Source organism: Ciconia boyciana, chromosome 5, assembly GCF_034638445.1.
Source record: "Ciconia boyciana chromosome 5, ASM3463844v1, whole genome shotgun sequence".
Taxonomy (NCBI): Eukaryota; Metazoa; Chordata; class Aves; order Ciconiiformes; family Ciconiidae; genus Ciconia; species Ciconia boyciana.
The window spans coordinates 66124987-66410308 of NC_132938.1; the positions used below are offsets into that span (position 1 = coordinate 66124987).

The 285322-nt window shown below is 43.5% G+C and overlaps 9 protein-coding genes and 2 long non-coding RNA genes across 22 annotated transcripts; 4 read left to right on the plus strand and 7 right to left on the minus strand.

The window, feature by feature from the left end:
• The first annotated feature begins 2394 nt into the window (after positions 1-2394).
• On the plus strand, positions 2395-5248 carry LOC140652079 (uncharacterized). Its single transcript, XR_012042649.1, has 3 exons — positions 2395-2464; positions 2888-2949; positions 4097-5248. It is a non-coding gene; the product is annotated as an uncharacterized lncRNA (long non-coding RNA).
• Positions 5249-29467: 24219 nt separating this feature from the next.
• On the minus strand, positions 29468-33638 carry LOC140652522 (placenta-specific gene 8 protein-like). The gene is made up of 4 exons (XM_072863406.1): positions 33624-33638; positions 30292-30436; positions 29925-30049; positions 29468-29575 (listed from the first exon to the last, which is right to left on the minus strand). The coding sequence occupies exons 1-4, from the start codon at positions 33636-33638 to the stop codon at positions 29468-29470; spliced, it is 393 nt and encodes a 130-aa protein (XP_072719507.1).
• A 1506-nt stretch (positions 33639-35144) lies between these two features.
• On the minus strand, positions 35145-38789 carry LOC140652048 (placenta-specific gene 8 protein-like). 2 transcript variants are annotated; one of them, XM_072862326.1, is made up of 5 exons: positions 38728-38789; positions 36795-36923; positions 36453-36577; positions 35553-35656; positions 35145-35281 (listed from the first exon to the last, which is right to left on the minus strand). In XM_072862326.1, coding segments are annotated over exons 2-5 (345 nt in total). In that variant the 5' UTR covers positions 36910-36923; positions 38728-38789; the 3' UTR covers positions 35145-35280. The 2 variants fall into 2 exon arrangements, with proteins under 2 accessions (XP_072718427.1, XP_072718426.1); XM_072862325.1 differs by lacking the exon at positions 35145-35281 and having other exon boundaries at positions 35549-35656.
• A 3606-nt stretch (positions 38790-42395) lies between these two features.
• LOC140651987 (uncharacterized) lies at positions 42396-45580 on the minus strand. Its single transcript, XR_012042618.1, has 3 exons — positions 45554-45580; positions 43105-43163; positions 42396-42578 (listed from the first exon to the last, which is right to left on the minus strand). It is a non-coding gene; the product is annotated as an uncharacterized lncRNA (long non-coding RNA).
• Positions 45581-48940: 3360 nt separating this feature from the next.
• Positions 48941-57063, minus strand: COQ2 (coenzyme Q2, polyprenyltransferase). Its single transcript, XM_072863028.1, has 8 exons — positions 56804-57063; positions 56345-56511; positions 54192-54313; positions 53875-53960; positions 52841-52974; positions 52233-52421; positions 49330-49481; positions 48941-49111 (listed from the first exon to the last, which is right to left on the minus strand). The coding sequence occupies exons 1-8, from the start codon at positions 57018-57020 to the stop codon at positions 49096-49098; spliced, it is 1083 nt and encodes a 360-aa protein (XP_072719129.1). The 5' UTR covers positions 57021-57063; the 3' UTR covers positions 48941-49095.
• Positions 57064-59495: 2432 nt separating this feature from the next.
• Positions 59496-74090, minus strand: HPSE (heparanase). The gene is made up of 12 exons (XM_072862850.1): positions 73855-74090; positions 71951-72096; positions 70438-70563; positions 69876-70049; positions 69233-69404; positions 68571-68618; positions 66443-66536; positions 65713-65819; positions 64653-64767; positions 62647-62765; positions 62345-62491; positions 59496-61582 (listed from the first exon to the last, which is right to left on the minus strand). The coding sequence occupies exons 1-12, from the start codon at positions 74046-74048 to the stop codon at positions 61423-61425; spliced, it is 1602 nt and encodes a 533-aa protein (XP_072718951.1). The 5' UTR covers positions 74049-74090; the 3' UTR covers positions 59496-61422.
• A 6180-nt stretch (positions 74091-80270) lies between these two features.
• HELQ (helicase, POLQ like) lies at positions 80271-97578 on the minus strand. 2 transcript variants are annotated; one of them, XM_072861259.1, is made up of 18 exons: positions 96485-97575; positions 95311-96049; positions 94785-94963; positions 94034-94234; positions 92897-92969; positions 92319-92416; positions 91627-91725; positions 90757-90902; positions 89607-89846; positions 88575-88716; positions 88174-88278; positions 87413-87632; positions 86448-86605; positions 85428-85526; positions 84968-85141; positions 84214-84327; positions 81892-82026; positions 80271-80458 (listed from the first exon to the last, which is right to left on the minus strand). In XM_072861259.1, the coding sequence occupies exons 1-18, from the start codon at positions 96635-96637 to the stop codon at positions 80372-80374; spliced, it is 3162 nt and encodes a 1053-aa protein (XP_072717360.1). In that variant the 5' UTR covers positions 96638-97575; the 3' UTR covers positions 80271-80371. The 2 variants fall into 2 exon arrangements, with proteins under 2 accessions (XP_072717360.1, XP_072717359.1); XM_072861258.1 differs by lacking the exon at positions 80271-80458 and adding an exon at positions 80481-81185 and having other exon boundaries at positions 96485-97578.
• On the plus strand, positions 96993-99435 carry MRPS18C (mitochondrial ribosomal protein S18C). The gene is made up of 6 exons (XM_072861265.1): positions 96993-97087; positions 97217-97278; positions 98277-98360; positions 98807-98864; positions 99186-99245; positions 99328-99435. Exons 1-6 carry the CDS (start codon positions 97036-97038, stop codon positions 99402-99404), a joined length of 393 nt encoding a protein of 130 aa, XP_072717366.1. The 5' UTR covers positions 96993-97035; the 3' UTR covers positions 99405-99435.
• Positions 99435-106756, minus strand: ABRAXAS1 (abraxas 1, BRCA1 A complex subunit). 4 transcript variants are annotated; one of them, XM_072861260.1, is made up of 9 exons: positions 106446-106756; positions 105626-105712; positions 104273-104309; positions 103334-103400; positions 102475-102668; positions 101730-101849; positions 101320-101404; positions 100709-100817; positions 99435-100554 (listed from the first exon to the last, which is right to left on the minus strand). In XM_072861260.1, the coding sequence occupies exons 1-9, from the start codon at positions 106618-106620 to the stop codon at positions 100130-100132; spliced, it is 1299 nt and encodes a 432-aa protein (XP_072717361.1). In that variant the 5' UTR covers positions 106621-106756; the 3' UTR covers positions 99435-100129. The 4 variants fall into 4 exon arrangements, with proteins under 4 accessions (XP_072717361.1, XP_072717363.1, XP_072717364.1 ...); XM_072861262.1 differs by having other exon boundaries at positions 105626-105716; positions 106446-106699; XM_072861263.1 differs by lacking the exon at positions 105626-105712.
• Positions 106757-106888: 132 nt separating this feature from the next.
• LOC140652228 (glycerol-3-phosphate acyltransferase 3-like) lies at positions 106889-136811 on the plus strand. Of its 6 annotated transcripts, XM_072862705.1 has the most exons (13): positions 106889-107015; positions 107585-107764; positions 121926-121998; positions 123621-123891; positions 125047-125121; positions 125804-125893; positions 126817-126910; positions 127193-127308; positions 128748-128803; positions 129142-129227; positions 130016-130144; positions 131293-131372; positions 131839-136811. In XM_072862705.1, the coding sequence occupies exons 4-13, from the start codon at positions 123647-123649 to the stop codon at positions 131951-131953; spliced, it is 1086 nt and encodes a 361-aa protein (XP_072718806.1). In that variant the 5' UTR covers positions 106889-107015; positions 107585-107764; positions 121926-121998; positions 123621-123646; the 3' UTR covers positions 131954-136811. The 6 variants fall into 6 exon arrangements, with proteins under 6 accessions (XP_072718806.1, XP_072718807.1, XP_072718808.1 ...); XM_072862706.1 differs by lacking the exons at positions 106889-107015; positions 107585-107764; positions 121926-121998 and adding an exon at positions 123152-123319 and having other exon boundaries at positions 131839-131956; positions 132425-136811; XM_072862707.1 differs by lacking the exons at positions 106889-107015; positions 107585-107764; positions 121926-121998 and adding an exon at positions 123152-123319 and having other exon boundaries at positions 131839-131956; positions 132492-136811.
• Positions 136812-142642: 5831 nt separating this feature from the next.
• Positions 142643-167776, plus strand: LOC140652102 (glycerol-3-phosphate acyltransferase 3). 2 transcript variants are annotated; one of them, XM_072862423.1, is made up of 12 exons: positions 142643-142861; positions 152767-152839; positions 160124-160394; positions 160898-160972; positions 161475-161564; positions 161768-161861; positions 162276-162391; positions 163891-163946; positions 164449-164534; positions 165078-165206; positions 165693-165772; positions 166634-167776. In XM_072862423.1, exons 1-12 carry the CDS (start codon positions 142718-142720, stop codon positions 166758-166760), a joined length of 1341 nt encoding a protein of 446 aa, XP_072718524.1. In that variant the 5' UTR covers positions 142643-142717; the 3' UTR covers positions 166761-167776. The 2 variants fall into 2 exon arrangements, with proteins under 2 accessions (XP_072718524.1, XP_072718525.1); XM_072862424.1 differs by lacking the exon at positions 142643-142861 and adding an exon at positions 144004-144026.
• The last annotated feature ends 117546 nt before the right edge of the window (positions 167777-285322 follow it).

Sequence of the window (285322 nt, forward strand, 5' to 3'; positions counted from 1 at the left end):
TCCAGTTAAAAGCATGAGCTTTATGCTCTCGTTTTCCTAGCAAGACTCATCACTAGTAAACATCAAGGCTACCAGTAAGAGCTGTCTGGGTCAGAATGTCACAAGGCCAGCTTTTTTAGCTGGCTGTAACCTGTGATGGGTAAGTATCTCATCATTCAGGAATCATGCTTCTGGGATCTTGTTCTTTCCTTTACCACTAGTTTTATCATAATTAACTCTGTACTGTATTTATACAAGACTTATAAGCATCTTAGCAGCTAATGAAGACCATTGCATAGTCCCAGCAGCATTTGAGAAGCTGCACATATGACCAAATAGATGCAAAAATACTGTTACCTCACACATCAAATTATTTCATCCATGCCCCAGAAGAGTACCAGTTAAATCACCACGATGTTAACATCACACATTTTACTTGAGTGGCAGGTTTCCCAGAAGGTTCCCCGCTGCTCAGAGTAGGCTGTGTTTCACTGATGTGTTCCCTCCTCATGAATTTAGGTTCAGAGCTATACTCCTCCACAGCCCTGCTGTGCTTTGTCTTACAAGTGTCTTGTCTCTACTTTGCTTTTTAGACGAAAGCCTTGCATACTTGAAAATTAACATACCTAGGAAATATTTAAGACCTTTGTTTCCTGTCAGTGAACACAACAGTCCCTAGAGCATGCCAATGAAATTGCACCTAACCACACTGTCGGTTGTGCCAGCCCCAGCATGCTGGTTGTAGCAGCAGTTGGGGAAGATGAGTGTGTTGCACAGAATTGTGCTTCCAGCAGGCTGTGGTTCTCTCGTGCTCACTGAGTGGCATGCATTCCCACCATCCCGGGGAGAAAACAGTCCTCCAGGAATTGTCCACAGCTGAGGAGAGACAAGAGATGCCAAAGGGCCTGACGCACATGTAATCTTATTTGCTAGCCCCACTGCAAATGGTGAAGCAGACAATATGAGCACCAGGAGAAGTTACTCTGTTTGTTGTTCTGTGTAAAAATGCTGCTCCTTTATCAGAGCGGTCTCTCCCACAGGCTCCTAACAACCCTGCTCCATGTCCCAGCTGTCTGATTTCTTTGAGACAGCAAGTCCCAGGGAGGGAGTTGAGGCACCGTAGGTGGCAAGTACTGCACCGTGAAATGTCACAAACGAGTAGAGGGGCAAAGACAACTTGATAGATATCAGAGTTTTTACATCCATTCATTGCTGTTCTAATATGTACCAGGGACTGACATGTTTCCTTCCCACTGTTAAATTGCTGTGACCTTGTTCCTGTGCAGAAATGTCCCGTCATAGGGGAATTGCCTGTGGGCAAATAGCAGGAGCAGCAGGGCATTTCTGGAGAACTCTTTCTCTTCCATATGCTGGACTATTAAGCAGAGAAGCAAGTGGGCCTCTTCAGCATCCTTCTTCCCTGATGCCCTCTGGTGACTGACAGACACTCTGCTCTCCCGGCTCATTCTGCATAGATCTGCTTAGAGGCCAAGCCCAGGGGAGGAAAATAAGTAGTATTGAGTTTGTCCATTAGTAACAGTGTGGGATGTGAAACTGGGCAGTCTGGTTTAGTTTCCTGTACTTCAAGCAGGTTTGCCTGCAGGTTTGCCACCACCACTGGTTTGCCCCAGGTGAAACGAAAACAAAGGAATAGCAAAAGTCTAGGGAACCACTCTAGAAAAGTAGGAAGACTATTTCAGGAGGGGCTTGCATTTGCTGCACTTTTGCCACCATCCAGCATATTAACAGTCACAGTGCGTTAGCCTTTAAGAGACCACCCGAACAGAACTGAGCCTGAGCTGCTGGTGTGCACAGCTGGGCTCTTAACGCCGCCACAGCCTCCAGGACCAGCTAGCTGCCCCTTAACTGTGTGCTTTGGGAGCGGACAGAGCACACACCTGGTAGGCTGTCTCCCGTTTCTGGGAGCCCCTCAGACTGTTTTGCAGACACCCCCCAGACTTAATGTCTGGTGTTGGGGACGGGTCGCTGTCAGTCAGACCTGTGTGCGCTTCGACCTGCCTGGGAACATGGGGGGGGGGGGCACTGCTGGGTGGGAGCAGACATGTATTTGTCCCTGCCTTTGGTCGGCAGCAGCGGTGTGGCAGAGCGGGCGGCCGGCGGGGCTAAGGGTGGTGCGCGGCGCGGAGCACAGGGCCGGGCCGGCCGACAGCGGCACGCCGGCCCGGGCTGGCGGCGGCTGCCGGTCCCCGGGCGGGACGTGGCGGGGGCTGGTGTCGGGCTCCCGCTGCTCAGCCGGTGCTAATTGCCTTGTCTGTTTGTGGCTAATTGCTTCTCCCCGCAGGCTGCGCGCCCCCGCCCGGCCGCGCCCTACTGAGCCGCAACGCCGGGCACCTCGGCGGGCGGGGCGGCCCCAGGGTGCGGGCACGGTGGGCGGGGGGGCCCTCGGTCGGGCGGCGCCGCTTAGGGAGCGACACGGGGGAGCGCGGCTGTTCCCGCGGGCCGGGCTGCTTCTGCCGGCCGGGAGGTGAGTGGTGACCGCGGGGCCTTCCCTTGCCGCTTCTTGTCCTACACGCCCCGACGGGGGCTGCGGATCGGCGTGCGGCGGGCCCGGTGTGTCCGGGGCCCGGCTGCCTCCCGCGGGCAGCGGCCGTCGGCGGCCGGCTCTTATTCGGGCTGTGCGCGGCGGGGCGGGAGCCCCCCCAGCGCGGGGGCTGCGGGCCGGGGCAGCGGGTGCCGCTTTCCCCCGGGCTGTAGCGGGGCTCAGGCGGGGGCGGTGCACGGCCTCCAGTGGGGTGCCCGTACCAGGGCCGGAGTGCCCCCGGGCCCCCCTGCCGGGCCCCGTGGGGCGGCTCCAGCACAGCTGGGCTGTGCCCAGCCGGGGAGGTGCCGGTGGAGGGGGGAGCCGTGCTCCGTGTGTGAAACCTCTTTTTTTTTTTCCCTTTCCCAGGTGGGACAGGAGCCCGTGGGGTTGCAGAGGGTTGTGCCTCCCCCGGGGAAATGCAGCTGCGGGTAAGTGCAGGTGTCTGGAGAGTAGAAGCAGCTCAGGGCAGGGAGCTGCTATTGTAGCTGTGTGTCCCTCTGTGCCAGCAACAGCCCTGGCACAGGCTGGCCCCAGAGGATGCACAGGTCAGCAGGTCAGCAGCTTGCTGTGGCTGCAGTCCCGGCCGGAAAGCCTGATGTGTCTTGCCCTGTGGGAAGCAGTCTGCAGGGCTGGCTACGAGTTGCCCTAGTGCATCTGGCAGGAGGTTCCTGAGCAAGGCCATGATCCTGGTACAGCTGGGGTTTGTGTCAGGGCTAGAGGGACCAGGGGAACCCCCTGCCCTGCACCGTGATACCTGCCTGGCTGCTTAGCTGTGGAAGCGGAGCAACTTGGGTCCCTCCTGTACCCCAGGAGCAGCTGATGTTCCCTGGATGCTCCTCTCCTGCTCAAGCACCCCCTGTGGTGTGAGGGGCCCAACTGGGGCTGCACTTACAGGCACAGCTCCTTCCAGAGGGGGAAGAAGCTGCTGCTGCCCGGGATTTGCTGTATGTGATGGTCACTGTTCACGGAGAGCAAATAAAGCCTGAAAGGCTAGAGCCCAGTGACTGCTTACCTTCACCAACAAGTAACACAGAGGGTTACAGGGCTGGGCCCTCCCAAGAGGGAGGGCTGCCCCCACCCTAGTTCCCAAGCATTCCCTAAAACTGCATGTGAGGTCCTGGGCTGTGCAGGGGCTATGTTCTCCCTACCCCCAACATCACACACAGGCAGAAAACAGAAATTCAGTGCTGGGTTTGGGGTTCAGAAAAATATTAAGTCCTGTGTTTTCAGGTCTCAAAAGGAGAGCCCTGTGTTTCTGAAGCTCAGAGAAAGACTAAGCCCCGTGTTTCTGAGACACAGAAAAAAGTGCTGCATTTTTGGGACTTGGAAACAGAGGCTTGGGGGGGGGGGGGGCTACTGGAGGTGGGGGCCCTCAAAATTAAGGAGGCTGACATGCACCAGGCCAAACTCAACATCTGAGACTAGGGGGAAAGGTGCTTTTTTCCAACTCTCTATTCAAGGTTTCTACAATTACTAGAATAGTTATTAAATAATTAGCCAATATTTAGACAATGTACAGTTATGACAGTACATATTCAAGTTATGACAGTGATTGATTTATGATCTTTCCAAAAGCCCAGACTGCTGCAAGTAGCTGGAGCTTCAGTTATGTTGTAACAAGAAGCAGCTTCTGGAGGCAGGAGGAGCATCTCTTCTCCGGAGTATGCTGGAGCTGAAATAACTTAGGGCTGCAAATAACCTGAAGTGGAAAATCCATTGCCCGTAATGAGCATCTCGTGTCCAGGAGCTGAAGCTGGAATTACCTGAAACTCAAGAGAAGCTCAAGTGTCCGTAACCTGAGCTGTAACAAGGAGCATCCGTCAGCAGGAGCATCTTCTATCCCAACTGTGCAGCAGCCAGAACTGTGATTTGGAGCTGGGGCTGTAAGAAGCAGGGGTGTCCATTGGGCAGAGCTGTGAGAACCAGAGGCATCTCTAATCTAGAGCATCCAGTAGCTGGAGTGTCTATCAGCTGGAGCTGTAACAAGCCAGGGTGTCTGTCAGCCAGGAACCAAGTGCGCACAGGCAGGGTTGTCCCTACAAGAAGCTCTTCCCAGGAGCGAGCTTAGCCTTTTCCTGGGGGTTAAATCCATGCCACATGCTCCTCACTGTGGAGGGTTTATCTCAGTCTAGTTGCTGAGGGCAGAAGTGAGGTGGGGGTCACCCCAGCTCTCAGGCAGCCCTGCTGCGAGGGGGCGCAGGCTGTGTGGGGTGCAGGTGAGGTGGCAGCACAAGGCAGCGGTGCCTCCTCTGTACCTGCAAAAAGGGAGAGAAACCGGCCAGTCAGAGCTCCTGGGTGCACAGCCACAGAGACCCCACAGGAGATGCTTGTCCCCCTCACCAGCCAGAAGTCACATTTCTCCCCAGAATGGCAGGCGAGAAAGAGCATCTTGCTCAAACCCCTCTGCTAAGCGGGGATGCATTTCAGCACAGCACAGAACAGCACAGGGACTGAGAATGGGCTGTTCCCAGCCTCACACTGCCCTGGTGCCCATGGGGTGCAGCTGGGTCAGACTCCAACAGCTCTCGCCCTACCTTCCCTGAACTCCCTTCCCAGCTCCCAGCCCCCTAAATGCGAGGCACAAACCTCCTGGGAGGGCCTTTGGTGTGGGGAGCTGTGGCAGTGCTGCAGCAGCTCCCCACATGGCACCAACCCCCCTCAGGCATGGTTTGCCCCACACCCGTGTTCATACAGTGCCAAGAGAGGCAGTAGGGGCAGCTCCACAGCCTAGCCAGCCCCCAGAGGGGATCGAGTGCTCACCCACCACCCTCCTTTGCTGCTGGTACCCAGGGCCCAACCCTGACCCTCTGCCCAGGGAGCCCCCAGCCACTGTTGAACCCCAACAGCTCTCACTCCACCTCAAGCCCCCAGCCGCAGGGGACAGGGATCCTCAGCCCAGCTGTGGGAGCAGCCACAGAGGTGACCCAGTAATGGACTGGCCCAGAGGGACAACTGCTGTGCTGGGAGCCCCAGGCATCCATGATGAGCTCAGTAGAGAGCCAAGACCTCCCTGTGCGCCAGGACACACAAACTGCAACAGCCAGCACAGAAACCATGACAGTGAGCTGACCTCCCAGCAACAGCTGCTCTGGGAAGCAGTGTCCTACACCCAGTTACGTGTCTACACCGGAAGAGTATAAATGTAACATGGTACCTACCCAGGATGAGCTTCTCTGCGTATAGCTGCTCTGCAGAGATGCAAGACCCTTGCCAGGGATGCCTGGCTGACTCCCAGTTCTGTGACGTGGATCACCTGTGACAAGAGGATTTTCTGTCATTCCTGTTCCTGACAGCAGTTTGGTGAGTTTCATGTCAGTAACACCTCAAGTAATACATACAGGTATGCCTATAGGTAAGTGATCATAAGTACATACTTGCTTTACTAGTAGTCATTTGTAGTAATTTGTAGTTACTTGTAATAAATTCACAGAAACAAAGCTTCCATGTCCTTGTGTACTACAGCATCCTACAAACCTGCTGTTGTGACATTCACACACCTGTGGATCATTACATCCTCATAGGTCATGGCATTGACACCTGCACAGCCTGAGAAGCTCAGCTTGGGGCTTCCAGAGGGACAGGGACACATGCCCCAGGCTGGCATCAGCCAGCTTGGCCCAGACTGGCTGTGCCAACACTGTGGCCCCTGCACAGATGACAGGGTCCCCAGCAGGGCCAGCCCTGCACCCAGAAACCACCCCCAGACTAGAGGGGAACCTGCCCAGGACAGCTCCGCATGGCATTCAGCACTGGCCAGCCGAGGGGGAGGCACTGGCAGGCCCCCCTAGTTACACCCCATGCAGAGCCACAGACCTCCTGCCACCCCACACAGCTCCCAGCCTGGCCCAGGGACAGGCACCACAGCCCCAGCAACACTCAGGCCACTCCCCAGCCAGGTGCGCAGCAACAACCAACACCACCACCCACAGGGGGGTTTTCCTGAGCAACAGCCAGACACAGCCCCAGTATGCCAGACCCCGCCAGGCTCTGCCGTGGGCGCAGCACCACCAACCTCCTGCCCCTGTGGTGTGTCCCCTGAGACCCCCATGCCCTTGGTTGCACCTGGGCATCTACCACCCTGGCCAGCAGTGAGAGACCCCCAGACCCCAGCTCTGCCCTGACAGCATGGTTGGGTGCAGGGCTGTTTGGTTGCTGCTTCGGGCACTCACCAGGCATTGCCTGCAGCTCCTGTGTCCCCTGACACTCCTCAGATGAGGTGGGTGCTGATGCCCCTCACCCAGGCTTGGGGCTGGCTGCTCCTGGCTCCTTGCTGCACCACCACAGCATTGCCTGGGCAAACAAGGGCCCCATGAGGACATGAGGCCAAAGCTATGGCAAGAAGGACCCGGCTCAGCACCAGCAAGGTTTTCCTGGTGGAGAAACCCCCAGCTCGAGCCCCAGCCCTGCTGCTCCTCACAGCATCCCTGGCCATGGGACAGGGGTGTCTGAGAGCAGCAGCGCGAGTACAGCTGGCACAGACCACCGCCAAGGGGCACCTCCTCCAGCTTTCAGCTAAAATACAAATTCTCATGTTTGCTTTAAAAGAAAAAGCAGAACCAGTAGATAACAAGTACAGACCAAGGACTGGGGAAGAGCCCCAGTCCTAGTGAAAAGACTGGATCAACTAAGGGAACAAAAACTCACTTAAGTAGGCTCACCTTAAGTGTCACCCAAAAGGTCCTGGGGAGGAACGTGGCAGCCTGGGAACAGGAGTAATGCCTGCCCCAGGATGTGAGCAGCTGCACCTGGCTCCGCTCTGGCTATTGGGGTTTTACTGCCATGTCTGCCTAGGTGAGACAGGAAAGGTGGGATGCTTGCTCTTTCTCTTGGACAGAGGGGTGGCCATGGCTGAGGGCTCAGGCTGAATACTGGAGAAAACCATGGACAAATTAAGGTAATCAAGACTGACATGCAAGTTAACAAGATCAGTTTCCCCAAAGAGGAGAAACCCTGTTCCCTTGCAGGGACAGCCACACACCCTGGTCTTTACTGCAATGGTGAGAATAACGAGCAGCTGTACCTTTTCCTGCAGGCTGTGTGGCTGTAGCCGTTATTCCAGCAATGGAGCAGCCACATCTGTGTCCTGGCATGCTGGGAGCATGCTGCGTCACCCACTGCCAGTTTGGGCTCAAGGGAGGCCCCACATGGGAACCGCAACAATCCTGGTCTCAGTGGACTGGTGGTGGCCCAAGGGATAGTGGGGAAGCATGGTGCAGGACCCCTCAAGTCAGGTGTTCATTCACCTGGTCACACAGAGGAGGTTTAACATCACTGCCAGAAATGTGTCAGAACCAGAAAAATATCCCTGTCCCAGCCATCACTTGTGCTGCACACAGCCGCAGGGCACCGGGACTGTTGCTGGGGCAGGGCCGGCTCTGACAGGGGCTTCCTGCCACTGAGATGCCTCACCTGGGGGTGCTGTGGGGCACATCCACATCCCTCGATGCTCCTCAGATGATGTGGGCACTGGTGCCCCTCACCCAGGCTCAGAGCTGGCTGCACTGCTGCAGCATCACCTGCGTGACAAGAGCCCCATGAGGACATGGGGGCAAAGCTGCAGCAAGAAGGACCCAGCTCAGTGCCAGCAAGGTTTCCCCAGGGGAGAAACCCTCAGCTCGAGGTCCATCCCTGCCCCATATGCAGCCCCGCTGCTCCCCTCAGTGTTCCCAGCTGTCCATGGGGTTTGGGGGACAGAGATGCCCACTGGAGGGAGATGGGGCAACCTGGGGCACAGCTCCCCAACGCAGCGCTACTCCTTGGGCACCAGCCCAGGGGAACCCAGCAAGAGCAGTCTCACACAAACCCATCCAGGACTGACTGAAGGCCACGGGACAGGGGCGAGTGAGAGCAGCTGGCACAGACTACCGTCAAAGGGCACCTCCCATAGTGAGTGGGTCCTTTGTTAAAATACCAGCATATAGGGAAGGCTGGGCCAGCCCAGTCCTGTGGAGTCTCATGAGAGGGCTTGCCTTTGCCTGAGGCAGGAGTAACCCAGACTGTCTTCCCCAGCATGTTTTTTATGTGCTCTACAGGGACTTTATCCCCTTCTATAGTACGTAAAAGTTTTGATTGGGCAGGGCCAGCTCTATTGACAGATCCCCTAGAGTTAACTAACCAAGTAGCCTTTGCTAAATGTGTATCCCAATGTTTGAATGTTCTACCACCCATTGCTCGCAGTGTAGTTTTTAACAGTCCATTGTATTGTTCGATTTTCCTGGAGGCTGGTGCATGATAGGGGATGTGATATACCCACTCAATGCCATGCTCTTGGGCCCAGGTGTCTCTGAGGTTGTTTCGGAAATGAGTCCCATTGCCTGACTCAATTCTTTCTGGGGTGCCATGTCACCACAGGACTTGCTTTTCAAGGCCCAGGATAGTGTTCTGGGTGGTGGCATGGGGTACAGGACATGTTTCCAGCCATCCAGTGGTTGCTTCCACCATTGTAAGCACATGGCGCTTGCCTTGGCGGGTTTGTGGGAGTGTGATATAATCAATCTGCCAGGCCTCCCCATATTTGTATTTCAGCCATCGCCCTCCATACCACAGAGGCTTTAACTGCTTGGCTTGTTTAATTGCAGCACGTTTCACATTCATGGATAACCTGTTCAATAGTGTCCATGGTCAAGTCCACCCCTCGATCACGAGCCCATCTATATGTTGCAGCTCTTCCTTGATGGCCTGAGGTGTCACTGGCCCATTGGGCTATAAATAATTCACCCTTATGTTGCCAGTCCAGATCCACCTGAGCTACTTCAATCTTAGCAGCCTGATCCACCTGCTGGTTGTTTTGATGTTCTTCAGTGGCCTGACCCTTGGGTACGTGACCATCTACGTGACGCACTGTTACAACCAGGTTCTCTACCTGGGCAGCAATATTTTGCCACAGTGCTGCAGCCCAGATGGGTTTGCCTCTGCACTGCCAGTTGCTCTGCTTCCATTGCTGCAGCCACCCCCACAGGGCATTTGCCACCATCCATGAGTCAGTGTAGAGATAGAGCACTGGCCACTTTTCTCATTCAGCAATGTCTAAAGCCAGATGAATGGCCTTTACTTCTGCAAATTGGCTCGATTCACCTTCTCCTTCAGCAGTTTCTACAACTTGTCGTATAGGACTCCATACAGCAGCTTTCCATCTCCGATGTTTTCCTACAATACGACAGGACCCATCAGTGAACAGGGCATACTGCTTCTCATTTTCTGGTAGTTTATCATACAGTGGGGCCTCCTCAGCACACATCACCTCCTCCTCTGGTGATATTCCGAAATCTTTGCCTTCTGGCCAGTCCATAATTACTTCCAAGATTCCTGGGCGATTGGGGTTTCCTATCCGAGCCCGTTGTGTGATCAGTGCAACCCACTTACTCCACGTAGCATCACTTGCATGATGTATAGAGGGAACCCTTCCTCCCTTTGAACATCCAGCCCAGCACTGGCAGTCAGGGTGTCAAGAGGAGCTGTGCTTCAGTACCAACCACTTCTAAAGCAGCTCAAACCCCTTCATATGCTGCCAATATCTCTTTTTCAGTTGGAGTATAGCGGGCCTCAGACCCTCTGTATCCCCAGCTTCAAAACCCTAGGGGTTGATCTCAGGTCTCCCCTGGTGCTTTCCAGAGGCTCCAGGTAGGGCCATTCTCCCCAGCTGCAGTGTAGAGCACATTTTTTTACATCTTGTCCTGCCCGGACTGGCCCAAGGGCTACTGCATGAATTTGTTCAAAGGCTTGTGGTTGCTCAGGGCCCCATTTGAAATCGTTCTTCTTCTGGGTCACTTGATAGAGAGGGCTTACAATCAGATTGTAATTTGGAATATGCATTCTCCAAAAACCCACAACGCCTAAGAAAGCTTGTGTTTCTTTTTTGCTAGTTGGTGGAGACATAGCTGCTATCTTGTTGATCACATCCGTTGGAATCTGACAAAGTCCATCTTGCCATTTTATTCCTAAAAACTGGATCTCCTGTGCAGGTCCCTTGACCGTACTTTGTTTTATGGCAAAGCCAACTTTCAGGAGGATTTGGACTATTTTCTTCCCTTTCTCAAAAACTTCTGCTGTGTTGCCCCACACGATGATGTCATCAATGTATTGCAGGTGTTCTGGAGCTTCACCCTGTTCCAGTGCAGTGTGGATCAGTCCATGGCAAATGGTAGGGCTGTGTTTCCACCCCTGGGGCAGTCAATTCCAAGTGTACTGAATGCCCCTCCAAGTGACAGCAAACTGTGGCCTGCACTCTGCTGCCAAAGGGATTGAGAAAAATGCATTAGCGATACCAATTGTAGCATACTACTTGGCTGCTTTTGACTCCAGTTCATATTGAAGTTCCAGCATGTCCAGCACAGCAGCACTCAGCGGCAGCATGACTTCATTCAGGCCACGATAGTCTACTGTTAGTCTCCACTCTCTATTAGACTTTTGCACTGGCCATATGGGACTGTTAAAAGGTGAATGAGTCTTACCGATCACTCCTTGGCTCTCCAGTCAATGAATCAGTTTATGGATGGGAATCAGGGAGTCCTGGTTGGTGCAATATTGCCTCCAGTGCACCGTTGTGGCGGCAATTGGCACCTGTTGTTCTTCGACCCTCAGCAACCCCACAACAAAAGGGTCCTCTGAGAGACCAGGCAAGGTAGACAGCTGTTTAATTTCCTCCGTCTCCAAGGCAGCTATACCAAAAGCCCACCGGTACCCTTTCGGGTCCTTGAAATATCCTGAAGTAGTCTATGCCAAGGATGCTTGGAGCCTTTGGGCCGGTCACAATGGGGTGCTTTTGCCATTCATTCCCAGTTAGGCTCACTTTGGCCTCCAATACAGTCAGCTGTTGGGATCCCCCTGTCACTCCAGAAATACAGATGGGTTCTGCCCCTATATAGCTTGATGGCATTAGGGTACACTGTGCACCGGTGTCTACAAGAGCCTTATACTCCTGTGGGTCTGATGTGCCAGGCCATCGAATCCACACAGCCCAGTAAACCCAGTTGTCCCTTTCCTCCACCTGGCTGGAGGCAGGGCCCCCCTAGTCCTGGTCACAATATTCATTACCCATTTCTTGTATATACGAGTCAGGAGCTCCTTCATTAAAATCAGGAGTGACATCAGCCCTTTTACTCTGTCTGGGGAACTGTCTGCTGGAAACTGGCGCAGAAATTTTCCTGGAAGAACCCCCTTTGGTGATTGTTTTTCCTTGCAACTCACATACCCTTGCCTCTAGGGTCGAGGTAGGTTTTCCATCCCACTTCCTCATGTCCTCTCCGTGGTCACGCAGGTAAAACTATAGGGTGCCCCGTGGTGTGTACCCTCTATATCCTCTCTCTTGAGCAGAAGAACACTGACTCCTAATAGCTGAGACACTGGTCCATACAGGTGGGGAGTAGGACATATCCTCTTGGAATCGTTGGAACTCCCGGGACAGTTTCTCCACAGCTGAGACAAGGGAGGAAGAGATACTTTCTTCGTATTCCCAGAGGTTACTAGCTGCTTCATCCACTGTTGGACTGTCTCCGTCTTTCCAGGTCAGTATTGCCAATGAGTTGGCACACGATGATGGTGCGTTCCGTACCAACTTCCGCCACATGGGTCATGTGCACTGGACCTCATCTGGATCTTTGGGTGACTGCCCATCGTCCAGGTCACCATAAATCACCTCCAACATGGCCCAGGTACTGGATACCTTTCTCCATGGTGGTCCATTTCCCAGGGCGATATACAACATCTTCCTTGAAGGGATATCTTTCCTTCATAGCTGACAGGAGTCGCCTCCAGAGGCTGAGGGCTGGTGCCCCTTTTCCAATCGCTTTGTCAATGCCCCCTTCACTAGAAAGGGATCCCAGCTGTTTGGATTCCTTACCCTCTAATTCCAGGCTACTGGCCCACCATCAGAGCAGCTAGGTGACAATGTGCTCACCTGGACGATGGCTGAAATCTTTTCGCATACCTTGCAGCTCACTCAGGGATAGGGAAAAGGTAGCTTCCATCTCATCCACAAGTTCTTCCTCTTCCTCTCCTTGTCATGGCCCTGCTCTTTCATCTTCCCTTTCTAAACAAGCTGACTTTCACTTCCAGGATTCCTTCTTATGTACAGGGGTGACTGATACTGACACGGGTGCCCTGGTTGAACTGCATTATCTGTCACAGGAGGGCTGGAGTGAGGTGACCGCAGTGCCCGTTGCAGTGGGGGGGGGCACGGACACATGAGGTGACCGCAGTGCCTGTCGCAGTGTGGTGGTGGTGGTGGGGGAACGGACGATGTGACCGCGGTGCCTGTCGCAGTGGGAGGGGGACGACACACACACACACACACGAGGTGACCGCAGTGCCTGTCGCAGCGGAGGGACACACACACACACACACACACACACGAGGTGACCGCAGTGCCTGTCGCAGCAGGGGGGGGGGACACACGACACACACACGAGGTGACCGCAGTGCCTGTCGCAGCGGGACACACACACACACACACGAGGTGACCGCAGTGCCTGTCGCAGCGGGACACACACACACACACGAGGTGACCGCAGTGCCTGTCGCAGCGGGGGCCAGAACAGTCGCAGTGCCTGTCATTTTGTCCTTGCGGGTTCTGAATAGTATTGAACAGGGCTCAATAGGCATGGGCCAGGCCCCAGCACATTGCAGTGATTTGTATCTCCTTAGAATTGTCAGGGTGACAACATACTTTTTCCAAATATTCTACTGTTCCAAAACACTGGAGGTGCCCACTGTCCCAGGCATTTGCCCATGCTATCCCACACACCCTGCCACTCATAACTATCTGGCCTTGGGGCAGATCTCTGGATGATACTCTTAAATTGCTTACTAATCTTGGACAAAATCGAAATAGTATTCCCAAGCAATACCAATAGATGTATCTTAACTACCCAAGGATGTTCAAGATACTGAAAAGTTATTGTAATGAAGGAGGAAGCATTGTAGAAGAAAGTAGTGAAGGTGCCATTCTGCATTTCCTCCATAAAAAGCTCTTAGAGGAAGAGGTATAATTGCTAATTGTCTTCATAAGGTGGTACCAGACATACAGTAACAGTTTCAGTATGGCACTTAGATACCAAAATAAACCCAAGGTCACTGTTTTAATAACAAATCTCACAGGCAAAACATCACCAATTCAAGCAGAGCACAAACTGCAAAAACCAAGACCGATCTTTAACATGTACAGCAAAAAAATGAGCATGGTGCAGATCAGGTAAACCAACGTCGAGAACAGATGAATCAATGTCATGGCCCACAATTACTAACAGATCTAAATTCCTTAATACGCTCTGGTTAATCTGTTATTATCTTGAACCCTTTGAGCCCCATGCTGGGCACCAAAAAGGACTGTTGTGGTTTAGTCCCAGTCGGCAATTAAGTACCACACAGCCGCTCGCTCACCCTCCCCCCCCGGTGGGATGGGGGAGAGAATCGGAAGAGCAAAAGTAAGAAAACTCGTGGGTTGAGATAAGAAGAGTTTAATAATTGGAACAAAATAATAATAATAATAAATTGTAATGAGAAGGAAAACAACAAGAGAGCAAGAGAGGAACAAAACTCAAGGGGAAAAAAAAAAACAGTGATACAACCACTCACCACCTGCTGACCGATGCCCAGCCAGTCCCCGAGCAGCGATCGCTGCGCCCCGGCCAACTCCCCCCAGTTTATATACTGAGCATGACATCATATAGTATGGAATAGCCCTTTGGCCAGTTTGGGTCAACTATCTTGGCTGTGCCCCCTCCCAGTTTCTTGTGCACCTGGCAGAGCAGGGGAAGCTGAGAAGTCCTTGACCAGTGTAAACACCACTTAGCAACAGCCAAAACATCAGTGTGTTATCAATATTATTCTCATACTAAAATCCAAAACACAGCACTATACCAGCTACTAAGAAGAAAATTAACTCTATCCCAGCCAAAACCAGGACAGATGGCCACACACATCCTTGTCCCCTCACCTGCAGAGGCAGCAGAACAGTGCCCGGGGCAGCCCCGGCCAGGGCTGCTCACCCTGTGCCAGAGCCAGTGGCGTCCCGGCCAGCAGCCACGCGTACACCAGCACCAGTCACCACCGATGCTTCCCAGGACAGTCTCGCCACCGCGACCTTGGGCAGCGTCACTGTCACCTCCATGCCCGCAGCGCCGGCCGGCCCCTCTGGTGGCCCCGCAGCAGCAGAACAGTGCCAAGGGCTGCAGCAGCACCAGTGACAGCAGAGCAGGGGCAGGAGTGCGGGCCCAGCACCCCCCTGCCCACACAAGTTCTCTCCCCAGGGGACAGCCGGCCCAGTCACCCCTTGGTCATCTGCCCCAGCCTCCTACCCCCATCTCTCGTACCCCTTCAAGCCCACACCCCCACCGCATATGTACCCGCAGCCCCCAGGACAAGCACCCCCGGGCAGCCTGCAGCCCCTAGGCCTGGCGGGATCCCCTGTACCCCACTGCCCCCAGGACACCGCGAGGCACAGGAGCAAGATTTGAGGGTGGGGAGGGATAACCCCAACTGAGGCTCTGCTGCCCGAGTTTCCCCGCCTGCGGGCAGGACAGGTCCGGGAACAGCTCCTCCCGGCCGGAGACAACATCCAGCATGGGAGCGACGTCCGCCGGCCAGGCCGAGCCGCGGCACGGCGGACCGCCATTAAGTGGCCGCAGCGAGGGGCGGGGCAGGAGGGGCGAGGGGCGGGGATGGGCGGAGTGAGGGGTGGGGACGAGCGGGGCGAGGGCAGCGGGAGGGCGGGGCGAAGGGGCGGGGATGTAGGGGCGGGGAGAGGGGCTTCCTGCCCCGCGGTGCCGCAGAGGGTGGGCTTTGGCCATCCCGCAGGGCACGGGGGGCGTGGGGCCGTCCGGCTGTGCACCCGGGACAGCCGCAGCAATGACGGGCACAGCCCAGCCGCAGGGAGGGGCAGGATGCAGGCGTCAGAGGCAGGGCTGGAAGGAGGGAGCACCAATCTTTTTTTCCACATTTTATTGACAGGAAGGGCAGAGAAGAGGGGCTTCTTCACAACCTGGGTTTCTGAAAACAACTGGGAGACCACTGCCGAACAGCGATAACTTCCTGGTCGTGCACAACACAGGGACGATACTTTTGCATGTAAAGGCTCTAAAACACTTTGTTTAGACCTGGGGGCCAGGATGCCACACATGCAAGGGCCACTGGATTTGCTCAGGAAACCAGGCTGGGCTGCACCTGTGTGCTGTTAATGGCCCCTCATGTGCTGCCAATGGGGGCTCCTGCCCCATACACGGGGAAGGCAGCTGGGATCCCTATAAGTAGCTTCCCAGGAGCCCAGTGAAAGTTTTGGTTGTGCTGCAGTGTGGTGTGAGGGAGCTGAGAGGTGCTGGAAGGATCCCCAGTGTGCTCAGGGCTAGTGCAGCAGAGAGGCACAGGCAGATGCAGGTACGGGCTGGGAGGCAGGGTCTCAGCAGGTTCAGAAATAGTAAGAGTCCAACGGTGATTTTTGGGGTTGTGGGCTTCATAGGCAAGCTTTTTACTTAAATAATTGCCTAGATAGGGTGGGATGTTGCTTTAAGGTTTTGTAGCTCCAAGGTAAGGAGTACAAAGCTGCAGGATGGTGGTGAGGCTGGGAGCTCCTGGAAGTGCTGCTGTGCTGGTGGGAGCTGTGCCCAAAGGGGAAAGTGGGGTAGCTCCTGGGGGGAGCATGGGGCTCCAGGCAGGGCTGAGCCTGGGTGCTGGGGTGCCTGTGGTAGGAAAATGGAGGGCCTGCTGCCTGAGGAAAGTGGGTGCTTCCAACAAGCAGAAGGGGGGGAATGATGGAGATGGACTTTGGTAGCTCCTTGCAGAGTGCCCTCTCCCCTTGCTAGCTTGGGAGGCCTTGAGGGGGCCGTAGTGCAGGCTGGAGGATGGCTGCAGGGGGGCTGCTCTGCCCCATAACCCCAGACCAGACCATAACCCCAGACCAGAGTGGGGCCTTATCCTTGCCCTGCAAGCCTGGGGGTGGGCTGCTTTTGGTTTGTATGGCAAGCCTGTGCCCAGCTCTCTGAATCATCTGGGCAATGTAAATGGTGCTGGGGGACCCAGAGCCCCCTGGGAAGCAGATGTGTTCTTCAGCAGCTGCAGGTGTGGGCACATAGTCTTGGGGCTCCCTGCTCACAAAATAATACCACTAAAAACCTAGAAAATTAACTGGAGTGAGATGGCTGCTCAGCCAGACCCGGCATTGGCATGGCATGGCATGGCTGGTACCTGCATATCAACTGCTATAGAGGTGTCCCCTGCATCCAGACTGTTGCCTTTGGTGGAGTTTCTGGTGCTTTGTTAGAGCAGAGCTATAGGGGGTTATGGGTTAGCATTGGTTAGTGCTGGACCCACGCACCACCTGGCAATCCAGGTGTTACCCAGACCAAAGCACAGCTGGGTTTTAGTCCTGTTTGCTGGGATGTGCACAGGTGTGTGTGTGTGCTGGCTGTGTCAGCTGCAGGAGCACAGCCTGGCATAAACCTGCTGGGATACAGCTTCCGCCTTCAAAAATAAACAAATGCTTGGACACATCTGGGTCAGCAGAGTGAACTTATATAGGCTTAGTGTTTTATGGTGGTGTGGTACCTGCAACCTGGCAGCAGACCCCCTCCCAGGGCCTGGATGTGAGTTTCCAGTCCCAGCAAGGGTCAGCCCTTCTGCTCTTAAAAGAGGAATGCTGAGGCTCTCCAGGGAACGTACTTCATGATGGAGCTGTGGGGTGCTGCTGGGCCTCGCTGGGGGCTGTGCTTCAGGCTCCTGGCTAGTGGCAGCCCAAGCCTGGGCTGTCCTGGAGTGGGGGTCTCTGGGTTTCTTCCCACCTTGCCCATCAGGCCTAGATCCCATCCTGCTCCATCCTTGGGCTGCTGCTGTGAGTTGGGTCTTCAAAGCCTCTGTGCAACCCCATTTCCCACCTGCTGTGCTGAGAGGGGGATGATGGACACACACATGTATACTCAAATGCCACCCTGGTATTGAAATTCTGCTCTGACTGAAGGCTCGGAGGAAGCTTTCTCTCCTGTGGCCACCTGAGTGAGCCAAAGGGCATGGCCAGCAGCCAGCCCTGCGGAGTTAAAGGCTCCTGTGCATGTTTTGGAGGCAGAGATGGCTTAGCCCTGGTGCCTGTGCTGGCCTGGGGCTGCTGGGACTGGGCTCCTGCAGCTTTCCTCACCTGTGGCAGCCCATGGCAGGAGGGAGCAGGTAGAACTCTTTGGGGGTGACCTGCAGGGATGTAATCTGACCTGGATTAAGGGAAAATGTGCATTTTCCTGCTACTGATGGCAGCCCCTGTACAGCTGGAAAGCTCTGAGAGATCTGTGAAATAAATGCTTAAAAATGTGTGGGGAAGAGCCTTATTTCCTTCACCTCCATAGCTCTTCCCAGCCACTCGCTCCCATGCAGGACAGGGTGCTGCTGCAGAGGAGCGATGCTGCTGGAGCGCTTGGCCTGTGAACTGGCAAGAACTGGGAAAGATTAAATGGGGTGGTTTTATGTTAAAATCACCTTAAGTGGGTGCATGTGGTTGAAACCCTGGGGGAATCACATCAGAGCACAAAATACTTGTGTTGATTTAAAAAAATTATTACAATTAAAGGAAGTGATAGGGGGCCTCTGGCCTTAAGCTGAGCTTGGGGGAGCCATAGACTGCCTGGTGTGGCAAAGGTGCCCGGCACCGTTGGGTGCTGAGGCTGGGGTCCTGGTGGGAGATGGGGCTAAGTGGGCAGCAGGGAGGTGGGATGGGCAGGGGCTGTGCTGGGATGGAGGGGCAGGAGCTGGCAGGCAGGTGTGGGCAGGGCAGATGTCAGGTGAGAAGCTGTGGCAGTTGTGGGTGGGAGAGCCCTGGGGGACTTGGGGGTGGCCTGTGTGTCACTGCGGGGGTTTCTGTGTGCTTCGTGTTTTACCAAGGGTTTTGGGTGTCCTGGGTGTCACTGAGGAGGTTTTTGGGTGTGCCATTTGTCACTGAGGGGAGGTGTGGATACCCTGTGTGTCATTTGGGGGAACTATGGATGCCCTGCGTGTCACTGAGGAGGTTTTTGGGTGTGCCATTTGTCACTGAGGGGAGGTGTGGATACCCTGTGTGTCATTTGGGGGAACTATGGATGCCCTGCATGTCACTGAGGAGGGTGCTGAGGGTCCCCAACATGTCACTGGGGTGGTTTGGGGGTGCCCCATGTGTCACTTAAGGGGGTCTGAGGGTGCCCCATATATCACTGAGGGTGTCTGTGGGTGCCCAATGTGTCACTGAGGGGGGCTGAGGGTGCCCTGCGTGCCACTTAGGGGGGTTGTGGCTGCCCCACGCATTGCTGAGGGGGTTTGGGTGTCCTGAACATCACTAAGGGGAGTCTTGGGTCACCTGAGCATCTCCGGGGGTGCCCCCTGTGCCACGGCGGGGGCCGGGGCTGCCCTGCTCTCCCCGGCAGCACGGCGGCGGCAGCTCCCAGCCGGGGCCGCCGGCTCGCGCAGTCCCTCAGCCGCGCGGCGCGGGGGCGCGCGGCGTTTCCCGCCGCGCCGGGCTCGCGAGCCGTTAGTGGGCGGCAGGTTTAAAGCCGCGCCCGCGGAGCTGCAGTCGCGCTGAGGCGCAGGGCTGAAGTGAGCGCTTGCGGCCAGGGTGCGCTCCGCGGGGCTTGGTAACAAACCGGGAAGTCGCCCCGGGGCAGAGTCTGGGCTACTACAGAGGGGGAGTACTGGGCAGGGACTCCGAGGCAGTTCCCTCGGAGCGCAACGCAGTGCTTCAGGGTAAGATTTTTGGGGAAAACCGAGGTAATTTAGAGGGGACACAGGGGACAGTTTTGGGAAAAGCTGAGATAACTTAGACTAGTCTGGTTAAAAGGGGATTGAGCCCCTGTTTGTTGTGTTTGTTTGTTGTATTTCTCAATGAGCTCATGAAATAAAGTTTAAATCACAGAGTAAATCACAGTCCTGTAAATCTCAGAGATCCAAACGGAGCATGATGGGGGGCTGTGTGTGGAGAGTGGGAGAGAGAGGCCAGAGAAGAAAGGAGAGGAGGATGCCACGATGGAAAATTGCCCTTGAAGCGGGCTGCAGGTAGGTTGCAGGCCTGACTGAGGCAGTGGTGCTCCAAGAGTCAGTCCATCCCTGGGTGTAGCGGTTAGGAGATGGTGCTTCTCAGGGTTTACTGTGTCCTCCTTCCCTTGCAGCAGCTGGCAGAGAAGAAAGAATAGGCATGGTGTGGAACTGCGAGGGGCAAGAGTGAGCACAAAGAGGAGTGGTGCACTGAAGAGGGAGATGAGAAAGGCACCCTGGGCAAAGGGACCTCCCCGTCACCAGAGTTGTGGTCCCACAAGAGCATCGCTGGCACCTTTGGTGCCCTGGCTGGCTTTGTGGTGGGTGACTTCCCTGTAACCAGGGCTCGGGTCTTTGCTTTTGTTGGCCTTCTGCTGTGTTGTTCCTTTGGCTGCCTGGAGAGAGTGACAACCCTGTAAGGAGGATCCCCAGTGTCACTGTCTCTGCACCCAAGGGAGCTCTCTGGACCCCAAGCCCACCCTGTAAGCAGGGGAGGGCCATTTCCCCACCCCACTCCTCCACCCCCAGCAGCTTTCTGCCTGCTGGCGGCCTGGCCAGCATGGCCCCCTGTCATCGAGGTGTGTCATGGCATTTGCCCTTTGGCCATTGGCCATGCCTTTGGCTGTGCCGCTCCACAGCGTGGCTGCCAAGAGTCATTCCTGTTGCTGCGGGGGAAGGACAAGTTCTTTGGCTCCCTGTGTGTCCACCTGCCTGCCTATAAGCAGGCTGTAGGTCTGGGAGTCTTGGTGCTCCGCTGGCAGCTCGTGTGGGGTGACCCTGTTAGCGGGGGTCCAGGTCAGAGTGCCCCCAAACTGGAGAGAGGGAGCCTCCTTTGACCTTTGGGACCAGGACCACCCTGCAACTCAGGACCTGGCCAGTGCCCTGCACTCCCAGGCACTTTGCAGTCCAGGCAGCAGCTCGAGCCCCCCGTAAGCAGGAGTACAGCCTCTGTGGCTGCTGCTTTGCATGCCCAGCTCCACTTGCTCAGGGTGCCTGCCTCGCAGCCCAGCCAGCTCCAGCAGGAATCCACTTTGGTGAGAAAAGCTGAGGGGTAGGGGGTGGGCCTACCAGCTGGTAGTGCTGTGGGGTAGTGCTCCTGGGGTCGGAGTCCCTCTCTGTCCTTCAGGCAGAGGAATGGAGCTTCCCAGCTCTAACTGTGTCCTCTGCAGCAGCTGGTGCAGAAGACGGATGAGGCATCGTGTGGAACTGTGAGGCAAGAGTGAGCACAACGCATTATTCATGGGTACTCAGTAAAATGCATTTCCAGACTCTGTGTCTCACATACAGCAATGTGCATACCCAATTTAGCTCTAACTCATGCCAATAAAATTGCACTACACATGTTATTGTAACTTTGCAACCACAGTTGCAGTCATGGCAGTTGTGAGGCTGTTGCATGTTTGTCCTGGGTGCTTCCGAGTGGAACCTCGGGGATCATGAGGTGGTTTTGAGACAGGAGTTTGGTGACACTGCAGTAGTGCAGAGGAGGTCTTCTGGTAGGAGCTTGGTAGTACTCCAGTGTCACCATGGAGGTTTTACGGGAGGAGCTGGTAATATTCCTGTTGAGCAATATTAGGGCAGTGTTTTGGTGGTGCTGCAGGCGGTGTAAGAGTTGGAGCTGGGTGGTATTACAGTGTTCCTGTGGTGCTTTTACAGTCTGAATTTGGTGGTATTGCCATGTCTGAGGGGAGGTTTTACAGTCAGGCTATGGTGGTATTGCAGTGTCATTGTGGAGGATTTACAGCAGGTGTTCCGTGGTATTGCAGTGTCCCTTGGGAGGGTTTACAGTCAGGGTTTGGTGGTATTGCATTGTTGTAACCAAAGTGATTAATTTGTAACTTTTGTAACCAAGGTGAGGGAATTAACGTAGAATAGAGCACAATGAATCATGGTGATGAACAATGCTGCTATGTTCCCAGTACAGCCCCAGCCCATCTTGACAATAGGTCAAGGACTAGTTGAGCCATTAGAACAGTTGGTTTGTACTAGAATAGGAATAGGGGTGGCCAATTATCAATCATATTGTTAGAAACCATGAACCATGGAGAAGGAAAACAGGTTAAATAAGCAAGGTGGGATTGCACATGCCCATAGGAAGGGGTCAGCTAAAGGACACACCTGCACGACCACCAGAGACCCCCATGGAAGCCCCTGAGAGTTCAAGGGCGCATGCATAATGACTACGTAAATATGATAATTAGTTCCAGGGAATATAATGAATATGTATGGTAATTCTGGGAAATTTGATGCATATGTATGTAATCGAAGAATATAAGTTTTGGTTGATGCAACCTGTGGTATGCACTCTAGGAGGAGCAGTCCCCCGTGCATCCAGCGCTGCAATAAAGAATGCCTGCCTTTTAACACCACATTGGGGTTACGAGGTTTATTCACAATTTCGGTGACATTGTCACTGGGGAGGTTTTACAGTCTGAGTTTGGTGGTACTGCGGTGTCAGCGGGGAGGTTTAACAGCCCCAGTGTGGTGATACTGCAGTGTCTCTGGGGACGTAGTACAGTCAGGGCACGGTGGTACTGTAGCGTCACTGCGGAGGTTTTACCGCCCAAGGTTGGTGGTGTGTCAGTGCTGCTGGAGGGGTCACAGCAGGAGGTGGCAGGACAGGTGCCACTGACATGCGACAGAAGTGACTGCTGCCCCTCCAATCAGCTTCCACCCGCCCTCTCCCAGCAGCCGCAGCGGCCATTGGCTACGGAAGTCAGTGCGTTGTTCCTGTCCTGTGCTCTGCTCTCATTGGCTGGCAGCACTGGCCACACCTTCCAGTTTACCCATCAGTGCATCAGACCTGGGAGGCCCCACCCCTTTCGTCGGTGCCGAAAGGCCCCACCCCTTTCGTCGGCAAGCCATTTTGTTTTGGCTGCCCGTTTATGACAGGGCGCAGCCATTTTGTGCCAGGAGGGTGACATTTCTACACGGCAGCACCGCTAGGCCGGGGAGCCGCGATCTTTTGACATCGTGATCCCAATCAGCTCTGTGATTGGCTGCCTGCCCCCTTTTGACCAGGAAGTGCTCAGGTGTCAGTATACACATTTATTTACAACATACATTGCATGTGTGTATTATATGAATAGAAATACGGATCTAGAAATATAGTATATAAGATAAAAATATATATTAGATAAATATATACTATATAGATCTATAACAACTGTCAATCTATGCAGCATGTGGCAGCAGGAGACCCCAAGAGCGGGTCCCGCTGTAGTGCAGGAGCAGCAGCATGGCACAGCAGGATGGTTGCCCTGCCTGGTGCTCGGGGAGCACGCCCGCTCCCAGCCGGCTGCGTGTCAGTGTCCCCAGCAGCCGCCAGCACCGGGTGCGTGGAGGTGCCCCACGTCCCTTGCAGCAGAGGCTGTTCCTGGCTGGGACAGGTGGCGTCCCCTCCCTGCCACCTGCCCTGCCGCCTGGCCTTCTGCTGCCTCGCCGAGGCAGGGGACAGCTTTCAAACTGCAGTCACAGCCACCATGGGACGGGCAAGGCCTCCTGCCATGGGGCACCATGGCGCCCTGCCTGTAGCCAGCTTCCCGCGCCCCGCCCCGCAGGGTCAGGAATTGGTGGGGTCAGAGCTGGGCTTGTGGTGGGGTTGCGGCCGTCTGAAGGGGCAGCAGCAGGGTCCCATCCCCCCTGGTTGCTCCCAGCATGGGTCAGGCAGCGGCAGCCCTGGAGGCTTTTGCGGGCAGAATGGCTGCCTGTGCCCGCACGGGCAGGGAAAGGCCCCGGTGGCTGCTGCTCGGAGCCAGGGCACTCCTGGAGGAGTTGTGGGGGGTGGTTCCCGTGCTTCTCGGGCATGGCTCCCCACCGGGACGATGGCTGCTGTGCCCCACGGGCGGGTTTGGGGTGCATGGGAGATTGATGTTGGTGGTGCTAGGGAAACAAAGTGGCCCATGCTGGTGTTAGCCCACAGAGACATGGGGCCAGGCTCTCCCTGCAGGGAGGGTGCCCCCCACCCCAGTTCCCAAGCACTCCCTGAAACTGCATGTGAGGCCCCAGGGCTGTGGGTGGGCTACACTCCCCCCACCCATTGACAACACATCACACAGTTGGAAAACAAGTTCAGCGTAGGGTTTTCAGCCCCCGTAACGGAGACTAAGTGCTGCATTTTTGGGGCTCAAAACCAGAGCACGAGTCCTGCATTTCTGAAGCTCAAAAATCAATTAAGTCTTACGTTTTCAGAGCATGAAAACAGAGACTTAGTCCTGTGGTTTTAGGGCTCAGAAAAAAACCCCCATGTACTGTGTTTTAGGGAATGAAAATAAAAACTAAGAAGTCCTGCATTTTCATTGCTTGAAAACAGAGAATATGCTGTGTTTTTTGAGCCTTGAAAACAATTTCTGGGATCTGGTTTTGGGTCTCAAAAGCAGGGGCAGAGCCCTGTGTTGCTGAAGCTCAGAAAAAGACCAAGTCATGCATTTTGGGGACTTGGAAATGGAGGGTCAGTCAGCAGTTTTCAGCCCCTAAAATGGAGGCTTGGGGGGGACTTTGTGCAGGCTGGGGTGGAATGGAAGGGCATTGGGGGCAAGGCAGGCAGGGTGTGTGGCACCCCACTGCAGGTGGGGGTCTGGTTGCATTGGTCCCCGAAATGAGGGAGGCTGGCATGCACCTGGCCAAACTCATCTCAGCTACTCTCTGGGGGAAAAGGTGCTTTTCTCCAACTCTTTAGTCAAGGTTTGTACAACCACCAGAATAGTTATTAAATAGAGAATATTTAGACAATGTACAATTATGACAGTTAATATTCAAGTTATGACAATGATTGATTTACAGCCTTGCCAAAAGCCCAGGCTGCTTTAATTAGCTTTTAACAAAAAGGAGCAGTTATTAAGCAAGAGCTGTAATTAGGTGGAGCTTGTCAGATGAAGGGGTGGAGCTTTAATTAGCTTGTAACAAGAAAGAGCTTCTACAACCCAGAGTTGGAAGCAGCAGGAGCATTTCTTCTCCAGCATGGGCAATAGCTGGAGCTAAAATGACTCAGGGCTTCAAATAACCTGAGCTGGAACATCCACTGTCTGGAGCTGAAATTACTTGAAGCACAAGTGTCCATCAGCCAGAGCTGTAATGAGCAGGAGCACCTCGTGTCTGGAGTGTCCAGGAGCAGAAGCTGGAGCTAGAATTACCTGAAACGTGGAGAAGCCCAAGTGTCCATCTCTTGGAGCTGCAGTATAGCTGGAGTGTCTATTAGCCAGAGGTGGAGCATCTCATATCCCGGCTGTGCACTAGCCAGAGCTGTGATTTGGAGCAGGAGCTGAAATAACTTGGAGCTTCATATACCAGGAGCTGTGAGAACCAGGAGCATCTCTTATCCGGAGCATCCAGTAGCTGGAGCTGTAACACGCCAGGAGCCAGGCGGGCGCCTGTAACGTCTTGTCAGCCAGGAGCCGGGCGTGCGCAGGCAGGGCTAACCCCAACACGGAGCTCTTCCCAGCAGGGAGGCGAGTCATCCTTCTGCGAGCGGGGGGCCCAGCCTTTTCCCTCAGGGATTAAATCCACGCCATGTGCCCTTCTCTGTGTGGAGGGGCTCTCCCAGTCCCGTTCCCGAGGGCAGAAGTGAGGTGGGGTTCCCCCCCAGCTCTCCTGGGGCAGCCCTGCTGCGAGGGGGCGCAGGGTGCGGGTGAGGCAGCAGCACAAAGCAGCAGAGTGAGGGGAGGAAAACCAATTAGAGCTCCCGGGTGCACAGCCCAGCCCCAGAGACCCCACAGGAGATGCCTGTCCCCCTCCCCAGCCAGAAGAGTCACATTTCTCCTCAGAAGGGCACGCGAGAAAGAGCATCTTGCTCAAATCCCTCCACTAAGCAGGGTGCATTTCAGCACAGCACAAAACAACAGGGAGCAGCACTGGGGCTACCAACGGGGTGCAGCTGGGTTGGACCCTTCACAGCTCCCAGCCCCCCAAACGTGAGACACAAACCACCAATGAGGGGCTTTGGTTGGGGGGGGCTGTGGGAGCTCCCTACACAGCACTGACCCCCCCTTGGGCATGGCCCACACCCATGTTTGTACAGTGCAGCAAGAGGCAATGGGGGCAGCCCCCTGGCCGGGGCAGCCCCCTGGCCCAGCCAGCCCTGCTCCAGCAGTCCCTCAGCTCAGCCCAGCTGCAGGAGCAGCCACAGAAGTGACCCAGTAATGAACTGGCCAAGAGGGACAACTGCTTAGCCAGGAGCCGCAGGCATCCCTGATGAGCTCAGCAGGAAGCTGAGACCTCCTTGTGAGCCAGAACACACAAACCGCAATGACAGCAAGCACAGAAACCACGACAACAGTGAGCTGGCCTTCCAGGAACAGCTGCTCTGTCAAGTGGTGTCCTACACCCACTTAACATGTCTACACCAAAAAGGTGTAAAAGTAACACGGTACCTACCCAAGAGGAGCTTCTCTGCTAGAGCTGCTCTGCACAGATGTCCCAGACAGATGGAGCCTTGCCAGGGACGCCTGACTCCTGACTCTGTGATGTGGATCATCTGTGACAAGACTTTTCTGTTGTCCCCTCTCCGAGCAGCAGTTTGGTGAGTGTCACGCCAGTAACACCTCAAATAATACATATAAGTGCGCCTATAGGTAAGTGATCTTGCTTACTAGTATGTTGCCGCGGCCCAGGGGGTGAACGGAGAAGAACAGCACACCAATATGATGTGGAATCAAGCTCCTTTATTATTCTTCCTTTTGCTTATATCTGTTTTCCAAACATGTCCACGCGACACACTGAGTACGTGCACATTGTGATTGGTTATAAGCTTCTAGCACGCGAATGCCATGCACATTGCGATTGGTTAAAAGCAACTTTCACGCTCCTAGCACGCGGCTGCCATGCACATTGTGATTGGTTAAAAGTAACTCTCATAGGCCGATAAAACAAACTGCAACAAGCAAACTGCAACATTTTGCTTGCAGCCGCAGACTTTCTTAAACTAAGGCGTCTTTGTTCTTCTTCTTTCCCTTTTCCTTGCCTAGATCCTCTCATATACGTTCCACATATTCAAGGCCCCAACAGTATGTACCTGCTTTACTAGTCGTGATTTGTAGTAACTTGTAATAAATTCACAGAAACAAAGCTTCCATGTCCTTGTGTACTACAGCATCCAACAAAATCATTGTTGCAACCTTCACACACCTGAGGGTCATGTCACCCTCACAGGTTGTGGCAGTGACACCTGCGCAGCCAAATCAGCCTGGCCTGGGGCTCCCCCAGGGACAGGGACACACGCCCCAGGCTGGCGTCACCCAGCTCAGCCTGGTGCAGCCATGCCCACCCCACAACCCCTGCACATAGGACAGGGTCTCCAACAGGGCCCAGAAACTGCACCCTGCACCCAGAAACTGCTCCCAGAGAAGGGAGAAACCTGCCTGGGGCAGCTCCCTGTGGTGCTTGGCACTGGCCAGTCCAGAGGGAGGCACCCGCAGACCCCCACAGTGACACCCCATGTGGTGCTGCAGACCTTCTGCTACTCCACACAGCCCCCAGCCTGGGGACAGGTACCACAGCCCCAGCAACACTCAGATTGCTCCCCAGCCAGGCGAGCAGCAACAACCAACACCACCACCCACAGCAGGGTTTTCCTGAGCAACAGCTGGACAGAGCCCCAGCATGCTGGACCCCACCAGGCTCTGCTGTGGGCATAGCACCACCTGCCTCCTGCCCCTGTGGCACAGCACCTCTCCTGCGGCATGACCCCGAGACCCCTGTGCCCCGGCCAGCAGCAAGAGCCCCCCAGCTCAGCCCTGATGGCACAGTTGGGTGAGGGGCTGTTCAGCCGCCGCTTCGGGCACTCACTGGGTGTTGCCTGCAGCTCCTGCATCCCCCGACACTCCTTCGGCGAGGTGGGTGCTGGTGCCCCTCACCCAGGCTCGGGGCTGGCTGCTCCTGGCTCCTCACTGCACTGCCACTGCCCTGTGAGGACCCAGGTCCCTGCAGGGGTCAGAGCTCTGGTCCCTGGTCCCAATGGCCCGACCCCTGCATTCGCTGGGGGGAGAAACAGCCCTGGAGAGGAGACTTCCATGATCAGGGATGAGCAAAGCCATGGGGTCCTGGCAGCCCCTGCCAGGACGGGCCAAGGGGTAGAAGGGCCCCAAGCAGAAATGAGTGTCAGGGCACCCCGTAACAACCATCACGGTGGGAGGGGAGATGGGGGGTAGGGGGCCTGCAGGAGCCCCATGCTTGGGACACAGGGCTCACCTGTCACTGGAAAGGGGGGACCCCAGCATTCATGGTTGGGTGGCTTTGAAGACCTTGACCCTGGGTACTCTCAGCTCATCCATGAGCTCCTGGAGGAGCAGGGCTGTTGCTGAACTGGCCACCCCAAATCATGCAGCTGCCTCTACCACGGGGGAGGCTCAGACCCAGCCCCTCACCCCTGCTCCGTGCCTGGTGGGCTGTGAGTGATAGGGATTTGGGACCAGCAGCCAGGAGCGAGCAGAGGTGACCCAGCATGCCTGTGGGCCACACACAGACCAGCACAGTGGCATCTGTCCCTGCAACAGACGCACACACTTGTCAGCTTCCCGCTTGGGCTGTCACTGTGCCACAACCGCCTTCTGCTTCTCTGTGCACGTGTGTTTTGAGTGTGCAAACACATGCATCCATGCTGTCAACAGGAGCACCGCCTCACCCCTTCATGCCAGGGATGTGATGGTGCTGCGGCCACTGTGGAAAATGCAACAGGAGTTGCAGTGTGGAAAACGGGGGTGGGGGGGGAAAGGTATTTTTGAATAAAACCCAGTCCTGTTCTGAAGGTGCCAGGACAGAAGCACAGACATGCCACAGCCTGAGGGCCCTGCGCAGCCCCAGCCCAATGCCCACTCTGGGCAAAAAGCACGTTTTTTCTGTTAAAAGCAACAAAGCTTAAACGAATCTGAATCAGTGCTTGGTGGCTGCAGAGCAACCCTAGCCCCAGAGTTACCTCTTCCCTCTTCTTTGCCTTGGGAGGTAATGGATAAACCCCTGCGCCCCCAAGCCCCAGTGAGGCGCAGATTGTCCCAGCTCTTCCACCACAGCATATTGCATCCAACACGCACACCTGTGGGGGTCTCACACCACAGAGAAGCAGCTCCCACGAGATGGGCTCCTAACAAGGTTTGTCCAGAGGAAGCCGAGTAGGGCTGCAAGCCCTGGACCGTCACCATGACTCCCCTGCTGCCACCTTCTGTGTCTCGGTGCTGGGGACAGTCCAGGCAGAAACAGGGATGGGTTCTGTGCTCTCGGGCCTCTCTGAGCACAGGGTGATGCTGTCACCAGCTCTGCACGCTGCTGGTGTCCACAGAGAAGCTGAGCTGTCTGTAGCAGGCTTGGCTTTTGTTTTATTTTTATCTTCCCACTGAACTTCGTGGTCTGGTCTCATCCCAGTGTGGGTCTACAAGAGAAAGTCTCCTTTATCTGATAACTTCAGCATTGCTCTGACTGCACAGCATATGAAAGTGCAATGCTGTCCTCTGGTGCTGCAGGAGGACACGGAGAAATAAATAACAACACACAGGCAGGAAGACAAACTCTGCTGTTTATTGCTGGTGTTACCCAGGGAAGGGGAAATCAACCACAATCAAGGCAAACCCCCCCCTCCCCCCCTTGAGTTTCCCAAGGGCCAGGGCGGCAGCAACTCCTGCCCACAGCAGCTCCGCAGGGTGCAGTGAGGATGGTGGCATCTGCAATGGAATGGGAGAGGAGGGTCAGGGAGCAGTGCCATGCCTCACCACACCATGCATGTGGTGTGTGCCTGTCTGTCTGCCCGCCCCCCCCTCCAGTCCTGCCTCGCTAGACCCAGGTGATGGGCCCTGAGCAGATCCCCTGTCCTGCAAGAGGTTCCCCGCAACATTTTGCTGCAGGACAGGTCACCCTTTCACTTGGCCATTGCTGTTTCAGCACTGCAGCAACTCTGTGTCTTAAGTCAGGCTTTGGTGGAAAGGGAGACTCTGGGAACCCACTCGGCTCTGTGCAGCAGTGACTTTATAAACCGCTGCCAGCACACCCAGCTTACCAGAATATGCCCAGCTCCTTCCTCCGGTTGATGTCTCTCTTCAGCTGGCAGAGCGCGCACATGGGGCAGCACATGGTGGAGGCACAGTCACCCAGAATGGAGCCCTGCAGAGCAAGGGACATTGTATGAATAACCCCTTCCCACATCAGCTTTTAAGTCTTCCTACTTTTCATCATCAACACCCCTGGGCAGCTCACCCCTGGCCCCGCAGGACGCTGCTGCTCATGGCCAGCGAGGACTGGGATGAGGCGGTGTGCGATGGGATTACCTCCAGCTCACCGCAGGGATGCAGATGTGTCCCTGGCTCCCTGCCTGTGGGGCTGTCCATGCAACTCCCCACCACTGCTCTTCCCCTCAGGCACCCCTTTCTCCTTCCCTGAGCCCGCACCCCAGCACCCAGTTCATGGCTGTCACTGCCAGCAGGGCAGGCAGGCCCTATGGTTGGTCACTGACCGGGATGTTGTATCTGGTGCAGTAGAGTGTCCTCATGGCCACACTGGGGCCGCACAGGCAGCACTCGTTCATGTCCCCTGCCACTTGGCACCCCAGGCAGCTGAAGCAGAAGGCTCCGCAAATACCTGTGGGACAGCGAGACACAGGCTTGGCTGAGGGGTGCAAAGAATGAGGAAAGGGGGAGGGAAAGCCGGCTGGGGATGCAGCTGTGGGAGCAGTGGCTCTTGATCTCAGATGAGAGCTGCTCCGCTGCTGGTACCCACAAAAGTGGGGTTTGCAGCAAGGACAATGCTGCAGAAGGAGCAGGGAAAACACCAGAAACACATTGTGAGCCAACACCAGGAGCAAGGGGTATGTATGCACTCACACACGCCGAAGTCAGAGCAGCAGTCCAGCAGCCCCGACTGCCACTCGCCTGTCCTTGGGGCAGCCGAAAACTGAGGCTGGACCGTGATCACGTGGTGAGAGGCTATTGCCAGCACAGGGTCGGGTCCCTCCAGGCAGTTTGTGGTCTGGAAGGAAAAGCCATCAGAGAAAGATGCTGCAGGTGTTTCTAAAGTGGGTGTCTTGCTCAGGCTGCTGCATTTGAAGATGGAGAAGACGGCACAGGTCCCTGAGGGGTCCCCACTGCCAGGGCACCGCCACCCCCACTGCAAAGTGGGGGGTACAGCTCTGCCAGGAGCTGCTGCTGTCCTTTGCAGCAAAGCCCTCCCCAAAACCAGCCCCACACCAAAGGCAGCAGCACCTCATCCCCCTGCCTATGCAAGTAAAACACCTCTGTAAAAACAGAGGTCCTTCTGCTTCAGAACCTCAGTGCTTCAACACTTCAATCCTGTCTTCTCATCCCCAGTTCATCTTTCATCTTTATTTGCTTAAAATGGTAAATTTTTTTTAATGTTCACAGTGTCCCAGAGCTACTACAGCTCGGTCCTAGCTTTCCTAAGCTCTCAGTAGTCACCTTAATCTTTGCTTTGTTCCCAGAGCATCTCAGCCTGTTTGCCTTCCCCTTTCCCTCCCCCTTCCTTCTTCACCTGCTTTCTTAGCAGGCTTCAAGGCAGTGTGTTTTTCTTGTCCCTTTCCAGCACCCTAAGCCCAGTCACCAGTTCCCATCCGTCCTCCACTTGCCTGTTTGTGCCAGTGCCTCATCCTCATCCTCCTCAGTTCCCTGGGGCTACCATGGTCCCTGGAGTCCTGCTCCTGCCCATCCTTCCCCAGTGAGAGGCTGCAGCCTCTGAGAGCAGCAGAGCTCCTGCTCCACAGCACCATCCCCAAACCCATCTGCCCCATATAATGACTCCACCTGCACCTCCAGCTGTGGCCCCTTCCCTTCCCGCTGCCCCCTGCAAGGCACAGCACCACCCTCTGCTATTCTCACTTCAGCTTTGGAGCATTAATTAAAAAAAAATAAAAATAGAGGATGCTCCCATAGGAAGTCCCATACAGACACACTCTCTGCCCTGTGCCCAAGCTTGGCACCTCTCTGTTAAGCAGCATCGGGATGAGATGCAAAGGCTCCTGTGCTCTTACAGCTACAAGGGCTCTCTCCTGCTCTGAGCGCACAGCCACACATCCTCAGCAAAGAAATCGTCAGCAGGAAAGCATTCTGATCTTTGGAGCCTGTAACTGCGGGCTGCTGCTCCTTTGGCCAGGAGGGGTCCCAGGGCAGCTACACAGGGAGGTCCTCTCCAGCCACCACATCCCCACACAGCCCACAGGCATTTCTGCGATGGGCATTACGGGCATTTACCAGAGCACCTTTGGGCAGTTCATGTCCTGCCTGCCCCTGCCCAGCTTTGACATGTTTGTCCTGCCTGTGCAGGCAGCACCGCTGCCTGTCTGAGTGACAGCTGGGGGATGCCTGCCAAGCAGCCCTCCCCTCCCTGCCCTGCAGCTCCCTGCCCTTGTGTGACAAGGGAGCACCTGAGTTTTGGGATGCTGGGAGGAGCAAAAAGAAAAACAGAGGAAGCATTTACATTTTTGAAGCAAGGGATGATGGCATTAATTCCTGTAAATTCTGTTAAAACACTATAAAGTGAATGGGATTGTTTTCATGTCAGAATTACACATTTACACAGAATTTAAGTATTAAATGCAAGAAATACAGTGGAATAAATATATTACTATGCCCAACACTCAGATGATGCCATCGAGTACATTACCCACATCTGACATCAGAGAGATACAGGCTGTGGCATTGCATTTGTATTGACTATTGTCAACAGGCGGCAAAGGGGTCAGTGGCTCTGCCGGCAGCTCCTGTGGCTCCTCATCATTTACAGACTGGCCTGGACGCATCTCTGCTGTCAGACACAACCTGTTGCTGTATGGCTGACCCTTGTGCCCTGGTAGTACATGGAAAGGAAAAAGGATGTTGAATTATGCCATAAGAGTGAAGAAAGCTTGTAAAAAGTCTCCATGTGATTTGTTCATGACTTTTTGCAGCCTTCTGCAGGCAGTGGTAGCGTGGCTGGGCTGACCCTATCTGAGACACCAGTATCTGCTCCCATTAGGTGACAAGTGGCCTCGAAGGGCTAACCAACAGCTGGTGGGATTGCCTCAGTCACCAGCCCCACCATAGGTTAAAAGACAAGGGTGTTTTCCTGCTGCTACTGAACAGGGCTGTTGAGCAGTAAAAATGGTGCTGTGCCCTCTCCAGGGCAAGTCACCCAGCTGTTGGCAGGGACCTGTGGAGTGAGCACAGGCAACCCCACCACCCATGGGTGCAGTGGGGCCCATGGTACCCATCGTCCCTCGTCCCTCGTCGCTCCCTGTGAATGACATCCTGCCCCTGCCCTGGCTGGCTGTGCCTGCTTGTTCATGCACGAGGCCCCAGGTAATTCCCTCCACCTCTGCAGCCCATGTAACACCTCATGGCACACCGAAACGGCAGCCCCTGCAGGGATCCTGGGCACGGGATGATTTAAGAAGAAGCGGGAGCCAGGAAGGGTAGGGGAGGGGACAGACCACGGACAGGCTGTGCAGTGGGGAGGCCAGGCAGGGACAGCATGGGGGTCCCATACAGGTACAGGGATGCCCAGCAGCAGGCAGGACCACAGGGACCACAGGGAGGAGTGTGTGCAGGAGCAGCAGCAGCAGAAGGTTTAGGGGTAGGACCCCACCAGCCTCCTGTGCCAAAGGAGGTGCTCCCCCACTGCCAGATAACAAGATTAATAGCAGCGCAGGGTGAAAATGCAGCTGAGTGGTGCTCACCACCACACACACACACTGTGCCCTTTGCAGGTGTGACCCAGAGCTGACCATGGACTCTTCCTAACTCTCCCCAAGTACGAGTGTACCACGTCCCTGTGCAGATGGAAGCTGCAGTGTGGCGCAGACAGCAGCCTGGAGAAGCCTCCATTGCACGCTCATCTCCTGAGAGGTGGCCCAGGCCCAGCACACCCAGCACATCACCTGACTGCCCCCAAATCTACACCTCCACAGCACCACCAGTAGTGTTGGAATGGCTGAGGGGAACAAAACAGATCCTGAGGTGCACACAGCCACATTTCGGCGATAACCAAGGTCATAAAGCAGCATTTTGTTATGTATACGTACATGTATATGTGCACAAACGAACAATACAGTATAAAAGCTGCCATCCTTTACCTCTGCTGCCCACTTCTGTCGAGATGCCTGTCAGCAGCACCCAGCATGCTCTGGTTTAGCTCTGAAGTAGTTTTCCAGGTAGAAAAACCTCACCTCTGTTTCCACCATTTCCCCTTCCCCAGCAACACCGCTTCAGCCATGAACAGTTTCCATAGTTTTGTACTGCAGCTCTTGCTGAAGCAAAGCCAAGCTATACGTACCTGCTGAGCTGCCCTTGTCCCGGGACACATGTGTCCTTTTCCTGGTTCTCATCCTTTATATGCTCTGGGTGCTCCCTGTGAATGACCGCTGCTCCCGCTGACTAACAGACCAGATGCCAGCTTAGGTGCTGTTTTGCACAATTGCAGCTTCCTCACTGAAGGCAGCTGGCTGCAAGCTCGCTGCAAGCTTGCTCCCACTTCTGCTGGGCTCCTGCTGCCCCGTCTCACCTTTCCCCACTCCAGCATCCCACAGGCCCAGAGCCCTGATGGGACATGCTGCTTTTGGTAGCAGTTTTCAGAGATGGACAGTTTGCATTCAGGCTCCTGCGCTGCCTTAAGTGACCTGCTGCTGGAGGTACAGCGCCTTTCCTTCATTAAGCCTGAGCATCAGCAAGAACTGACTGTAACTCCACTGGGTGACAGAGGCGCTGCCTCAAGGTACAGCTGTGCAATCATGCCATGCTGTGCTGGGACGAGACAGCAGCATGGTATTTCTTCTCTCCCCTTCTCCACATTCCTGGCCTTTACCTCTCTTAGGCTAAAAATGCAGTTTTCTGTATTTCCAAGGATCATCCACAGGACTGTCTGGGCCATCTGGGATTTAGGCAGGTGGGAGTGCCACAATGCAGACCCAGCCCGCAGCACTGACAGAGCCTCTACGTGCCCTTTACAAGGTTTGTGGTGAAGGTGAAGGCGGGGGAGGGGGGGGGAACCAAACAACAAACCATATTTTCCTTAGAGAGTGAAGCTGGGGGAGATTTGTAGGGATCAAAATCCTTGAGCATCTCTCTGAGAGTGAGGGAGAGAGGGTGGATGTAACCTCCGCCTTTTGGACGGAGAGCGTATCGCTAACAGCCCAGCGCGGGCAGGCGAGCTCTGCCCGGCCGTGGCCGGGAGGTGGCAGGGCTTGCCCACGGAGAGGACGTGGCCAGCCCACGACCCAGCCAGGTTTTTAGTCGCAGGCGGGTGGGAATTCTTGCTCAGGGTCAGTAGCGGAGCATGTCTCTGCAACACAGGAGCTTGACTGGTGCCAGGCAGCCAAAAATCCCTGTGGCTTTATGTTCAGAAAAGTGGGACTGGCCAGCAGCCCCGGACAGCCACCCAGGCCACTGCAGCAGGGACAACTTGGCACTCAGTGGCCTGCAGCCATCACCTGCCTGCGGGAAGCCCCAGCTCTGCCCTGGAGCAGAAGTCACTTTTCCAAATTTTACAACTTGGATGAGCGACACCAACTCCTATGTATTAAAAATCCTTTCTAAAAGCTGAGCGAATAACAAAATACTAGTGAAAATCTTTCTCTGCAGTGGGCGCAGGGAAATCTCAGGCTGCTGAGACGGACGGAGCGGGAGAAGGATGGGTGCTCTCAGGTGGTGCAAGAGTGACACACACTGAGGCAGGAAGGCAAACTCTGCTGTTTATTCATGATATTACTTAGGGAAGGGAGAATCAACCACTACCAATGCAAAACCCCTTCGTGCATTTCCCAACAGCCAGGGCAGCAGTGACTCCTGTCCACAGCGGCTCTGCAGGGTGCAGCGAGGATGGCAGCATCTGCAATGGGATAGGAGAGGAGAGTCAGGGAGCGGGGCCATGCCTCACCACACTGTGTGTGTCCCCCCAGTCCTTCCCCCCCCTTGTCCTGCATGAAGTTCCCAGCAACATTTTGCTGCAGGACAGGTCACTCTTGTCATCCGTCCATGGCCATTTCCCCACTGCAGCAACCCTGTGTCTTACATCAGGCGTTGGCAGGAGAGACTCTGGGAAGCCGCTTGGCTGTGTGTGGTGGTGGCTTTATAAACCAGCGCCAGCATGCCCAGCTTACCAGAATATGCCCAGCTCCCTCCTCCGGTTGATGTCTCTCTTCATTTGGCAAACAGAGCACACGGGGCAGCACATGGTGACACAGAGGTCAGAGCAAATGGACCCCTGTTAGGAAGAAATTGGTTAGGGCTGTAGGCTTCCCAAAAGCCACATTTTGGCCAAGAAAAGGTTAATCACATTCCACATCGTGTGCCCTTTGTTTCCTGGCTGGCTGCAGCATCCTGAGTAGCAGAGACTAAAAACCAGGGCTGGTGAATCCCGACACTATGGAGAGGAAGGAGAGAGCCCTTTCTGCAGGGTGCAGATAGCTACTTGTCTTTCAGCTTCTGAGGTTAAGACTTGGGGGTAAAATGCACACAGAAAGAGACAATTTGGGCAAACTGGACTTGGCCCACTGCGGTTTGCACTGAGGATGGCACTAACTCCCGGTGGGAAGAAACTATTTCACATATGTACTGTATGCGAATGTCCACCTTTCTCCTGCATCTGATTATGGATGTTTATCTGTGCAACTGACTTAATCTATTCTTTAGTCTGCCCACAATTATCTCAAATCTTTCCCATCTTTCAAAGATTGGACATGGCATGGGGAAGCAGCAGCTGAGGCTCTGTGATTGGGAGCAGCTGAAGGCAGGACATGTGCCCCCTGTGAAGGGTGCTGGGAAGGAGCTGTGTCCGATTAACATGCATTGTTGGACACCAGGCCAGGGATCAGTGCAGCCAAGGGCATCCCAACCCCTGTCCTGTGCTCCCAGCATCATGGGGGATACAAAAGTGAAAAAAAGGGTGAGTGGAGAGCGCTGCTGCCCCATGCTCATCCCTGATGTGCAGAGAGAGGGGCCTCGGGGGCATCTCGTCTTTCAGCCTCGCAGCACAGTCGGGGGGCAGGTTAACCACTGACCGGGATGTTGTATCTGGTGCGGTAGAGGGTCCTCATGGCCACGCTGGTCCCGCACAGGCAGCACTCATTCATGTCCCCGGCCACTTGGCAGGCGAGACAGGGGAAGCAGAACATCCCACAGCAGCCTGGCAGGGGAGAAACGAAGCGGTGGGTGAGGCTCTGCCTGCCTGCCCGGCACCGCTGGCATCAGGGGAGGAACTGGGAACACCAGGCTACATGGCTGTAGCTATCGCACCACCGACCCGAGTGGCAGGGGTGAGAAAAGTGTCCTGAGAGGCCATGGGACCGACCGCAGCACGTCAGTGCCGACGGCTGGGAGACAGGACTGCCCGCGGCACTCACAGACGCTGCAGTCGGTGCAACAGTCCATCAGCCCTGTCTGCCACATGTTCCTTGGGGTAGTGGGCACGGCCATGACATACTGCGGCTGCACTGTCACGACGGATGGGGTGGCCATTCCTACTTGCTCTTCTGAAAGAGATGGGAGGGGAACGGGACAGTTAGTGAAAAAACTGCAGTCAGTCTGATCCCCCAGCTGAGCTGGCCGCCATTGCTCTTCAGCAGGCAGTCTTTCGCCCAGCCCCCTTGCTACCACTGGAGGTGATGAAGCATAACTGTATCTTACCTACATTTGTGTCTTTTCAAGGTTTTTGCATTTTCTGCCATTTTAGCCAGCCTTCAAAATAGCATCAGGCCATTGACATTCCCCACTCCACCCCAGAAAGGCTTCGCTACTGCTTAGACACAGTTCACCAATTTCCCTTGTGCCAAGCAGGGCTGGACAGTGAACCTTGGCTAAAGCCAGTGACTCGGGCATTTCAGTTGTTGAACTTGGCATATTTTACACAAGATCACTTTGGCATGGGTACAAAGCACACAGAAAGCAGCCATGGTCTTGCATTTCCTCATGATGAAGCTGGGCTCCATGCAAGAGAGATACTGTAGAAAACTAGTATCTTCAGTTTGTTATTGTAGAGAGCCAGAAAGGCAGAAACTCAACACTATGTCCCAAGTCTGAACCTCAGTTCTTGCTTTCCTGCAGTTAAGCAAGCAAGTAAACCTTGAAAACCAGTAAGCCTCAGGTCTAAAAATAAACCCCCAAAATCTCTGTGCTCCTAATTCTCCCAGCCAAGTAAAAGACAGCACAAAACATTCTCAGATAACAATTAAAAGCAAGTTTTGCCCTGAGGCCAAGTTCTTCTAGTTATGCACAAATAGAAGAAAGGAGAAGTTAAAAAAAAAAAAAAGATAAAGTGTCTGCTCTCATTTGTTGAGACTGTTCGCTACAAATCACTACAGTTGGGTTTTTTGTTTGTTTGGGTTTTTTTTTTCCTTTTCTTCTTAGAAATAGCAGCTTGGCAAAGGCAGAACCATGCTACTGCATGGTCAGGCTTATCCCCACACAGCTCCTGAGCTCATAAACCAGAACAGAAACTGAAATTAAGTCAGTGATGCTGGGGGGGGGCACCCTCCCTCTCCACCCTTTGGGGCAACGCTTGCTCCTTCAGAAATCCCACTCCTGGCTCCACCTGGCAGCACACACCAGCCTGCAAGCCCGGTGTGAATGCAGCCAGAGGCAGTATCAGGTATGTGTCCAGAGGGAAACTGTGAGTGTGTATCACCTCCAAGCACTTCCCTCTGCTGATCCACAGCAATACTACCAACACATGGTAAATCTCTGTACTTTCTACACTTTTACAAATGCACAGTATTCTGTATACAAGTGTTATTCACATACTTTCTTCTCTGTTAGCTGCAAATATTAATGAAGACATTGCAACATTAAGATGCTCTTGTCACCAATAGCACACCCCATTGAAAAGGACAGCAAATACACAAGGAGATGAAAGCTACTGATATCCAAGCTTCTGTCAGGACAGCAGCTACATCCAGCACATCCTCAGAACCAACCAGAAAACACATACAGCTAAGCAGCCTCACTAAGAGGAATTTAGTCTTGAGCATCAATGTAGAAAAGAGAGAGCCCTGTTTAAACAGAGCACAACATACCAGCCAGATTCCGTTAATGCAGTTATACAATTCTGGTAGCAGGAGAAAACAGCAAAGAAGAAGTAACCTCTCCATAATCCAGCTTTTGTGTATGGCTTTTTAAAAGCCTCCCCCCTTCCCCAAGTAGGATTTGACATATATTTTTCTTTAAATTATGTGCTGAGCAGGGAAAAAAAAAAAGAAAAACAACTCTCCTTTTGCACTATTATCCCACTCTTCCCAGGCTAACAAGTTTTTACTATTTTCATGCTGTAAGAGAACCAACCTTCTGGTGAGCAGCCTCTGTCAGTGCAGGCTTCCTTGCTGGCTGGGACCCTGTGCAGAGAGGCTCTGAGGAAGATGAAACTAAAGTTTCTCACTCTTGCAGGCTCTTATTGGCAGCCAGCAGTGAGCAAGTATAACAGTGGGAGGTAACTGGAGTGGGAGGTCAGGAGCTGTGCCCTGTTGGTATAGACTGCAGGCTTAACACACACAGAGCACTTTTTTTTTCTTTTTTCCCAGGATTAAATCACAGACTGCTATTAATCTTTTAAAACAATGGTTGCATGTATATTGTCTTATTCCCATAACTCTGTGTACATGTGGTTGTTGTTTGGGGGAGCACAGCTCTGAGTGATGTGTGTTCATTGGGATAGACATTTTTCCAACGTTTTTCCCCAAAGAAAAGACCAGACCTTCATTTATTCAGACAAGAATAAATGAAGAGCACCTCAGAGTGCTTCACTCTGAGCTTTTCCCTTTCCCCAAGGAAAAGGCTTCAGACGAAGGGGTTTTGCAGATCTGCTTGCTTTCACAACCAGACTTGGGCAATGGCGGGTGGGTAGTGTGGCAGCAAAATGGGGCCATCGCAGGGGCTCCTGGGTGGCCAAAACGTCCCTGCAGCACCCAGAACAGCCTCTGCCTCAGCCCGCTGATGCAGGGGGCAAAACAGGACACTCTCAGCCAAAGCCAGCAACAGCTAAACCCATCTGCATCAGGGGGTGGCTCCCTGTGGGTCAGCACCCTGTGCCCTGACACTGTGATGGGGGAAGCCCCAGCCCCAACTGTCGTCCTCCACTTTCATTCAACCCCAGATAAGGAGGGAGCAGGGCGTGATGGTACCTTTGCTTTTAATCCTCTCCTCCATCTGCAGCAAGTGTGCTCCCTGCTCCTTCGTAGGGATGCATTTGGGTTTTCATTTCTGAGGTAGTAAATACACCCCACGTGGAGGCTTTTTATAAAAATTAGGCTGGTTCCCTAAGTGCTTGTCACAATCCACATAGCCCAGCTATTGTAAAATTAGTTGAGTCCTTACCATACACGCATCCATTTCCCTCTATGAGATACTAATACTTCCTATTTCTTCACTAACATGCCCCAAATATTTAACGGCTCACATGCTGTGCAAGTCACTGACAGTTTTGGATGCACTTCCACATTTCGTAGAGAAGCTGTGACACCAGGACAGCAGTTTTTGTCTCCCAGCGTGATGCACAGAGTGTGCAGAGAACACAGAGTGGGTCTAGGCGGCTGCTTGCCCAGGAGCAACGCAAGTTCAAAGCATCGCACGTGAAGGGCTGATGGCGCATTCCCCTTCTCTCTCGCCATCAACAAGAACGGGGTGTCGCAGATGGAGTGATGCACTTCACTTGTAAGAGAGAGGTAAAAATACACTTTATTGATATAAAACAGTGAGTTAACAAGGTTCAATGGTAAATGCGACAGTGGTTTAACAAGATTTGATGGCAAGGTACACTTGATTATTTACTGCACAGAGGACAGGGTCAGACAAAACTGTCAGGGAGACCCTCCCATTGAGTCAGGAGGTTAAGAAAGGACCCCCTTGCTTTCTAAGCTCCTTCTCAGAGAGGAGTCTAGGTGCGGCTGGATCCAGTCCTAGTCCCAGACTTGGTCAACGGTTTATGTCTAAAGGATTATATATGTGCAATCAATCCTTTATATCACTTAGCTGAGATTTCAAAGTTTAGCATGCTATTAGTCACTTACTGAGGATCTGTTGCGGCAAGGAATCTCTCAGCCTCGAGGAGTAACCTTGAGACGTGTCCCTACTCATGGGGAGATCCTGCCATGCAGCCAGCTGCCGTGCAGGAGACCTCAAAGGGCTCTTGGGCTGCTCACTATTTGTGGGAGTGAGATGATTGACCCATAGTCATATTTGCATACTGACCACAGATTTTAGCTTCTTCACTGTTGTTAAGTGGGTGCATCGCACAGTAGCCTTTGGCTATTGTGTTGTTATCTGTCTCCTAAATCCACTTTGAGCCAGATGCAGCCATCACCACCAGACGAATCCGTTGCAACGGTTATCACTTGAGCAGGGTTACAGAAGATAAAGGTTAGGTGGTGGGGTTGGGAAGCACACCGTCACATGGGGAAAGGAGAAGTTCAGGTTAAACTGCAACTTACCAGCTTTGTCAACAGGCCGGGATTTATGGTGCATTAAGTGGAGCTTTTTACCAATAGTGCTGCTGAGATAACAGTGAACCATGCCCTGAAATGCTCTCCTTGGCTTCCAACAGCTCCAAAATTTAACCGCAGCTGTCCCTGCTTTAAGATGGGGCTGCCTGGCTGACCCCTGGCTGGATCGTACAGGTTTTTTTTTCTAAAACATTGCAAGGGGCTGTGGAAATTGAGGTCTGCAAAAAGTTGTAGTTCAGCAGATGCTTTCTAGAAGAGGAGATATCTGACATCCCACTGGCTGGCTAGACTAGGCTCATGCAAAATGCCAGCTAGCCTAGGAGTCTGCTGGGGAGGGAGGGAAATGGGAAGCTGAAATGCACAGTCAGTATGGGAGATAACACATTAACAAAGCAGCTCATCAGCACCATTTTAAGGATTTTAGGACAGTCTGTCCTCTATTCAGAGCTAGGGTGACGCTGACTGCCTGAGCAACCAGGCCTTGCAAGTGCTTTTCTTCTGCAGAAAAGCAGTCCACTTCTACCTGCAATCCTGGTGCATCAAAGTGTAACTGCCCTTTGTCACCCTGGGAAAACACCACCGTAAACACCTGCCTCAGCTCATTCCCTTCACTCGGCGTTTAAGTTGAACAAAAAAACCTCTGCAAAAATCTCACCAGTGAAATCAAAACACGAACTCCTGAAACTCGCAGCAAGAGCATGACCCTGGCTCAGCACCAGCCAGGAGCGCCCACTGCCTCCCGTCGCAGCTGCTGTGGTTTCCGGCTGGAGCTCACCACGGGACCTGACCGGCGCTCTGTCGATGGCTGGCGGCTGCAGTCCCTTTCACGTGCGGCTTCTCTGGGTCCATGAAGTGGCATTGCGGGAAGACGGGCAGTCGGCTGCAAAGCACCCCTCTCTTAGCCACAGCAAGACAACAAAGAGCAAAACGTCTCAACATCTAGGAAGAAAGGAAATGTGCTAACAAAACCAAACCTGTTATGCCTTTTTCCACATGGTAAGAATAAAATATTATTTCCAAGCAGACAATGGAAAAATTCAGCTGAAATTACTATTCACCAATTTAACGTGTATTACAGTAAATGCAATTTTGATAAAGATTCAGGAGTACAGATTAAAAAAACTCCCTGAACATATTTTTGCTTTCTCTGCAAAGAACAAAGTATAAATTATGCGGTCTACCATTGTATTTTATAGAGAACTGGCAACCAGAAACTAGTTTATTCCATTTTACGCCAATGCCATCCACATGCAAACATTCCCATTTGTTCTCCATATCATTTGAAACAACTCCATCATGCAACTTAAAACACTACCACAAATGAGCAAAGTCACCTTCCCCAGTATGCTGCCTCGTGCTCCTAGTTACACAAACCTTGGCATCTCGAGTGGCGAGAAGTGGGTTTGTTTAGAGGGTCCGCTGTAAGCCCACTGGTGTGCAGGTCGGTGGGGCTGCCTGGCAGAGGAGGGTGCCTGGGGGCCTCTCTCCAAAGCTCTGGTCTCACGAGCCCTTTCAAGAGGCAGAGTAACAACCTCAGCATTTCAACAGGGTTTTGTTTCAGACACGAAGGGCTTCTGTATCCGAAACTGGTTTTTTTCCCAGATGTCTCAGCTGGTTCAATGGAAGAGCACCTCTCCGCCAAACCTTTCCTCCTTCCCACAACTTGGAATGACTCAGGTGAAAGGAAAATCCCTGCAACTATAAAAGCCGGAGGAGAAAGGAGGTGACCAAGTGCTAGGGGAAATTTTCACAGCCCTTAGAAATATGGCTAAGGATCAGGTTCACCTCTCACCAAAACCGAAGCAACTGCAGTTGGTACAAGGAGAGGGCTGTTTCCTGCCCACACCTGCATGTCCCTCATCCCTCCCATGCCAGGGACACCGCACGCAGTGGAGTGGGTCTGCTCAGCTGGCTGATCAGACAGAAAATGGCGCTGGGGTTATGGCTGGGGGGGTGAATTGCCACCTGGGCAAACTACCTGAACCCTTCATGCTGCAGACACCCAAACACGAGATCCAGTGCACAGTGGGGAGCTCATAGCTGGGGCCACGGCTGTCACCTGCTTTGCAGCAGCTCACAGCCACAGTGCATCAGGCCGAAAGGAAAGTAGTAGGAGAAGTGGTTTCACATCCATCTGTGGTCACATACTGGCTTAGCTAAAGGTTTGTCACAAGGTGCCTGGCTGAGCTTATTCATCCAGTGCTCGTTGTCTGATATTTCTCACCATCCTTTCAGTGGTGCCACTCTTCCTCCAGGTCACTCAGATTTACAGGACAACGCCATCTGGGAATCAAACTTCATCTCAGAAGCTCACGAGGTAAAAACCAACTAAGGTAAAAATCAACAATCAAATCAACCCCCTTGTAACAGACTAGTCCAACTCATTCATTTTGTAATCTGCTACTTCATTAATTCCCTAACTCGCAAATTCACCAACCCACACCCATGCACAAGCAGAAGAGCTACCAGAGGGTGCGGGTCCTCCTGTACCCATCCCTGTCCCCATGCAGTGGTGGGAAGCAGGAGAACCTCAGTCCGGCTGCTCTTGGGCCGGCTCTGGAGGCTTTTTTGGGTAAGCTGACCTGTGTCTACCTTCCAGCTTGGACATGTGCTCTGTGCCATTTCTATGGCCTCCCAAGAGTTTTATCCCAAGCTGCCAGCTGCTGCCACCATGCTGCAGGGGACGATGGACTTTACCTTCTCCTGTCCTTTGTGTCCGGCACACACGATGCCCTTGCTTTAACCTGACAGTGCTGCTCCCAGCGTACATGAGGAGCAGCACATTAGCCCAACACCTGAGCAGGAGCTGAGTGAACAGCCACACGTGATGCATCATGAAGTTAATCCAAAATTAACCATGGTATTGGCAGAATGACATTCAACACACTTTGCAACAGAATTTGACATGTGACAAGTACTTTTTAAATGTATTGACGTTACTTAGTAGAGTAAGTTGTACTGTTGATTAAAAAGGGCCTTTACTACTGTCATGGTTTAACCCCAGCCAGCAACCAAGTCCCACACAGCTGCTCGCTCACTCCCCCATGGTGGGAAGGGGGAGACAACTGGAAGGGTAAAAGTGAGAAAACTCGTGGGTTGATATAAAGACAGTTTAATAGGTAAAGCAAAAGCCGCGCACGCAAGCAAAGCAAAACAAGGAATTCATTCACTAATTCGCATGGGCAGGCAGGTGTTCAGCCATCTCCAGGAAAGCAGGGCTCCATCACATGTAATGGTTACTTGGGAAGACAAACACCATCACTCTGAACGTCCCCTGCCTTCTTCTTCTTCCCCAACTTTATATGCTGAGCATGATGTCATATGGTATGGAACAGCCCTTTGGTCAGTTGGGGTCAGCTGTCCCAGCTGTGTCCCCTCCCAACTTCTTGTGCACCCCCAGCCTACTCACTGGTGGGGTGGTAAGAAGCAGGAAAAGGCCTTGACTCTGTGTAAGCACTGCTCAGCAGTAACTAAAACATCCCTGTGTTAGCAACACTGTTTTCAGCACAAATCCAAAACTGGAGACTTCCCAGCCCCTCTGTCTGACAGATATAGTCAGTGCAACACCTTTTCCAGTGAGCTGTCAAATCTTTCATTTCTTGCATTACTGCATCCACTGTGTGGTGTCATGCACATGGAAGTGTGTGAGGGGGAAGCATCATGCCAACACTAAGCAAATAAATTCTTTAAGGTCTCTTTCAACCAATGCTTAAATAAAGCACAACAGTAATGCAGGTATTGCCAAAAAACACATTATAGTGTACGTAAAGTCTATGCTTTCCTTCATTTTTCTCTCAAGTACTTTTATTTCCGTTTATATATTTCCTGAAATAGTGGTTAATAGTATGACAGCATTTGGGGGAAAACAAGCTCTGATGAAGCTGGAAAATCTGTTTCACAGATATTTGGCCATGCTACAGGATGAGAGCCAACACAAAATGCACACAGCTCTTTCTATTAAGCAGCCACTTAACACTGTTGAAGTTTCTCCTCAAAACAGTCCCCTCATGCTACGCATGTGGTGTTGCCTGCAGGGTTAACTTGGAGATAAAATTATTTCCTTTCAATATACTTTTCATTCAGAGCTGAACAATACTTTGATGCCAGTCCAGGAAAAAAAACAAGGTACTGTGGAATCAGCATGCAGTTACTTCCCCCCCGCCCCCTCCAGCTTGTTACAGGCTTGGTTCTGTTCTTTATGCAGTTGAAGCAACATATTTTATATTAGATATTTCTCTTTGTTACTCTATCTGACATAGCCAAGAAGCTCTGCAATTTGGAAGAATTGTGTTCTGCTGGTGTAAACATTCATGGGTGGGTTTTGGTTTTTGTTTTATTTTTCATTAGGACAGGGATTTCCGCTCACTCTTCCAGGAATCAAAGCTGTATTTTTAAAAGTTTTGAACTTGGTATTTGAATACTGGTTTTTGTTGTTAATTTTAGTTTGGTTTTTTAATTGTATTAGATATCTTCCTGCTTAGCTCAGACAAAACCACATGCACAGCTACCTGGCTGGGGGTAGGAAGGGGTGGTACAGGAAAAGTGCTGTAAAACCAATGAGGTTTTTTGCAATTTCCTTTGTAATTCTGGTACTGTATCTAGCACACACTGTGTTAAAATTTGCTCTGGCCTTTTGCCTCCGTCACAAACTACAGGGAGGCACTGAAACTCACCTCTCCAGTATGCCAGGAGCCTTCAACTAGTACTGAAACTTCACATTATCCACGGCCAGTTAACATCCACATTTTTTCTTGTCAGTTTTCTTTTGAAGCTTGAACAGATCTTCTCTCCTGGTATTTGCACTGTGATGCATTTAGAAACAAATTAATGGCCCTTTCCCTGCTTTTGCCAAAAGGGAAAAAAAAGAAGCGCCCACAAAATACATTCTCCTGCTTCTGTTTACCACACCAGTCCTTCATCACAATGGTTGTGCTTTCAGTGTCCTCCTCGAATACTTTGATACTGGCTAACCACAATGACATGCTGGTACAGGCGATGGGTTACCTTAACTTTCAGCCTGCTTTTTAGTGACTTCAGTCACTATCAGATCAAATCAGTGCTGATCTTTCCACATGCTGACACACCTTTCTGACTTTGAGTCGAGCTCCGTTTGTTCCCAGGTCATGCTACCAGAGGCTGGCGCTACGGCCGACATACGGACCTGGGGACCCCCCACAGCCAGAGTGCCTTCCAGCCACGCTGGCTAGCCCATGTCCTCCGGCCCACGGTCTTTGCACACCACAGATCCTGAGCTAGGTGCCTGCAGCGCATACTTTCCTGAAATTAGAGGGAGGGAAAAATATGACCCCTTTGCATTAACGATACCATATTTACCAAGAAATAAATTAATAGCAAAATCCAGGCACAATTCGCCTTGGATGACCCTATGGCGAGCCCCCCCCCCCGGCAAAGGTGAATGTGAAAGCTCCCGTGTCCCAAGCGGGCTTCTGAGTCAAAGACCCAGCCCTGCCACGGCTGCTGATGCCTTGGCAACCCCTCCCCGTATCCCCGCAGGAACTAGCACCCCTACCTACATACAGCTACTCCTCGACAAAGAGCTGGTGTTGCTTTGATACACCTTTCTACAAAGTACAATGGGAGCACACAAAGGCAAGCGTTTGTGGTGGTTACAGAGCTTTCTGTTTCGCTGAGCAACTGCCAGTGTTTCACATTTGCCTTTGCAAGGCACATTTGACCTTCCTGCTGCCTCCAAAAGCATTTGTTATCTCAACGTCCTGTGGAGGAACATTTGGAAAAAGAAGGGGAGGAGAAATGCAACATTTGACACTGAAGGAGAAACTTCCAGAGGACACTGTTTATTTGTGCAAAAGCACACTAGCTCATAACGAAGCTACTGCTTAGAGATAGGCGTATTTGAGAATTTTTTAACAGACTGTATCTAAATACAGCGGAGCGTGTCTTCGTGAAGATTTGGAATAGAATAGCTTGGGAATGGAAGGAGAAGAGAAGATATGCACGTGCCAGCAGATACAAACAGGGTTTTAGCCAGGAAGTAGTTCAGCCTTTGTCTCTTTTGCATGTAAAAAGTTATTTCTTATTTCTGTGTATTAATCATAAAATGCTGAGGCAAATAACACTCTCAGTATTATAGCCTAGAACCTAAACCTATCTTCATTTTTCAGGCAATGAACCTAAAATATAGCTATGGCTTATCTTTGTAAAATGCATTTAGAGATGAATTTGGAAAATCCCCACAGAAAACATGCAATGATTTTCAAGTTTAGGACACGAGGACTGTTTCGAAACCTGAATTTTTACTCTATTTAGCTACACCTTCTTCTTCCTCTCATTACAAGATAAACACTTGCTCGTGAAAAGTTGTCATCAAAGGACACCAGTAGGTTCAAAGGCACTACAAAATGTGAGCTATTCCCAAATCTAAGCTACTTAAAGACACTTTAATATGTTAAAAACAGATGAGTAACTTTTGCCACAACCTCTCTAAGGTAATATTACAAGTATTAAGGAAGTGATCCATACTAATTACATCACAAGGCTTTTTTATTACTAGTAAATGTCTTATAACCAAAGGTCAACACGAAGTTGGATGCATCCGATTCTCCCTCTACAAAATGCACTTTTGTCACATAATTGTTCAGAAACTTATTATTCTTCATTTTTAAACTGCTTTTCTTCAACTTAGTACTTCCTCCACCCCAAAATTATAAACCCTATTTAAGAACAATTTCTGTGTAAGGTCCAAGGAAGCCCTAAAAGCAGTTACGCTTCCTAACATTTTCACATTATTTTCTTATATGCAGTCAGGCTGAAAAATCTACTCTTTCTAATTTGCTCAAAATATATTTGACGTCACTTGTTTAAATAGTAAAAGAAAAAACAACTTTACAAAATGTACATTAAAAAGAAGTGTTCAGAACCCACAGAAGTCTGTTCCAGCCCCAAAAAGGATCTTCTGTGACCAAAGCCATTGATTCATTATATGCTTTCTCATTCTCCCCCAACAGGAATTTCTTCACCTGTTCACCATCATCGGTAATGCAAAACTACAGTTAGCAAACCCTGAATGCATGGCTCTCGACTGCAATGTCGCTCAGACATACCGGTTTAAATAACCTTAAAATATGATACCCATCTTCAGAGCTAGAGCAGTACACAGCCTTACTTTTGGTGCGACTGCACGCGTTGTGCCCCACCACTCAAGGAGCAGAGCAGATATCAGGAAAGGTTGTTGGAATACCATAATGAGTTTGGCAACCAACCGCTCTGCATCACTGAACCACAGCCCCACACGCAGGCATACACAAAGCCACCTGTGGAGAAAAGCACGCTTGCATTGCCTACCAGTATGTAAACTGAGGTAAACTCCAGGCAAGCTAGAACAAGGTAAACTCCAGGTAAACTAGAACAGGCATGTCTGTTGCTTCTTCCACAGAAATTAATTCCAGAACATGCCATACAAGCTCCTTAACACCATGAGTCGAACAAAAGGTTAACTACCGTGCAAATCATGTAACTGAGAGAGCATAAACCAGTTGAAAATGTGAATGGTTTGGAGCAATGTAATTGTTAGCCTGCAGTTGCTATTTTTATTGTTTATAGGCATCCTCCTATAAACAAGTTCTTCCTGTAAGACTACATTTAAAACCAGTAGGCATAAGTCAAAATGAACAGAATTAAAAAAAAAAAATTAAAAATGAGGATAACTTTGCATGATGAATTTGTATAGGGTCAACCACCAGTCATGCACACTTGGCAATAGCTCTGGGCCGCTCTGTTTTTGTTTTAAGTCAGTAGTCTGTGTTCATATCATTCTTGATAAACGAACTCAGCTCACTCTGTGCAGGCAACTTTGCAGAAGCCTGTTTTTTTCACATGAAAAGGAACCACTGCCAGCAATCACAGCAAGAACAAAAGGTAATTGTAAATACACTACTGACTTCTTATTCTGGACCTCATGCACTCACAGAGTGCTGACTGCTTCTAGACATCTCAGGATAAAAATTGTTATTGCAATTCTTTCACGCAACAAGCTTCAACTCAAACTGAAAATTATTCATGTAATAAATCAGAACACCAAACATGTACAGCCAGATTTTATTTACATCCTGAAATCACTTTGCATCTTCCCACGTGCTGTCACTAAGAGACATCTGTTTTGTATAAAATCTTGGGCTCACAGTCTTCAGAGCTTGAGAGAAGTTTGCTTGTACTACATAGGATCAGCAGAGCAGCTTCACTTGTTGAAACTTCTGTGGAGGTTGAAGTCATTTAAGGATAATAAAAACTTACATTGTAGGATAATCTCATTTGCATGTTTTTAGAAACAAGAATGTTTTCACCAGCTTTTACAAATGAACAGTATAAAGCAGGTATACTTATGTTAGAAGTGTTTTCCTTCTTACAGTACTTACATTTTAGCTAGACAAATCAGTATGTCAGTATCAGTATTTATAGTAATTTCAACTACCTGTTTTCTAAAGGCTCTTCTACATTTTTTGAGTCTTTTCGCTTCAACAGATTTCCAAGCACAATCCCTATGAAAAGCAGAACTCCTACAGTACGATTTGAAGCAAATTTCTTCCAACAGTCTTCGGGTTTGTCTATGTCCAAAGTGTAAATCTGCAAAAGCACAGTATAATATTCTACCATTATTATTCTATAGACTCATAAATATTTGACACATCACAAAAAGACACAAAGAGGTCTGTAACTTCAAAAACTGAATCTCAAATGCTAAAGTCTACCCTTACCTCCACAAGAAACAGGAACACTCTATGCTCACAAAGGATTTTTTGCATAACTGGCATCTATGTTTACAGATTTATTCAACATACAGCAGAAAAGTCAAGGATCACATATGAACACGATTCCCGGACCCTCTCAGTGAAGGACTGTATAAACAGCCTGGATACTGGTGTGTCCGGTTTGATATTTAAAAATGTAAAAATATCTGGGCATGTAAATAAGTATTTTTGAGATTTTGCTCAGTAGGTAGCCACCTAATTCTTCAATGGGAACTTTAAATAAAAATAAACCCCCCAAACCTGCCTGCCCCTTTAAATCTCTGCTGCAAGGTATTGCTCTGTGTTTCAGTAGAGACAAGACACTGGGGAGCCAGCAGTGAACCAGGCTAACTAGAATGCACAGGAAGTGCCCGGCCCTGCCTAGTCACACAGGGCTGGTTTAGTCCAGTTGCTCTTAGCCATGCCTGTTCAACTCTCTTGCAAAAAAGAACCAGGACACCTGCAACAACAGCAAGGCTTGCCCAGCTTGGCAAGCTGCTGTGAGTCACAACTAAAGGTGAAAAAAACCCACTCAATGCAGCAAGAGCAAAGTTACTGAAAAATATTGCCAGAAACAAAACCTGGTGCAAAAGCCTTGAGAAGGATGACAAGAGGAAATGTTAAGCAAAACAAGTAAAAAGATTAACAGAAAAGTAGCACCCAAAACCTCAAACCTTGCAAATTCAGCCTCTGAAGAAGTCAAAACAGAACATATGCAACTAAAAGAAGTGAAACCTTCTCTGGGAAACCCGTTCCTCTGCCATTTGTGGCTGTACAGAGGTGACAGGGCTGGGTCCTGATCAAATAATCTGAAATGTTGTCCACAAGCTTCTAAGACATGATGTTATCCACACCCTTGAAAACCTGTCAGCCCCTCGAGCACAGGGAACTGAAACCACGGAACTGACAAATAAAACCCAACAGCAGCCAAGCCACGAGATATACCTTCAGAAACGCAAAGCAAATAAAAGATGTTATTTTTCTATCAGTGAACGTCTTGAGTGGGATAGAAATTTGACATCTTCATGACCCAAATTCCTCTCTCAGGCGCAAATTCAATGAATTAAGGAAAACCTACCCCTCATGTGGCTTACTCAGCTTTCTAAACTCAGTTAAGCACACATTCAGAAATCTTGATAAGATTCAGAATTGTGATAAGCATAAGAATGTTTAGGCAGAACTAATATTAAAATAATCACTCAAAAAGAAGCTACTCTGTGGTACACAGAACAATGCTGCTCTTGTGACTTTGGCAATCTACAGAATTGTTGTGCACTCTTCACCACTTACATTCAATAGGTCTGCCTTCTCACTTATAAAAACCCTCCCTGCAGGAAAGTAATTTCCATTTGTGCCAAAACTGCAATGTAAAGCCTCTCTGACAACTCAAACTGTAAATGATTATGCAGTGGAACGTAGTATTCTTTCCCTCATAGATTTTCAAGCACAATTGCTATGAAAAGTAGTGGCTCACAAGTACCAGACTACATCATCACGAGAATTCTCTTACTTGGAGGTATGTTTAATATCCATCACCTGCATAAGCTCCCCCCGTTAAAGCGTAACGTAAGTCTAATGGGCTTTAAAAAATTTCATGCTAACCACAGACTTAACTTCTCAGACTGTCGATGGTTTTACTACTTGCAATGCACAAACCTCTTTGCTATCACTCACCTATCAAGACCAGCAATTAATTGTCATATAGACTGACTTGTCACTACAAGACTGGGCCACACAGTTGTTAGGATTCAGAAAGAACAGGGTAACAAGATCCTATCTGCTTCCTCTACTGACAAAGCTAATTTATTTCTTTCTGTTATTCATTAAAATTTCTAAGCTAATACAACTACAAGACTGAACTGGATTGTTCTCTGCTATACAAAGAACTGTGAATTAGAACTGTCAATTGCCATAAAATTATAATATTAACATCTGCTACTGGCAGTAGTGAACAAGCCACAGAAAATTTTGTTATACTGTCAGATCTCAGACTGAAGCTCTAGACCACAGTACAGAATAATTATTTAGGTGTAAAATTAACCATCTCTGAGAGACAGAACATGCAACATCCATTTTCATACAGCTACTGTACAGCATATTATATATAAAAAAAAGCATGCGTGTGTCCTTGATACTGTAGACCATATAATCTTTTAAAGTAAGCGAACAATCATAATATACATCAATTGCAGTCTCAGATCATATGTGCCAGACATAGCAAGAGCTGTATTAGAACACTAAAAACTGCACAATCTTGCAGGCTATTGAGGTGGATCTAGCTACAGCTGCTACTGGAAGTGGGAAGAAAACCGTTCCCTTGAGATCACAGCTTAATGTGAGGTGTTATTTTGGTTAGGAACAGATTGAAAACCAGTGCTCTACCACCTGTGGACCACTGGAGGTTTTGTCAAACAAAAGGTCTGCAAAAGGTACTTAAGAGAAGCAAGCTTATTGTCAGAAGACTTCAGTTCTCTTTAGAGAAATTGGGTTTTTTTTAGGTAGTTGGTGAATTGATGGGGGTTGAAAAGCACTCTGATTTCTTATCAAGAACTTCCACATGGAAAAAGTATAAATAAATCCATCAAACCTGGTGTGCTAGGTGAGCCCCTATGGCAGCCACAGCTGAGTAATACGGGAATGTCTGGTTACAATTCATTCCTGTCATGCACAAACTCAGGAGCATTGCAAGGCTGAAGCCACTGAGCCACTGCTTTGTATCCTCCTTGAACTGTAATGCTGTTGACTTCACACCGATAATGATGTCGTCCCTCTTATCCTAGAATGAAGGATGAATTAGCAAAAAATCCACAATCCAACTGCCACTTCATAATGAAAATAAAAAGGGGGGCCTTGCTTAAATTTCCAACGCTTCTTATTAGGAACCCAATTTGTAGGTCCCTACATTCAAATTTAAACTAGAATGTTGGTCCTTAGAGCTGCTTTAGCAGCCAAGAGCTAATACCAATGTCAAAGTTATTCACACAATGTGTGCATTATACTTCCAGCTTTCTACCCAGTATGTAAAACATTTGCAAACAGCAATAAAAGGTCTAAGGGCTAGGGTTTCTTTGGTGCTGTTTTAGCTCAGCTGAGGCTAAAGAACTGCAACAGGTTAGTACTGCTGTTTGACAACAAAGTTGTAAATTAGACACACAAACATACACAGATATCTAAAATTCCCCACTGTTACTCTACCTGATGTGCGTAAATGGTATCATATACCAGCGTCCACATTATTCCAGCTAAGTACAAGGGCAAACACACAGACCACTCACATGACCCTTTGATGGCAGACCAGCCAAGAAGGGCTCCCCAATTAAATGTAAGTCCTAAAAACATAAAGAGAGTAAAAAAAAAGAAAAAAAGTTACAAGAATGCCAGGAGCAATCTAAATTACATGTATGGAATTCAATATTATTTGTTTGAGTGTATATCATATCAGCAGCTTTTTGTACAATACTGGCATCTCTATTTTTCTACCACTTATTTTCAGTCAGGTAATAAATACAAGTAATTTGACATTAAATACTCTGGACATACAAGGAGAAATATGTATAGCCATGCATTTTTCCCCAATTTAAATTTGACTTCATTAGCATAGGGAAACATTTGCACAGAACTATTCCAGTGTGCTCAAACAACGTGTCTAAAGTTAAAACACTTAGATGTCAGTATAACAAAAGATGTCAGTATAACTGACTGCAAAAGAGCACAGAGCAGCCAACTACAGTATGTCAAGGCTGAAAATGACAATTTGGGTTGAAAAAGGTGAAGGCAGCTGGAATGTGAAGACCAAGATACAAAGATATGTTTTAGTAGCTCAACCTGAAATACAAGCACCATCAGTTTCTGCACAGGAGTTATTTTAGAGGCTGAAGACTGAAATGCAGGACAAATGCATGTTTAAGAAAGGTTTTGAGATAACCCCGAAACTAAAGCTGATTCTCAAATAACAAATACTTATTTTCTCCCTCCCTTTCTCCCTCCCCTCACTCCGTCAAAATAAAGAACTGATTTTTAACAAAAAAAACCCCAAACCCAAACATTAACTCTTATATGTGTTATAAATTGTTTAAGAAGCTTCTGGCACAACAGAACTTTGTCTATAAGGTATTTTTATTTTAATATGAAGTTATAAAAAAACAGATTGCTGAAGTTCAATTACTAATTTGTGAAACACCCCAAAAACTACATCTGAAATAAAACCAGTAAAAATATTTCCAGCTCACCCAAAACTAACTGTGGCCAATATGTTATTCTCTTCATCAGAGGGTAGGTGATCACAAGAGACAAAGAGGCTGCTCCCAGAATGATACTGTAAAAAGTACCAAGAGGTTTATTGTTTGGCAGTCCAAAGATCACAAGATATAGTGCAGCATTACAGGAGCTGTACATAGTACTGAACTAATTCTTTTACTTTCAAATACAATTCCACGACTAATAACCTTCTCCCTCTGCCCCCAAAACCTTTTCTGCTGAAAATCTCTGTGCTTAACTCTGGACCTGGAATCAGATTTTAAAAAACAAAAGATAACTTATACATCACCTATAGTAATTCAGACACAGAAGCACACAAAGCGCCAAGCTAAGCTGTCCCCCAAGAAAAATGAAGGACTGAAACGTGGAGATATATCCAGCTGCCAGGGGCCTACTTGCTGTCCTTGCAACCTAAAAATGTAAAGAATAATGTTAATACCAAATCCAACATAACACATTCCAATGTACCTTAAAACTAAAAGTCACACCATTGGCACATAAGCGGAAAAATAAACAGAAACAGGCCACAGAATGTATGAGACAGGGTTCCTTCAATAATACAAGCCTAGCATATTATCACAGACACGAGCTGTATTTCTAAGCAGCAGCACTTACAATAGAAGCATGCAGGCTTTAAAAACCAGAGCAGAAATAAAATGCCACTAATGTGCAATGAGGCTGATTAGAAACACTGTAGACATCTTGTATATGAACTTTATTACCTTAGGAGAAAAAAATCAGACTTAAGTTGTGAGCCAACTATCCCAATTTTGAGCAGCACTTCTGTGCTTAAACGCTTTAAAGTGATTACCATGTAAAGTATCGTAAAGATGCAGGGCTCCTCTAGCCCTAATGGTCATTAACATAACCATTGTTAATAACAGTGAAAGGACAACTAATTTAGTACTAATAGGGATACAATAGAGTTTAGAAACTCTGTCTGGAACAAGAAATCATACAAGGCAAGCTGAAGGAAGAAACAAATACCAGAAAAAAAGTTAAACTGAAATGTATGGTGAGTTACTTGCCGAAGGTGACCATTGCTAAAAACCAAACCAAACCAAACCAAAAGCTTAGCATGTTGAGGAAAATGGTGTGAAGTCTATTCTAAGAGGTTCAAAAGCCAACTTTTTACAGAATACTATGTATGTATAAATTGTTCTGCATGTGCTTTAATAATGTGAATTTAAATAAACTCTTTTAGTTTGTTCTCCCTCCCCCAATCAGATTATGTTAAACGTCAAATACTGCTTTTGCAGTTTAAACATGCACTTAACATATTTGTGACCAATTCCACTGCACATTGTAACCAAACATGGGACATTTAAAGAAAAGAAAACATTCACCAAATAACCAGTAGCATAAAATCTGAAACCCAAACCACCATCACCACCAAGTCAACATCCTGCTACGAGCTGGCCTCTATTGCACTTGTTTTGAAGATATCCTTTTAAGGTATGTAAGAAAGAGCTGTGATGGGAATTTTTAGAACTTTACATCTAACCATATCACATTAATGCATAAATGAATTCATTATATTGAAAATTCCATCTTACTAATCACACATCCCACCCTGTCAAATATTTTTAGCATATGTAGTTGTTAATAACCTCCAAACCCTAAACCATCCAAAGCTGCCACAAAACTTGTACTGATTCATTGACTTCCCAACAGCACAAATACAACACTGCTGTAAGAACTACTTCACATATCAGATTGGCTCATTATCCTGTCTCTTGCCAGCGCCAAAACCCAAAACCAGAGGAACAATATAGGAACAGAAAGCAGGACAAGCCAACAGTGACGCATCACCAGGATCACTCCATCCAAGCCGGCACCTGTGCACATTGCAACATCTGACACTGGGCACTGCCTTTTGCTTATTTCCCTCTTCTGAACAAAAGGGAGATGAAAAATACAACATAATAGAAGAGGATTAGCTCAGGGTTGGGCATGATACTCTTAACAGCCATTCTCACTAAGAAATTAACAATACTCAAGGAAACACTGCTCCTGAAAATTAAAAAAAAAAATAGGTTCTTGGGTAGATCATAACTAGCAAGTGTAGCAAAAAAGTGTTATTTGTTTTGTTCTGTCATGCAAAATGAAGCTGAAAAATAAACTTATTCAAGTACTACCTACAGCTGACGACAACATATATTTTATCTTACACAGAGGTAAGTACTCTAGAAGACTTATAACAGTCTTAGACAGAGAAATGTTATACAAAATAAAATGATTTCTACTATTCTAGGAGGAAACCTAGACAAATTAATTGCACGCATCTCAGATAGAAACATGGAGGAATTTCTGAACCTGGAGCCCCATGCCTGCACTCAGCAAGGAATCACTGGTGATGCTGGAGATGAGCGGACATGTACTTGGGTTAATTAACCAGCAATTAACTTCCCTAGGTCTTTGCAAGCCCAGGGGGGTTTCCACCTTTTTGTCATAGTCGCGATCCCACATGTCATTGATCGTGCAGCCGGCCCCGCGCATGAGCACCGCTCCGACGCCGAACAGGGACAGCATGTGCCAGTCCGGGAGGCAGCCCGGCTCGGCCGCCAAGCCGATGCTCCAGGTGCACGGCAGGTACAGCAGCCACGTCCCTGAGGGAAGACAAAATCCGCGGGTGGGGTGAGGGGGCAAACGAGGAGCGGGGGGCCCGCGGGGCAGGACGGCAGTTCGCTGCTGAGTAACGGCATTGCCGAGCAGACACGCGCTTCCTTGGCAAAACTCCCTGCCCGGAAGAGGGCGCCTGTGGCCGGGGAGGTGTGCTACGGCCACCGGCACAGGCCCCCCCCTCCCCGCCACACCGCCGCTCCCCGGCCGCCCGTCACCATGCCGCGTCACCATGGCTACCGCGTCGCCACGCCTACGGCGCCGCCACGCCCCGCTCACCAGCGGGCTGGTGCAGCCGCATGAGGCGCAGGTAGGGCTGCAGCGGGCCCGGCGCGGCGCGCACCAGCTCGGCCGCCGAAAAGCTGAGCGGCCGCGGGGGTCCCGGCGGCGCGGAGGGGCGGCGCAGCGGCGGGGCGGCGGCGGCGGCGGCGAGGGGCAGGCGGGCGGCGCGGAGGCCGGGGGCGCCCCGACAGAGCCGCGCCAGGAGGGCCGCCATCTTGCCGCCCCGCTTCCGGCGTGGCCGTGTCACGCGGCGCCGCGCATGCGCAGCGCCCCCGTTCTCCCTGGCCGAGGGAGGGCGGCCGGGGCTAAGGCGGGCCGGGGCTGGGCTTCCCCGCCTTCGGGTCCCCGGGGCGGGGGTGTCGCCGCCCCTTGCCCGGCTGGCGAGTGCCACCTGGGGCGTCACTCCCGGGAATCGAAATTGCGGGTCAGGCCGGGCGGAGCCCGCCCTGGCGGCGCTGGAGCAGTCGTTTCCGCGTAGGCCGCGGGGCCCGGCCGGTATCGGCAGGAATCGGCCTGCCGTGGTCCTGGCAGAGGTACGGAGGACGGCAGCCAAGTCTCCTGGCACAGGGTGTGAGGGAGGCTGGAGCTTCGCCTGCCATCGGCTTCGAGCAGTGAATGCTGACAGAGCACCCGAGGGGGGCCGGTGGCAAAACAACAGGATGCACAGATTTAGTAACTTTTGTAATCTGTTACTGTTACTGTACCTCAGCACCTCACTAGAAGTATGTGTGCTGGTTTTACTACTAAATTCTTCAAGGTCTTCCATGCTATTTGTTGAAATCCCATAGGTGACTGTATATCATCAAACATCTCATCGGGACATACATGTTCATGCATCAGCATATGTCTCATCTCCCAAACCTTTCCAGGCTGTAGTTAATAAAAATTTCTGATTTCATATATGGCCTTTGGATCTCTGTCCTCATTCACTGAGTGCTCCCACCATCTTATGTGAGTTACTGCATAAACTGGGGGGGGGGGGGAGGGGGGCGGGAGCTTTGGACAGAGCCATAAAAACTTTGTCCTGCGTGGCATGATTTCAGGGATAAAATGTCCCCAGATTTGCTGCTGAAAGATTTCTTGGAGAATTCAGTGTCCCTGTAGTGTATAACTTCTGTCTCATTCCACACTTCCTTCAGCTTGAACGACTGACACACTGACAGAAACCAAGGGAAACGATTTTGAACTTTCAGTTTCCAAAAATGTTGACTACCAGGAGGAAGTAAAAAGCTAATGTGATGGAGAAGTTACTGTCACATTTTTCCATTTGGTGTTTTAATGAGCAGTACTCCACAGCAGTACAACGATTTGCACAGGACCATAAAAACAGTTGCTCAGCTCTGAGGAAGTGTAACATTTTTTTGTGGCCTTGGCTCTCTTTCATGCTGACGAGGTCAGTCGTCGTGGGCTTTATTCAGATATGGACGAGTGCCCGAGGCGTGTTTGAACAGTGCATCCTGGAGGGCAGCAAGGAAGTCCCGGCAACGCGTCCCCGCAGCCTTTCTGCCTGCTGTGTCTGTATGAACTCCAGTACTCCAATTTTCACTGGGTGGGTTCTCTTGTGCAGACGCTGTGGGCCGGGTTTTTTTTATGATGTGTGATGTGGTGAGCAAACCCTGGACCATCTGCAGACAATTTTTAAGGAGCTCATGAAAGTAAAGCAGAAAAGCAAACTTAGTGTCAGTAGATTTATATTCATTGTAAGGTGGCCTGGCCCCTCACTGAAAAAAAGTCTAGGGAATAACACATTTCAGACCTTGAAAAATCACCAAAAGGTATTAAGGCCCCACTGTCTTGTTTGACTCAAATCTGAGTTGGGTGTCAAATTGCCCCTGATTCTAAGGAGATTATCAGCTTCCGTATCTTCACATACATTAGATTATTCCCTGTACAAAGGTCTCATGATGCAACCTACTCCACCTTCCAGGAACTGATTTACAGTAAATCCAAGGTGAGTAATCCAAGCTCCAGAGTCAAAAATGCAAAAGTAAATTGGAACGTGTGCAAGATACAATCATTGTTCCTGGTCTCAGATAAGTGTGTGTGTGTATATATATATATATAGACATTCAGGGTTGAGACCCCAAGGTTTACAACATTTACAGAGGAAAAAAAGACCTTGAGATAAGGTGCCTGTGGGGCAGGTGTTGCTGCTGCAGACGGGTCCTGCAAGGGCGATGTTTGCCTCTGGTTCTGACTGTACCTGTCTTGGTGTGCTGGGATCCAGCATCTTGTTTCCTATGCTCCTCTCCCTCCTGCTTTGTTTGTACAGAGCTAACAGTAGCTATCAGCTTAATGTACAACTTCGTAAAGAGAAGTCATCTGTGTGAGTTTAGAGCTTTTTAAGTTGAATGCTGTTACATGAGCTGTAAATCCTACCTCTCACCACCCTGCCATGTGAAGAACCAGGCTGTGTGCTCAGAGGACAAGACATGGCTGGGAGGTGAAGCCAGAGCAGCTGTCATTTGCACACCTGGGCATCTCTGTACCCCTCCTAGTAGTTCCTGCATGCCAATCATCAGCCTGTGTATTGTGTCTGAGTCAGACAGTAGGGTGGTGGACTTCTGAACAGGTGGTAAACTACACCTGAAACACACCAACCTGGATATGATTTATTTAATTTTTATTTACTTGGGTACTCTTGTTGTGAATCGTACAAAGCGCAGATGATGTATGACTAAAAGAAGTGCAGGGAGTTTTGTGGCATCAGTATGCCAAAAAGGAGTCTTAAAAAAAAGGAAGATTGCCAAAAGCTGGTATAAATCACTTTAATTAAAATCTTCAAATATAAAAGTCACAAGCATTGGAATAAACAAAACTGTTAGAAAAGTTCTAAAAAGAAACTACCAGGCAAACAATAACTTTGATGTCTTAGTTGTAACTTATATTATTATTATTATTATATATTAACTTTATGTTGACTGTATGCAAGACTTTCCACTCCATTTTACGCTCTCTTTACTTCTTTTATTGAACATGGACAATGTAAGCAAACTTAGCCTTCCTTCTTCTCATTTCTGAGCTATATTACCCCCTGATACATAACCCTTCACAGAATGCACCTGCGCTGTGGATGCAAACACTCCTTTGACACACTGAACTTAAATATAACCTTTTTATTGTGCAATTTTTCATCACAGCTTTAAAAGTACATCTGTTTTTAAAGTCTTCTCATTAAAAAATGTCCCCTTCCCCCCTGCCCCTGCTTTGAAGCCCCATGTAGCTGGCAGCATCCTTTTAAAGCTTAAAAAGGGAAATACAGTGGTGTGTTGTTGTTTTCCCCTGCTGTGCTCAAAATATCATAAGGTGTTGACAGTGGCATGAGTTATATATCTTCAAGAAAAGTAGATGCAAATAAACATGTGCGGGAGACCGCAGGTATTCTCCAAGGTGTTTTGCTAGCCTGCAGACTGGCAGCCCGCGTGCCAGAGCGAAGTGGCCAGCAGCACACTGAACTGCAGCAGGGTGTGCACGGGGAAGGCACAGCCAGGGAGAAAAGCCACTGCTGACACAGGTTTCTGGCCAAAATGGCTGTTTCCCTAGCGGGAGGCGTGCCAGCCTGGCCGGGCAGGTTTGTCTCCAGGATGTGCTAAGGCCACTGGAGTCCCTCTGATGGTCATGGGGAGGGTGGTTTTCTCAGTCTCTTTACTCTCCAGTTTCCTCAAGAACAGAAGAGACCTGAGCGAGTTAGGGAGCGTAAAGCAGAGCTTCACCTGCAGATAGGTTCAGGGAAGTCCTTTCCAGCTGAACCACCTGCGGGGTGGTGAAGGTTGAGGAGTCATGAGCCCTCGCCACGCAGCCCCCTGACCACAGAGGGTTTGCCAGGGCGCTGGTGGGCTCCTCTCCTCCCGGGAATGAAGTGTGTGAGGGCAGAGGCAGACCACCCTGCAGGAACAGCCTGTATTTCGTGTGTCAAAAACTCGCCTTTGGAAAGCATGTGGCCACAGCTCCATCTTGTGACTGAACTCTCCTAGCTTGGGAAAAATGTGCGGTGCTGCCCCCCATGGAGGACCTGGTTTCTCGGCAAGGCGTCTTACCCTACAGGCACCCTGACCTCGGATTGCTTTGCGTGTCCCCACTTTCCACCCTGAGATGCCCTCAGCAACCACAACCCCTCCTCGGGCTTCCCCACATGGCGCAGGCAAAATCACAGCTGTACAGCTAAAATTAAAACCCTGCTCATCCTTTCTGAAGGCAAGCTTTTGAAGGAACTGCTTTAAGAGCTGTGCTTGCAGAAACGAGAGGGAGAGGTGAGGCTGGAGTTCCTGGCTGGCAGAGCCCCAAGCACAGCATGAGAAGCTGATGCAGCTCCATGCCTGGCGTGGAGAAGGACCCCGTGCTCGAGTGCAGCAACCCAGGCTGGACCAAGAGCAAAACCAGCCCCTGCCTGGGCTTGCTCTACCTGGATAATTCTCCCGGGAGCTTAACGAGCATCTTTCACATACAAATTACCCAGCGGGACCTCATGTCTTCCCCAGCCCACAGATCGTACCAGTGCCGCCACATTTGCGTCCCTTGCCAGAATTAAATCTCATGGTAGAAACGTGAATTTCTAGTATTAAACTTCCCTACTAGCCAAGTGCTTTACATTTATCCTGTGCGCGTGTATTAACCATTTAAATGCAAGCAATAGCTTTGGCATTTTTGATAACATAAAAGCCGTAAGAGAAGGCTGGAAGGCCGAGTACGCTGCCGGGACCAAGGGGTTTTTCGATAAGCTCTGGCAGCGTTTTGTCATCCACCATCTGTAGCACACGGCCGTTCAGCTCAATAGACCTGGAGAGGGACAGAGAGACTGTTTGGGCAGCTGTGCTCTGTTTGCCATCGAGCACAAACAGCTCTGGACCTGAGTGTAAACATAAACTCAGCCCAAAGGCAAACTAAACTTCCCTTGAGGGTTTATGTGTGCACACACGCAGAGCATCTGCTGCACTCCCTCTGCAAGGACTCCTTTAGAGTCATAGCACAAGGAATTTGAAAAGTACATGTTTCTTACTCTTCTAGTGAGGTTAACAGCAGAACAGGCTTTGAAAAATTTTGAAAAATTAAAATTACAAATTTTAATTGGTTTTTCTCCCGCAAATATTAAGATACCTTTTATGCCCACAGAGCAGATCCTTCCTGTGCCGATGCATTCGCAGTAACAACAAAATAAACCATACAAAGCCTGAGCACGTTGCTGTAAATCAGGAGCCAGGACTTGGGAAAGCAATATACTTGTGCTTGTGCAAAAGAAAAAGGACTTTAGCTGCTGGTCCAGAGCCCTGAAGCCTGCTAGGAAAAAGCTTCCTGATTAACATCAAACAAGTGTCCTTGTACCTTAGCAAGCTTTCAGCAGCCTGAGTTTAGGAGAAGTCAGACAGAAGTCAGATAGACTTCATTTAACGGAAGTCAGACCTTACTGAAAAAAGCCCCAGATGACTGAATGGTAACCTCTCCCACACACCCCCCTTGCAAACTGAACAAGCTGGGGTTTTAGAAGCCATCTAACTCTACTCACAATCCTTTCTACAGAGACAGGAAGAATTGCACGCTCACCTGGAAAGTATATTCTCTTTGCCATGAGGCAGTAAGAGGTACTGATCCACATGCTTGCTCCATAAGTAATTGGGCAGCTGCAAATGTTGGGTAACGTTGTAGAGGTTTAAGGCAAACAGTGTCACGTCCCCTTCTCTGTACTTTGGGCTGCAAGACAAGAGAAGATGATGGTGGGGATCAGGAGAGAAAGAGGTTTCACAGAAATAATGTGCGTCCCTGTGCTGTCCCAGATTGCTTTTGTTGGCCTGGGGGTGGCTGTGGGCTCAGTTTCTGGTGTATTTCACTCTTTCTTGGAGGCTTACTGGAGGGTGTTCGTGCAGTGGAGGTAGACGCGGAGCTTCCTCTCGTCGGCTCCCACCAGGCCGACCTGCAGCACCTTGGTACCCACCAGCTTCTTGTAGAGGAGCGAGAGCCAGTAGTCCTAGGAAGCACAAAAACACATGTAAGCACTTGTGTACGTGCCAGGTTCTCCACACGGTGCTTAACGTAACGTTCATTTTGCTGGTAATTTCAGGGGTTTTTTTCCCCATAATTTTTTGCTTTACCAAGTTTTTCACCATACCTATTTAAATTCCCACAAACAGCACAGCTAAAGAGAAAACCCTGCCTCCAAGCTGCAGAGCAGCTCTGTTTACAAGGTACCTTAGAGTCATTTTCCCCTCCATATGCAAATCTTGGAGCTCTTTCTGTGGGGGAGAGACTGTTTGCATTTTGGAAACACCCTTCTGCAGGGTACAGAGCACCTCAGGGCTGAACTCGCAGGGGATGAGCTGCTCTTCCTGCAAGAAAGCCTGTGCCCAAGCCACAGGCGCAACGCCAGGAAGAAGCCCCCGGCAACTTTCATGCCTTTCACTAACATCGTGCTTTTGAACGGGTCTCAGGATTAATTTCTGAACGCCAGTCAAGAGTAAATCCTCTGACACCCCAGGACGATGCCCGAGAGCAGGGTGATGCCCAGTGCAGACTAATTTTTTCCAGGTCTGCTTTTTCTTGCATCTTGACCGCTACTTTTCCTCTATGAAGTCTGTGACCGTACCAGAGAGCGTGTGGTCTGTGCAGATGTGTTTGGGACTAGGAGGCTGCGGGCAGGCTGCATTTTGCAGCATCGCTTCTTTGAGAGCAGCCCCAGGGGAGGATGTGTTTCCAGCTGGCGGGTTTCAGAGAGCTTCTCCCAGCTCATCTGTCTGTCTGTCTTTGAGGTTTTCCTAGAAGGAAAACTGTCCTCTCTCTCTTGACTCACGACGAGCCCGGGGAAGTAACTTTTCCTATTGGCCTCCATGCTCAGCCCCTCTGCAAGGAGGTGCGGCCTTCTGGCACTGCTGTGCTTCTTCATTTCCATGCCAACTAAAACTGACGGACCTGGGTTTGGATTTCCCTGCCTCTAAAGCATGATTAGCTTGATTAGCATCTGTACTGCCTGTAGGTGAGGAAGAAGGCACATCTTTTCTGTCCAAATTAAATCTATTTTAAATGAGGGAATAAAAAGCCCAAAGCAACAAGCCTGACAATGCAGCCCCTGGCATAGGGACCAGCTGAACAGGCAGGACAGAAAACCCCTGTATGCTGGGTTTCCTCTCAGATGGTCTCTATAAGCCTGTGAAAAATCACAACTTGGAAGCAGAAAAATGAGAGGAAAGCTAAAAAGAAAGATGCTGGTAAGTGCTACCAGCACAAAGAAACATGCTGTACATGCAAGAACAACGTACAGTTCAAATAATGATGCTTCATCACAGCAGAATGTTATTTTATAATAAATCCAACTATACTAAATGCATGTTTTAATTTAATTATCCGTCAGCCACTACTGAAGGCTGAATATGCTCATGACCTAAGAAATGCTTGAGTCTTGACTTCATGTTGGTTTGGTTTTCACTTGTGACATAATTTATTATAACACCTCGTTATCACTTCTGTTTAAAAGCTACTCATCACTCAGCTGAGGAGTACTCAAATGAAAACAGTCCATCTAGAAAAGCCTTGTGAACTCCAGAAGCGTCTGCATACAAATCAGAGCATCATGTCCCTAAAATTAGTCTCTGCTGTGCTGAAGACTAGCTGCATCCCTGCAGTTGCAGTAATTATCTTGTATCTATCTATCTATATAAAATACATGAACCTATAATTTAACTAATTAATTAGCTATTAATTTAATTAGCTAACTTTAGGTGCAAGGATAACTGCAACTATCCCACAAAATCTGTCGCTGTCTTGCATTGTTAAAATAGCTGACTTGTATCTCCACATCCAGTGTTGCCTGTGCAGAAATACATGCAGCATTCAGATGGTGTTTGTGGGGTTGCATACATACCGGCAAAGGCTCAAAGTTGGCATCCACCAGGTGATAGGTCCCTGCCCCAAAGAAAACCTGTCTCATCACCACGTCAATCCCCTGCCTGGCTGCAAGCCCGAGTTTGTCCAACCACCTGCCAAAAAAATGAGGCAAACAATATGCAGATGAAATTGCTGACCTCAACCATTGCCCCTCTCCAACCAGCTCGGGAAGTAGGAAAGCAAGAATTAGGGCATGATGCTGACTTCCTTAAAATCACACAACTAATTTCAATTCAAGTCTTGCATTGATTACCTTAAAAAATAATTTCAGACCACCTCTGGAGGTCCAAGTTGGTGAAAACAGTTGCTCCACTCCCCTGTTTGCAGGTGGTGGACCAGGAGCAGCAGCAGATGCTCCTGAACTGGCCAAGGGCCTGAAGGCTGAGAGAAATAATCACACCAATGACAAGGTTGCCTGCCATTACCAGGCTTTGACTTGCTGACCCACCAGGCCTTGATGAAAAGATCATCATGCCTTATAGGAGGGAAAAAAAAACACGTTGCAACCATGTTTTTGGTTAATTTTCAAAGTGTGAACTGCACATTCCCATGCAATTCTATCTCCCTGAATCTACAAACTGATCAAAGTGCTAAGAAAAGCCTGAATTCTTTTATTTCAACAAACTGCTACAACTGAAGTCCTTGGAGAAAATTATTTTCATGACTAAATTTCCCTTTGGTTAGTTATTTCATGATGGTCGAAGTATGACATCGGAAAAGGACACCCATCTCATGAATGACTTTCCGTTCTCACAAAAGGACAGAGTTAGCATTGCAGATTTGAGGGAAGAAATACAACATTCTCATGCTTCTCATCCCCCATTTCCCATAGGAATCTGCTATTACCTGGGCCTACATTGAACCTCAGGCACGGGGGAAGCACACAGGGAGCAGTGGGAGGGTTACGATCCTCAACCCACCCATTGCCTGTGCTCCCTGGGAAGCCTGAGGGAGACGTTTCTCCTGCGGGACATGTACGCAGCCCCCTGCAGCTGGTAAAATGTGTCATTTCCCCACACCTGTGACATGGTACTCACATAAAGCCAGCAACATAAGTGTTGGACAGCCTGGGAGCTCCCCCTCCATAGGCAGAGCTCGTCTCTCCTAGCCAAACCTTCTTGTCGGGCACAGTCCCATCAACAATCTGGCCAGTGTGGTGTAGAGAAGAAGAGAAAGAGTCAACAGTTAAGTTTTTTGGCTACTGAAATAATGGGCAATCAAAATTTTGTGCTTTAGCCAAATGCCTACATATGACATTTGCATTTAAGGGATAACACCAGCTGAGGCAGAATGTCACAGAAATTTTCGTCAAAAAGACTAGAAGCAGATTTACTTCCCTCCCTCCAAAAAATCATGTCCACACATATAGAACGAGGCAAACATCACTAAAAGCCAGGTCCTGTAAGTCTTGTCGTGCTGAGTAGTGGTACACTCCAAGTAATGCTGTTCTCAGGATCTCAAAATACAAAGAAATTGGGGCGAGGGGGGAGGGGTTTGACCATAAATTACATCCCTGAGTAATGACTACATTGATAAATGAGAATGTTGTAGGTTTGTGATGTATCTGGCACCATGCTTGCTGCATGGCAAACTATTAGAGCTCATTTATTATTAGTATTGTTAATTTTTTTTTTTAATTTACAATTACAGCAGCATCCAAGCTTTGAGGATCCCTGTTTATTGCTAGTGAGAAATTGTACTTTATTCCGGGTTCTCTGCTAACCCCCTGAAAACTGAACACGGGAATGATTGAACAGGACAAGGCACCTCCAGGACTTTGCGTACAGCTGTGGTAAAGGTATCCAGCACTTCAGGGCTCAAGAAATCCTCCCTCATTGCACTTCGTCCATTCACATAGTAACTGGAAATGGAAAAAAAAACCCCACAGCCAAAATTAAGGAAAAATACCACCACTGGTACAAAACACCACCAAAACCACTCAGTTGCTTCATAAATATCTACAGTTGTGGATAAATATCCACAGCACTATTTTTCTGTTCTGTTCTTTTTCTTTTTTTGTTTTCCAAATGTGTAGGTATGTTGTTTGTATTTAGGGGACTATCAGATATATTTATATCTGTCTCAATGGAGGCAGAAATTTTTCCTCATCCAGTAGATGAGGAAAACATCACTGAATAAGAGCCAGCTTCTGTAAATCTTCTCTTGCTGAAGAGTCTGACACTCCTATGTGATTACTTGCTTTACTGTATGAAGTTATATATTAAAAATATCAGATTGCAGCTTCTGTCCCTCTGTTGGAGTATTTTGGCCATCTGGAGGGGAACAGGATGGAGGCATCCCTATGGGATGAAGGTTGCCCTCTACTATGAGCAGAAGAGATTTTAAGTCTGGTTTGTCTGAACAAAGCATGGGAAATTGGGATCCCTGTGGTTTTTGCATTTCATCACGCTATCACTCAGTTGTAGCAGAAGTAGCTGAAGTCTTCCAGCCACAAGAGGAAGTTAAACCCCAATAATCTTAAATTCGTAAAGAAAATAACGCATGCCCATTTAAAGCAAAGGCAGCCACAGGGCAAGAACAGCCCAGGAAGGAAAGAGGACACATTTTATGCCTTGCTAGCAGCTCAAAATACATAGATAAGTCATATATGTATACATATATATAATATAAGCATGTGCATCTTTTCCCACTATTACCTGACTGCTGCATGTCACGGTACTGCATTCGACTCTGGAAGGAAAACCACCTTCACATGGAAATCACTTTCAAACATGTGGAGTTCATGGCAGGTGCCCGGGGGCCAACTTACCCCACTGCCCACCTGAGCACTTTAAAATTGCATCTCTAAGCCACAGTGCAAGAGCAAAGGGCTGGGACTGTGCTGGTGCTGTTTGCACCGCAGGTGGGATCTGAGGGCGAGTTACCCACATACAGCCCGAACTCACTTGGAGAACAAACGTAAGGGAGCAGGAGAAGCTGCTAGCACTTCTCTATGGGTAAGAGTCAGCCAGACCTGCATGGCTTTTCGTTTATGTCAAACAGACATAAATAGAGAAAAAAGGCAGCATGTAACAACGCATCAGCTAACAAAGCTTCTGCTGCATTTTTACAAGGAGGTGGGTGCATTTGCCAGCAGGGTCATCAGTGACTCCCTGAATTTGTTTTTAGGGAGTGAAGCTTTCATTCAAGCAGACTCAGCCTTTCTAATGCCAAGGAAAGCACCAATGTCAGGGGTACTGACTCTGTTTCAAAGCCCAGCCACCCAAGGGTTGTTTAAAACCTTACATTGAAAACCTTCTGCTCTTGCAGAAGTTCAGCAGAGGCATCTCTACTGAGTAAGTCTGAGCTACCTTCTTTTCCTTTTATACGACACCCCCTTCTTCCCATGGGAAAGTGCATTTTATTTGCAAGGGTTGGCAACTTGGAGCTTTGAGACAACCAGGACTGCTGCTCAGATCTCACTAGCTTTTGGTACATGTTGAAACACGGCATATGCAAAAAGGCTCAACCGCTGCAGAAACTCTCCTTGTGCAGGGGAGAGCTGTGACCTAATCCCTCATGCTCTTCTGAGAAATAAAGTTGGCATGCTTTCTTTTTCTCCACATCCCACTTCTGTTTTTCTCGGTGCACATATTTAGCAAACAAAATTACTGTCTTGCACACGTTGCATTCCCTGCTGCTGTGCCTATGTTACAAATGCCTGCCACTGCTTTTGGGTCTCTGCAGCAAGTAGCCTCTTTGGAGACCTTCTGCATTTCTGTAACACGCTCCCTCAATTCATCTCTTATTCTGAGCAGAGGAGTTTGCATAGGCACGTGAGGAACTGCTGAAAGGGGTATTTCACCCCCTTCTTCCTGTTGAGATGTTCAAATCGACATTTTGTAAAGAAAACAGGCGATAAGCAGAGTGATGACGGTATCCGAGCAGTACTTACTGGTGCCACGTGACGGAGTCGATCACCTTCCCTCCCGATTTCAGGAAGCTGCAACCAGAGGGGATGCAGTGGAGAGCAGGGGGTTAGCAGGTACTGGTGACAGGTCGCAGCCCCCCACGAGCAAGCTGCCACGCACAGCCCTCCCCTCTCCCCCAGGCTGGTGGTAGTGATGGTGAACTGCTTTGGGGCCACGCTTGAGATGGCTTCTAAATGGGCTTTGGGCAGCCTGGCTGCCTCAGCGGGTTGCTGGAAGGATGAATTAATGCTTGTGTAACACACAGAGATTTCTAGGGTGAAAAGCCCTTGTTAACATGGCACTAGAGCCAGCGCTCAATTGAAAGGTGTGCGGATCACTGAAGTACTGCTAGCATCTTAGTTTCAACTGGCTGAGTACTTAAGCCTTGAGCTCTTGCATGCAGGTAAGATTTCAGTCATCCCCAGTCAAGGAAAAAAAATTTCCATGTTTCTAATTTAAGGAAAAATGCAGGAAATTAGTTCTGAAATAGACTGGATGTATCCATTTGTACACCCTTACTATTGATTTGGATCAGAAAATCCTTAAAACCCTGCACAGATGCCTCCTCATGCCCCCTGCATCTGGGTGCAGATGAGCCACCACCTGCCCACCCTGGGGGGTGCTGCTGGGGGCCCCACACCCCTACCTTCTCAGCAGTCTCTGTGTGTGCTTTCGGGGCTGCCCGACGTCAGGACCGTAGAGCTTCGCGTGCCGGTAGAGGGTATAGTTACTCAGAAGCTGGTGTAAGTGAATAAAATCTTGCCCCAGCTGGAAGCCGTCAATGGAGATTCCAGATTTCTTCCTGAAACTATTGGGCTCTGGGAAGACATGCACGCATCAGCACCCCCGTCTAGTTTCAGGGCACAAAATAGGGCAGCTCGTTCCCCGTGGGGAGTACCAACCCCCTATGGCTTCACATGATCTGGCACAGTACAGGTGAGATATTTGAAGGTGACGAGCATGAAACCGAAAGCCCAGGTGATGCAGAGTGCTGCTCTCCAGCACTCTGTCCCAGCCCGTCTCCATAGGTGAAATCCTGAACCTCGCAGGGCATCATTCACCTCATCTCAGAGCTTTGGTAGGAGCAGCAAAATCATCTCAATTTACTCATTCCTTGGGCCTTCTGTGAAATCCCTCCTCGCAAATTAAGACCTTAATGTTTCCCAATAAAACATCACCTTGCCTTTATGGGCCATCATCCAAAACATCCAACATTACCAGCCCATACTCTGCAGGGGTACCTTTCCAGATGACCGCTGGCCTAGCCCACAAGCAGGCTTCACACTTACCATTCCCAAGCTCCCAGGAGATGTTGTATCTCCGCGAGGCACAGTAGTCCAGCAGCATCTGGGCATTCGAGCTGTCCCACTGCAAGCCATCTTTCCGCAGCAAGGCGTTGAGCCCAAAGATCAGGTGAAACCCTGAGCAGTTTGCAAAGCTGTAGAGAATATCCAGTGTATTTCCTGCACAGAGGAGAAAGGGGGGATGTTTATCTCAAGGTTATGGCCTGCTAGTTGAGCTCCAGCCAAGCAAGAATCTTTACTGTCTGTATTTATTTAGCCTGGTGCTGCAGATGTGCCAAGCTCTCCCAGCTGGACAAAAGAGCCCAGATCTTACTACACACTATCCTGCAAGGTGTTCAGATCCTCCCAACTCCTGCAACAGCTGAATACTATTAAATATGAGGTGGCAGACAGTAGAAAAAGATTTCTTAGAAACATTTCACCTGCTTAGAAAAATACTCATTTTCAGTGGTTTCAGCTCCTAACAGCCTACGACCTTTTACTGTGGGGCAGAGATTTGCAGGCCCCTGGTTATAAACCCTAGCAGAAAAATCCACCAAAGTCTTACCTGTAATGGTGGTGTTTTTGTGCTTTTTCCGGTTATGCTCTGCAAGAATCAGCTTCTCCTGGCTGGGCCACTGGGCCAGCAGTAGCTTCTCAACAGCAGCAAACGCAGGCCTCGAGCCACAAGCCTCTGTAGGGCAGAAGAAGGATGATAGCAATTAAGTCCTCATCTTCACGGCCAGGGTCCAGCATGCAAAGGGCTGCATCCCTCAGGAGGAAGCACAACTGCTTGGTGCCAGGCTGAGAGCCAGTCGTGCACTTCTGTGAAATGCACCCCTACTTTCACAATGTTAACCACATAGAAGAAGAGGGCTGGCTTGATGCATAAATATATATTATATATATAATGTATATTTCCCAATTTAATGTGATGGAGATGGAGGGGTGGGGGAAGACTGAGCTGTGCTTCTGGAGGCTGGTATCGTGGCGGTCACACCCCAATAAACTATTTTAGCTGGAACACCATCCGGAAACCCTCATTCCAGCGAGCTGACAAAGCGCAGGCTGTGGTGCCCGAGGAGCAGATAAGCCACCCCGGCGTGCAGCGGTATGGCAGGGTTCATGGCCTGCCTTGCTGTAGGCAGATATGGGGCAATGCTTCCTGCACTGCCCGTCTTGTGCAGGGAACAGCGCTGACTGCCCTGCGTGGCTCCAACGGCAACGCCAGCAGGAGTCATAAGACACTTTTTCTTCAAAGGTCATGTTTTTCTCAGTATGCAAACCAGGAACAAGCCATAACCAGAGAGGAAGACACGAGCCAGAGTCACAGTTACCCAGAGAGGAGGCAGCCGCTAAGCAAAGCGGCACGGGGGGAAAAGTACCACTCAACTTCAAAACCAAGCATCACGGGTTGTGCAGTGATGTATGATTGCACTGTTGTGCTATGTACCACAGGAACAGACGGGAATTTTTTTCATCTGAAACACCTGTAGAAGGGTTTACGTGCTTTTGCTAAGTTGAAAGAGGAAACAGACTGTAATGCAGTGGGAAACCTCGCGCACCAGGACCAAGCTCAAGCAGTTGGCAATGGTCCGGTGGGTTTGCACTTGCCCTGTCAAAATGACAGGAGGGCAAGGCTGCGCACCCAGCCTAGCTCTGGCTTTGGCCAAGATAGAGAAAATGGACACTCTGTTCTCATCAGATTATTTCTTCCATCCGTTACTTAATTTTCATAATGAAACCACAACTTCTGAGCTGACCTTGACTGCCTCCCAGGTGGTGGGGAAGCTCCCAAGGCTGCTGCGGGGAGCACGGGGCGGCAAAGGGAGAGTCCCAGCAGATGCTGGGGTGGACACGAGGTCCCCTGTGCCCTTCTGCACTTTCCCAAGGCTGGCACAGCTCCTCCCATGGACCGTGCTGAAGGTCCACGGATCTCCTCTCTATGGAGGAGAGCAATGCTGACCCTGTGGAGGATGCCCAGTGCTGCTGCCGTGCCCTTGCAGCATCCCCAGCCTGCATCAAAGCCACCTCCTAAACGCAGGATGGTTTTGAGTCTAACACGCTGATGACTGTTTTACCTTGCTGGGCCTGAAGTTCCCAGAGGATTTTCTCTTCCGAAGTTGAATCCTTGTTGGGATCAAAGATGAGAAAATCTGTCTCGGTGCCGCCGAACCTCAGGAAGCCTGGGGACAGGGCTGTCGCCAGGGCACGCAGTTTGGAATTGCTGAGGAAGGAACGTCAAGAAACAGAAGAAATACTATATTCATGCAGACTATGGCTTCGATGTAGAGGCTAAACACGGCAAGTGCTCAGAGGGACATGCTGCAGTAGGTGACCTGGGGCTACCCAGTAGCCTCAGGGCACTCCTGACCCCTCACTGGACCTGTGTGCTAGTCCTCTGCACTGCGCAACAGACACACTGCCAGCTGTGGGCCAGGAGAGCACTGGCGAAGTAGCAAGGGGGAGACATGCTCCAGGGAACTCGGTCACGGACAGGGAGTCAAATCCTGGGGGCAAAGTAAGGCGATACTTCAAAACGGGTATTTTTTTGTCCTAGCATCCTTCTCCCCTAGATTTTTTGGTTTTGTTTATACAAAACTAACATACCAGTCCCGTGAGAAGGTGGACGTAAAACTGACTTTACACCATCTGTCCCAATTTCCATCAACGACAGCCAAAGAGATCGCTTTTGTACCCAAGAGAGATTAACAGTTCACACTGGGACAAGCGTTAGCTTTAATAAAGCAGGTTTATAAAATAACATAAGCTCTGCCTATGCGACTTGTGCACACCCAGCACAGGATGTGCAGCACTGACACCCAGCCTTCACTGGGGGAAACCGCAAGGCATCAAAGGACACTGGACGCACAAGCGCTATCTGCTCCGTGGTGACACACAGCAGATTAGGGGCCACTAAGTACTTCCCGCTCCTCGTGGCGGCGGGGCTGGCCCCATACTGAACCCCAAGGTGTGTGGTTGGGGCTGGAGGTTGGAGACCTGAGCATTTTTCAGTAAAGCTGGTGTCATCTTTCTCCCCACCTTGGTGAGTAGGAAAAGATGAAAGTGGTGGGAGGAGGGAAATCAGGACTGGAGAAATACTGTTGGGCTGAAAAATGGGATCAGACAGAGGAAAAGGGAAGAATTAAGATAGCTTCCAAAAAAGGTAGCATCAAAAGGAATAGAGTACAAAAAAATAGAGCAAAAGCCTAGAAGATAAGGTAAGAGAGAGGTCAGAGCCAGAAGAACAGGCAGGGAACACCATCACTCGGCAGTCCAGAGTTGTTCAGCGTTACCCAAGGGGGAAAAAAGGCTTCATTTTTAGGATCTCTCAATTCAGCTTTGATGGTGACAGACCTTCCTCAGCGTTTATTTGACTTTATGTTGACAGTGCCCCGGCAAATGTCTGCAAAGCTGCCCGAGGACTCAGCTGATTTTTGTCTCGTGAGCGGCAGAGCGAGCAGCCCCGAGCCCCGCCACACGTAACCCCTCTGCTCGGCAGTTTCCTTCTCGTTTTTTTCTGCTCGCAAAGCAGCCCCTCTCCCAAGTTTATCCCTGTGCTGCTTCCAGCGAGTACCACCCGCGCTGCGCGTTCTGTACCCACCCAGCCCTGCCACTCATTCCCCGAGCACAAGCGGCACAGCGCGGCTGGCACTCACGGCAGGTACCGCCTCCTGCCCCGGGAGGATGAAATCGGTGAATCCCGAAGCAGAGGGGATCCAGCAGCCTACCCCGGCCCCAGCTCCAGGGCTGGGGTCTCCCCGCTACCCCCCAGCTCACTCCCCTGCCCTGCCCTGCCCCTCCGGAGCACGCCGGGCAGCAGCGCCTTTGCCGGCTCCCCGCCGGGATGCCCGGGCTCCCCTCCCCGCGGCTGTCGACCTCGCTAAATGCCGGGGACCTCTCCCCCCCGCTCCGGAGGACCCCTCTGCCGCCCGCCCCCCAGGGCCCTTTGTCCTTTGCCCAAAAGGGGAGGGAGGCGGCTCACCTGAGCAAGGCGACATAGCGCGGGTCCCGGGCCAGGCTGGCGTCCAGGGTGAGGGAGAGGAAAGCCGGGCTCACCTCCCCGCGGGGGCTGCCCCGCAGCCACAGCTGCAGCACCGCCGCCTGCCGACCCTCCGCCAGGGCCGGCAGCGGCAGCGGCAGCAGCAGCAGCAGCAGCAGCGGCGGCGGCGGCAGCATCCTTCTCCTTCTCCTCCTCCGCTCCCGGCCCGCCGCGCCGGCGGCGGCGGCACCACATCCGCGGAGGGCGGTCCCGGCCCGGGGGCGGGGTGCAGCCCTCCGCTCCCCGCCGGGAAGTACAGGGGTGTCGTGAGCAGCCAGCGCCGAGACCCTCCTTACCCGCTGAAAGGGGCTTCGGGCTGCAAGAGCATCCTTGAAGTGCAGCCCTGCCCTTCGAGCCTCACCGCCGTGCGGTGTCTCAAATCAGTGCTGACACCTGAAGCCCAGGGTTGCTCTCCCAACAGCCTCAACCATTACAAAATGAACCTGGGTTTCAAGCTGGTTCCTTGCCTGCTCGGACCTTTACAGCATCGCAGCACGCTGCAGCTGACCAGCCAACTTCTACAGCTTTCCGCTTTGCCCATGCGACCCTGGGCAGCTCCGTGCAAAACCAGTGGGCTGGAAAATCGCAACACGCTGAACGCTGCTACCGCCGCTGCTCCAGGGGTGAGATGTCAGCCTGGCATCCCAGCTACGGGCCTCCCCTGCGGGAAACCGAGTCACAGCAGCATGCAGCGAGCCTGTGGCAAGTGCCACTTGGCGAGCCTGCTGCTTCAGGCTGAAATCCACCTTCCCCACACTGCAACGCTGTTGCAACAAGGGTATTTCTTAATTACAGACAACATGCAACTTGGCATTGCCGTTACAAAAAAGACTCAAGCAGGCTCTGGGTCTGCCCCCCAGATGCTCCCTGCAGAGCCCAGCCTGTATCAAAACTCCTTCTTTGGCAACACCTAGCCTTGCCAGGGAGCCCTGTTGGGAAATAGCCAGCTGCAGCCATGGGGTGGGTATTGCTTAACATGCACACTATTGAAACATTTGCAGAGTTTTTAAACAATTACACTTAACATCACCATTACATTTCCCATCTGTATCAGTTCATCCTGAAACATCCATGTTTCTTACCAAGTTTGTTTTCAAAATGGTCACCTGCTGGAAGACGCTGCAAATTGTCCAGTCCTTATCTGTTACTTTATTTGGGTGCAGCGCTTCCCACGGTCACCCAAGTCAGGGCATTAATCATTGTGGCTCAAGCACTTGCCTCCCTGGCCCTTCCTCTTCCTGCTTGCTTTACATTTTTGTACTATTAAGTAACTCGCAACAAGAAGAACTAGACCAAATTAACTCTGTTTTTGATAAACACATCCATGGCTCTGCCAGAAAGGAAACATCAGTGACACTCCTGTCTCAGTATCTTAGTCAGTCTAACACTTCCTATTTTGGGGGTACACCACCAATTATATACCTACGCCTGCAGGAAGGGCTGGGGCGACTATCTGCCAGAGGAATAATTCATCTATCAGCAGATGACTGGAGTGCCACACAAAATACCCAGCCCCACAAGTGAACCAAGGATTTAAGAATGCAGCTCAGTGCATGACAGATCATTGCTGGAAACCAGGTTAAGGTCATTACTACAGGTACAGAAAATGTTAATAGCCGTCAGGTGAGATGCAGCCTGCACACAATTTTTTTCTGTTGGAATTCACTACTATTCCCTTAATTTCCTCAGTGTGCTTCTTTGGAGAGAGGCACTTTGAGTCACTTGCCACTGTGCTGCATTTCTCATGGCAGAGGCACAAGGTATGTATTTCAAATGGTCAGTGCTACAGTTTGGATTCAATCACTGTGTGCAAATGTGGGTACGAAAGGTCTAGCACGTGTTATGCTTTTAGCAGCCTGCAAAACCTTGTAGCTGGAAAATAATGCCTTCCAGCATTATTACCTAGAAGAGCTACAGGTATTAAATGGGGAATCGGTAGCTTTTTCCCTGGGCATTTTTCACATTGTATTATACCCATTTTTAAATATTTAAAAGTAGGGGAGATCAATAGAGAGGTATTTGGACTGTCATGGAAATTAGGGCAGAATTTGAGTGATGCCCTGTGAGCTACAAGGGGAAAGCAGAAGAACCGGGACTAGGCTTAAACCCACTTGTGCGTTGTTTCAAGCCAGCTCCATACCAGCACCCCATCCCACTTCCTCACTCCACAGAAAGCCTAGCCCCTGCCTTGGGGTATTCAAATGCTTTGGTCACGCAGCTCCTATCAGGCAGCTTGGCTCCTCCCGCGCCAGCCGTGCCGTTAGCAGACACGCTGTGCCAACTAGGTTTTTACAACTAGGAAGAACTAAAAATAAAACTTTCGAGGAATTTCAACCATCCAACAGCAGCAGCACCATGCTGTTGCTAACAGCGACCCCACTGCTGTTCCTTGGCAAGAACTAAGAACTGGTGTGTGTGTATATATCTAGCTGTCTGTATCTCAGTGCTTTACCTGTGCATATATTAAGGGAATGCAGAAGGACAGAGTTGTCCGTACAAAAGGCAAACATTTCTTGTGACATAGAAGTGTTTGGGCGGATGAACAGAGCTGACTGGTGTCAGAGTAGCCCTTAATGTATGTTTTTATATAAGAAGACTCAGAAAGATGAAACTAAGACTAAGCTGATGCCAAGAAAGTCTGGAAACTGTAAAAACAGAGATGCCTATCAAGGTGTTTTTGTAAGCTATCCTTAGTCCCTGCCCCCAAGCCCCCAGACAAACCTTGTCCTGACACAGCACACAGCTCTCAGCACTCCCAGCTGGTTTTATTTCTGAACCCAGCTGGTTATGAGACTCTCAGATGGCACATGCTCTGTTTATTCAGAGATGGAAGTGACACTTTGAGTCTAGTTTTTAGCAGTTCTCTTTGAAGTGCACACAGCTTTAGAGATATTGCTAAAAGACTTTGTTTCCACTGAGTCAGCTGCTGAGCTCCAGCACACCAAACAGAGCACCGTGAAATCACTCAGCCTCCCTTCTAATCAAAACAAAGCTTTAAAGTGATAATATTTGGCTCATTACAACCCATACTCAGTGCTGGACCACCATGCTGAAAGAGATGAAATTAAGCTTTAAAAGGAAGGAGAAAGCGAGAGCTGCCTAGGCAGGACTAGCTCACATGGAAGAGGCTTTCCAGAACACAGGAACACAATAGGTCTCGTTCACACAATGAAAATTAACAGCTAAACATTAACCTAAGCCTGACCCTCTTACCAGTCCTTCCAGAAAGACAGTTTTCAGTAAGTTATGTACAGGGATTCCTGAAAGTACGGAGTATGGACTCGGGGGAAGGAAGGGAAGGGAATCACACAAACACAAGAATTGATCTACGTGGACAAGTTGGAAAGTGGAGTGAATAGGCATAAAGACTAAGAAATACACTCCGAGGTTTTTTGTCAGAACACTTTACTCTGCATTAGTTGCAACCTGAAGAGACGTATACACACCATAGCTCTGATCCAATTACTGTGGGTTATGAAGAAATTGGCAGGAACATCCTATAGAGCATATTTTTACAACCTACCTTATCTTTGAAGCATCTATCATTATTTCACACAAGTAAGCTAATCATTGTTGCTTCTTTCCCTTTAACACAGGCTTTAAGATACAAACATCCCATTGAAGCAAGTGAGAGATTTTTGCCTTCCAAAACATCCTGAACCCATCCTTAGCACAAGCTTTCCCATAGCACAGCCACCCATAACATTCACCAATGTATACCCACTCTGACACCTGCACATTATACTCCATGTTATGAGCCCAGTACTGTACTTGACACTGAAGCACCTCAGCATCATCTAGCAGCACAAAAATACTGTGAATACAGATGACTGTGACATCTGTTGTATACTTTTTTCCCCTCTCTCATCTCCACCCAGGGGAAAAGCACAGGTAAGAAAGCTTTCTGTGAAAAGCATTTAATCATACATTAATACACACTGTGGAAAGAAAAAGCAATGTGAAAGATGTTTACTGCCTTGCTTGATAAGTTTGATTTCAGAAAAATAAGACAAGCTATGCGTAGCAAAGCTTTAGTGCAAATCACTGCAGTTTCATTCACTTCACTTCTGATGTTAGCAAAGGTCACAGAAAAAGCCTTGGGGGAGTTGCACTCATCTATCTGGCAAAGCACAGCCTGTATAAACAAAGCAGAGACAAATATCAACCTCATTTTCTTTCCAGACCAGCTTCATGCAGACCTGAAGCCACCCGCTTGTTTCAAACCAGCTTTTGCTACCATTTTCGAAGGGGCTCCAGCATCTGTAGGGAGTATTTGACTTCATTCCTAAACAAGCATCTCATCAAAACCTGATCTTGCAACAGTGCTGGTTGTTACAGCCATGTACAAGTGGGAGGATGGGCAGTTAGCGACCCAACAACAGACAGCTGCCAGAAATAATTGTTTCCTGCTGTTCCCCTCCACAATATAAAAATAAAAATGTACACTTTTAAAAATTAGCATACAAGTACAAATATAATGGAAAGTATTGTGACAGCGGTTAATGGCTCCTGCAGTTAATGTAGCAATTAATGGATTATTTCCACAACATCAGTTATTGCAGTAACTCAGTACTCAGAGTAAACAATTTTAAGGTAATTTGCTCTGTTTTTTTTTCCCCAAATCCATACAAGACTGTTTCAGACTTTGGAGGAACACCGTCAAGCACCAATAAACCTTTGGAGCAACTGGTTAGGCCTTACAGGCATCACTAAAATTTTCCTACATGCATGCTACATCAATTGCTTAGATTATCTGCTCACATGTATGCTGGAGTGAGCATCATCTGTCTTTTGAAGATAATATAAAATTATCTATTGGTTTATTTGTGTTATCTATAATTTGGTCAAAAATATATCTCAATTAAAAGGGCGAGGCATTAAGAGACAGACTTAGATAACCTCAAGTCATGGCAAATATTGCTCCTGCACTTGCAGGCTAATTATACCTTATTGTTAGAGCCAACTTAACATGTTCTCATGTTTCCAAAACCATTTGTGCCTTAGGCACTTAAGTATCAGTAACAGGATTCCTCTGCGGACGCTGAATCTAGCAGTGGAAATTAATCATGCTGCCTCTGAAAAGTGCTGTTTTTAAATTCTCGACCTGGTTTAATACTGAATGCATTCAAATATTTCACTTATCCAAACTTTGTAGGCCACTATGAAGTATCATAATTATGGTCTTAGAGGCATGTTTCTGCTAAATGAAGGCTTATAAATAATTTATTCAATTGCTACCTATTCTCTAATGCAACAACAAAATGAGCAGTAAAATACTAGCCTTTTCAGCAGTTTTTCACCGTAGCTCCTTTCAGTCAAGTGTTCAACCTCTAACGACCCCACTGGATTTAAAAACATTCCTGTTTATCTCTAGAATCCCAACACAATTAACCTAAGTTTAATAAAAAAGACCGTTTAACTAAGATTTATCTTACTCTTCCTTTACTGAGAAGGGACACCTGATTTTACATAGAAATGCCATATTTAAGTGTGTCAGTATACCGGCCACCATGATTTAACCCAGCAGTCTGTCACAGCTTTCAAGTCTTTCTTAATGTGCAGTGCTCTAACATTGTCATGTACTACATAGCAGCTTTGAAAAGTTTACGGTATCACAACTGAAGAAGTTTCAGGCATGTTCAAAACTACTTTCATGAAGCCTAACTTTTTGCTGGAGCAAATCTGGTTCAGGTACCTTTAAAAATCCTAACTAGTGCAACTGACACATGCCCATGGAGTCTCAGAACTTGATATGGCTTCTCAAAAATCAGTTCTTCAGGCGTTTGTCTTTATTAGCCTTCACATTTAAGAAATTTAAAAACATTTTAAAAAAGTAAACTTTCTGTTTGGAAGACTGCTACAAAAACATCCTGAAAGAATTCTCTCTCAGGGAATTGCCAGAGGCTGAATACGAATTTGATATTTGCATCTTTTAACACGGCTTAAACTAGGCATCATTTACAATTTATTTTTTTTTTTCCCCCTACAACTCTGGGACAGCTTCTTTGTTATGAATTGCAACTCTATTTCTCTCCTTCTATTAGCTACACCTAGAGTACAGAGATTCCTGCAAGTAGGAATTTTGGAGTAGCTCGCTCAAGCACATGTGTCCTAAATGGAATATCCAATGTAAAGGCATTATTTAAGTCAGCTATGAACCTAAGCTCCAGGCAGAAGTACACACAAGGCAGTGAGCCCAGTCCCCAAAGCACTCCTAGGGCTATGTCTAAAAACAGAAATGAATTAAGATCACATCTTCTGATTCTAGCCCATTGCTCAAGAGGTTCATAATCAAAACCTTCAAAGGAAGTCAACTTTCCAAGAAACATTCTGAACTCAGAACTCACACAAAATTGAAGTATACAAAAGACATTAAATATTTATTATAATTACAGCAGCTTTACATAGGAAAGTTAAAAATTTAAAAATATCCCAATTTTTGGATTCATGATTTTTTTGGTCAGTAGATCCCTGGGATATCTGTAGGCACCTTTAAGAGTTCTTCAACTTCTTCTTGTAAAGCCTCAGCTTTTTCACTTAGCAGCATCTATAATGGAAAAAAAAACACCAGAAAACAAATACAAGCATTAGCTATAACTATTAGCTTAAAACACCAAAGCATTAGCTATAACTGTTAGCTTAAAACACTAATGCTTCTTTCCAAACTTGCATCTGGTCTGTAAAAAACTTCTGCTGCTACTCACAGGACTGCAGTACCTTTGCCTCAAAGGACTAACATTTTCAGAAGTACTACTACCAACTTTTTTTACTGTTTAGTGTATACCCATATGAAAAACACTAACACAAAAATTCATACAGCACACAGCTGGTTCTCAGTTCTGCCATCGCATAATACACAAAATTTAACAGAACATAAACAGTTTTGTCTAGAACTGTTAACAAGAGCATTTTAAACCCCAAACATTTATTTTCCATGTTGGAATAAATATTTGTAAGTTGTGTCTGCCAAGTTGCCAATTTCTTGCTTTATACAAAATTTCTTACTACAGCATTTTACATCAGACATATAGGACCCCCAATATTAGCAACTGTTTAATCTACTGCCCTGAACATGTTGGCAGTTGGAGTCCCCCAGTAGCATGTGTAGCATAACATATGCAAGCACTCTAACTTCCCAGTTAGAGAAAACTCCACCAGTTTACTACCTGAGCATGACGGTAAGCTAGATTGCTGGATTTGGCACTGATGTAGATGAGGAATCTGCATATATCCCTTTCTTTTGGCTCACATAGCAGCAAAAAGCAGTAAGGAGCCTACAACATTAAATGGCCGTGACCTTTTTTTAGGCGCATGAACCCCAAAGTTAGTACCTTTATTCTGTGAGAATATACAAACCAAGACTTTGTTATTGACTGCATCATTTTTACACCAACCACCCATTCGTTTATTCTAGGCATTCACTTTACCAAAAGCTTGCTATTTTAGCAGAATCAAACATGAAGCTGATGCCATTGCAACAGCAGATGATTAATGGAGATTGAGGAGATAAAATACTACGATTTGATAAACAAAATACTTCCTATATTTTTTGTTCAGGCACAACTCTAACTTTTCAGTTATGATGACTCAGCATGGAGATCAAGGTAGTCATTTAATCCCCACATTCCATCAGACAAGCTGTCAAACATTTTTGCCCTTTGCTTCCCCTCTGAAAAAGAGCACAACTTTCCACTATCCTGTATATAACAAATTGTTTTAAGAAAAGTTTAAGTTTGCCTATCATTCAGGAGCATAAAGGTCAGCAATTGCTCAATTCACTACTCTTAACCATCTTAGATAAATGATACTGTCAATAAAATATTTCAATATATTCTTAATACAGATCAGTATTTGGATCACAAATAACCACCGATGCCTTTACTAGTCAACTGAATCCTTCACTTTCAATGTAATTCAAACATCCACTTTTGACATATTGAAGTTCTGAAGCAGGTTTTTATAACCTTGTTTCTAACTTACCTTTGCAGATGAAACAATTTGTTTGGCTTGACGCCGTGACAAGTGCTCAATCATCTTGACCAGAGTTTCTGGATTTGCATTAGCCAAGTGTGCTAAAGTTTTGTATCCTGCATTATAAAGCTGTTTTGCTCGCGCCTGCAAGTCCAAAATTGTATTAAATTATTAGAACAGGCAATAAGAATTACCATTAAGTGCCAATCTCTGCACCAACCTCAAACATTTCATCTTTGCCTATCAATCCAATTCTCTTTGATTTATGTTTCTAAGAACATGAATACTCACTGAGAATCTTTACTCCCCAAAAATACAGCTTTACCACTAAGATTTACCTCCCCATACAATCTTACCCAACTCTTTAGGAACCCATTTGTCATTATTTTCTCCAAGCCTAGATGATGCTGACTCTGCCATCCTCTAATGTTACCATGTTTTCTGCATTCACTGTCACTGACAGGAATGACTGTCTCATTCTTTGGAGGTGTCTAAGTAAAAGGAGGGCTGATTTTATCAATTTTTTTTTTCCCCACAGAATTTTCACAGAACAGAGCTTTCACGAAGTTCCAGAAAAGACTATACTTTCCTGTTTCAAGCTTATAAATTATTTTTCCTTTAGTATCACAGTATCTTTTTTATTTCTCTAGTTTTGTGCGAAGTCATGGCTGTAAGTTCACATATACAGGAGAGATACACATCACAGGAGAGATTCTCTGGAATTTGATTATCACCAGTGCAAGGGGGTGTGCATTATCTACTTCTCTTAACTTGGTTTGATCCTGTTGCTATGTAAGGTAGCCTAGCAGCATCTGCTTAACAGAGGGTCTCTGGGCAAACATTTCTTTTGCAAAACAAATACTGCTAGAACTTTACAAAGGTTAAATTAAAATGCATTTCTACACTAGTAGTGGAGTAATTCAGTATACCCAAGGCTTTACTATCCTGAGTTATGAAATAATATCCATTTGTCAAACAAGTGTTACACCTCTAAACATTTGGTCAATTACCTTTTGTTTTTTTCCCCCTTGCCTCTTTTAAAGACAACACGGAATAGAAAGACATTTATTTGATGGCATATATGGTTTTTTTATTATCCAACAGGTAACAGCTTACAATATATTAACTTCCACCATGGTAAGTGAGGACTATGCATATTCATTGATGTGAAGAAGGTGTCATTCATTTCACCAAAAATAACCACTAATTACCAGCGAATATTTTCTGTACTCTATTTGGCTTTTATATGCACAGTATGACCGATGACACAGAATCTTTCCCCACTAATGACTTAAATCTCATGAAAAGGTTTTAGATTGCTCTTTGAAAACTGTGCAAGTATGCAGAAAATAATTTTCTCTTTCACTACAGTAACCTTAAGATTGATTTTATAATTTCCTCCACCGAAATCCAAGCAAATCATGTCTGTTCGAGATGACAGTCTACCTGCTACAAATATCAGCTGTCAGTATAGTTTTAACTCCAGTGCAGAAGTACCTTGGTTATAGCAATAATTTTGAAGAGTCATCTTTAAAACACAACTTCAGCAGAATCATGCTGTCCAGGCTGTTTTTGCCCTTACACAGAAATGCTCCCATATGGAGTGAGCCATGAAAAAAAGACTACTTACCTTTTGCATCCAATTCAGAAAATTTGATAAATACAAAAAAACATTAGGCTCTAAGTCTTCATCATTGTTTAGCTTCTCAGAATAAAACCTTACTGCCACTAAATTCAATGGTTTGCTGACAAACTGATTCTACAATAGGCTGGACAGGGAAGTTAGATCATTTTGCAAAGAGGTCCAGTGATTACTTATAACCTTGCACTAAAGCCCAAAAAGATTTTCTACTTTACTAGGAGTCTTCGATTCAGAGGCTGGTTAAGTTTCTTATTTAAAATACATGCAGCACTGCAAGTGATTGTAAAAGCCCAAGTTCCCAATAGGACTTCACATATTTCTGTGAGGATCTTCGAACGTAACTAAATATGTAAATTCTTATTTCTCTTTACTCTCATGAACTGAAGAATACTTACCACAAAAACCTGGACTCTGTTTTCCAACTGAGTATACAGCTAAATTATTGTCCAAATACAGCATTTTCACTGTTGCTGCGGTAGCAGCCAGAAGAAAAACATTATTGGCTCCAGCTCACATTTCCTCAACCGACCACTTTTTCTCCAACCTCCAAGACTGTTGTGGGATATCTGCACTATGCCAAATTCTCAATAAAAAACTAGCTTGGTCTTCCAGATATACTTGAAAGGCATAGTAACATTTAGCATACAAGTTTACATTAAAAAAAATCTCAGAAAGCCAAGTTTACTAACCTCTAGAACCCCTGCTACCTCCATCAGAGGGATGAGTTCTGTCCTAACACAGTATGTCAACTGCTTGGTAAGTTCTGTCAGCAAGGCTTTATAAACCCAGAATTCTTCCAATTCCTGCAGAGACAAAGATCACTAAAAATCAGACCCTAAGTTCTGTATTTGGTGGGTATGACTGATAAGAGCTCTGCTATGGCAACAAGCATATATTTGGCTTTTAGACAGGGAAGCACTATTATTTCTAGTTATCCTTTCAGCTAGTTGCAGAGTTGTATTCAGCACTCTTCAGCTGAACATCACAAAGTTGGGGCATTTCTGAGGGATAAGCAATGCATTATTTCAATAGAGGAAAAAAACAAGAGAACAAGCCAAGTTGCCTGTTTTCCTGAGACCAGATGCCCTTTTCCCAGACCAGATGCCCAGATTCCACAACCAGATGCCCTTATTTCCCAGAGAAAGGTAAAATTGTCAATTATCTCACCAACAGTGCTGACACTGATCAATGCCCTGTACAGTTTGTATATTTTTGCATTCTCAGTGCATAAAGCTTACTTTTAATATAAGAACTATCACTGTACAAGCATGCTTTTCTGAACAGGAAAAACAATTTTGAACAGGAAAGGTGAAAAAACAGTTTTGCACAGGAAAGGTGAAATAGAACTGAACACAGGTGTTGTAGCATAAGAAAACATTGCAAAAACAAAGATTTTGCAAAACCAATCCCAAAGAATTTATTGTAATTCATTTAACACACTACCTCACAGAAATGTAGAACACAGGAGGCAAATGAGGCAGCAGAATTAAGGAGATTTTGCACGTATCCTCGGGACATATTAAATTTCTCTGAAACGTTCCATATATTGGTCTCTTTCAGTAAGGCATAAAGGACAAACGACAGGTAGAGCCTGTTTACCACAGCACTGTCTACATTCTAGGAATAAAGCAAGTTAGAATTCAGAGCCAATATCACATTCAAGATATTCTGTTAGTGCTACAAGGAAATTATTTTCATTTCTACTCCTTCACATCTCTAAAACATGTCTATATTATACCCAAAGACATTAAACAACATTAAGAAAAACAACCAATGAAGTTAAAAGAACCTTAATAAGTAGAACAGTAATAAAGAACATGAGCAGAAAAATAATCTACAATTTGTAAATAATCAAATGAAATTACTAAACTGTCATCTTAGGTATGAAAAATCTCCAGCCTACCTTTCTGATGGCTTGACCAGAAGCCTTTTTTGTAATAAAGCTTTCAGGTACTCCCACAATATCCGCTACTTTTTGCTCTGCTGCACTTAGCTGGTTGAACTAAAATAAGATTTTATAAAGAATTTTCAGATATTTAATTCTCTTAATATTATAGAAAACACAAGTCTATTAGTCAAAGTGAAATAATGTTTTTCAATATCTCTATATAGCACTTAGTCACTAGACTAGTACTATAGTCACTAGACAGTCAGATCTGCAGCTTCTTTGCCTACTTGTTTGAATTATCTGTAACTGTCCACCTCTGAATGCCACATTTTAACAAAATTAAATAGATTTTAGTGCTACCCCTAGTATACATCACTTTACAGAAAAGGGAGTAGTTGAATTATGAGTGGATCTTACAGAGTGTGCAAGACTAGGATAAGGGCTGTGCTGCTAAGGCTGACATAAGCATAGTAGTCTGTAGGAAGGTATTGGTCACAGTGTAATAGTTGCAATCATGACTGGAATTAAGCATTAGACTTGGATATCAAACAAAGATTAAGACTTAACATTCTCTACTGGATTTTGATCCCTAAACTACAGATTAAATGAGTGAGCACCAGAAGGTAAATACAGCTCTTGATTAATTCAAGAGTGGTTTTCTTGCAAGACTAGAATGATGTGGTTACATATAACTAGTTTACAGGAAAGTCTTGTTTAAGATTAACCAGACTCTGGTGATGACAAGGCTAGCACCAAGGTTAGAGTCAGGATTTGGAGTAATGACAACTCAAGAGATGTGTTTCATGCCACCATTTCCCCCAAACGGGGTCAAATATTATAGATGCAAAAGAGAACTTAGGTTTTTATGCAATACAGGAAAGCACTTCTGCTCTGTGACTGAAAATAAAATAGCATCTTAACTTTTCATCAGATCGTTACTCTATTATCTGCATTTCCTATGTGTATAAACTTACTTAAGATTTAATAAGCAGGATTACTATATGCCCCAATGCATGTTTGCTAGTAAAGTCTCACCTGTCTCAAGTATATCATCCAATCTGGGCTACAGTTAGAAGTCATATCATATGGAGTTGCCAGATACAGAAGATGAAGATTGCTCTCAAGAATCAGCCCTTCCAAACCTTTCTTCAGTTCTCTGTAAAGAAGATTGCAGTATGCCAAGTCTATAGACCCTATAATAAGCACACAATGTATTGCAATTTTAAACAGGCATACAGAGTTAAGTGTAACAGATTTTAACAGAGTCAGTATTTCCTTTATCTTTCACAAAAAGATATGCCATCTGAATTGAAGAGAAATAACTAACCTGAATAATTGCTCTAACCTAACATCAGCAGTGAAATGGAACTGAGGAAAGGCAGTCGCCTATATCCACATATGTCCATTCTGTGTGTGGTTTTGCAGTGTTTGTGAATTGCCTTGGCTTTAATGAAATCCTGGAACAATCTTGTAGACTGAAGGAATCTTTCAGAGATTCATCCTATTCCAATTGTGTTCCATACCCCTTATCTTTACGCTATAACAGGAAAACAGAACTTCCTGATATACTCTCTTCTTTATTACAGTTGGTGTACATGTCATATGCTTCCTTTCCCTCTTAAGCTTCCCTCTAGGTCAAGAAATCCCCCTGTTCACAATACCTGTTCATAACAATGAATTATAAAACAGGGGCGTGAGCCATTTTGATTACAATCACTAAATCAAATCTTTAAATCATTTTTTTGGGGGTACAGTTCTGGTTTTACTCCCATTGTGACCAATGTTATTACACTTCATTCCCATCATGTTCAATCATGCACTGCTTGTTCATTCCCATTTTCAGTCCAGTACATCATTTAGTAATCAAAACTGTCTCTCTACAACTTATTTTTCATTACAGTTTCAGACTGAAAATGAGAAAACATATTGAATTGAGATAAGGCTGAGATGAAAGGGTTTGTTGAAATAAAGATTATAATAAGAATTTAAAAAAGCCTTACCTTTATATGTAGCTTTACCCAATGGCGTGATTGTTAGTGTAGATTTGGAATTGTGGTCCTTCTCAGATATTCTTCCTTTTAGGAGTCCTTTTTCTATTAGATTTTCTAGCCCATCTTTAATTATCTCCGAGAGGCTCTTCTCTTTAGACAGCAGCTGCTGCTGAACACCCAGCAATGTATTGCACATAAAATTGTTGACTTCCTCATGGGTAACTGCTATCTGCATCAGTTTTGCAAGTGATTAGCATGTTTAAAGGTGTCATTTCACATAACACATTTCATAAGCTATATGAAAAAATGTACTGAGTAGAGAAGCAGTTTGATACCCTGTTAATGTGTTTCTACAGAAATACATAACAACAAATAGAATGATAGACAGTCTATGATGGATCTGATGGGAGTGCTCTCCATCTGTTCTATTATTCTAGCTACTGCATCATGTTAATTTGTTTCCACCGTTTCAATTTGTATTTTTAATCCAGTATCAGAAATTGAAATATTATTAATACTGTAATGTATCATAAGGTAGATATAATTTTGACTTTTACACATAAGGAAATTGTCATGTTACATGATTACTTGATAACTGAGTTAAATGAAAAGACTAATCAAATCTTTGTCCTTCTTATCTGATTAGAAGCTGTTCTGAACTTGTAAGCCAATCTGTTTAAAAAGTCTTTTTTTTCTATAGAATTAAGAGATAAGATTTTCTTTGCATTCCCAAGCACTTAAGTTACTCACAGAGAAGAGTTAACCGATACCTTCAGTCCAACCAAAGATAACAACAGGCTCTGCATTCCCTTGGTCAACTCCAGCAGAAGATTGCTGTAACAATTCTCCAAAGGACTGTTAACTAAATCCTGAACCTAGAAAGAACAAGAAATATACTAGTACAGGGAAAATACTTATGCATTAGTTTTACACTTTAAAAAGTACTGATACACATGATTCAGCTTAAAGAAAATAACTGTAGACATCTAAAGTTTACAGTTCACATCTGAAAACAAACCACATAAAGGTAGTTTATAGGTATTATTACATAAGTCAAATACTTGCAATGTTAAGAAGTTAACAAAAATTAAGCTAGGCAGCTCAGCTCCTCCTGTTTATCCCACCAGCTTAATCCAATAATTTAAATTACCAGCAGCTTTATAAAAATTACCAAGTGTTTGTCTTTTTCTTGCACTATGAGAATACTTTCTCCGGCACTGTCAATACCAGCTCGACCAGCTCTGCCAATCATCTGTTTATACTGGTTCTTCTTCAGGAAGTCATTAGCAACATAAGGAGCTCTGAGAATAACCCTGTAAATAAGTCTTTAGTAAGTTATGTTTTATATTAAAATTACTAAAGCAGCAATAAAATTTTACAAATGTATTCTTTATATATGCCCCTTGCTTAGTAACTAATAAAAATCAAATGTCTTTGTTTAAACAGATGTGTAAATCAACCAGGAAAACATTTAACAATTTAAGATTTATTGAATTATAAGCCATGTTTATTATGTTTTGCAGAACCTTTGGAACTAGTTTTTACATCTACTCAAAGGCCTGAGTTTAAGAGTGAAAATCACTGAGATACAAAATAAACCCTACTAAAAACATACACAACACTCATCATACATCAGTTATGCTAGAAAGACACCATCTGTATGAATTTTTTCCTCCCCTCAGATACGTTATTCCAACATACATGCACACAAAACTGGATTCTTAGCAAACAGGCTTTGGTCATACAGAGTATGGCAGCCATATCATCCGCACTTGTGCAAGAAGAGATAACGCATTTTTGTGTTAAAACATATTCAAACTATATCTCCTCAGAAAAGATTTATTTTACAATTTAAACACTGTTCTTAGGACAATATCTAAAGAAACCACCATGAATTCCCTTATTCTTCTGGATAACATTACTAAAATACTGAAGCATTTCCTCAATTTATTAAAATTTCCTTAATCCATTTAGATAAGTGCTCTTCAGCTATGCATTCTGAGGGACTTGCTACTGATTCACATTTCCTACGTAAAAACTTTGCAGTCTTGTGTTCCAAGTTCAACACAAAATCCCTTATGCTTCCAATTTGCTAGTAAAAGCAGAAACATACTTTAAATAGCACCATATTTCCAACTTATTAAAGCAATTTTTTTACAAAGCAAAAATCAAGGCAACAATGAAATACGTTTCAGTTACTAACCTTCTAGCTGGCAGGTTGACTCCAGCAGCTAAAGTAGCTGTGCAAGCAAGTAGACACAGGACACCTGTAGAATATGCTTCCTCTATACTTTTTCTTTCATCGTTTGTAAGGCCACTATGGTGATAGGCAATCCCAAAAGGGATTGTTTGCTTCAGAACAGGACAGACACTTCCATTTCCAATATTCTTTAGGTTCTTGATGAGATCTTGTTTCTCTTTCTCCCTGTGAGCTCTAAATTCTCTTGGAGGAGGAAAAGCATTTCTTTAGACTTCGATCAATCATTAACTACTTAAAACAAACAAACAAAACAAGAGACATGCTTACTGTCTATTTCTGTTCATTATCCATTCCTCTAACATCTAGGTTGGAGAAACAGTTATTTCCAGTAACTTTAAAATAGCAATACACAGGAGACTGATTAAGTTGCAATAGAACTCTTTTCTTGTTTGTATGCACACGTACAGAAGAGATCAAATACCGACTGGTTGTGGGTATCGAGTGCACTGAAGAAAGGAAATAGGGCCACTATCAGCTTGTAGTGAAGATTATAGGTACATCAAAAGTGGTTTCAATTTTGATACCAAGGGAGGATTTTTGCTTATTTTAATATAATTTCTTCCTACATAAAATTTAACTTTGCTAGACCATTATGAGTTGATCAAATCACATTTAAATGAAACCAAACATAAGTCTTACTTTCTTTATTAACAAAGCTTGGTTTAGATTTTACAACTTACACTCACAAAGTAGGTATGGAACACAGATACTCAGTCAGCTAGTAACATACATGACCAAATACCAGTCTATAGAGAAAATGTTTTGTTTTCTAAGCTTGCAGAGACCAGTGCCAAAGGGACACAAGGTTAGATAAATTTAGTATGCTTTTCCTTTTTTCTTTATTATTTGTCCTCTAATAACCGTTTTTTCAACTAGTTTGTTTAAAAAAATAAAATTTTTTTTTGGTAAAACATTTGTTGAGCCTTGAGCAGCTTGCTATTATTTATGCAGTTAGCAACTTTACATGATTCCATATTCAAAGTATTTACTTCCGATCACTGGGGAAAGTGACTTGCAAACTCGTGAAGATAAATCTTAAATTCTGACCAATTATTCCACATACAATTAAAAAAAAATAAGGAAAGAGTCTTACTTCTTGAGGTACTTGCACACCATTGAAGCCACATTTTCACAGTTCTTTTTAGTGGGACAAAAGATTAGGCAGGAATATTTAGGAATAACTTCAGTAACCAGTGCAATGATGTGGTCAGGATCTGCTTTCTCCAGATTACTAGAATACTATCATAAACACAGATTGACAAACATTTGAACTTAGAAATTAAGTCATAAACTAAGTATTCAATACTTGTTCTCAACCTTTGCTAGAACACTCCCATTTGCTTTAACATGACATAATTGCAAGAAGTTGTAGGATAAGCTTTTCTCCCAATCCTCATTTGAAAAGAGTTTATTAACACATCTAGCTTGAACTGAGGGATACATGGATGTAAGGATCGAATGCTTTGCTTTTTCCCCTTAATACTTCAATTTCCTTTTAGTGACACCATAGTGATATTAGTTGTGCTACTGGCAGTCTACCATAACACACATTTTTCTTTTTAAAGGTTGAAATGAATCCCTACAAGGCAGTAATAAGCTGACAAAACCCAAAAAAGATGTCTTCTTTCAGTATCATCTAAGAGTGATCAACTGTTGAGAAAATCTACCCAAAACCATAAAGCAGTGGGTATCTCGAATACTCAAACCCATTGCTCTTCACATGTCAAAATACTGAAGAAACCTCTACCTTAAAGAGTGGTAAAGAAGTGAAAATCAAGTTAAGCATTCAGTATTTTAAAGCCCTTTTTCCTCCCCAAAGGCTACCATTTCCTTTCTCATAGGTATTACAAATGAACTATCATGTTTAAGTAATTTATTTGGTAAAAGCTCTGTAAACAAATCAGTGTAAAATAATACATTTCATAACTATAGTTTAAAGAAACTATAAGCACTTTGGTTTTACCTTGAAATTAAGGAGACGTGAAAAAGTAAAGCCATTTTGTGTTTTGCTGTCAACTGTGTAAATGGTGTCTCGTATCTTTACGTATTCCTTTAATTCTACCTAGGGACATATAAGCCATAAACAGAAACTTTAGTTAAATTACCAAGTCCTCTCTAAAGATTAAGCTATTACTGATGTATGGCTAATGTTTTTTTCCAAGCATCACATTTCATATACATACACACTTGCGTGCACACAAGCACACACTCCGCCCCATCAAGAATTTTTTTAAAAAGTTAATTGTTTTATTTGCCTTGAGAAAGTGTCTAATTATAATGAAGAATATGACAAATGTTGTATGCCATTAATTATTCATAAACCATTGTCATGACAACATTCAAGCATCAGTAGTACAGATTCTAGTTATATCAAATGAACTGTAATGATTTATCACAGTAGCTGTAATTTAGAAATTGGTTTAGTTAAAATGACACAAATAGCTTAACACAACAATATAAAGGTACTTGCATTTGTGCATTTACAAGTGCATAGTGCTATTTATTGTATTGGTACAATTGCAAGCAGTAGCAGGCATTATATTACATTACACTGCGAAATTAAACACAAAAGCTGTAATACAATCCTAAACAGATTTGCTATAATTTTAAAGCCAAGTATCTTCTTTACTAGTTTACGGTATCTTGTATACCGACCGGTCTAAAATTATTAGTATAGTACTCTGCTTGCAGGAACTTCTGCAGGTCTCCAACATTATTTAAAGTTGCACTCATTCCAATGATTTGTGTGTTTTCTGTAAAACAGAAGTTGAGATGAATTTATTGCTGTGTTCACTGTTTTTAACACTTCTGCTCAGTATTTAATTCATAAGCCTGCTTCTTCATTGTTAGTCTTTTTAAAGGCCAAAGTAGCAGGTTTGAAGGAGTATATAGCTAAGAAATATTACTTGAGATGTAAGCATAAAAAAAGGAATCCTTCTCTAAAGAAGCATTTAATTGGAATGGCTAGGGGGCTCCTATGAAGAAATGGAAGACATCTGACAATACTAAGGATTTCTCAGAGAAGAAGTATCAAAAAAGCTTCAAAAACACCCAGCCCATCATTACAGGGTCAACTAACACTTCAGTGAGTAAACACTGTTACTGCATGGAGTCATGCCATGTTTTTCAAAAGCAGCCAGAACACCACAAATCCAGAAACCAGAAGTATGACTTCTCTCTAGAGATGCGATCACTACAATGTTTTAATAACATTAACTGCAGCCATGACTTACTACTAGTGTAAAGAATTTTCGCAAGAGTAATTTCCAGCGTTGCTCCACGAGCTCCCTCACCAAGCATATGCAACTGTGCACAGAAAGGAAAAAGAAAATGCAAGAATATTACTGAGTTAAGAGTACTCTACAAAAAACCCCAAGTTATGTACTCCTATACAAATATTACAGGAATGTCTTTGTTGGACTTCCTCATGATATCCCTCTGGTAAATTTTGACTGCTAAGCTCCTTCCAGAAGTATAGCCTTACTGAAACAACATTTAAGAATCACAGAAAAACAGACCCAAGAGCAAACACAGATAAAAAGATTTAACTTCCATTTAACTAGACCATAACCAACACAAACAGTTAACTCCTGACAGTAAACAGTCAGTGTGGAGATCTTTGTATTCACCAGCCTAAAGCAATTTTAAACAGTGTTTTAAGCAACACTTACAGTGGAAGTTAATATAAAAAATTTTCTAGCAGCCAGCTACTTCCAGAAAAAGTAGAAGTTAATTCTTAAGCTGCCTTCTGTTTAGAAGGTACTGTGTTAAAGTAAGGTGAGTCAGCCTGAAGCATTCTATGAATTAAACATCCCTATTAGATGTTATACATGTGATTCAAACCCCACAATCAACCCTTAGTAGCACAACTCAGCCACACCACTAAAAAGCAGAATAAGGGGCAATTCTCAGTCAAACATTACTTGATTTATTTTTTTTTTAACATTTCATTTAGTCATTATTAATACCAGACACAAAGTCTCATGGTTTCATACTTAGGAGTTCAGTTCCAGGATTCATAAAATACATTCCATATGATTAAAGTGATTTATGTTTTTTCTAATCCATTAGAGATGTCTAATTGACAAGTAGTTACTAAGTAATTCACCATCAATCACTAACACAGTAGATACCTCAATATAGAATCAATTGTCCTGATATAGCAACAGATGCCTCAGTTAAAGAAAAATAACTTTCAATATTACAGAATTATGTACCAATGCAGAAAAAAACTTAGTTAAGTAATAATAATTTCATGATAAACACTCAAAGCAAAACCAAGTAATCAAAAAACTGCTCTTAGCTAATAATTGCATATTATAAATATAAAAAAATGCATATTACAAATCTGAGTAAATCTTGTAGCATACCTCATCTACTACAACCAGACCGAGGTCATCAATTCTTTCTGTTTCAATTAAGGAATTCACTAGAGCATGTCCTTTTTCTATAGTAGCAATATAAAGAGACTTTTTAATTCTTCTCTTGACTGGTGGAAATCTTCCTTTACTTCCTGCATATTCTTCAACCAAGAAACCCAATTCTATCCCAAAACTTGATAAACCCCTAACCTGTAAAAAAAAAGATCAATTAGAAAACAAACTCATGCTCATTTTGGATTTCAGAGCTGCCTCAAGAACTCAACATGCATATAACCAACCCACACCACAATCAACTGTTTGAATCGGTGAAAACATATTAGCTGTAACTACCTTTTCCAATTGCAAAGCTGAAGTGTTTACAAATATTATCAAGCTTGGGTTACATCTGTTCTCTAAAATTAACTTTTCCTTTATATAAAAAAAATATTAGTTTTTATTTCAAGACCATTTATTTAGCAAGTTGAGCAGTACAACTCTAAGACTGCAAAACTATACATAACATTGCAAAAAGCTATTATTTCAAAATTCAGCACACTTTAACTCAGCATCTTCACCTCTAATTTAAGTCTGTTTTATCACAAAATTACTGACCCTTAGAGCAGCATTTAGGAGAGAAGTCACTCACTTCCCACCACATATTTATAAAAATCATGGAATTTGCTAAAATTAGTGTTAAAACCAGACAAGTAACAAGGCATAACAGAAAAGATAAGCAGTGTCAGAAACACTGTAGCCAGACCTTTTCTTGGACAATAGCAACATATGGCAGGATCATCAGAACATCCTTCTGCCTGCAGAGTAATTCTTGGAGAATTATTATTTCAGCTACAAGTGTTTTTCCACCACTGGTTGGCAGTGAGTATATTAAATTCTTTCTTTGCTGTAGAGATTCTAACATTAAGCAATCATGCTGCCATTCTGCAAAATTAAAAAAGAATTATTAGCAACCCCCAGGGACATGTTAATCAATATCAAAATGCCTATGTTTCATATAGAATACCTTAAACCTAGTGTTTGAGAGTTTTTCTCCAATAAACATCTAAAAGCTTTCAGTGATCAAGCCTTCCAAAGTATTCTATAAGCCATATTAACCTTTCCCACCCATCTAAAAAAACAAATTAACCACTTAATAAAACAAACCCACCACTTTCCAATGTGGTTTACATTAAATATTACCTTAACTTAAATATTTTTACAGTGTAATGGGTAAAACGGGCAACACTTCACTCGAAATTTTTTTTTCAACAAACTATTAGTTACATTACCATAAAGCATTTCAATCCCTCGAAATTGTCTGAACAGATCTTTAACTTTGCTAGGTAATCCATAAAAAGGGCCTATATCAACAGAAGAAGATTCAATAGTTTTCCTAGCAACACAAATCTCTTCAGATAAAACAGCTTCTTTAAGCTGCTTGGTCTTAGAGACCTGCAGAGTCTGGGCTTTGGCATTTCCAGTCATAGCGCTTTTCAGGTGATCTTTAAGACTCTCAGTTTTAAATAAATCACACTCAGAGTCTGAGGAAAAGTCAGTAGGTCTGTTCCTGTGTTCAGCACCAGGACAAAAAGATGATGGACTCCTGATTTTGTCCAAGGAAGAATTCACACATTTATTCCTCCTTTCTGAGACTGCAGATATTCTAGAACCAGAAGAAAGTTCATCCATTTTCTCAAAATACAAAAGTTGTGATGATGGCAAGTCATCTAAAATAGATTCAGTTGGTTCTCGATTGCTATCCACTGGGTCACTTTCATTCATTTGGAAAGCATCCTCTTTGTCAGCTTTAAGGACAACCATATTTTCTGAAGTAGAAAAGCTATCTTGTTTTTTCTGGTGAATTTCTGACTGAAGATTCCCAAGTATGATTTCTCCAGCTGCTTTAATATCCATATTTTTATCTAGCAGGTATTTGTGCTCTATATCATCAACTTGAGCTAGCAAAGAATCATTTCCATAAAAGCTGTCATAGTCGCCAAACATATCTTCTTCACTATCATTACTACACTGTAAAAACATAACAATGAGTATTAATACTGCACAGTAACACCAAAGAAGGCAGCATAACTTGTACAGCACATATCAGATGCAAGTCATTTAAGTCTTTCCCAACTTAATAAGAAAGTTAAATGTTTTTTCTGATGTTTGTAAGGAAAACCTAGCTTGGCTTCTAAAGGAATGCATGCTTTAACTCAGTGAAACTTAACCTACAAGTAGACATGATGCCTGTATAGCTACTTGGTAGCGATGATTTTTTTTTAAGCTTATGAATTTTTTTAAAGTTAAAGCCAAAACGCATCCCCTCTCATACAAAGCAAGGCCCGATCAACGCGACGATCAACGTCACGCAGGCTCGGTCTGGGCCAAGCCACCCTCCCAGACGGAGTCCCCCCGCCTCGATACCCAGCCCAGGAGCCTGCCCGCACCCCGCCATCCCCGTACCGGCGTCTCTGCCGGGGGCCCCTCGCCACCGGAGCTCGGTCTCTTGCGAGCCACCGGCGAGTGGACGGCGCTAGGCTGCACCGGGGCCCGGCTCCGCTTGCAGACTGAGCCGGGGTGGCGTTTCCTCCGCACTGTGAGACTGGTCTCAGCCATCGCCGTCGCCTCGTGGGGTGGGGGGGGTATCAGCCTCCGTCCTGACACCGGGGCTGCGAGGAAGCGGTGCGGAGGTCGTCACGGCCACGGCAGAGCACGGCGATGGACAGCCGAACCGCCGGAGGAAGATGGTACCGCCATAAGGAAAGCAGAGACCCACCAGCGGTGGGTTACCTCAGCCCAGCCCCAACCGCCACCAACATCACTTCCGTCAACGAGCTACTGAAATGGAGGGACCGTAACCAGGCAGCGGCCAATCGGCTGCCTCAAGTAGCGACCCTATTGGCCAGCGAACCGCATCTGTACAGGCGGTAGACTCGGCGAATCAGCTGCAGTCGAAGGCAGTGACGTAAGGCGGAAATGGCGTTGTTTGTGGGCGGTACGCTGTAGAGGGCAGTATGGCGGTGCAGACTGTGGCAGCACGGAGGCCCTGGCGGAGGCTGGTGCCCGGTGCGTTCCTCCTACCTTCTCGTTTCCCCCTTTCGCGGGAGGTGGCTGTGCCCGAGCGGCCGTGGGGTGTTCGTGTGGCCAGTCTCTCCTGCCGTGCCGCCGCTAATCCTGTCGCTCTTTCCCTTACAGCCGTGCTGTGGGAGCGGCCGCGCCGCCTGCAGCACGAGCGACAGCCCGGCTGGTCCGACCAGGTGAGGCTCCCCCTGCGCGCAGCCCGTGGTGAGCTCCGCGTGTCCTGCCTGCTCGCAGGCCGCTGTCGCCCTCGCTAGGAGGGACTCCGGTCAGGCAGCAGAGGTGTCCGGAAACGCTTTGCTTTGGTCTTTATGTAGTTGGGGCTCCTAAAAAAACTGAATTCAGCGACTTGGTGTGTTACAGAGCAGGAAGCCAGCGCTGAGGGAGGCCACCAGGTGTTGGAGTTACGGCACCATTGGTTTATAGTCCAGTATCTTAACTGTGGTCACTTAAACCAGCAGTCTCGGTAACTTGATTGTGGAGCAAAACGTTTGGCAGCACTGTTTTCCTGTACATAGCTGAGAAAAAGACTTAGAGAATGCGCTAGGTGTGGTGGTGATGTCGTAAACATGTGCTACCTGGCACCAGCAAAAACTTTAAAAAAATAGTTTCTCTGCCCAAAGTCTACCTGTGTCTGCAAAAATGAAATTTCCCCTTTCACTCATATCTTGCAAGGATTTGGTGCTGGCTGTGTTCGGAAGCCTAAGGAGCCTTTCAGGGCTTGGGAGATATTTGGGAATATCTCTGTTAAAGTGTGTGAGCAAACAGGAGCTACCTCAGGCCATTTGCTTTGAAATTATTTTCAAAAGTCTCTTCTGACTTATCAGACAGAACTACCTTATTACCAGCTTCTGTAGATATTGCCTTCTAAGTAAAGGGTGTAAGCACTATCTTATTGATTGCTTTAACTGACTTGTTACATTGTCATTATTACTGAGATATAAAAGGTTGTCATTATTACCAAGATATAAAAGGCTGTGTAGCTGTGAGAAGTCTTTTAGATTGCTAGGTACCAATCAGTCTGTTAGAGAAACAGAGAAAAAGTTATTGAAAAACCTCAATGACACACTAAATACCTCTTTTGGTTTCAAGGCGTGTTTTGCCCAAAGGATAAAAATAATGAACATTCCTTATTTTCTTGTGAAGCTTACAGATGTTAATAATTCTCTAATTTCAGCCCATACAAATGGAGAACCCCTATAAAGAACCTCCTAAAAAATGCATCTTATGTGGAATAAATGTGGACTACAAGAATGTGCAGGTGAGTTTGAAAATTCCTGTCCTTAGATGAAGGTAACTAATTTACTATTTTTAAATGTGTGTGTAGGAAGTCCACAAGAATAAAAAATGAAAAATTCATTCATATGTGTAGGGGTTTAAAACTTAAGAGTAAGAGTATGTGCAGATAAGGGTCAAATAATGTACTTGTGATAAGCTGTTCACTCTACTGTGTGCAGGTGTTACAACTTCGTTGTTTACCAAATGGAGTCCTCAGTTCTAATTCTGCTGTCATACAGCTTAAATGTTATGGCATATAAAATACTAACTCCAAGCTATACTTTTTCTCATCTCCAGGTAGAACTGAGTTTTGTAAAAAAAAAATAAAAAAAAACAGATCAAAAAATGAAAAATAGAATGCAAGTAGTAAAATAACCTAAAGCTCTCTAAAATTCTTAAACTAACTCTGGATTTCTTAATTTTAAATAGCTTCTTTCCCAGTTTGTTTCTCCGCATACTGGCTGCATTTATGGCAGGCATATAACAGGTATGTGAAGTATTAAATTAAATGATTTAATTTAAGTCCAAGTAATGGTGTATCAGCTATCTTTTCAAAAGTAACTACTGCCAACTCTTTGGCAAAAATACATTTTGTAATAGTATTCCTCTGACTTAGTAGCCTTCATCAAGGCATGAAAATATTTCTTAATTATATGTTTTTTGTATTTAACAGTATAAGCACACATGCATTTTTCTAGGAAGACTTAAACAAAGCTGGAGGGAATTGTCAGTAATATCACTTTCACCCTTTAAACTAATGATTTGGTTATTGTTGATTTAAGAGACTGAAAATGATTTCTCTCTTTAGGCTTGTGCAACAAGAAGCAGAAGGAAGTTACAAAAGCCATTAAAAGAGCTCATGTATTTGGTAAGTATGATTATGCTTTTTGAGTTTTGTAAGTCAAGCCTACTTTCCTATTAAAAACCCCCTCCATCTTATCTTTTTACAGGATTTATGCCAGTTATGTTTAAGAACCCATCATTTCTCACAGACCCCAAGATATGTAATGTCAAGTATCCAGAGTAATATACTATAAAGAAATAAACAGTAAACTACTTTTCATGTTTATATACTTGTTTACTGGAAATGTGGTTGGCTAGCATAAATGCATCACTGAAGGGTGGATGTCAGTTGCTTTTTTTTATGAAGTGTCAAGTCTCAAATTGTCTGAAGGAAGTATGAAAGATGAAGGCAATAGTAACTGTATGGACCACTTCCTCTGCTCACAGGTCTTGCTAAAAAGTTCAGGTGGCTGTTTTTCCCTTGCTGGATTGGAAGGGGGGAAAAATGAACAAGTAGTGGATAGCTAAGGATAAATTAAACTATTTAAATTGTAGCAATTTATGTAGACAGCTAATTCTGTTAAGCGTGTTACCTGTGTTCATTTGATGCTCCCTGCCTCAGCTTCTGCTGAGGGAAGGGTTGTACTGCTTCATCAGCAGCTTGAAGCTGTATTACTCTGAGGCAATATGTGACATGGTCATGTGACTGCTAACATCCTGCTAGCGTAGTCTTTAAACCCTGAGAGAGTGAATACAGATTTAACTCTGAAAGGCAAAATGAGGGAATGTCATCTGGACTTGTCTCTATGCCAAACAGGATTCATGCATTGGAAAAAAAAAAAACCCAAACCTGTACATCTTGCAAAAATGCACTGTTTTTTATCCCTGCAGTGCGATAAATTGGTATGTCACTTGAATATGCTGGCAGTAGCTTTTGGTGCAAAGTCATCTGGACAAATCATTAACAGATCAGAAAGTAGGAGAGTGTGGGTATTCATTTGTGTGTCTAATTTCTTCCAACACATCCTCATCTGTTTCAGTGCTACTGAGCATAAGCTTCCTTTCCTGGTCACTGTCCTCTTGGTCTTGAAGTAATTTTTGGTGAAGCTGCAGTGATCTGGATTTCTTGAATGACTTTGATCCTGTTGTGGTCCCTCTGACTTTACGCTTGGTTAGGTATCTTGTTTCAGCTTCAGTGAAGTCTCTTTCTTCTACCATGAGAGTCAGTTTGTCCATGACATTAATATTATGGTCAATGTTACAGCAGTTCTTGGATATCTGTCGGCCTTTGAAGGAAACAATACATGTCTGAAGTCCAGAATTGGGGAAAAATGTTTGCAGTGCCTGACAAAGGAGAACATTCTCCTTTGGCTCTCCTGGGTAGTCTCTGTCTTCTGGAAAAAAAAAAAAGCTAGCGTTGCAGTCCCTCTTGCACACTTCTACCACTATTGTTTTGGCTGCCTCAAGTTCAGAAGTGTTTTGTGCTTCTGCCAATTGAATCAACTTTGGAAGTCTTACTAAGACTGGTATTGCATTTATTTAACTTACCTGAACAACTTAGTTGTTTTTTCCTCTTTATTTCTTCTTTTAATTGGCTCACCTCTGCTAAGAGTTTCTCTACAGATCGTTCACTGGCTTCTACTGTAGAGCATATTTTCTGCAAGGAGAAGAGCATTTGATGGAATTAACAGTATTCACAGAAGCTGACTTTAACCTTGTTGCAAAATCCTTAAAGGTACTCATGATTTTAAAAGTTGGACACAAAATATTAAAAAGCTTAAGTAATAGGCTTGAAGTGGATTTTAGAGATGATAACTTAAACCTTGTGTTGAATGAGGTGCACGATGTTTTACTTGTTCCCATCTAAGCAAAGGAGCTCTGACAAACTACAGATAGTGCTCCAAAATAATCCTCTTGTGAGAATTCATCAGTGGACTTGAGGATTTGTCAGTGTACTTTTGATCAAATGGAAACTCAAGTCTTCAGCTTTGAGAACCTGGTGTACAGCTACTAATAGCAAATGGAACTCCGATCTTTCAATATGTGCTTCGAAGACACAGCTTTGTTTCTCATTTAGTGCAAGACCGGTATACCCTTTGCTTGACTTGGTTTTGTAGTACTGCTGAAAGTAACTGTATCAGCAGGTATGCCTGGCTTACCTTCAGTTCCTCCTGCAAGGTGGCATACATCTCATTTATCTTATGAACCTCTTGTAAGGATCCATCTTCATAAAAGAATTCTGACCTGTGGACCAAGAATATAATTGTATAATTGCAAATTAATGATCCCAGTGTTTACTTAGTAGGAGCTACAATGAATAAAGCAGCATTCTGAGCTTCAACACTAGGTGCCTATGTTGAGACAGACAGCTGCTCTCATGGCAAAATATGGGACTTAACTAATTCCCAAGTACCTTGGAAAGGTAAGTAATTGCAGGAAACAGGTCACAGAGTGAGCAGGGTATGGCTGTAGCATTTGCAAAAGCTTAAAATGATACTTTTACAGAAAGATAACTATGCTTAGCTTAACTGAAAGCTACACCTATCAGTAAATAGGGCATATATTGTACCTGTGTTGTCTTACTGCTCGCACAAAACCAGAAGATATGCAGGAACCAGACACTGTTCTATAACCTTGCTGTTCTGCCATACCCAAGTTGGTAACCACCAAAGGAACTTTCTGGAAAAGACTTAAAAAGCAGAAGTATGAGAACATGATTTATTAACATCCAAGGGCCTCTTTGATAGTTAAAGGTTCTTGACTGTTAAGGAGGTTTACAGTATAGTTAGTTCTTGCTAAATGTGTCACACCACACATAGATGACTACTTATGGCCAAAGGCAAACTGCCTCTAGTTTTTTTTTTTCCCCTGTTTCTGGGTATGAGTCACATAATAATGCAATACTTGCTTGTTAAGTCTAGCCTATGGGCAGCATGTCTCTGACGATAACTGAAAATTACCACCAACTTAAATATTTCAATATGTGAAGATGAACACCATGCGTAATTGAAGTCCTATACACAAAACCAAATTGATCAAGAACAGCTTATGTGCATAAATGAACTGACAGCATCTGCCTGTTGACACTGGCACTACAGACAGTTATAGACGCAAATCCCTGAACAGAACTCCAGGGTACGATTTCAACTGGGCTCTAGCAATATAAGGCATAATCTTATTTAATGGATAAGTTTCAAGGGTAAAATAAAGTGTTAACAATAATTCAGTTGCAACAAAGAAAAAAACCAAACTATTCCAAGTTATAGCACATGCTGTGCTACTGCTTTGTTAAAACTAGAGAACAAACCAATTACCCTTCTTGTGGCCGATGTAAGGCATGTTCCAGTCTGTAAGTAGAACAACTTTCTGTCATCACGCTAGAGGTTAATAAAAGGAATACAAGACCCTGATTGGATAGGTGTGACTGTAAATTCTTATGAAGAAGTCTTTCACGGAATGTCATGGTCTGGTCTGTGTTACGTCTGAATTTGTACCATCCTATTACACTCTGCAAGCAGAAGAAAATTCATTATTTCTCTTGAATCATGCTGTCCCTGTGTGTCATATTGAAGCAAGTTAGAGGATTCAGGACAAAGCTATGAATCTGAATTGCTTGGTAATACATATATATTCAAGCAGCTAGTTAAATTGAAACCCTTAAAGCATCTAAGCCTAATTCCAGTATGACAACTTCTTTCCTTCAAAAACCATGTGTTGAACTGGCCTGTTTTCTGAGCTTGTGAGCTCTGCAAACTTGGTTCTGCTATTTTGCTGTTTGTCTCTTTCCAGCTTTTACTTTCCCCTTGTGAAACTTTCTTCTGCGGAGAAGATGGTAAATTTTTTTTTTGTCAAGTGGCACTTAAACACTTAAGATCAGTTGAGGTCAGCTAACTCAAGCTAGAAATCAGTATTTGAACTGTTCACTTGAGAAATGAATAAGAAAAATTAAAGTTGTGACATAATGTATAGGCAAACTCTAGTAAAAAATAACCTAAACTGTTCTTTCAGGGGGAAAAAGACAATGCAGCTGTCTTGATGAGCAGCGCAAGGGACTACATATAAGATTTAAAAAAGAGGAGAGAGGAAAAAAAAGTTTGATACAAGAGGTATCCAGAACAGCCCCCAAAATCTGAGCAAGCTTCTTGGTATGGTTTAGGTTTGAAAATAAAATACCTTCTTACAGCCTGATAGTATTTTCTTCAGGGCAAGTTCATTCAGTTCTCCTGCAGAATTATAAAAGCTAGAAGAAAATTAGGACGATTAGAGGGGAAAAAAAAATGCTACTGTAGAAATAATTATTCCCTAGCAGTCTGGCAGTAATCTCACTTTAATAGCTTTTTTCCCCCAGTAAGCATAAAGATATGCTGACACAGCTTCTCTGCTAGGACAGTGCAGTTAATTTCATTACTCAAATAGCTATGTAGGTGGTCTTGTACAGCCCAGATGCTGTTCTGGCATCAGTGCTACTGGGATGCAAGTTAAAGGTAGCATCTGTGTTCTCTCAACTACAAAATAGTAAGATGCCTTCAATTTGATATGAAATGCCTTTCTAGTAACATCTGGGTTTACTAATTTTCAGAAAGATTTGAGAAGGAAATTGTGTTGTGATTCTCCCCTTATAGGGGTGCAAACCTGCACAGCTGTGTTCCCATCTATGATGCAACTCTAAATACTAGTCCTTGAAACTACTCCTGCCATGGGGCTAACAAGTGTTTCTTTTTCTGACCCACTTAGAAGCCTATGGCTGATGCTACCTTTTTATTTCTTTCTTTTTTTTTGAGGGTGAGGGGTTGGGATGTATACTTTTAGAAAGGCAATTTTTTTTTTAGTATGTTGACATTATTCTGTAGTTTATATGGTATCATAGCTCACCAGAAGGTGCAGTATGCCATATATCTATTTCTATATGCATAAACACCAAAAAAGGACATGAAGAACTAAAATAGGAATAACATAAGGCATTTTGCATCTGTAATTCCAAGGGGTTGATATGGCTACTGTAGTTACAGCCAGGTGATTTTTCTCAGTAATGCAATATAAGTTTAACTCTTGAGGAGTTCAAGTTAGGGTTAATTTTAACTTTTTTCATATCTGTTTACTTAAGATTCTTACCTGAACAACTGGTAGCATGGAATATGCTTCTGTATATCTGGAAAGAGAAGGTAATATTACTGTGGATTCATCAGTTCAAGATGTATATTCTTCTGTATGCTATGATCAGAATTAAACTGGTAGAAGAACCAAGAAAGAATTCTATGTAATACAATTTCTTAATCAAATGCATTAACATCTAATTAAATAAGGTTAAAAAAGGAAATAATTTTTTAAAATATTCTAATTCATTTTTCAAATGTAAAGGGAACCTCTTACATAAATTGTATTTGTATACATTATTCTATTTTGTCAAGTGAAAAATCAAATTGGGCACTTTATTTTTCCCTCCCTTCCATTGAGTACAGGAGTAGTATGTAATACAAAAGATTTCACTTGAGTTACTCTGCAGCAAGGCATGGATGCTGTTAGTAAGAAAGATGAGTCTGGAGAACAGAAACCCATAGGGTAGATGATGACAACTAGAAGACTAACAGAAAAAAAACAGTAGGTGAACTAAAAAAAAAAAAACCCCAAACTTTGGAGCAAGTAACTCTGCCTATGAGAATGTGATGTTGAGACTCTGGGTTACTTGATCAATGCCACCACAAAAAATTCCCCACAGTTTTGGTTTACCTGTGAGACTCAGCGGAGGAAAGTGTTACACCTTAATTGTGTCCTAGAGTAAAACTAGAAAATGGGATGCAATGTCTCCCTACCATATTTTCAGGAACATTGGAAAGAAGGCACATACTATATTACCTTGTTCTCTTTCTTTTTGTGTAACTGCATTTTAAAGGAATGGAGTTATATGTGTGTGAATGTGCACATATACATGTTTTTGTTAAGGGCGAATATGAAATGCACATCCACTGCAATCCCATGAAGACTATAAAGAAAAATACATCTGGCATCTGCTCAATGAAATACATAAATAGTTTGCAGCCTTCACACACAGTATTTCATAAGCTCCAAATTAGGTAATAGATGCTAACACATTACAGTTCAAATCACTGAAAAAGACCAAGTTTTTCCAGGGAACTGTAGTCCACGAGCGTTTGTGATGTGGCCAAGACAAAGGAGGAGTCTAAGCCCTACATTACCTTTAATGTGACAACATATTTGGCAAAGAGAAGCTATTCAAGGAATAATTTCTGTTAATTTATTATATTTTCTACAGTAAAATTGTAAATTTTTTTAGCAATTAAAATGTTACAAAAGAACCCTTCCATGTGTTTGTTTTATGGCAATGCGGACCTGAGGATCTAGCAGCCTTGATGTTGCTGTAAGGTGTTGACTGCCCTTGCTCAAAACTGTAAGCAGTCGTATATTGCCTGCAATCGAGCACAGTATTAAAAATGTGGACAGACTAACCAATTGTATAAATAACTTCAACATCATCCATTTGTGAGTCAGTAATGCTGTTCTTGGCTTCACCTTTCACATCTCCAAGGAGAAAACCTTCCTTTACAGGGGGGAGAGAAAAAAAAAGTTCACATTAACAGTAGCATTGAACAGGACTTTGTCTAATATTAACAGTGTAAATGCTGTCTTCAGGAGAAGAAAAAAGCTGTCAAAATGACCTGTTTTTTTTTTTTTTTAAACAGAATAGGTTCTTACTCATTTTTCAATACCTGCATGTATTTAAGAAAAAAAAAAGCTGGAATGTGTACTCAGCTGTTTTCCCTTCCTCATGTTTTTATTCACAAGTGAACAGTTTGTGGCTGTACAGGTGATACCCACCTCCAAGGCTTAGGACAGAAGGCCTGAGCAGCATTTATGTTAGTACTTGGCAGACACGGTGCTGCTGTTGCCACACCAGGCGTTTAGTGGCCCACGCCTGCTTGTTTTAAACGAAAAACCCACAATTTCCTGGCATTAGTAAGCACAGAAAGCAAACTCCATTGCAGCTGCGTGCCGCGGGGACGGAATACACTGCAAAACCGTGTTCCAGCACAGCAGGCAGTGAGGCCCTGGATGTCCGTGGGGCCCTCCCGGGCAGCGGGGTCCCGGCGGGCCTGCGGAGGGAGGCAGCGCGCCCTCCTGACGGGGACGGGGGAGGCCCGGCGGCGGGCTCCGCCATGGCGGCAGCGGGCTACCCGCGCAACCAACGGCTGCCGCTCCCCGCGCTCGCCGGCCCGCGATGTCCCCCCTCCGCCCTGCCCCTCCCGGCGGCGGGGCCCGCGGCACCCACCGTGTCCGAGTCGGTGCTGAGGTGCTGGAAGGCGAGGGCGCCGAAGACGAAGCCCGAGAGTAGGGCCGACGTGCTCTCGCCCTCCATGCCCCCAACAATGGCGGGCCGCGCCGCGGCGGCGGGAGCCCCCAGCGGCCACCGGCGGCAGGGCAGGGCCGGGCCCTGTCGGGCACATGCCGTCCCGTGAGGGAGCAGCGGGGCAGAGGAGGAGGTGTGGGTAGCCCGGGCAGCGGCCTGTCCCGGGCCGCTCCGGCGGCGGGGCGCGGGCTCTCCTCAGCGGCCTGCCCTCCCCGCGCTGCGTCAGCCCTCGCCTCCTCCGCTCCCACTTCAATCCTCCCTCGCTCTCCCGCCCTCTTCCCGCCTCCTGCCCGGCGAGGCTCGCTGCAAAACCAGCCCTTTTTGTTTGCCTTAAATGGTGTGATTCTTAAGTCCTGTTTTGTTTTTACCCTTAATGTGAAAAAATGCTCCGATTTAGGAATGCTGTTCATTCAGACCCCCGGCGTCTGAGGGGTGGCTTCTGGAGCGAAGGACTGCAGGTGCAGCAAGCAAGGGCTTGTTCCCAAGGGCAAGGTGAGGTGTCCTGGCCTCAGCGATGCCTGCCAGTCACCTGCAAGCTCCAGGACCTGACATAGCTCCAAGCTGAAAGTCAGGATCTGCGCTTATAGAAGCGCCTGATTGATCTGTACCAAGAGCTTTAGCAAAGCATCAAAACAGCATTTAAACCGAGCTACCTGGCCCACATAATCCAGCTGGGAGTGTGGGTGGTGTGAGCTGTATTCAAGTCTTCAGAGTGGGAGGATTGTGTCACGCCAGCCTGCAATATGAAAAGGCGAGGCACTAGCTGAGCTCCTGTCTATAACAAGGTTGTACCTTTTGAAACAGGACATGCAGCTGTGCATATGTCTGGAGGTGCACCGTACTGTTTAGGGTCATGGCAAGAATCTTCTGAGTTAATAACCTAATAAATTGTGATAAGGAAGTAATAAAATGATAATGCTAAACAATGATCTGACAGCAGTGAATTGTACCACTTCTTCCTAAGATATAGACTAAGTTTGCAGAATGTATGTTTTGTCTTTTTTCAGTAGTCACATTTTACTTCTTTTCAATATTTGTAGTAACATTTTTTCACATTCTAGCAGATGTTCCTGACCATATCAGCCAGAAGAAAGCTCTAGAAAAAAGTTTCAGGAAGGGAGGGTTAGAAGTGACAGTGTTCCTTGAAACATGATCAGAGATCCTGTCTAAAGGCTGCAGGAGTTTTTCCCCTTCACTTCAGGAGAGAAAATGGTTGATTTCATCCCTCACCAGGACTATAGGTAAGCATGTTCTTAGCCTTAGACATTCATTTCCTGACTTTTGAAATAGGGTATATGCTCCTGTGGTCTTTCAAGAGGTGTTTCCATGATTTTGGGGTCTCACGCATGTATTTTTAGGTTTCATATAAAATTAGCCTTTTTAGTGCAATTTCTTTTCCCTTAAAACTTGTTGGCAAGATTTAGAAAGAGAATGGTTAGTTCTGGCATATTTACATTTACATAAAATTTCTTAAATATTGTTTAAAATATATGTGAATGGTGCCAATATTTAGAAGAGGAAAATTGATTCTTACCTGTTGTCACAGTGGAGAGAGGGACCAGCTAAGACTTTTATTTCTCAACACACTCATAAATGATCTAGATCTCTGAATCTCCAGAGATCTGGTGACGAGCCTCCAGATGACACAGAATGATTGACAAGATTAATGGGAAAGAACTAGTATGCATTCCTTGCAATGCAGGCCACATGGTATTAAACGATGTAATAAGTACAACACAACTGAAGTGATACATTGTAACAAATGACTCCATTATGGACAATGTTGCCATGGTGGAGGCAACAAGAACAGATGGATATGACCAGCTTCCATAGCCGTTTGTGGAGAAAATGATGGAAGCAGACGTGAATGCTGACATCTTTCAGAAATTGCCCCAAAGTACCCTGTGCTGCAATTGCAGTCACTCCTGAGCCAGAGCTGTGACAAAATTTTATGTATTTAATCAATGCAATAAATATTGGGCATTGACAAATTATTCTGTTGCATTCAGCATCGATGATACACAAACCTTATACAAGATTTATATTGACAATATATGAGATGTATTGACAGTCATGTAATGCCTACACATGTGATGGGTATCTATACATTGCCAAGGCAAACAAACGTAGTCACAACATGTAGTGGACTTCCCGCTTCTGTGATACAAAGACGCAAGCCTGTTGTAAGCTACAGGATATGATAAATAAGGCTCTGTAATTGTTGCATCTTGTGTGGAAACAATAATGGTTGTGTGGTCAGAGCTAAATGTGTTACAGTCATCCTGATGACTGATACAATACTAAACATACTTCAATGTTTTCCTAATTCAACTGTTGATGGCCAAAGATAAGATAAAGATAAGATGGCCATAAATAGCACAATCTTACTGCGGTCAGATATAAACACAGATCTGTTTAGTGGTGTAGATGGGATCTGTGCAGACCTAAAGAGCAGCAGACATAGATCAGTTAGAGTATGAATGCAGAGGAGTGGATATTTGCACTTTAGTGCATGAAGACAGTGTGGTTTCCATAAATAAATATTGCACCTGACATTGCTTACCGTGCAATAGGTGATCTTTAAGATTACTCTGGCCTTTTAGAGGATTTTTCACAAGTGAAGCATGAACCTCAGTCTTGATAAAAATCGAAACAAAACTACCAGAGATTATTTCAGTTTGCTGAACATGAGGTTGAAACAGTGAGAAGATATAAGCAAAAACCAAAAGGTCCTTTTTTTTGTTGTAGCTGGTAAAAGTTTAATTGAAAAAGAGGTATTCTTAGTAGTTTTCATGTGTGAGTACACACATCAAAATTACTGGAGTGCAGAATGCTCTGGTCAGTCCTGTTTGAAAGACTTTCTTATTCTGCAGAACATAACATCCCTGGATGTTAAGAGATGCTGGGAAATCAGCCCAGGTTTGCTCTCTTGACTTTGTGTCATTGACTTCCACGTCTTTTCTAAGTAGATCAGTCTGCTTTGCTGTCTTTGTAGCATGGCAAAACTTGCATAGAAATACCAGGGAGCCCTACGACTGGAGTCAGAGGAACAATTTTAGCAATAGTAACACCTTCATGTGTCTAATGACAGTGCTGGGATCTACTTCTAGATGTAAGCAGCTTTTGATCATGTTGCAGCTCAAAACAGGTAAACAATATACCCTGTATATTTCCTGTAAAAAAGAAGATCAGCTGATGGAAGATTGACCATGATTGACAGTCATGGAGCCTATTGTAATTTGTCTCAGGTAGAAATATCTCTGTTAACCTGTAGGGAATGTATTACTTCAACATCTGAAGCACCACCTGGCTGAAGTTGATGTGTCAGTGCTCTTTTGGATCAGTATCCGCTAGGGACATATGACGTTCTGGTAGTCTGACAAGAAAGGCATTACAAGAAAGGCAGGCTGGTATTTGCTGCAAACTCTCCTTTATGACATCCCTTCAGGCATCTTTTGGAGTCACTGGAATAGTTAGTATTGGATAAGAAGGAGGCATACCTGGAAAGAGCAGTTCCAAAAATTTCTGTGACTGTGTGATTCCTTCTCTTTAGAGGCCATGCCGAGTGTTCTTTCTAGTCTGTGTCTGCAGTAGGTAACGTATCAGAGGGAAGGCAAAACCATAGTGGTGCTTCTTGAAAGCTGTTATGTCCTATTGCAGTTTTTATCCATTCACAGTGTATATGCACCTGCTTGAAAGATGACTGTTGTATAGCCACTCCTGTGCAGAAAAAGGCTGTTTATACCTGATTTAACCCGATATAAGGTGCTACAGATAGGCAGAGGTCAGTGCTGTGTTTGCTTCTCCTTGCAGTGAAAAAATAAATAGGTCATACTTCTGGTTCCCTCAGACAATTGCAAAATATTGCCTAATAATAAGAAATTAGTAGAATGACCTCAAGGATCAGGAACTAAGGGTAGGCAGCTGACACCCACTCTATCTCCTTCTCATTTCCCTAGGAGACCAGGAATATCTTCATTGTTTCAAGTGAATTTCTTATGCTTGCAGGTGTCAATTTAAGATTCGTTAAATTAAAGGGAGCTTTGCTCTTGAATTCCTCCTGTGTCACCAGCATCACTTTCTTCTAAGTTGGATTTCATTCTTCCACATGAACAGAGTATTTTGCACATTAAGTGTGTTGTGACTTTTCCTGACATATAGGGTACTTCATCATAAAGAAGTGCTTGTAGTTATTTGGTATAAATTAATCAGCTGTTATTTACTAGACCTTACAAATGAGTGAAACTACATTCCGTTGCTGCATGTTTATTTGAATTATTTCAATACCTTCACACTTCTGGATAAAGCATCTCTTCCAGCTTCAAAATGGACATGATTGCAGCAGGCTGGCTATTGGTAAACGGAATAAACGCAAGAAGAACAGAGGAATGACATGCAGAAGCTCTGTTTAGTCAGTGGATGGCAGAGCTAATTCTTAAGGAAATTATTGTGCTGAGGAATTTTGTGTAGCCCCATCACAAACTGTAATTATTCAGCTCATGGTGTTGGATGCATGGCTATTCATACTGGAAATGGACAAACATGTACATTTCAGTGGTTCTTTTGAAATAATAAAAAAAATCAATTATTGTGATGGGGGCGTAATAAGCTATGCCAACTTTCTGACTGGAAAATAGGAAGCTGTGTTAAGAATTGCCTGGAGAAATAAAGAATTTCCTTTCTTCTTCACATCACAAGCAAGTGCATCACCTTCATACAGGGCAGAGATACAATTCAAGTCCTGATTTACTTCTATAGCTATCCCAAGTGCTTTGGAGTTAAGAAGTAGACCTGCTTTGACTACTATGTCTCCGTTGTTTCCATGCTCATGATCCCAAGAGCAGAAAGATGCTTTAGAAGCTTTGCCAGCCACTTTTGGCAGAAAATTAACCAAGACTGAACTCCTTGGTCGTGATTGGACCAATTCCAGTACTCAAGCTCATTCTTTAGTGCTTTTTGGGACAATTTTCCATTGCATTAGAATTTTTATTCCATTCTGTTAATAGGTAGACGTAGAGGCTCTTCTTGATTTCGGTGTCATTCCCAGTTTGGGTGTTTTGGGTGTTTGTTTTTTGGTTTTTTTTTTTTTTTACCTTCCAAACCATGTGACATTAAAGGTTTGCAATAGAACAGTAAGAACACTGAAATGTTTTGCATGATTTCAGGAGGCATGAAGCGGATAAAGCAAGGAATAAAGATAAGAATAGGCCTGGCCACATGGATCTTGTAGTGCCTTTGGGCTAGATAGTTTGACCACCTCAGTAGAGAGGCTAGTAGCAACTCTTCATCTTCTTTCACTTCATGTGGGAATGCCATCCCTATGGCCTCCTCTTTCACAATCCTGCAAGGGGCTGGGGCTCCCAGGCTGGCTTATGAATTCAAGGCGATGCTTTCACTGCAGTGGGTTGTTGCAGTGCTGCATGTCCAGGAGCAAACTGAGAGGAATGGGTGTAGTAATTGTCTTTTGCTGTGTGGCAAATGTGACATGTTGGGTGAAAAGCAATAGACTGCCAAAGTCTCTCTGTTTTATTTGTTCCCCCTCCAAACCTGTTCTGCTTTTTTTTGGATTTGCCTGTGATAGCTGTCTCAGCAGGCCTCAGAAAACCTGATATATCTTGGACTGAGTGTTTTACCAGGGAATATTATAGCTGACAAAGGGCTGCAGCCCCATCATTCAGCATGATGGAGGGGTGAGCATGGGAGGGGTTCATTTGCTCTCTGTTTTTTTAGAAGGTGGCAGGGAAGAATTACAGTGTCTGTCTGTGCTCCTGGTGTGGCAGGGAATATGACTTTGTAAGGGTTAGACAGGCAGCGCAAATGATATGGTCTTGCAGGATGGAAAACAATTCTCCCTCATTCAGGAGAGGAAACGTCTTCTTCCTCCCCTGTGGGTAGGGAATTCTGTCTTTCTCTCTCTCTTTTTCAGAAATGATCCCTCTTTTGTGTGCCTAGGCTTATTGCTGAGGCATCCTATTAAAAGACTCACCACACCTTCCTGTTACTTCCTGGTGTGCTATCAATACATCATTTTGCCCACCTTTCCTGCCTCAAATCAGGTCCCAGAAACTACCTCCACCCTGCCACCCACAAAGTTTTTAGCACCCAGATGACATGCATACCGATCTCCTGTGCTGAGGCTGAAGGTAGCTATTCAGAGATGCGCCATGTTGTGCCAGAGGATGAACATCCGCTCATCCAGCTCTCTACCATATGCCACCCTAAGAAACGTGTGTTAGCAGGGCAAGCCACTCGAGGAAGAGACCAGAAATGAGAATGTAAGGAATGGTAGCTAAACAGAAATGGGTGAGCAAAGCTGTTTTACAAACAATGAAATATTGTTCCTAGAGAAGCCTAGTAGTAGAGACTGTTGGTGAGGCAGGTGAGAAATAGTGCGTAATGGTGTGCCTCGCAGCAGCAGTGTAATAGGAGATGGAGGGGCTTGAGGTTGCCCTTGAGAGAAAGAGCAATGGGAAGGCAGAAACAATTAAAAAACAAACCGGTGAGGTTTTGTAGAAGATACAGAATGCTCAGAAAGACGTCAGTAAAGGGGGAGAAGGTAAAGCAGGTAAATAATGAAAAGAAGATGCAAAAGAAAAGTTAGATTGCTGAAGAAGATGCGATGTAGTTACAGAGACCTGAGGGATGACATTCAGCAGCAAATCTGAAGACACAAAAGCTACTTGACTCATTATATGGCACAAGAAGCATGTCATGGTATCACATGAGCTTGTGACATGTCAAAAGCCTGCTTGTTGGTGCCTGGGTGCATGGTATAAACTAGAGGACTTAGTGGTGGTGCAGCCCACTCTGATATATCTGTGCTTCTGTTACTGACAGGAGAGTATTGGGTGCACTTTCTACAAAGGATCTTTGGGTCTGCTTTCATTTCTAATAAATCCAGTTTGCGTGTACCGAGGCTGCTCTACAACACAAACCAAACAACGGTACATGAGGATGGGGATATTTTAAAAGGACAGCCCCAGCTTTAGACAAACATGCTAATGTAAACATGTGCAAAGGAAAGATATTTCGTGGACCAGCATAGCACTATTTTGGAAGTTATGCCCTAAATACTCATTCCACCAAGGTTAGTTAATGTATTCTGTGGTAAGGTTGTAAATGAGCAGCTGGTGGGCTCCTCTTAGGTTCTAGAGATAGTTATTCACCTTTGTTTCTTGTGCGATGCATACAAAAAGGCAGGAGAGGGGTCGGTGTAAGGGGCTGAGCTGGGTCTTTCCTAAAAAATACTGAATTAAATTATTGGCATTTGATAAGATAGAAGGAGAAACCTGCTTATCTATTGTATTTACATTTTGTAGTTGAACAGATGCAAAGGTAGGTGACTTGTTACTTCACCACAATGCATTTTGTAACCCTGTAATACAGTTTGGCTAATTTCTTGTAGAGCAGTGGAGGGAGCAGGTTTTATTGTATTGTCAATTCCTGCCTGCTGAAATTTGCATCTCCATTTCACAGGTGTTATTAAAAAATAAAATAAAAAAGCCTGACTTGCACCTCAAGCTTCAGTTTGGTTCCTTTGGTCAAATACCAAAATGAGGCAGTCATTTCACCATGAAGTAGAAAGTCTGACTAAATAAGTCACTAATTTGAGCAAATGTCAGTTGGAGAAGTGCTTCATGTGTATTAAATGAGTTTTAGAAGAGAAGATTTTAAGCAGTCTGAAAACCACACCTACTTGGTTCTGTATTGTAATTTATTTGGTGGGATACCTTGTGAAAACTAGTTGAGACATTGACAAGTTTCCTTATTGGCAGCATCTTATTACCTAACATATATTGTTACTTATAATTTTCTTTCTTTCTTCTCCCCTGTATTATATCTGGTGAGTAAATGCTTATCAATTAAAAGGAAGTGGGTGGAGTTAGGGCGGGACAAGGGGTAGAAATTACATTATCATGGAGATAATCTATGGTGTCAGGCTTCAGAGGGCAGCAGTCTTCTCCTAGAGATAGCTTTGGCTCAGAATGTGTAATTTTTATTTGCCTCTCTCTTGAAGCTTGCTGGATTCTCCACTACAGATAAGTATATCTTCTCAGAAAGGCAGCAGGCTGCTATTTTGAAGGAGCAAGCATGGAAGAAAATAGAGGAGGCTATGGCCTTGCAGAGGGCAACATTTTGTCTATCTGGATGATTTTGTTTGTGGTGTTAGTTTTGTTGCCTTCGATGTTTAGAGTGTCATTGGGGATTTCTCATTTCTATGTGAAAATTATAATAAAAATGTTAGAGGTAAGTTGAGAATTGGGTTAAAAAGGTATATGTTTATTACAGGACATGTTCAATAAAAAAATAAAAATCTGTGCATTTGATATAGATGCCATAAAAGTCAGAACAAATAATTCCATTAACTTGGATGTGTTGTTTGCAGCTTAAACTTACAGGATGGTTCTCTTGAATGGTGTCTTTAATGATATCTAGTTATGTGCTGGGTTATAATCTGGTACTGGTTTGAGGTTTTCTTTGGTTAAAGTAGAGATTCCTTGATATATTTCTTCTAGTTCAAGCTGGTTAGAATACTTCATGCTATACTCATGACAAGTCAAATATAAATAACGATGTTTTAGTTTATGGGAGTTGGTAAGTAACAAGAACATGTATTTTAGATGTACATAAGTTTCAATGGTTTTATTTGGATTATTTTAATTACATAGTATTAATGAGTACTAGGTTCTAGGTAAGAACACTGACTCTGTGTGTTTGGTTCTTCCAATTATAAATCTGGGGGATCCAGCAGTAACAAGTTCCATGCAACCTTCTAAAAGTGTAATTTTTCTAGGGATGAACAGGTCAAGGCTAAGATCCTGATTCTGCTGATATCAGTAAAAGTTTCTGGGGCTTTTAATAAGCTAGAATTGCACTTAATTTTTCAAGTCTGACTCTTCATATCTATCAGTGGCCAAAAATAGGTGCTGTGAATTCATCATATTGAACAGTGAAGCGTTTCTGTTTTCCAGTAGATTAACTTTGTCTTTCTGGCATAAACCTGCTTTTCATGAATATGCTTTCCACTTGTAGCAGAAAACTTATTACTAGTATTGTTACTATTACTATTATTAGCTGTTAGAGCCATCTATTTGTGCAGTAGAACATGTCTGTAACAATGTGATATAGTTAATATCACAACCATCTTACCTTGTGCCAATTCTGTCTTATAATTCTTCTGTCTCTTTTTTTTTTTTTTAATACTGATTAAGAGCTCTTGGGCAGGGACTGTCTTCAGCTGTATGAACATCGCTTAGCATAGTGCACATGACTGCAAACTTTAGGGATTACTTGTTTTTTCAGATACTGATGTCAATGGGAAATGACTGCCTGCAGTGGCTATATGTAATATTGGCTTTTATATGTGATACTTTTTTTAATCAGCCAGTGGTATGCCAATTAAATTCTTATTGGTGCCCTGAATATGAGGCTTGTGGCACTTGGAACTGATTTCATCAGGCTCTCTCATATCAAACACAAACCTGAGGAGGTCTTTGGACAGCTTTGCTGCTGCGGTTGGCAGATGTTAAAATAATTTCTGTATTTTTTTTCCCCTGTGCATTTCCCAACTTTGAAGGACATTTGACCTACTCAGTGGGTGCTTTATGTAGGAAGGCACTTCTCTTTGGAAAAGCATGTTAAATGTTTTTCTTTCCACAGTTTTCATAAGAGGTTATGAGCATGATAATTTTGTGTTCACAATGTGGAGGATTAATTTATCAAAAAAGAAGTAATTAAGTTAATTATTATGCGATCATACATAGCTTTTTATGTCTAGTTCCCCATTGCTGCAGCAGTTAATAACAGGAAGGGCACAGCTCCATGTACTGCAGTTCAGGCTGGCTTGTTTTGTTCTTTAGTTGAAAGTTGTTCCCTAACTGTCCTGTGGGCAAAAAAGGAATTTCCTCTGTTTTCATCTTTAGGTTAATTTCAGCTGTTTTATTTGAAGTGTTGTTCAAATGCTTCTCATGGTGCCAAAAGAGTAACTAAGAGCTATCTTAGAGGGAAATGGGAGGGAAAGTGGATGAAGGGAATGTTAGGTCCCCTTTGTGCTGTGGCCCACTTCGCTCTTCAGAAGTAAGGGTATGGCTGGGAAATGCTGGGTTAAAGCTTGTGTGTACAATTGCTGGGCCTATTCTTGGAGTCCTGGGGCTCATTCACCAGAATATGGCTGAAATTGCTGCTTGGGATACAGTTAGCTTTAAAGCAGGCCTATATGTGCCCTTTGTTCAAGAAATGAACAACTTGACATTGATAGCCTAGTGAAGTGTCGACTTGTTTCTAGCTGTGACATTACCTACCTGAGATCTTGCTAATGGGGTAATGCACAAAGGCCATCCTTGGTTCCTGTTGTTAGCCTGAATGGTGAAATAGGATGCCTTACCAGATAGCTATGCTGAAAATGCTAAGAGCAGATGCTTAGTCATGTATTAGCACACTACTGACTATATTGCAGGAATATTGGCACTCTAGGAAGTACCGAACAACTGGTTGATGTTTCACCAAAAATCCAACCTTGAGCACTATGACTGGATTGTCTACTGTGTTGTATTGGATCTAGTTTGTCATGTAGACCAGCAAAATTAATAGAAAACTTCTCACCTGAGAACACTTTATATTTGCTTCTTACAGCTGTAAATGACTATGCAAACTGGGAGGCAGAGGGAAAACATGTTTTATTTTCCTCCATGTTTTGTCAGTTTGAGAAAAATAAGAGTAGAGTCTGAAATCAAGGACTTTAAAGTCAAAAGATTTTTTTTTTTCAAAGTTGTGTTTTCAAAGAAAGCATATTGGTAGCCCTTAGTGAATTTGCTGGGAGCTCTAGGTGTTCTAGGATAAAGCCCAAGTTTCCAGATCTATTACTAAGCAACGAGTAATGGTGGCATATGATGAGATAAGTAATTTTGATTTCCTGACTTCACTGAAGTGTTTTAGCAGTGTGAACAGTGACTGAAACAAATGGGCAAGATGTAATCTATGTATGGAAAGAATTAATACCCTTCGCTGTTTCTCCATCAAGGAATCTAGATACTTGTTTTTTTAGAAACAAAACAAAGCTTTTTACAAAAGCAAGATTCAAGCTTTGAAAATCTGGGAGGTGATTGTTTTTGTTTGTGTGGTTTTTTTGTCTTGTGGGGTTTTTTGTTTGTTTTCTTTTTTGTTGTTGTTTGGGTTTTTTGAGGACATATGGATAGTATAATAGTAAAAGATCTGCAAGACAGTAATTTCTCAATTGCATAACTATTAGCCCATAATTACTATTATTACTATTCATTTATCCTTAAAATATTTCTGGAAATGATAAAGACAAAGTTGGTTTGGTTTCCGATAGGGTTATTCTTTCCCATATACTTGTAAGCTTTCATTTGTGAAAAAATGTGTTTTCTTTAAGCTTTGTGTTTGCTTGTCTGTAATGGGGTTTGGTGGAGGTGATGATACTAGCAAAGCTGTGCTAGGGACATTATTCCAGCTCATTAGTGATGCAGCTGCAAAAGAAAATGTATTTGCTAGAATGAAATCTACACCATGCAGTGTTGTGGAGAGTCAAATAAACACGTTAAACAGCTGTAGCTCCATTTGACAAGAATCTTCTGGAATTTTGAGATCTGAGCTTCTGTATGAAATTGGAGTATTGTTGTTTCTTGAGAAATACTCATGTGTAGGAAAGACATCAGCCAGCTAATAATTGTGGATATTCTTTGAATTGATAGCTCACTTATACATTGAGGTAGCTAATATGCTGTAAATTCCCAATGGAGTATGGGCAGATGTTGCAGACACTTAAGCTAGTGGAAGAAGCTCACTGCTGTGCATCAAATACATAGTTATTCTGAGCTAGCCACTGCATCAAAAAACAGAGAAATAATACTTGTGCTTTTATCCCAAACATTTGTTTGGGACCCTTCTCAACCTATTTCATCTACCCTCACTAGAGCAGCCAGGAGATTTGTGAGTGCTTTTCATTGTCCGATTGTGGACAGTCACTGCTTGCACATCCTCTCAGACCTGCTATGTAATATGCATATTATTTGACTTGGGTTCTTGATTGGGATGTGAAAGGGGAAATGAGGCCAGACAGAAAGGACTGTTGGATGAAAAGGTCATAAGTACTTGATCTTAGATGGTGATTTTAGCTTGCACTAAAAACCTACTGACCTTCTCTTCGTAATTATATTGGAAGACTTTATATGGAGTAATTGCCCCAAGGCCTTTGTCATGTGTCAGAACAAAGCTAAGAAGAGGATTGAAAAAAGCCAGTGTAATGAGTGATTAGAAAAAGCTTTTGTGAGAACATGGGAGAAGAAGTAGTAGAATATGGGAATGCAGAGGAAAAGAGGCAAAAACGAGTTATTACACAGTACAGAAAAAATGGAGTACCAAATTGTACTTAAAAGGAAAAAGGGAGGAAAAACCACAAGAAGTGAGATTTTAAAAAATGAACATTCCATATTGTATAGCTTTTCATGTTATGTACTATGAAGAAAGTAATTAATATAATGAAGTATTAGGCACCCTTATTTTGTTCAGAATGTAATTATGCGAAGCCTCAAACAAATGGGCTGTTGGAGTTAAGCTGTCAAGTCTTCAGTATTCCAGATGGGATCACCTGCTGGATGTTTGGACTCCTGTCCTCATCACTTCAGAAATGGGAGGGAGGCAAGCACAGCACCCGAGTTCTCATTCGGTCAGCAAACGTAGGAATGAAGTTGCTTCATTTAACACTTAAATTCTGTGTTAGTTGCAACATCTGTGCTTTTCTAAGGTATTTAGAACATCCTTTCATTACTGTTTTGCAACAAAGGCCGGCATGATGGCTCTGTCTCAATACTGTGCAAAACAAAGGTGATCACAAAGCCTTATTTCATATTTTAAAAACAAATTAAATGTACAGATGCCACTGAATGCAGAAAAATATAGAAACTACTCTGCTGAGTCAGTCCAGAGTTTGATCGAGACAGATAGCCTGGCTTTGACAGGTGTCAACTCGATTGCTTGATGAAAAGCCTAAGAGCTGGGTGATTGTACAGTTGTACTGCCAGGAATACACTCCCAGCTGCTTGTTGCTTCAGCTTCCCGTGCCGATTCATGAGTTAGGAGAGTGTGTTCCATGATGATTTTCATCCATGTTTTCATGTAACTGCTCCCGTTTCAGATGATCTCTGGCAGTATGTCCTGGACAACGAACTCCACAACTTAACTGTGTTTTGTGGAAATATATACCTTTTTCTTGCTCATACACTCTGCCCAACACTTTCATATGATGTTCCCCAGCTCTTGTATTAGAAGAGAAAATGGATAACTGTTGCTTATGCAGCTGCCCTGTGCCAGTCCAGACTTTGTAAGCCTCTGTCATACGCCATCTCAGCCAGCTCTTTTGCAAGCTAACAAGTCCTGTGTAACCATTCACCTATTGAAAGCTCTGCCTCATCTGCCTTGTGCTCTGCCTTTGTAGCCTTGACTGACTATTTAATTACAGGCTGCCACTTTTGTCCCACTGTTTCTCTGTGCTATGAGGCAGGACTTTATACTTTACTAGTAAACTTTATAAATTTTTGTTAGTTTTGACTTGTCTTGCTCATTTGAATTAGTTAACATATTTTTGTGAGTCAGCTTGGTCAGTGATTTATCACCCTTTTTCTACCTGGGATTCAAAAGTCAGCCTCCTTGAGGTATTCCAAATCCTTCAGGACAGTATGAGCAAGCTCATTTTTGGCAGTGCTTGCCAAATGGCACGTGCCTATTCATGTAGGACTGTGATGGGCAAGATAAGGGTGGTAGACAGGAAAGCAGAGAGTAAGCCAAAGGGCTTTATTTGCCAAGCTAGGTGATTGCTATTATTTTTTCCTCCCTCATGCCATACAACTATCCTAAAGGATATTGGGGAAGGAGTGAGGACCAGCACTACATTATAAAGAGATTAAGTTTGCCACGTCTGCCTTTACTCTCTTTTGCAACATTCTTGTTCCTGTGCCATATATTCTTTCATTTCTCAGTGTGTGGGCTGCTCTTTTCATGACACCCCGTGGCTCCCCAATTCTGAATGACTCTCCCTGTGTTGCAAAAGGTTGAGACAGATGATGTACCAGTTTACCTTTCCTAGGGAACAACTGGAAAGTATAGACAGGGTGGGTCTGTTTTGGTGTGGTGGTTTTTTTTTTTTATGCTGTTATAAGAGATGGTTTGCATGGAGTTTAAAATATCACATCATTGCCTATTCTGCTTTCTCTTTTTTCTTTTCTTTTAAGATGGCTGGTAAAAAAAAAAGTCAACTAAGGGTAACTAAAATATCCTAATTATGCCGTGATAGTGTCCCTTTTTTGTTATTGACTTTAACTTCAATAGCTATAGAAGGAGCTGCTAGAGAGCACGCAAAAATTAAGGATGGCAAAAAGCTAGTCGATGTTGGCACAAGCAACATGTAACATGGTGAAGACTATTTGAGATCAAGCTTCGCGGTGACTTAAATGGCTGTGCGTATCAGTAAGAGGGAAATAAACTGTTTAGCAAGAGTTTATCCTGAAGCAGAAGGATGTATCCTTATCTGTTGTAGGTGGGAAGCCTTAATAACAGGTGAGGACATAAGCTGAGTGGGTCATTGATTCTTTAATAATGAGCAGAGCCTACATGCAAGCATCCTGTGTCCTTTGTTAGGGTAGATATCTTGATGTAAATATGGGAAGATCTAGTACTCATGAGAGCTTCTATTTATATGTCTATATATGTATGATGAAAACATTTAAAACTATGAATACTTCAAATATTAGGCATATTGGTATATTTGATTTTGCTAATGAAGGAGTTTTATGCTGCTGTGCACAGGGAGGAGAATCTTGGTTTAGCTCAAAAAGATAAAGACAGGGAAGGGTGAAAGCTCCTTACCAAAACTACTACTTCAGAAGTACTATGGATACGAAATGGTCCCTCCTCTGTTTTCTGTTAACAGAAACTGCATGAATGCCCTAAAACTGAGGTAATTTCTTTTATTCTTTAAAATCCATTTTTAGATCTATTTTTCCAGCATATCTCTAATGTCAGTGATAGTATTTTGCATCATTCTATTGCCTGAAGCTAACTGGGGAAGAGAGAGTTTTGGACCCATAGATCTCGTAGAGTTTCTTAGATAGCTCAGTAATTTGTGGAGCCCCAGGAAAAAACCAACTGCTTGTGTCGTGAAAAGAAGTTTGAGCCAAACAATTTTTCCTGAAAATTGCAAAAGGTAATCTATGTAACAAATGAAACAGGAGGTATGCAGGACAGCCTTCAGGCTGAATTTGAAAAATGAAAATCTAAGACCTGGCTTCACTAAAAGAGGCTCAGATAATTCACCTGAGGTAACTATAGAATTCCTGGAAATGATGAAATGAAAACCATAAACATATACTTTTCTTGTTTTGGGAACAGTGGGCCACCCTGCAGATTGAGGAGGGAGTAAAAAAGCAGAAGGCGCTGGCACTTGAAAATTTAATCTCCACTGGTAAGATCTCTGAATGAAGGTGACACAGCACTATTTGTCTTGTAAAAAGGCAACTATTTTAATATCTTACCTAGAAAAGAGTAAACAGAAACATAAATTGCATCTGGTGTTAGGTAAGAGAACTGGAATGGCCAAAATGGAGTTTGCTAGGCAAATAACTGCTGAAGTTACAAACCTACAAAAGAGACTTTAGTATGTTATAAGCAAGATAATCTGTGAATGATTGAGTCTTCTGAACAAAAGGTGTTAGAGACTAGTGTGGGTATACAAAGACACTGCTGATAACCATTTGGGAAGCTGTCCCTATTTTAATGAGTATTTTGTACTTTCTGACTCCATCAGCTCTCTTTACAAGATCAGGAGGAACGAGTATTCTTTGCCTTTGACATTGCTCTATGGATTATTTCTTGCTTCTTGTAACTCCTAGCATGCAAAAAGCCAGCGTGTCTCTAGTAAAGGACCTACACCATCCCACAGATCACAGTTATGGTTTGAATTCTTCTATAGGCATGGGGATAAAATCTGAGAGAGTAATTTTTTTTTCTCTTCCCAACTGTTTTTCCTTTCTTCTTTGACCAAAGGGGACTGGGTTAAGTTCTCATAATAATCCTTTTACTTGTAGTGCAGTTTTTAGTCATTAGTCACATAGACTGCTTGGTTTGTTAGCTAATGAATTTCAGGTCTGATGATTGCCTGGACATCGAAGGTTTGACTGAAGTGCAGCTGGAGGAAATTTTTGTGATTCTGATCAGGGGGTAGTATGTTGATGAAGATAAATTAAATGTATTTTGAATAAAGCATATTTAATGTCATCCAATACCCATCATCCCCCTTCCCCTCTCCCACAAAAAAAAGCAAACAAAAAAGCCAAGTGTTAGCTGGTATGAATCAATACAATTTTAGTCACTGTAACCAGCCAGATAAGAATCTGGTCTCAGAGTGACCTCAGCAAACATCACTAAGACTTGCTGTGTGGCCATCCTATGAGACATAATTTTACAGATATGGAGCATGAATGTGTTGTCATTCTTCCTGCACAATGCCTCTGTGTTACACTATGTATATCTCAGGGGGGACGGGGGGGGGGTGGAATCTAGACACTTCGAAGTTTCTTGGTAGTGAAGTGACTCTTAAAGGAGAAGGGATGGGGGAAGAGAGGAGGCTCTGAGAAAAAATACTGGGGAAGGTGTTTGTTACAGCTGGGAAAAAGTAAAACTAATCAACAGCAGCAAGAACAACAACTATACAAACACTGCCTGAATTTGAGTCAAGACATCAGGAGGAGTCTGCAATCTTGGCAGTGTACTGTTGACGTTTCTAGGTGTGTGTACCTATGTTATTTGGTAAATGACAATGAAGTAGGTATTGTGCTCAAGGTTTTATTTGCAGCTTGCTCCGAATGCTTTTCTCCTTTCTTCAACAATTCAGTGGTGTTATATGGCATAGGATTAGAGAAGTAACTTGTGCAACTAAATGCCAGTATGTAAATGATGCATAACAATGCAATTATGGTGCTTGGAGTAGCAAGAGAGGTGTTTCTAAAAAGCATGTGTATTTTAGTCTTTTTGGAATCCATATTGTCCATTCCACTGTGTGGAAGGAAGACTCATTTCCTCATGCAGGGATCATCCAGAGAGAGGAAACCTCCATGGAACAGGAGATTGCTGGCCAGTGCCGAGGACGCTTCAACCTTGCTGATGTTATGTACTTCTCCAAGAAGGGGTGTGAGGCAGTTGCAGAAGATGAAGTCACCCAACGGTTCTCCTCTGAGGAGCTGGTGTCCTGGAATCTCCTCAGCAGAACCAATGCCAACTTCCACCATGTTAGCTGGCAACTGACCATTGTGTGGGTCATTGGGATCCTAATTCGGTATTGTCTCCTGATGCCTTTTCGGTAAGCCAGATGTAATTTGCTGGGATGTTTTTATGTTACTTTTTACAAAAGACGTGAAATAATATGCTATTGTCTAGTGCAGAAAGGAGAACCTGGCATGACTTTGTTTTCTAGGATGCCATTGAAACTCAAATATCCTTAAAAGAAAAAAAAGGTCCTGAAGATGTACATTTCTCATCTTCTGTATGTTTTCTTAGTAATTAATTTATTTTTAAAATCTGGCACAACTTTATAGAAATGATCTGGAGATCTTTTTATTATGTGAAGTAACAACTGTTTCAACTGAAAGGATCAGGCTCTACGTGTCTAAGAGACAGGGAGACTGTATGCTGAACACTTGGGATTTGAAGCAAAGCCAAGGTTCAGGGAACACAGGGCTGGATGGAAAAAAAGACACATGCACTTGGAAGGTATTAAATTTTCAGAATTTAGAATTTTCTTTTAAGCAAAACCAGCCTTTATCATATTGACCAAACATTTACAAATATTCAGCTGTTCTTGTAAAGAGCAGGAGCTTTTAAAATGTCTTATTCTTTTGATAGGAGGACAGTATATTTAAAACATAGCTGCAGCACATAGAGGGATTTCATACCAGTCAGTCACATAGCAGAGCACATATGCCTGTGTGTAAACTTAGATATGCAGCTTAAGAAGACAACATTTATGTAGAAGTAGCTTCAATATTGGTTTTGCTCAGCCATTAGTAACCAATGATGTTTAATTTTCATGATTATATAGTAGCTTACTGCTTGGGGTGGAAATAAAAACCGATCCAGAAATTTCAGTATGTAAAAATGAAACGATGAGTCCCTTTTGGCACTGAGAAATTTCACCTGCATTAAAGAACACTAGCCACTACTCACTGTCCTCTTTGAACACAATGGCTTCTTTACCATGTGATTGCTTCAGATCAGGGCGTATTGCTTTTTGGAAGATAGGCTCCAGGCAGCACAAGGCTTTGTACTCGGTGCAGGATTAATTGAGTGAAAACATGTGCTCGTATTATCCTCTTGGCCTTAACTAGTTTGTATTGCTAGTTAGATGCTATTAATGGTGGAAGGAAGCATTGTGATCAAAGGGTTCAATAAAATATTTTTTTGCTTGCTCTTCCAGTTTTGGTTCTTAGCATTTATTTAAGATTATTCTACTTCGTAGCGTCTGCTTGGCTGTTTTCACCATCCTCTTGCTGGTCTCTGCCACTACGGTAGTAGGACAGTTTCCAAATGGCAGGTAGGTATTCGCTGAGGGCTCTTTCCATTTCTTTTTTATTTCTTTAAGGATTTGAATTAGTATGTTGGAATATAAATCTGCTTGAGTCTGGAGGATTAATATGGACTATCATGGGGTGACTTTTTCTCTACTGTAAACTCAGAGCACTATGAGAGAGAGTATGGCAATGGCATCTGAAAGCGGACATGCAATGTAAGCCAGATAGATACTGCTGGAAGTGTGTCTTAAAGTGGAAAATAGAGTATGCTCTACTTGAGTCAGAATAGGGCAAGTGAATCATCTGTCCTAAGCAATTCCATATTAATACTGTGAGATTGTTATGTCCTGTCAGTGCAAAAACTCAAATGTGATTCACCAGCTAAATATTTTTATATTAAATATATGTTAATGAATGAGTCAATAGCAGTTGCTTCCAGGGAAAATCTATAAAAACAAAACCCTGACTATTATCTTCTCTGCTTTGAATCTGGTGGGTTTAGAATAGATTACAATAGAAGACTGGAACAAGAATATCTTTGATACCCGATAAACTCCTCCTGCGTGGCGTCGTTAGTACAATGAATCCTCTTAGTATGGTCTTTTTAATAATATCTATTGGGAATAATTTGGAGAGTTTACGTTGCATTGTTCTATGAGTGACTGCATAGAACTGGAAATGCATGTATGGCTTTATTTCTTTTAGAGTTAAATGCTGGCTGAGCAACCAGGTTCAGATGATATGTGCCACATTAGGTGTCCGATGTCTGAGTGGTCTTGTTCATTTCCACAACAGGTGAGTGGTGCCACCCTGCCCTTGTTGGTTTGGTATTGATTTCTTACAGTACTCAATGCCTCGAGTTTCAGAGCAGGATTCTTATTCCATTACTGCACAGATACTATGATGGTGCAATTTGACCCAAGAAGCTCTTTGGATCATCTAGACTCTGTCGAGATGTTTGCATGCCCTACTGTGTTTTCTGTTGTGTATTGGCAGGGTACGCGAAGGTGAAGTAGTACTGTGTTCTTCATTAAATATACACCTAGACATTTTTCTCAATGTTTGCCATGAACGCGTTATAATCCCACACAAGAACACCACCATAAAATGTTCAGCTGTTCTATTAGCCAATTTGGTAACTAATTCTTCATGCTCTCTCCTAAAGTAAGTTATGGATGGTATTTCAGTAAGTTTTTGTAATATCCTGCTTGCTTAGTGGTGGAGCTTTATGTAATGGAGGCTTCTGAAATATTTTTGTTTGTGCTTTAGAAAACAAGCAAAATCATGTGGTAGTGTCTTTTGCTTTTAGAGTTTTAGTGTCTGAATATTTTTTGATATATGCCTCTGAATGGTAATGTAGGCAGCTAAAATGCCTACTCCGATGAAGTCTTGTATTCTCAGCTAAAAGGAGACTGGTTTTGGTGAAATGCCAAAACTACTGAAATGTGAAGGGACTCTTGAAAGTAAGAGGAAAGATGACTTATCTGCTGTAATATACTGCCAGGGAGTTTTAACATATATCTCATGGTAATATTAGTATTTTAAAATGTTTTGTGTTCTTCCACTTCTTATGGATCTGCAGATAAGCTGTGTGCCTGAAATGCTTTTGTCACTGAGAGTCTTGAATGTGGATGTATGCTCACTGGATGGGTCATCTGATGGGGCCTGTAGTCTAGAGAATAAACATTAAGTAATTACTTTTACGGTTGTCATTGCAGGGAAAACAGACCACAGGAAGGAGGCATCTGTGTAGCCAACCACACGTCTCCATTAGATGTTCTAATCCTGGCCAGTGATGGATGCTATTCCTTGGTATGAACAAGAGAGTCGGTAAATATTGGTAATGTTGAGATGCCTGTAGATGTAGCGTTGGGTAAGAGGATAAACATTCTGGTACAAAGAGTGGGATTTGATAGCATTCAAACTCGTGTTCAGGACTGCAAAATAATAAACGCAGGCAGGTGTGTGCACACTTTTGACCAAGAGAATTGCTATCATTTGTGAACAAGCTTAGAAAGTGATGCATCTGTGTTCAGAATTTTACTGTCTAAGTGTGTGCGTTTGCATAGTAACCAGTTTCTTTTGGGCTTGCAGGTTGGCCAGGCACACGGAGGGATTCTGGGACTTATTCAAAAATCTTGGATGCAAACCACTCAGCATGTTTTGTTTGAACGCTCAGAAATTAAAGACCGTCATCTGGTGAGGAAAAAGTAAGATAGTGAGGTGTTTGCTTGATTGTCCCGCCAGGTCTAGTAATTGTGAGGTCCAAGCGTGAGTTGAGACTGTTCTCACCCTTCATCTGTCTTTGGTGGGCAGCTGTAGGTTGTCATCACTGTAAGGTTTGGAACTGCTCCATCAATGAAGGTGCAGGGTGTAGCAATCATCTACTGAACTTTTGATCGTTTGCCCTGTAACCTCTGGGAATTTCCACATTGCCACAATCACCCTGCCTGCCACAGGCAGGAGCCTGTTCATTCAGTTTCAGGGATGATGATTCGGAATGTCAGGACAGAAATTGGAGTTCTGTAAGCTCAGCACATTTGCTTCCTGGATCATGCCTTGCCCTGGTACATTTTTCATCAGCTCTGAGCATCGAAGCTGGTTATATCTGCTGTGAGTACAGAATAAAGGGAGGCTGATTGTAGCGCTCCCCGCCCCCACCCCCCCCCCCCAAAAAAAAAAAAAAAAAACCAACAAAAAAACCCAAGGTACCACCTAGCTGCTAGAAGCTGGAAGAGCATCCCGGAGAAAGCATCTTAATATGTTTGCTTAATGCCTATACTGCTCTCCAGGCCTGCAGTATTGATTTCTGGCAGAGGCAGCATGTTGGACTTTAAGGGCATGAACAGGATTGACTGAGTCGGGCAGTTCTTATCTTCTCAGGTGTTTACAGAGACTGTTCTTAATCATCCTAAATCTTCATGAAATAGGGTGCAATGCAGCTAACATTAAGTAAGTGTCTATGACAGTTTGTCCTTAGAAAAATGGAGAAGGTCCCCCCATGCTGGATCATTCTCTCCTTTTTTTTTGATATCTGATTTTTTTGTTGTTGTTGTTCTTTAATGCAGACTGGAGAGGAACTGCATGCTCTTGAGTCATAGGAAAGACAGGTGTCTCAGAAAACAGATTTTGTCAGTAATCTGCTTAGTGGTAATACATTTGTTTTTAAGTTATTCAGCAACTGTAGTAAACCAGTCACCTATTTCTTAACTAGATGTGGAGAACTGTTAGATACATACAAAGCTGATGTTATGAACCTAGAAGGCATGAAAACTTGAAATATGGAATGTACTTCAGTCAAAGGAAAAGTTTGACTGTGTTCATAGCTGGAACCTGTCAAAGATAAATGGGAAGTGATTTTTTTTTTACATGCTTCAAGTACCACCATTCTCTGACTTCATGTTAATTGGGTTAAAATAGTGAAATAAAACTGCATACAGTTTTGTAGAAAACCTACTTTTGCAATTAGCAAGTGAGAACCTCTGAGAGATAGACCTGAAACTAGCACACATCCTGGCTGAGGCTACTGACTGGAAAAGGGCAATTGGGCAAGGGCTTTTCTTGTCCAATGTAAGAGGTAACAGATATTTAGATTCTTGGCCAAATACAAATATGAAGTATACACTGAAATTTTATTTTCTCTCCACAGAATTAGCGAACACATTGCAGATAAGGCCAAGTTACCCATTTTGATTTTCCCAGAAGGTAGGAAACAACTATATTGATTTTATTGCTCTTCTCACTTCTTGCCACTGAGTGCAGTTTATTATATCCAGTCTTTACAAGTCAGGTGTTTGTTTTTAGTCTGTAGAATTAATTAGCTCTTGGGAGGTATTAAAAGTCAGATTCTAGTATTTTACAACAGTTTTATGGCAGTCTATTTGCTTTAGTGGAAGAGAGAACAGGCTCTGGGACTATGTTTCAGAACTAAAGCTTACTTCCTCCTTTAGCAACTTAAGTCTCCTTAAGACAGTTTAGGATTTATTTGCTGATACTTTTCCTTAGAGTGGCTTAAACTCTTAATCTGTATTAATTCTGGCCAGGTACCTGCATAAACAACACATCAGTAATGATGTTTAAGAAGGGAAGCTTTGAGGTAGGAGGTACCATCCATCCGGTAGCAATCAAGGTAATGTATCTGCAGTTTTCCAAATGTGGAAGGATTATTTGCAGAAGCTTCTCATGTCAGAGAAGCTGTTCATGTGTAAACCTTAAAAAGGCATTTGTTCTGTGTGAAAAAGGTACTGAATAAGCTCTGAGAAAATGGAATATTTTCATGGTGTGTGATGTCTTGAAGTTCAGTGCAGTATGGGAAATGTTTCACTGTGTATCTTTACAACTGGTTAGGAGCAACCTGAAAAGCACAGTTGCAATTGCTATGCTGTGTGTTCAGTTCTGCCCACTCTTTCTGTCCTAGGGCTCCTGGCTCTTGTGTGCTCTGGGGATAAAGGCACTTTTCTCGGCACTTCCAAGGCTTTCTGAGTAGCTTTAGCCAAGTCATCCTAGCTCTAGGTACATTAGTTACTTTTTCTGGAACTATAATGTTGCCCAATCTTAGGGAAATTGTTAAAACCGGTGTGAGCTTTTTCAAGGAAACCTTTGTAGTCAGCATATCTGTAGATGACAAATCTTTACATTTTGAGTAGATCTATGTGGTTATAGTTGAGATGTGTTTCAATGGGTCTGTCACTGTTTGGGGTCCTGCATTGCTTATAAAGGTTAACTGTTATAAACTTGTAATAAATGGTGAAATGTGGAGCTTTACTCTGAATTTGCTGCTGCTTTTAGGAGGTGTGATTAGATTTGCCCCTGATTTAACAAATTGAACTGTGACTTCATGGCCAAAAAAGAGCAGCTTACGTGATTTAAACTAAGGTAGCGGGTCATGCCCTTTCGCTTATTCTTCTTGTCTTCCAGTATGACCCCCGCTTTGGAGATGCCTTCTGGAACAGCACAAAATATTTCATGATGACCTATATTTTTAATGTGATGACCAGCTGGGCTATTGTCTGTAATGTGTGGTATCTGCCACCAATGGTCAAAGAGGTACTTACGCTTTTGTATGTTTTGAAAATGCTCAAAAAATGTTGTCTGGGAGGAAGTCTGCATTACTACACACGGTGTGTTGGCATTATGTTTGTGAATCTTTATTGACAACTTAATGAACAAAGGCCAGAAAGCAACACTGTAGTCTTAAAATTAAGTGAGGACGGATTTATGTGGGTTAGTTATCTTCAAGTAAAAACTGCTCTTGCAGATATTCAGACATTTCTGCACCATGTTCTCTATTGCTCCCAAACAGCTTCTTTACTTGGGTGTAGCAGCCTTGCTTTCCTCTGCTCCCAGAGACTAGAAGAGATGTTAAAATGTGGTTTTATGCTGCAGGAGTCCTGCCCCTCAGCCTGGCACAGGCCCCCCTTTTTAAATCCAGAAGTGATACATAGATTCAGGCCTTCTCTTTGCTCCATACTGGGGTGCTTCTGCCTTCTGCGTCCTCCCTCTACCTCCATCTGCACAGCTTCCTCCCACTTCCTTGTTTCTCAGCCCTGCCGAATATCCAGCTAATCTTTTGCCCAGCAGCTTTACCCCACAAACTGGCACAGCCTCTCGGCCCACTGCCCCTGGATACTAATCTGATGCTGACAAAGTGGTCAAGGCCTTTGTTCCAGCAATGCCTCAGTTTGGTACTGCCTACCCTACCCAGTCTTTGCTCAGCCCTAGTCTTGTCTGGGAAGCTGCTGAAATGCATGTATCTTCAGTCCTCTGCAGTTCAGGCAAACTTCTGTGAACCCACAATAATTTGCTGATCCTGAACGCACGAAGCCTCAACCCTGTTTGAGGCACCCCATCTCCTGCAATGGTAATCCTGTCGGTGTGTTCCCAGTTTCAGACTGATACGGAAGTACTGGGAGCAGATGCATCCCCTGCTCCGGCCAGACCTGTGACCTCACACTGTGTGTTGTTTGAGATTGGCTCAGAAACCCCAGAGCCTCCCACTTAGTTCTTTTTGGCACCGAATGGTGGCAAACCAGGCAGCATTCCCCAGGACCTGCTGGAACTGCCCTGCAGGTCACATTTGGCTTGTGGGCCTGGCATAAACCCAAGTGCCTGTTGTCTGACAAAAAGTATCTCTAAGTGACACATGGAGAAAATGTTTAAGTTGCAAAGCAAATAATTTTTTTTTTTTTTTCCAGGAAGAAGAAGATGCTGTTCACTTTGCCAACAGAGTCAAGGCTGTCATTGCTGTTCGAGGAGGAATGTCTGTGCTTCCTTGGTAAGAAGCAATGCCTTTGAGGTTGGGTTTAAAGCATATTTGTGTTCTGTATTCTGAAACATTAGCCTGGAATCTTTTAAATCTTCTTCCAGATTTGCTTTTCTTTGGCTGTAGTCCATCACCCTTACTGACTCTGAGTCAGAAAATATTACTTTATTCCTTGAACAGTTCCACTAGAATAGACAGACTAATATACTATGAAAAGAGAAATGGAGCTGACAGGTGGATCTAGCCAGCAGGTAGTATTTGGTGAAAATAAATTACTTGCCTGTTAAAGGCTGGATTAAAGGAAAGGCATTGTTTGTGTTGTGTGGGAAGTCTTGGCAGTACAGATCATTTAGCATTGTATTACAAAAGCCAACATTTAGGGTGAGAACTGCTTTGACTACGTAGTCTAAATATTGTAATGTTTTTCTGCCTTGACCCTGAAGTGAGCTCAAGGCTGTTTCTTTTCTGTATCTTTCAGGGATGGGGGACTGAAAAGGAATAAGGTCAAAGAGTCTTTCAAGGAAGAGCAACAGAAAAAATATTGCCAGATAATAACAGAAAATGGATCTGTGGGAAATGGAAATGTTTGTTAAATGGTATTTATTTTATCTCATTTTTCTATGACTTATCTCCACCAGAAAATGGGCTATTTTTTATATTAAAACTGCCATAATTTCCTTCTGTCCCTGTAAGATATTTGCATATGACACAGCAGGGAAACCATAGAGAGATAGTATTTTGTATTAAATAAGGATATAATTTTATAAATAGGAAGATTTACAATATACTAGTAAAATTCTCTCCGATGTTGAGTGAGAAGAATCTGCAATAAAACTGCTTAGGTTCATTAAAACACCATTTTAAAAATCTTTGTGTTGCCCTGAAGACTTAAATAGTAACTTCTTAACTCATAATAAAACACCTCTGTACTCCTGGCCTCTATCAATGACTTGGACTAGCAGTTTTCCTGTGAGCCACAGTTTTCCTGTGTTGCTGTAGAGATAGATCTCCTGATGTCAGAAGACATTAAGCAGTTCACCAGAATACGTTTTCTGAATTGCAAGTTGCAGAGGAAGTGTTGTATGTCAGAGGGAAAGAGGCAGTCGTTGACTTTCCCCTCCATGTCACAAGACCAGGAGGAAGTTTTCCAGGATCCCACTGACAAACAGCAGCACAGCGTCCAGGGCAGCGCGTCCCTGATGCCTGGGTGTGTGGTGCTGGGATAAATTATTCACAGCCAAGGACAATGTTGTAGCAAAATATATTGTATTTTAAAAATATATTGCGTCTTCTGATTTTATATCCCTTTCTGTGTCTGTTTGTATGCATTACACAAACTAAAGAAAACCTATGACGTGACCTCTCTTGTAGTTATTTCTGGATAGCCACCTGCTTGTGTTACTGCTTGATGTGAAGGCTGCTGATTTGCTCTCCGAGAAGCCCACCCTCCAGAAATAAATAGATCAAGTGCTCTTAAGGGATCTGAGATAGAAATATTTCCATCACCTATAGTATTTCTTTGTATAAAATACTTGCTCTTCTGTTGTTCCCACGTGGAATAATCTGGCTTCTTTAATGATTTGAACATCACTAATGAAGCACACACGAATAGGTGTTGTTTTGCTCTATTTGCCCAAGTTGCTTTAAGACAGATGAGTTGGTAAGGACAGTTAATAAGGTTTACATGACAGCAGCCCATTGACTGAGGTCTCAGCAGAGATGGCGGACCTGTTGTGGTGAGCACAAATACACCCTGCAGAAAGACAGGTGCATGGATATAACACTGCCCAGCCCTGGAGAGTCTAGAAAAACTAACATTCAGGGGAGGAGATAACTGCCCTGAGGCTGCATGGCACAGAAGTAGCACAGAACTGAGCTCTCCTCTTCTGTGGCCAGGCATATCATCCCTGGGTTTAGTTGGTACAGGAATGTGAATTCTCTTGGTGGATCAGTCAGTCCAAACTTTGGTGTCATAGGTAAGCAGTAGGAGAAACTACCCTTTTAAAAAGCTATTAGCCACCCAAGTAGGGAGAGTTCTAGCAGTATGTTTATAGAGGAAAATTGCTCTCCTCTTTGTGAAAGGTCTGCTTGCTCCTGACTGTAGTAAGCTGTGCTTCCATGTCTGTTGAACTGTTGATTTAGTTTCTAAGTATAAAAATCTGAAGAAATGTGACAGACTATCCTGGTAACTGTTAAATCCCTTCAGTGTGCCAGAGTTTAAAATTGGGAGTTTTTCCTTCTGTGTGACTGATGTCTGTGAGTTGCTAACAGACTGCAGTTGTATGCAAGGGGTTAAGACAAGTGTTAGGAGCATCCTTCCCATGCTACTGTCTGCCTTGTTCCTGCTCAAAGATAAAAGGGGAGACAGAACAGGCAAAAAGAGGGGCCAGAGACAGGAAAAGATGGGGAGATAAGTTCTGTTCCAACAGTTCTTTTTCTCATTTAGCTCTGCTTCTGTAAGACATGAGATGATGTGTCTCTTTCCTGTCCTGCAACAATTCCCCAGCTCACCAAGAGAAGAGCCCTTGAATGTGTGATTCTCATTATGATTATGACTCCAAGTCTTGTAAAAGTATAGCTCAGACCTCTGAATGTATGAGTATTACATGTCACCTGTTGAGCTGTGGGAGGAATGGGGGGCAATTTCTCTGCCATTTTTTGGCTCTCTTGACAAAAGAAGCTAAAAACTCTGTGAAGTAGGTACTTACATGTAGAATAGGGAAATTTAAAGCAAATGATGAACCCAAGAACTTGTCAATGACAAGAGCGAGGTGTGCTTTGTTAGCTGCTGGTAAAAATGCCAACCGGACTTGAAACGGAGACTGCTCTGTCTTGCCCTGCTTTAAAGAAATGTTTCTGGGTTTTGGCGGTGCTTTCTTTATGTACTTTCCACCTCCCTCTTTCCTTTCTCTTGATGTTCTGAATTTCATTTGCATTTCTCAGCAGTGGCCTTGGCAATCGCTTTTAATTGAAATTGTATACTGCCCTTAGAATGCTGAGGTTGTGGAGGAATTGATTCTTTTCCAAAAGGACACCACAGATAAGTGGTTGTAACTATGGTTGTAACCATGCAGCATTAAAGCAGTGTAAGGGGAGTTTCTGTGTAAATGACTGTCATTGCCTTAATGTATTTGAGTCAGTTTTTTAGACAGGTTCTCTAATTTTCCTGGGCCTCCAAGAACATATGTGACTCAAATACAATATGGGACCACAAGTTTTAAGGTCTCTTTTTATATATATAAATATACATATTTTCTTCTGTGTGGGTGTATATATATATACACACACTTTGTACATATATAAAGGGATGCCCAAATGCCTATTATCTATTAGGAGCATAGCATGGACGTGAGAAATGAGAGTTAATGATAACAATAGAAACGTTACAGATTATTAGAAGACATAGTGAATAAGCAACTTAGTGACCTAAGTTGTTCTCCATACTCAGAGAACGGAATCGGGGTTTGCTAAAATGTCTAATAATCTTTCACTGTAATATACCTGCGTGTTAAGACTGATTGATGTAGGTAGAGTCCTTTATCCTCTTGACTCCAAATGTCTTTTCCTACAGCTGTGTCTTTGGGAACGTCTGAAATGCTCTTCCCTCTCCGACTTCTGCTGACCTGCTCTACGTTATTGGGAGATACCTCTTTTTCCTGACTCGCTGTTGTTTTAAGAGGCGTTTCAGCAATTGTACTGCCGCTTATTATAAGAAATGTGCAAAGGTTGCCATCTAGTGGCGTCTCGTCAGTAGTAGCAAACTCTCCCTTGCACAGCCTTCTCAACGTTTCGTTTAGTGCAGAGTTGCCCTAAATTCCGATGAATGAGCCTGTTATTTCTCCTACATTTCCAGGAAACCATGAAAACGTAGAAATAACTCTGCATACCCCAAACACCGGATCTTTGATTATCGGTCTTGGTGTACTACCAGCAAAGCTTGTGCTTGTTCTAAGTTTCAGCAGCCTGCGTTGTGTGAGGTTTCCCCAGGCTGTCTCCTCCCTGTGACAAACCAAAATCAGAAATACTTCTGTCCTTTAATTGCTTCAAAATCGGGTATGGGTCTAACCCCTGAGCTTTTATTTGTGTTTTAGAGTAGAGGCAGCAAGCCTGGGATGTTCGTGAAGGCAGTATGACACTTGCATTTGCTGTGATGAGTTTCTTCAGTACCTTGATGCTGTTTGCTCCTGATCTGGGACTGGGGACACTTTCAGAAGAAAACATGTTTTCAGGATAATAAGGGAGATGCTCTGAACTTGTTTTCTACCAGCACACGTTTCCTTGAGCTGTAGGGAGGACAGCGAGCAGTTAGCGCTGAATTCAACAACCCAGCGTTTTACTCAAACTCTTCCTTATGCAGCCTGCCCTGAATGAAAGCGAGGAAAGCAGCCTGGGCAGCTCTTAACCTGGTGTTTGTTTTTAGCCTCAAGGCACTCTAAGGAACATATTTTGGTTATGCATGCAGTCTGAGGCCTGAATTCAAGTAGGCCAATGGAGATAGGTCACAGATGTGTTACAGATGGGACCTCTGAGTTTTCTAGCCGCTCTGCAGGATTTGCTTTTGGAAATGTTTGTGCTGAGGTGAAATACCTGTTGCTCAGGCTCTTTTGAGCACGTTTCCCAGCTGTGGTGCAGATTGTGGAGATGACCTGTGAGAGGTTCACAGGTTCATTTGGTTTTGGAAAAGTAGGCTTCGAAGTTAGTGGACATATGGTAGAGACAGAGGTCTTCCTGGCTCTTTGCTTTTTTATTGTTGTCGTTGTACAGACAGGAAGGACCTTAGCTTTGTAGCCATTTCTCCTGTCCCCTCCTCCTCCTCTATTTATTATTCTATTTAATGATGGCTGCTCAATTAGTGTACCAGACTCCTTTGTGAGCAGGGTTCATCGTGATCAATTGTCATCAAGACTAGCGTTTAGTACATCCAATCAATGATGTTCTATATAATGGCCATGGTATTGACTGATTTCTAATTTTACAGTATGTTGAGCCCTGTTGAACTCTTTTAATATGATAATTGCTTTACTAATCAGTAGTCATGATTTGTGTGCAATTACGGATTATTGACATCAGTTGATATCCCTTGGTATTTTTATTTGACTATACGAAAGATGCATGTGGTGAAAGAAACTTAATATCTACATGGTGGATATTAAATAGAGTAATATTGAGGAAAATACTATATCTTTGCATATCAGACTTAAGAAATAGGTTATTAGATAATTTAGAAAGGTATATTTATTTTTCTATGGGATAGCTATTAAATACTACCTTTTAAGTTTATACAGACATCTGTTAAACAGCTTATTTTGTAACTACGTCATAAGCATTCATTTGTTCATACATTAAATACTGTGTTTATCAATTATATAATAGATTTTTTAAAAAAGGCTTATCATATACGGCTACGGGCAGTCTCCTTTACTCATAATTTATAACTTTACATAAGATGTAAGTATGTACACACATTCAATAAAATAAACTGTATGTTATACTTCAAATAACCGCTGTTTGTCTTGTGTTTTATTAATATCATTTTATAAAATACACTGACAAGGGATTATAAGGGGAGATATCTATATAAAAAATTTACCTTAGATTTGAGCTGAGGCCTGATTTCTATCCAGATGCTGTATTACACATTTGGACTTTTAAATTATTCTTTGCATGTTGCACCCTCACCCTTTGCATTGTACGCGTGACACGGGAATCTGGTGGATGCATCAAGTGCATACATTACACTGCACAGTCTGCTTCGTGTGTCAGAGACTGGTCGCTCTTGCTGTGGGACCAGGAGGTGGCAGCGCTGTATGTGTGTCTAACACTGCCATGAGGACTAGAACCTTATTAAGGCTTGTACTTCCTAAAAGATCATTAATATCACTTAAGAAAAAAAAAGATGAAAAGGTAAGTTAACTTACTGGACATCAGCATGTTTTGTCCTTCCTTAAAACACTGGCCTGAACAGAAAAGTACAGTATCATTTTAAGTGATAATTTTGCTATATTGGAAGCTTAAGTCATTAAAGAGATCATGAAGTTCTGGAATAATACATATATATTTTTTTTCTTCACTGTTTCTCCTCTTCAAGTGCAGTAGAAAGCCAGGCTGCCAGGCCTCAGGTCATGGTGGACAGTAAAAGGAGTTGCCATCCTTGTGGTGTGCTCCTTGTGTTGATGCCACAGATTCTCACGTGTCTGCTGGGTTGTCTGTTTATAGCATTTTTGCTCTGAAGATGGTGTCTGCATCTTCTCCTGTGCTTGATGCATAGAACTGCTCAGATGGTTTGATCAGTTGAGTGCAGATGCTTTTAAGGTCATGAAGGGAAAACCACTGCTTAATTGCCTTCTGATACTCCTCTACCACTACAGAACCAAGCTTTAAGTATGCACTTAAATGTTTTGTTGTATAATGGCCAGCATATTTAGCAACTTGCAGGAACAAGCACTGAGACATCTCACTGAAAAATGTGCAAGTGTATTGCTTGCTAGAAAGGTCTCAAGGTCCTGTTTCCAAGACTAATGAGGACTCTCAGCTATATGCTCCAAGTGATAAAATCCTGCTGTAGGTGGGAGGCCAAATGACCACAAAGCCTGTGCTGAGGGTATCAAAATGAAAAGTGCTGGATGCTGAACACCTGGGAACATTCGCCCCTGGGATTTATTCATATGACCGTTGCATTAGAGAAGATCCCTCTCCTCCTTCTTCCCCCTCCAGCATTGAAGACTCAGTTTCTCACTGAGTCACCTCAGCATAGGTGCCTCTGAGACACTCAAGGTTGTGTGGGACGTGTGCAGTTTCTGTGGCCTGCAGTTGTCTCCACTGCAGTGTGCTTCCTGTTAGCTATTCTAGCTAGAATCCCCTACATTTCTGCTTGCTTCTGTTAATGTCCTTCTCACATGTTCACCTTTTCCCACTTTTTGTAAGGAGAAAGTAAGCTCAGGGCTTTTAATGGGGTTTTAATTGTAGCTAGATTGCTGAACTCCTAGAAATCTATATTTCTAAATTATGGAAGTTAAATTTTTTGAGGTGGGGCATGCCTGGGTGCTGTGTTTATGAAGTGCACAGTGCTTATGAGCCCTCATCCTTGCTGGAGACAACACACAAAGGCTGCAGCTCCGTCAATACACACTTCTAGGCTTAAAGGGTATGTAGAAGCCAGGCTACTTGTATTTATTTTCAGTGTAATAAGAATTGGAGGTCCATGACAGCAGAAAGTAAAATTCCACTTAGGTTCCCAGATACAAAGTGAAGCTGAAAACATCTGACTCCTTCTATAAAGAGTATCAATTTTTACAGCAAGTTACAGCAAATACAGTGGTGGAGAAAGCATGACCTGCCTGCAGCCAGAAGACAGACGAGAGAGTGCAGAATTCCCCCGAGTGGTTTGCTGGCTACCTGCCATTCTTCAACAGCAGAAGATAAAAGGGAGTACTAGGATAACTACCCTGACCCTATTTATTTCCAATAAAATACAGATATTTACATGAGATTAAACTGTTTGATATTCTGAAGCTGCCTGGCTCCAGTGACAGGAGACAAATGAAAAGCTACTTTTTATTAGATCTGACCTACCAGAAGCCAATAACGCGTGCAATAACTTAGCAAAGGGAGAATGTGACTGCCACATGAGGTGACACCATCCAGGCTCTCTTCCCGAGCTGGTTCAACAAGATTTCCCTCATCCTGGAAATGAAGTTTGCAGCCATGCTCCACACCACCAAAACTTGACAGGCTCTGATAATTAGTGGGATAAAATAAGTATAGCCAAAGGAACGTAAAAATAAATTGTTCAGAAAAGCAGTGTGGTAAGACGGAAGAGAATTTTACACATGCTTTTTCTTATTTTGATTCAATCCAACCCCCTGTTAAAATCATGTATTACATAGCTGTGCATATTAAGGCAATAAATGTAAATGTATGCTTACTACAGACATAAAAATACATTATTACTAGCATTTATAAAACAAAAATTAAGAATCTTGATAACTTCTCACAAAAAAACAAACCAAAACTTCTTGGATCCATTTGGAGCATCTGGTTTAGATAAACTTGAAGCATATAATTTCAACTGAAGCTTTTTTTATATGTACTGTACTTTGTGAAATAAATTGAAAAATAAGGATATATGAAAATGTTTTCTTCCAAGTTTATCAACTCTGATATATTATCACAGGGTGTTTCTTTCCCATGGTTTGCACTTTTTACTGGAAAATACTCCACTAGAAAGCAATACTACATGTAGCTTTTGTACATAAAATAGGCCTTCAAAAAATGAAAGCATGGAAAATTGTTAAAACTAGCACTCTTTCCATGTCTTCAATGGAATCATGCTGTCTTACTCATGCTGAAAGTACAGCTCTAGTCCTTGAAAGAAAAAAAGTTCTCCTCTCTCAGGAAAACAGGCTCACTGGTAAAAGCGAGGCAGAGAAATTGTATGTTCTCTCAGGCTACAGAGGAAACAAAAGTAATGATGGAATTAACTTGAAACTAATTTATCAGTAGCTTGGTGATCAGTGGTTTATAACAGCTATATCTTTTTAACAGACAAAGTGTTTGGTTTTTTTTAAATAAGTCAACATTTTTGCAGTTAACAGCCAGCTCTTCTTTGATGTGGGAGTGCAAGACATGTGCAAAGGATGAACTTCAGCATGTTCATGATAGGACTTTGCCAGCAGCTCTCTCACTACAAGGGGGCTGTCAGGTTAGCAGGCGTGTTTCCTCCCTGCTGTCCCCAACAGAGGAGGTGGTTCTTCAAGCAACTCAAGAACACAATTTATTTTTTTCCATTTTACATTAATGGCTTTGTGAATTATTTCTGTAAGTGTGGAGGGGAAACCTGGATGCAATAAAATAAGAGTTTCTGTTTACTTGTGAGTCTTGCCTCTGTCCTGCTTCTGTTCAGCTTATATGGAATGTCTGTCCATGCCTAAAACTACCTCCTAGCAAAATACCTTTTTGCCAGTGTTTTTTCCTCACCGGTGTGTAATGACAGTAGGGATCAAACCAGTCACCTCCCCCTGCTCTAAAACACAAATGTTGGTAGAGACTGCTCATTTCCTACTACTTGTTTATGGAGCCTGTGGACAGTGGCAGTAGGTCCAATAGCCAGGCTATTGCAGCAGAAAAGCAATGCCTTAATTAAAAAAGTGATGTAGAGGTTATGTGTAGGTTATGTGTAGAGGTTATGTAGAGGTTATGTGTAGAGGTCTCCAGAATTTTCTTTTGATCCTTCAGGGACACTGATGGATTTTAGCCCTCTGAGACTCAGGAATTTGCCATATGCCACCAAATTTGACATACACTGTGCTGAGACAAGACTTTTTTTGCATTTTACTAAAATGGAGGTTAACAAGAATGTGGACTAAGTCAAACAAATTCTTTATTTTTAGTTTTCAAGGTTTTGGCAACTCAAAAACCTTTGCCTTGCAATACAGGATTATCTGTATTGCAATTCTTGCTTCAGATGGCAATTTTAGATGTTAATATCTAAATGAAGACATTGAAATGTAATGGAGACGAAGTCTGTACGATATGTTACTGTGAATGCCATCGTTTTCCTCAGGAGCTAGACAGTGTCCACTGTTGCTACCTGGGCTACATCTGTCCTTTGGATGGAGACTTCTGCTCCTTTAATAGCAGGTAAAAACAAACAAACGCACCAAGCCTTTGGCCTCTGCCATTTGCACCCCAGATTAAAATTTATAAGCACGTACTAAATGCCCCCTATCACTTTCTGCTTGTGAAGCAACGGACAAAATCAAATTTAAAATAAGCTACCCATGGGTGTATGTGTTGTGACTATCACCCAGTTTGGAAAGTAACGTTCTCTTGATTTGTTTGTGTTCCAGACTTTGGGCACTCTTAATTGCCTTGGATCCACACACCCCTGTAAAATTTGAAAACCACTTGTAGTACAGCTCTTTGGAGTAGGGACTCTTGCATTAATGTGTGTATGGCACCGACAGGCTACTGCCTTCAGTCCTAACTGGGCCTTTCGGGCACGATCACAACTAAACACTTAGAGGGATGAAAACACTGAAGTGCTGGCTGACAATCTCATATCTAGCTGGATGACTGTTTCTGTGGCTGTTGTGCCTAGAGGGTTCACCAGGGATCATCCTGTCTCTGCCTCAGAGAAATTATCTAACTAGATGAGGCAAAGAGTGGGAGGAGAGGTGAGACGCCGAGAACGGAGAAGAGTTGTTCAAGAGGACACAGTGCCAGAGCCAAAAATAGGAGCCAGAATCCAACGCCCTCGTCCACATGACTATCCTGGAAATAGTTCTTAAGGCCTTGGAGTCTAATTCAGGTTTTTCCTTGGATCCTAAGCACTTGGCTCTTAGATACATTTCTGACCTCTTGAATATGGAGAGGGAAAACAAATGTCCCTTTTCTAGGAAATGCCTATGAAAGATGCATGTGGACATTAGGTTGAAGGCCTTTTTCCTGGTGGAAAATGTTCTTCCCTTCCCCCAGGATGCTTCAGCAAGGCTGCCATCCCTCTTCTACTTCAGCCTCTTTCTGCTGACACCACTTTCTTGGTATAGATTGTGTCATGCCAAGTGCGTGTCATACGACTGCTGTGCACAGGCCTGGGCCCATAAACCCTCCTCTAGCTGTTTTTCACAAAGTTTTGTTTCTCTTGGCTTGTGCCTAGTGCCTGGTTGGGTACCCTCAGGGCCGGTCCCTCAGTGAATCCCTCTTCCCAGCTCAAGGCACAAGACACAACACAGATGGACCGGGCGTGCTGCTGGCTGAGGCGCAGACCTTGTCCCTGTTTGCTTTTTAAGCTGTCTTTATGTACTCTACTGTTCATAGATCCAGGAGCTTTCCCCGATTTTCCTTTTCTCTTTTACTTCCCGAGCTGCTACTTTCGGGCTTCCTACGGCTTTCCTGCCCATGCACCTGCCATGAAGCACAATCGTACACTGTGGCAGTACTGCCGCCCTCCCGTCCAGCTCCGTAGGAGCCGTTTTTCCTACACGAGGAGTTTTTAGTGCTGCCGTGGCCTGTTTTTAGCTGCTTTCTGCCCCCCAGGCATCACCTCCCAGGGCGAAGCCCCATCTCCCTAGCCCTGTGCTTCCAGAAGGATGTGTTCGGTAAGGAGCACCCTCTGATCCCTTTAATAAGAAGACACTTGTAGAAACATCGACTTAAATAAAATGCCCATAGCCACCCTCAACGTCCTGCAGCGGCGAGGCGGTGCCGCCGCCTCCCCTGCTGCCCTTGCCCGGCCCCGGGAGGGCGGAGCGGGGCGAGCCGGGGGCGGGCCGGCGGCGGCCGCTGGGCTTTAGGGCGGCGGGTGGCGGCGCCCGCCCTCTTACTAGCGTCGGCCTCAGCGTCGGGCGCTGCCCGCGATGGAGGACGTGGGGTCGACGGCGGCGCGGGTGGGCGCGGTGTGGCTAGCGCTGGTGCTCGCCCTCATCGTGGTGCCCTCGGCGCTGGGCGTCTCGCTGGGCATCTCCGAGGCCTACATGTGGGTCCTGGTGAAGACGCTGGAGGTACGCGGGGACCGCCGTCCCCTTAGGCCGGCGCCCTCCCTCACACGCTGGACCGCGCGGGGGGTGGGGGCGGCCCACAGGACCTGTCCTACCGCCCCGGGGACTCCAAAATGGCGTCCCCGGTGAGGCGTCGCCCGGGGCCGGCGTGAGGCGGGGGGCACCCCGGGGGGGCTGGGCCTGTACCCCGTTCCTCCGGCCCGGGCTGCTCCTCTCCGGCAGCGCCTCTTCGCCCAGTGGCGCCGGCGCATTTGTGTCTCCTCCTGAGGAGACCTGGCGGGCCCCGCCGGCCGGGCACGGCTCCCTCCGGCCGGAGGAAGCGTAACTGCTCCGCCGCCGGCTCCAGCCGCGCCCTGGGCGGTGGCGGGCCCCCGGCGCGGCCGGGAAGGCCCCATAGGCAGGTGTGAGGGGATGGGGATGGTTTTTCCCGCCCCTGTGGCCCTGCCCAGGGCTGGGCAGCCCGCAGAAGTATCTGTGCCCCCGACCTGCCTCGGGGAGTGAGGGCAGTGGAGGAGAGGGGGTAGGTTACATCCTGTCTGGCATCATCTAGGTCCATTTGTAGTTTTGGAGTTCAAGCCCTTAGGCAGAAACCTAAATAAATCCGTATGAATTTAGTGGTTGTGCAGACTCTGGTGTGTGCTCCTTGAACCCGCAGGAGTGTGAAATAAACCTTGTTACCTAAGGCTGTACCATGTCCTGGGCGTGGTTGTCTCTGCTTGGTGTCAGCTGTTCCCCACCTGAGAGAAATGGTGCAGGGTCATGTTCTTGGAGGATATAAATGTCTGGCAGCATGCCCAGCGGCTGTGATGGTAAGTGCTGGGAGTGCTGATTCTCAGAGATGCAGGCTCCCGTCCGAGTCCAGTGTGTCCAGCACCTCAATTGTCATCTTCCCCCAAATTCTCTGAGAAAGTGAGCTTCTTGCAAAGGAACTGCTTTCTGGGCCGGACATAGTTCATATGCATGTGAAAACACACCCTCTGAAGCTCATAGTGGTGGTGAGGAAGAGTGTTTTACAATGGCTGGTGGAAATGATCTGATTTAAATTTTTATGCTTTTTCCAAGGAGGAGGGGAACCCAAACCAACAAAACAGTTGTAAGGAGGAAAAGTAAAACGATATAAGGCGCAGTCTGTGGCAATGCAGTATACATCAGTATGTGACTATGGAAAGTAGGTTTTGTCTAATTTCATCTTGTTCTATGAGGTTTTCAGTCAAAACTTGCTCATGTACTTCAGTGCCTTTGAGATCCTTGGTGCTCGACTAATAAAAATTGCATCTGTTAAATGCATCTTAAGTTAAAATGTTTTAAGGCTTTTGGTGAGAATGCACCTGCTTGAAGTACTTTCTGGGGCCCTGAATGGTATGAGGATAACTGTTAAGGGTAGAAGATGCAGTTGTTACTGGAAAAAAATTTTTGGATAGCAGAAGCTGAGGAGGTGAAGGTCACACTGGCCTGAGGGAGCAATCCAGATGGCCTAGTAAGATAGGCTTGTTTGGATGACTTGCCTTTACCTGTGATTAACCACAATTTACATCCTTTATTCTTAGATAATTAATCATTACTGTTTAGTGTCATCAAATGTTGTGACAAGAGGTGACTCAAAATGTCTTGGGCAGAAGTATGGAGAAGCAGCTGATGGCATATTGATGATGGTGGCTTGTTAGGCTAAGAGTAAGAGCTCTCCTGGTGCCTAAGGGAGGAGGAAATAATGACTTATCTTGAGAGTCTCCATTACTTTCATTAAATACTTTCAGGAATTACATACCACTCATTATATTAAAAATATATTAATACATAATTATATTGTATATAAATATTATATATAAAAAAATAAAAGGCAATGACAAATGGGAAGTGTTCTGAGAAGAGGCTGGTAAGTTAGACTTGCTCCAGGAGAGTGAAGAAGCTCAATCCACCTAAGTAACCCACTTATCTCAACTTGGCCTTGCTTTGCCTGTGAATTCTTTATGCCCTCGGAATACCCGCATGGGGAGAATGCCTGAAAGAAAGTGTTTTGTTGTGAAATGTCTCCTGTTCCTTGGCTCACAAGTCTGTCTTGGTCAGCAGCCTGACGGAGACAGGCTAATAGTCTGTCAGCCAGTTCCAAGCAGTGCCTGCAAGAGCCCCTGGATATGTGTTGTTGCACCTGACTTTTCCCTGCCAAAAATCATGTTAACAATGGAAAGTGTTAAAATACATAGCTGCTAGCCTGTGCAGTTGCTCGGGTGTCTGAAACTTCCTGGGCTGTTGAATTGAGTATGTAGGTTTTCTACTGAGAAGCAGTAGTCTGTTTGGTGGCTATGTTGAGTCATAGGATGCTGCAGTCTCTGATGGCTGAGACCTTTTCCACCACAGTGGTTAACTTAATGGCTTCCTTAAGCTTCCTCTTTGGCTTCCAGCCCTGGATCTCCCAGGTGGTCTCCCTTGTCACATTGCAGGAGGGTGGGCTCTTGGGCCTGCAGAACACTCAATCAGGATGGCACTGCTGCTGATGCCTTTGTTGCCTCTTTGATGGGCTAGATTGCAGGAACTGTCTACAAAGTGGTGGCTGTTTGTGCACCCCAGCTGAATACCAAGTTGTTCTCTGGCTTTGCCTGTTTATATCCCACATGTTTGCATGGTGGGAGGACACAGTGAGTGTCAGGTAACAACATGTGCTTTATTAAAGCTAATCTGTTGTGAGGGTCCAAGTCTGTCAATGTGGGCACCATAGTCCAGGACTAAGTCTACAGTTTGCTGTGGCATGCCTGCTGGTCCACTGTCATGTCAGATGAAACAAGGCATATAAAAATGAGTCTGTGGTGTTCAGTTGTCATCTAGGCTGTGGTATGGAGCGAGTTGACAATGATACTGGACTTGTGCTTCAGTTTTTTCCTGCCAATAAAAATAAATCTGTTCCTGCTTGTTTCACAAGGGCAGAAGCTTGTTCCCAGTGCTGCAAGCATGGTTCAAGAAAAGGGAGGGGAAAAGCTCCTTTTAAGAACAAAGTGTTCTTGTGCTTTTGACTGTCTTGACATTACTGACAATGGAGATCAGTTGGTGCACAATAGCTTTTTCTCTATGCTGGGCTGCCTCAGCAAAGCATGTGCTTCTAAGCAAAATGCAGCATGTACAGACAGCAGTGTTGAGGATGTGCTTCTGTCAGTTTGCATTGTGGGTTGCATTTGACCCTTAAAGCTGGTCATCCCTAGTGCAATACTTATGTGGAGTATATAAGTATATTTTTTCCTATGTGTTAAGGGGAAAAAGAGCAGAAAAGCATCACATCAGCTATGCTAATACCAGAGGAATGCACTACAGCAGGCAGACTACTTGCTATCGGAAAACCTGCTTTCCCTGTCACATAGATATTCCTTAAAGTACATTAACTTGCTTCTGAATTGCCTTACCAAACTAAGCAAACTTTTAGGAAGCTGCTTACTTCCTTCTGCCTGTGGCTTCCCTTTCAATGTTAATAGAAGGACCTCTGGCACCGTGTTAGCATGTTTTTTTAAATGTTGGATTACTGCTACAAAAGCATTTCCAGCAGCTGTTTGCTCCTGTGAGGAGCTAGTCACCTGCCATGCTGACGCTTGTGAAAGCACTTGCCACAGAAATCTTTCCTATTGCTGAAATGCTGGGGACTGCCTCTTGCGATCATCAGTGTGCTGCATTTCTCCCTGTTTGTTTTTAAACGTTGTCAGATAGCTTCCAATTTTAAATTTAGTGTGTCTTTACCTCTTGGTCTCATTTTTCATCTATCTTAGTCCATCACCTCTTTTATAAGCTCTACTGTGAGTTGGGGTTGGTAAGGCACCTGCAAGCATGCCATTTGAACTCTCTTGCCAAGCAGTGGAGAAATCTAGCCTTTCAGAAAATGATTTATCTTTCATTAAGGCACATAGAGCAGCCAGTACCACAGAGCAATCTGTTTCTCTATTTCCATCAGTTTGTAGAAAATCTGGAGGACTAGTTTAGACTGTATGCCTATATATTTGGCAGTAGCAGTGAGCCCCCTGAGTGATGATCTCTGCTTGACAGATTGCAGCTCACCTTGTTAAGAACTAATTCCAATAGTCTTTTTTTTCCCAGTCTGCTGTTTTCTTTGGGGTGTGCCTAGCTCCCTCAGACAGGGTTGACTTGTCAGCAGCACTTGTACAGACTGCCCTGCTTGCTCTTTCTAATGGGAAAACATTTATTGTGTTTTTAAACTGTGTTGTGCTTGTTACTTGTGAAATAATTAAGAAACGAGCTAGCCTGAGGGAAGTGGAGTTATTAGATCACACTTGTGTTAAAAAACAGCCCGGCTATAAACTAACATCACCTTATTGTGTATTTTGGGCTAATGGTTTGTTGATGGCTGCAAGCACTTTGAATGTGGTCCTAATGGACCTAAACTTGAGAATAATATACCTGTGGGGGAGAAAGGACCTTCCAGTGCCTGTGGTCAAACTGTAGTGGTTGCTGTGCAGGGTAGGTTGGATGAGCTGTTCTGTCCTGTCCTAAGTATGCCCAAGTTTCTTCCCATGGACCACCATCAGGATTGCATGTGGTGCTGAGTATAAGGGTGGGGAAGGGAAAAGGAAGACGTGTAAGCTAATAGATAGGTGAATCATTGTGGGTTTTTGACTGTTTCCTGTTTAACTCGCTGGCCTCTGAAGCAAGCTTTTCTGACTAATGTCATTGCGCAGTGTCAATGAAGGCCTCTGTGTGATTGGTATCCTTCAAGGACTGCCAGGCAGAGGAGAAACAGAGAGCTCTGAAGTGAGAGGGTAGCTCTGAAGGCTGCCAGCTCAGCTGTTAACAAGAAGCATGTCTTGGAGATGTGCCTCATGTGAATGATGCACCCTTGTTTACAGGGCTTGGACTGGCTTTTGGAATAGTATTTTAGCAAATCTGCTGCATAATTTTGAAGTAAATCCCTGGGCTGTATTAACCTAGACGCCACTCCTGTGAATGCCATTATGTATGTTTTCCACACATTTAATAATCAAGGCTCCTTGCACATAAGTAAGGTTGGCAGAGCTGGTGGTTACCCTCTGCTGGGATTGCATCACTAATTAATGCAGCATTTTTCTGGTCAACAGCCCTGATCTGAAACTGCTCTCAATTTCACAGCTTGTGAACATTGGGATTTCTAATACTGTTGATAGGCAAATGCTGTTAAAAAAATAACAGCAGCTGTATTCAGAGCTTACCTTAAAGTAACAGTTTGTGAAGCTGGTGTAAAAGAAACTGCTTGGCATTTCTGTTGCTGATGCAATGGCATCAGCAGATGCAGAAGCTTGGTTGTTTTCCTGTAAAGCTGGGCTCTTTGTTGTTCTTTGGATACCTGTCCACCAGGAAGGGCTTGTTATGCAACTGATGTGTGCAGAAGAATTTGGAAAGCTGCTTGGAGGCAGAGAAAAGGATGTCCCATCAGAATAAGGAAAAGATGGTATGGGAGACCACAGAGGACCTTTTGCCCTCACTTGGAAATGGTTGCTCCTCTTGGTGGTGGTGTTTTCCTCCTCCTCACACAAAACAACCCAATAATTGGCATGCAGATTTTGCTGTGTTAAACAATGTAGCATTGCGTGGGAGGTGCTATGAAATATTTCTGTTGTTATTGAGGTTTGGAGAGCCTCCAAGGAGGAGTGCTCACCTAAATTAGCATATAAACTTTTGCTCTGAACCTGACCTGGCAGTGCCTTTAAGTAGGGGAACACCAGTGATCTGACTTCATATGGCTGTACATTTCATTCATCATCAGTAATTCTCTCCTCTTCTGAATAATCGTCGAGCATTGCTGTTAAGCTAGAGGTGATGTAAAGGTGATAAACAGGGTGAAAGGCAAAGCTCCATCTGTTAGGGAAACAGGAAGTCCCTGAAGTGTTCCTAATAACTTGACTTGTGATTGATCCTAACAAAGTATCTCTAGATGTGTTTTCATGAAACATGTCAAGCTTGGCTTTGGAGAGAGTTGCCTGTCTGGCAACTATCTTATCTGAAGAGATGTAGTTTTTTTGACATCCCTTGTAAATAAGGTGTGACTTCTGCCTCTGAGGTCTAACTGGATCTTCCTCAAGTACTGCATAGGTCCTATATATGTGGGAATTGCTTAGTCATGCATAAGTGAAATTGATCTTTTGGCCATTTTGTATAGGTTGTTGACTTGCTGTGGTTTTTTTTTTAAGGTGCTGATCAATTAGAAGCCTTTCCTATGAGGATGAGGAGGGAAAGGTTGATGTTTTCCTTGCCTAGTGAAGTGTGGTATCTTCAGACTGTGCCTTGTGTGATTAAAGCATCCAAGCTACTTTGTCCTGAGCAGTTGGAATACCAAAATTTCAAAACCAGACCTGTGGTGGTGTTTGTGTAGTTTCTGTGATCATGCTGCTTTCTAACTTTACATGTTAGTTCAGTGAGTAGCCCCAGCTGCAGAACTATTTTTAATCTGTTTAAGAGCCTGGTGTTTTATACTTGTTCCCCAAAACTGCTTCAGAAATCCCTGCTAAAGACTTAGGTCTGCACCAAGGTGCTCAAGACTGCCTGCTTAGCACCAGCTTGCAAGCTGGGAGAAGCCACTTAGATTTTTGTCAATGTTACTAGTAAGTGATAAATCTGAAAGACCTGCCAGTCTGCTTTTTGCTGATCTGAGTAGAATGGAGGCTATGGCTTATTTTGTTTAATATTTTTTGATCTCTAATACACAAACACATTATTTTTCCCTCTATGGGACAGATCAGTGTACATTGTGATAGCTCTTTGTAGCATAAAGCTGTTCTTTAGCATAGGAACCAGCTGAAACAGCGATGGATGGTGCAAAATCCCTAGCTAGCAGGAAGGAAGGGAGATTGCTTACATTCCTGCATGTGGTGTCTCTTTTGTTTTCCAAACTGGATATAAACAAACTTTGCACTTGATCAAAGTCCAAATTTTGGCTTTGATGATAGTGCCTTTATTTCAGGTGCCTGAGAATAGGTGGAAGGATTAGATTAAGTAAAGTTAAGTAAAAATGTCTTGCTGCTTAGTTGCTGGAACACGCATAGTTTTTTGGAAATATGGATTGAGGGAAGAAGAAAGCTGACATAGAGGACTTAAAACTGGTTTGCTGTAGCATCTGGTAGACATGGGCCCTTATGAATGCCAAGAGGGGAGCAAGAGGGGGAGCTGGTTTCTTCCTCACTGGTTTTATGAAGCATGCTTAAATCCCCTGGGAGATCTGGCACCAAAAGTAAAACTTCCTCAACTATTGAGTTGTGGAGCACAAGTCAGCTGTCCCCTGGAATGCTCTGTGCAACCTTTGTACAAGATGCCACGCTGGTGTCAAGCTTGTGGCGGTGCTTCCATCTCCTGGGAAGGCATGGGTAGAGGGCAAAGGAAACTGTCCTCTCCAGTCTTCCTCTTTGTCCCTGTCCCCACCATCTCCCAGGTGGGGTACTACAGCTTTCTGGAGTTAAATGAAGCTGCAGACCAAAGGTCAGACTACTTTCGAAGCAGTAATGTACTTTTCTGAATAGGGTAGATAAATGCTTCTAAGCAGTAGAAACTTACTTGGGTTATGTGACCCTGCAATTTCTGTCTGCTTTGGGAAAAGCCCACTGTCTCCTTTGCATAGCGAAGTGTCAGAAGATACTGCAGTACGGTAGGATATTACAAGCTTTTGAGCATTACAAAGGCCTGTGTCCTCATGGCTTGTGCTGAGGCTCAAACTTTTTGACACATCTAGCATGAACTTGTAACTGCAGGATTTCTGTAGCAAGAGCCTTGTGAAGGAAGTGTTGCATGCTCTTTCTGAGCACCAAACAGCAACTGTTCTCCCAGGTTTTGCAAAGCAAAAGGTGGCAGTGCTAGGTTTTGATTACCTGTTTGAGAGGATTTGGAAGATGAAAACTTACTTTGTCAGCTAGTGTATATGGCTGAGACCATTAGCCAAGTATGTTCTTACTCTTCTATGTAATAAGTGACTTACCTGCTTACAGAGATTTTAATTCATTGAATACAGTGGTTCAAGTCTGGTCAGAGAATGATGGTGTCAATGTATTTGCTGGTCTGCCTGTACCTCCAAATCCATTTAGTAGAAGAAATGGAGGTATTGTGAATAGTTTCTTCCTTGAACAATGTTTCATTTCGGTATTTCCCAGAAGTTTAATGGCCGTAGCACTGCCGAGGATGATGTGTAGCCAGAAAGTACCGAGTTACTCCTACAGGTAAAATTAGTTCCTGGAACAGCTACTGCCTTAGCCGTAGCAGAACTAAGAAAATGAGTGAATATATTGGCAGGGTAGGTTGTGATTCAGCGAGACCTGATATAGTAAGCAGTGCTGGCTGTTCCTGGGAAGTTATGTGGTGGAGATCATGCCGTGAGTCAGGACACTGACCCTTCAAAAGGAAACTGCATCCCCAAATGCTCCACAGCTCTGTTGGAGGGGAGAGGTGGAAACTGCGTGGCTTAACATTAGTCTGGGTCCTTTCTGTGCAGATCAGCAAGGACCATCTGTATGTTGTTCAAACAAAGTATGCCTTTGATACTGCTTAAGGACTAGAGAGTAAGTTGTTAAGGTTTGAACAGGATGATATCGTGATCTTTTGATATGAGCTCATTTCTGCCAGGTCACCTGTCTGTCTTGGAAATGCCTATTATAACAGTATTCCTAGAAATAGGATTAAGTCTCTTGGGGGAGAAATTAATGTGCATAACAGGGAGCCACAAAGTCAGTCCTCGTTGGCTGAGCTTTCCATCCCTTCACAAAGCTGCCATGTAGGGAAAGGAAGAATCCAGGCCAGAAGGGTTACTCTGTCATCACGGGCAGGCTTTGAGGCAGCAAAGGGGTTGTAGTCATTAACCCAGTGAAAATGAAGCCTGACATAGGAGGTAGAAGGGCTGTTTAAAAGCACTGTGTGGAACTGAGTCAGCTGAAGGTCAAGAAAGCCTTTTGGCCTGAGAACAGGTTAAACTGGCTCTAGCCCCATCAGGGCTGGAAATGGGAGGAAGTCTCCTGACTCCATGGTTCTGCCACGGGGGTTTGGAGGGAGCAGAGCTGCTAGGAACCTTTGACACTCGTTGGGGAGCAGAACTTACTTTATCACCTATTTCAATCTCATTCTCTCAGCCCACCCACTAGAAAAGAGCAGGTTAACCCCAGTGAGCTGGCAGCCCTTCCCAAGGGCAGGGTAAGGGGCTCTCTGCAGGTGTACACTAGAGATGGTGATTTGGCCTGTTTCTCTGCTGCTCAGAGCTCTAAAATGCCAAGAAATGAGCAGTTGCAGAGTCAAGGGAAACTTTGGTTTTGTTCAGCTTGGAAAAATCTTGGGCCCAATCCTCTTTGGACTGAGACAGAACTTAAATGAGACTTCCCATGACTGCAAATGCCATTTTGGTTTTTAGTGGAGTTAGCTGTGTGCAGGCCTTAGTGTGACTTAACCCAGTTAGGACTTTTTTTTTTGCTTCATTATGGTGAAAATACTGTGAAAGACGACAAGCTGAGTTGTGATGTATCTGTTGGATCTGTGAACACGTGTTGTATGCTCAGGGGCTGTTGTCTAACTGAGCTCCTGGAGCTTCCCATGCAGCCACGACTCAGTGGATGATGTGCAAGTAGCAAATCTGACAGAGGCCTGTCAGGCTCTTGGTGGTTGTGTATCTGAACTGGAACTGAAACATCTGTGAAGCACCAAGTTGGCTCTCCAAAGACTGGCAAGCAGAGTTGGGAAGTACTGACTAGTACGGAGTGGTTTTTTTGATTATTAAATACACTGAGACAGTGTTTCTTCAGAGGAACTGTGTGTGGGTGTGTAGACACATTTGAGGAAGATGGGTGATGATTACCTGGTGAAGCTATTCTTTGAAAATCACAACCTGTCTTTGATTAACTGTTGCTTTTTTAGGTGATTTTTTTCTTAAGTGAATACTACATTTGTGAAATTAATGTTGTCTTTCTCTTTAACAGTGGGCCACTATACGGATAGAAAAAGGTGTCAAAAAGCCACAGCCACAGATCTTAAAGACTCCTGCTGCTAATGGTGAGAGCTCTGGGTAAAGACAAATTGATAAGACTAATGTTCTAAAGTTGGAGAGCTGAGTCCTTTTCAAATGGAGAAGTTAGATGTGTGCATGAGAGAACTGGAGAAGAGGTGGGGTGGTTACAAGCTGTTACATCTTATTGTTTTGCAATGTTACTGGCTCAAGAACTGTTCCTGCAGAATGAAATGCTTCTTTTACTGGCTTGTACTGAATGGTTGAAAAATCAGGGGATGAGGAAATGAAGGGTATGAAGTAACAATAAGTTTAACAAAACAAAGTAAGAGCTTAAGATGGAGACTGTCCTCAGCTGAGGGGAAACTTTTGAGTTACAGTATGGGCTTGATTTTTGTCTTGAAATCTGTCTTTAGGTCACTGCTTACAGGGCTGCTGGCCAACTATCTCAGTCCTAACAGCATCAGAGTACACTTAATAATCTCTGAGGAATCTGAATGTTTAGTGGACAGCACTTTTCTTTCCCAAGCTCAGTGCTTTTTCTTTTGTAGGACTGCTGGATGGAAGTGTGTGGTGTTATACTTGTTCCCTTTTTTCAGTCTGCTGCTATTCACCTTTTGCCCCCTGGGGTTACCTCAGTGTTTGCCAGACGAACTTCTTACACTCATTTGTAGAAAGACAGCTGAAGAGTTGCTTCATATGTCTTCCTTTAGCCTAATTTTGAAATTAGTTCTTTTACTATATCTTAACCCATACTGTGTGTGTCATGGTAGGCTGTACTAGGTCAGAGTTCGCTGTAAGACTTTGGAGCTGTAAGCGCAGTGAGAGCAGTCTGAGTTTGCCCAGGAAATAGGAGAAGGCTGAACAAGGTGTTGCAGCCAGTGCTTGGTTTTCTCCTGGTTCCTGACTGCCTCGGTATTGCTACTGATTTGCTTGTTTCTGACAGCATTTGACAGCAGTGTCAGCGTATTCTGTGTGCTCCCTCATTACGCGGCACAACTGGAAACAGGACCAGCTTGCCAGTTAGTAAAGTCAGTTGTCACCTGATTCTACAAATTAGCTTGTGTGAACATGATACAGTAAAGGGGACTGAACTGCTGAACTGGTTGTGTGTTTCATCTCCAAAGGGGTATCCTTATCAATACTGTAAACACTGGTATTGTACTGTCTACAGGCCAGGCATGAAAGCAGGCTCTGATGTAGCAGATCCAACTGTCAGTTAGCCTCTGCAATAATAAACTGGAGGTACTGCACAGCAGCTCTTAAAACAGGTTAAAATTTGTCTTATTTAATTGCTGACTTTAAAGTGGCTGAGAGTGTATGTCCTGTATCACTCACCAGTGTCCTGAAAGTTGTGGGTTTTTTTTGGGGTGGGGAGAAGGCAAGGTGAGTGATCCTGACAAATAATGTCAATGTCCTGCTATCTATGTTTCACAGGTCGTCAGTGATGCAGCAAGATATCCTTTTCCTGTAAGGGTGATAGTGTCCTATCACATCATGGGTCAGTCAGAGGGCAAGAGATCCAACTGTGCTGCTTTATCCATGCAGTAGGAGCTCTTGTCTTTCTAGACATCTGATCATTCTGGCATGTGGTTTTTTCTTCTCTAGAAAAGGAAGGCCTTAAAGGTGCAGGAACAGGCTGTCCCATGTGCTGAAAGATGAGCTGGTGGGGAAGAAGACCAGCCTGGCTGAACAGAGAGCTTTGGCTGGAACTCAGGGAAAAAAAGAAGACTTTATGACCTTTGGAAGAAGGGGCAGGCAACTCAGGAGGACTACAAGGATGTTGTGAGAAAATTAGAAGGGCCAAAGCCCAACTAGAACTTAAACTGGCTACTGCTGTAAAAGGCAATAAAAAAATATTTCTATAAATACATTAGCAACAAAAGGAGGGCTAAGGAGAATATCCATCCTTTATTGGATGCAGGGGGAAACATAGTGACAAAGGATGAGGAAAAGGCTGATGTACTTAATGCCTTCTTTGCCTCAGTCTTTAATAATAAGACCAGTTGTTCTTGGGGTACCCAGGCCCTGAGCTGGAAGACAGGGACAGGGGGCAGAATGAAGCCCCCATAATCCAAGGGGAAATGGTTAGTGACCTGCTACACCACTTAGACATGCACAGGTCTATGGGGCCTGATGAGATCCACCCAAGGGTACTGAGGGAGCTGGTGGAAGTGCTCACCAAGCCACTTTCCATGATTTACCAGCAGTCCTGGCTAACTGGGGAGGTCCCAGTTGACTGGAGGTTAGCGAATGTGACGCCCATCTACAAGAAGGGCCAGAAGGAGGATCCGGGGAACTACAGGCCTGTCAGCCTGACCTTGGTGCTGGGAAAGGTTATGGAGGAGATCATCTTGAGTTGCCATCACGTGGCACGTACAGGACAACCAGGTGATCAGGCCCAGCCAGCATGGGTTTATGAAAGGCAGGTCCTGCTTAACCAACCTGATCTCCTTCTACAACAAGGTGACCCACTTGGTGGATGAAGGAAAGGCTGTGGATGTCTACCTAGACTTTAGTAAAGCCTTTGACACTGTTTCCCACAGCATTGTCCTGGAGAAACTGGCTGCTCATGGCTTGGACGGGCGTACTCTTCACTGGGTAAAGAACTGTCTGGATGGCCGGGCCAAAGAGTGGTGGTGAATGGAATTAAACCCAGTTGGTGCCCAGTCACAAGCGGTGTTCCCCAGGGCTCAGTACTGGGGCCAGTTCTGTTTAGTATCTTTATCAATGATCTGGATGAGGGGATCGAGTGCACCCTCAATAAGTTTGCAGATGACACCAAGTTGTGTGGGAGTGTTGATCTGCTTGAGGGTAGGAAGGCTCTACAGAGGGATCTGGACAGGCTGGATCGATGGGCTGGGGCCCATTGTATGAGGTTCAACAAGGCCAAGTGCAAGGTCCTGCACTTTGGTCACAACAACCCCATGCAATGCTACAGTCTTGGGGAAGAGTGGCTGGAAAGCTGCCTGGCAGAAAAGGACCTGGGGGTTTAGCTGACAGCCGCCTGAATATGAGCCGGCAGTGTGCCCAGGTGACCAAGAAGGCCAATAGCATCCTGGCTTGTATCAGAAATAGTGTGGCCAGTGGGACTAGGGAAGTGATTGTCCCCCTGTACTCAGCACTGGTGAGGCTGCACCTCGAATCCTGTGTTCAGTTTTGGGCCCTTCACTACAAGAGAGACATTGAGGTGCTGGAGCGTGTCCAGAGAAGGGCAACGAAGCTGGTGAAGGGTCTAGAGCACAAGTCTGATGAGGAGCGGCTGAGGGAACTGGGGTTGTTTAACGTGGAGAAAAGGGAGGCGCAGCAGAGACCTTATCACTCTCTACAACTACCTGAAAGCAGGTTGTAGCAAGGTGGGTGTTGGTCTCTTTTCCTGAGTAACAAGTGATAGGACAAGAGGAAATGGCCTCAAGTTGCACCAGGGGAGGTTTAGACTGGATGTTAGGAAAAATTTCTTCACCTAAAGGGTCGTCAAGCATTGTAACAGGCTGCCCAGGGAAGCAGTTGAGTCACCATCTCTGGAGGTGTTTAAAAGACATGTAGATGTGGTGCTTAGGGACATGGTGTAGTGGTGGACTTGGCAGTGTTAGCTTTATGGTTGGACTCGATGATCTTAAAGGTCTTTTCCAACCTAAACAATTCTATGATTCTATGGTAAAGGGAGAGAGGACCTGGCTAGTAGATCATGTTCTATGACCTATCTTTCCATAAAACTACAAGTACCTATTTCCCCTGTATGTGTGACTGACGGGTGTATAGTGCTAATATGTGCTGTAGTTCAGGACCTGGACTAATCTGGGTGCATTCCACTGCCTGGAGCATTAGTGAGTTAGTAAAAATGGCCTGAGGTAATTCATATACATGTTTGCATGCGGGCTGTGTTCAAGCTGTCTTATGGATGGGGATACACAATTGCAATGGTGGCCTGAAGCACACTTTTTAATGTCCTTTTATATTTGAAATTAAAATTAAAACCTTTCCCCACTGTAGGTGGCTCTTACTGCAGTAAGCTGGAGCCTAATTATTCCTTACTGGAGAAGGTATGGGGAGCAGCGGAGATATGGAGGCTGACCATCTGTATATTGGTCTTGGGAGCTTTTTAAGTATAGGACTAACTGACTTGTGATTAGGAGTCTGGATTCCTGTATGTGGATGTGCCCTTGAGGGCCAGGGCAGGTGTAGGTCTAACAGTGCAGTATATAAGTTGGCAATTTGGCTTCTCTGTCTGGTGACATTTGGCTTCAGACGGAGAGACCCAATTGCATTACACAATATTTACTGAGGGAGGAGAAATTCCTGGTGATAATGAATTATGGAGTAGCCGATTAAAACAGGGTAAAGGTAAGTGTCTATGTGTGCGTATGCATATGTGTGTTAAGTGCTGAAGGGGAACGTGTAGCACTTCTTCCATCTTTCCTGACCATCCAGTCCTCACTAAGAGGTGGGTCAGGATGGGAGGGAGCACTGCAGATGCATGTGCAAGGGCAAGTTTTCCTATTCCCAGGCAGAGCAAAAATGGTCCTCCCGAAAGACCTTAAAATCCAGTGTCCCTCTGTGAAAGACAAAAGAGAGCATGACTGAGGAGACACCACCTTTCTCTGCAGTACTAAATCCAGTTTTATTTCACATCTGTTGGCAGAAATGGCAACCAGTGCCCCTGTGTTGGTGGTGTGATAAGGAATCGTCCCAAGAAAAATGTTGGCTGGTGTAGTTGCTGTGTTAGGAATTACCTGGTGCTGTCACCTCAAGGTCCCTCTGTGTTAGAGGGCAGCATGTTTATGTGCCAGGCCCAATGGTAGCTTTTGGCTGAGCAGATACTTGGAGGCTAGATGTCTATCTCGTTGCACCTGAATAACCAGCTGTCAGTGTGGGTGTTGGCTGCGTCAAAAGGCAGTCCTCTTCAAGTTGTTGGATTTAAAAAACACAAAAATGCTGTTAAGTCAGAGTTTTGAAAGTGACATCTGCTAAAAGAAAAGCTTATGCAACTAATGTGACTAAGTAGATAGTGTCAAATTTGAGCCTGGTGTAATGAGCTGACTAGAGTATGTGAGCTTGAAGGCCTGGGGCTTGTGCTGTGACACTGAGTAAAGAGGCAGCTATGGCTTTTTTGGTTGAGAGTGATGTTTGCTGTACTCCTGCATAATGCTGCCTTTTAGCTGTCTTTGGCAAACTCAGCTCTGCCCATGCCCAAGGGATTAAAGGCCATTAAATGTTACTTCTGATTACAAGAAGGCTAAGTACATCACCTGAGCAGCATGTGTTTAATTCTGTTCATAATACCTTCAGGTGCTGCTGAGATCTTGGCTTGGAGTAGCTTGTCCCAAGGCTGCAAGGCAGCTTGCACATGGGGGTGTCGTGTGACAATGACAGCACAGGCTGGTGAGGCAAGACATTACGGCTGTGCTATCTTGGCTGTGCCAGCAGTGTGTTAAACTTGAACCCTGGGCTGGTTTCAGCCAAGAAGTAGGAACCAGGGGAGCCAACTGCTTGGCTGATGCTGAACCAGGGGCTGGATAAGGAGGAAGTGTTCCCAGTTCTCCTGGGAACTGGGGAGAAGAGTGGTACTTGTGTGATGGGTGCTGGAGAGTTCCCCTGGCCAGCAGCAGCATGGAGCAGACAGGTTAGGCTGACTCGCCTACAGTCCTGGATGTTTCACAGCTTAGAGGTTTACAGGACTGACTGAGAGAAAAATTGAACCACAAACTAGAGCTCTAGTTTGAGTTTAAAATACGACATAAGTGTAGTCCGTCCTGCTAAATGTTTGATGTGATGCATGTTTGTCTAATTTAGATCCCAAAGGGCATGTGGGTGTGCCATATTAACAATTTATATTTATAGGCTAGTGATAGGACAATGCACTGAGGTGGTCCACTGGTGGAATTGCAAGCTGTGGCTGCCAAGTTCAGAGCTGAAGGTGCTAATAGGTTTTGTTGCAGTGTGACATCTCACATGTTGTTCGTTAGTGTTTACCTCAGTGATCTGTGGGACTTGTATCTTGGAGCTTCTTGTGTTATCCCATATGTATGCTACAGTGCAATACAAAGATTTTCTGTGTCAATTGTGATTTAAATGTTGCATGTGATTTGCATAGCAAATATATTCACAAAGTTTTTTCTGCTTGCAAGACTTCCTTGGGATGCAGATTTCCACATTGTGGGATGTGTATTTGTGGGAAAGTGCCTAGTAGCTTGAAACAGTTGGGTGCTTCCTCCTTTCCCATTTTTTTATCTCAACATGGAAGCACAGAGATTATGCAATTTGTCAGAGTGTGTCTGACAGAGTGGCAATCTGAACTTGGACCTCTGTAATCCCAGTTGAGTGTCTCAGGGGATAGTTGTTCTGGTTAAATGTTATTCTAGATTTCTTCAGTCATCAATTTCTGGAGCCAGACTTGCTTACCAGAAAGCAACTACTTGATCTTTATGTTTAGGTTACACAATTTGTCCTTGCCTTTGAAAGCTCTAGTGAGAAATTGGTGCTTATCAGACCATAAGTATAAAAAATGAAAAGGGGGTAGAAGAGGGAATACTTGCTATTGTACTGCAATTCTGAACTCTCCAGGTTTCTTTTCTATTGACAGGCATTGTGTGGGCAGAGTTCAACTGAAACACAACTGTTAGGGCCAAGCTAAATTATATCAAGGCACCTCTAGACACAACTTTCTTTGACTTTGTATTTTTTGGAGGGTTTTTTGTTTTACTTAAACTAAAATAAAAAATAGTGTGGTCCTGGCTGTGCTTGTAGAAAAGGCTTGTGCTGTGAAGGGAGGGAGGTGCATTTGGTTCAAAGCTGGTCCATGCACAGATGTCAGGTAGCTATTGCAGTCTGGGGCTTTCGCAGGCAGCAATAGAGCATGTGTCAGCTGAATGTGGCTGTGGGATGCCAAAATGTCTGACAAGACAGGCCTAGGGAACAGGGAAGCCTCCATGGGGGAGATTGAATGCCCTTAAATACACAGAGTACCAGGAGAAGGGAATGGAAAGGCCAAGGTCTCACTTGGTTTCCTCTGGAAGCATAAGATGGTCTTGGATAAAATTGCTGAGTTGGGGTCTTGTCAGATGGTGGGAAAGGATTTGCATTCTTGCTTCACCTTCAGTAGGCAACAGAACTTTATATTTGCTGTTCAAGGGGTTTATGTGAGGAAGGGGAGCTAGAACTGGCCTACTGAAGAGTATGCTGTGTTCAACTATCCATCTGATCTTGCTATCTTAGGAGGGGCTCTGCCAGTAAATTTGTCTCCTCAAGTAATGCCTAGTGGCAAGTGATTTGGAGGATGACTGTTACTGTATAGAATTACTTCCTCATATGGTTACCCTTTCCTTCCCAAGGTATCATTGAAAGAGATGAAACGCCTATGGAGAAAGAAATTGCGCGTCTGCATCGAGTGGACTTTGAATTCTCTGACATATTCTACTTCTGCAGAAAAGGGTTTGAGGCCATTGTGGAAGATGAAGTCACCCAGCGGTTTTCCTCTGAAGAGCTGGTCTCCTGGAATCTCCTCACAAGGACTAATGTCAACTTCCACTACATCAGCCTGAGGCTGACTGTTGTGTGGGTCATTGGGGTTATAGTGCGGTACTGCTTCCTGCTGCCCCTACGGTAAACTTATGGGTGCTGAGGGATTTTGTCAGTCTGGGAACATGTAAATGTGTGTTTTCTTGGGAAGTGTCATCTCAGCTTTTTTACCTGAAAAGCAGCATTAGCAGATACAGAAGATGAACTGGCTTAAATTCTCCTTTGAATGATTAAGAAGGCATTCAGAACATTTTTATCTTGCCATTTACTGTGGAGAGTAGATTAGGGCTAGTGGTCATCTTTTCTGTGAATGTTTCCCCTAAGTCATGTGTATTGGCAACATAAGTGTAAGTTGGGTGAGCTCTAAAACTCCGTGACACTATATGCATTGGGGTATCTGAATCCGTTGCCTTTGCTAGACCACGATTTTGAGCAATGTGTCAGGGGACTACTGAGTTAGAGAACTGGATATGTCAAGTATTTGAGGAATAATTGAATTCTTGCAATCCCTTTCCATTTTAAAGGGGAAAGTGATATTAAAATGAGCAAAACTACTTATTTTGGTTTAATGTCTATTTTGTCTGTAGCTTTACCCTTGCTGCCATTGGGATTACTTCAATGATTGTGGGGACAACAATGGTAGGACAGCTGCCAAACAGCAGGTAGGTACTGTGTATGGTGTGTGAGGGATGAACTTGCCAAGTTGCATCAGTGCAAACAGCTCAAGATTAGGACTGGACAGATTTTACAAGTGGTAGACTACTGATAGTCCACTGCACCCACAGACTTGTGCCCATGCTTTTAGTGGCATTTTGAACTTGGGCTGAGGTTGGCTTCTTGCCAGGCTTGGCACTGAGGTTCGTGGTTTCTAATGGGCTCCTCTTGCTGTCATGAGAGACTCAAAGGGAGTGTTGTAGGGAAGATAACCGTGCTGGGATGAAAAATACCCAGTGAGGAGATAACAGCCTTGCATAGGTGAGACCAAGGGTATGACATGTCTTGGCTGAGCTGCTGTAGCAAGTGAGTGGTAGAGCTGGGAATATCCCTCTCTGCTCCAGAGTACCAGGAAAATTTCAGCCCTGAGTTGTGTTGAGTAGGCTAGAGAACATTGTGTGTGTGTCTAGCTGCTTTCCAGGATCCTCCAGAGCCTGTGATTTCTTTCAGTGTGAAAAACTATCTGAGTGAAGTGGTCCACCTCACGTGCTCCCGCATCCTCGTCAGAGCTCTGTCTGGTACTATACATTACCATAACAAGTGAGTGAGCTGATGTTATGATAGCAAAAGCGTGTGTATACTTTTATGTGTGAGTATCCCATTTGAAATGGGGCAGCTCTTTCCTGACCTGTGGGTTAATGTAACACTAGATGCTGACTCACCTGACAGCTTTATGGAACTGTTGTGTGTGTAATGTGGTGCTTAGCGCACTAGTAGTCTAACAAAAAATTATGTAATTACAGGGAAAACAAGCCTCAGAAAGGAGGAATTTGTGTTGCCAACCACACATCACCGATAGATGCGATCATTTTGACAAATGATGGATGCTATGCAATGGTATGAGCAGACCCATGATGACTACAGCAGAGGGAGAGAGGCCAGGAAAGGGAAAGATTGCGGGGTATTGGTTGTGGAGTTCAGTACTTAACTTTCACAGTAGAGATGTTTACTTGAGCACTAGTCAGTGGGGAAAAAGTATAAATTGTGTTGAAGTTGGTCCGCAAGATATGTGCTGGTGAAGTTGTCCTGGCAGTGTCAATGTTAGGCTCTTCATCTGGTGAAATACTTGATATATGCTTCCATGCATGTGTCTAGATCTCTTCAAGTGAATGCATTTTAATAGTTTGTGGGCACTGCCCGGTCCTGGTTTGCAGTCTCCAGTGTGTTTGGGGTTTTTCTGAGGGGGATGCAGAAGAGGAAGGTCTGCTTTTCAGGTGTCTCATATGCTGACGTGCCTTACTGGGCTTGCAGGTTGGCCAAGTTCACGGTGGATTAATGGGAGTTATTCAGAGAGCCACAGTCAAGGCCTGTCCTCACGTCTGGTTTGAACGCTCGGAAATCAAAGACCGCCATCTAGTGACAAAAAGGTGAGGTGTGGGTTGGAGCAGGGGATTGCAGTGCTAGTGTAACTCCGGTATACCTACTGGTGCCTGAGAGGACACGCCCGGCTATGTAATCCCAGACGAGTCATTGAACAATCAAAGACCCAGATGAGGAATTAAAGCTTTGGAAAGACAGAAGCCGAAGAAGCTGATGAGGTCGCAATGGGAAATAGGGAACTTGGAACCTTGGGATCTTGAGAGGGCAAAAGGCCGACTTGTGAAAGCATGTTCTCTTAGCAGGAGTCATATCTAGTTGTCTTATTCCAAATGATGACTGCTGCTTATAAATGCTAATCACAGGGATAAGAGTTATCTGAAATTCCACATTACTGTAGGCTGGAATGATGCAGGGTATTGCAAATCGGTAGATGTAGGTAGGAGTGGAAGCTATCAGTATAGTAGTGGCTCAACAGCAGTTCTTGGAGTGAGTTGGAGGGGTGGTATGCAGCAAACTGGATCATTCAGAATGACCCAAATATGCTTGCTTTTGTGGGCTTTGGTACAGTAGACTGTGGTCAAAATGTCAGGTTCCCAGGTCACCAAGGAAGGTTTGAAAAGTTTATACAAGGTGAAATGGTTCAGACCAAAGGTTTTGGTAAGGTCTGGATTGCAGCAGACTGTCACAAAACATCTCATTTGGGTAGCCATTAGCATAATAATTAATGGCCAATGAATTCAGATAGACATTTTGAAAGGATGTGAAGGTACTTCAAATTCTGGGATTTTCTGTTGAAGAGAAATACTGATGAAAAAATGGGCTTTCTGTGACATGAACTGTCTTGTCTTCATTTGAAATTGTGAGCCACTAGAAATAACAAGCTTTACTTGTTTGGGTGAAGGGCAAAAATGTGTCTAGTTAAAAAACTGAGCTACTTACAAAGGCAGTTATCTGCAGAATGTCACCAAAGGCGTACTCATGAACACTGTAGTACAGTGATAGAAATTTTTCCTAACTTTTAAAGAACTTTTAGGTTTATTTTGACAGGTTAACTTCTTTACCACCTCATTGGCCTCTGTGCGGCAGGACACCTTTACCAGGTCATCTAAGTGTTATTCAAGTAGTATGAGCAGTAGGCATTTAGGAGTCCTCTTTAAGAAACCTGCTGTTAAGTAAGCAGTGCCTGGATGGATGGACTGCTGCACAATACTCTTTCTTATGTAGGCAATTTCTTGCAGGTTGAGTTGATCAGTTAATTGGACTGACTTAATGGCATACATTTTGTTGGCTTCCCTGACAGTCATTAATAAAATACTATGGAGGAAAGAAAACAGGATATTGCCTCAGTGTAATGCACCAGGAGCCTAAGGGATGGCTTGCACAAAGCCTCAGATTTGTCAGAAACAGAAAAGCAAGTACAAATTAGTGTCCAGTAAAAGGCTTTGGTTTCAAACAAATGTGTTCTCTGTAAAGATATTTTTAATGCACCTGCCTGGGGCAAGAAGAGTGGAAAGGAGCTATTTAAGTGTTCCTTCTGCTTCCACAGACTCAGGGAACATGTGGCGGATAAGAGCAAGCTCCCGATCTTAATTTTTCCAGAAGGTAAGAAGCTGAACTGCTCCTTATCTCCATTCAGTTTAGATGTCGTCCCTGTTCTTTTTTATGGCTTCTGGTGCTCAAATGTATCATCACCTCTGGCTTAGATTTTATTAGGGCATTGCTATTTTTCATCTTTAATATGAGATTACACAAAGACAACACAATACTGTCCCTGGCTGTTTGGTCTCCTGGCAGAAGCTGTAGGCAGAAGAATGAGGAGAATGTTTCTTTTGCCCTGTGAATATCAATTCACTGTCCTACAGATCTAACCTCAGGCTTGTGCTTTTTGTTTCGCACATGTTTCGCTTTTTGTTTCTGGCTTTGTTCAGGGAGTCAGTCACAAGACAAAGAATGAAGGCAAATAGGGGAGACATGCTTAACTTAACCATAAAGGGTGCTCCTCATTTGCTCCTCAGTGAGTGTAAGACCTGTATGTTGATGTAGTGTTGCTACTGAAATGTGGTAGGCTGTGTGAAGTAATGACTTCAGTTTATCTTCTGGACAGGCACCTGCATAAACAATACATCTGTGATGATGTTCAAGAAGGGGAGCTTTGAAATAGGAGGGACAATCTATCCTGTTGCAATCAAAGTAAGTGGAAATAGCTGGCTGCTGAATTTCAGAGTTTGGGATCTGTTTTTGTCAGGGTGGTAGGAAGCTGTTTCAGTACAGCTGCTAATGAAAGCACAGTAGCTCTGGCAATTGGCTACATGCTGTGGATGATTCGTAGAGTATAAGTGGCTGAAATGAGAAAGTGAAGTCCTTCAGCCTATGGAGCCTGGCTGGTGCGACGTGGTGGGGTCAGCTTCTTCCTCCAGAAAGCTGGAAGGAAAGGAGATCCAGCTAGTCCTTCCCAGTGCTGAAGGGAAGAGAAGCATGCAGCTTGCAGCAGACTTAGCTCTTTTGTCTGTTCAGGGAAATGGGTGACATCTGCTGCTGGTTCTGTCATGTAATCACAAGCAGCACTAATAAGCATAGGGTAATTTTTCTAAAGCCTCATTCTAAGCAAACATGTCTGTTGTGAATTTTCTCTTACTCTGGCATGTGACTGAAGGCATCCACCTCAGATCTGAGACAGGCTGTGATGGTCTGTGGGGAAAGGGTTTTAACATTTATTTTTGTGATCCCTTACAGTATGATCCTCAGTTTGGAGACGCATTCTGGAACAGCAGCAAATATAACATTGTGAGCTATCTGCTGCGAATAATGACCAGCTGGGCCATTGTTTGCAATGTGTGGTACATGCCACCAATGGTTAGAAAGGTAATCTAGCATCTGGTTGACTGATCACTATTTAAGAACCTGACTGTGTCTACCAAGTGCCTCTTTTTACTCTTTTTCCCCAAAACCCCTACTCACCCCATGTCTCCAAATCGGAGTTTTATACTGGACTTTTGTTAGTGTTGTCTTTTGATGTATAATTGGACTTAGCTTTTCCTGATGCAGCTTGGTACCATCAGCAGTGCATCAAATACGCAAAGGATAGCAGTAAATATACAGCTATTCACAGTAGCAATGCTGTTAATGTTCCATCCTGTTGGAGCAAAATTTTCCCCTAATTTCAACACTTTAGGGGAAAAATGAGCTAAATTATTATCTCATTGGAACATCAGATTGTATTGGCATGGTAAGGGATGGATTGTTTGGCAGTGAGCTAATTTGATGAGGCAGCAGATGAAAAGTGTTACAGAAGTCTGTTTCAATTCACTTCTCTCTGCTTTGATTATGTTGAATTTATGACCCTTGAAGGAAGGTGAAGATGCTGTTCAGTTTGCCAACAGAGTGAAGTCAGCCATTGCTCGCCAAGGAGGACTGACTGAACTTCCCTGGTGAGTGATGCCATCCTTGTTAGACTTTGTGGACTATCTGTTGTTAGTTTGGTTGAGAGGTGCTTCCTCCCTTAGCTTTGTGACAGATAACGTTAATATAACTTTATTCTGCTCAGGAGAAAATGAGGAGTAACTTCACTTGCACATATGTGTATGTGGAAGTGAAAATAAAAAAGATGCATGAAGTCTTGGGAGCATGTAGCGCTCATGCAGTGAGTTTCACGTAAAGTCTTGATGCTTTTGAGGAGGGCCCCTTCACAGTTGTTTCTCATGTTGAGACTCATGCTGAGATTAAGGAGCAGCAGTGAAGTTACTTGGTAAAACTGATGAACAAAAAATAAAACACAGGGCTTGACGCTTTCTGCTCTGACTTTCTCATGTCCTATCTCAGTAAGTAGCAGCATAATGCCTAGATTTCATAGGACTGTAAGGAACAAACTTGAGACCAAGATTCTGATGAAGAGAATGGGCAAACAGATTCAACTGAGGCCCAGCTGGCCCTCTGAGTGATGTAAGGCAAGAGACAACTATGGTGTTGCACAATACTGACTGCCTCGACAGTCTAGGGAAATAGCATCCCAGGTTGGCAAAGATTTCTATGCCTATGGTAGGTGCAAACTGTTACGAACATGAGTAGGCTGCTTTAATGGGCTAAACTCAAAATTTGGACTGCATAAGCATTATGGCTTAAGATAAATGTTTTAATAAACTTGCTTAAACTTGGATGTTCTAGAAGTTCTGAAGAAAAGCCTTCTTAATCTTTTATGTTAAGACTCTAGAGTTGACTAAGTTAATACATAGTTTGCTAACAATAGTGGTAACAATCATGATGGGTTACTCTTGTCTCTTGCTCTGTTCCAGGGATGGAGGTCTGAAACGAGCGAAAGTCAAAGATACTTTCAAAGAACAACAGCAGAAAAACTACAGCAAAATGCTAGTGAGAAATGGATCAATAGGAAGTCTGTCTACAGGAACAGAGTCAGACTGAATGGTGATTCTCGAAAACTAATTTTGCACAGCCAGCCTTAGCAGGAATAATGTTTTTTTATTAAAAAAACCCACAAAAACTGGAGCAACAAAATCCCTCATCACATGTACGCATATTCTCTGTACGGCTGGTGCAGAGCCTGCCAAGGGCAGTGTGTCTCTGTCTCTCCCTCCCTTTTCACTCTCCTCACTCCCCTGCCCCATCCCCATCTTCATGTCATGATGCACTGCAGCTCCTGGTATTCTCTAGCTGAATATATGGAGAGTTGAGAGAAAAGGAAAAAAGCATTGCAGTTTTTCCTGAGTTTGTAAGGATGAAGGGAAGTACACCAAACAGATGCTGTCAGGACACTGGTTGTGAAGATACCTCTTGTTCATGGTACTTTGAAGAAGCTTTAAACATAATAATTTTGTCTTTTTTCCTTTTGCTCACAGACTTTTAGTTGTAGATTGATTTAAATAACATGTTTTAGGATGATGTCAGAACTGTAAGATTGACTCTTTTGGTTAGCTTGCACCTGGATGTGCAAGGGGGGAAGGGAAGCAAGGGCTGCAGACCCTAAAGAATGAGAAAGGAGCTGCCCTGCTAAAAGCACGGTTCACGGACTGTGAGGAATTTGGTGGCCTTATAACATGGTATTGCCTTTATTGATAACTGCTACCTGAGGGAAGATAAGGGGTGAGTCCTCAATTTCCCTGTCCACTGCTACTGTTGAAATTGCTTTCTTGAGATCTGGAGCGGTAAAGGTAACATACAGTAAGCAGCTGGATAATGTAGGCTATGACAGATGAATTTTTATGAAGTGGGTTTTCAAGACTACCCTTCAGCAAACATTGCTGCTAATGGCTTAAAGATCTCAAGAAAGCCACTTCAGAAACACTTTTTGTGTTGATCTGAGCTAGCAATAGTATCACAACTATAAACATAGGATCCATAAGTCATACAAGATGTGGCATGTTCAAATCTGCAATATGTTGCTGTCTGAATGTAAAGAGAAATAAATTCTATATTTGTAATGGGTCTTGTGTGGCATTTATACTCATCTCTAAATGTATGTAAATAAGCCTCTTACACTTCCTGAAAACTTAAAATTAGGGTCATAGAAATTTCAGTCCCTGTGACATAAAGTATTGTAGTTGAGCTCTTAACCTGATTTCTAACCTAACTTTTTTCCTTGCCTGTCCCCAAACTCTAAGGAACATTTATGGCTTACTGTTTATCCTTTCTAGAGTAGAAGTGACTCATCATGCAGACTGAACTTGAAATTACAACATGAAGTCATATCAGGGAGACTCAACTACTGAATCTATAATTAACTAGAAAACAACTATGACCTTCTAAATTTGTAACAAACTGAGTTTATTTGTAAGTAGTCTTTTCCTGTAGCAAAGAGATTTTTTGATTTAATGCTGAAAAAAAATTACTGTTCCACAGCTGATAATCAGGTTTAAAAAGCTGTTAGAACATAGTCTCCCAAAAGAGGATTCCTGATCTGTTTTCCATTTTCCCTCAGTCCATGCACTTACACAAGGACAAATATGTTTATTCACTGAATATTATATAGGCATGCAGCATATTGGGCTTCACAACCAGATTTCCAAGACAAAGTACATTGGAGGTATGTGACCTTGGAAGAAAACATTGGGAAGGGGCTCTTAGAGAAATGCTTTCAGGCTTAGCATGGCAGGCCTTTAAGAACAAAATTGTTTATGTTAAAAGGGTTAGAGTGGTAAGACCAGTGAGACACAGCAAAGGTTTTTTTGCTTAATGTGAACCTAGTTCAACTTTTAACCGAGTTATTACTATTAAGATGAACTGGTCATGCAAGCTTTGGGCTAATGAATGTGTTTGTCATAATTTATGGATGTTAGCTGTGAGCTTGAGCTTTTCTGGATTGCAGTCATGGTAGGAACTTTTTAAAAACATGCCTGCATGTGTGCATGCCCATACACATAAAATACAATTTGGGTAAGACATTTAAAAATCTTATGTATAAATTTTGGGGTATACATATGGAGTATTTCTTCCAAGGTATAGATCATGATGTATTCCTCTGTAGATAGAACAAGAATTGTTTTGGTGAAGGCTTAAATACATGATTCTGAAGAGAATTTTCACAGTCAGTTTATGGGCTGATGTCCCTCTGCTTTCTTCTTGTTTTTGGAGTTGATCATTAGTAATTGAACTGCAGTGGTTTTTGAAATCTTATCTGTGCTCACTGGGATGCCCTGTTAGGTGCACACGTTTACAGCAACAGGACTGTGAGCTTTGTGAAGAGTGCCAAAGACTGCAGTTTGCTTCTTGCTTAGGGCAAAACTGGATTTTAAGGCGGAAATCCCTGCTAAGTCAAAGGATGATGACAATAAGGTAATACAATGACATTGTAATGAAATGTTGTCTGGCAAGCCAAATGGAGTTTTGTGACGTTTTTAGAATCTGTGACTTCAACAGATTTACAAATAGCCTCTACTGAACTCATGGTTAAAATCTGCCTTATTTTGGAGAGAATTTATCAAGAAAACATGTAGATTAGCTGTATGAATGGCACTAAGGACTGCATCAGTAAAGTGTATCTGTATGGCCATGAGAAGAGGCATCACTCAGTTCTTAATTGCTGCATGACTGGAGAAGATGTAGGCGAATGAATAAGCTGATGAAGTTTCTTGAACCTGCAGTTGCTCCTACATCTTTACTAAACAAAGTATTGTCTGTCTTGTTCTTTGACTCCATTCCTGGCAAGACTTGCTAGGTTTCTGGTGTTGTATCCCTAGGTTTTTGGTGTTGTATCCCTTCTCGTATATCTCTGAAAATGTTGTGTTCAGGGAGGCTGTGTGAGCAGTGGTGACTACTAATAGATGGTTCTGGACCATATCCCAAATTTGTTACAGACATGAGATCCACATTCTTTGAGTGGTTTGGAAATGAGTCTATTACCTTTGGAGAAATATTTTTTTATAGGGCAGCAATGTATACCACAATGCCTAATAGCAGAAGCACAGTGAATAGTAGATATGACTTGGCTCAATGCCAGTTAAGCTACTCTCTTCTTTCTACTGCCTTTGGAAAGCTTTTTGTACATTTTTTTTGCTTTTCCCCTGACAGATCTGGGAAATGTTGCAGCTGAATTGGATTGGATCAGTAGACACAGCTCAAGAAATCCATGCAGCAGTTGAACTTGAAGTCTTAGTTCCTAGCGCTGGGCACATAGAGCATTGATTCTTATTTAAGGACCTAAGTATATATTATTTTTGTTTAGATTTAGAGGAAGACCTTTGAGTTTAGAGAAGGGGTGGCCCCTTTCAAGCTCTGACAAAACTTGTAGCTGGTTTTAAAGATGGTGATAGAATCCAATTCAAATGTCATGAACTCTTTTCCTATTGCTGAAATCTACATGCTATTTCTACCTTAAGCACAGTGGGTATAGCCAAGGGTTCTGTTTGTATCCTGTTAAGTTGCTCTGCCTCAAATACATTAAACATATGCAGGCTGTCATTATAGAAAACTCATGCTTGACATGAAGGAGACTAATGAAAATACTCAAATTGAGTCCTTGGAAACTTGTTACGAAAAACTCAGTATTTGTTCTGGAAGCTCCTGGGCCAAAATCTAAATTATGTTTTACCTTGAGATTTAAGGTACTTAAAAACATCCTTGTCCCCTCCACTACTGAAAAGATTGATAGAGGTTTCTGGTTAAAATTTAGGTGTGTCTTGTCTTCCCCCCCCATATTTATCTGATATAGTTTGTTGAATACTTTAAGCATCAGGCTGGCAAATGTGAGGTATTCCTGCTCTTCTTTGTTTTGACTAGTACTTCTCAAGAATTGGACAGTCCAGATATTATCCAATCTGCAAATTCTGCTTGAGGAATGGAAGGGATTTTAAGCAGTATTGAGGTATTTAAAGAAAGAGCCAAAGAACACCCTAAAGACATGTAACTAAGACAAAAGCAGTTTCAGCTATCAAACCTTGTCCAAGGTACTAGTACTAATGCCCTAGAAGGAGGTTCCTAGTTACTGATTTTTTTTGTGGATGTTGGACATTAAGTAGCTGTTGGATAAACAAAAAATTTATCAGTACTAGCACTAAAGAAGCCTGATTTTATATGCAATTGTGCCTCAACTTAGACTGCAAGCTCTAATTGAAGTTGTGGTGTAATACAGTGTTTTCATAGAATGGTTTGGGTTGGAAGGGACCTTTAAAGGTCATCTAGTCCAACCCCCCTGCAATGAGCAAGGACGTCTTCAACTAGATCAGGTTGCTCAGAGTGTAGTCCAGCCTGACCTTGAATGTTTCCAGGGATGGGGCATCTACCACCTCTCTGGGCAACCTGTTCCAGTGTTTCGCTACCCTCATTGTAAAAAATTTCTTCCTTGTATCTAGTCTGAATCTACCCTCTTTTAGTTTAAAACCATTACCCCTTGTCCTATCGCAACAGGCCCTACTAAAAAGTCTGTCCCCATCTCTCTTATAAGCCCCCTTTAAGTACCAAAAGGCTGCAATAAGGTGTCCCCGGAGCCTTTTCTTCTCCAGGCTGAACAACCCCAACTTTCTTGGCCTGTCCTCAGAGGGATGGAACACCTCTCCTGTGATCATTTTTGTGGCCCTCCTCTGGACTCGCTTCAAGAGGTCCATGTCTTTTCTGTACTGAGGACTCCAGAGCTGGATGCAGTATCCAGGTGGGGTTTCACTAGAGCAGAGTAGAGGGGCAGCATCACCTTCCTTGACCTGCTGGCCACACTTCTTTTGATGCAACCCAGGATACGGTTGGCTTTCTGGGCTGCAAGCGCATGCTGTTGGCTCATGTCCAGCTTCTCACCTACCAGTACCCCAAAGTCCTTCTCTGCAGGGCTGCTCTCAATCCCTTAATCCTCCAGACTGTGGTGGTACTGGGGGTTGCCTTGACCTAGGTGCAGAACCTTGCACTTGGCCTTGTTGAACCTCATTAGGTTCACATGGGCCCACTTCTTGAGCTTGTCCAGGTCCTTCTGAATGGCATCCCATCCCTCAGGCGTGTCAGCAGCACCACTCAGCTTGGTATCGTCCACGAACTTGCTGAGGGTGCATTCAGTCCCACTATGTCATTGATGAAGATATTAAACAGTACTGGTCCCAGTACAGACCCCTGAGGGACACCACTTGGAGCATGGATGTAGGCCAGTATGTGCTGCAAAACATGGATCTTGACTTGGCCATGCGTGAGCATATACAGTTGGACTAGGAAGCTGCTAAAAAGTCCTGGGGATTTTTAATATTGATTTGGATAACAAACTACCTGTTCAAGCCTACCAGTGAGGGCAAAGTCTTGGTTTTGTCACAGCTGTGCTTTTTGGCACTGCTGCTCCTGAAGAATGTGTCCATGCCAGTACCAGCTCTGATTTGTTCCCATCCAGAATGTTGTTTTTTTTTTGTTTCCCTGAAATGAACATAATAAAAAAGGCAGAAATGTGACCTCAAGAGTCAAGATACAGACTCCAATGATTGGTCACTGTCTCCATGTTTTTATTAGATTTTCTGAGGCTGTTTTTTTCCCTGATTTGCTGGATAAAATCCATACAAATGAAATCCAAGCACAGTCAGTAAATAATAATGAAAAGGTAAATTCATTTTACAGAGAAGCCAGTGCATGTAAGACATCATCTGGAATGATGGTGATTTTTTTTTTTGCACAGATCACAAAGCTATTACAGTCTTTCAAAATTAATATCTGGCTCTTAGGCTCCATAACAGTTTTTGTGACCTCTTCTTACCCTTTGGCTAATAAGAAAAATGATACTGTTTTTAAATACAAGACAGACACAAGACACGATAGTTCCATGGATAAGACCGATACTTCTGTTAAATACCATGGGATGGACAAGTGCTTGGCTCAGGTTTTCCAAATTGCAGACTGGTGATGAGGCCACCTTTAGGGCAGGGGAGTATGGAGTTGCCCCACAACATGGTGAGGAGGCATGGAGAAATCCCCCTACCAGCTTCCTACCTCTCCTCTGCAGGCCAGGCATGGCACAGGGGTGGAAACTCAGGTAGAGGTAGCCAGGTTTCAGTTTCTGCATCTCTGTGGTGGCAAGGGCCACCTGGCCTGGACCTGACCCCACCAAATTCCAGGATGTTTCCAGCGCTCCCATCAGTGGTAGCGACTCTGTCATGTCCTTATGCCATGGTAGTGTACAACTCACAGGCTGGACTGTATCCAATTTTTTCTCACACACCAGATGATATTCTGTGTGCACAGCATGTCTTGGAGACCTAACTTTGTAGGGATTTTCATTTCAGAGAGAGCATGAGAGATTAATAACCCTTAACTTCTGTGAATTGCTCTACCATGTGATGTCTTGACACTATTCCACCAGTGTAACTTGGTTCATTTTACTGGAGTCATGTCCGTTTAAAACAAGAATGGATCTCAGGAGTGAGGTTTTTAGCCATACTTTGAATACATGTCCTGTCTTAGTACTTAAGGTTTTAAGTCCTGATAATTCCAGAGTTGTCTCATATAAGAGTAAGTTGCACAAAAAAGGAAATTTGCTTTGGAACCTTGAGGCCGTTGCCTTAATCCAGCCACATACTGAATATGTTGCAGGAAAAAGACTTCCTTGCAAAGCAGTCCCATCTTTCAGCTGACGGCTACATGAAGGTTTATTGGGTTTTGTGGTTTTTTTTTTGTTTTTTTTTTTCCCCCAAGTTACATGCTTGTGCAATGAATGGGCTGGGGGTAACTTATAACCTTATCTTGCTACAAAACAGTGGAAATGTTTTTGCTTTGGGTAGTGAAGAGGGCATTTGAGATGAACTGGCACTGAGCTGGGATGGGAGCAGGGGACTTGTGCCTTTCACAAGTAAGTCTTTCTTGATGCTCTTGGAGTTCTCAGGTAAAGGGGATTCTTACCAGAGCACTGCCACCTACAGTCTGGGGCCCTGTGTCAGTGCTAGGCGAGACAAACCAAGACTTTCCATTCCCATACAATAGCAAGTCACTTGTCTCCTGCAATTAGTTACCTAGAAGAACGATGAGATTGGCCCTGTGTTCTTACTTCATCCTAGGATAATGGATTAGTCCAGATGCTTGACAGAATTGCATAAAGTGAGCATGATGAAGTGCAAACCCATGTGGGGACAGCCCTAGCACAAAACAACCCTTGCATGGCATACTCTGATTTTCTTCCTCATGCTTCATCTCATGCAACGGTTCCACTTAATTATTGCACTGTGGAAGCTGGCTGCCTGGGCAGGGATTAATCCTTTCCAACAATTGCAATCAAACTTCCACTCATGCACTCGACTCCTAATGCTGGGTTCGTGCTTAGGGGAAGGGATGGGAATTCAAAAGCATGGTCTTTTGTCAGCAGCAGAAATTTCTTCTTTGTCTGGCTCAACAATAATGGTGATGATACCTGTTCAGGAGGGAGAGGAAGAATCTTGTGTAGGAGGTAGTAAATTCCCAAGTTAGCCATATGAAGAAACGAGTGATCAACCAAAGTCCCAAACGCACCTGCTTATTTAGCTGGGCTGGCTTAGGGTAAAAGTTAAACATTTTGTCTGGGGTTTTGGGGAGGGGTTGGGGAGTGAGGGAGGGTACTTAGACTTCTGGGATTGTTAAGTGCCTGGTGGGTATTAGATGCTGTCTTGGGATGCCTAAAAACCTTGTATCTTAATCTTCAGGTGCCAAAAGATCTTTGGAAATTGTCCCTGACACCTTGAGAAAAAGGTAGTGCCCGAATGTAAGTCTTCAATCTTAGTAAGTACAGAAGTAGCACAGGCTCAGACTAGTTCTGTGAAACTACAGATAACACATGAACTAAAAAGAAGACATGACTGGGGAGGGAGTGCACTTGTGGCTTTTGAAATAACTTGCTGCTCAGAAAATGTAGTGCTCAAGCCAGACTGCATCCTTAGTTTGTACTCATCTCAGTATCTTTTGGAGCTGTGCTGAGCAGTCTAATGACCACCTCTTCATGCACCAAAGGGGCAAAACCTTTGCTTGTGTTTGAGCTTGAGATGTTGTCCTCATAGTTTTGAATGTGTTTTGGTCGGGATTCACCTGTGCTCCCACTTCAGTCAGTGCAGAATTTACTGTGTTTCAAAGGAGCTCAAAATAAACCTTGAGGATGGCAGCAGTGTTTGTCTTGCATCCCACTCCTCCTTTGAAATCACGTGCACTCATTTATCTCTTTAAGAAAACTCATGGGGAGTTGATAATCAGTGCTGTCTCAGGGCTAGGATTTCCATTTTCCATAGACATGTGGATTTCTGGTCCGTAAGTTATTTGAATAGGGTGTTTACTGCTGTATTTGCAGAGGTTTTCAAAGCACACTGAGAGAGCTGGAGTGGTTTGGCAAAAGGGCTAAGGTTTACACTAGGGGCTAAGACTGAAAGTTAACTTTTACCCAGAGTGGCATCACTGTCATGTTACTATACAGTGTAGAGACAATTAAGGTCAGATGCATGTGTGAGCTCACTAGCAAGTACTAGCCAGCCTGTCCTATTTAATCACCACTACAGGTTGCATCTCCAATTGCCAAGATTAAGGCATACTGTTACTTTCTTTAAATTACTGTTATCATTTTTATACAATAATCAGCCTCTGGCATAACTACATTTCTGTCAAACGAATTTCACATCCTTTTAAACTGCATATACTCCTCATTTTAGGTTCTTTTCAGATACTGCATCTTCCAGCAGGACATTGGCAGTGAGTATCTGGCATTTTTTTTTTTTTCTCTCTCTCTAGATATATGTATGTTTCAAGTTCCACTTATTAATCTCCATCTATTTCACACAGTGGAGAGTGGTTGAACCCAAAATACTGCCAGAATCCACTGGCAAAAATCTCAGACCATGAACTGTGTAGATAAGTTTTACTGCTTTGAATTCTCCATGTTTCATGAAAAATGAATATGCCTTTGACATAAGTACCATCATGTGCGTGGTGTAAAATGACCAGACTCCATTTTCACATCTTGCCTGATTGCTTGGCAAAAAGCTCCTGTAAATCTGTGTTACCTTATGTTCTGATAGCACTCCTATAAAAAGAAAATTCCCAAGTCATTGGGACCATTGAGGTTCATTAGTAACTCTTCCAGCTCTTTAGATAGACAAGTTTTGGGGCCATGATTAATTGTAAATTTTCTTGAAAAAGAATAAAACAATTGCATGTAATTTGGTAAAAACAGATCCACATCCTTCCCATGTGGCCTCAAGGTTTATGTCAATGACATTCAGATTCCTAATTTGCACTGGAATCTCTTGAGGCTTTGGAGTAATAAAAAAAACACCAAACCACCCCAAAAACCCCAAAACCCCAACCCCACCATTGTGTGCACCGATAATTTAAAGATGACAAAGGTGCAAGTAGTATTGTAGAGGATCAGATACATAGGGAAATGGGGATTTTCATACTCTAAGGTTATTCAAATCTGTATGTAGCAAATCAGACCTTGCTTCTCTGATGGGCTCTGCACGGAGTATGGGAGTTTTACAGTCATTACTGATGGCAGCACCAGGAACTGGTAGCTGTGCTGCTTTGGGGATGCTGCTACTCTGACTTTGAGCTTCACTTTGTAGGAGGAAATAAGACCATTTGGCTCCTCCTGGTGGAAATACACACCAGCTTCTCTCACAGAGTTTGAGTTTGATCTGGCTAAATCATAGTAAACTTGTATTATAGAAATCTGGTTTAGGAAGCCAGCCAACTACAGGCTTATTGTCAAAGAGATAAAATTACTTACCTAAACCTGCACTATCCAGCTTTGCAGAGTTGTAGTGGCTTAACAATTTGCATCCTTAAACTGAATTAATCTTTGCTTGAGATAGCTTTATTTGCCTTGCTCCATCATGAACTTGAAATGAAATTGGGCCAAGATGGAATCTGTGTAAATGGACCCACTGTTGATGCTTGCATGGTGTTGCATTTTAGCCCCCTCTAAAATGGGGGCTAAATTTTAGCATTTTAGCCCTCTCTAAAATGGGGGCTAAGCCCTCCTCTGAGGAGGGCTGCCTTCCTCAGAGCGAGTTATGTTACTCCTGCCAATTCTCCAGGCTTGTTGCAGGCTTGTTGCTGTCCTTGGGATTTTCCATCATCAAGGCAGCCTTCCTCATCTTGTCTACTGTTATGTTCTGACTGTGGAGCATCTTTTCCTGTAGGCTTAAAGAGAGAGAGAGAGAGATCAGTAAATAGATAAAGAATAAGGTTGCTTGTATATGTCACTCTGGTTCTTTAAGAAGATGGACTCTGTAGGGAGTAAAACTCTTAGCCATTAAGAAAATTGTTATTTGAATTGGTTGTGACCCAGAGACAAAGCAGAACAAATACATCCCAGGATGCGACAGGAGAAGTGCTGTCTCGAGAATGCCCTTGATAGCCTTGAAATTTTTTTCATGGGCATATGATGACAATTCCAGCAGACCTTGTTACAGCTTACAGAATTCCCTTACTGCAGCATCTCAGACAGCCTTCTAATTGTGTGCATTTGTGTGTGCATCCTGAAATGAGAGTGGTTATTTCGCACTATTCTCTTAGCAGAAAGGTAAAATAAACTCTTAAGGATACAGTTTCAAGGAGGCTATTATGCTATTGAGCATCATGTTACTTTGCACAAGGGTTTGCTCATTGTTTTCAAAACTGTCTGAAGAGGATGCTTTTTATTGCATAGAGCATTATGAAGTAATGAACAATTTTTTTTTCTCCACTTTTTTACTTTAAAGGTTTCAGTTCTAATGCTTTCAGTTCTTGAAGTTAGAGACGTACAGTATTTAAATAGGAAGAATTTTTTTTTAATGGCAAAAATGCTAATGTCCGGATTTCCTTAGAAATCAGAGTTACTTGCAAATATGCAAAAGGAGTGAGGATCAACTGTGTTTGGAGCAGTTGAACCCCCAGGTTTAGCTTCTCACATCTCTTAGATATGTGTGTCAAGATTTAGTGTTAAAAGCAGTAACGGTTTGTCTTCCATGCTTCAAATACAGCATAATTATGTTCCTTTCCAAGGTGCTTCAAAAAAACCCCTAGCTATAATATGACTAACATAAAAATAACAATAAGAGAAAAAAAACCCCAAACACAAACCCCCAACCCCCAAACACACACAACCCAAAGCCTAGGCTATGCTATGACATCAGAGTTTCAACACCACAAACAAAATTGGAGGCACTCTGGTCTTGCAAAAGTCGCATACTTCATTTTAAGTCCTTCTGTAGCTGCTGTTATGTAGTTTACCGCAAGTCCTGGCAACACTGACAAGTGTGGCAGTAAAGTAAGTATTACATCATAATTTTTAGGTAGCCAACGGCAAGATGAAGCTGTCTATCAAAGCTGTCTATAAAGCCAAGGGTGGAGTCCCACTACATGGGCAGAAAGCCACTATGCAGGAGGCTTTTGGCCAAAAAGGTACTTGGGCTGTAGCCAGAGAACTGGGAAACTCAGTCCCTGCAGGTGATTACTTGAAAGGAATAATCCTGTCTGTTGTGAGCAAACTATGGGAAAATTGGTCAGGATGAACAGGACCCAAGAAGGCCAGATTTTTGCAGGCCTATGAAATTGGATCTCACGGTCTGGCAGGTGCATGCCCACCGCAGGCATGCTGCAAGGATGTACACACAGTCACCATCCACTATGTCAATACTCCTGTGTGGCTGGGGTATGCAGAGCTGTGGAGCACTCGCAGGGAAAAAAACGTTCGACTCAAAACTGTTCATCATGCGGTAGCCTTGTGTCTCCAGACAGCTATGGAGCATAAATTGGATGCGTGACAATTTTGGCAAGCTTTTCCTTCACATTTTGAATTTTCACAGGGAAGAGGACAAAGCTTCCTGAAATGCTACAGTTTTGGTTTGGTGGGGGGAAAACGCAGCAGATTGGAGTGGTGGCAGGGTGGATGTATATATTACTGTCTATGTTGGTAACCAGAAATCTGTTCTAGAGACTCAGAGCTCTTGGTTGTCATTTGAGCAGGTAAGATGTTTAAGGTAGGTGATGTAGGTGGCAGCTGGATGAAATCCTTTCCTTGCAATATAATTATGTGCTTCCTAAAGTGCCTTTTCTTCTTGATGTAAGATGGTGAAAGGAAGGTAGGCTTGCTCAGTTTTCTGTAGCTTTGCATACACCATTTCTTGTAACTAACTTTGAATCTGCTTTCTGAGACACATTGGTGGCTTTCTGCACCTGAAATTACTGAGTAGGAAGCTGATGGAGAACCGTTATTGGGCACATTTGGTCTCTGCTACTTTTGCACCTCCTTCAAAAAGTTGGAAAGGAGCTGGTGTTTTACAGCACACGCAGCTAGGGGCCAGCACCAGCTCACGTTTGCGTTTGCCTGACAAATGTCTTCCTCGGCAGTGCCCTAAGCAATAGCAGCTCGTCTATATGGTGCACTATTTGCATACTCTAACGAGATGGGCTATAATTGGCCTTCATTGATTTTGTTTTCATTGAGCTAAAATAGAGTCAGAGCTTCTTAGGCAAGAAGAGCTGATTGATTTGTGGTAGGATTCAGGACTATTCAGTTGAAGAAATAATTATGTTCTTATTTAGTAATTGTCAGGGTCTAAGTTTGCTCTTACCTTTCAAGTAGGCACTGCTGAATTTTCTCTCTAGACTGTGTCTCTCCTTTTAAAAGCTGGGATAAAGTGCCAACATACAGAAGACAGTTCACAGGAAATGGTCAACTCGTTTCCTTCTCTATCCCTTCATTACCACTTCTTTTTCTCCCTGTGCTTCCTCCCTACTTATCCATATTTATGCCATTCTTCTTTCCTGGTCTTAATTGATCAGCTCCATTCCCTAGCAATTTTCTTTTAAACAATTCCAAGAAAACACCTTTTTAACCAGAAGTTGGAAAACAAAAGAAAAAATAATTGCTTACTTAAGAAAATTTGTATGGTAACATGCTGTTAAGATTTTTATGATTTTTTTTTTAAGTCATGTTCTTTCCCAAATGAAATGCTTTCTTGTGTTGAGTATGGGTGTTGAACAAATACACCTGCATAGCTCAGGAGCTAGGGTGTGTTGATTGTGTGCTGTGATATACTCATAAACTTGAAACAGTGGGTATGTTTGTTTGCGAGTGAGTGAGTTATGGTCTTGCTGAAACTGGAAGGGTACTTGTCCTTCCTTGTGCTTTTCTTATGAAGTATCCATTTAATTAAACGTTAGCACTGTGTGAGCAGACAGTGCTGTATGGCAGAGGCAGATTTTATGAGCTGTTTCAGTAGAGTTGAAAGCAAGGTTATAATGGCCACATACAGCAAAGTTAGCATTGGCAGATATGTAACAAAGATGACGTTTAGTACATTTTTCTCCTCTTCTTATCTTGTGCTTGCAGCATAATATGGTGGCAATGTTTGCTAGTGCTTTTTAAGTGGTGGATCTTATTATGAATATAATGTTAAATGCTAATGAATTGAGTCCAAATGGTTTCTGTGCTGCTGCCAGGAATGTGGAGCTCAGTAAATACCTTGCACCATGCAAGTAAATGACAAAGGAACTCCCTGGACAAACAACAACCAAATGCAAGACATTGTTCTTTGTAACAAATTAGTTCTTGAATAGAAGGGTCTTCCACCAGCTTCACTGGATGAAGCCTCCTGACTCAATGAGTGCGCTGAAGTGGACACAATTGCCAATAATAAGGAGGACACAACCCCTGAGTGGCCTCAAGTTTTTCTGGTGGAAAAACCAGAAGAGAAAATTACTGAAAAAATAATAGGGGGTGAGGTTGTCCTGGTTTCAGCTGAGATAGAGTTAATTTTCCTTATAGTGGCTGGTATGGGGCTATGTTTTGGATTTGTGCTGAAAACAGTGTTGATAATACAGAGATGTTTTAGTTGTTGCTGCAGTAGGATGTTGGCCCAAGGATAAGTCCACGCTGGATAAGGTGCACCTCGAAGCATCTGTGGCTGTGGATGAAGTCCATGCTGCAGCAGGTACACCTTGAAGCATCAGTGGCTGTGCATGAGGCCATGTTGGAGCAAGTTTACTTCTGAAGGTACTACATTCTCTGGATAAGTGCAGCAGGAGCTGGAGCAGGGGCAAGGGGAGGAGTTCATTGCAATGTTAAACCCTATATCCTGGTGCAAAGGGACCAGGGGTGGAGATTGTAATGGATATACCTTTAAATTGTTGTAACCCATGATTTGAGTTGCATGTTATAGGAATTACTACAGCCGGAACCACCTGAACAAATGGAGGACAAGCCTTACAAGAAGCAGTGCAAGTGCAGCAGTGACCTGACCTGAGCTGGCTTTGGTGCCCAGTAACTCCTAAAAACACACCACCTCTCCTGTCCTGAGTAACAACCATAAGAGATGGAGCCCAAAGTCATGGACTAAATGAACTCAGTGGGCATTTTGTGGACATTTATGGACATTTTACAAATATTCTGTAGGGGTGGTCCATAGACTAAGGGAATGATATGTATGTATTATATCAAAGGATGGGAAGGGTGATGGTGGGTAATGAGAATGTATTGGATAGTGTGAGACCTGGGTATGACGTAAATGGTATAGAATAAGGGGTGGATACTGTCCTGGTTTCAGCTGAGATAGAGTTAATTTTCTTTGTAGCGGCTGGTATGGGGCTATGTTTTGGATTTGTGCTGAAAACAGTGTTGCTAATACAGAGATGTTTTAGTTGTTGCTGCACTAGTCAAGGACTTCTCAGCTTCCCATGCTCTGCCAAGTGCAGAAGAAGCTGGGAGGGGACACAGCCAGAATAGTTGATCCAAACTGACCAAAGGGATATTCCATACCCCATGACGTCATGCTCAGTATATAAAGCTGGGGAAGAAGAAGGAAGGGGGGGGATGTTCAGAGTGATGGTGTTTGTCTTCCCAAGTAACCATTACGTGTGATGGAGCCCTGCTTTCCTGGAGATGGCTGAACACCTGCCTGCCCACGGGAAGTAGTGAATGAACTCCTTGCTTTGCTTCGCTTGCATGCACGGCTTTTGCTTTACCTATTAAACTGTTTTTATCTCAACCCTCGAGTTTTCTTACTTTTGCTCTTCCGATTCTCTCCCCCATCCCACCAGGGGGGAGTGAGTGAGCGACTGCGTGGTGCTTAGTTGCCAGCTGGGGCTAAACCATGACAGTTGTCTTGGCCACTGGCTCTGAGTAAAGGGCTAAGTCTAGCTCTGAGGGGAACCGTCCAGCAGCTCTTGTCTCTGCTGGGCAGGTGAAGTCAAAGTATGTAGGCTAACTCCTGCGCACTTGCTGCCCACTGTACTGCAAGAGAGGCAGCACTGCTGCAACAATTGTGTCTCGAGCACACATGGGCAGTATTGTTGTTCAGATGGAGAAGTTGCCTCTAGACCCTTAGCTTGGATATATTCAGAGGCATGCAGTTTGCTCCAGGAATGCTACCTCTTTGCATGAGAACTGGTGGAAATTTTATAGAAACTCCCATGGAAAAACTGCAAAGTTCCTTTTCTTATATGCTTCGCAGGAAAGAGAGAATTGAATTTGGACGGATCTTAGCAAAAATACCGTGTTAGAACTCAACTGTGTTAAGGTTTTTCCTTTCTTCCCCTTTCATTTCCAAGGAAAAGCAGGAAGAGAAACACTTTGATACACAGAAAAATCTTCTTCCCACTCATCAGTTTCCTTCAAAAAAATTATGAAAAGATAGAAAGAAAGTAGATTCTGAGGTTTTGTTGTATTTTTTCATTTTGGAAGAAGAAAAGTGGTTTTTTTGCATGGGAGATCTCTCATGTTTGGGGAATATCATTCCCCAAGAGCAGTTTGGGGAATATCATTCCTACTCATTTACAGTTCCCAGATGTGACCAAACTTCTTTAGTCCTACTGTATGGAAGGAGCTCCCACAGAGAGAGGGAAAGGACTGGAGGCAAGGTTCTTTAAACTGATGTCTGAATGGACTTTGAATGCCATCCTACATCTGAAAAGTTTCCAAAACTGTGGCAAAGTCACAGCTAGGTAATAGCTGCATAGGATCCACGGCACTTAGTTGGCTGTGTAAGCTCTCCTGTATAAGCTGGGGTGAGTAGCCATCTCTAGATAGTGGGTACAACCCCTTCTCCAAGCCCTACTGCCCTTGAAGATCTATGAGCTGTCTATGCTCCCCAGCACTGAAAATGCTCGTTTCCTTGCTTGCTGCCTCACTTTTTGGTTAAATCCTCTTTTACCACAGGTGGTGCTTACGGACTACACATACACATACCACCACCACCCTGCCCTAATGCTTGCCTTGCCCTGGCAGGAAGGGTCCCAGACCCTCTGGCTGTTTGGTGGCCTGTGCACCAACTTCCATGTTAGAAACTGTGCTTTGACTGGGATACAAGGTTATGTGGGAGGCCTTGGAGGTTGGAGTCTGAAAGAAAGGAGGTTTTGGGGGCAAAAAGAAGTAGGAAGAGACAGCTGTGTGATCTTATGGTGGTAAATCAAAGTCTGTGCTGACCAGCATGTTCCTTTGAATTGGACACTCCCATTACATCATCTAAGTTATTCGCTTTTTAGCAGTGACTTTTTTTCTAGATAATGCTCTATATTACTCTGGATGGTCCTGTTTTGAGAGCTTAAGGTCACGGGCTTCACCATTTCCATAGAGTTGTTTTTTCTCTTTTCTTTGTTACTGACCTGTTTAAGGAGAAGAGATGCATTGAATTACCTTTTTTCCTGCAGAATCTTCCTCCGTAAAGTTGAGATGGTTCATTGTAAAGTACCTTGTTGTTAAAAAAGTGAATGGGTGCACCATACCACAAGACAATTAACATCACTTTGTGTCTGAATGTTTTCTAGTAGGGAATATAACTTACGTGTGTACCTCCTGGGATTTCTGTAATTTGTGCTGCCATCTTGCTATTTGTTCTGCCTGAGAGGTCACAGGTCATTTCAGAGGAAGGAAGGCAGGAGCTGGGATATTTTGCACATGTGCTTTCTAGCTTTCATACACCAGAAACCTGAAGGCACTTCCTGCCTACATTCAGTTTATCAAAGACAGCTTTCTTCACTGCATATGCATCTCTTGGATTGGATTCTTATATATTTCTGCCTTGGGGAAGAGGTAGCGCTTACTGCATTTGTAAAGGTTTTGTCAGTATTGTGAAATGAACTTGAATTCCAAGTGCTTGGTGGGAGTTTTCCCTTTGCTTTCACTGAAAGCAGGATGAGGCCTTAAACCTGTTTAAGATCAAACATGTGCTTAGAGGCCTCTTAAACTTCATGTGTTTAAGGTGGACCAGGGCTTCAAAGGCTTGTCATTTCTACTAGACTGATTGCCTTGACAAATTAAGAATTTTCTATGCTGATATGCTCTGGATAATGAATGATCAGCTTAGGAGAAGATGAGCACCTTGGGGGTTGTAAGGATCATTGGACTGCCTACCCTAGAGCTTCAGCTATAGCATTGTAAAGATAATGAATGATTAATTGATCTCATACTTGTACTTAACTTAATTGGTAGCGATGCTTTGGCCGCACTGGCTGCTGTAGCAACTTAGCCTTAGAGGATATACTCATTCTGAGTAAAAAATAAAAAAAAAAAGTGAAGGGGCATAGGACAAGGAACAGAAAGTGCCACCTCACTGGCCCATGTAATTGTTGTGGCTAAAATGGGAGTAAGGGGAAGAGCTGGGAAAGGGGACTACAGCAGGAATGCTCCCAGCTGGGAAGATGTGGAAACTCTCCCTGTCTGGAGAGAAGAGCTTGCGTTGCATCCTTCTCCCTTATCAGCTGAGACCTCAATTTTTCTCTTTTAAGAAGAATGCAGAACTATGTTAAATGTCTGAAGTTTCTCACATAATATTGCTGTACCAGCCTCTATCTAGAAAGCAGCCGACCCAGGTATCTCTCCTGGGTATCTGCTCCTTTACAAATGAATTTATTGCAGTGAGCTCCAGCTACAAGGGCTTGTTACCGCTGTTGTGTTATTTCCTTTTCCTGGCATTACTGTGCAGGTGCTCTGTGTCCTTGGTGGATTATTAAGCACTGTACTCCTGTGTTTCAAGGGGTGAGTTACAGAAATAAGTGGCTGTTAGAAGAGGCAATCGGCCACAGTAAGTCCATGTTAGACATGAAGTTAGTTCCTGTTAGTGTTGCCTTTGTCTTTCTTTGTAACCAGTAAATCCCTATTTTCCGCCACTGTTTGTGTGGTATGTAAAATAACTTGCCAGGTCTAAAGGGAGCACTGGCAGCTGTGCAGCTCTAATCTTGTGTGCAACAAGGGAGACTAACAATCACATTTTGTCTAACAGTCTGCCAGAAACCATCACACATTCATTTCACAAAGTGGAAGGAAAAAGCTCTGCAACTCCTCAATGTAAACCAGGGAACAAGCTGTAGAACTACATTGTCTTTCCTCCTTCCTGATGAAAGGAGAAAGGATCCTATAATGACTCGCATAAGAATAAGATGCTGGAATAGATACTTTCTGGGTTGTTCACCCGTAATCTTGCCAGGGGAACCTTCGTCTCTATGGAGGTGGTGGTAGTAGCATATAATGGTTAGAATTGTTCCTCTTGCTGAAATTTCTCATTAGTTTGGAAAAAGGCTGAAGTAAAACTGCACTTGAAAATTAAAATATGGACATTACATTGTGGATAAATGGTTGGATGGGTGGAGTATGAACTTGCCAATACTTTTGCAGCAGTCTTTATGACCAGGGTACTGACTTGGGCAAAAATCCCTGGAGCAAAGAAGTACAGCTTTCAACCAGATTTTGAAAAGGACAGACATCTGTCATTAGTGGCCTAGAGATGTGAAATCCTGTCAGTGGGAAAATAAGTCAATTTTCTAATGTGTTGTTTCTGCTTTTGCAAGTTAGAAATAATTGCCAATATGGGAGTGGAAACAGATACAAATGAGTATGCTATGGTGTTAGCAAACGGAAGTTATGTTAATATTGGTATGAAGAGTCCATATGTGTTAATAATGATCAAATAAAATTGCTCATTAATAATCATCATAAGTAATATTGATCTCCACAGCACTTTCCACCCAGATGCTCCAAAATGTTTTATGAACCTTTGAAACTCACAGCAAGAGGAGGTAAGCAATTTTGTCTAGCATATGCAGTGGTGGGGGGAAATGAAATCTGGGGTCATAATAACTTGAAAACTTTCAGTGAACAAAGCCAAGTTGTCCTGAGAAGAACTGAGATTTCTTGACTTGGTCTGATGCATGAAGATACGTGTTCACTGATGTTGCTAGAAAGTGGATCTCTTCTGGGTTAACTGTAGTTGGAGAACTGCAACAAAACTTAGTAGCTCTGTACACTGCTTCTACTGCTAAGGAGCAACTTCTTTATACCATCTTTGGCATGTGAGATGCCCTCAGAAGATAGCGAGTATTGTATATTTCATAGCAATAATGTGTGAAAAATCTTTTAGGTTGGTTTTCTAATTTGTTTCTACTTCAATTAACTTTTTTAACTGCATGTCTTGTCTCATAAAATGATGAATGCTTTCCAATTTATTGAAACAGTGGTTCTATAAAAGAACAATATGCTTGAGCAACTCTTTGTACTGATACATCATCATCAACCTTAGTAATGAGTGGGAGAGAGATAGGGCTGGTTTGGCCTCCATTGAAAACATTTGTAGACTTTATCTGGAACAGATTTTATTAAAATTGCAACAAACTTTATAAAGCCCAATATACGCTTCATTAAGGGAACATTACCTCACAATTATGATTAATTAGATTAAACTTATGAAAGTGTGTTATTTGTTCAAATCAAAAGGGTGGCGGGGAAGAATGATGGATGATGAAAGAGTGTGATAAATGAAGAAAGCAGCTGAACTAAATTGAATGTGTATTCATCCGTTTTCACTTCATAACTAATGATAAATTGAGCATGTCACATTTAACAATACATGTCTGAGCTTAAGCACAGTCCCAGCTCCTGTAGTCTAATGTGTTTTGTCAGGTAGCTGCATTCAGGGGACGTGATATTTTGTTTGGAGAAACCTACGCAGTTCATTATCTATCTGTCCCTGCAGCTAAAATCACAAATGAAAGCTCTTGCCCTCTCTTGAAATAAAATCACGGAAGTCTCAATTAGGATAGAGTTGTCTAGGAAGCAGAATCTGACTGTGAAGTGCTAATTTAACTCGAAAAGCAAGTGATGTATTGAAAATTCTGTGTTGTTGACAAGAATACATTTTGGGATAATTGCGAACTTGAACAAGCCTGTGAGGGTCAGAGTCTAACTCACAGGCTCACAGTCACTTGTTGTGCAGCCACTTGAGAAAGATGCTATTCAGCACCAGCTGAAATGTCTGAATTTGGCCCGAAAGACTCAGGGACTTTTTGTGGGCAATGCCTGGGTGCCTTGGGATGGTTTCGCAGGCTTCCAAACTTGTACTGTGTTTTCTTCTGGGTTAACTGTTTTTTCCTTCTGCCGGTCAACCTAGAAAACAGTCTTTCCGATGGTAATCAGCAGTTCTGCTTCTATTCTTGGTTGTAATAGATGTGAGGCAGGATGACAGCAACGAGTGAGTACTGGGGAGAGGATCTTACTTTTGTTATCATCAAAACCAAAAAGGAAAACATTTTGTTCTGGGATCACTAAAAGCTTTGGTCAACATTTCATACCAGAAATGTTGTTTTAGCTGACTTTGTTGTTCCATTCCTGTTCCAAAACTATTCAAACATGTTAGGCCAAATTCAGTGATGAGGGATTGAGCTGCTGAACTACACCACAGATGAATTTTGGACATGAGATGTTTAGCATTTCCAGGAATAGTTCAGCTGTGATCCCGCAAATCCTTGTGTGCTGTAGACCAGAGTGAGAAACGGTTGTTGTATAGTTTTAAGGAGTAATAGGAAACAACTGCAGAAGAGCTGAATGCATGAAATAATAGCTATGGTCCTCCAAAACCGAAATGGAAGAAAGTCCTGCATCTCCTTTAAGAGCACTGGGCATAAAGGGATGTGATGTAAACAGATAATGAATAAAACCGGGGAGCTAAGCATGGGCATAAATGTCACGTATAGCAGTAGCCAAAGAGTGTAAGGAAAGGGCAGTCTCTTGTCTTTCTAGGGTAATTAGAAGGGGGTTCTTTGTTGCTTTAGTGCAGGATCAGAGACCCCTTTTGCTCCCTGTGCTGTTCCTAAAATGTTATGTGTCCCCTGCTTGCAGTCAGGTCTCGTGACAATGGGAACTGCACTCTGTGCCCCGTCCTTGTCCCTTGCTAGGATCACCCTGTGGAGTTTCAATGACAGTTATATTTTTGAGCCTCTAAGTCAGGAGTGGACCAAACCTCATTCTTATATAGTGCTGCCTGTAAGACTGGATATTAAACAGGTTCTGGACAATTAAAGTAATTTAAGAAAGTTAGTGAGATTTAACTTTGCCAGCCTCTCTAAATTTAATGATGGGAGGAAAGGAGTTTGTGTGTGTAAAAGTTAAGAAAAAACTAACGACTACTAAATGAAGGGAAGCAAACTGTAATGTTAAACTTTTCAACCAGTTTTAGTAATGACTTTGTTCCCCCCTAGACTAACACCAGTGTTTTAAGTGGCTGTAGTATTGTTCAGCCCTGGCCTCAGGTGGCTGGGCGCTTTGTGGTTATGTGCCAGACATCACACCTGGATGGGATGGATGTGAGGGAACTTCTGTGAAGTCATCTCTGCTTTTCCTTTATCTGCTTCCCAGGAACGCTGTAAAATGTTTTAGTCTATTTGACTGAGGAGTGCAATAGAGAATTTCTTGGTGTGTAAAGAAGTAATTTATTTACACCTGTAACCACCACCCATAAAACCAGAACCTGACTGCATCGAACTATTAAAGTCTTATCCTTTGGGAAGTCTGTGATAACGCATGGCATAGAATTGGCTCTAGCAGTCAGGTTAATAGGAGTAAGATCCTGTTTAAATGATGGGCTTTGTAGTGAAATTAATTCTGCAGTTCAATTGTGTAGTTACTGGCAACAAAAGTTTAAGGAATGTAACGGAAGTTCTGTGCAAATTAGCAGTTTTATTTATCCCTCATTCCATGAATGCAGTTGGGTGATTTTTTAATGTAGCAGACACGTGAAGAGCTAACTTGCGCTTATCCCGAGCTCTTATTAGTAGTGCTTCTCAAACAATAGTTTATGGTTGCCACAGAGATATTTCTGACTGTGACCTGATTGATTGAGGTGGATTTTTTGAGAAAAGGTCTACGCTGTGAAGATATTTAAGACCCTAGGAGGTGGACATAAGTCAACAACGTGGACTGTTTTAGCCGTCTGAAACTTCAGTATCTAAATTCCTGATTTTTACAGTGAGGCTAGATTTGGGTGAGAAAGGAGGGTGTGAGGTACCGGGCTTCTTTTTGGAATATTCCCACAGGCTCTTTGGGTTGCATGTCCTCAATGCAATGCACTTGCATCTCTGTATTGCCACCTCTGCAGGCCCCTTCCCTGTGAGCTCTGCTCTGCTTAAGCTGCTGCATTCTCTTGTAGAAAATAGTGAGTTGACTGGGCAAGATGAGAAGGTGACTCTTCTGGAGGAAATACTGCAGTCTGTTCAGCCCCCTTGAGGAGATCACTCCTTCGGTGTGCCACCATTTTGGGTGGCCCAGTTGGAGACTCCTTGAAAGGAGATGGCTCTGGGTACTTTCTGGACTTCAGATTTCTCCAAGGCTTTTCAGTGTGAGATCCTATAAAATAGAGGTACTGGAAGTTACTTCCTTCTTAAAAGGTAGCCTTTCATCTTTAAAAAGCTATGTAGGCCACCCTTCCCCCATGGTTGGGTAGAAGAAGAAGGCGCAGAGGAGACACGGGTGTAGGAATCATTAAAGTGAAATGTGAGTCATGTTCATTAAAGGCAAGCTAGCAGAATGTCTTATATTAGTGGCTGCGTAATGATTAGAGCTTCCTGTAATAATGATGATGGCGATTCTACTATATGAATTGAACATTCATTCTAAGTTAATTCACATCCTTTTAACTAATAAGTTATTTAAAGGAACAAAAAAAGAAGCCCTTTTTAGCTCATAATTTGAATAGACTGGTCAGAAGAATACTGAAATAGCAACCCTTGCTCTGTGCTGGAGAGATTCAAACATTAATCTGTATCTAAATTTTGTAGTGAAGGCATACTTATATTTATTTATTCATAATTCATTGCATCTCTGCTAAATACTAGACCTTCCTCCCATTGGAGATCATATGTGTGTTCACTAGCAATATGTTCCTAGTCAAGATGATGATAAAGAGCTTTATTTTGGTGTGAAATTATTTAAAGAGAACTTCACTTTGATTTTTGTTATTCTGAGACATGGCAGGGAGACGAATAATTTACCCTTTGCTTTACAAACATCTCCATTTTGAGCAAGAAATCATGGTCTACAAATGTTTTTCATTGGGAAAAAAATTTAAAAAGGGGAAAAATTATTTATTATATATAGGACATAAAAATTTAGAATAGCAAGATGAAAAGGAGGGCAAAATGTTTAGTTTAAATATTGAAGGAAAACTTTGGTGGTGGCAGCCATGGCTTTGCAGTAGTCTCTTGGCAGGGAGGAAAACCTGTGGTTAAAGCTGTTTAAAGATAGCCTGGGGGGTAAAAAAGCTTATAAACTGCCCCAGCGGACTGGAAGATGGATACAATAAGTTAATCAGTCTTTTGCACTTGCAGCTTGGGTCATTCTGGAGATCTGGACCCATTAGCAAGTTGAGGACTTTAGAAGTTGTGTTCCATTGATGTCAGCTTCTGCATGTTTGCAAATTCACCTGAAAAATTCAAGGTCTTTGAGTTAATAAGGTGGGTTTTCTCATAATTTTGTTCAATACCTTTGTCTTGCAGTCAGAATAGGTATATCAAAGACAAGTTTGAGCATAGTTAGCTACAAACCCTATACAGAATGCCTCAGTGTTTGAGTTGTGAGTGCTGCTTAGAAGTAACAACTGCATTCTTTCTATGATTTCCGTTCTGACTAAAGGATTACATTTATTAAAATATTTCTTGCATTGCCATACATTTCAAGATTAAACTAGTCAAAACCTCAGCTCTGAACACTATGAAAACTTGGAGGAATTCCAAATTGTGTGAACTGAGAGGTTCAAAGTGAAATTCAGATTAATATAATTTGGTATGAGCCTGGACGATACATTCTGATGCCTTTGTACATTCAAGTTTGTTCAGCTGAGTTCTAGCATATCATAGCCTTTACAGATTAGCTTGTGCAGAACTGCAAACATGTAGGAATTGTGAATAACTTGTCATAATTTACTCTTTAGGTTGTGCTCTTGTTTCTGACATGCAGTCTTATCTGCAAAGTCCTCAGAGTTAATACTTATCTTCTATTTGAGTCATTGCAGTTTATCTGCTTCCTTTTATATTATTCACTTGATAATGAACATATGGTTATTTGAGATGTAACTCAAATTAGTTTGGAGAATGTTTCCTTTTGGATGCTGTAACGGATTCTGGAGGAGAACAGCCGCAGAAGGAAGACGGTGTGCCGATGGGTCTGCCTTGGAGGGCCTGGCAGGCTGAGGGAGCTGTCCAGCGTTGATTTCTGTATGAATTTTGCGATGGTGATTCTTACAATATTTTTTCTTTCCTTAAGATGAGAGCTTTCCTGTTTTCCTCTTCAGAACTACAGGCAAACACTTGCTGCAGTCAAAGACGCTCTGGAATAGCAGTACTGGAATCCACCCTAGATCAACCTTGGATAATCTTTGAATAAAATAGCAAGTACTAACTACCTTAGTTAAAATAAGCTGAAACACTAGCACCTTACTCTGTTATGATGCTGCAGATGACATTCTCACTTCAGGGTATAACTAACTTGAAATAATCTCTACAATATGGTCCTCTCCTCATGCATAGCCCTGAGAAAAAAGTCACTTGAAATTTCTCATAGATAGTAAGCAAATAAATGTTTTCTTTAGGGTTTGGGAATACACTGCTAATTTGGGAATCCTGGTGGGTAATTTGGAAACAGAGGCCTTTGAAAGAGAAATATTTTTTTCCATCTTAAAATAGTTTTTGTTCAGCTGCTTCTTCAAACTGAGTTGTCCTCAGACTCTGTCTTTATTTAGTTCTTCCTGCATAACATCTAACATAGGGGACTATTTCTGGTAGGGTACTAACTTAAGTAGTTTCTGAATGCCTCTGATAATCTTAGTGGCTTGCATATGCTTGGACATGGGTCTAAAAGACATGATATATTGCACCAAAGGTTCAGCATGGTTAATAATCTTGACCTGAAATCTGGCAGACATTTATGAATCTATTGGTGAATAGTGGAGTCTAAATTCTGCTGGGTGAAATACAGAGATCTGGCAGCATGCTCTGCAGTTTTGAACTTCTTGGTAGGCTTAACCTACCAAGGTTAAGCTATATTGTCTCCCTCAGAAATGTTTATGTGCTTTTATTGTCTTCATTCATGACAATATCCAAACAGAGTTATCATGTACTGTGATATAAATATCGAAGGATGCTGGCTGTTCTAACCCAAAACAAATATGAAGCAGAATATGTGGCAAGGCCTAGTATATCCTATGTAGTGCTTGCATGTTGCAGCAGAAGATAGCTGGAAATGAATCAATAGTCAGGATGAGAATGATCAAAAAGAATGTTCATGGACCATAATTAGTGATCTTCTGGCTTTATTTTTTTGCCAAGAAATGTAATGTTCTGATGAAGTTGTAGTTTAATTAACCTCACCTTAACAGTATCAAAACCCTATTCTTTGCAAGAATCAGTCATACGCTGTTATCTGTCTACAGTGATGTTACCATCGATCTTGTTTGCTATAATCTTCCTATGTTGACTGTGAAAATTGCATCTGGCTTTACTATGAAATTCATGAAGAACTCTACTTTTGAGCAACTGTCAAAAGAGCTTTTTATTCTTCCAACCTGAACATTCATGTATTTACACTTAGCTCTGCAGGGAACCACTTGGGAAAAAGGGGTTTTCTCCTCCCTCTCCTCTTACTTTCCTCCTTCCACTGCCTTTCCCAACACTCTCCTTTACTTCCACCTCCCTTTCATAACCTCATCTAGATACCTATTAGCTCTCTCTTTCAATAACACTGCTCTGGCTTCCATGAAAGTGCTTTTTAATGTAGGAGATGTACTTCAGCCATAACACCAGGGTCACTTTCTGAGTAACATTTTATGGGATTGATTAAACTTTAACACCATAACTGTTGACTTTATAGGCCAAGGAAGAGACACTGAGTGCTAAGCTCCAGATAATTTGTGCTTCACAATTTTTTAAAATCAGGTAGAGATAGAGTTTAATGTGTTTGATAAAGCAACCATCTATTTTTTCCCAGTGTCTCCTATTTTAAAAGACCCACAATATTTAACATGAAATAATGACTTTAACACTAATGAAGTAAAGTTATAGTAAATAACCATATTAAATAAAAAGGTGTTTAGCTCTATGGGAAGAATATGAGAAAAGATTTAATTTGCTCTTTCCTTGGCTCCAAATGTGAACACCTCATATTTTTTGTTATTGCTAGAAAGTGAATGAATAGGTGCTGTTGGCTGAGAGTTGACGTTGCAGAAACATGTCGTTCCTTCTCACTGCAAATTCTCTCCTTGTGGTGACTTTGGTAGGATAGAAAAAATGGCCGTTTGCTAAATTAACAGAAGACCCTCAGCTCTCCTTAAATTGCTTCTTTCAGTGCGCACAGGCGTTGCTGCTGAGAAATTGCTGGACGGTAGCGCATCTTGCCACGTACCAAGAAGAAAGATGAGTATGAAGCAGTGCTTGATGGATAAGTGTGACTGCAGATCTGAGGACAGTTCCCAGGTTGGTTGCAGTCTCACATGACTTTAAGAAGATCATCTCATCACTTCACCTGTCAAGTGGCTAACAGAGTACTTATCTGCCAGGGTTTCCCAATTCTTTTTTGCCTATGGCTAACTCCTCTGGCTGAAGCTGACACACTGTTCCTAATTACACTGGTATGTTTGCCCAGCAAAAGGGAAAGAGAGTTGTACTTTTTTTGTGGAGCCTTGTGAGTTAAATCCAATGCATGGCTGACCTTGGATGGGAGGACACAGAGGTTCAGTTTCATCCTGGCTGAGCGACTCAGATGTGGGTTCCCTGAAGACCCTGGGGACATACCCAGGCTGCTAGGATGTGCTGCAGCTTCCGAGACTGGCGCTTCCGTGCACATTTTTACTGTGTTAGAGTGAGTTGGGATGTTGGATAATGCTGTGCAGATCTGTATCATGAGCATGACCTTCCATTGGGGTTTCTGGACCTCAGATAATAAATGATAGCTAAAAGCTCTTCACAGATCCCTTGACGCATTCAGCCTGTGTCATGGTGAAACCCAGGCATCTTCAAGGTGAGAGAGACCTTCCCAGTTGGAAAAGACGGCTTGGTGTGGCCAGTGAGTGCTGTTATGGCCCAGCATCAGCAGATTTCCTAATGAAGTCACAGTAAGATTGCTATTTTAGAAAATCAATAACATGGTTAATTGTCTTGTCCTAACATTTCTTGGGAAGGGTAATTGTACAGCTTAAAAAAGAGCCAAATTTTAAAAGCCTTATGGCTTACCATTTGACTTGAAACATTTTTAAATTGAAAGCCAAATCATACTGGTATTGCTAACTTCCAGAAAAGGGTTCACCTATTTGAACACCTCAGCCAATTTCCCCTCTTGAGAATCAAAGGAGTCACATGGAGGAGTTCTGTCTCTCTTCTGAATGCACAAGAGACCTGGTCTCCTAGGAAGGCAAATACCCTGAGAGCTGCTGGGAAAAGCTAGAGAGCTCAAGGTGCATTATTGCCAAGGAAAGCCAGCCTCTCCATGAACCCTTCGCATGATGCTCTTCTGCCTGCACCATTGCCAGTAGCACTGACCAACACCATCTTAATGCCCTTCTCCAGAGATGGGTGGTAGTGGGAAGGGGTGGGGATAGCATTGAGTTAGGGGCAGATCTCTAGAGTTGCTTTTAGAACTGTTAGTTCATCAAAAGCACAATTACACTGTTGAGGAGGATTGGATATTACAAGCGACGTGGAAGAGGCAGCCTCTGCCTCAGGAGATCCCTGAAACATTCATTGCTGGAAACTGGGAATAATACCCAGGAGAACAAATGCTCCGTCTTGATCTTTGCCATTTCCTGGGGAGTCTGCTACTTGTAGCTGTCAGAGATAGGTGCTTTACTGAATGGATCTTGAGTCCATTCTTAGTGCTTGTGAAACCAAATTCTTATCTTATAACTAAAATAGTTTGATATAAGCCTCCAGGCAGCTCCATAGCACACAAAATAAAGGTTGCTTTATTTTAATTCCCGGAGTTAAGCAGATGAAATTTAGCAGACTTTTTTGTTTGTTTAAGTTTCTGGGTTGTTTTATCCTGGTCTCTCTGACTGAAAAAAATGAAAGAGGAAGAGTTTATATTTTTTTCTTTTTTTTGTTCAAGTTTTTATTTAAAGCTAGTCACCCACAGCCTGTGGACTTTTTCTGTTCATAAAGAGCTGCATATTCATGAGCCAAACTCCATATTTTTTAAGATTAAAGAATGCAGTCCAAGATCAGACAAAAGTAAAATCTCTATGAAAAAGCAAAGTGTGTACTTTCTCTGGATTACTGTGCTTTCTCAGCTGCAGCAGGACCCAAAGGTTGCTATTTCTGCGCATAGGCTGAATCCAGGAAAGTTCAGATTGCTTGTGGAAACTGGGAGAGATCTCGATCAGTGTTCCCTAGATGGAATTTCACAAGTTGAGTGTAAGGTTGCAGATGGTGGAGCCTTGACTGCTGGAAATTCATTGTATCAGGTGCCTGCTTTCTCTGCTACTTTTTTATATTTGTCGTTCTCCTTCACATGATTTTTTTTTCCTAATTTTACACTTTGCCTTCCCAACTTTCCCAGAGCTTTTCCCTCTGCTTTCATTCTCTGGCTTCTTCTCATAGGATTTTCTTTTGCCTCCTTAAACTTCATCTTTCTCACTCAACAAAGGAGTCTAGTAAACGTCGGATGTCTTTTCCTTTCCACACTGATGAGTCGATCTGTATTTTCTCCTTAAGTCAAATTTGTTTCTTAGATAATTTCTCACTAGCTGTTACCTTCTGTCTGAATCCATACAGGATTTGTTACTTGTAATTCCCCTTCAGTATTTTCTTTGCTCTTGAGTCTCGTGTCCTTCAGTGTGCCACTTAAGCTGACCGCTGAAGTCTCAAGAGGGCCTGGCAGGCACTGTTGCTGTTTTCTGATCTTGCCAACAGTAATATTTCTTCCAGGTGAGGCCCCTCATAATTCAAGTGAAGTCAGTCAGGACCCAAGAGCTGAACCTGTCCTTTCCAATGAATCAGCAGTGGGATTGAAAGAATTTATGCAAACCATCATAATTATTTTGTTTGTTCTCATGTTGGGGATAGGTCTCATAGTGTTGCAAGCTTTTTCTTTTCCACAGCAAACAGTAAAAAATGTAGGATCTATTAGAGATCAACTCAAGCCTCCTTCATCCTAGATATGCACCTTGAGTCAGTCCTCCTACTGCATAGGAAACAGAAGAATGAAATTAAAAATAAACATTTTAGGTACCAATTTATCACAAACCTGCTTGTTCCTCATTGGGGTCGCTCACCACCACTGAGCTCCTGAGATCCCTGCCTCTCACTTAAGGGAATGTAGTTTTTATTTTAGACCATAATTAATGGCCTTCTCAGATAAAGGCACTAGACTGGAAATTTGTCTCTTACTGTGCGTTTGGCATTTTTTAGGGACTCTCAGAAGAGAGAAGGAGGTATTTTTCTTAGAGCAAGCTGTGCTTTCAGAATTAGGTAATGTAATAAAAGTCCATCTACCTGCTATGGTTGTTTTATTGAAATTAGAGCTGTTCCAGACTCAGCAGCATATATTTTGGTATCACTTAACTTTCTGGAGGATTTGAGATCTGACTCCTGGTCCAAGCCTGAATTTCTGGTTTGGGCACTCATGTCGTAATGAGGTGGATCATAAGAGAGAGAGAAAAAAAAAAGAGGATTTGAACCCTCAGGGAAAGCTTGTCTTCACAGAAATGCTATGGAAAAAACCCCCCTGAGTGGGTAAAGGTATGACTCTGAAACTGATCAGTAAAATAAGTCTGTGGACACCCTGAGGTAAACCTGGTAGGTAAAGACAAAACTTGCTCCACATGTGCTCCAGGCTGCCTGGAGCCAAGTCTGCTCTAGTGGGGAAGCTCTTCCTTTGGTGCCATGCTTCATCTAGTATCTCACTGCCGTTGTGCCTTTGTAAATAGTCTATCCTTAAAGGTTAAGATAAGATGCCTTCTAATTCTCATTCCAAAAGACTTTGTGTGTGCAGATTGCTACCACTGTTGAACTAACATGCTTTAGAAATTAAGTCAGCTGAATTTTCCTGAAAACTTGAATGTAGGCATATTTAGATTCAGCTCTTGGAGATTTTGAAACCTTTTCCGTACATAATATCCTACTCTAAACACTGTTTCTTTCACCCTAAAATAAATTGGGAGCATTAGTAGTAGCTCAGAAGTGCGAATTGGATCCACCGCAGCTCTCCACTGCCTTTGGGCCGTGGAGCCTGTACAGTTGAGGTCCAGTTCCAAAAGGTGCAGATGTGGTCTGTTCTTTGTTTCAGTCACTTTTTTACCAAGGAAAAATGTCTTTTATTCATGTAAGTATCCAAGTAGTCTTAAATCTGGGGTGCGTTATCTTTGCTCACGTGAATGGCACCTCAGTTCCTAAGCAGTCCTTGACTTGTTGGTGCTTGCCAGAGCAAGGTGCTACCTGAACAGCCCGATGGTTGCAATCTACCCATGACACATGAGCAACACAGAGCACTTTAAACTCACACAGTAAGTTTTTGCACACTTCTGTCCCTCGGGGATGCTTCCAAAGCAGACATTAATCAGCTTTACTCTAGGAGTTTGAACAGAAACTCGCTTGTAAATTACGACCATTAAATTTCCGGCTTAAATTTCCCTACTCCTTTAAGCTAATGTTTTAGAAGACTAACCCTACCACTCTGGCAAGAGCCACATCTTGCCTTTATATCCATTTGGCACTCTCTCTGTCTCTCTCTTTTTTTTTTTTAAAGTTGAAGAATTACATTATCTCTGTGAAATAACTTTCCTTCTTTAGTTGTTCAATTTGATTCAAGGATTTTTGATTAAGCGTTCAGGGGTTATGAATAAATAAGAACCAGCAGCCCAGTAATTGGTATATCATTACTCCCTAGTAGCACATTTAATCCTCAGCTTCGCTGCACCACATAACCTTTTCCTTCAGTCCTCCTCCTCCTCAATATTGCTTACAAAAAAAGAGGGGGGGAAAAAAAGCAATGTCACTGCAAGCTTCGCAAGTTACCATTAAAATGAATACTTTTTAATTTCTCTGGATGAGATGGGGCCCTGTGCTCTGGGACAATGCTGATGGATGACATTTTAATGCAGCTGAAATGTTATTTTTACTGAACCAGGGAAAACTATAAATTTTGCTTCATTGCCACTGATGGCTCTATGCATAAAACTATGGTGGCGCCCATTGCCCATGAATAATCACCTCAGCATGGCAGATGTTACTTCGCGGGGAAAGCAATTCTTATGCCGAAGAATTGTGGAAAGATTAATTGTCTACAGCTGTTTCATGGCCCACAGCAATCTTGATACATTTATGATAAGTTTAAGAGCTCACTAGAGGCAGCTCCTATTCCCTGTTGTGAGGGAGGAGGGGGGGAGATCTGAATGGCTTTATTTTGACACCTGGATTCATAGAATCTGTCAGCTCCATTACAGCCTTCATAGAAAGCTGGCTGTTGGCAGGTTTGGGATGATTGTGAGTGGGCTAAGATGCAGGAACTATCTAGACATAGATAAAGAAAAGGAGACTGAGAAGAATTATTCAAATTTGTGCAAATGAATTGCTTCCATTTTTCCTCCCTCTGCCAAGTGGAAATTGAACGTAACCCGCTCTGACCTTTCTCTATTAAGTGCTGCAAATTGCAGTAAATGCACAGTTCTGAGTGCCCTAATGAGACAAAGCTCTAGCAATGCCTCATTAATAAGGAAAGTTTGACCTTGCTGGTCAGCCCTTCATTCGATATTGAAAAGAAATAGGAAAAAAGAAGAGATGACCTGTTGTAAATTTTGAACAATACCTTTGATTTAGTTTGTATATACTCCCAAGCAGACACTTCACAACCTTTTTTTTTTTCCTTCCATTTTTACTATACAAGTGAAGAAGCAGTATTTACTTACTAGGTTCCTCTGTAAATTCATGAAGACAGTGGTGATTTGTGGCAGGAATGCACGCAGGCGGTCTGATGAAGCTTTTTAAAATGTGTTTCTAGTGTCCTTGTATTGATGAAAGAATATCGACACCCTCCATCCTATACAGGTTTGTTTTCCTTTTTTCCTCAGCCCATATCCATTATCACTGTATCTGAGTGCCAGCGTTGTATTCATGTGTTACTTGAAAAGAGTACCGCAAGGAAATCGTATTCTATCCTTAAACATACAGTCGCTGGAGCAGGGAGTGCCTCTGAGAAGGTGATGGGAGATGTTTGCTCCCCACCCCGACAGACAAGCTTTCTGATTCTGGTCACTATACTGTCCCAGCTGAGATAGAATTTAAAGGGCACAATACTTTATTCACTTATATATGCCAATAAGCCAGCCTTAACAGCTGTATTAGAAAATCCCAAACCGGTGAATGCATGCCTATTACGGAGAAAAAAGTATTGAACAAAGGTAAAAATTAAGAGAGAAACTTGAAAGTCGATGAATAGATTTATATAGGTTGAATGGTTATAAACTGTGGTGTTCTATGGTCAGTCTTGCTCTTAGAAATCATAATGGGTCAAATATTGCAAATGTTGCAGAAGTATATTCCCCTTTTGAATGACTTGTTCATGATGCACCTCCTTTTTTTGATACTTATAGGGTCTAGCTTGATTTTTATGTTCTTTGGTTTTTATGTTCTTTATTTGTATTTGTAGATATACTTGTGTTATTTATTATATATTGATATATTTTAGTTATATAAACAATATTTTATTTTATTTATATAAACAGTATTTTATACGATAATATATTTATCCATATTTATGTTCTATACTTGTTTCTAATGTTTATTTGTGTTTGTTATTTCAAATGTTTTAAGTCACACATTAAAGAAATTTAAATAAGCAGTGAGGCCTAGATGTTTCCTCTGCTTGCTTGTGTTAGCTGTGTTAGATGGCTACGAATGGTAAATGAATAGGTAAAAAGTTGAAGTCTGCTCAGAAATGGTTAATGAACCAAAATAATGTCATTCAATTTGCTGGATAACTTACAAAGAATAAGCTGACCAGCTCTGTTAGACATTCATAGTACCTCCAGAAATTGCATCCCCTGGGATTTGTGGGTGGTGGGGGATGTACGGGATGATGCCTTTAGGGATACTGTAACAAAAGGGAGCTGGATGGAGGCTCTGTGGGTCCCACACAGACCTCCTGCAGTGGTATCCTTAGATCAGTTTTTGGAAATTTAGCAAAGCATTGAAAACTGTGATCAATTTTGTAAGTGGAGCAGTGGCCCTCTTGAGGTGAAATTTACTGCCACACAGAAAAGAATATGAGTAAATGCTTTGCAAGATCAAAACATCAAATATTGAAATGTTGACCAAGAAATCCAATTTTGTCCACCCAGTTTTGAAAATGTTAGCTTTATGGGCTGAGGGATGTCAGGTCTTCATTAATAATACTGTTTTCTAGAGAAGAGGATAACAACTATGCTTGCCATGTCCCTGTTTGGCACATGTTGCTGATGTCCAGGTGGCTCATGAAGCAGTGTTAATCTTGCAGAGGACAACGAGGATGCTAGGGTGTGTTTTCCTGCTTGATGGAAGTAGTAATTGTTACTACTGCCCACAGACACAGGTATTTTTCAGTTTCACATTCCAGTGCACTATGACTGTCGTGGATGCTAATGTTACAGGTTCCAAATCAGAAACAGCGTTCAGAAGAGTTTTGAACATTTTGGGACTCCAAGGGAAGGATTGGGTTACCCCAGAGTGGCACTATTGCAGAATGGCAGCCAGAAACATTGTAGTCAAATCTGATGGGGAAAAACTAAAGTCCACTTTGTTTAAGAATCTGCTGATGACAAAAAATCCCCCCGAAAGATTTCAGGAAATAAAATAGATGTGTTATAGTAGTTTTATATATACAGTGCTGTAATCAAGAGCAGAGTTGTGCCTCTTAATGTGGGTGTCCTCGAATGCTTTGCAACAATACCATTTATTCCACAGATGTCTCCCGTATACAGTTGGTGGACCCTATATAAACATGCACAGCTGGAAGTTGAGTCTCAAAGCCCTGGTTCCCAAATGGTAATCTGCAGTCCATGAGGTCATGATAAGTGGTCTGTGACAGGTCTGCAGACCTGTAACCTGGAATAACATTTATATAATCACAGATTTCTAAGCAGCAGTGCTGGCAGTGGAGAAAATTTGAGGGGTGACAGCAATCATCAGTCTAAAACATTTGGGAATCTTTGTAGTAAAGGGACATCAGCTGTTTGGTGAAGTCCCATAAAGGGATTGCCCTAAAGGAATCTAGGTGGGTGCTGTATACAGTAAGATTCTGTGTAATGGAAGGTATGAGCATATGGAATAAGGGCATTTTTAATGGGTGGAATAGTTTTAGATATTTTTTTTACATGGTTTATATTTCTAACTTTGCCATCCCTCTGAGATTTTACTATTAGACCTAGAGTAAAATGTCAGTAGCAAAATGAACACAGATATATAAGAAAATAATCCTAAACAACAAGTATTAAAAATATCAGCTTAATAGTTTCCTTGTGGGAGCATATGTAATGTAAAGAGTGCAAGTGCTACGTACATAGCAGCATTCATCCCCAGCCTACTAAGACTAATGTTTTTTATTTCTTTTAATAAGTTATACCTGGGAACAAATAGGATTTTCTCAATATATTCATAATTCCAAATAATTCACTAAAATTCTGCAAATGTGTCTTAAAAATCAGTATTATTTGTATGTGGGCTCTGACAGATATAATTTTAACTATACCTAAGGCAAGACAAGCAGGATAGCTTTCTTTGGATATGTGAGCCTCACACCTCTGATTGGATGAATGTAAAGCTTTGAATCAAATTCCCACAGTGAATATTTATGCTTAAGACTTAAAATGTTCATTTTATATCAATATTTTCCAACATGAACTTAAAAAGTACTATTTCTGCAAACATTCCTCCAGAAGGAATCATTTGTTTGAACACGGTGAAAGTGTCTCAAAAAAGGTTGCCCACACAGGTGGAATAATTTTGAATAAAAATTCTGATGTATTTACCTATAGGTTGTACAGTACTCGCTTCCCCCTCATAAAGGGTGCTGTTTGAGCCTGATGAATAATATTAATAATCTGTTGCCAAATTCTCCATTCTTCAGGATCATGTTTTTAAGCGTAGCTCAAAAATTGCAAATATTTAGTAAAAGATTAATTATGAAAGAAAACCTTTTGTGGTCTAAAGTGCCTTGTAAATAGTAGAGACAAGTCTTCTATATTACTTGGGTGGGAAATTACAATAGTATTTATTCAGAGAAGCAGAAAAAATACAAAAGCAGCTAAAATGATCTTTTGTGGGAGCTGTCACTAAACTAAAATATGACATGATTTCAACTAGATTTTTTTTTCTGCTATAATTAACTTTGTCTTTTGACAACTCCTTCTGAGGCATATATTAATTAAATATGGGATAATGAATAGAGACAACTAGATCACCAGGGTATAAATCAATTGAGGGGTTCTGATGATACCATAAACCACAAGAATGGAGTATGTGCAGTTAATAATAATATCAAAAGACTGTGATTGATTTGGAACTTAGCGATCCTTCCACATTCATTATTATTTTATATAAAGCATAAAAATGAGTGGTGTTTTATGCAAAGACAAGGCGATTTTTCTCCCCCGGGTTCTTTGATAATGGAGAAATTGTCATTGTTCACAGTTAAAGAAAAGGGCCATGCTTATTACGTGGAGGGGGATGGCGGAAGATCCTTGTGTGGTCACAGAGAAGCCCTGGGACTAAGAACAGTTTTAGTGTAATTATTTATATACCTTCCATAGAGAATTTGAGCCCAACTTTTCTGGTGGTTTAAAATGCTGCTGCTTGCAATCCACTGAAATTTTACTGATTTTTTTTTTTTTTTTTTTTTTTTTTTACCCTCACGTTGTGCCCATTTGCCAGATTCTGTTCCATGGAGTCTAAGACCTTTTCCCTGTAAGTGACTGCAGATTTTTTTTTTTCCCAGAAAAATAAAACCATACACTTAAGTATGTTTAGGGTATATAAATGCTAATAACCTTTATTTATCAATGGTAACATTAAGGTCAAACTAGTGGATTTTTCCTGTAGTTGTGCCTCTTGAACAGTAAATCTGGACCAAAGTGTGCTCTCTATGGTATGACAACAGTTGTTTTAGAAAATTGCATGGGGATAAATATGTTTGTGTGTGTATACACACACTCACACACACTCATACATATATATATAAAAATATGAACTTCTGTAAAATAGCATTTGATGAGCACAGTGTGCCTCTGGATTATGCCATGCACACTCCTTACATACTCAGTGTTTTCCTTTTTAAATTTATTGGGCGTGGGAAGATGAGGCGAGAGAACGTGGGATGTTTTGATTCCTAATTAAGAATGTTCAATGAGAAAAGTCTTCAGGCAGAAAGATGAGCTCATGCTCCTTTTAGCTATGCTGTGATGTTGTCAGAAGTGCATATGGAAAGGTTTTTAGCAGATAAATGGGGCATTGGTCAAAATCTCGTTACTATTTCTTAATAAACCTTTCAAATGTGGTCAGATATCTCTGGGCCATGCAAGACTGTAAAACAAAGAACTAGAAGATAGCTCTGTAATTGCATACCAGGCACAATGGTGGAATGTGATTTTGGCTATTTGATCAGATACAGCATTTAAGAATGAAGAGTCAGGTTTGTATTTGTCCGTTAACCCAGCTATCATCACCAACTATAAATAAATGCATTATCTTAAAGTCTCTGTCCCCTACTGCCCAGATGCTTTCCCCAGGCTAGTCTGCAGAGCTTTCTGGCAGCTCTAGCATTCATTCTTTGCTGGTAACTTTTGAAGTTATAGATATTGAAAAGAAAGACCCTGTAATCCTGGGGGAGATGTGAGCCCTGGAAATTGCTGGCTTTGCAGTTTGGCACTTGCTGCTCCTCTAAACATTGCTCATTTTGACACTGATGCTGGCACCTGAGAATCTGCTGTGTTTTATGTGCATGAGGTTAGAGCCAGGATGTTGAGGAGAGGCTTTGGACACTGGAAGGAGAACCAGGGTGGTGCAGGTATGAGGTAGCATACTAGCTCCAACCCCTTGTGGAAAGCTAGGCTGGGCTCAGAGGCCAGGAAGCAGCCACTACATCTCTAGCACAGCCCTGTCTGCACAGGAAGCAGCAGGCTGCTCGAGGAGGTAAATCCCAACACATGTAATAAGCTCTGAGAAAGGTGTTTCCAAAGCTGGAAATGCACAGGAAGTAGAGAAGGACTGTCATATATGCAGCACTGTTTATCCAGCAATATAAAAGGAGGATCAAAGACTCTGGGGGTGTTTTGGTTTATCTTGGCTGCCTCGCACTCTAGATAAATTTTAAAACCAAGTTCATTTATATTTACCTTGCAGTTATAATTGCGTGCACACATAATCCAACGTAACTGGTTGCTTCAGGAGCTTCTCTTTCCATGTAATTTGCTCTGAGTCCTAAAAGGAACCTGCAGATAGCTTGGACTCAAAATCTTTTTATATTAGCTAAAGCTGGCTTCCAAACGCTTGGGCAAACACAACCATCAGTGATTTTTAGAAATGTCTATCTGTCTATCTAAAATGTAAATTTGCTGCTAAGGGCACTGCGTATAAGTAAATCACATTGTAAACATCAAATCCGTTTTATTTGCTGAGGCTTTGGGCACATTTTAATACTGCAATGCTAGCATTTTAAGTGTATTTTTGTGAGGCCTCTAGAGCGCTGTCGCGGATAGGCACCGTATAAATGACATTTATTGTTATTATCATTGTATGTCGTATTCACTCTGTTTTGCTACCATTAATAAACCATTCAGGCAATGTTGTTGTAATGTATAATATTAGCAGCAGCCTCCTTTGGGAGACATATAACTAGGTACTTAATATTCTAGCTGTTTCCTGGGCCATCTCTCCACAGTTGCAGACACTACAGTGTGTTCAAAGTTCAATATAAAAAAAAATGGGCTGGCTGTGCAAAGATCATGGCATCTTACAACATGCCTCGCAGTAACTCACACCGAGGCCATTGCTGTCAAAATTTTGCTACACTAGATAATAGTAAATTAGTGAATTGCCTGTAATTTTGGAAATGCTGGTTTGCTCCTTTTAAATTCATCACTGCTCAAAAAAAAAAATGCATTCACTAAATTCATCCCCCTCCTCCTCAGCTGTCCAGATAAGGCTGTTGCCCTGCAGCCCTCTTGTGGGGCTGCCTAAATTACAGAAAAGACTGGCGCTAAGGAAAAGCAAACTGTGAAGCCCAGGGTTGTTTGAGGGCTGTCTTAATTTTTGCTGAGGATATGAGCCTTATGAATATTCTCCTTAATGACTTGCAAAGCAAAATCGCTGTGACCTTTTCTCTTAATAGACAGTAAACAAAAACCAAGCATGCTTAAAATTGTACTCTTAGAAACCACAAAAACAAACAACATTTTTGGATAATGATGATGATGTGAATATGGAAGAAAGAGAAAAGTATGTAGGTGTGAAAGCACTATTGGATTAGTGGGTGGCTTTACCAGCCAGGGAGGAAAGATGGGGGAAGCCTCCCCGCTGCAGGGCCTTCACACCACATGGCCACCCAAACGTGTCATCCGCTCACAAGGAAAAACATACCAGCTGGCGGATGCCCCCGAAGGGCACTGCTGGCCAGGCGGGCTTCGGGCAGGCAAGGGAGGCTGCTGTCAGTGCTTGGCCCCATAAGGCCAGTCCTGGCTGCACCCACCTGCCTGGCCAGTCTCCATGGGCTTTCTTCCTCTAGTGTTGTACACCTTTTTTGTGTTGCTGTTTTTCCTCTTGGAGCCTGTCTTTTAACAGTCCTGCCTCTTTTTGTGACATGTTCATTCACCTTTCCTATCCCTCTGTGGATTTTCTCACAGCTCTTCCTAGGGACCCTGAGTCATGGCGATGCAGCTGGGACATATCGGAGCTGGCCTGTGGGCCTCGGCATGCCGGCAGCTAACCTCAGGAGGAGAGGAGGGAGCTCACGCCGGGCAGACTCAGCACCAACAGGCATCCAGGTAAGAACACAAGCCTATGGCTCCATCACTTTTTAGCTCTAGACACACTTTTCTTTCCTTGTTGCCTGTCCTGCTCTTACATTTTTCCCCTCTGGGAAATAAAACCTTGCTGACATCAGTGACCAATGACATGCAAAAAGCCAGCATAAGCTGTTGGTTTGGAGGACCACTGTGCTGTGACCCCCACCCTGCCTACCAGCCTGTGGAAGTCTCGCAGGGGCTCCACTGCCCATATGGCTAGCTCACGGCGTGGGATGTAGCTGGTGTCCCATGACTGAAACACCTTCTTGAAGGTAAGAGTGCACTTCCACCTCCTTCCCAATGCCATCGGCAGAGCCCTGTGGTCTTTCCAGCAACTGATGCTTTTTTCCAGTCTTTCCTTCCTCACTCATTCCACATAAAGCTTTAGATGTAATCTGCACACTCATGCATTACTTGTTTAATGGCCTCTCTGGGACTGATTGTTCCATCTCTTTGAAGGTAAACTGTTAACTTTTCTGTCTAATGATACGATCATCATCTTAGTCCATATTAGACCATGTAAACATCCTCCCAGCCCTGCATAGCCCAGGAGAAATGTTTCCTTGCCTTTTATTGGTGGGAAACTGTATTTCAGGGCAGGCTGACTAGCAGGTTTTCGACCTTCACACAGGATGGAAGGGCAGGGGGTAGGAAGCATATCCTCCTCAAGGTCTAGTCCAGTGCCCTGTTTCTTACACAGACAATGCCATCTGTGGAGGAATCTGAGTAATGGGCACGTAGTAAAACAGCCATCTGAGACAGAAAGGATTAAACATGGTGAAATGATGTAAATGTGCTTCATGGTTTTCTTACATTCATTTCACTGCGTGACTGCTATTGGTAGGCACCTGCCTCTTGAAAACGTGAGTAACCAGCAGACCAACCCATGGCAATACACCATTTCCTGCCATAGGTTCAGCTGATTGCAGTCGTGTTACCTCATGAAATGTTCGCAGACAGCCAATGATGCCATTTTGACCAGTGGTCAGAAGTACAGTGAAAGTCTTTGGGATTAATGCTGTATATGTTCCCTAAACGTTCCCGCACATTTGCAGGGCAGCTAGTGCTAAAAAGACCCCAGAAAAATTAATTTTAAAAAGAAGAGACTTATATGAACTAAAATAGAGAACAATAACTGAACTATATACAAGTTATAATAAAGTTCCAAAAGCAGTCCTGGATTTCTTCTTAAAGGTTATATGAGAGAGGAATGCAGGATTTTAAGGATCACAGACATCACTGTGTCAGCTCCCTCACAGAAACTGGCAACCATTTAATAGACACCATGTCCAGAAAGGCCCAAAAGGACTATAGTCTCTGATTGCCTAGTGTGTTTCCTAGGTACTAAGCCAGATTGTATCTCATGATGACAGAATTCTTTTAAATAGTGTCCTGCTAAAGACTTGGTCCTGAACAAGGCTGGAGCACTAGTACCATGTGTCTCACTTGGATTTCTGCAGTTCGGTCACTCACTGGATACAGCCTGTTGTTCTTCCTCAGTAGCATGGAACTTTTCCATGTGATCGGTTGATGGGAGCCTGAGGGTATTAAAGAGGAACAGAATATGGCAAAGCATGAGGAAAGATGATGGGGCCTGAGTCGATCTGTAACTTAGATATTTCTGTATGTATATAATAAACATACTTCAGTACACAGGCCAGATGGGCTATGCATATCTTCTTTTTCAGCAGAGCTTCACAAGTTCAGTCATGTATTTTATTGTGAGAGTAACACTGTCCCCATTCATGACCACTGCACAGATGTGGTGCAGAAAATAAATACCTGTTTTTCCCAGAGATTGTCTACGTGTCAAATCTGCCAGCATGGAGATGCTGCGCTGGTGTTACAGGTCAGGTGTATAGTATCATCTTTACTCCAAAGGAAGACAGGAAATGTTACAATATTGGAATAAGACCCTTGGCTTAAAATGTTAAGACTGGTGGAATATCACAAGCAGTCAGGGTGACACTCTCTCCCACTGAACTAAACATGGGAAGAGAGATCACACATCCCTCTTCAGCGTCTGTGCACTGGCTGCTGCATCATTTCAGACCCTCGCTGACCCAGGCTGTCACTTGTAGAAATCCCAGGGTAGCATGTAGGCCTCACGTTGTTCTTTGTGCTTATTACTTTATTTCAGGCCTTTCTTTTTCAATTTTGGGATTGACATGTGGCTCTGGTGGTGATGTACAGTGTCATAAATAGACACCCTGCATGCAGACAGCTAGTAGCCTGGGAAATCAGGGAGTGAGCTGTTGCCCTTCCACTCCTCCCTCCTTTGCCCTAGGCTGTAAAGCTCAGAGAAAAGGTTGCAAGTCCTAATAAGTAAAATTATTTATATATTTCATTATGTGTAAGAATATTATATACAATCTAGCTTATTTTTTCTTTAAAAATCTTTAAGAAGAGTATCTGAGTGGTAGCATTTCATCAACATTTGTTTTAGAGCTTTACGCAAAATGTTTGCAGGGTGAATCTGACTCCCTGAAAAAATACAGTGCTCCAGGCTCTGATGGGACCCTTCCTGAAAGCCCTTCAATGGACACTGAGCTTTCCTGGGTCTCTTCACTGGCCTTTTTGGAAGCTGTGAACTTATTACCCATTTGGCCTTCACAACAGCAATGGGGCCATGCATTCTCCCAGGAGTGGGGAAAAATGCAATGTGGGGCAGGGGACAGCTAGAGGAGGATAGAGGGCGGGGAGCAAAGAGTAGTGAAAGCAGCTCATCCAAGTCCACTTCTGGCTGCTACCTGTTGATAGTGAAGAGAAGATGAATCACCAGCTTAGGTCTATGACAGGTTTCCTGAGATGAGAAAAAAGGGGCCCAGTAAATGCATGCAGCCTTCTCCCATCATCCCTTTAATAACCTGTAATATCGTAGCAGGATATTTTTGTCACACCGAATCTGATTGATGGTCTTGGCTATAAGACATTACAAGTGTAAAGTAAATTGACCGAACACCTAAACATACAAATTATTAAAAGGAGGGGGGAGCGGGCTTGGGCCTCCTGGGGAAAGCAGGCAGGCTTTAGTTAAGATGATCCCATTTCCAAGTGCAATTTATAGTCTATTGACTTGCAGCAGTGTCTTTTCAGATGTGAGGAAATTGTCATACATTGCAAATGAGAAGCTGTTTTGACATCAGGATCGCAGAGAGTGCCAGGAAGAAATGATATCAATGCCTGGTCTGTTAAGGTTAAATGAAGTTGCATTGTTGCCAGCAGATAGGCATTCATTTCCTTTTCTTCCCTGCCTGTCCCTGTGTACAATTACTGTGATTAGGATGAGTAACAATGTGCTTCTGACACCCATTGTATTGACAGCTCGCCTAGTTTTTTCCACTCAAGTGGCACTAGTCATTACTTAAACACTTGGGTATTTTGACAGGGAAGATCCATGCCTGCCAGTCAAGTGTATCAATGACAAGGCGGCCTTAGCCCCTGGACACGTACTGCTGAATTAAAGCAGTCAAAGCCATTGCTGCTGGAATATGACGAGCCTTTTTAGAAACAGGGCTCTGGCAAGCCCGTAGATGCACTGATGCACTTGGTCCATTCTTCCCGCCTTCTCCACATATTACTGCTATTTATGTGCTTGTTTTCTGCTGTGTACATTGTGATCTTTTGGAGGAAAGCATGATTGTGAAGTAAATTATTATAGAGGGGAAAGGAGTCGAAATGGTTGTGGGCTTTTACATTAGGGGATGGTTTTAATTGGACTATCCTGGAAAAGAGCATCCGTTAGAATGGGTGGGTCAGCCTGAGGGTTGAGCAGGCTAATGAAATGGGAAGGTGCCTTGATTTGTTGCTGTGTACCCCTATGGCAATTTTAGTGTTAGTGGCTGTTGTTTACTTCCTGCAGGCTGCATTTTAAGTGCTGTAGTACTTGGACCTGCTCTTGAAGGAATTGAGTGCAAAACAGCTGCATTTCATCTGTATGCCACACGGTTCCCATCATGCTAGTGGTGTACTACTAGCAGTGGCAAGCAAGCCTTCATCAAGCACCGAGGGCTACTTCCTTGTTCAGCACTGTGTCCCTTTACTAGAAAGGGGCAGTCCTGCATATCTAGATACTGTCAAAGAAATGATAATGTGGGCTCGTGCGAGCAGAGGGACGTATATGTGAGACCAGAAGGCAGCCAGTTGGCTCTCGATGATGCTTTGCAGAGAAATCCAACAACTTGCAGGCTGATGTCACACCTCGCGCCATTCCTTTGGTTTGGCAGACAGTTTTAAGTTCTCTCTGAATGCCTGGAGAGGGCAGCCGCCCTGAAAGGGCAGCAGGGCAAATATATATATTAGTGCCTTGGGCGAAAGCACTCTTGAAATAACAAACTCCGCAGCCTGAATATATCAAGTACGAGACGAGATAAAGGTTTTTTGTCAGTGTGACCTAAGTTATGGTATATATTATATGGGAAACTTCACATATGGTAGATGATCTAATTACAGGTGGGTGATACACTGCATATTGTATGTGGCATTTGTTATATACGTTGGATTGTACACACTAGCTTCGTCTATTGCGTGCCCTTTTTAATGAAATTACGTCTTTCATATGTTTCAAAAGCAAATAAAGGGTACCAAATACCAAGGTTCCTGGATTATTATTTTTTTTTTATTTTTTTTTTACTGTTAGAAGGCTTTGATAGTTTGGGTTCAATTTGGAGAAAAACTTGGGAGGAATAAAAATATAGCTTTGTGCAGAAGGATTCTGAAAATTGAAAAAATATTTGTGTTGAAGGTGAGAGGATGAAGGGGAAAAACTAACATACATGGAACAGAAAAAAAAAAGCACCAGCTGTGAGTTTTTACCAGGTTTCATTCCAATGTCTTTGAATACTTGAATAAGTGCTGGGGGCACATCCAGTTGCTTAAGTATTATTGTGCTTTCAAAGACCTTTAGAGCTTTGCAGATGTCCTTGTTTATGTGAATATATGAGTGTGTGCACATACACACAAAGAATTCGACAGGTTATTCTCAGAGCTACTAAACTAGTACTCTGCAACGCTGCTGGATTTTCATAATCTGCTCCTCCGCCCCCTGTGCTGAATGATAATAATAAATAAAATGGTTTGCAGATTTCTATTGGAATCAGAAAGGAGTCTAAGCTTTACTGGAAAATCAATTATGCAGTAGGCGAAGTACCACATAATGTTCAGCAAAAAATATGCTAACATCCAGGTCAGTACATTGGAAAACACATTTATCATGATTTCCATGATAGCCTCAGCCTAGTGCGTCACAAGAGCAACCTCTGAACTTTCTTGAACCAAATAGTCAAATGGACAACTCTGCCTACTTAGCATTTTAAAATTTGCTTCTCTTCTGAGCCTTGAACTGGAAGCCTCATAAAATGGGCCCTTCAGTCTCCCCAATGAGGTTTTAATAAACATTTCCTGTAGAGGAGATTTTTTGTTGTCTGATTTGTTTCTTTGACTGAGCTCTAAAAAGGGCTTCATATGGGTCCCCAAACTTCTTTCGCCAGTGATTTGCATCAGGAAACATTGACTATTAAATGTAATTAAAAGTACAGAGCATTAAATGTATATACTGTCAAATTACAGCTTCTGGCAGTCACATAGGTTTCCTTTAAATGCTTGCTTCCTTTACTTAGCTTGGTATTTCACATTATATTACAGATTATCATGGAGAAGCTAGTTACGGTCTCGGCAGTGTTTTGCTAGGTGCTGTACAAATACAAGGCTAGAGATAGTTAGAGACAGTCCTTTCACTGAGCTATTTACAACCCAGAAAATATGTGTGTACACCTGACCAAGTGGTTGTGCAGTGATTGCGTGAGAAAACTATAAATGGCCGCACGTCAATCAAAACTAATCTTACCTTTGCCCTGCTGGCACTTCTGAGAGCTAACAGCTCTGCTGCAGCCTTGGGACTTGGAATGCAAAGCAAATTTCCAAATGAAAAAACAGTGAAGCTCCTGGAGAGCTGTCCACGAGGAAGATGTAACACAACATGCAATATGGTGCACAGAACAGGTTAAATAGCTAAGGTTACCTCCTCTGGTGAAACAAACCTCTGCAGTCCTCTTCCTCTGAACATGGCCTACTGAAAAGAGACTTGAGGTTTCACCTAGCTGCCTGTGTCCCAGGGTATATCCAATCATCCTGATGAGTATCCATTCCCCACTTGTCTTTTTCTGCATAGGTTTTAAGCAGAAATTGTCTTTGCTGAGTAGCTATACTGTTTCCAATAGAATATTTGGAATAAACTAGGGGGAACATTTGGCATCCAAATTTGAATGGCTTGTTCTCTCAACTTTAGGATAAAGTATTAATGTTGTTAGCCTTGCTTTATTCATAGTGTCATTCCTCTACACAAAACAGGCACAGTACTGGCACACAGACGCACCTGCAGATTCCTTCACTAAAAAAGGAGAAGGATTTCCCCCTTTCACTGCCATGATTTTTACCCCAGCTGCATTCCTGAACTGACCACAGAAACTGTAGAAAAACAGGGCAGAAGGGACCGTTGAAAGCAGTCTTGAACACTCATCTGCCCCAAGCAGGCTCAGTGATAATTCTGTCATTCCTGACAGATGTCTGTTCAGTTAGAGTTTAAAGATGTCCCTTTCTGGAGGCTTCACAGCCTGTCCAGACGATCTGTTGGAGGGCTTAATCATCTTTCCCACTGGAAAGCTTTTTCATGTCTAACCTTTTTTTCTCTCCCCACAGTTTATGGCCATTCTTTCTTGGCTTATCCACTGTGAATGTGAAGAACAAGTTGTTCCTTTCCTGTTTGCAGCAAAATTCTGATGTATTTTGTGACTGTTAGGTCCCACATCCAGCTTAGCCTCCTCAGGCTGAACAACCCCAACTCTTTTGCAGTTGACGGCTTTCTCTCTATCATCTCCCTATGTATCTTGTGAGGTGTATTGATTCATCCATATGATATTCTTTTCTGCAACGATAAAATTGGTTTGATAGTATTTTTTAATCCACTTTTAGTGATGCTTAAGCATGCAGAGGATACAATGTATCTCTTTCCATAGTTGGAAAAGCCAGTCTCAACAACTTTCAGTAAAGAGCAGAGCTTCCCACAGCCTCATCAATACACTGATATCTTTGGCTAATGGAATCTTGTGACTTTGTTCTCGTTGATGGATGGAGATAGAGTACGCATGGGTGAAAGGAAAATACCTCAGATCTCTTATTACCAATTGTGATCTTGAGAATATTCTGTAGCTGGAGGAAAAAAAAAAAGGATTTGATGGAAGTCTATATATTTTTCTTTTATTCGTGACCTAGAATGGACTATTTCCTGTTCTGGCAGTGAAAGAAAACAGCATCAGTCCTAAAAAGACAAACTACTTAAAATCAGTTTGTAACGAATTTCAGTGTGTGTGGGGAATGGTGTAATTAAAATGGTGCTGTTGCTGGTGTTTCTCTTGGACACAGGAGGTGGTTGACACACTTACCGAAAAGTGGGCCTAAGGCTTAGCATGCTCAGGGGAAAATGGGAAGAGAAAAGTCCATCTCTCTTTGCTTTTTGCTTGTCAGTAAAAAGATGATCTCTGTTCAAGATTTATTTTAAGCGTTGGAACAAACAACAGCATAGCACTTTGTATTGGTGTGAGGTGCCTGGAAGGTGACACTAACAGGTGTAATGCACTTGCCATAAGACAAGTTAATCATGGGTGAGAGGGGATCAGACTCATAAAATATGCTATATTTTCTTGGTATGTAGTAAGAACACAGCTATAAGGGACAGCCTCCAGCTTATAGTCAAAGCTTATCTAAGGGCATCCTTCACCATGCTTGAAGCTTGAGAAGAAAGCTGAGCAACAGGAATGGGTGAGAAATCTGGGTGGACTCTTTTGTATGGCAATGTTAAGTTCTGGGTGAGAAGTGCAGAGACGTTGTCTTGCTGAAGTTCAGCTGTGGAGGTGATGCTACTAGGACCTATTACGAAAATTATTTTTTTTTTTAATCTTGCAGCTTCCTGTAGGGAGCTAATTTTTTGTGTTATATTGTAGCACACTGCCCTTCAAATCTATCCAGACAGGTTTTGGTGTCTTTTACTCCAAAATGTTATAATCCTCACATTGATTTGGTTGCTGAGCCCTGTCAAAAACTAGTAATGAGCTGTGGTCATTGCTCTCTTTTATATGATTGTATAAAATGTGATTTTTTTTCAGCTCATATGTTGAGCTGAGACTTAAATCCTTCCCTGCTGGTCTGAAGGGAGAATGGGTAAATAATTTTTTTTATAGTCAAGTTAAGTACCAGCCAGGTCTTGAGATTCTGCAACCACGTCTGACTGATAGACTTATTTCCCAGACAGCCAGTAAACAAAGCTGCCTGGCAACACCCAAGGGACATAAGCACTTTTAAGCATTCTTTACATGTCTAGGAAAAAGCTTGACTGTAGCAGTCAACAGTCTTGGGGGAAATGCTAAGCACGGATATCTTCATTACTTTTCAATTAAACAGCAAGCTTATGGATTACAGGAAACCCTTCAGGGAGAAGTTGAGCTCTGAATGTAGCTCTCAGGGATCACACTGGGGAGAGTTTATCCCTAGAACAGCATATGTTTTGGAAAAGGATCCCAAAGATCTGATTTAATGTCTGGAAGGTGCAGGGTCATGAGAAACACCTTGAGAATTAGTTTTATCTAACATTCTGGTGACTGATAGGAACAGGAGAAGAGAGAAACCAACCCCCAGAATTGCTGGTTGTTATAATTTTTCACTTACCATGAAAAAGTCAGTATTTCTTTGAGCTTGTGGTCCCATTAACTCATGTTCTACTCCTATCTCCATGTTTCTTAGTACCCAATATGATTTCATGGTTTTTAGAAACCTCTCAGCTTCCCATCCTCCTTGAAGAGCATCCTCCTTCAGGGATGTGTGGCATTACAGTGGCAAGATTTCCAGAAACAAGGCTGGATCCCCAAATAGTTGTGGGGTGCTGCCAATAAAGCTGGAAGTTGACAATGCTCTGTTGGTTAGGGAGAATGATCTGCTCATGGGGAAATATTTACTGTAATATCATCATTTGTGGAAGGAGAATGGGAAGACTGCCTCTGAACCTCAGCATGGTCATTGCAAGGTGTAGACTTCAGGGGTTTTTTGGGAGGCCCATCCATAATGATTGGCTTTTGAGGACATCCTCCAGGTATTGGTGCAACCACAGCAAGGATAAAGTGCCATCTCATAGAAAACACTGAGAGAGATACATTCAGGCTGTCTAACCACTACCGAGCTGTTACCAAGACCTGATAACAACCTGGAAGCCTATCTGACCACTTTCCTGTAATGCATTATTGCAATAGTTTGGGAAAGAGGCACCTGGGTGATGCAGCTGGCTGCCTGTGCCTTCCTAGCAAGACAGAGGGCATGCTGAACAGAATAGCAGAGTTGTACATTGCGCTGAGGTGGGTTGTAATGGCCACAGAGGCAAGATCAAAAGTGTCGTTGTCCTGTTTTGTTCTAGCATAATTCCTCTAGCTTGCAGGTGTTATTGGAATAAGAGTTTATATCATCTCTGTCAGTTTGTGGTAGCCTATTTAGACAATGCTGTGGCATGTGTTTGGAATGAGACCACTGCATCTCCTGGACCACTGAGCGGCAGTTGTCCTGCAGCTTCTATGAAAGGTTACTCTTCATAAACTGAAAAGGGGCAAAATGGAGTAAATGGAGACCATACTTGGTATATCTGCCGAGTGTCAGAATGGGATGATCTACGATAGATGTATGTGCGGTATGGAAGCATCACAGAGGAACAAATAGGGAAAAGTAAGAACACAAAACACCACCCGTTCAGTTGCGTGATAAATAATATCTCAGATAACGTCCTCCATGTACTAGAAAAAAGCTCACATTGACTTCATTGACCACACAAAACTAAATGCCTTAAAGGTTAAGGAACAACTATTAAAAAAGTGAGGTAGCTTCAATTTATATTTCAGAACTTTATACCCATTATAAAACTGAAGATATTTTATAATTACGCCAACAACAATTAATTAACTTAACATCAAGAACTCCAGAATGATTGAATTAACAGTAAAATCATGATAAGGCTCCAGTTCATCTTAGAGTTTTAGCAAATAATTTATTATCCAGTAAATGCTTAGACTTAATCACATGGTTTAAGAGTCACTATTTTTCTCTATTCCTTTACATGAGTTTCAGTTTCAGTCTTGGAGTCCAAGCTGAACTGCCATCTCCTATACAGACCTCTGCTGATTTCAACAAAGCTCTGCTGGAGACTAAGAGTCAGCTTGGATGGAGTCAGTTTCAAAACCGAGCCTGGGACTGCAGGGGGAAAAAAACCCACATTTGTTTCTACATCGTAAACTTTGCACAATGCAATGCATACTTAAAATGATCCTGTGCTAAACTACCCTGGACAAAAGCAGTTCTGCAGTGACCCTGATGGCCCTCTGCTTGCCATCGAGGTTGTTGGCATCTAAATACTTAGATCAAGTTGGCGGAACATGGCATTAATGTGATCGGGTAATTTCTGCTCGAATATAGCCAGGAAAGCCAGAAGGCACATGGTGAATTTTTCTGTTGGATTATTCTGATTTTCATTTTTTCAGCTTCTTGACATCAACTGCAGTGTAAAAGTGCCTTGTAATGCAAATGGGCTCACCACCAGTGCAGTGGAAACCACCCTAGCATTATATCAGTTCCAAGTGAAAGTGATTTGATCCCTCCACCTCCTCACCTGTTTTCTGTAACTACAGTTCTTTGGATGTAGAAGTAATTTAGGGTTACTACTGTCAGAACCGCAGGGGTGGAACAAGCAGTTCCTTTAACAGGGGAGCTGATAAAGTCTGGCTCTGTGTGGGTCTGTCTCTCAAGAATGTGCTTCTGTGTGGAGTCTCTGAAAGGAGTCCAAGAGCATTTGCATCCCTGATGGTGAGTTTATGTTGCAGCTTTGATCTCTACTGGGGCACTGACAGAGGCTTTCTCTCTCTCTCCTTCTTCTCTCTGGCCACCCATTTTCCTAACGCTATGGGAATTCTATATTGTGGAGAGCTCTATCTGCCCGTCAGAGTTGGTCAGAATGTGTTCTCGGGTTGAAAAGTTGTTGAGGAGGGACATCAAACCAGAGAGATAACATGACTGCGAGTTTTGTTTCTTCAGGAAAAAAGTTAATTAACAGTCAAAACCAAAAATAATACTTCTAGAAAAAAAAATGTGTGTGTGTAGTGCAAGCTTTAATACAAGAAAGAATCAGGCTCAAAATTATTTGTGTAGTAGTCACACTTAAAAAGCCTTTTAACATATTAATATATTCAAAATTTAAGTGCAGAATGTACAATATCATCCCGGTGTCTCCTTTTTTGTTCTAGGATTTGTGCACTGACTTCAGATATGATTTACATAACCATAAATAAGGGATAAGCTTTTCCTTTAACTCTACAAAAGACTTTGTATCTCAGCATCAGGATCCTGCCATTCTTAGTGCCAGGAAAAGTTCTTATTCACTAAATCAGATATGCAGTTTAATTGACTTGGAGTAGGGAATGTAGAGCTTATTACTGTTCAAACCAAATGTATGCTGACTGGGTAGTATTTCATACCCAGTTTGTTTCTTGTATTGGCCTTTACAACTATGCAGGACAATGGAAAATCAGGTTCATATTATTTTCTTAGGCAACTTTTGGTAAAATTTCTAAAGATGAAGTCTAAATTCTCATTAGCACAAGACATCTTTGCTACTTCCAAATCAGTTTGAAGACTTTCTTTTCTAATTGTGTAGGGTCAAATTCTGCTCTCTTCACACATGTCGTTCCCACTTCCTTTCATTTTCTGTAGTCCTTCTCAAAATAAATATGCTGAACTTGAACTTCTGTCTGCACAGCCAACACAAATTTTCAAAGACAATGAAAATCTTCTGTCAAGTTCACAGGATGCCTTCTGCTGATTAGTCTAATTAAGCAAAACTTAGTGCTCTTGCTTTCTTAGTTTTGGAGGAGTGAAAAGATCTTCATTGCAAAACAGACCATGAGATAAAAATAAGTAGCAGAAGCACTGCGTTATTAATGTCCTTCCTTGTGGCTTTCTCTCCTTCAGAGTTTCTGTAAGAGTTCCTTAGTTCTGTCTCCTGATTAATTTTCAGCACTTTAGCACATCCCCAGTGATTCCTAGACAAATTAGCTTGTCTTTTCATGCCTATCTGGGCTGGCTCAGACAGAAAAAGAAAGCATGAATTAAGTAAGCCTTCCACACACCATTCACTGTTTCCTTTTGCACGCAACCAACCTGTTATAGGCCTCTGAGAAATATGGCTATATAGAAATAAATATATTTACATAGTGTATATTTAAGTACAACTCCCCCCCACACCTCTTTCACCCATTTTCATCTATCTTTTATTTTTATTAAGTTAGCCCCTTCCAGAAGAGAAATAAAACCAGGCCAATTAAACAAATGCCTTGGATGTCAACAAAAGGGGTGTCTGAAGTTTAAATGACTTCATTGAGAAAAGCAGTAGCACAAAAAGACATGCAACAAATGAGCATGACACGTGGCTGTTGTGTTTACAAGCATCTTTCCTATGGAAGAACCCAAATGGTACTCGCCATCAACAGTGACCAAAGGAGAGAGGTGGTGCTCACTCCTATCTTGACATTAAGATCGATCTATACCAGAAACAGAAGATCAGATTGTTTATGGCCTTTACCGTATGAGAAAGGGAGGGGCCATCCCTTTATGAAGGGCAAGGACTCTTTACTTGTTTACCAGTTTTTCTCACTTATACTGGTATAAATCCATTGAATCCTATCCTAGAAGTAAAAAGAGAAGTTTAGCTCCTTGCATGTGCAAGTTTTATATGCTGCAGTCTATTTACCCTGAATTTAGACTGCCTGTTCTCCTTTGATGGCACTGCGAGTCGCTGTCTGATATTAAGTCAAATGTATCACATTCAGTTCAATGTCTTATTTCAGAAGAGATTGGGTGATTATTGAATGGCTATTCACCCACAGCAGAGGTATGGATAACTGGAGATGAATACATGTCTTGTTGAGGAAACAATCAATATTGGTAAGGAGGGATTTCTGAAAGGACTGCATAGAAAGACATCCTGGAAGGCTGGTGAGTTTCTAGTTTCCACTGCTTGGGAACCAGTTGTGTTTTTGGAATTGAGTTCAGACTGAAGTCCATCTTCTGCTGTTACCATTGCTGAAGCTCAGTGAGGAAGCTCATCTAGATGAAAAGAACAAACTAACAAAGAGTCTAGTCTGTTCCAGAATTGAGAGAAAAAGGAAGAGGGACAGGATTTTACAGAAGGGTAAATACCCATCTTAATAATGGGTATGATTAAGTGTACAGGGGGCATGAGCAAGAAGCATTTAAAGCGTCATGGGGCCTAGGCCATGTCCCTACATGGAACTTCATCCTCAAAGTGTGACTTGGTCGCTGGTGGACCCATACACTAGCTGTAGAGAAGGCAAAGTGGCAGGTCGATGTATTCAATAGACATTAGACAAGTGACATCTATCTTTCAGGCAGCACTGGCCAGCTGAGGTCGTGCAGTACCTTTTAAAATAGTTGAAAATGTTCTGTGGTTTTCCCATCTCTATTTCCCAAAGATGCAAAACTATCAGCTTCTGAATGACAGGAAACATGGGAGGTTGCAGTGCTATGGATACAGGTGTGCAGACAGGAACTACTCAGATGAGTGTACAGCTTAGTGCTTTGGGCAAGCGTTATCCTCATTCATCTGCTTAAAACCAACTTCAGGTACACAGTAAGAGCAGGATTTGCCTTCCTGGATGGAGCAGGCTTATGCAACCTTTGGAATAAGCGGCACGTGACACTGATGATTATTTTAATTTCAGGAAAAGAATGACTGTGGTGCCCTAGAAAGTTTTGTTTTGCTTTTTAAAGGGGGGTGTGTGTGTGTTGTGGGGGGAAAGGCTGCCTGTTGAAAACTAGAAGGAAGCAGCTGTTTTTCTCTAGGTGTTTGATCTGACTGACAGCCCCTGTCTGAACTTACTAGTGATTTGCCGTTTCATTAGCTGCCAGGTTTTCAATTTCTGCCTCTTGGAAGTTACACCGCTTTGAACAAGTCCCCACAGTAATTGAATTTGCCACAGAAATAGAACACTGGAAAATTTCATTTTCTTCCCCGCATGAAGGCAAACAGGCGGACGCATATTCCTGCTGGACTGCTTCTCTTACTACCCCTCTGTCTCCTCCTGCCCCCTTCCCCCCGCCCAGCACAGCAATGCATTTGCTGATGGCCCCCACCATCCACACACACAGAGTCACAAAAAAGACCTCCTTTTGAATCGGCTCCGAGTGCATCAGCCTGTCGCTTTGTAATTTTCTCCTAAATGCTTCCACAAATAATGGTTTTCAAAATGAGCATTAACAGGCTTGATTACATGAAATTGTCCTTTTAATTTACACCAGGATTCTATTGATCACACAAGTGCAGATTAAAGTGTTCAATGAAGCCCATGATGAGGTATTAACCAGCTAAGGGTCCTCCAGGGGCCGCCAGGGACGGCCAGGAATATGCTAGAAGTGTACAGTTATTTCCCCATAATGAAGTGGCACTATGCGAAGGCATGAATCGCTGGCAGGAAGAATAGATCGGAGATGATGAGCTCTTCAAAGTCATTTCTCGCTCACTCATTCAGCCTCATGCCCAGATCCTCTTGCGATTCTTCTGCATTACTTGTCATGAAATGCCAGGATTTACTTAGCCAGCTGATGCAATTTTTATGACCTTATTGCTTTTTCACCATGGTAATAGTTTTGAATCAATTTATCAATCCAGCGGTGCCATCAGACATATTGCCCTGAAGATCAAGTCCAGGTCATTCCATCAATTCACTGTGGTTTACGAAGATAGAGAAAAAAGCCAGGCCGTGTAGGCTATCAACTTCAAATGGCTTAGTAAACATGCTGCTGCTCCTTTAACTGCTTCACTTCTGACTCCAGACCTTTTTACTTGTAAAAATCAACCACCACACTCTCCTTCTCTCCCTGCATTTTAATTTCAAACATATTAGCCGTGCTACAAATAATCTAGGGAAGAACTGGTGGAGGACTATGTAAGGATTTCAAGCCTGCCACGAAAGCCTGAAAAAAACAGCAGGTTTTAAATATGTTTTTCACTATTGCACTTCTAGCTTTGTTAGTTTGTCTGCTGGTTTTCATGCATTTTCAAGGAATGGCAACATCCTGTGTCAATGATGCAGAAATGAAAGTAGCACTAGCAAGCAGAAGGAAAACATAGCTTCAGGAACAGATAGCTGGATACTGAGCTTTTCCCTATTAAATATCTTGGTCATGGTGTCCAGAAGACATTACCATCCGGTGGAATTTTGCTAGACTAGAACCTATGTTGCACACTGCAGAAATCAGCACAAGTTTTACTGGCAGGCAAAGAGTTAGGTTCTGGATGAAACTATGCAGCAAGCATGTCTAAATCGCAGTAGAGAAAATCTGGCAACGAGCTAGCAGGGAATTGTGTCAGGTTAGAGCCAATACTGGTGCTTCACAAAGATTTTAGGATTAGGGAAATATTTTTCCCATCATACATTTCCTTTAAGCTTTCGTAAAACCAATGGTAGCTCAGTTTCATCCAGTCTGCTCTGTGAACCAATGTCATCCTCCATAATTTCTTGACACATAGTTATCAAACTTCATTATCTCTGTTATAACATAGAACTACATAGAGTTGCTGTAATTACTTATGGGGAATTCTACATTTGGCCTCAGAATTCAGAGGGGTATTCTCTGAGTGCTAGGAAGCGACACATCTTCCTTCACCGTAGTAAGCAGGGTCTGAGATGTAAATCCTATTTTTCCAGTACTCGCATACACAGACTCATGAGGGGAGTCACTGAAAGTCTTTCCCTGCCTCACTGCAGCTGTCTAAACTCTACAAACACATGTGATTCGGGCACAATTAAAGCCTTTATAGGGAAGTGATGAAACCAGCCAGAAACCATTCACACAACATCCATGCATGGTTTCCATATGTCCTGTAATCTGTGGCATACCTTGTTTTCACAAATCTAAGCAATGCCCTACAATAGGAATAGTACGTGTGGAAACATAGGCTATTGAAACTTGAGACGCAAGAGTATATATACAAACGAGATCAAACACATGTGATCTGAGCTGCTTTGAAGCCTGAGAAATCCTTGGGGCCAGAGGACCTGAAGAATATCTTGAAATCTCATCTCCCTACTCCCCATTTATATCTGTGGGTCTATTAACAGACTGTGACTCTTCCTACATGCCTTGCATTGCTTGTTCTGTTAGAGAGCCCAGTTGCAATAACATTATAAACCAAATATTGTTCAGGTATATGAAAAGAGCTAGTCAGTTCGCATGAGGACACGAGCTACCAGCTTGTGACTGACATGGCTGTGAGATAGGTATGGCACAAGTATATATATGTGTGGGGTAAACATAGCTGACTGCTTCAGTGATTGTGGTGGAACAATTTTAAATACAATAGAGAGGTAACAATTTTTTTCGCTGGTAGTAGGAAAAGCAGGGCCAAAAAGGAACTGGAGGCTGTGGCTTCAACTGGATGAGGGCTTTCAAACTCAGATGGCCAGTGTCAGTGCCAGCTACGGTATATACATGTCTTATTTTGTTCTGTTTGTTTTAAAATAACTCCTCCTTGGTACTTGAACCTGATAAGTCTAGAGAACTTAACAAGGAGAGCAAACATCATCAAAATGCTGTCTTTTTGGTCCAGCAGGCTCCAAACATCTCCCTCCACCCCACAACATATACTTTAGTGTGCAGAATGATCTTGCCATAAAGCCATAGCCTTTTGGTCTCGGTGCCAAACTTTCAACTCAAGGCTGCTGGGAGCCCTGCCTTGGCTATATAAGCCTAACAGCTGTTCACGTTAGTAAAGCTGGTTCAAATTTATACTTGAAAAAAATAGTGGCTCATAAAAAAGAATATGGAACAATGACAACCATGGGGAAAAGGTAATAATTTAAGTCATGAAAAATGAATCAGGGAGTGATACATTATTTTTTTAAGCAAAATGTGTTGCAGCAAGAAAAAAAAAAGCCTGTGGCTTAATTAATTCTGCTTAACATTAATAGAATAAGGTCAGGCACACCAAAAACTGTTGAATAAAGCAAAAACGTGTGAAAGATATATTCTCTGATGTTACTCATAATGAAGAAGGGTTATCTTGTGGTCAATACAGCACCATTATTTTTAAGTTAGAGGTACAACTGCTGAAAATATACAGTGGCCATAACAACTTACCTAACTGGATTGTGAAAAACGGCTCACATAAAAACCATTTTATGAAATGATACTCCGATTTAGATGATCACAATTTATGACTATTTCTAGCTCTTTAAACAACCCCAGTTTTGTTCAGTCCAAAATAGGGAGCCTTCCTAGCATGAATGAACTGCACTGTGCATTTGAAGTCACGACAAAATGACGAGAATATATGTTTTGGAACAATTTCTTGCTAAAAGCCCATGCACCGAGAAATGGCTCTCAGCCCAGCTGTTTTGCAGGTCCGCAAAAATAGAAGCTCTTGGGCAACAACTGTAAACATGTCGTTTATAGTCAGAAACAACCTCACATGGTTTTCTTTATGGCATCACATAGGACTTATGGAAACAGCAGCTTCCTGAAAAAGGAAAATGCTTTTAAAAACATACAGAAACATGTAAGAAACAAATGGGTTCCCAGACAGTTCAAGTTCTAGCTGTCTTCCTTGTTTGTTCCTGAGCCTGGACTAGGACTCTCTATAGCATACATGTCATTGGAAGTGATTCACCTCTGCAAAATTTAGATGTCCGTGCATCTCCTAGCTGTCCAGGTGCCTTTTAGAGTCAATTAAGAGACACTTCTAAATAGATTTGTCTGACATGTTTTAAGTGACTGACTTCAGTTCCCCCCATCCAGTCACTGGTAACAGGGACTCACTGAAAGGCCAGCTGAGATTAAATTGATCATTTGTGTCTGAGCAGAGCTCTGGACACCTGGAGCCTTAATTGCCCTGAACAGGCTCACCTGCCCTGACCCCATACTCTCCACCCATGGGTTTGGGACTCTTATTTAAGCTGAAGTCAAGAGGTTTGACCTCTTTCTGATGTGTCTTGTGTTCCTTTCTTGAGTGCCTTGTTGGTGAAAACTTTTTTGAAGATCTGGGCTGTGGCTGAGCTTAGCTGCTGTCACCAACCTGCTTTGCTCTCTTCTGTTGAGTGATGTGGTCTTCTCTGGCTCCTGGATTGCCTGACCCTGGGGTGTATGCAGCCTTGCTCCTGCTGCTCTAACAGGTACTGCCAAATATGTTGCTAATATAATTTTCTGCTGAGTTAATAAGAGCTAAAAATATTTAGAATCTCACAGACAATATTTGGCATTGCTGAATTTCCAGAGCTTTTATGTTTTATTTAGGCTTGACAAAGGATACAACTGTAAATAGGATTCAAAACATCTGTTTGAGGAATTGTTACACAAAGATTGTGCAGCCACAGCTTTAGTTCAAGTGTCTCTGCTAGTTAATATATAATTATACTGAGCTTTTTCAGTCATGTAGGGCAATGCTGGGACAGTCATCCTGTTGTGAAATTGCTGTAGATTCCTCAGGCCCATTACTGCAACTCCTTTTCTCTACTGAAACTGCTAACAGAGCTTCAGGCAGTGATACAGATGCCATTTATTTATCCATGAAGCAGATGAACATTTTTGCTCATGTGATACTTTTGAGCAGTTTCTAAATGGCATTATTATGCTGTGTGTAGTAATAGAATGACTTCTTATTTTCTCAATTCAGTTAGACCCAGTATAGCCTATATGTTTCATTGCACCAGCACATAGTCTTCAGGCCCAATGGGAGCCATGAGGAAGATCTCCTTTGCTTGCACAGTGTGTCATCTCCCAGAGAGCTCCACCTCTTGGGAAGGCTAGCTGTCATTAATTGTCTTCATTATGTTTAATTTCCAGCACAGTCTGTGACTGTCCTAGGGATCTGTTGCTTTGTCCAAGTTTGTGCTGCAAATGATAGAGCCTTCCTCACTTTATTTTTTAACTAGAGGTTATTTCTTTGGCAGAATTTCTGACTGAAAAAAGGAGTCCCTGAATATATGTAGGGGCAGGGGAGGAGTGAATACAGCTGGTGTCCTGGGTCTTAAGAGGTTAGCCTAGAATCTTGTCAGATGTGTAAGAAGATGTGCATGCTCCTTTTACTTTGAGGTAAGTAAGCAGAAACAGTTTTTGGAGAACAACTCTGACAGCCCATCTTTAGAGTAATTAAACCCTCTCCCCAAAAAAACGCAAAGAAAAAAACAGCCTGAAAGGAAACTCTAAGGCTATCCTGATGACAGCCTGAGAAGCGCCTTGGGCACTGATTGTTTGTGCGCTCACCATCAGACAGCCAGAGTCTACATGACTGCTCTGCTCCAGGCTCTGTCCTGCGATGCACCAGTCTTTATTTCTGTTACCTGCTGCTCAGCCAGTGAGGACTATGACCAAGACTTCATTGGACTGAAATATCTGATGAAAGCTGTGTGCTAATGAATAGTACTCATTCTTAAGGCATTCTTCTTAAAGCATTTTGTATGGATTGCTTGCCTATTTTGTAAAGTAAATATTTTCAGTGTTTTCCTATGATCTTACCTGTTTGATCAGGTTATGGTTATTTACCTGGTAAATAAAATCTAATAGCAATGGTCTGCTTATTGATTTGTAGGTGCAGCTTGATATTTTATGTATTTGAATATCCTAAGAGGCATTTCTCTCTAAGAATAGGGATGCAATGATGCAAACAGGCAAGTAGGTCTGTGTGTCATCCCTCTTGGCCAACTTCAAGTTACTGAAAAAGCAGTTTTGGTATTACGAGATAGAGCAGTGGAAGCCACCCACTCCATTAAATAAATAGCCTCCCTGTTGGGAAAATGCCTGGGTGGGTTTGTGTGGTTTGGTTTTGTTTTGTTTTGGTTTGTTTTTTTTTACTCCTGTAGCTTTGACTTTTTCCTCCCGCTTAGGAAGATCACAAATAGCTATGCATAATGGGACCCTGCATAGGCAGAAAGTGTCTTATATAGAGAAATCGTATCTATGATTTTGTTGCTTGTACTGCTGGTTATTTTGGATGGGTTTAATAGAGTATTAGGTAGGATCCCTTCATAGTTCAGTTACAACTTCAGATCTGATTTTGAAAAAGTGATTATTTTTTTAAACTCCAGATGTTGCTAAGTATTGGTGTCCCATTGCAAATTTTCTAATGTTGGATGTGTTCCATAATGATGAAGTAAAAAAGAGGATTTGAAGACCAGTGTTAAACTCAGATTTCACTTTTCAAAAAGTGGTAACCATGTGATTTTTGAGGAAAAGCTTCAAAGTTAAGTAATTGTTTTTTTTTCTAGGGCTTGAAAAGTAGAAGAGGAGGGAAATAAACTGCTTTTCTACTGTTTTAAACCCTCATGCTTCTTTTTGGATAGACATTTGGTTTTTGAATGTTGCAGTTGAGTAATATCGAGAGTAATTTGAGACTGAATTATTAATTCTTGTCTTTGAGTGACTTACTGGGAATCAAACAGATTATCTCCTGTGGAATGGCTCGTGAACTGATGGGTTTTATGGCACAGCTTACCTCCCCTTCAAATTAACTGCTTGTTTCTTTGGCTAACGTATGCTTGTGCAGAGATTTTGGTTTATATACTTAAGGTGGTGAAATGAATTTTCTGAGTGAGCTGTAACATGCTGATTTTGCTCTTCCTGAATGCGAGTCCCAGACATTCCAAAGGGTGTTTAGGAGTTAAGGTATTAGACTTGTACAGTTTTTGGACAAAGTAGAAAAAATTCTCTAACTGTATGTTAGAGAAATTAGTTTATCTGTTGGTGTAAATATGATGGCTGTGGCATCTTATTTGGAAAAGATAAATATGATTGTGCACACAGGGGATACCACTAGAAAACAACTATGCTGAGTGTCATAGGCTTAACTCCTGTACTCGGTGCCAGTAACATTTTGTTGCTGTGAAGTGTTTTGCATCTTTCTCTGTCCCTAAACTCATGCAAGTTAAATTGCTGTATGTTGTGTGGGTTTCAAACCCAGTCTGCTCTGACACTGATGCAATGTGCTTCTCATGTCTGTCTGAATAACTAACATGCTTATTCTTCAATGTATAAGATAAGGTTACCTGACCGTCCAAGGGTATTTTTAATGCTTGCTAACTTTATAAAGCAGTTTAAATATTTAGTGAAGAGTCATTTGAGGCAGTAATACCAAATGAAAAAATTGTCACTGATCATAGCATAAGATATTAGGGAAACTTAATGATCTGCTCCATGAGAAGAATTTAACTCACTAGTGGCATGGTTGCTCTCCAAGGGGAGATATGCCATTCTAATGCAGAAGGTGCACAAGCAGTGTGATTTGCAGAAACCTTGTGTTGCCATGTGGATTCTCTTGTGCTTTTTTATTCTTAACTGCCCCTTCCACCTCTGCCCTCTGGATGTAGTGTATCTCGATTCTTGCTTAGCACTGGTGAAATATTCATTACTGCCTAGCTGACCCCTTTCTACAATATCCTCTTCATCACCAAAGTAGTGCCCTAAGCCTGGGTTCACTGACTACAACCATATTTATAATGAAGACACACTGAATAATTGTGTATTTACCAAGTTCCATTTAACCTCAAGGTTTGAGTCTTTCATCCTCATAATTTGACTGATTTTTCTCTGCAAAGTGAAAAATCACATGATTTTGCTACTTGTGGGATAATAGCTAGAGGTGACTTAGAAATTAAATTTATATTCACACTTTTAGGTAAGGTACAGCGTTGAAGAAGATTCCCGGGTGGAATGCGGCTGACATGCAAGGCCATTCCATGGAAGTTCTCGAGGCCTGTAACCTTAGACGTTGGTGACGCCAGGGGAGCTTGGTGTGCTGACTCTAAGAAGGTACTGTTCGGAGGCTGGAGTGGTGTGGAGACGCCACGGCCAGGCTCTGCAATTAAATGGGAACTCAAAGGTATTGTGTGTGACCAGTAAGCTGCACATTTGCTATCCTGGGCCAACAGTCTGTCATGTTTCTGACAAAATGCTGTCCTTTGAACTTTGCTCATTATAACATCATTATAATACCAAAACACACCTCCATCCCAAAAGCTACCCGCCTCCAAGGTGCAACCACCCCTCACTGAGCTTGCACTTTGAATTTTTCCTAGCCTATACCTTTAAAAGCGAAGTGAGAAAACTTTACACCAATCCTAAACAAAGATGTATGACTAGAGTCACTCAAGCTCCACCCGAAAGGTGAATGTATAAAATGGCTTAAGAGAAAGCGAATGTTAGGGAAGACACCATTGTGTACCACTCTGACCTCTGGGATCAGTCGAAGGGCTGAGCCTCTCTTCCCCCCCATCGGGATGCCTTTGGGTAAGATTCAAACACTTGGTTATTCTAAGTCCCTCCCTGGGAAACTTAGAAATCTCTCTAGAGTTGCTTTATCATCTTTAACGTGTTTATAGCTGGCAGTGTCACTCATACTCTTGGTATTTGCATGTGCTTTGCAGACAGTAAATTTATCACCGGTAATCCAAAGAATCTGTGTATTTGTTGCTCTAATAAACTGCACTCTTTATTAATGTGGCCGTGATAGTTCATTGCAACACGACTAGACTGGGGGGTGCAGCGCGTTTAAATTAACGCTGTCACCTTTACTCTGATGAATGGCTGCATATACAGTCCTTAGAAAATAACCGTTGACCAAGTCTGAGACTAGGACTGGACTTAGCTGCACCTAGACTCCTCTCTGAGAAGGAGTTTAGAAAGCAAGGGGGTCCTGTCTGAACCTCGTGACTCAACGGGAGGGTTCCCTCCCCCAGCCACCTCTCAGACTCGTACATGACAGTAACTCTTAACGCAACACTACTTTTGCAGTGTTTCATTAGCACTGCAACTGTTCCCTTGCTGAGAGCTGTTGTTTAAAACTGACAGCCATTGGGAAGGAGGCTCAGTTTGTGAGGGATTTTTCCAGTGTATTTTGTGCTGACAATAGATGCCTTTATGCAAAGAATAGAACAAGTGCATATATATTTTCCTATATGCCTCAGAGGGGCACCCTTTCATAGTGTATATATTACCAGGCTGTTTTGTAGGGTTAATGGAAAGGGAGAAGACTTTTCCCCGATAATGTTTTGTATCCAGATACAGTTCTTAAAGCTTTTTTGCCCTTTCGGTTAGGGAATGGACCTTAAATGTTTGCATAGCAACTGGAGCATCTGAAACCCATAGTGTTTTGCTCTTTACATGGGGGCTGTATTAGTCCAGCTTCCTGGGTAGCTCTCAACACTGAGTTTGTTAGTGTTTAATACTGCCAAGGTCCTTTTTTTAACAGAGACGTAAGGAAAGATAGCTACTTGTGCAGGTGTTGACCCCTCTAATACTCTGTTGTGAAAACAGATCTTATCCTCCCTTCTGATAAACAGAATAAATAAGGTAATGGAACCCAATGCAATCCCTTACCTCTGCTCCAAAGAGAAGGTGGGAAGGCCAAGGAAGCTTTAAGGAAGTTGTATAAATTGACTGAAACCAGCAGAGTAAGAGGCTGCTTAGATTTACAGATAAATTTCTTCTAAGAGTTTGAGGTTGTCTCAAACTTGCGAAGGGTTTGTGCTTCCCTGTGCTTGTTGCATATTTCTGTCCATTCTTGAGGCTTGCACATCTGTATTTTCTTCCAGCTCCCGAACATCCTAGCTCCTCCTTCTCTCCTTTGCTTCATCAGTATGCTTTTCCATTGCCACTGCCTCAGGTCGAGGAAAGCTGAATGAACTTTACTCCTAATATTTCTATCTTTGGAGATCCATTAATCCTGGCATAGCTTTCCAAAGTAGGTGGTAACATTGGTGTTTCTCTCCCAGCATTCTCTCAGTAAGAAGCTGATAACTGAGACAACAAATTGAGGACTACCAAGCTTATTTTTTTTTATTTCAGACTGCTGGAAAAGAGCCTGGTGCTAATCAATATTTTTATTTACAATGATCAGCTGCATCATCTTTGAATATATTTTTCTTCACAAAGCAAAAGACTGTCTCCTGGGCAGTGTGTATAAGTTTTGACCCTATTAGGCTACAGGTGAACTTAACTAAACCTAATAGCTTCTCCCACTGGTCAGGAGATCCCACCCTGTAAACACTGACACAAGGAACAGAAAGCAGCACTGTGTGTGGTAACTATGCTCTGTTTCTGCTTCTTAAGGCAATGGCAAAAGAACTTGTCCCAAATAGTAAAAATAATTTTACCAAGCTCTACTTAAAGTGAGGTCCTTATCTCATTCCATAGTAAATAGCTTGCCACTGGCTGTGTGAGTAGGAGTGCTCTCAATGTTATTCAGTGTGATTCCCCCCCTCCCCCCCTTAATTCATTCACTGAAGCCACAATTCAGTATTTCTGATGTCAGACTTAATTCCCATAGAGGCCATTGTGGCCTCAAAAGCATTGAACTGTGGCCTTACTGAATGAATCAGGCAGGAGAAATAGGGATAATAATCAGGGAGGAAAGTGTATATTTATACATGGATTGTCGTAATTGATAATAGCTGAAAGGCAAATGCAGGAGAAATACATAAGGGTTTTAATGAGGATTTTGAGTAGCAGTTTTCTAACCATGCTGCAGGAGTAATTACTCATCAGAGCTATAACTCAGGGATTATCGTAATATGGTTTTGTGAAAGTGAACAAGAACTCTTTAAAAAAAAAAAACCCACCCCTTTAATCAGTGTTTCCCTTTGACAGCAGGTGTTTTAGCCCTGCCAAGACATTTTTACTATGAAGTCAGTTCAGCATCAAAGGTCTAAATGATGCATAGGATTTCATGGCTAGCTCTGTGGTTTAAATGTTATGACTGATTTGGGCAGAAGAAATGCCTTTTCATTTCACTGTGATAGTACAGGAAAGTCTCATGTTGTGTGGAAAGAAACTACCTTTTTTTCTATACCCTTTCCTCTTCACCACACATCTAAAGTTTTTCCCCCTACTGTTAAAACAATTCAGTCTAAACAATAAAGCACCATAGGCAGGCTGTACAAAGATCAGTCCAGTTCCCATGTTTATTAGCCTGAGAGATCTGGGTTTTAATAATGGCCAAAAGACAGGCTTTCCTTGCAGAGCAGGGGGGACATCAGCAGCCTTCTACCTTCATCCTTCAGGGGTCTGCTTACTCTAACAAATATCCCAGTGGTGGTATTGAGCTGTGTGGTTTAAAACTTCATCTTTCTTCCTGGACTAGCTGAAAGGAGCAGATGTGTGAAAAGAAGCACTTCTGCCAAGCTAGGTCTCAAACCAAGCTAAAGCTTGGGCTTTAGACTGTGGGGCATCATGCCCTCTGGGCATGCAGAGGGGACGTGGCCAAAGCTTTAAGTACCCAAGGAGTGTTATGAACATCTAGAACAAGGGAGAACTGCTCTATGTACTCTTGAGAAATGAGACTAAACAAAACAAGGGAAAATTTGAGTTGCTTACCTGGCACAAAACATTCCTGTATGATATGTTAGATGAGAAGCTGTCTCCTTAGTGATGTAGCTCATCGCTTCCCTGACTGTGTACATATGCTGATCTGGCTAGTATAGGGTTAGTCTATGATAGAGGCCAGTAAAGCAATTGGATTACTGAGGGGATTGATACTTAGTTTTCTATCTTTTATTTCTGTAACTTCTAATAGGAATGCATGTGGTAGAACGTTGTTTATGTGTGGGGCCTACAGTAAGAGGGGTGTTTGTTTGAATTAGTCAAAGCAGGAAAGATTCATGTTTAAAATCAAACATCTGGGTATGACCGAGATGACATTTCCTAACAGAAGATTCAGTGTTAAAGGTATATATTTATAAATACTGGGGAAATTGGGACATGTGTAGATCTAGCTCTATTGGATATTTATGAAGTGTCATGGTTTTATTTGGACAGAGGTTTGGTAATTATCAACACTAGGGCCATTTATTAAGTTTGAAAGTAAATCAATAACAAATTGGAATTCCATTTATTTTGTGACCACTTTGCTGCTGCCTAACATGCCAACAAGGTGTAGCAGAACACACCTACAGGACTGTCACACATACCAGATATGAGGAGAGACACTCGTATTCACACTTTCCACTGTTAGTTGCTTTCATGAAATAGACTGTTATAGTGAGGAATTTTCAGAGGAGAATGAGGAGGAAATGCCCAAGGCAAAGGAAAATCCAGTGCAATGAGTAGGGTTCAGCTGATGGATGCCAATGTTAATGGAAGCTCTGTGGTAAGGTGTTTGTGTATTGTGTGGTCTGTCAGAACTACTAGTTCTGTTCTAAATGCCTTGAAGCTTTTGTAAGTGCTGGGAAAGACATTTGCTTCTCATTGTTTTGTTATTTTTGAAAGCTGCTAAACATGCAGAGCACTACCCCAAACCAAGGAAAGCATTCTGCTCTTGAATTGCTGTCAATGATCATGATAGTAATAAAAAGCATGTCACAAAATGACACCAAAACCTGAAACCTGTATGTTTTTACTGGCAACACCAGTTAAATTTCTGGTGATACAGTTGGAACAAAGAAAGATTAGAGAAGGTGAACCTGAGGGCAGCTCTTGCTTGGGCACATTGTGCATCTTTGAGGACGGCTGCTCCCCTGGTAGCACGTGTAAGTTTTGTGCAAGATTAATACTGTTGTCCTCAGTATAGATATATCTTTCTGTTCCTTTAATTTTGCACAGTATCACCATGATGCTGTGGCAGGCAAGAGTTGACACTGGTTCCCCTGGAGATGGGAGCATGATCTTATCCCATCCTATGGACTTGGCTTCAGCTGAACTCATGGAATGCATTCTGTGCTTGTGAATGCATAAGAATTAATGCTCCTTGTTACATACCAAAAAAGGGAAAGAAAATAAAGCTATAATATGTGCAGCTTGCAAAGTGCTTTGTTTTTTGTGGCAACAGTATGAATGAAGGCCTCATGCACAATGGAAGGATTCAGGGTTCAGCAATTGAAACCTACCATTGGGCTGCTGCCTGAAGGGATTGAGCCAAAATCTGAGATCCTGATCTTTATTGATACCAGTGTAGCATCCAAACACAAATCCCTTGGTGCAGATCCATCTCTGTGAGAGTGTGCTGAGGAAGGTAGGAAATATTTCATAATCTTAATAATATTACTCTAATTAAAAACAAAACTGAGGGAAAGAGTCCAGACACAGAAAAAAAGAGTGATTGCCTGGAAGCTGTTAAGAAAGCATAATGATCCCGAAACAATCAATCCACAAGAATTACTGTTTTTTAGATTTTCCTAAAGGTCCTTCAACCTTTGATCATGCCTACTGCTGGTCAGCAGTTGGAACAGTGTGATGTATTTGTGAGTTTTCTGGCCTGACTCTGTCATTATCAACTAGGAGCTGCCCAGATGAACTGTATATTGTTGCACTGAGCTGCTTAAGGAGGAGGCTGGTATGCTGCATGTAGACAACTGCTAAGGTGACAATTCAACATGAGAAAAGGTGGTTTGCCTTCTGCTTTGAGAACTTATTGCTTAGGAATTGGAAGGTGTGGCTGATGTCATCAGTATGGTGACCCTTGTGCCTGATGGTCTGTCAGCGATACTGGGTGAAGGCATCCAGATGTTACTAGCTAGATGTGGCTATTCTGTAGAAATGTATATGGCAATGATGTACACAGGTTCAGATTGTGTATGTATTCAGGTGCAATCTGAATCTCATTAGTTAAGCAGTGATGTTACCCATGTTATTAATTTAATCTAAGTGGCTTTGTAGCTGTACTGTGATCACAAACTGGCATAGAGATTAAATATATCTAGAATAATATTGGGTATGTGGAACAGCATATCTGATTTCCAGTGGAGAAGAAAATTCAGTACTGTAACTTGGTGCTGCAGCAAGCAGTGATAACTGCCTTCAGGACTGATGCTGTGGTGTTTACTGACTTTTCTCTGTGCTCAGGTGGGCAGGCTTAGCTGAATCTTTACCTGGATGTAGAAAACGGATGGAGAAAATGTCAGGAAAGCAAACTAGCAACCTGTTAGCAATGGATTTGCCTTTTGCAATTGAGGTGCTGGCAAACTCTCTTGTGCTCAATAATTGATCTGATGGTTATGTACCTCTTAAAAGCTGTGAACTTTATTTGACAGAGGATGCTGTCAGTCATGTAAGCAACATACTTGGGTAACCTTAGTCTTGCCTGGATTCTGTAGTTAGGCATTGTAGCAAAGCACCCTCCCAGCAGGAAATGCATTGCCTTAATAAGCATTGCCTGGTGGGCAGGAGGGTGACAGGCTCTAACTTTACCTGAGGAATAAGCCCATGGTTCTCAGCTAATGGTTGCCAAGGCTTTAATGGGAATGTTGGCTCATTGAGAAGTATGTGACCAGGCACTCTGCCATGATGAGGTGCTCCGTTAGCCTCACCTTTTTGCAAACCAGAGTTGTATTTGTTAGAGGAGGAATGGGTAAAGGGTTCCCTTCTCTGCCAAAGTTGCCGTGTTGGAAGAGTACAGTAGATAGTGAAACATGAAAATACAAATAGCTTGGAGCCAACAAACTATTGAGTTGAAAATGAATGTAAAATAAATATTATCCTGTAGAGCAAGCAGGGTATGTTCTGGAGCTGTCTTTCCTGTGACCTACAGGATTTTAAGAGAAGAGCTTCAGAATTTTATTGGCATTGCCACTATTAGACGAACTTTTCTTTCTCTTTTCCCCAGACTGGGGTCAGCTTTAAAGAGAGCATTAAGTGAATGGCTAATGGAATTAAGGGTATAATAATAGAAGGATATAGTGAGACAATTGTATTAACAAGAAATAAATCATGTTGAGTGTAAGGTAAGTGTTTTTTAATTGATTGATGGGAAGGATGCTTCATAGGGTTTTTTTGAGGACTAACAGCCACTTGCCTTCCCATCTACAGTAAAAAGCCAAAAGGGAAAAAGAGATAAGAAAATTATGCAGTGGGGAGATAAATTATTCAGAGAAGATGGCCGTTTTGTGCTGACATCACTAATGTGAAAAAGCATTAAATCTTTGACACTAGCTGCATTCCTCAGAGGTTGTGGTGGCTGGAAAGAGGTATTAAAGATTACAGCTAGAACACTACTTCAACTTCCCTGGATGCCTTAAGTGGCTTTCCAAGGTGATCTAGTAAGCAAAGACTCAGCAAGTGCTGTGGGTACCAAGCTGCTCTGACTTTTTATTCATATTATTCACAGAATCACAGAATTGTATAGGTTGGAAAAGACCTTTAAGATTGAGTCCAACTGTAAACCTAACACTACCAAGACCACCACTATATCATGTCCCTAAGCACCTCATCCAAATGTCTTTTAAATACCTCCAGGGATGGCGACTCAACCACTTCCCTGGGCAGCCTGTTCCAGTACTTGATAAACCTTTCAGTGAAGTAAAATTTCCTAATATCCAGTCTAAACCTCCCCTGGTGCAACTTGAGGCCATTTCCTCTTGTCCTATCACTTCTTACCTGGGAGAAGAGACTGACACCCACCTCTCTACAACCTCCTTTCAGGTAGTTGTAGAGAGTGATAAGGTCTCCCCTGAGCCTCCTTTTCTCCAGGCTAAACCACCCCAGTTTCCTCAGCCGCTCCTCATCAGACTTGTGCTCTAGACCCTTCACCAGCTTCGTTGCCCTTCTCTGGACATGCTCCAGCACCTCAATGTCTCTCTTGTAGTGAGGGGCCCAAAACTGAACACAGTATTTGAGGTGCAGCCTTACTAGTGCTGAGTACAGGGGCATGATCACTTCCCTAGTCCTGCTGGCCACACTATCTTTGATACAAGCCAGGATGCCATTGGCTTTGTTGGCCACCTGGGCACGCTGCTGGCTCATATTCAGGTGGCTGTCAACCAACACCCCCAGGTCCTTTTCTGCCAGGCAGCTTTCCAGCCACTCTTCCCCAAGCCTGTAGCGTTGCATGGGGTTGTTGTGACCCAAGTGCAGGACCTTGCACTTGGCCTTGTTGAACCTCATACAATTGACCTTGGCCCATCGATCCAGCCTGTCCAGGTCCCTCTGTAGAGCCTTCCTACCCTCAAGCAGATCAACACTCCTGCACAACTTGGTGTCATCTGCAAACTTACTGAGGGTGCACTCGATCCCTTCATCCAGATCATTGATAAAGATATTAAACAGGACTGGCCCCAACACAGAGCCCTGGGGAACACTGCTTGTGGCTGGCCACCAACTGGAGTAAACTCCATTCACCACCACTCTTTGGGCCCAGCCATCCAGCCAGTTCTTTATCCAGCGAAGAGTACACACATCCAAGCCATGAGCAGCCAGTTTCTCCAGGACAATGCTGTGGGAAACAGTGTCAAAGGCTTTACTGAAGTCTAGATAGACAACATCCACAGCCTTTCCCTCATCCACTAGGCAGGTCACCTTGTCATAGAAGGAGACCAGGTTAGTCAAGCAGGACCTGCCTTTCCTGAACCCATGCTGGCTGGGCTTGATCCCTTGGTTATCCTCTACATGCCATGTGATAGCACTCAGGATGATCTGCTCCATCAGCTTCCCCAGTACCGAGGTCAGGCTGACAGGGCTGTAGTTCCCCGGGTCCTCCTTCTGGCCCTTCTTGAAGATGGGTGTCACATTCGCTAATGTCCAGTCAGCTGGGACCTCCCCAGTTAGCCAGGACTGCTGGTAAATGATGGAAAGGGGCTTGGTGAGCACATCTGCCAGTTCCTTCAGTACTCTTGGGTGGATCTCATCAGGCCCCATAGACTTGTGAATGTCTAAGTGGTGCAGCAGGTCACTAACCATTTCCCCCTGGATTATGGGGGCTCCATTCTGGTCCCTGTCCCTATCTTCTGACTCAGGGGGCTGGGTACCCAGAGAACAATTGGCCCTGCTGTTAAAGACTGAGGCAAAGAAGGCATTAAGTACCTCAGCCTCTTCCTCATCCTTGGTCACTGTGTTCCCTCCCCCATCTACTAGGGGCTGGAGATTCTCCTTAGCTCTCCTTTTGCTGCTAATGTATTTGAAGAAGTATTTTTTGTTGTCTTTTACAGCAGCAGCCAGATTGAGCTCTAGCTCAGCTTTGGCCCTTCTAATTTTCTCCCTGCACAGCCTTGCTACACCTTTGTAGTCCTCCTGAGTTGCCTGCCCCTTCTTCCAGAGGTTGTAGACTCTCCTCTTTTTTCTGAGTTCGAGCCAGAGCTCTCTAGTCAGCCAGGCCAGTCTTCTTCCCTGCCGGCTCGTCTTTTGGCACCTGGGGACAGCCTGCTCTTGTGCCTTTAGGGCTTCCTCCTTAAAGAATGTCCAGCCTTCCTGGACTCCTTTGCCCATTAGGGCTGCCTCCCAGGGGATTCTGTCGACCAGGCCCCTAAACAGGCCAAAGTCTGCCCTCCGGAAGTCCAAGGTGGCAGTTCTGCTGACCCCCCCTTGCCACTTCTCCACGTATCAAAAACTCTATCATTTTGTGATCACTCTGCCCAAGATGGCCTCCAACCATCGCATGGCTCACAAGTCCTTCTCTGTTTGTGAACAAGAGGTCCAGCGGGGCACCTTCCCTAGCTGGCTCACTCACCAGCTGTGTCAGGAAGTGATCTGCCACACACTCCAGGAACCTCCTAGACTGTTTCCTCTCTGCTGTATTGTATTTCCAGCAGACATCCGGTAGGTTGAAGTCCCCCACAAGAACAAGGGCTAGCGATTGTGAGGCTTCTCCCAGATGCTTATAGAATAGTTTGTCAGTCTCCTCATCCTGGTTGGGTGGTCTGTAACAGACTCCCACCACACTATCTGCCTTGTTGGCCTTCCCCCTGATTCTTACCCATAGACACTCCACCCTATCATCACCATCATCTAGCTCTAAACTATCCAGACACTCCCTGATGTCTAGGGCTACTCCACCGCCTCTTCTGCCTTGCCTATCCCCCCTGAAGACTTTATAGCCATCCATTGCCGCACTCCAGTTGTGCGAGTCATCCCACCTTGTTTCTGTGATAGCAACCATATAGTTTTCCTGATGTACAATGGCTTCCAGCTCCTCCTGCTTGTTGCCCATGCTGCGTGCATTGGTGTAGAGGCACTTCATCTGGGCTGTCGTCCGTGTTTCCTTCATAGAAGAACACCCCTTGTGTGTTTGAGGCGTTTCACTGGCATTTCCCTCTTGGCTCCTATTGCCTCAGTATCCCCTAGCTCAACTCTGTTCGACTTCGGCTGTGCCCCAGCATACCCCGCACATCTCAGAGACACAGGCCGAGTGCCCTCGCTGGCACCTGCTCCCTCTAACCGTGGCATGTTGTCCCTCAGCTTCCCTTGGGCAAGCCTGATATTATCCCCCTCCCCCTTCGAGTCTAGTTTAAAGCTCTGTCGATGAGCCCTGCAAGCTCCTGAGCAAAGATTCTCTTTCCCCTTTGAGAAAGATGAATCCCATCAGACACCAGCAAACCTGGTGCTGTGTTGGCTATCCCATTGTCAAAAAACCCAAATCTGTGGTGATGACACCAGCCATGGAGCCATGAGTTGATAGATTGGGTGTCTCTGTTCCTTCTAGTGTTGCTGCCCACAACTGGAAGGAGAGAGGAGAAAATAACCTGTACTCCAGAGTCCCCTACTAGCCGTCCCAAGGCCCTGAAGTCTCTTTTGATTGCCCTAGGACTTTGTGTTACAGCTTCGTCGCCCCCCCCACATGGAAGAGCAGTAGGGGGTAATAGTCCGAGGGCCGTACCAGGCTAGGGAGTATCCTCGTGACATCCTTCACCCGGGCCCCAGGGAGGCAGCAGACTTCCCTAAGAGGAGGGTCCGCCCGGCATATCGGACCCTCTGTTCCCCTCAGAAGGGAGTCACCTACAACTATAACCCGTCTTCTCTTCCCTGTGGAGGTGGTGTTAATACAAGAGGTACGTTCTTCTGACCTGGGTGACACCTCTGGTGTAGACAGACTGTTGTCCCCATCCTCCATTGACTGGCCTTCCACCTCCAGGGCCTCATACCTGTTGTACAGAGGCACCTGGGGAGGCGAGGTGGGCAGGGAGGGCCTTCGCCTGCCGCCACGAGCGTGGACTCGCCTCCATTCACTCTCCTCCTTTGAACTGCTGCCAGTGACTATTCTAGTGACTTTGTCTCTAGTGAAAACAGCTCTGATGTTCTGTGTAGTATGGCCTGGAGATACAGGTGGTGTATGTAGAGCTTAATGAAAACTGGTGGCTATTTAAAGTGTGGAGCTTAAATCTTGTGTGTACATAACTCCACTGAAAAAGGGGAGATGGGAATGTTAAGTATGAAGTGAAGTTTAGGGCCAAATCTTCATGCACTGTAAATCATCTGATTTTACAAATAGAATCATGGTGCCAAGTTTGCACCTTTTCAGGACCTGGTTTTCTTCAGTCGGGGGTGCAAAAATTAGGTCGTAGACATAAGCTGGCAAGATACAACTGAAATGGAAACTTTGTGAAAAGGCAGTTAAGGGTAACTACCAGAGGTCTACAGAGTATGTGAGGAAAATCAAAGTAATGTGAAGGGAGAGAGTTAATTTCCTGAGATTTTTTTAGTTGAGAGCTTTTAAGCACTGCAATTAAAGTGCCTTTCATTGTCAATAATTTAGCAGGACCCTCCGTGTGATGCAAGACCTTAAATCTAACCTCATTTAATTCCTCAAGACTTTAATCAACTGTCCCTTCAACAATTCCCCCACCTATTCTGCACCTATGTGTGTTGCCTTTCCTGAGGTCAGAGTTGCAGCTGGCAGTCTGCAGTAGTGGAGATGCCTGTGTGGAGGCATACCTCTGCTGGTGGGCAGCATGGGGAGACCACTTCAGCAGCCTCATTGCTTATGTGGTGTGCTCTCATACTTTTCCATCGGAGAGGTTGTAGTGGCAGAGAAGGCCACTGCATAGAGCAGTACTTGCTTCAGTAGAAAGAAAGAATTTAATAGGCTTTGAGAGGTATTTTTGAACCCTTAATGCTGTGGAAACAATAGGAAACTGATGTGAGTGCATGAGTCACTGAATTTAAGTTCACTGTATTTTCACAGAGAGGCTTAGGAAGGTGTGATGACCCATTGAACTTCTCAGAGATGGTCAGCATAAGAGGTTCAAATAGAGGTACTTCAAATAGAGTAACCCCTGGCTTCTTGCACCACTTAGACCACAGATTTCACATACAACCTTTTAGTGAGTGTTAACAATTGGTTTAATGGGTCCCTTAGAGTTCAAAACTCTGGATCAACCTCACCGGGCAACTTGAACATAACTGTGGTCTTGCTGTTTGCAGCTGACCTGAATTACGTATGAACATATGCTGTTTTTCAAATGAAGGAACAGAAACTTGTGTAGTTTTTTGATGGGTTTGTGTAGTTCTCCAATAAAGCAAAACAAAAATGTTTCCAAACAGCTTAGTAAAATGCAATAAAAATAAAATTGAGAGCTCTAATAAATTTTTGAAAGGCAGTGTCTTGTTCTATAGGTAATTTTCCAGCAAAATAAACAAAACTTGCTAAGTAGGCAACTTCGGGTTATTGCTGTTATCCCTGAAGAGGGGATTGGCTGTAGTGTTGCTGTCTGGCAGCTTCATAACTCTCTAAATGCATGCCTTTGTGTTAGTGTTGTCCTGTGGTCAGCCTGTCATTGACTTGTCAGTAGCCGATCGCACCAATTTTGACCATACTGTGGTGTCATTTGCTGTAAATTAATTTACTTTTGCCATTAACTACAGACAGTATGCGGTCAATTCAATTTTGTCCATTAAAGACAATAACCCTAGCCAAGCTCTTTGACGCTATTCTTAGTTCACCCCTTGGGACTACTCTACTTACATCTCCAGAGGTACTGGTAAATTTATATTATCATTCCTTGTCTAATATTAGTGATTTGTTGGCTTTGCTTTAATACATGGACAGTTAAGTCTAAATGCAAAGATTCTTGCAGAGCAATCTCAGGGATGTGAAAGTTCTGGGAGGAGGAAAGCAGAGTGCAATGGAAATGAAATTGCAGGGATATATCCTTTTGCATAAGAGAAGACTTAACTAAGCTGTATATAGAGAGTAGCAGATGTGCAAAGTTGGCCTGGGAGTCCTGTCTATCCATATGCTGCGGAGTATTTTCTTTTCTAGCCCTCTGTAGGGTAAATGCCTCAAAGCCTAGCCTGCTGTAGAAAAGCGGATGTGATTGTGTATAGCAAATCTAATACTTGTCTAGTTTGGAGAGTGGTCATCTTTGTTTCCTTATTCACAGGCTGACAGAGATGACTAGTTTTACCATAAAATATGATGGCGTCTCCTAGGTTGCTTGACACAGAATATCCCACAATCTGTATATGTATTTAGATGCTGTACTGATGGGGGTCATACTGCAAATAACTTTGTAAAACCCTGATTTAAAGGATAGTTATTAAAGTAATACAGGAAGATTGAGATGGATGTGGTTTGTGACTCTTCCATGGCTTTATTAGATATGGGAGAATTTTCTAACCTGTTTACTTTGGCTCCTTTTATATGCAAAGATGGCTGGCAAAAAGGAGAAGGAAATAAAGAAAAGGAAATGTCTTTGTATCCTGTCCATCTTTACTCATTTAGGCTCAGGTTCTTGTATAAACCCTCATATCCAGGTTCCCTACAAGTTGTTGTTTCCTCACTCTCCTGTGACATGATGAAAAAAGCTGTGTTACTGCTTGGGTAGAGCTAGAGATGTGGGTGTTACATAGCTTTGTCCCTGACCTACCTTGAATAGCCAAGTGTTTGTTTTTGGTGTTATGAAGCAGCTTCAGTGCCTCTTGTATATTAGCTGTTGATAGTGTGTATATGTAGTAGGTACTTTCAGAAGTCATGTTTTCCACTAGTGATTTAGAAAACTAGAAACTGTATCAAATAGCACATAACTTCTTGTGGTGATGGATTCACTTTCTTCTGCTTGTCCAGTTCAATGAAGAAATCTGACCTCTCTAACAATGTTAGTTAGGCTTTTCTTTACAGGACCTTGTTATCTAAAAGCTGGATTGCACACTGGCTTAATGAAAGAACCTGATTAAGTGGAAGGCAGTTGTGACTTTATAGTCTGGCCTCTAAAAGGGAGGAAAATGCACACAGCATGACATGGAAGTAGTATCTGTGCAGGACACAAAGGAACTCTGTTCCTCCAAGAGCACATGTGTTCTGCTCTGTATGTGGTGTAGAAACACTTCTTGTAATACTTCATTGCTGTATTTTGGCTGTTCATGTAGAATTAAAAGGTGGGACAAGGTATTATGCATTGGTAGTGCTGCATGCTTTTGGACAGACTGAACAGAAAGATCTTGTCTTCCAGTTGTGAGCCTGCAGCACTCAGAGGGGTGGAGGAAAGCATCATAATGCTGGGGAACATGGCAAAGTCTGAACTATCAACCTCTGAAAAACAGGAAAGCAAAACCAATTTATGTGATGCCTTGGCCAACACAAGGAACAGAGGCTGCATGTTAATCAAAAACTTGAATAGGCAAGAGACAATTGGAAAAATACCTCAGTTTCTTTGGGTTGATGCAGTATGCTAGCCTTTCACCCCTTGAGACAGTAGGATCAATTCAGGTTTGGGTCACAAGTGGAAATGAGGTTAGCGAGCTCAGGCTAATCTCCAGTGGACATTTGTCTACATTATGAAGTCATTGTGTGATATGGTAGAAATGGCCAGCAGTGTTTTCAGGGAGGCTGGGGAAGCTGGGACTGCATCAGCAGTTGTACCTGGAAAACACATCATCTTCATTCTGCTTAAAGCTGCTTCCCAGGTATTTTGTCTTGCTGCTGTCAAAAAAAACCCCAAACACACACACACTTGAACTTGCAGCAAGGCCTATGGTAGTGCTGTCCAAAACAAAGCTTATCTTGAAATGACTGCCATGGCTGAAATCTGAGTTTTAATCTATGTGCTCTGCTAAGTGCTTAAGCAAGTGCTGGTGGAAGGCAATTCTGGCTCTCAAAATATTGTGACTTCTACCTCTAATAGTACCTTCAAAGCATGGGGCTCTTGACAAATAGAAACATGAAAACAATACTTTCTCCAGAGAACTAATACCTAGGGTATAAAACTGTAGTGGCAAGAGAGGAGTCATGATGTTAGGATTTGTCCACTTGTCCACGTCATGGTGGTTAAGGGGCATCTCTCTGAGCTATATCAGCTGCTGAGGCCAATGTTACCATTCACAGAGCTGCACAAAAGGAGTGGGCAGGAGCAAAATTACAGTGTGAAATCAAGTTTTTATGTAGTGTTGTGGCAGATGTGGGAGATCATTTGAATGGCTGATACTTTTCAGTGAGTAGGATGGCCAAAAGAAGAGGCTGTGGGAGATAAGAGGATAAATAACTTCCATTTTTAAGGAGAGGAAGTAGAGGTGTAAATGCTGCAAAAATGGGAAAGGGATGGATCAGAAGATCACTAGGTGACAATCTGAGTGATGGGCTCCAAAGGGGGTTGTAGTTGATGCTGGAGGGTCTGAGACAGAAAATAAAAACTTTAATTTTGCATTCTAGCAGTTGCCAATTCAGGATGGAAGTTGCAGGCAGCTAAGGTAAACTTATGAGTTAGTACCTTGCTCAGTCTCCTGGCATGGCTTTTTCTTACTTAAAAGGTTAAAGCAAAATTATGTCAATGTTGCTGGCTCTCTTGCTCTTGGTTTGAAAATGAACAAGTGCAGAGTTGAAATGAAATGAAAGGAAGACTAAGAATGTCAATGTTGTGCAGAGCTGAAGCTCTTTAAATGTCTCTGGCTGTAATCTGCTCCATTTCTAAGCTTTAAATTCACCCATTCCTTAATTTACCTACAGGAATTGCTTCTTGCACCTTGCCTCAAAACCCACCTGCTGCTATTGCGTCTTTCCCGGGGCCTTTTTCTTTAACTACTTTGCAAAACCTTAGAAGTAAGTTGTCCTCCCAGGCTAAAGAGACATGGTGCCTTGAAAATGTGTTTGCTGCTGTGTTAAATAGCATACTTCCTGCCCTTTTAATTTTTCCAGCATGAGGACTGAAGTGGGAGTGCAGTGGGCAGCCCAGCAACAGGAGAGGATTGGACAGTGTATGGCAGCTGTGCCTATTTTTCTGGTAATGGCATAGGGATTTTAAACTCTACTGGCCAGCCCACAGTTGGGCCTTAGTCATGTAGCCAACTCACCATGGGCTGACTCTGTAGGCACAACTGCCGTATGCAGCTGGCCAGCAGCTGTCTGGTCCCTAGGTAGGAGGTAAAACTTGGGCTCAAAGTAGTTTTCCTGCAGTGTTTTGCACACTACTAATTTGCAACTAATTTGCACACAACTAATTTGCAAGTTTTTTTCCTTAATCTGAGAAACTTCCACTTTCTTTCAGACTGATAAGTGATTACCTCTGAGTGTAGAGCAAAGACTGGATCCCCTGTGTTAAACACTTAAGTGCCTGGAGCTTATCTGGGGACTATTACTGCAGTGGGTGCATGTGGCTCCTCTTGCTGGCAGGAGCCATGTGTTCAGTCAGTGTTTCTGAGCCCTTGCTTTGCAGCTTGACAGTGTTTGGGATTATTAGCTTAATTGCAGGGTGTGGTCTGTATCAGGACTTAATTATTTGATATTTGTGCATCCTGATGAGGAAGATATGCAGACTGCAGGTTTAGGAAGATGAACTGCAATTCATCATGCTCCTTTCAGATGGTGAGTGGGATAGAAGTAATGCAGATCTCAGAACCTGGGCATGCCTTGTGCAGCACGAGGGCATGCTGTTGGTTTCCACTGGGTGCTCAAGGCCACTCCATGCTGGCAAAATATGGAAAGCCATTGCTTTCTTCCACTTTTCTTTGCTCTCTTCCCACTTTGATATCAGCATACATTCAAGCAGCTGACACCCACCAGCCTCACTGCAGACCTTAGTGGGCAAGGCAATTGTCTGTAAACACCAGTTTAAAAGTAGTTATAGAGATTCTCTTAGCTTAATACAGTACATAGAATGAGTGTGAATGACAAGCATTCTATCTCTAAACTGGTGAGGCTATCCAACAGAAAACAGTGGAAGGGACTGATATAACTTAAATTGTTACTGATGTGCATCTACAGGCTTTTGAATGGCCAAAATGAGATAAAACCCACTGATCTCTGATCCCAGGGAGAAAAGCCTGCTTCTCAAGTCTTCTCTCCTATATACCATGATAATGGCAACTAATTTTCTAAATGCTAGGTCATGAAAATTGTTGGTTGGCAAATAACTTCCAGTAAGTGCTTGTGTAAGATGTTTATTTGAATGGTCTAAATCTCAATCCCTGGTAGCCTGTCCTATTAAATACACAGTAACCACTCCTGGTCCAGGAAATGACTAATCCAAATACTGCTAAGAGCTGAGACACTATTCTGGGGAGAAGCCTCAGTACACTTCTCATTTTCTTCATGCTAGTCCCTAGACATCTCCTATGGACTACTATGGAGACAGGATCCTGAGCTAGACAGATCTGGATCAGATGCAATAAGGCTGTTCTCACAGTCCCAGTGTATGTGCTATTTATACACTAGGCTATTCAGGGAAGACTTAACTGAGCAAAGCCTGCCAGGTAGCTCTCATGAGGTCTGCTGTAGTTCATTGAGGCTTTTGGTGATGTGGGCTGTGGTCTGCTCACTGGAGTTCTTGCAGGCTGTCTTCCCACGGTCAGCCCATGTACCCACACCGAAAGGAGCAGGGGAACATCAAGAGCTTTGAGCTGTGCCTTGGAAATGCAGGAGGCATCGTGTCCCTTGGGGCCTGGGGGGGGGTCCAGCTAGAACAAGTTTGGCAAGTTTCAGTCCAAACCCTGCCCCATTTGAGTACCCCTGTTAACCTTCCACAAGTTGTGGGAGCCCTTGCAAAGGCAGCAATGACAGTATGATCCCTACACCTTAAAAGTAAATGCTGGGGTCAGACACTTTCTGCTTAAAACAATAGTATTTGAACACCAAGCATTTGTCCAGGGCATTCAATTATGCCACAAGTCATGGGTTTTTTGCACTTTCTTCGTGATATAATTTTTGGAAATTTGCACTGTAGATGTTGAGACTATGAAATGGCCTGAGTTTGTGCATTACAATTAGTATGAGTTGGATAGTAATGACATGTCTAGTCTAATGGCCCTTCTGGTTTTCCCAGAGAAGGTGGGATTTGCGCTGAAAAGGGGCAGAGCTATTAATTGCATGGTTTGCTGCTTAAACTCAGAGCAGGCTTTCATCTAGGCAACTGACATGGATATGAGTCTACATCTATCTTCTCACTACACGTTTACTTCTTTTTCACATATGTAGAGCCAAGAGCAAGAAAAAAATATTCTTTTAAAAGCTGTGAAGTGCCATATTATAAATGAAGCATATGTTACAAAAAAATATGGATTGCGAAGTAACATCACTGAGCTGAAAGGAAAGGGCGCCCTGCTGAGAGGAAGCTAGCAAGGGCATATCACAGATGCAGTAACCAAATTGAGACATTTAAACATATGTTGTCTCTCAAGCTGTTGACAGAACTTTGTCCTTGCTGCCTTCTCCCTTAAGTCATGTTGTGCTGTGGACTTGTGTGGAGATGCTGCTCTGTGTCCAAAGAGTTTCAGGTGCCATTTCCAGTAGTGGGAGGTGAGTTATCCATGCATGAAAGGCTGCACTCTAAGTGATGGTTGCAATTAAATGCTCTGGAGTGTGCAGCTGGATGCCAGGTCAGTGAGTGCTGCTGCACTGTTGGGGACCCATGGGTGGGTTCTGGGCTGGGTGTATTGGTTCTGACATTCAGGAATTGTCTGCTTTTGCTGCAGCTCTTGCATGCCCTTGGATGAGTCAATTTACTGCTTGGTTTACTTTGCCTGTAAAGCAGAAGTGATAGTACGTATTTGATACTATTTTCCTGCACTCTCAGAATCTACTTGCATAGGTGAGAGCCATGTAATTAAAAGACAAGATGAAAAGAGGATCTGTTCTCTAGAAAGTTACAAAACTGCCAATAAAAACTCCTGGAGAGAATTTTTATCTTTACGCTTGGATGCTGACCCAAAGCAAACCTTTACAGCTTTACCTGTAATTAATGGAAGTTCGGTTCAGACCTTGTCCTAATAGTATTGGGATACCAAAGAGAAAAGGAGAAACTCCTAGTCCAGTTGTGCAAATATTGTAGCCTGGATTCTGCTGATACTCTTTTATAGATTGGCGATGTTTTACCTGAAATACTGGGATGCTGGTCACAGACTCCCTGGTAATACAAAATTTCTACCTGCTGTTCCTTGGAAGCCAGTAGATGAAAATCCAGGGACAAAGATTGCAGTATATTAAGGGAGATTATAATAGTCTTTGAGTAAAATCGATGGACTGCAAAAAGTGGGAAGAATATTTTTGTTTTTCCTGAATTTTTACAGGTCCCTGTTGAGCTCTCCCTGGCCTCCTTAAAGCAAAACAAATAACAATCAGCCTGTTGAGACTCTAGAGCTAAAATGACCACAAATTTTCTTGCTGTGAAAGCTGCCAACATGAAGCTTTAAAATATTGCAGAGAAAACTAGATAACCAAAACTTGTTTAAAGAGTCATTCAAACCCAAGGTGAATGGGTTGACCAGATCACCTGAAAGTCGATAGTTGTCTCCATTGCATTGCTGAATTAAGCTATTGTATTGGCCCCTTCCTAAATTTTGTGTTTGTCTCCTGTTGCAATAGTGTACTGGAAGTGCTGGGGAGAAGCATGTATGCCTTTGCCCTCCTGGAGCCTTTACTTTTGCTTAGGCTGATCTGCTTTTGGAGGAATGGGATCTGGTCAGCTCCCTGCTGTTGCCATTGAAAGCTGCTTTGTGCAAACAGTTGTGGGCTTTTGGCTGCCTGATCTCCCTGCACAATGCCAAGGATAAGATGCTTGGTTCAGTGGAGGGGTGGATTATGAATTGCTTTCCCAAGTTCAGCAAATCAGACAAGCAGGCTCTGTTGCTGCTCTCACAAGCGGCTGGTTGGCTTGATTTGGATAAGTTTACCCCATAAAAGGCAGCTGCTTGCATACCACCTGCTTCTATGTCACCAGCTTGAGCATCTGTTTGAATATGTAAATAAGTGTTTCTGGTAATTATTGTAAGGGATCCCTATGTTGGAAGAGCTGGGGTGCTGATAATGTGAAGTAGTCATGGGTGAGCAAGAGAGATGGGTTGCCCCCAACGCTTTGTTTTTCCAAGTTCCTCTGTGGACCAGAGAAGCATGAAGGGAGTAGCTGGCCTGAACTGAAACAGCAGGAGAACAGATCTGTGCTTTATAGAGAAGCAGCATCCGAATTCGTGGTATCCTGGGCTAACTTTTTTGCTCAGTACCTCTCTCTAACTGGCTTCACTCCTGCCCTTGCACTCACACTCCCATGCGTGCTCCCATGATAATCATCCACCCCCAGCTATTATAAGCAGTACAAACAAATGACAAATCTCTGGGTGCAGGAAGGTAACAAGAGGCTGATCAGTAGCTTTAGTTATCTTTCCTTCATGTTTATTGGAGTCTGCTGCAGTTATTTCAAAGGCACTGACATTGATCGACAGCTTCTATTAAGGCCCATCCAAGGCAGCTGGATTGAACAGATACATTAAATAAAGCAGTTATTGCTTTTCATTGCCTTTCCGTAAAATATCACTGCTAAATAGCTTCTGCCATCAGATGCAGTTAGGTACATGGTTTTAATTTGAGGGACTGCTTTATAACACTGCACAATTGACACTGGTCTTTGTTTCCCCTACAATAATGATTGTGTACATCCTGGAGAATTGATGAGCTGTCTTCTGAGGGTGGAGGGGGGAGCTGGGGCGGGGGCAGCCGCCTTTGTTGCTCTTGCTCTTTTTTATACTTGCCATGCTTGTCAGTTGTTTGCAGCACAGACAGAAATAATGTCAAGCAGGGCCCCTTATCTCAGGATGTTGTAATGTTGCTGCTGTAAGCTCTCGGCTGGAGACGAGATAAGAGCAACCTTACAAGCTTGTGGGGGAGTGAGGAGGGGGACCAGCAGTGCCACTGCTGGGACAACAATGGCAGAGCTGTCACTTGCACATTATGACTCTTTCTGGTGCCAAGGAAAGATATGTACGCTGAGTGGTGAATAACAAGCACAAAAATAAAAGTCCTGAATGTTCATCTAATAATGATGTATTTGTAACAGGATTATACTGCCCAATGATATTCTTTCTTTATCTCCTCACTAAATGGAGGGGCAGCTGTGTGCTTTGGCATGGCATGATGTCCTTTCTTTTGTGTGCTGCATATTAATCCTTTATTGAAGTAATTAAATGTGTGCTTAATGGCAATGAGCTGGCAGAATGAACGTACAATTGAATTAGCAGTTATGATGGGGACCATGCTACAAGATGAACTAAATGCAATTACTGTAGGCATTTTTCTCCAAGTCGAATTTGGCTACATGACATGACTTAATTACAGGTTGTTAGACACACTCAGTGATCTCGTAGTGGTGCATGTGGAGGCATAGCTTTGGCTCTGCTGTGTACCCGTAACACACGCATGGACACCCATTTACTAAGAGATTTAGCCTGGTGAAAGGGCTGATGTGATTCCTGACATTGCTGCAAGCAGTTCTCAGTTGTGGTGGGAAACACAATTAAAACCCAGGCAAACAACAAAAGAGGAAGGCCAGTGCTCTGCTACTGGGAACCTGGTGGGGTCTTTGACTAGCTCCTCATTGTCTGGTGATCACCCTCCTTTCTTAGGGGATACCTGCTCTTCCTGGAGGACAAGGTGGACAAAGAGCAGGTAGTAGTCTTCTGTGGAGTCCTTCTCTCAACATGTGTGCCTCTGGTCAAACTCTGCTCAAACTCTGCTCTCAGAGGACTACGGATCAACTTGTCTGACCCCAGATGGACATCTCTAGTCTAGCAGGAACAGAGTTTGGGAGTTGGTTTTTGAAAACATTTTGGAAACAAAATGGAAAAAGGCAAAATCATGTGGAGCTTTTAATTTGCGTTGTTAACTAAGTTCTACATGACCTACAGTTGCATCAGGACAAAGATAGTTCTGTAATTTAGGATGTGGTAAATCGCTGAGATTTCTGACACTAGGGGGACTAACTACAATACTGCAAGTACAGATTTGATGGCTCTTTAGTGATCTAAAATGTTAAACCCTGGGTTCCCAGAGGTGTTTGTCACTGGTTCAAAATTGGACTAAGCTTCAGCTGCCATCAAGGAAAGATTTGGTCTGTTTTGATAACTATTGAGTCTGGGTCATTGTTAGCAGCACATGGACATCCCCACTGTCAGGGCCTGCCTTACTGACACAAAAGGCAAGGCAGCCTTCTCACCCCATGTTCCTCATGCTCTTAGGTGCTACACGCCTGTTGTAGCCAGTGTTGCATGCCTTTGAGGAAGGCAGGCTCTGAGGCATGAAATCTCTTGGAGAAGGTCCTGAGACAGAAATGTGTTGTGGCCACTCAGGCCTCAGTCTGGAGGCAGCACAAACTTTTCCTTACATCAGCAAGAGCTCCGCTGTCAAGTCATCTGCATCCCAGAGCTCACCAAGTCTCAAACTGCCAATCTTGTGTGGCCCTTCTAGGTGACTGCAAACCTTTCAGAGTGTCTCTGAGTTGCTGTGGAAAGGTGTAGTCATCAGTGTTGCATTTGGGTGCTCCACTCTCTTGTATTGTTTGTGCCCTATATTAATTTCTAAATCTGACGGCACCACAGGGGAGAGAGTATGGCGGCAGAAGTGGCAGTGAAACTGATGGTACAATACCTAACAGTTTATGAAACAAAAAATGTGTTTAACTTTTTTATTTTAACATAATAAGGCAAACCTCCTGGTCACCAGGGCTCCCAAGGTTTATTTTATAGCCTTCACTCTCTTTGGGGCCATAAATGAAACCCTTTCAGCCCTAATGACCTCAATGACTTTCCTCGATCATGTTATTGCTACTTTGGCACATTTATTGCTTTCACACGCACTAATGGATGAGTTTGGATATGTTAACAATTTATATATCATTTGATCCTAAAAAAGAGCCCCCTCCCACCAACCAAACTAACTTAGCCCTGAGGATTGAGTAGCTTTTAAGGAGTATAAATGAATTTAATGCTTTAGAAAGAGCTTCTGTAAATTATGAACATGACACCTATTACATTAAGCTGCATTAAGCATTAATACATCTTCATTACTGGCAGGTTGCCCAAACCTCCAAGGTTGAAAAAGCTGCCTGAAATGCCCAATGTGGTAGTCACCTAAGCTGAGATTTATGACCTCTTTTTGGGAGGGTGGGACACCCTGACTCCCAGCCTGCTACATTTGCCTATGAAGGAATGTCCTCAATACCTGTTGCATGATGGCTTTTTTCCTAGAGTTTCATTGGCCTGTCTGCATTGGAGTGTCAGACTCTTAGGTAAAAAGGTGCGATAAATCTCATGGAAGCTGCTGCAGAAATAGAAACTAGTTTTGCTAACCTTTTTAAGCCACTGGTAGTGGATTGCTTGACAGATTTTTCTAACCACTGGCCAAAAATTATCTCACTGAGCATGTAATAGTAATTTCTTATTGTAAATCCTTTCTGTGCTGTAGACACCAAAGGCTGGAATTGCTGAATTGGTGTTTCCAATGACTGCGGAGGAAGAAAGTCTAAAAAATAATCACAGTACATTAATGAGAGCCTGCTCTACACGGTCAAAGAAAGAAATAAAAGTGATTTTAGTGTCTTAAAAAGCAATATCCATTAGACTCAGATTTGTCTAAAAGTGGACTGAAAGGCTCTTATTTCAACAAGTCTCAGAGAAAAATACAAGCTAAATGCTTCTGACATTGTAATTGATTTTATGTGGTACATTTATGAGACTTTCAATTCATGTTCCATATGGGATTTAGCACTGAGGTGTTATTGCAACTTCTGAGACAATTATGTTGTCGTTCTTGAAGGAACAATTTGGCGGTTCTTCTGTTCCCAGCACAAGTACTGACTTGGGCTCAAAGTTTACACCTTGTAATGGAGGAATACTTAAACTAGGGACTGCTTCTCCACAGATGGAATATGTAGCACATCTTGGGAATCTGGGTGCCACAGGATGCTGCAATGAGTTTCACCTTGGCAGGGAGAGGGTAATCTACTGTCTCGGAGAGGCTGTAATATGAGACTGCAATCCAAGCATAAAGCAATGTGGTCACTATATGAGATGGAGATTTAATGGATATTGTTCATGGTGTTGGAATATATGAAGCAATAAATTGCTTTTCTGGATGATTTAATGCTGAAGCAGGGTCGAAGACTTAGGTAACTGCGCATGGTTTACTGCAAATACACTAGCTTTACAGTAGTAAATGTATAACCTATTAGACAGCAGAGGAAGGAAGGAAAAACAAGCAAACCCCAAAGCCTTTTAATCAAAGCAACATTCCAAGGTTCAAAATCAAGCTCTTGGAAGTTGAGAAATACCATATTTAAGGTAACCTAGCCTTCTAAATCACACACTCTGTGAATATGTGTGTGTATCTGTGTGCACATTTTGTTATGGGTCTCAATTATATAAAACCATGTTTGTTTCTTCCGGATAATACCAGCTTCAGTGCACAGCATGCACCATGCACAAAGTGTGAAACAACTCTACAATATTTCTTCCTGTAGTGATGGCTTAATGCCAGGGGTTATGTAAACTCTGCAATAAATATGCATTTAATAATTTCCTGATGTTGTTCTTTGTGGCAACCATCACTGCTGTAGACAAATATTAATGAATTTATCTTTATTGCTTTCCTGTGAAACAGCCAACTAACATACTTACATCATTGAGTATAATTCACCAGAAATCAGTGAGAAAGTTCAAGTGCTTCAAGTTAAGCACATGCTTAAATCCTATGGGATCAGGGCCTTAAATACCTTTACTAGATTAGTGGCAATGTGAAAACAAAAATAAGCAGTAAATGACATCAGTGTGACTTCTTTGAAACTGTGAAGCTTACTAGTATGTCCTGAAAAACACATTAAGAGGAAATAGACATGCAGAATTTAGACATGCACTTATGTCTAACTGGAGCTGTGCTTGCCATTCCTTGGCTTGTTTGGGGTTTTTGTTGTTTGCAAGCAAATACAACAGGTGGTAGTATTGTCTGTTCTCTTAACTGAAACTTAATTTGAAAGAGCACTGGATTTTAGGGAAATTATCCTGGTTCTATTGGTGTCCATGGCAAAACTCCTATGTTGAGAAGTGTGTCCAGGAGGATGTCCTTGAAAATTATACAGCATAAAAAGCTCTCTTCCTGCTGTAAGGTGCCTTCAGGAAAGCTCTGTGCCTTTTGTCACCCTCTAAGAAGTTTAGTGCTTCTAAAGAATGTACTTGTTTACTTATTATGTCATCTTGTGTAGATTGTCCAACTTACTGTGTGTTTCTCAAGAGAACAAATAAGATTGCTTTTTTAACATCTTTCCAATTTTTACAGAAACTTCCTTCATAAACAAAGCCATGTTAATTATTTGCCCAGCCCTTGTCATAAATTGTTTACCAGAAGAGTTTTTGTTTGCTTTATCATTTATCATTAGTTCCTACACACTTTAAGCTGTACAAGGGAATATGGTCTTGAGCATTTTTGGCTATTGTAAAATCCTGTCCAAAAGCTGGCAGAAATTATAGGTCGCTATTAAAGTTATGCAAAAAAATTTGCATCTACTAGCTTCAAAGGAATTGAAGAAAAATATTCTTAGAGCTTGAATAGAATAATTGAGCTTTTTGAATCAACTCTAGTATTTAAGCTAAGAATTTGCAAGTATATCTAAACATAGGAAGATCAAGTACTTGAGGTTTCTCTGGAAGCTGGAAAAGATTGTGTATGAGGTGAAGATCTCTTTTAATTGAAAGCTTGTATGATAATTGCATCCAAAGCCAAAAGATCATTGGGTTTTTCTTGTACTAAGTGCTGTCCTGGCTCTAAAAGATGTCATGGTTTGTTACAGGAGGTAATGCTTCCTATTAGGCATAGGGAGAGAAAATATGGATGTACTTTGAAGCATGTGAACTGCTTACTTCTCTGCATAGACCTTGTATTTCTAGATGTCCCAGGCTATAGTAAAGAGCATAGCTGATTACTCTACTCTGCTTCACAGGAAAACTTGGTGAATGTACAATGCATTCCCTGACTTAGTAAGTGTGCACAAGAGTTTTGCAGGTTTCAAGGCCTGAAATCCTTTCTTGGGGAACACTATGAGATAGTTAACTATTTGTAATGCTAGAAACATGTATACTAAAGTGTGTATGTGTATTATTTTAATATATATATGTATTTCTATATACACACAGTCTGGTAGAGTAGCATGGATTAGGGTGGTAAACTGAGATTTAATGTGACACTGTACCTTCTGTATAAATATACAAGTATTGTAGTCAGCTTAATTTTCTACACCTGTCTGTGATTCGTAGTGATGTTACATGGAAGAATTTCATATATGTAAAATGTACATATTTTAGAAACTATGTAATTATCAAATATTTATCAAACAAAATATTGCACTTCATGTGTATGAAGTGCAAAAAGTGCATAGAAGTTGGGAATTCTAAAACCAGAAAGCTACCCATATTTAAGTTTAAAGAATTCTGTTTTCTCTTCTCTGCTAAGTAGAAGAGGAGTTACGCATCTTAGCTGTTGTCTTAACTAAGACAAGTATCTGAATGCATTTTACTGTGTATCTAGAACAAATGCAGGGTGACCTCAGGCCCTTTGAGTGAGCTCACTTACATACTTCACTAAGTATAGATAAAGACATCTGAAAATGTTGGCTCATGTTGTTGCAGCTTCAGTCTTAACCAGTGGGATACCAAATGCAATGAAACCAAGTCATAGTTATAACTGTATTATTTGATTATTTTAATGTTGCTAGAGCACATGTTTGCTAGGGCAGGGACCAGCTTGATGTCTCTTTCACAGCTTGAAGTGAATATTGTTTTTCTGTCAAGTTAAGTAGGAAAATGCTCTGATGTTATAAGTAAGAACTGCTTTGCCCCTGTGTAGCCTTTGTTTGATGTACCTGATTGCTCCTTTATTATGCAAAGATAACCTAAATATCAGAGGTGAGATTAGTTTAATACAGTAAGCTGCTTGTAAGGCACAAGGTACTCTAGTTATAGTGCATCTCTTAATGACCTGCTCAGTGTGTGTCCCATTCAAAGCACAGGGCAGGAACTAATCTGATTACTGATTTCAGTGCTGTTTGATTGGATATGGACTGAGAATTGGAAGGAAGGTGCAGGAATGAACTCTTTGCATAACTGGTTATGTTGCTGATAATGCCCAAGCCACCTCATCTTCAAGGTGATGCTTGCTCAAGATGAGCTAGCAGACAAAGGAATACTTTTTTCTTTTCCAGTTAAGGAATAGTTGACCTTAGATTTATACACATTATATATGTGCTTACAATACAAAGGATTGCTGTGTGTGTATTTGCCTGTGGTCAGCTAGAGGAATACAGACATTCTATAGATGAATGTGCTTCAAGTAAGACCTCAGTGTCTAAGGGCATGAATTCCATCAGTTCCCTTTCCCTTCCAGGTTTTGGGAGGGAGATGAGTCTGGCACAGAACTGTGCGTGGGATGCTTCTGCAGGCACGAGCTCTGAGAGGAGATATTAGGGAATATGAAATGGTTGTAGGCTATGAATAGCATAGCTCTACCATGCTATGTGGATGTGTCTTACAAAGGCTGTTGTGGACCATTTCCAATGCTTTCCAACAGGAAGGAAGATTTGAAGTCAGGAATGTTCTGCAGAGCCAGCTCCTAGATTTGTAGCTGTATTTTAATGGTTCATCAGATTCTACGGTCAGAGACATTTGTTCTTTCAAATCCCGGTAGATACCAGAGGCTTTTGCATTTGTCCCTGACTGATCTTAGCCAGAATCTGCGCAGCTCAGGTATATGGGATCCTCTTGCTGTTCTTGTTAGACAATTTGTTGTCGTGGTTGCTATGAGCTTTCTGGATGATATGACTGCTGAAAGTTTTAATGAGACTAAGATTGCTTTTACAAATGAGCGCTCAATATGCCATTAAAATTTTTCTCTCACTGAAAGACATCATACTTGAGAGGCTGCTGTAACCACAGGGAAAAATGGCTCAGGCACCAGCCAATGAAGTCGGTAAATCAAAATAAATAAATGGAAATGCTAGGGGCTATGAGCATGTACTTGATGCAGTTCAGAGCAATTACTGTTACCTGAAGGGGAGGAATCCATCTTGTAGAAGGAGCCCTACCTGTGGGTGGAAAACCTGCTCAGGTCAGCATGGTTCCAGTGATGGCCCCTCAGCAGGAGGCATTACCTCTGAGGGCACAACTTGAAAGTTGAGCTTGACTTTTTTCAAGGACTCAAGTTATTTCTCGGCTTGCTATTTTTGCACAGGCATCTCTCTGCCACTAGAAAGTGATGATCCCAACTTCTGTCCAGGAGGGATGTCATTTTATTTTGGACCATTGAGAGCAAACAGGTCTTGTGATGCTGCTCATTCGCAGTGGCTGAACATGTTCTGCATGTAAAAATGATCAGTGAATGTATGTGTATTGGTGTAGGGTACCTAAACTCTGTGATGGTGGAGATTTTAAACACTGTTGTGAATTTAAAGTAGGATTCCTCCATGTATTTCCTTGTTTGGAATAAATGGTGGTATGAAATTCAGCCTAATTTCCCCAGAAAGAGAAAATCAGTTGACCCTCACATTCCTAAAAGCTGAACTAAAAATTTGGAGGCTCACATCAAAGCTCTGTAAATAAAGCGAGTAACAGTTTGGATGCTTCTGGTGGGGAGCAGGGGAGGGGGAAATTCCCTCTATAAAGAACACCCAAGTATTTAAAAAGAAATGGTTAGGTTTAAATATCTCACTGTTTTTCTTCCCCAGGGCTCCATGCTGAGGATTTTATTTTCCTTTGCAATGCTTATGCTGCTGAGCCTTTTTCTCAGAGGTAGGCTGATGTTAGCACACTGAAGCGACTAGCAGGTTCACCAGAGCAAGTTTATTTGTAGTGTGGCCCGAGTTGTGTTTGAGGGTGCCATTATGATTCAGAAGGCTCCACAAGGTTTGAATGTCAATGGCACTTCAAAGGATTATAGCTGTGAATGAGCAGACATGCTCCCTTGCAGGCCCCAGAACGAAGAGGGAGAGAGATGGGTTCAACGGTAGGAAATGGGTAGCATTTGTCCAAGGACACTAATAGTAAAGTAGGAACCCCAGGTCTTTAAAAATGTGACGGAGTCTCTCTGGGATCTGCAGACTGTGAGGACTGTATAGAAACTACTTGTAGCAGCCAGACTGCTCTCCCCTCTTTGCTGCCCTGTATGCCCCTTTAATCCAGTCAAGAATTGAGGAGAAAAAAATGCATTTGCTTTTCTCCTATAGAGATCTTTTTTTTTTTTTTCTGAGATATAAATGGAAACCATGTAATTTATCTTAGGTTTTCTCAGGTATCATTTTAAATTTTGGGATTCTTTCCTAAGCCACCCAAAGCTCCTTTTGCTTGGTCTGTCTAAGCAAAACTTAAACTTGGGGTTCCTTTTTCTTAATCTTGTATTTCAACTAAGCTGAGTACTTAGTTTTATTATTGGTGGATAAGTGAGGAAGAGACCTATGGTAGTTTTTGGTCTTCACTGATGCATTACTAAAAATTATGTTAGAGATTAGCAAAACTGGGTAAAATCTAGGACTTTTTGATAGCATGATCAGAGGTACCTGCTTCTCTAAGATGACTGCATCCTTATTGATAACTCTGGATATGGGAGAAGGCCAATATCCTTAATTTAAGGATAGGAAGCTTGTGAACAGGTATTAAGTGACTTGATCAAGGTCATTGAAGCAAACAGTGGCAGGAACAGGAAACTAATGGCAAAAGAATGTGATTTCATGCTGTAGTAATGAGCTATAGCTAATAGTGTGGCCTTGATACCTTTCAACTAAATTAACTCTGCTCAGGCAGCTTGTTTTGATGGGTTTTTCTGTCCATTTAATTTTTTCAGTGGGATTTTAACCCCCCACCTTTCTCTCTGGAAATATGCTATATCAGAACTTGTATTGTAAACTTCATGAGGTAAGAGAAACCACCTGTGTGTCCATATGGCAAGACATTGGCAAAACTTACTTATGAATTGGATCCAGACTAGAACAGGCTTTTTGGGTATGTCTGCTCTGTGTTGTGAGGTAGGCAGAATACTTTAACATCCACTTGTGACCATTTCCTAAGAGGTCGTATGTTTCTCATGAGTGGTTAAAAAGTCAATTGCCTCTTTTTTTTTTTCCTGGTAGTGATGCAGATATTTTCTATGTAGAAGTGGCTGTCTCGTAACCCATGACCCTGCCATGGTAGACGCTATCACAGACTGTTAGAGATGCTTTGTGTGGTGTGCAATGCTGTACTTAACAGACCTCTGCTTCTGAGAGACCATTTGTGATGTTTATGCTCCAAAGGGAAGGACTAGAACTGGACTTTCTGCCCTAACCTTGGCTGCACCTGAGTTGAATGTGCTTAGGCTTTGGAGAACCTCAACAGTATCCTAGCAGTGTTTTCATGGTAACCCTTGCATCTTCCAGACCTTGAATGCATTCATGGATGGAGTGTGCTGTAGGTTTGGACTGGCTGCATCACTTGCAAGTGCAGGACTCTGGATCCATTGCCCAGGCAGATCTTGCCAAATGAGTGCCAATAATGGCTTCATATATGCTAAGCTTGAAGATATCTAAGGATTTCATGCAAGGTAGGCAATGCACTGATTTACTTAGTGGATAAAATGCCATGTGCTGGGTTCCACCAGGGAAGCTTTCTTCCCTTTGTGTCTATAAATATAATTACATTGAACTTGCACGTTTAAGCAGTTGGTTTACAGAAATCAGCACATAATTTTAAGCCCTGCTAGTCCGTCTGCTTATGAAATGTTAGACAAAGTATGATACTAGAATATGTGTACAGAATAGTATTCAGCAGTGCTTTTAAGGTATACTTAAAAATGTGTTAATAAAATGTGCCACACATCTGTTTCCTGCTCTGTATAGTCAGTAGCTGAGGGATTCTCTCTTTCTTTGACCAAACAAACCACAATGCTCCAAATGGCTGTTTAAGATTGGGTGTTAAGTTTTGCAAATTGGTTTTGTGTTAACCATGGTAGAAAAGGGGCTTAAGGACACCTGACCAAAAGGTACTTACAGGCTGCACCTGCATCTAGAACCTTGTCATAATTTCTTGTGAACTCTTCCAAGGTGGAGATGATGATATGCTTTATATCTGAACCGGAACTGATGGGGACAGGTCCCAGTTTGCTGATCTGCTGCAGGCTTTTTCTGTAGCCAGGAATGACATCCTAGCTGGCCAGGTTAACTAGTCTGATTTGGGGAGGGAAAGTATAATTCAGCTAGACAAATGTGTTTTAATTTTAGCTTGTTTTATGCTAGCAGAAGGCTGCCTAGTATATGTATTTCTGTATGTAATTATTTTTGCAACTTTTATTTTTATTCATCCATATCTGGCCTGAGACACATTTTCCCCTTTAAACTGATGGGTTGCACTTGTTTTATTCACAAATAAGTTGTTCTTCCTTCAGACCAAAGGCCATATTTTATGTTGATATTCCTAATCAGTTTACCTTCAAAATTGTTGGAGCATACTTTTGTGTTCTAACCTCTCAATATTTTATCTGACCTTGTTTGGTTTGGAGGAAATGTCTTTGTTAGCCATTGTTTGCTCAGGACTTTGATAATACAGGCACTTTGCTAGTGTTAAGTATTTGCTTTGCTAGTATTTGGTTCTTTATTACATCAGACTAAGACCTAAAGCATATTACTCCTGGACAGCAGCCTACATAATACACAGGCATAGACTTGCTATTGCTTTGGCTCCAGTGATAGATCCTGTGTGAGAACCATGGCTAGTTTTGGCAGCTCAGGAACAGTTGCCTATTCTAGTGGTGCTCGTGCTGCTCAGCAGGGTGCATAAGAGACTGGAAACACATGCAGCACTTGGGGTTTGGACTTGCTCTGTGCTGAAATCTGAGGAGCAGTCAGAGGAGGCTCTGCCCTACCTCAAACATGGCAGGGCAAATAAATAGACAGAGGACAGAGATACCAGGGATGGGGGGAAGAAAGCTGGTGGTAAAAGCAATTATCACAGTTGTTGGAGAGAGGGTATAGATGTGGAGTGTGCCTCCAGTGCCAGTACAGGTCTCTTGCCCCCTCTAAGCACACAGGGAGCTGCCAAGAATCTGAGCATCACCAATGTGTGAAGATGAGAGTTCATATCTTTGGTACACAGGCGGTTGCCTTTGTCCTTGCTCTGAAGACATCTCCTCCTGAATTTGTGCAGCATCTATTCATTTCTTTGTGGTGGAGGTGCAGAGAAGCTCTGAACATGGAGCAGACATCTGCAACCCATTTGTTGGTGCCAAGCCATGTGAGTCAGTCTGAACGTGTGCTTTGTCACTTCAAGTATGCTCCTGTCTAGCATGGCCATCCCTGCCCTGTGTGAAGGCTGAGACCCTTCCAGCATGCCCAAGCATGAAGCAGGAGTCCATGACTTCACAGACTTCATTCTGCACATGCTTTGCTGATGGTGTATTAGTGATGCACCTGCCGTGCCAGCCTAATGACACAGTATTGCCATTTTGTGAACTCCGCTGTGCAGACAGGAGCTTATTAGTTTCTGCAAGGATTTACTTTTTTCCCAGACCCATCACTTGTTTTATAAAGCTATCACGTACCATTTAAATACTTACCACTGTTCTACAGTCTTCTTACAGTACTTTTTGCTCTGATACAATGCAAAATGGCCTATGTTAAATCCAGGGCAATAATGATTCAGTATCAATCATTATTATAATTTTTTGGTTCAATGATATTTTGGTGTGGTCTAAGATAAAAGGAATTAGTCTTTTAAGGATGGACTCTGTCATTATTTTTCATTATTTTATTCTTGAAATATTCTCATTGATTTCTTTCAGATCACTTGCAGTATTAGAATGAATAAATAGGGTAAGAGTGAAAACATACTGTGTAGAAGAGCTCAAAGCTGGGAAAGTAAAACAAGTCTGATAAAATTTTTCTCTGTTACAGTGTATTTTCCATGGCATGTTTTTACTGCTCTTAAGTGGTTTCAGGTTTCTTCTTTGCTCTAAATATACTTTTTGCTCACATGCATTATGAGGGTGCACTCTAGACTCACTTGCTGGTATTTTCTACAGTGACAAGTGATTTTTTTTTTTGAGGTCCATAACCATTCTCAACTTGGGCCTCCATTTTTAGAAGTCTTAATTTTTATTAAAATGCTCAGCACCTGTTCTCTAGTGGCCAAGTGATATGTTGCACTGCTTAGAATGAATGAGCTTTAATAAACATGATTATATCTGTCTATAATGTCTCTTCTGTGAGTAGATGGCTGCAGGCAGTTGTTTTTCCACACTCAGCCATTACTCTTGACAGCATATCTGAGAGCATTTTCTGCAGAGGTTTCTTTGGCAACCCAAAGTGGCTCCACAGATTGTATCTCAACAGTGACAGGGTACAACAAGGAAACATTCAACACTTTGAGTTTAACCCATAACTCCAAGGTACTAAGCTATTCATTTGAAAACATGTCAATGAAAATTGATGTGTGACTTTCTGTCTGCAAAACAGGCCAGAAAGTATAATGTACTCTAGATCTTGAGCCACAGACCCTGCCTGTAAGCTGTGCAGTTTCCCACTCAAGAGGAGGGAGCACTTGGTGCTAAGCCATGGGTGTATCTTTGTTGTAGTAGTGTCTGATGATAGCAGGGAGTAGGTGACCCCTGTTTACCAAGTCTCTTGCATTGGAAACGCTTGCTTTGGAAGATGACTGTTACACTTGTTGGGGATCTGTCTGCCTGAGTGTTCCTGTAAATAGAAGTAATTGCATAGACAGAAGAAGCTGGGCACTGGTAACACTTTGTAATGGCTGATTTTTTTTTTCACATTATATGAAAGCTTCATCAAGGGGCAGAAATTGTTTTGGAATCAGTTAGAATGCACGTGGTCCCCAATCTTAAGACAGTGCTAAAAGAGAGCAGCCTTCATATATGGTCTTTAGACTTCAGATGCCTGATCTTTGTGCATGTCTGAAAGGAGAGTAGGGATGCACTAGAAAAATAAAATCACCTACCAAATATGAGGCCAAATCACAGGGCTGAACAACTGATAGGAGCCTTTCCACATGATGGAGTCACTGGGACCCAAGTGGGACTGCTTGTCTACTATATGTCCTCTGAGACTGGAGCAGCAGAGTTGGGATACCTGGAACTGTCTGCATTGGAAAGGGCCTGTAGGATGGCACTCATGTCGTATGTGTGGCTAAAACAAGCAGTCAATGAAACCCAAAGCCCTTCTGGAGCTGATATTCCATTTTGGCACTTGTATTGGCAGACTGATTTTTTGATAGTTCATTGTGGTGCAGGTAGGATCAAAATCGGGTTCCCCTTGTGTGGAAATACTGCTGTGGGCACCAGTGGAAGTAGGGTCAGGTGTGTGGTACAAAGGATGACCTCTCCTTCATACTAATTTCATCCAGCTACTTTGGCTGGGGTGAGCAGCAGGACGAGACCCAAGTCCTCAGTGTTAGAAGGTGGTGCTCTGTGGGACTAACAGTATGAGAGTGAACAGCGGGCAACACTGTTTGCTTAGGAGCTTGCTGGCCTAAACATGAAGCTTGAGTGAATAGCTCACTGCAGCTTTTTGGTTCAGACATACAGTCTACATAGCCTTATGTCTCAGAGAAACAAGCCGAGCAGAAAATAGGGTTTGTGTTCTAGCTTTGTGAATATCAGATGGGGGAAGATGTGTTTAGTGCCAGAGACTAAGCAGCCAGTCCAGCCTTTTGTGCCAGAGATGACTGGAAAGTGTTTTGCCTCAAGTCAGCCGAGAGGCTGCATGGTGTACACAAGCTATGCAAGTAACTGCCACCCCAAAATTACTGGGGGGAAAAAAGGAGGACAATGCTGCAAAGTAATCATTATTCAACATCATCAATGAACACTTTTTTAGCTTAGTTATGGCTTGCACATAATTAAGTCCCCAAGAATGAAACATTAATGTGTTTTTTTTATTAGAGAACTGTGTACAAGTTCAGCAGACACACTTTTGCCATGATAGTGATGAGTGTGAGACCTTCCAAACAAGAATAAGGTATTCTGTAAGGGTGTGCAAAAGGGGCAGTTCAAGGTGTGAGCAGCTCATCTGCTGTAGTAGAGGGGGATAAGTGAGTTGCTGTAGATTAGAAAATCAGTTTTATAAGGACTTGCTTGAATCGTATAACTAGGTGGCAGATAACACAACTGTGTGACAGTCACACCTGACAGCCACTGATGTTCAATTGGAGATGTTCTGAGTGTTTTGAAAGCTTTGCTTTCTTTCTTATGAGTCATGTCATAACAAGAAGCAAAATGCTCTTAAATGAAGGTGGTAAAACTCCTTTTGAGAGGAATATGAGAGCGCTAAAAGTAGGAAGGAGCCCTATTCTAAAATACTTGAGGTACTCTAAGTCCTTTATTAAAAAAATCTGAGAATTCCTCCACAAGCAACACACCAGTTGATTAGGTATTTTTCTTACTATAAGCTTACCTTTCTAGTTGACGACAAATTGCTGAACCTTCTATATGGGTTCAATGCCAAGAATAGTAATGGAGAAAAAACCTTACAGTGTATTTATACGTTCACGTCATTCGTTTGCGTAAATGGTTGTAGAAGCTTCTTTGATTTATATGGCCAGCAGATGTTGGAACTTAAAGCACCTGCTAAGAAAAGCAGATTCTTTACAGCCATGGCCTAGCCCTGTCTCCATAGGTTTTTATTTTTCCCCTGGCCTCCTTGCTGTGGCCCAGCGGTATCTGTGCTATTAGTTCATCTGTGCAGGCAGCGTCTGTGGTGGGTCTTGGATGCTCTGTTATGTGTATCTGCCAGGCCTGCTTTGATAATGCAGCCAAGCCACTGCTGGTTGAAATGTGAAAAATGCCAGAAGCTTCTTTTTCTGTGTGTACAAAATCAGCCCAGGAGGCCTGTGACATGAAGAAAGCATAACTCATTCTACTGTACTGCTTAAAAAAACAGCAAAAACCAAAATAAATAAAGGAGGCTTACTAGCAACACCTAGGCAGCACTGCAGCTCAAAAGTGGGGGCTTGTATTGTGTGAACTTGATACGATTGCCCTAGCTAGACAAAAAAGTCCTATTAAGAAACTATGAAGGAACTAAATAATCCTAAACAGATAAACTGTTTGCTCTACTGTTTTTCTTGTACCCATTAGCGTGTCTGGAAACGTCTTGCCCCTATTTCTAGGAGCTTATGTTGCAGCAGCACTGCCCAGAATTTCAGTCAAATTACACTGGTTTAGCCCCCATGTATTTGGTTACACAGTAGTAAAAACAATCTATTGTTCATAGCTGTTCTCCCACCATAACCTCTGATCTTGCTTGTGCCATCCCTGGCTTTCAAAATAGATGCACAGCAGATGTGGAGCAAGCAGGCCAGAATTTCAAGTTTGATGCTAGGCATCAGTGAGCTGAATGTTTCTGAAGATGATGGAAAATCTGCTTGTAGCGGCCTTTGTCTCTTTTTAGTGTAACTCTGCTATATATGAAACTCAGGGAGGGTGATGTGTGCCTCGTCAATAGATGACCTGTTGTTGGGGAATTCATGGGATAGGGGGTGAGGCTGACATGGAAAATATCCCCTGATGCTGGAAATGGCTGAAACCCTCAGATATCTGCACCAAGACCCACACAAAAGGGTGACATCCTCTTCCTTAAGTGAAGAGCAGACTGTGCTCCTTGAAGGAAAAAGGTAAACACTGTAGGCATGGCACTCCTGGCAGACAGGCTGGTGGAGCTGACCATCATCGCTGTGAGATGTTTGCAATGACTGTGTTGCAACTCCTTCCCTGGACAACTCCCATGCAGAAGTGTGTGCTTGCTGATCTTCAGTGTGCAGTGAAGAGCCATGCCTCATTGGAGTCCTTAGTTTGTATAAAGAGTTAAGAGTCTTAAGAGTAACTGTGGATGATGTACCTGAAACATGAAAATGAGGCTTGCTTACCTTAAAAAAAAAAAAAAAAAAATCACATCATGGTTCACAACTCCACCAATGATAACATTTTTCATTCAGTTATAAATCTCTAAATTATACTTAGATCAAAGTTACTCCTGTTACAACAATTTTTGTAATGCTATGAATATTCTGCCAAGCACAGAAGCTTGAGTGTTAAAGGAATACATCATAGCAATTAGTTAATGATGTAGTTTTTGTCTAGCCAAGTATTGTTAAAAAAACGTTGGAGAGCACTAAAGGAAGTGACATAGTTTGGCATCTTGACTGATACTGCATGATCCTTGACCTCATTTAATTGAAGTAGTAACTGATCTTAAATACAGTATTTCTTTTAGCTCCTAATGACTTTTGTAATATCTGCTCGTAGAGTCAGTCCTCTGCCATGGCTGTTTATTGCTTGCTTTTCAGTTCTCAGTAAGACTTGACTTCTACCTGACCCTGTGTTACTGAAGTTGATGCCTTGGCATTTACCTTGACAGGTATAGAATTAGCCCCTAGCATAGGAGGTACCATCTGTAAATGTTACTCTGCCCTGCTGTTGCCAAAGTGAGGATGAGTCTAAGTCATGCCCCCAGGGATGGGGCAGTTATCTCTAACTTAGCCAACACAACGCCCCAGCTATTTGTATCAACAGTAGTTCTTTCACCTAGTCTGAAACCAAGTCTCTTCCAGTTGAGAGAGCAGTTTCTCTTAGCCTTCATCTTGATCTGACATGCTTTACAATTGTTACCTCTCATCTTCTCTAGACAGCCTGCAAGTTAGAACTGAGAATTGCTGATGTTTGTTTATCAGAACATAACTTTGTTTTTCCTGCTGTCTGGCCTGCCAGATAGGAAGAAGTAGTAAAGACAGATTGTGTGTTACAGGGTGGAAATGAGAACAGGACATTTGTATTGTTCAACAAGCTGGCATTCTATCCTGGCAGCAGCCAGCTCTTTGGAAGATGTTCTTTGGCTTTGCTGCATCTCATTCACTAAAGCACTCTCCTTTGAACACTGACCGAACCGGATTCTTAGAGCTAAGCATTTAATCTTGTATTTGGCATTAAATTGCAGCTTTATTCTGAAAAATGTCAGAGAATAGACTTGTATGTTATAATGAACTCTACTGGTGATTTGGGATGGACTGTCTGCAGAGCGAGTTCCCATGTGCGTTGAACAATTGGAAAGAAAATGGAGGAAGAAGTTAGATCTGCAGTGTGTAAATTAAGTCAGATGAAATGTCGTCTTGATCAGATATGACAGTCATTTGTGCTGCTGTAGTTTATTAGTGATAAACTAATATAGACTATCCATAGCTGATGGAATTGGCATATTATTCCTCATTGAAGTAACTCCTAATTTAAGGCAAAGGTCTCTACTTCTTGACTGAATGAAAGTCTTGCTGGCTTGAAGTGAGAAGCTTTCTGGGTTTAGGATTGCATATAGAAATAGGCCTGTTTGTGAACGACAAACTCAGCTTGGAAAGGTGGCCTCAGGAATGTGAAAAAAGCAGAAGTGACTTGGGCATCAGCACAGCTCAAAATTGGTGTTCTGTATCATGATGTAAAAAGAAAAATCCCCTAACAGTAGAAACAGTAATTATATAGTATTGGCACGAACATGTGCAAGGAGAGGCCAGTGCATCACATGCAAATCACCACACTGAACTGCTGAACTAGAGAAACAGATCCATTGGCTCAGCTGGCAGAGGAGACCAACACACTGTGAGCATCTCCAAGGCACCTTGTCTGGTGGGGAATGCGTGCCCACGGCTGAGGACAAAAGATACAGATGACTGAAGTATACAAGATCCGGTGAAGATGAGGGAAGAGAGTTGGGTCCCCTCTGTGGAGAGATGATCCTATTGATGGGCCCTGTTTTGTCTCACCCAGATGGCTACTGAAGCAGAACACAAAAGTAACCAGGGAAACTTAGGTCAGAGAGGCTCTGGCATCCTGGTGGAGTCTTAGAAATATCTTACGGCCTCTTTCTGCTTGAAAGGAAGAGAAGACATAGGGCTTGATGAATAGAGGATGACTTATCTCTAGAAGAAATGATTAGTTATACTTAAAATTATAAGGTTGGAAATTCAAATCTTATCCGCTTTAAAAAAAAAAATGAGGAGAGGTGAGGGGTGATCAGACTTGAAACAGTAAGGTGAATTTAATCACGTATATACAATACAGCTCTAAGGGACAAAATGCTGAGGAAGAAGGTTTAAGATATTATTTAACTTCTTTAATGATCTTGAAAGGTAGTAGGCAGTACATTAATGAACTGATAATAAATTAGGAGGATCTTTGGATAGATAAATGATAAAAAAGGGGCATTGATTTCTTAATACAGAAAGAATAGCAAAATGATTTTCAAGCGATTGCCACTGAAGACAGCTGTGAATGCCAGAAATCTCTAACATTAAACAATCACTTGTATAAAACAGTGGGTGTTCTGGCTGCGTGATGTTTGAAGCTAAAAGTTTTGCTCAAGCTTGTCCTAGCAAGTGGCAGAAACAACTCTTCTATACTTCATAAATATTTAAATTTTGGTAGTTTATCCTTGATAACAGGTTCTCCAAAGCTATTGAACTGTGAACCAGCAATACATTGCTAGTATGATATTGTAAGTATGTTTCCAAAATGTTCTTGGAAAAAATAGCTGTTCTTTTCCCATTCAAGTCTATATGTTCCCCTGCATTTGGGCCATCAAACTAAGGGAAAAATTACCAATGACTGTTCAGAATTTTGCCCACTACTACTTCTTTGCAGCTGAAAAAAACTGGGGCAGCATTGCACAAAATCGTCTATAATTCCCCCTCTTCCCCCAAACAATAACAAAAAAATTAGTGGTGTCTTCAGTTAAATAAGAAATATACCTTAAAATTAGGTGGCTAGCAGCATGACCCTCTTGGTCAGGCCAGTTGCAAGAGGTGGTCCCTAAACTAAGGCAGTTTATGTAAACTTGAATTACAGAAAAGGAACATGAGCACCTCAGCTTCTGAGTGCATGCTGTGCCATGGAGAAATTGCGTGGCTCATTTCAGGCTTCTTAGACTGAGGGTGGTGTGAAGTGTCTCCTCTGCTCAAAGACAAGGTGTTTTGATTACAGGCTTAGAGATGAAGACGGTTGTCTATTGATAATGTAAAGACATTTTCTGATATTCTTAGACTTCTGTGTGGGAATCCTGGCAATCATTTTTGTCAGATGGAGCAGAAAATATTTGCTGAAGCTCTAGACAAGCTAAAAACATGACAAACTTTTTATTATGTGTTTATTAAAAAATAAGATACTTTTTACTAAGTACTGTAGAAACAAGGTTGATAATCAATAGTAACAGGAAATATAACTGATTTTTAGTATCTCTAGGTAAGGCCCAAGGAAGGCTTGAAGATGTGTGTGTTTTGGGGTTTGCTGTGTAGGTATCATCTAGTGGCACAAAACAGGGCCTGGAGGGGTGTTTGTGTCAACAACTTGACTCCCTCAAACTGCTAGAAACATCAGCCTATAGCTCATGCAGCGTCTTACAGGTGTTCCCTCCTCTGTCTTTTGTACGTAGGACTGTAATTTTGCATATTTTTTTTTTACCCATCGTGTTCTCTTGAACTTGCTTTATATTAGAATAAACCTATCCATGTAGTGTAAACAGGAGAGGTTTCCAATGAGGAGTTCTTGATGATCCTGGAGAGCTGGGTATTGCTTAGTGCTGGTCCTTCTCCCTCACCCTGCAGACTGTGGCTTTCCAGTCACAGAGATGCCAGGTACAAAACCAAACTGTTGGCACATAACCCAGGCAAATACTCTGATGTTCTCACTGAAGCATGGGCAAAAGGCTCCCAGGAGAAGCTGTGTTTCTTAGAGGCCTCAGCTGCAGCTGTGGTTTCTGGAGATAACATTTGATTAAAAGAAAGCTGCTGCTAAGCACAGCTTCTGAAGCCACAGTACCATCCCCTGCTCTTTATGCTCATAGCTCTCCTTGATTGGGCTGGAGTAAGGAGTCTCTTGTACCAAGATGCAGCTGTGATGGTGCTGCATGGTCATGCAGTGTTGTATTAACTTGCGCAGGAGCAAGCCTTGCCCACCCTGAGCAGCCTCCCTGGCTCCCAGGGGCTCCTGCTACTGCTGCCCTGGCCCCCGCTGCCTCAAGGGGTTCCCTGGTCCTGCCTTCTCCCCTTGTGCTGTTCAGGGGTAGCCTGAGGGCACTCACTTGTGCCTCCCAGCAGTGCTGCACCAACAGCACCCTGAAAGTGCTGCTTGTTGTGTAGAAATCCCTGTGGTGCTGCTGTTAGAAAGATGTGTATAAGGAAGTTTCTCAGGAAACAAAGCTATTGCTGGTAATGCAGCCATCTTTTGGAGCCCTCAGCTGCCAAAATACTGGAGCTGCCTCTCGGGGTTGTGCTGGGAGCTCACAGATGGATATTGGAAAGTATACTTCCCCTTAGTGAAAGACATATCTTCGCTATAGAGCACATACAGCCTTCCTGTTTTATCCTGGAAAAATGCATACTACTGAAATGAAGGTGACTGGGCAAGCCTGCTCTCGGGGTGGGGAAGAGGTAGCAAAGCCCTGCTCCAGGTGCCAAATGCTAGGCAGGGGCCCTGCCTGAGGCATTCTCTGTCCCTGCTGAGTACTGCTGAAATACAGCATGGAAAAAATGTTGTGGGAAACTTGTTGGGTGAAAACTATTGTTACTGCTTTGGTCCATTTTACCAATTAACTATTTCATTTTCATATGGTTTTTTTACCTAAAACTGTGTGCGTGTTTAGGTTCTTTAGATTCAGTAACTTCAGTGTAGAGAAATTTCTGATGTCCTGAAAAAGGGACCATTTTTTAAAATGGAAACAAAACTTTGTCCTTTGTTTGGTAACTCTACGTATCAAGCATTTTTCTTGCTGTGCAACAGAAATTACTTTAAACAGGTAAACAATATTATCTGCTGGGATTTTAGGTATGGTTGTATGTGTCTGTAACCTTGTTGTGAAAGTACATCTATTTATGAAGATAAGAAACCCTGTCAGTTACACCTGCCGTCTTGTATTTGGTGTTTATCTGCTGATATTTGTGATGAGTGAGTGTGTAGAGGACTGAACCAGGACTGGTAGCCAGGAGTTGGTGCATCTGAATCTCATCTTCCATGTTAATTTCTACTAGGGCAAAACAAGTGTTTTAAAAAAACAAACAAAAAACAAAAACCCACAACAAAAAAACCCCACAACCCAAAAATTCAGTTGAACAGGAGTGTTAAACTAACTTTTCCCAAGCTGCCCTGCAGTGAAAAGGGATTGCTTCTCACTGCTGCTCGTTAGTTGGTCCCAGGGAAGTTCTGCCAATGTAATTATTTTGTAAATCTTTTGAGGTGGAGACTTTTAATTTTGTACAGTGTTCTGTTGGTATCCCTTGGGTATAGCCACTTACCGATTAACAACATATATATAATACCTGTAATGCACAATACATAGTCCATAGATATTGATATTGAAAGCTGCAAATCTCAAGAGAAAACATGGCTCAAGACCACTGTTACCAGGGTTTAGTTAAACATCACTGGCATCCTCACCTACTGGGTCAGGTCTTCAGTGAAAGATTTGGTTCTGAGTGCCTGTGCCTTATGAAACTGTCATTTTTTTTAATCCAGGCTTAATACTCTCCCTTCTGAACAAATAGGTTAAATGTGACATATTAATTTGAGAGAGAATGTAACAGTAAGAGGCAATCGCATACAATTGGAAAGAAATATTTACGGTCAGTTTAGCAGGATCAGCTATCAGATGACCTCTGACATCCACCATCATCTACTAAAGAGCTAATTAGCTGTAAAAGTAGATGAAAAGTCAATTGCATCAGCACAAAGGATGAATTTGTCTTTTTGGGTTTTGCTGGTAATTAAGTCTGCTGGATAAAGACAGGCAGAGAGCCACCTGTGTGTGAAAAGCAAACTTTCCTGAAGGAAAGTTAAAAGAAGATGCAGCTGTAAACAGAAGCATAAAGGCAAGGTAAAGGTACAGGATGAGGGGATGCTTGTGGTGAAATGGGTGGAGGGGCTAATAGCTACAATGAGGAAATGAAGCACAGGAGAAAATTCAGTTGATGGACACTAGATTTAGCCCTGTGCTAATTCAGATTGGCCTGATTTTCAAGAAGCTGCACATCCTCATTGCAGCTCTTGAGGATGCTGTCAGCTATATTCAATGGCATGTTTACCTGGAAATGAAGTAAAGACAGCTTTCTCGGATGCTTGAACACCTGCTTCTCAGCACACAGCCTTGTGCTTTCAAATACATAGCCTGTTTATTTTTGTGCACCAGTTTCCAGTGGGACTTGCTCCAGGCTTATGCCTCAATCTTAACTTCTCCATTTCTGTGTTTGTAGCCTTGAGACAATTTAAAGTTTGCTTCACCTTGGCATAAATTGGAATTAATTGTTCTGTAGCTTTGAAATTTGCTCCAGGTAACTGGAGAAGAATGCTTGACCTGGTCAAGTAAAACTCCCTGTTTTGCCTTCTCAGCTTTGTCTGCTCCTTGACCTGCTTCTAACTGCTGCAAGCAGATACAGGGTGGTGGAGCTGCCATATGGCAGCAGCCTGTCTGTCATGGGAGTCTTGATAGAGCTAATGCTAGAGGAGTTGAGACCTTTTCAGCAGCTTTGAGAAGATCCTATGTGAGGGATGCTGCAGGGAGCTGTTTGGCCCTACACTGCACAGAGCAGCTTCTGGACCATAGTCATCCTTTTTTCCTTTTGCGTTCCTCTATTTCCTACAAAGTTCTCTTCTGTGATTTAGTCAGACTTTCTTCAGTCAGTCCTGTACCATGTTGTTCTCAGCATAGCTGCATAACATGATGCACTGGTGGCTTTATCCAGTAACAAGTCAGGTTTACCCCTTCCCTCTTTTGCTGCTTCTGAAATGCTGGTTGTTGTTAACGTGGTTTATTGCACAAAGCCATTTTATGACTGGCTCTAAGACCATTCTCTAGGAGCTTAAAAAATACTAGTTACCAGTTAAATACAGTGAGGGAAAAATGGAAGCAACTGCACTTTCTGGTATGTAGGATGGGCTCTGTGGGGTATAGTAAAACTAGTTAGCAAAACTGATTCCCACTTCTACAGTAGCATAATTAACTACATTGACTATAAAACCAACTAATTTAGAGAAATAGAAAAGATGAAAGAAGGAGCATTTACTTAACCCCTTTTGAAGGGGACCTGCAATGAGTTATGCTCACATGCAGAATACAGTTAGTGGTTTATGCCATTCTGGACCTGGCAAATGCTTCATCTGTATTAGCAAGCGGGTAAGGGATGGGTGCCACTATAATTTTTGTAGAGAAGACAACTGTGTAAGCGGCAGGCAGCTGCTGAGTGTCTAGAGTGCTAGCCCTAACCCAGGCCAGGTTGTTCTCAATTGTCTTCTATTGTTGAAACACTCTGACAGCTGTTACAATTGTGGCAGCTGTTTTGTCTTCATTACGTGATTAAAAAAAAGACAACTCAGGCCAATTTCTAAGGTTCATAACTGAGCACAAATCCCCACGAAAGCTGAGGGGAATTTATTTGATTGTTCCACAAAACTGGCTCAGTTTGTAAACTGTAGCTGTAGGGAAGTCTCAAAACCCCTGAAAGCCCTTATGCTCAGATGCTTTAGCACTGAACTTGGCGACTTCTACACCACTGTGGACTCTAGTTAACTAGAGTACCTTTAAAAAGGCTTCCCAAGTTAATAGAAGCCACCGGCAGCTTTGCCTAACCTTCTTGCCCCTCTTCTCTCATAGCTGAGCTATTTTGGGCATGACATTAGCCTGTTGTAATTGCACACCCACAACATATTTGTAAGTGATGAGGAAGGCAACATAGCCTACTCAGTTAAGGAGCAGCTCAAGATTTAAAGCTCTGAGTCTTGTTTCCATTGGTGCTGTTCATTTGCTGTGGGACTTTCTCTAAGCCTCAGTTCCACAACCTGTAGAAGGAAGATAATTGGAATTTGGGGAAATCATTTAACAAGCTAGTTGTTGAACAGTTACTTCCATTAGTGATGTTGAGATGTGGTGAGACCAGAGTTTTTTTTGGTTGAAATGATGTCCTGACAGCTTTGTGCTTTCTTTACTCGTTCCCTGCCTTCTCCTGGTTTCTCTTCACCTGATGCACATGTTGTACACTTGTTGGAAAGAGACTCTCTCCTCCTCTGAATGAAGAGCCAAGCAGTCCTGGCTGAGGGGCAGATTCAGTTTTGGACAAAATGAGATGCTGTTGCAAAATGACTGCATTGCTTTCTGGTAAAGCAATCCTGAGCTTTTCATGTAGGCTTTGACAAGTAACTGTTGTCAGCAGCATGTTGCGCGTTGATGTTGCTGTACTGATGTGTAGTGGATAGCTGAAGGCTCCAAAAACCATGTGAAATCTCACCTTCTATCTATTTCCACTGTGATGGAGAGTGTAAGCTGGTTTTGAGATACCTATGGGGTTTTTTTCCTCTACTATGTCCTAATGATCCAGGTGATAAATTCAAGGTAGCAATTTGAAAGGGAAGGATGTCTCCTGCCTAGGCACAGGCTGAGCAGCAGCATCCCTGAGGCATTCAGCCAGGGACTCACAGGGCAAGAGTGGTGTGGCAGAAACTAGTACCCTAGTACTGTACTATGTCCTTTAACTTTTTGTTAGAAATGTTTCAACAATAAAAAGAAATCCATATGAAATCAAACTAGAGTCCAGAGCAGATTGCATTTTTATAAATATGAATAATGCAAGTTTAGTTAAATTATTTTTTAGCTTGAAGTCATTTGAGGATGTGGGGCATGGTAAAGATCATCTATTGAAGTCTGCAATACTCAACTCTTTGTGTTGCTTTTCGTATTTTTAATAGAAATTGTTTTTTTAAACTATCTTTTAAAATTATTTATTAAAAAGGAAAACATTTTCTTCTGCTGTTGTCCCCTTATATTTTATTCAGACTCTTCTATCATGCCCACTTCTGTGGTGCATGAAGGCTTAGCTACCACTGCACTACAGCAGAACAGCATGAAACGATATAAAAGACTATCACATCAGTGAGAAAGCAAGATTGAAGATTTTAAAAGGGCTGTATAGGTCAGGGAAAGCACCTTGAAGCTAATGTGAAATTTGACTGGCAACCAGTAGATGGTGGAGACAAGTGGAATTACAAGCTCACTCCATCTGGTGCCAGTCAGAATCCCAGCAGCAACATTTTGTACCAGCTGTAGTCTGTTAATTGTGTGTTCAGGGAGACTGGCAAAAAGGGCATTACAGTGGTTCAAATTGAATTAAACAAAAGCAGGAGCAAATACCTCTGCTTCTGAAGGGGCAAGTTGCTGTCACAGTTGGGTAGTGTTTCTGAAGTAAAAGATGATGCATTGCTGAACAGAGCTTCAGCTGCATGTGTTTCATTCCAGGTGCAAGGAAAAGTCTGTCTCTTAAATTACTTACTGAAGGAATAAATTGCAGTGATGCTTTCAAAATACATAAATAAAAGTAAGAGATTGAAGGGAGCATATGTGGATGACTTTTGCAATACTTATCTTTGAGTTCTAGTTAAAGAACACTTCAAATACTTAGCCCAGGCTTTGGTAGGGCAAGAAGGCAGCCTAGTTGGAAAAGAGGGTGTAATTTGGTAATAAGTCAATGGTATGAACATGTGAACATAATATAACAGTGGTGATGGTTGTTTGACTTGGGAATTGATGTAAAACTAGGTACCTAGGAAAAGTGTCAGAGTTTATGGATCTACATCTCAATAGTGGCCAAATGGAGAAGAAATAAAAGTGGGACAGATCTGGACCTTTCTTATACAGGATAATGTGTCAGAAGTGCAGAGGGCCCAATTCAGCCTTCTTATGTGCCTTACCTTCCCATGTGAGATACTCATGCACCAGGAACTCAGAGTTTGAGTCTAAGCTTTTCTAAAATAAACGAGTTTCAGGAAGCAGTGTGTGAGGAAGGCACGCAAATCTTAAATGCCCAAGGCACAGCATATAATATCAAAATACCAGGAGGGCAATAAGAGATGAGCTTTAGCTGCACCTTCCTGTCCTGCTTATCACAAAGGATGTAAGATATTTGGATGCTCTCTACATCACACACTGACAAAGCTCATGCACCTGGCTGAACACTCAATGTACCTTCCTGGAATGCTTTGCCTTTCAAATCTGCAAGCAAACAGCTGACTCTGCATTGCAGTGTTTGCTCTACCTGTCCTCATCAGGTCTGTACAAGCTGGAGGAAAGATGTTGACGAAAGTAATCGATAGAGTAAAGAATGATGAACCAATGAAAAGAATCTGACTGAAAGGCCACGATGGAGACCACAACAGTCATGACAGTATCATAATTATCATTTTTGGGGATGGTAAATTAAAGTGCTAGCACAGAAATAACAGGATCAATAATTTAAACCTTGGCAAGTGTAAGGTTATAGAAGAAAAGGCCAAGAGCAGTAACTGTTGTGCACAAAAGAACACTTTCTCCACTCTTTAGTTTGCCAGTATAATCATCAGTTGTGATGTGATCCTAGGCCTGTTTGCAGACTCCTTCAAATAGTGGTAATATGCCAAAGAACCGGAGGGTGTAGGGAAGAGAATGTTTTTATATGTAGTGATTACAGAAGTTGGGTTTCTCCTGGGATTTATTGCTATCAGCTGCTTGTATGACCTTCAGCACAAGACAGTTTACTTCCTAATGACTCCTTTTTCAACTAAGAAAGGATTGTGCCTTTTAAACTTGTGTTTTGAGAGTACTTTGCTATACTTGCATGGAAGGCAGCTGTAGATATTCATATGCAGCTTTCAGCTTTCTGTTAGAATTATGAGAGTTAGTGTCAACTGTAGTAAAGCTGTGGCTTCAGATCTTGATTCACAAATTCTCCTAATGTTAACATTTGCCATGCTTGGAGTTTAGAGCAAGAATATGACTGAAGGTATACAAGACTTGTGTAACCATGCAGGACAGTGCCATTATGGATAAGCAAATTAGCTCTGTTTAAATCTGACAATACTCCTGTGCATAGAAGCTGAGTTTTAATTTGCATGAGTTGAAAGCTCTGCTTCCATTTGTAAGAAACTGAAAGACTGAAAAGAAAAGAAGAGGGGAAAAAGCCCAAAATTCAACAGGAAGAAAGTAAGTGGAATACAAACACTGGAGGTGAAAGAAGTATAAATAAAAAATGGGAAATGATATGTAATAACTTTGTTAGGTGCTTTGAGGAGCTGTATTTGTTAACATAAAATTAGAGTGGTTGGCTGGCAGACACCTCCAGAAATGGTCACTCCAACCCCTGCTCAAGCAGGGTCAGAGGGAACAGCTTGCCCAAGACTGTGTCTAGCTGGGTTTTCGGTATCTGCATGGGTGGAGACTTTACAACTTCTCTGGGCAAGGTGTTACACTGTTCAACCACCCTTGTGCTTAAAAAGATTTTTCTTGCCTTAAAAAGAAATTTCCTTCTATTTTGTTAGTACCAGTTGCCTCTTGTCCTGTCACTGGGCACCACTCAGAGCAGCCTGGCTCCCCCTGCTTTACACTCTTTCCCCCTCCATGGCTGAACAGTCCCAGCTCTCAGATTCTCTTTGTGTGAGCAGTCCCTTCATCACCTTTGTGAGCCTTTGCTGGACTCGCTGCAGTAAGTGAATGTCTGTCTCATACTGGGAGCCCAGCACTGAACCCAACACTAGAGATGCTTCTCACAGGGGCTGAGTCAAGGGCAGTCATGTCTCTTGACCTGCTGGCAACTCCCTTCCTGATGTAGCAGTTTTCAGGGACTAATCTTTGCAAAAGATCAGCTCTTAAAAAATAAATAAAAAATTGTGAGCATGCCAACAGAGATTCCCAAGAGCACTGTGTGATCTTGAAAATGTGGTCACCAGTATGTTGATTCCTTAGTAGGAGCAAGCCCACTGCCCATACTATTTGGTGTCTGAATTATTTAAATTAAGACTTGGATTTCTGAAGAAAGTGTTTATATTGTATCTAAATGTTAAGATGCACTTTTAAATATTTTTCATGCATTTGTATTTTTCCAGCTTGTGTCTTACATTGTGCAGAGCAATTGTACTGGCTTGGCTCAGTGCATGTTACAAGCTCTGTAGGTGCTCTGAAGGTGGAAATGGATGCTGTTTAGTCCTAAAGCTAAAATTTCAGTTGGCAGGTTTTGGCCACAGCCTTAATTTGTGATATTACTTTTTGTGATTATGTATTTTTTGAAACAATTTAAAGGCAATTCTTTTATGGCTACCTGTGATCAAATCTTGCAGTTGTTCAGTCCCTACAGCAAACTTCACATGATCATTGTTACTGACTCTTCTTCCAAAAAGATCAACAGTTGAATATTATGCAAAAATTTCATTGAGTGTTCTGATGCAAAACTTAATTCTGTTTTTGCTAGTTTACTGTGTCTGAGCTTGTCTTCCTGTAACATTTCTGTGACCAAAGAACTTGCGAAGAGCTGGGGAAAATGAACTTCAGAAAGATCTCGTGGGTTTTACAGAAGGATTGTATTCAAACTCTTGCATGTACATATATGTGTGAAGAAAAACATTGGATGAACAACTAACACAAAAACTGATCATAAACATATTAAGGGAGAATTCATTATAATTACCCCAAAATGCCTAAACTTGTTCTGAGGAATTAGGTTTTTTTAGTAACTCTGCATTTGCCATGAAAGGAACAAGCTTGTGTTCTTAAGTTGTTATTTTCTTACCTGATTCTGTACTTTAACTGCATCTTATCTCAGGATCTCGTATAACTTAAATTTTTCTGTACTCTTCTGCTTTGTCTGAGTTACCTTATCCAAGGTTGAGAAATGCCATGTGACATGCACCAATAGCTTTTTCAGATGCATTCTGCTTTAATTACCATGTGTCAAATATTTCCAACCAGCTTGTGGTCTGCAGAACAAATGAAACATCTCCATAAGGGGGTTTAAAAAATTATCCAAAACTGGACTAAACTTGAACCATGAATATATTAATGAAAATCTCAATCTGTTCATGGACATTTTGTGAGCAACAAAGCAGCATTAATCAAGTCAATTACTTTGTGCTTTTCACTTGACTGTAGGGAATGTCACAGTGTTTGGCCCTCTAATTTCTGGTAGTAACACAAGCAAGGGAACTTGATTTTCAGTTTTCTCTTCAATGTGTCTATTTCTTATAACTTTTACTTGAGCGTAGACTTTTCTACCTCTGTAGGTTATAAGGTAGAAAGTGTCTTTGTTAGCTTGGGCAGTGTTTGTGTTGGAAAAAGCCTTGCCAGTCAGTCAGAAGGTGTATTTCCCTGCTCCTTCTGGATGAAAACAAAGCCTGGCTCTGGAGCATGCATCCTGCCCATAATTCATGCTGAGGGTGTCAATCAGTAAGCTAAAATGTCTACAGGTATCTGTGTTGGTGTGTATAAGATAATATTGATTTTCATTTTCTAGTGAAGGGCATTATTCCAGTAATGGCACCATTCCCAGTATCCCTGTGAGCTTGCCTGGGAGTAAAGCGTAGCTCCTGAATATAGGTCAGAAAAGGACATTGTTATAACTAGCGTCCTTGATGGAAACTGGTATGTGCTGAATTTGCAAAAAGTCTGAGTTCAGTGTCATCCGTTTTCAGTATTTCCCGAACAATTGATTTATTTCACATTATTAATGAACTTTGCAGCAGTTCCACTTGTCAGGCCTACTCTGCAGGGGTCAATAATGAGAGGAAACCTGATGTTAGTGGATCCAGCTTAAGTGATTCTGTCATGCTAACGATTCAATATATCAGGACAAATGTCAGCTCCTTCCAATATGTTAATTCCTCTGATCCTATTTGCATAAACTACAGTCAATGAAATACAAGTTCCCCCTCTAGGATAGTTAATGGAGATTTGTAAAGGATTTTAAAATTTTTTTCTGTGTTTCTAAGAAGGCTGAGGAGAGTGGGACCTCATTCCTGAGCTCCATGTGTAACCTGGAAGCAAAGATGTGGCTTTACTTGAATGTGAGCTCTTCAAGGAGTAGGTTTAGCTACCTGATTAGGTGATAGTAGAGATGAGGACTGGACATCCACTGTATGTGATTTTGTAGGTCTCAGAAGGGATTGCTCGTGAACCAAGCAAGCAGAGCAGGTTGACTTCTGGCCTCCTGTGCTCAGAGTAGAGGATTAAACCTTCAGCCTAGCGTACATGTGGGACTGTATTTTCCCAGCCTTTCTGGCAAAAATGTTGCCAGATTTTGTGTCCTCATAAAATGAAACTTGTTGTCAACAAAGTACCCTCAGTAGTTCTGCACCAGCAAGCTTTCAGAACGTGCACTTCTGGCTCTCCGATGTCTTGTCTGAGTTCTCAGTTGCTTAAGGGGAAGTTTTTTCTGCGTTTAGTAGTGTGAAATGCTTACCTGTGGCTCATACCAAGTTTGCACATGAGTTTACCACAGGGATGACCTTCTTTTCTCCTTATAGTGCTGTTTTGTGTTCACCAATTTGCCTTCAGGAATGAAAAAATAATTTATGAAAATTAGAAGTAGAAAAAAATTTTCCTAGATATTTGTGGAATAGATGTTACTTGTAGTCATGCACTTTCTTGTGGCCCACGTAGTGTCTTCCTTGGTCCCTGAAGATGCTACAACATTTTAGTAACTTAAACATTTGTTTCCACAAGCATCTTAAAGGCATGTATTTAAAACAAGGTTTTGCTGAGGTTCTCTGTCACTACTTTGCTTCCACCAAGATTAAATTAAAAATGAGGGATTTTGTATGGTACTTCCCCTCTTCCCTGGATTGTTGAGATGATGCTCCAGTGTTTACCAACAGCAATAAAAGCATGGAATACTAATGGTTGTAAACACCATGAGGGGAAGCAGTCTTTCCCACAGAGTGTTAAAGTTTCTCAGGACAAAAAAAGATAAGTAGCTACTGTTTTGTTTTCTTCTACTTCCTCTGTGCATGAAATCACTTTGATAGATCTGCAGAAAGAGATTTAGTTGCAGATGGCAGAGGTCAGTGTATTGTGTATTCAATGTAGTCAATAATAAAGTCAGGACTTATGCTAACTGAATGTTAATAAGCAATCACAAGGACCTTGGAAAGTCATTATGTCTGGTCATTTGCTTCACAATATTGCTCCAAACAGGCTCTGGAGGCCAATGCAAGGGGATTAAAAAAAAAAATAAAATCTGCAGGAATAAGGGAAAACAGAAAGGCTAAAAATAGAAGGTTTGTGTAATGTGCAGCAGACCATTGTAAGGACAATTTCAGAGTATGGTTGTTACACAGTGAAGAAAACCATATTACTTCATTAAATGACTTTAACATTGAGCCTCATCCTAGTCATCCTTTCTCCCTCCGAGACTGCTGTCCTGTTGGCCTAGGAGATCATGATGAAGCTACATGTTTTTCCCATAAGACCAGAAATCTTAGTTATGGTTATAAAGTAGAAATAACATAAAGTACATTCAGTTGTCAAGATTACACATGAAACGGACACAAAACAGAAGTGGGATAATTCCTGTAGCCTAGATAAGTGGGCAAAATTTTTGTTTGCTGGGTTATTAATGTATGAACAACTCAAGATATGTCCTAGGAGCTCTATTTCTGGGTTGGGCTCAAAGGGAAAAACCTTTAGGCTATAGCATGACTCAAGCCAATAGTCTTTCCTTCCTACAAACCAAGTATTTTTTATCCCTTACATTAAGTCACTGTTAGTTTGCTCCCCCACCTTGAAATGACCAAAACTAGAACAAAAACTTCAAATCCTAAATTGAATCATTTCATCTCACCCAGACAAAGCTATCTTTGGAGGAGTAATGTCATTGTACTTAATGTAGGATCTTAGTGTTGCTCTTCACCTTTATTTCCCGAGGCTGCTAATGAAGGAAATATCTTTCATGACATTATGAATGTAGTCAGTAAGCACCCAGCAGATGTTGCTGCCCTGTGACATGTGGTTGCCCCACTTCTTGCTAGTTGTGCAGTTGAAGCTCCAGCCTTTATCATTTCAGTGAGCGATGACCAGTCCTGCAATATACCCAGTTCTACTACTTGGCTATGCATGATACTGTCTCTGTGCCACTGAGCTGGCCTCCACTAGTTAATTTATTGAAAATGCCTATAAAATGCATGTAGAAGGCAGATAGGTCTGTCATAAATCTCAAAGAATTAGCTTAATGTTCTTATTGTTTGCAGGCTGGGTCTGTGGGCGTAATGCCTGTGTGTTCATTATAATTTGGTCCAAGGGTAAGAGTTCAGTAGACAAAATTGCTGCTTTTGCAGCAACATTCCAGTATATTTACAGTGGAAAGGACCAGTGAGGTTGTTAATATTGCATTGAATTCCATTACTGGACAAGTTTCAAACCCTTTGCATAAGGCACCTTAATTTCCAGCAATTTTGCAGTAGCAAGGAAGCTCAGCCTTTGTACAGAAAGTCAGTGTGGGACCAAAGGCTTCAGATGACTTGAGGTTAGGAAAATTGATAGTCTCATTTATGACTATGCTCTAGTCAATGAAGCTATGTCCATAGTTTAGATGAAGCAGCTTGAATACTGGAAAAAATACAGCCTTGTGAGTGACAGGGATTCTGTTGGGATTAATTAATTTTGCTTGTCACAGAGTCAAGATTTGGCCAGAAGTCTTTGCTGCCATGTCCTCCTGAGCCATGAGTGACTCGCCCACTTTAAAAAATGTTGCTTGTTGTCAGAAATATTAGGACCTGCAAAGCATAATATTTTATTTGTTTGAGGCATATAACTTAGCTTCTATGCAAAATTGAACTAAATATGATTTGGGCTGAGTTTGCCCAACCCATCCTCTTGCAGATGTGAAACCAGGTAGTGATTTAGCTTATTGTGAAGACAGTGTGAATGTTCACTCTTTCATCTTAATGTATTGGGTGTTTCTAGGGGGATCCACCATGTTGGATAGGTTTGAATAAAAAGATCTGTAAAACATCTTCCAAGGACTCATCTTGTCAGTCCTCATCAGAGCAGATGGTAAATATAAATAACCTGTGGAGCAGTTTTTCTTTAACCTATGCCCTCCACTTTAATCTGCACTGGAGCAATGCTGGTCCATCACAATTGAGTCCTCAAATATCACATCCTTGTTATACTGAAAAAGCCTTTGGGAAATGTCCTGCATGCTGATCTAGAGGGGGAGTAAATGAATAAAAAATGACTGAGCTGTCCCTCAAAAAGTTGATATTAACTGCTTTGCCACCATTTGTTAGTGCTCAGAAGAACATGTCCAGAGTATTTAAGTATCGCAGGAGCTTAGTATTTTGGTTTGTACTGGAGCCTTGATCCAGCAAAATGCTTAGTGCCCTCAGCTTCCATACAATTTCCTCAGAGGGGAGAGCATGGAGGCTCTGGGTTGCAAAAAGCTTGTGTTTTCAGTGACATTGTCTTCATAAAATTCTTACACAAATCCTGGACTGTATTGTGTGTGAAGGGCTGTGAGGGATGGAAGCTTTAATGAGCATGCATGTCCTTTTCTTGCCTTTTTGCTCAGTGATCCTTCATTTGTTAAGGAATTGCAATGTTTCAGAGTTCCAATATGTAAAACTATGTGCATTTTTAACAAACTCAGAAGCACAGAGATTAACTGCCTTTTTCTGCTCAACCCCAGCCTAAATGACGTGTGCATGGTGATAAAATGAGAATGAAGTACAAGTTTCTATGCTGCAATCAAGGTATAGAAAGGGTATTTAGCTTTTGTCACATCCTAATACTTATCTGAAATGGAACAGTCACATTTTCATTATACCTTCTATTTCATAATAATATGTTGGCATACTGGAAAACTTTTCAGGAAGCTCCTACTCTCTATATGTTTCCCATGAGACTCTGGATGACAACATATTTAAGCTTTGGAGATGAAGCTGGACTTAAATCAGTGTAGTTTCATTGATTATTTCTTTAAAAGGATCTGATTTCCTTGAAATGTGGTTCAAAACAAATACCGGGCTTTGCATCTACCCTAACTTAACATAGAGAGCCTTGTGTTACTTGAGTGAAGGAGAACTCAAATAGCCCTATAAACATTTCAACAAACATACCTAATTAAAACTAAGTCTTCACCATCTCTCAGGTAAACTCCAGTTGTCCATGACTCCTTTTACTCTGGGAATTTCCCTTTCCACCCAAATTGACCTGATCAGGTCACCTTTTTCCTATTCCACCAAGAAAACCACTGCATTGAGACACTGCAGGATGTGAGGCCACTACTGGACATCTCACTTCTGAGTCCTAAATTGCGAGTGGACTGAACTCTCTGTGACTGTGGGCCTGTGCAGCCTTGGGCAATCTTCCTTCTACATTTTACCTGTGGGAACTCTAATTGTCTTCTCTTCCTAAAACATGGAAATGATCTAGAACACTGAATATCAGTGACACACTTTCACGCCATCCTGGTTAAAATAAATTTAACTGTTTCAAATAGTAATACTCTTCCTCTACAACTTAGTAGAGTCAGTGGGACTTAAATAGGCACTCCTCACAGGATGCGGCTTCTTACCAAACGGAGACTTGAATTGTGGTAGACTTCATGAGGAAGCAAGTGCAGCCCCAAAAAAGCTGCACAAGTGTCCAAATGTGGCATGGTATCCATAAGCAGCAATTTGTGTATCAACACTCCCTGCACAAGATTGAAAAGCAAGTTTCAATTATAGTCCTTTTAAAAATATTTGGAAAATGCTGCTACTTCATGCCTATTGATTTCCTTATTGAAATCAATATTCATATGATGAGGTCTGATGCTTTTCTGACCTGTGTAAATGCAGTGAATTCTTGGGGCAGAGGGTGGTGGGGGAGAAAATTCTGGTAATGGGGACTTAAGGATATGTCTTAAACCTGCATGAGACAGACACTTAAAAGATGCCTCTCATAAGGCAGAGGGTGCTTTGGTAAACTTAGTTTTGACCTTGATTACTTAGGCATTTTTAGGTATGAGACAGGGTCTTTGCTTATGCAATCACCTAGCAATAAGATATACTGAGGTCACATTTACTTTGCAAATCCTGAATGGTACAAAACTGAATAAACCCTTGGTCACCATCTCTGCTGCTGAAAAAGTCAAAATGAGGACAGTGAATATAAGAGCCCAAGTCTCTTGTGCATTGCCAGAGGTATGAAAAGAACCTGAATGTAGGCTGCAAACCTGTGCAAGGTAAACTTACTAAATATTTAGTTCTGAACACAGCAGTACATGTATTAGGCTGTGGCTGGTTTTTGGTGGGGTGTGGGGTTTTTTTTTCTACTGTGGTCTTGTAAATAAAGCACTATAGAGAGATCTGGGGTATATGTTTGGCACTGTTACTGCCCTTCTGGATAGTTTGTTCTCTGCTGCTGTCGTCTTCAGTAAAAATAGAAACAGTGGCTCCCACTCCCTTTGTAAAGCTCTGACATGAAAAAGGTGGAGAGGAGTAAATTTTCACTAGTGGTCTACCTAATCCTTAGACTTTATGGTAGTTTAGTACCTCTTCCTTTTCCTTTCTTGTCTTGGGAACCAACAGTTTTCTTAGGATTCTTGGTGGGTTTTGATGTTCACTGTGTTTACCGCTAGTCTGGCATGGCTACTCAATAAGCTACAAAAAATAGCCACTAAGGGGCAGCTGGAAATGAGAGAGCTAGAACAGAAAATGGTCACTTTCTTTTTTTCACTCAGGCACTTTAGCAAGCCAAACTGCTAAACTAAAAATGTGGGCCTAAACGAGACCTCTGGTGGTACAGGAATGTGGTCTTTCACTAGTTTAGGCACACTCATAAATCCTACATCAAGTCCAAGGTTTTGTTTGTTGCTTTGCAGTTTCTCTTAAGACAACCTAACTCATTTAAGAACATGACATTAACACAATCTGCTATTTCAAAGGAAGTGGTTTTAGTGGTTCTTGGCCTCATTGCTAAGAATGTGAAGTTCATCAGTAGTGTGAGTTTATCGCACTTCAGTTTCTAGCAACTGAATTTTTTGGTTTTGATAAAAGCTAAAAATCTACCCAAAACCTGTATGTTCTCTTAGTAGGTGATGATATTACTCCTCATCCCATCTTATCCTGCTGTTAATTCCTCTTGGTCCTAAATCACTTGTATGTGTTGAAAAGCATAATTCTTAAAAGAGTTTTGGGACTATCTGTATCTGTTTTGAACTGAAACAGCTGAAAGCATCTGCAAGGAATAGGAAGATGGTGTCTTGCATTATGTTCCTCCTTTCCCGGTATTGGGGATATTTACACTACTAAGATCTCCACTGGATAAATATTCCAGAGTGCTTCTAACAGATAGCTTTTAGGTAGGGAGTAGATGATACAAATATCTTTATTTATAGGGCATATATAGATAGTCAGGAGACTCGAGAATCACACAAAGCAACGAAATCAACAGCTCCTTTAAAGCCTCATTCTTATGAGAAGTTACAGTGGGAATAACATTGGTT

What these genes read in the sequence shown, in the direction of transcription:
- LOC140652522 (XM_072863406.1), bottom strand. An exon ending in CTGCTCTGACTTCGGCGTGT is followed by an intron (nt 30,050 to 30,291) that starts GTGAGTGCATAC and finishes GCTGTCCCACAG; the next exon opens with GTATTTGCGGAGCCTTCTGC. An exon ending in GCACCAGATACAACATCCCG is followed by an intron (nt 29,576 to 29,924) that starts GTCAGTGACCAA and finishes CTTGCTCTGCAG; the next exon opens with GGCTCCATTCTGGGTGACTG.
- LOC140652048 (XM_072862325.1), bottom strand. Translation starts at nt 36,909, where the DNA reads ATGGCCACCCCATCCGTCGTGACAGTGCAGCCGCAGTATGTCATGGCC. An exon ending in TTGCACCGACTGCAGCGTCT is followed by an intron (nt 36,578 to 36,794) that starts GTGAGTGCCGCG and finishes CTCCCCTGCCAG; the next exon opens with GCTGCTGTGGGATGTTCTGC. An exon ending in GCACCAGATACAACATCCCG is followed by an intron (nt 35,657 to 36,452) that starts GTCAGTGGTTAA and finishes TCTTCCTAACAG; the next exon opens with GGGTCCATTTGCTCTGACCT.
- COQ2 (XM_072863028.1), bottom strand. Translation starts at nt 57,020, where the DNA reads ATGGCGGCCCTCCTGGCGCGGCTCTGTCGGGGCGCCCCCGGCCTCCGC. An exon ending in TTGGCCACAGTTAGTTTTGG is followed by an intron (nt 52,975 to 53,874) that starts GTGAGCTGGAAA and finishes TTATGTTTTTAG; the next exon opens with GACTTACATTTAATTGGGGA. An exon ending in GGGCTCACCTAGCACACCAG is followed by an intron (nt 49,482 to 52,232) that starts GTTTGATGGATT and finishes GTGCTTTTGCAG; the next exon opens with ATTTACACTTTGGACATAGA.
- HPSE (XM_072862850.1), bottom strand. Translation starts at nt 74,048, where the DNA reads ATGCTGCCGCCGCCGCCGCTGCTGCTGCTGCTGCTGCTGCCGCTGCCG. An exon ending in CTCCTGGGAGCTTGGGAATG is followed by an intron (nt 69,405 to 69,875) that starts GTAAGTGTGAAG and finishes ATGTCTTCCCAG; the next exon opens with AGCCCAATAGTTTCAGGAAG. An exon ending in AAAGAGAATATACTTTCCAG is followed by an intron (nt 61,583 to 62,344) that starts GTGAGCGTGCAA and finishes GTCCCTCTCCAG; the next exon opens with GTCTATTGAGCTGAACGGCC.
- HELQ (XM_072861258.1), bottom strand. Translation starts at nt 96,637, where the DNA reads ATGGCTGAGACCAGTCTCACAGTGCGGAGGAAACGCCACCCCGGCTCA. An exon ending in ATACTAATAATTTTAGACCG is followed by an intron (nt 91,726 to 92,318) that starts GTCGGTATACAA and finishes ATATGTCCCTAG; the next exon opens with GTAGAATTAAAGGAATACGT. An exon ending in GTCAACCTGCCAGCTAGAAG is followed by an intron (nt 88,717 to 89,606) that starts GTTAGTAACTGA and finishes ACTTATTTACAG; the next exon opens with GGTTATTCTCAGAGCTCCTT.
- MRPS18C (XM_072861265.1), top strand. Translation starts at nt 97,036, where the DNA reads ATGGCGGTGCAGACTGTGGCAGCACGGAGGCCCTGGCGGAGGCTGGTG. An exon ending in AGCCCGGCTGGTCCGACCAG is followed by an intron (nt 97,279 to 98,276) that starts GTGAGGCTCCCC and finishes CTCTAATTTCAG; the next exon opens with CCCATACAAATGGAGAACCC. An exon ending in TTATGGCAGGCATATAACAG is followed by an intron (nt 98,865 to 99,185) that starts GTATGTGAAGTA and finishes TTCTCTCTTTAG; the next exon opens with GCTTGTGCAACAAGAAGCAG.
- ABRAXAS1 (XM_072861260.1), bottom strand. Translation starts at nt 106,620, where the DNA reads ATGTGCCCGACAGGGCCCGGCCCTGCCCTGCCGCCGGTGGCCGCTGGG. An exon ending in CGAGCAGTAAGACAACACAG is followed by an intron (nt 101,405 to 101,729) that starts GTACAATATATG and finishes CTTGGTCCACAG; the next exon opens with GTCAGAATTCTTTTATGAAG. An exon ending in CCTTGCAGGAGGAACTGAAG is followed by an intron (nt 100,818 to 101,319) that starts GTAAGCCAGGCA and finishes TTCTCCTTGCAG; the next exon opens with AAAATATGCTCTACAGTAGA.
- LOC140652228 (XM_072862705.1), top strand. Translation starts at nt 123,647, where the DNA reads ATGGAACAGGAGATTGCTGGCCAGTGCCGAGGACGCTTCAACCTTGCT. An exon ending in TGTCTCCTGATGCCTTTTCG is followed by an intron (nt 123,892 to 125,046) that starts GTAAGCCAGATG and finishes TCTACTTCGTAG; the next exon opens with CGTCTGCTTGGCTGTTTTCA. An exon ending in GTGATGGATGCTATTCCTTG is followed by an intron (nt 126,911 to 127,192) that starts GTATGAACAAGA and finishes TTGGGCTTGCAG; the next exon opens with GTTGGCCAGGCACACGGAGG.
- LOC140652102 (XM_072862423.1), top strand. Translation starts at nt 142,718, where the DNA reads ATGGAGGACGTGGGGTCGACGGCGGCGCGGGTGGGCGCGGTGTGGCTA. An exon ending in GGACAGCTGCCAAACAGCAG is followed by an intron (nt 160,973 to 161,474) that starts GTAGGTACTGTG and finishes GATTTCTTTCAG; the next exon opens with TGTGAAAAACTATCTGAGTG. An exon ending in ACTATACATTACCATAACAA is followed by an intron (nt 161,565 to 161,767) that starts GTGAGTGAGCTG and finishes ATGTAATTACAG; the next exon opens with GGAAAACAAGCCTCAGAAAG.